The sequence below is a fragment of the Netta rufina genome, assembly GCF_964035555.1.
Source record: "Netta rufina genome assembly, chromosome: 7".
Taxonomy (NCBI): domain Eukaryota; kingdom Metazoa; phylum Chordata; class Aves; order Anseriformes; family Anatidae; genus Netta; species Netta rufina.
Window position 1 is genome coordinate 21,828,305 of NC_140130.1, and position 288,358 is coordinate 22,116,662.

General features: G+C 36.7%; 4 protein-coding genes across 7 annotated transcripts; 2 read left to right on the forward strand and 2 right to left on the reverse strand.

Moving 5' to 3' along the window:
* Positions 1 to 9,633: 9,633 nt before the first annotated feature.
* On the reverse strand, positions 9,634 to 18,495 carry CCNJ (cyclin J; the record flags this gene model as incomplete). Of its 2 annotated transcripts, none has more annotated exons than XM_084289937.1 (5): positions 9,634 to 12,640; positions 13,625 to 13,751; positions 13,876 to 14,175; positions 16,567 to 16,777; positions 18,427 to 18,495. In XM_084289937.1, the coding sequence occupies 5 exons, from the start codon at positions 18,493 to 18,495 to the stop codon at positions 12,229 to 12,231; spliced, it is 1,119 nt and encodes a 372-aa protein (XP_084146063.1). In that variant the 3' UTR covers positions 9,634 to 12,228. The 2 variants fall into 2 exon arrangements, with proteins under 2 accessions (XP_084146063.1, XP_084146062.1); XM_084289936.1 differs by having other exon boundaries at positions 13,625 to 13,784.
* Positions 18,496 to 54,085: 35,590 nt separating this feature from the next.
* Positions 54,086 to 63,153, forward strand: ZNF518A (zinc finger protein 518A). 3 transcript variants are annotated; one of them, XR_014618590.1, is made up of 3 exons: positions 54,086 to 54,201; positions 55,641 to 55,759; positions 55,997 to 56,658. XR_014618590.1 is itself a non-coding variant. In XM_084289694.1 (3 exons), exon 3 carries the CDS (start codon positions 57,737 to 57,739, stop codon positions 62,381 to 62,383), a length of 4,647 nt encoding a protein of 1,548 aa, XP_084145820.1. In that variant the 5' UTR covers positions 54,086 to 54,201; positions 55,641 to 55,759; positions 57,617 to 57,736; the 3' UTR covers positions 62,384 to 63,153. The 3 variants fall into 3 exon arrangements, 2 of the variants coding, with proteins under 2 accessions (XP_084145820.1, XP_084145821.1); XM_084289694.1 differs by lacking the exon at positions 55,997 to 56,658 and adding an exon at positions 57,617 to 63,153; XM_084289695.1 differs by lacking the exons at positions 54,086 to 54,201; positions 55,997 to 56,658 and adding exons at positions 54,698 to 54,852; positions 57,617 to 63,153.
* A 5,351-nt stretch (positions 63,154 to 68,504) lies between these two features.
* Positions 68,505 to 164,347, reverse strand: BLNK (B cell linker). The gene is made up of 25 exons (XM_084290492.1): positions 164,255 to 164,347; positions 159,388 to 159,450; positions 134,685 to 134,731; positions 96,818 to 96,883; positions 90,830 to 90,886; positions 88,822 to 88,871; positions 88,005 to 88,045; positions 87,224 to 87,380; positions 85,841 to 86,010; positions 85,272 to 85,353; positions 84,440 to 84,523; positions 82,993 to 83,018; positions 82,397 to 82,425; positions 82,012 to 82,107; positions 81,151 to 81,193; positions 79,808 to 79,835; positions 79,404 to 79,476; positions 79,011 to 79,041; positions 77,892 to 77,934; positions 77,046 to 77,124; positions 76,051 to 76,082; positions 74,039 to 74,118; positions 70,871 to 70,954; positions 69,962 to 70,117; positions 68,505 to 68,711 (listed from the first exon to the last, which is right to left on the reverse strand). The coding sequence occupies exons 1-25, from the start codon at positions 164,327 to 164,329 to the stop codon at positions 68,592 to 68,594; spliced, it is 1,812 nt and encodes a 603-aa protein (XP_084146618.1). The 5' UTR covers positions 164,330 to 164,347; the 3' UTR covers positions 68,505 to 68,591.
* Positions 164,348 to 192,966: 28,619 nt separating this feature from the next.
* DNTT (DNA nucleotidylexotransferase) lies at positions 192,967 to 283,076 on the forward strand (the record flags this gene model as incomplete). The annotated part of the gene is made up of 11 exons (XM_084289712.1): positions 192,967 to 193,163; positions 196,545 to 196,719; positions 202,822 to 202,950; positions 213,579 to 213,749; positions 215,081 to 215,152; positions 218,375 to 218,498; positions 219,652 to 219,784; positions 247,941 to 248,043; positions 256,916 to 257,179; positions 258,687 to 258,770; positions 282,990 to 283,076. 11 exons carry the CDS (start codon positions 192,967 to 192,969, stop codon positions 283,074 to 283,076), a joined length of 1,539 nt encoding a protein of 512 aa, XP_084145838.1.
* Between the last annotated feature and the right edge of the window lie 5,282 nt (positions 283,077 to 288,358).

Consider the following 288,358-nt stretch of genomic DNA (forward strand, 5'->3'; position numbering starts at 1 on the left):
GTTCTTCTTAAGTTATTTTTAAGTTCTTTGGCTTCAAGGTTATAAATAACAGCAACAGAATTAAGGCTAATTATGTTTTAAAAAATAAATAAGAGCAAAGCATGAGAATAAAACTTAAATAGTTATCATAGTTATTTAAAATCCTAATGCCAAACTGTTGTCTGAGATCATTATTCTGGTACGAGACCTAAAATGAAAAGAAGCAAGCTGTATCTTTTTCTGTGGTTGTATAAAGGTCACTTCTGTGACTGGAATAAAGATCCCTTCCTTTCCAGGATGCACAGATGGCTCATGCATGCTCTAACTCTGGGATGATGTGGACACATTTGCTTCATTGCTGCATGCAGATTAACTCCCAAGAATACTGGCTGGAATTCTGATATGTGAGAGATGTGTTGGTCTTGTGCAATGTATCCTGCAGGGTTCATTAGCTGTGCTCCACACGTCCGATGCATCTAGTAATTCCAACTGGGTCAGTAGATATCTGATAATCCAGTGAAAAGGGGGAAAAAATAAGAAAATACTTTTTGCAAGAATCATCTTCAATTTATGATACTACTCAGGAAAGTGCAGTTGAATTAATGTGATGCAGAAAAAAATATTTATATAAATTTTAGAAAATAAGCAAGAAGAAAGGAAGTAGAACAAGCGTTAATGTATCCTTTTAGTTTTAAAAATTCATTCCAGTAAAAAAGTATGGATTTGTTTACAACTAGAAACCATTATAATTTGGCCTGATAAGTAATCTATGTTCAGATAAGCCACAAACTTAGCATAGGCTTATGCTATTGGTGCTAGTCAGGAAGATACACAAATTCCCTCAAGATTTCTGATTATGTAAAGGTTCTAGAAGTTAATTAAAAAAAAAATAAAAAAGGTATTTTGAAATTGGAACAATTAGTAAAATACTCCAGCCTTGATCTTGCTTTCTCTTACGATATGCAGGGTTCAAGGAACAAACAATTCTAAAATACTTCTGTCTTGAAATGCTTGCAAGTAGGATTTATCTTTGTTTCTGAAGAAAAGATTAAAAACTGTATAAATGCTTCCAGCTGTTGTGATTTAGGAGTATTAGGTAGTTAAACTTCTGTTTTCAACAAGTACCTGCATTTGTTAGAAGATGCCACATACAATATTTCACACATTTGATATTTCAGATACAATCTTTGTTTTAACTTGTGTGTGACAAATTGTATTAACTTTAATCTCTAGCTTTTTTTTTTCAGTGTCTGAGTCCAACTTTCCTGTTCCTTCATACGTTTATGTAACAGAATCTAGTTCATTATCACAAGATAATACTGAAAGCCAGGCAGATGCCCTGGCTGATTCAAAAGAGTACCTTATTGCTTATGTAGTTCTAGCAAAGGAAATGAATTTCCCTTAAGTGAAGCAGAAGTTTGTAATGTTTTGGACAGCATTGCTACTGATGTCTTAAAATATTGCTTCAACCCCAGGAAACGTTCTTCTGATTATTTTTTTCTTTGCACTTGATCACAACATAGTGTTTGTGTTTTCCTTTAATAGTACCTAGTGTCTTTATTTCTGATCCTAGTTTTGATTGTTAGTCTTTTTGTTATTGTTTAAATTCATTTGAAATTAAGCATAACATAGAGAGGGAAAAATACTGAAGACATGAGCCTCAAGATAAGAAGCGGTGAGGTCTCTGCAGGACTATTGCAAAGATAAAGTTAGCATGAGGAGACAGTAAGAGTACTATGAAGGGAAGTTGTCTGTAGAAAGCTCTAACGTGTTTCAATGAACATTGTTTCCTAATAAATGTTGTTGTATTTATCTGCATCTCCAGTGTTTCCCCCCTGCCCCCGGTTTTCACTTTTGTTAAATTACACTAAACTTATGGCTTCACTTGTATTGTCTCCAGCTGAAATACTTCTGAGAAAAATCCTCAAGTGTCTCTGTGTGTTCTGTTTTCCTTCCACATGCAGATATCCCATTTATCTAATTTTTTAATACTTTTTTTTTTTTTTTGATTCTGCATGCTCTCCTTCCTCTTACACAGGAAATTCAATCTAGGGACAAACATGGCAATCAAACTAAATTAAAGTAACACCATAAAAATAATTTCTGTTGATATACTTTTGGATGCTTTTACATTTTCTATTCCTTATGGCCTTAAATTAAGGCTCTCCAGATATATGCTGCTCTTCATTTTCTCATCTGCATCAAGTACATATCATTCCTTTCAAATTTCTCTACTTGTTCAATTAATTTTAATATTCATGTAGAAGTGCCTAACTTTTTACGAGTTAGTGAAATAGCTGTGTTTTTTTCTGGGGAAAAAAAATAAAAGTAAATATTTGCGTGACTTATGTACTGATTTTTAGTTTTGTTTGTTTGTTTTTTTTTTTTTTTTTTTTTTTGTTTTCTCCAGCAGTATGAAAGTCAATTAGAAAAGGAGCTATCAATGATAGAGGTGGATTCTATTACAGCACAGAGAATGAGTTCAGCCAGCTTAATGAGAAAGGTAATAATATATTATGTGACGATTTAGCCCTTGATTTTTAACTTTGTAATTTGAGATTTTAAAGAGCAAATCAGTGAGAAAGTAAACTAGCTGCTAGTTTCACGGATGCTTCGTATTTATTTGATGAGTGCTGATTTTCAGTCTGTATACACTAGTGCTTGAAATTCAGGTAGTGACATAAACTTTAAAAAGCATCTGTTATCAGCCATATTTATGCTGCTAAAGAGTTGTCTTAATTTTAGCTATCCTGCTGTAATTTTGTGGTTATGTTAAGTTTGTATAAAATGGCACTGCTGCTGAAAGAAGTGGCTTCTCAGCTGCTAATTTTACCATACCTCACACTCCCTCATGCTGTCACTTCTGGTCATATGGTCACGTCATGGATCAGATAAGGGATTAAAATCATCTCAGCAAATAAAGGAACACCCTTATATGCAGGGAATTGTTTTGAAGCTGGTTGTTGCAACCAGTCGAGACAGATCAGCCTCACTTGCTATATCTGGCTCCAAAAAGAAACAGTTGGATTTTTTTTCTTTTTTATGGTAACATATGGAGTGCTGGACACAACATACTCCTGGCACTGATCCTGGGGCTCCCTGTTTCTTGCCCTGTTTTGTGGGTGAGACAGAGACCCCAGTGTATGTTTTCACTGCGTGCACCACATAGTGGTCCCATTTATGGCTCCTTCTGAACCTTCTTCTGAGTTTCTGGATGTACTTCTTCCTATGCTTCTTCATTTAATCCTTCCTCCTCTGAGGCCCTACCAAATTGCAGTCCTCCTGGCTCTCACCATCCATACCAGCAGGAAGAAGAAACTCAGTGAGGGGGAAGAGGGATCCTGACAGTTCTGGGTCCTTCTTCTGATTGCCTGTCTGCTCACATTTGCAAGCAGAGTAACTTCACTGAAGTGAATCCTTTGGTTCCCTGTATGTCTTCTGGATTTTGGGTACAGTCAGAGAGGGCAATGAGCAGTGCACCTCCTAGAAAGCTTGACTCTCACATTGCCTGCCCTTTTTTTTTTTTTTTTTTGGGGGGGGGACATTTGGTGTCTTCTATAATCAGTTGTTTCTTAAGTTTTGTGCTACTTTTTTCTCTTTAATCCACAGACTTGATAGTTTGATTGAAGCTGAAATGTGACCTTAGAGTGATGGGAGATCTCAGTTCAAAATGCTCACTGAACTTTTCTCTGACCTGCCTTCAACCCTCAGCCTATATCACAGGCTTAAGCAGGACTCAGGTGGAATTCCAGTTTGATCAGCCCTCAGTTTTCTAAGGCCAAATAAGGAAAAGCAAATAATGTAACTTAAAATCCAAATCTCTTAAATTCCAGTTCAGTCACGTATGAGTCAAATTTTCCAAGCTACTCAGGTGGTATTACTTCATTAGGTCTTGAGTCACCTGTGCCTAGGCTGTGGATTTACAATAAGAGCTTTAGTCCTTGTTTTGCACCCCAATAGTGTAAGTCTGCTGTTAATGAAGAGGGAGATTTTCATATGAGCTAACTGAAGGCACCTAAAGGTATAATTTTGAAAGCTGTTTGAACTGACGCTAGCTATTTCGTGTCTAGAAATGATGTGATCCAAATCCTTTAAGAACTTATTCTGCCTTTTGAAATTTTACTCAAAGGTATTAGGGCTAGATATTATCATAGTTTAAACAAAATAAAGCTGTTTTCTGCTTCTTTTGTCCTCAAAGTGAAGCTATAGGATAAAACTTTACAGTGCAGTTAAAAGGTAAGATTTATATTAAAAACTGCGTATGGTATGCTGATTTTTGTAGACTAGAAGACTTATCTCACACATTTTTTATGGATCAGACTATATGAAACATTGTGAGTCCTTATGCTGAACTCTCAAAATTTGTCGTGAAAGATGAAATTCTGAGGCAGAGCAAGAGTCAGCATAGGCAGTGGCACCCACTAGGGAAGTACTGACTTTATTCCATTTAAATAGTTCTGGTTTAGGAAAAAATCTGGGTTCTTCTAAGTATTCAGCTTTTCAGCTGCTATTAGAAGTTTACAAAGAAACCTGACCTTGTGTAAATACGTTTGGTGTTGAAAATCTGGTTTGACTATCTTTTAATAAGACATCAGATATGAACTTGTCTCTTCCTTCATAAAATATGTATATATAAAATATATATGTCTTTCAGATAAAGTAATTTTAAAAATGAGATATCATGATGGAATATGTATCACAACCCTACAGGAGTTGTCCCAATAATTATTTACTCTGTGCTTTGTTTCTGCTATGTATATCCAGTTTATATTTAACGAGATTCAACTTCCTGGAATTGTTGTTTTTAATGCCCATATCTGCTTGCTTAAGACCCTATTTTAGTTATGTTCTTGTGCAGACACTGTTGGTAACAGTTCTTTATGAAGTTAAATTGAGTTTCTTCAGTCTGTCTTTATAATGTTAGATTCTTGCAACTTTTTGAATCTTTTATATTCCTTAGATTCATAAATTAGAGACATTTTTGTAATACATTAAGTATTTTCATTGTACTTTTTCTTTATGCCGAGATCAGTGGTGAATTTCTCAGTTACTAAACTTTTATACTGAAGATGGGTGTAATTTAGGAATTACTAGCTTTTTGTAGTCCATTTTTATGGTGACTTTCTGGAGAGCCTCCTGACAGCACATATATTTTTCTTTACTGTTGCCCTGAGAGTCAGGAAAAAAAGGTGTGGACTCCTGAATCATACAGTAAATTCAAATGGAAATGAAGCCTGTGTTATTAATCACTGATATAAACAACTGACACAAACGTTAATAATGAGTTATGAACTACTGACACAAAATAAGATTTTTTTCCTATTTACCTAACAAAAACATACAGCACATTAAATGCTTAACAGAATCAAATATACGTCTGTGTCACCAAAAAATAAAACATAAAAATAATAAAAAGTAACTGCTTTATTGTGTCAAATCTAGAAAAGTCCTTTGTTTTCCGCATTTAGTCAGACCCATTTGCTAAGTGGAAGGTAGAAGAAATCTTTTTTTTGGACTGATTTGCATTAAGAGGCATTTCTTTTTTACCTCTGCTAATATTGGCTTAAATCCTGAATGATTTCATTATCTAAGTAAATGTTTAATCTCTTGAAAATCCTGCTAAACTCTTGCCTTCGCTGAAAGCTCTGATAATTTGTTGTAGTTAATTTTGTATTTAAATATATTACCTTTTGGTTCCACTAAACGTTCCTTGTTTTTCCTTTTTAATAATGGAGAGATGAATAAATACTAATTTGATCCCTTCTGTCATGTTATTTTACAGCTTTCTGCTGTTTGCTCCTACTAGTTTCTTCTTTAAGCCATACCATTATTTTTTTTACAGTTTGCCACTGCAGTCACTGCAACTGTATGTAAGGTAAAATTAAATACTTATGGAAGTTTGTGTTTAATCCTGTTTTTCTACTAACATACCAGTATATCTGAATAATTTGTGCTGTAACTATTCTTTTGACATATGAAAGACCTTTTTCAATTGAATATAGAACACAGAATAGAATGAACATAGAGTAGTTTATAAAAGGTTGCAGAAGGAAGCACAACTTTAATATGTTTTATATTCTTACTGCAAATATGTGAGAAAGCTTAAAATACATATATATATATTTTTTTTTTTTCCACTTGAAATGTATATCCTTGCTGATACCTATTTTGTATCGCTATATGGGGGAAAATGCTATTTGTACCAGCTCTGGAAAATGCTGTCTATTTCTTTTGGAGTCTCTTACTGGGGCTATATTGCAAGGGAATACAATGCAAGCAGTTCAATATATTTTGTCCCTTCCAGAACGTTGGCTGCTTCATCAATGAGAAGAATATGAGAAAGCAAGGTGAAATCAGTAGGGAGATAGGATGGCTTCCCATTAAATATAAACAAATCAATGTACTAAAATATAAACAGGAATATATAAGTAGGGAATGGCTTACAGAAACAAACAAAACAGAGAAAGTGGCAATGAAAGTTCCTCTATGCTACCTCTGTGCTCCGGCAATGTGGTTGATCCAAGAAGTGAAAAAAAATTCTTGATGTATCTTTAGCCTTTGTGGTCTGTCCTCGTAGTAGTGTTGCATGCTTGTTACCTTTTTACCAACTAGTTTGCCTGAGTCTTAGGAGACTTAACGTGAGATTCCTAGAACTGATTTACAATGATCTCAGTGTTGAGATTATGGCTCTAAAGAGAACATCCCTGAAGCCAGGTACAGAAGTCTGATAAGGACTTCTTTCCTAGTAGAGAACCTGTTGCCCAGTAGGATCTTATCCTATTTTCACATCTGTCATTGGACAATCTTTTGGATGTGTGGATACACACCCACTTCTTCATCTGTCGATGAAGATAGTCTTCTTGGTATTCATAATCTTTGCTAGAAGGGTATGGAACAGCCAAGTCTTTACAGATGATTGTTCTTATTGCTGCACAGTGAACATGCATTAAGATATGATGTGAGCACCAAGATGTAATGCAGTACCAGAAGCATGGAGCCACTCTCCATGATATGGGTGCTTTCCCTGGAAACTGTCTCTGTGGCATTTCTGAAGAAATTCTGTATCTCCCAAGGTCTGCAAAGAGGCCATCCAGAGTACTGTTTACCCTTCCGCAAGATTTATGTGTCTAAACGTACAGTTTCAGCAGTTACACTTAACAAAACATTGCCGTAGTTGCTGTTATAAAAACAAAGGAGCCTACAAAGCTCTCTTCTAAGCAACGTAATTGGTAAGGGCTTGAAATCCAAATGTGCGTATGGATGACCTTTGTGGAAAAAAAAAAAAAAAAAAAGTTGAAGTAGAACACCATCCAGCAAAAGCTTTCACTATGCTGTGCTGACCATAGGCAGATTCACAGTTTGCCCTCTACTCTAGTGGAGTTCCGTTAATACATCTGAGGATCTGGAGGTTGAAAGGAGGACAAGTCTTCAAATACTGGTCTGATGGGCTGTAGTCACCGTGTAATGTGTCTTTTCAGTACCACAAGAAATAAGTCAGGGTTATATGTTGTTAAACTTTATTGTAGGAAGATTAGAACTGTACGTTTTCCACTGACTCCACCACTTCAGACTTTCAGGGTTTGGCTAGATAAGATGTTGGACAGTCTTGTCTAGGCCCTGCTTTTACTGTGAATGGCTGGACCCAGTAATATCTGAGGTCCTTTCCAACCTGGTCTTTCCTATGATTATACTACAAATTGGCATTCTAATGGCTGTTAATCTTCTTGTAATTAATTACTGGTTATGGTAATTAATTACAAGGTTACAATTTTCCTACAGAACGTACAGTCAGTGCTGAGAGCGGTCGCTTAAATGATTTGTAGAATATAGAAAATGCATCTTTACTTTCATGAGAGCTTTAACAGGTTGTTCTATGAAAGTGTTATCTTGCTGTTTCAGGAGAGTAAATTCAGGTGTTTCAAGAACAGGAAGCAGCATTTTCAAACAACTGTAGAAAGCATGTACTAGCTAGCACATAAAATAATTATTCAATCAACTTGCATGGTAAATACAACCGTTACGTATGAGTACTCATACTGAATCTCAAGCTTGCAGTTTCAGTACCTGTAAGTCTTGCTTAAGCCTCCTTCCTCTTGGTAGGAGGCTGGGGGCAGGAGTCTGCATCTGTTGTTGCACTGAGAATTTTTTAAAACCTGGAGCTATTTTCTATATAGATATCTATATAGATAGTTTGTAATTATTCAGTTGTAAGCAGAGGAAATTTTTTTTGATGTGTAGTGGAAAGTGGCTTTCCTTGTCAGAATATATGTCTTGTTTATTGAAGTTGTATACATCTAATTGCAGGGAAAGATCAAAATGTGTAAATGTAAACTAGCCAATGTATGTGCTTGGGCTGTACCTCCTAAAATATCACTGGAATAGAAATTAAAAATAGCAATATTTTGTTATTGCTCCTTAACTTGATGTTTAAAAAAAAATGCTGCTGCTGATTGAAATAGAAGACTGCTAACTGGGCTCTTGTGTCCGGTCAGATAAGGACTTATCAGCTCAAGAAGCTAATGCTCCTCTGAGCATTCAGAATGTAGAACTAAGAAATTATTGAGGAAGGATGCCACATTACTTTCTGGCTTATACATACTTGACAGTGGTATTACAGTTGCAAAACAAATATTTCTGGGGGATGTGCTAGTCACCAAAACTTTAATGAAAACAACATCAACTTCTGCCAGCAATGCAAAATTTAGTTCAGGAAGGAGGACTATTTGCTTCCCATGATCCACATTCATTATCTGCATCAAAGACAAAACTTCATTTTATGTACAAACAAATCCCCAGAACTGCTATTTAGAATCTCCTGAAAAACCTAAGCAAAATGTAGCTGGCAGTCCTTAGAGTTGTTAGAGCTTTATAAAGGTCAGGTGGTAGTTACTGTTTTGTAATTGCATGGAGAAAAATTGAGATTTCAAGGAAAAAAGATCTAGATAGAATTTTTTTTTGCCATTTTAAGGTTAAGGACAAAACTTTATGGATTGAAGCACTGATGTAGTATATATGCTACCTAACTTCCTAATTTTATAGGAATGAGATGGAGTGGCCTACTTAATTTCTGGAGGTCTGTGTCTTGTTTCAAGTGTGTACAGTATTAGTAAATTAATTATCAATTAAAAATTATTACCTTCTGCTCTCATGGCTGTCATAATAGCCTGAGAGCTCATGGTAATAGCCTTTTGCCACAAGCCCAGTGGTGTCCTTATCGATTTCTAGCGTTGAAAGGATTACATGTATCCCTTTTTTGAATGAGAATAGAATGAATTCAGTGTAGTTTTTTTAGAGCTGTGCACTAGATACAAGGCTGATGAAATGTACAATGTTGAGCATTTGCTGTGGGTGCACTGAGTTCTACAGTGCCTTCCTGCATGATTTCCTCCCCCCCCATTTTTGTGGTAAAGTCAGAGTTCCTGAAGGTTATTATAGCATCACAGAAATAGGGGCGTGAGGGAGCAGAGAAGTTCTTACATCTCCAGCCCCTACACAGGGATGGTGGAAGACAGATTAGGAACAGTTTTTTAAATAATACACCACGTAGTCTTCTTACTCAAAACTAGTTTATTTTTTAAAAATAAATTGAATGCATAGCACTCACAAAGATTCCATTGTTTTGGACATTTTGCATTTAGGAGCACCATTTTTCTTTATGCCATAAAAAACACATTTTGGTTCTAATAGTAAGAACAGTGTATTTTTAATGTACACCGCTAAAGCCCTTTTAAATAATACATTGAAACTGTTCAGTGTACATTTTCTGTAGTCATGGTGAAGCTGTAGTGTAAGAAAAAAACTCAGACTAAGTAATAAATTAAAAACAGCATGTAGTGGATCTTTTTACAGTTGATCTAATGTCTTAAAAATAGTCAAAAATACCCTAATAAATGTAAATTTGCAGTATTAACTAACTGAATAATCCCCCTGCCCATTATAATTCCAGTGTTAAGTATTAGTTAAACTTTTATATATCAAATGCCTATGGGATAACTTTAGTAATACTCCAAAAACGAAAAGCCTATACTGCTGCATTACAAATACAGATGACAAGTTAGCTGACAAAGATTTTACAGAAAAGTTTGCTACAGGCATCTGCTGTTATTTCAAGTCGTGGTCTATTACAAGACTGTACATTCATAGTTATCAGAGGTAGTTAGAGCACTGAGGACTTTGATATATAGCACTGAAACAAAATGAAACCTGCAGAAGGAAGTCTATTTCTCTCTCAAATGGGTAACAATTCTGAATAAAAAGCATGGCATCTTATGAGGTGGAAAATCTCTACTTAACACTACTCGCAGACCTGGGGAAATATTCATTAAGAGACAGAGAGGTGAGGAAAAAAAATTTGCACTTAGAGGAAGTAAGAATTGAACACACTATGCCTATTTCAAAGTTGATTCTCTAGAATAAAACAGAGAGGATTATCTCTTTTATTCACCCACCTATCCCCTCTTGACTTGCACATGTATGCTACAAAAGCCCACAACAAAAATTGGGATTTATGAAAAAAAAGTGAAACAGGATTTCTTCTCCTCCACAATAAATAGGGTTTGTAGCACTTCATCACTCAGCTCCAGGAAGAAAGAGCACAGCCATCCTTCCTCCATTCTGAACATTATGATAAGGCCCCCTCTCCTGTGATAGAGCATTCATCTTAATGCTGGTAACATATCTTAATTGCCCCTACTTTGCAAGCAGTAAGATTCACAATACTTCGGTTTCATTAGGTGGTACACACTAAGACAGGTGAGAAGGTGGTAAAAGACAAAATAACAAAAAAGCCTTAAGCCCACCTACTATAAAGAAATTTTGAAGTAGTAGAAATTCTGTCATCCATACCTCCTCCCATATTCTACCACAGGAGAGGCAGGTGTTTAAAAAAAAAAAAAAATCTCCAGTAATATCTTCACCACCATTTTCATCAAAGAGTTGGATGAGTGAAGCTTTCTACCCTCAGACTATCCACTCCACAGGAGATAGTGTAATTTCATTAAGTTACATAATTAGCACCTTAATTGTGATAAAGCAGTTCACTCTGCAATATATTTTGATCCACCCATTTAAAAGAGTAAATCTCTGCATTTTCTTCTGGAACTCCCAAATAGTAGAATAAGAAGTTGCCCCTGTATTACCTGAGAATTTTCCTCCATTGTAAGCCTGACACAGAGCTGGATTTGTAGAAGCATTTACTTTTTTTTTTTTGCACAATACATGTTGACAGTACAACTGGAGGACGCTTTCTGTTGGTTATTAATGTGTGTGCACTTACATGGAAAAATCACAGCCACTGTAGTAGTTCTGGTACAGTACAAGTTCAGCTGAAACTTTCTCTTTACTTCAATTACTCACTACCACACTGCTGGGCAGTAGTTCACATCTACATTCTGTGAACCCTAACACAGCCCTTTGGTACTCTGGATACAGACGCCCTGAAGAAAAGCCCCTCTATTTGCTATAGGCTCTTCCCTTTCTACCCTTCTCCCTCAGGCTATACCCAATTAAGTGTATAAACCAGCAGCACAAAGTAATGAGTAGAAAATTCCCTGAGTTAGTATGAAAGAGTTACTTTAAACATAAAAAGAATAGGGAAGAAGAAAAGGAAAAACATAGTGTCTATCCTGTGAGGTACAAAACTTTAGAAACTATCAAAATACCACTTAACTCAAATGCCTTAGTCTAAAGCAAATGTCCAATACAAGTGCTGAAAAAGGGGCAAGAGTTATGGAGTTATGTAAATTAAGTTTGTTTCTTCCTGTGGTCCCCATGTATCTGGAGAAGTCTGGCATTCTATATATTCTTAAATTTCAGTAAATTTAATGTAAATATTAATACTGTATGGTGGTATTATACAAACGTCTTCAAAGTAATACTGCATATCTCCTTCATTAAAACTTAAGTATGTAGTTAGTCCACAGCCATTTTTCTTTTGGCTGATATTTCAAAATGTGCATTCGAAGCACACAGTATTCCGAGTGCCTGAGGAAGAAGTTATTACTCCCAGTTATGTGCATTCTTTCAGATGTTCTGTGTGCTTATTTTTTGCAGTCTCTACTTGAGCTACAGTACTGATTGCCAATCCAGTTGCTTTTTCTCTGGAAAGACACTTTTTTAAATTCAATTTGTTGCCCTCAAACTTATTTGAGGTTAAACAAAAACAACAACAACAAAAAAATGAAAAAAACAATTCCCCACAATGCAACTTCCTGCCCCAAATAAAGAAGCACAAAATAAGTTTTGTACTTATCACCTCTCAAAGCAGGGAGTAACACAGGAATATCGTCCATTCACCTGGTAACTCCGGTTGTAGGAGACGCTTACACATGGCTTCACTTCTAGCGGAACAGCTAGTGACATAGCAGCACCAGTCTGTCCATGGCCTCGAGCCTGAACACTAGACTGTAAGGCAGCAGGGCAAGTCTGAAGTGGGTAAGATGCTGTGTGATTAGCTGATAGTATCTGTTGACAGTTCTGCTGTTGCGATGTCTGATGGTGATACTGTAATGAAGGTTGATGAGCTTGGAGATACTGGGGTATGTGCTGCTGAACGCTGGCCTGCTGGGGAGTTGGAGCTGGGGACTGAAATACAGTATGTTGAGCAGACTGAGCATGTTGTCCTTTTTGCTTGTTTGCTTCCTTCACATCGTTATCATGCGCACTGAAACAAAATGAGAAGACAGAATACATTAAAATGGATATGGAAGTCATTTTAAATTCCTTTGGATTAATTTAAGAGCACTAACAAATGGTGCAGTTATATGAAAGCATCCAAACACTTTAAAAAACATTTAAAAAAACAATTTAAAAAACAGAAAACCATTTTAGCATACCCTTTAAACTCATATAGTTTTAGAACTTGTTTCTTTTCAGGATTTCACTGAATTTTGTAGCAATACAAAAACTCATTTAAAGCTAAGTGCAATACAAGCAATACAGCAGTATCTAAAAATATCAGTGCAATGAAGTGCCAGATTACCAGAACCTGAACTTTAAGCTTGCTTGCTGCTTTTGCCTCATTTAAATTGGGTATATGGTTTTCAAAAGACATGATATTTTGGCTTATTCCATGTTTAGCTTAAAATAGTCTAATTCACCCCAGTTCCCTTTGATTTATACCTGCCTCAGATGTATCTAGACATACTCTTTCATTTGCTTTTATGCTGAGGTCAAGCAGGTGCCAGCTGCACAGGCCTAAAATCAGCTACAGTTCTGGTACCATATGGGGCTGATCTCTGGAACACAGGTCAACCATCACCAGTTTGTTTTTTTTTCCCAAAGGGACTGCTAACTTTTTACGTTGCACTATAAGATGACTGTAAGGCTTCCCTGCCCTCCCACATCAAAGTGTGCCAGTGTGATACTGAAAACACTTCTACAACAGCATGGGCATGCTTTAGGTACTATGCCTTTCATTACATACATCAGCTGCAAGCCTGGGGTTTGTTGAAAGAACAGAACAGAGGTTAGATCAGAGGGTGGTGTTTATTTTGTTCTTTCCAAGAAAAAAAAATTATTACCTAATACCTGCATATAGACAAATTGAAATAAAAATTAACATTGCAAGCAGTTTACAGCAATTAAGCATACCAATAGATCAGTACACAGGCTTAAAAAAAAAAAAAAAAAGCAGCTATTAACTTACATTAATAGTCGTTCAATACATGGCACCAGGAAGTCCCAGGAATATGCAGTGAGATGATGCAGTCGAGTAGGCCACGTTGGAGAGAGACGCAAGATAATCCTTGAAGAAGCTACGCATGCAGTAGCAACTAAAGAAGGGGCATAATTTAAAAATGCGTGATCTAAAATGAAGGGAAGAGAAAAAGATTTGTGTAAGTTGGACGTGGTCAGCTAAGAGAACAAAGGAATTGTTACCTGAAATTTGTAACTCACCTTGCAGTGATACTTCCAGAAAGTAATCAGCATATTTTGCCATATATAACTTAGTCTTCTCTAAGCAAACCATTGGCCAGCCATCATGAAGATCAGTTTCATGGACAGCAATAGAAAGATAATAGTCGATGAAATGAGCAGCAGTTGGGAGGCACAAATTCCACTGAAATGTTTCTAGCAACAATAACTCCATATGAAGCAAATTCTGTTTTGTTAGTACCAAATTCATGTTAGTCATACAACCCAAGCTGTTCAACTGCTCAAGTTTGGGAACACTGTCTTCCTTTTCTTCAAATTTACCTTCAGATGAACAGAAAGAGGAGGGAAAAAAAGGTTCAGCACGAGTGAACAGATTGCATCTGATGTCTGCATTGGTCATATTTCAATTCTACTATGTCAAACAAGTTTGAGACTTTCCCACAGGTGCAAGGACTTCACTGGAGACAAAAAGGAACACATACTATAAAGGGCTAAATTTCAGCAGATAATGTCAAACTTTGTGTTGGATATTGTGCAGTGGCATATTTCCTGTTGGTTCTTCTGCCCACGCACACAGATGCTGTTTGCCAAGAGCAGAAGTGGGCTGTATTATGCTATCTCTGGTACAGTATATGTTTAAGTTTTTGTCACCAAATTGTTGTATAACGTGTCCCTATTATCAGTGAAATACCACTGTGATGTGACTTGGCATACATAACACCACAGCATGCAACTTTAATCATCCTCCTACTGCTGCACACCCTTTTTGTTTTTAGAGTACAGCTCCATCTCTAGCCAGTGCGACTCCTTTTATTGCTTGTTATGGTAGGCACGCTTTTGGATATAACTGGTAAGTTGCTCCAGCATTTCAAACAAGTGGATTTCAGCAGTGTATATCTGAAAACCCACAGAGCCTTATACACACAGTTTCAACTGCTAGTAGCTTCAGCTTTCCCTGGACTTTAACTTGTCAGGCCTGTATGGTTTTAGCCTGAAGCAAAATTGTATATGTAGAAAACCCATTAATAAGGGAAACAAGTGTCACATTTCCATACAGTTTGCCATATGCTTGTGCTATTTCAATTTCATTGCAAATTTTTTCCATCTTACACCCTCTATTCAGTTCTACATATGTTGTAAATGCACGTTTTTGGAGACTTTCACAGGACTGAACGTACTGATCATTTGCTTTCCCCCACGCCCCCCCAGTGTTGGGAGCTACTTACATCAGGACATAATCCAACACCAACCCCAGTGAGTTAGTTTCTGTTTCCCACACTCTAGTAGCAATTACAGAAATAGAAGTTTCAGGGGTCACAATCATTTCTCTTCTTATTTCTACAACCTAAATAGATATATGATTTATCTAACTCACTGTATGGCTGACTAAATTGCTTGTTTGAGCCATAAAGGACAAAAGTTTAAGTGAGCATTTTGGTTTGTGCTTTCTAAACTAATTCACACGCTACTTCTTAGGACAAGGACTCAACGCTCTCATAAGCTCTACTTGCTGCTTGTTACAAAAGATGGCAGATCTGATTTATTTTTTTTTTAATAATAATACTCTTCAAAACATGAATTTCACTTGAAAATCTGGCATTATTTCAAAGACAATACACTTTCTTAAATGGATCAGACTGGTTTCTGAGGTCTGTTTTTTATAACCAGAGCCCCATCCTTTGGGAAAGGTGTCTGGTGACATCCAGCCAAAATCTACCTCCCAGAAGAATATAAAGTAACTCTTTTCTACTTTACAACTATTCAACAGAACAGTTATTGGTGGAGACAAAGTGCAATGAAAGGAAGTTGTATACCAAAAATAGAAAAACAGAGTGCTGAGGTGTTGACTGGCAGAGAAGGCCTAGAGCTACAACACAATGATCTCACCTTGTTTGAGAAAATGAAAATAGATTCAGAGAAATGGACTAGCAGAAACTGAACCAACAGTTAATTCTGCTACCAGAACAAAGCTTGGGCACTAGGTTTAAAAACAATTACCAGCAGGTACGCTGCAAACTACATCCAAATCTCTTTGGGGATTTCTGAAAGGACTCCAGAAACAGAAAGGTGGATACACACCACAGGAACCTAGCTGAGGTCAATATAAGCAGCACAGTTCATAACGAATGTTTCTAATTAATTCCCTCTTCAGAATACCATGTAACACAGGTGAATACACTGGTGATTGCATTTTGTATCTTACACAATACAGGATTTACATTAGCCTTAGCTTGCATAAAGAACACTTCAATTTATGAAATCTAAAGTATGCCAGACACATCCAGGACAATCAGCAGGGTTCAGTACAGTCTACCTACGGTTTATTTAGTTTCTTCCTTTGTCATAGGTATCTTAACTTCTTGCTTTCAGCACTGGTTCTGCCTATCTTGACATGTCCTTAGAAAGGCAGCCTTTCTATTCCTCTAGTCTCCTGCTAAATTTCATCGTAGAATAATTTGCGTTTCCAAGCATAAACATCTTTTTAATTGCAGTTCATTTTTTCTTCAATGTTTTATCAGGTGCCAATAGATATCAAACCAAGAGTCTAAAAGAAATGCCCTACCAAGTGGGCCAAATTTATGTACACTAATCTGTCTACCTTTTGTAGCCACTCTGCTTCCCCTTCTACCTGCTGTATCCCATCAAGTCACTCCTTGCATTTGGCAGAAGAACCTATATTGCTCTGGTTAAAGTATGGTGCCACATACTTACTTGCTAAAAGTAAACAGGAAAGAGCAACCACATGCAGCTGCTGTACAGATATGTCATAACGATCCATAAAGAGGTCCAACAGATACACAGCTAGATGTCGTGCAGCAGGACAGAGTCTGAACCGATTGCTCACAATGGCAATCAGATCTGCAAAGTATCTTCTCAGATGTAACTGGGGAGATTGGCCTTTGTAGGAGGGCAGCTTCAGCTCCTAGATGGACAGTAGCATGTAATTTTATTACAACCACCATTTAGTTTGTATTGCTAGCAAGCCAATACAGCTGATATTCCCACACTTATCATGGAATTTTCAGAGTTTCTCCTCCCCTTCTTTTTGTTCCCATAGTTTCAGCATTCCTTTTACAGAGCAAAACTTGTTTATTGTAGTATAAAACTGATAAATAACTTGGTTCTGCATAACATCAGTATAACTTAACATATTTTCCATTATGCAATCAATTAGAGTGACTTTCGTGCAATCAGTTAGAGTGACTTTCATTTTTACCACCTGTTATACCACCTCTACTGCAAAGCACGTGTACCTCCCAGCAGGGAAGCAGCAACGGTATCCAAGTACCCCTCAGATGCTTCAATGCAAAGTCCAACAGCTTAACTCAGCCCCCTCCTGCTACAGTTTAATCTGAGCAACCAGACTTTGTACTGAAGTGTTTGCGTGCCCCAGTGCTGCTGGATCTCCTGCAGATGCCTCCAGGAGAAGGACACTAACAGCTCGCTGAAGGTAGAAATGTTAAGAGGAAAGGGGGGTGCAGGGGTGTCATTGCTTGCAACATGCACACGTCTAACCCTGACAATCTGATCTCACCGGTGTTGCACTGATGCTGATTGCTGTGTGCTCTCAGACATTTAGTTGAACTTATACAAACCTCACACTGTCTGCAAATTGAAAGACACAAAAGCCCTACCAACACCACAGATGAGAAAAGTCTTTGGCATGATCTGTTCTGAATACAAAACTTGGTCTGGCACAAAGAGCGTTCCCCAGGCTCCTGCCTAGCAGCTACTCTCCTCTCCTGCATCCAGCAAAGCAGCGCTGCTGTCACCTCTTACCATATCAGTTATGTTGTGGAGCTTGGACTAAGCAGGATTTTGAGTGCAATTAAATCTCCATCGGAACAGGCTAGTGACATCCAGTTAGAAGTCAGTTACCTCAAATTTTTTGAAGTTTTAACATCAATGCAAGGGTCTGGAGCATGTTATTGAAGTGGGGGAAAGAACTGACAAAACAGCCACCTGTACCTACTAAACTGCGGAATTTGCGTCTCAAAGGACTGACTTAGTTTTAGTAATCGTTCCCTTGGAAGCACACAGATCATCCTGTTTTTCTTGTGTTCCTCCTTCCTCACCCCCTTCAAAAAAAAAAAGGAGTTGCTGTGGCAGTCACACACCTTCAAGGAGGACAATCCGCTCACTGCTGTAAGGCAGCGGGAGCACGTCTGTAGCAGGCTCGGTTGCTGCAAACAAACTTTCAAGCTGAGGCAGTGTTGGGTACCCAGCCACCCCCCGCGAGCAACTTCAAGTCAGAGCTGAAGCAACTTCAAAGAACCTGAAACTCTGCTGTTCTGCTGCGCTCCGCGCGTTTTGCTGTCATCCCGCCCGTAGCACAACACTTTACCTGAACGCGGCTCTGCCCGGGCACCCTTGCAGAAGAGCCAAGCGCACCCTGACCCCTTTCAAAGCGCAGGGGGAGGACGGCCGGGCTGCTCCGAGCTGTCAGGACGGGGGCAGCGGGCCGGGAGATGCCCTTCGGCCCCCTCCAACGGCACGGCCGGACCCCAACAAAACCCCGGCGAGCCCCTGACCGGGCAGCCCCCACCCCCGGAGCCCCCCAGCCCCCGGTACCTTGTAGCGCAGCGCCTGGTGGATGTCGGCCGCCAGCTGTCCTGTCCACCACTGCGCCTCCAGCTCCATCGGGGGGCGGCGGCCGGGGCCTGGGCGGAGGGGAGGGGAGGAAGCGGCGCTCGCCGGGGACGGGACAGGACAGGACGGCGACGGGAGCGGGGCGGGCGGCGCCACCCTCGCCCCTTCCGCGCTGGCCCCTAATTAAACGCAATCGGCCGCCGCTGCCGCTCCCGCCGCGGGGCCCCTCGGCCCCCCGGCCCAGCTGGCCGGCATGCGGGTAACAACTGCGGCTCGTTAAGGCGGGCACGGCGCCGGGCGATCGCGCCCCCAACAAAGGCCGGCGCCGCTGCTGCCGCCCCCCTGCCTCCCGCCGCCCCCCTCCCCTCACCCTACGCGGCGGCGGGGCCTGGCCCGGGGCACGTGAGCGCGGCGCGGCGTGCCCAGCGCTCCCCCGCCATCACGCGGCGCTGCCCGCCTCGCCCATTGTTAAAGGGCCGAGCGGCCCGGCGCGTGTGTACAAAGCCCGGCAGCGCCCTCACGCCGCCGCCCCGCCACCAATCGCCGGCCGCCTTACAGCGCGGCCCACCCGCCGCCAATCGGCGAGGGGAGCTCATGCGGGAGAGGGGAGAGCGCCGAGCTCCGCGGCTACGCGCGGGAAGGGTTTGGGCCCGCGGAGCTGCCGTAGCCGGCCCCGATAAAGGGCTGGGGACGGGGCCTGCTCAGGCCCTCGGGGGCTGTCCCTGGGGGCTCCCAGATGCTGGCAGGGGGTGGGGGGAGGGTCTCGCTCACGGGGCTGAAAAAGTTAGTGTACAGTTACACCTGAACTGAGTGAATAAAGATAACAGGCGCATCCTGAATGCAGCTGACAAACCCCAGCCTGGCTCCTTATTTCATTCCCTTTCTCATTGCCCTGCTCCACCTGTGGGCTTTTTGGTGCCTGGGCTGCTCGTGGCAGCAGCTGTGCCTCGCCGAGCTCCTTCACACCAGGCATCTTAATGCCAGCCTGGCTTAGTGGGCTGCAAAAAGCCACGAGGCTGATCTTTGCTGGTCAATTCTTGCCTGCTGCTGGTTAAACTCTGGTAGAAAGGTTTGCAGTTGTAGGCATCCTCCCTCTAAATAGCCTACACCTGAGTGAATGAGCTTCTGCATTCCCAGAGGTTATTACCAAAAAGAGCTCCTCCATGAGCACCTGTTTCAGAAGGTCTTTTTCTAGCTCTTTTGCCCTGCTTGGTAATCCCGCTGCTTTACAGGTCTTCCAAAATAGTACTTCCAAAATACTTGGTGCTTTCTAGTGGTTCACATCTTTAAATTGCCAAACATCCAATCAAATAGCTAATGAGAATATAAAACCTAGTACAGCAAGTATTGCAAAGGGGAAAGGAAGAAATGCTTTGGATGCATTTTATGGTGAGGGAGTAGATTTGATTTTTCATTTCTACCCATGCTCAGACAAGACTCTTTAATTAAGAAAAGGGAAACCAACTTTTTGACATAACCAGTTTAATGACTTTGTAGTTGGGGCTGTAAAAGGCTTCTGCACACACACATGTCTAACTGGAATGGATAAGCCTGGGGATTTTGCTGACCTTTTTAATCCGAGGAATTGTGCTAATATGTGGAAGCCCTTGTTTTCAGGCTGTATTTCTCAGACTGCTTCCAATACAGCAGATTTTGTTATGTAGTGGAACATAGCTTTCTGAAGAACAAAAATATTTGAGAGGAGATGTTCATAACTTATGTGCATGCATATATAATTGAGAAAATACTTCAGCTATCTGAAATCTATGGGCTATTGAAAAAGCATCACTTTGGTTTTCTAATGGCTTTTATTCTCATCTAATTATGTTTTTTTTTTTTTTTTATAGGCAAGTGTGTGCTCACGCTAATTTTGACCTTTGTAGAGCAATTATACCATTTTGAAATTATTTATTCTTAAAGAAAGGCAATGCAAAATGTTTATGCTTTGAGGGTAAGAAATATCTCAGCAACAGATTCCTAATGGGGACAGTCACTGACAACATCTTTATAGCCTTCAAAAATGCATTGCATGCTTGAAGAAGAGGAAACCAATAAACACCAACATGCTAAAACGTTGCTACAATGGGCCCAAACAGAGAAATGATGTTTCCACTCTTGCATGTTGGGAGAAATTACCGTCATTAGCACCACTGTCTCCCCTTAGAGCTTTCTAAGCACCAAGTCAATTAGTCTGTTTCTGTATTGTTAAGTGGAGAGAAAAAAAAAAAAAAAAAAAAAAAGATAGATGCTGGCTTATTTCTCAGATCTATGTACTTGTCTTGCCTGTGTAGGAAATGTCATCCTGATAAAGCTGTGTACTCTAAGAGGTATTTTATTTATGTGTCATACTTGGAAAAACAGTGACTTGTAGTTACTTGCCATGTTTCAGAGCTGAGCTGTGGAATGCTTTCCTTGTAATGCTTTCTTCATTATTATTATTATTTTTTTTTTTTTCCCAAATTGCTCAGCACCTATTACATCCAATTTTAATTGAGTTGTTGATCTTGTAAACTGTTACATGTCTGATTTCCATGCGATTGAAAGATAGGTTTGAGAAGAGCCTCACCATCCTGCCCATGGCCAGGATTGCTCTGGCATTCATTTTTCTTCTCTTAGAGAAAGACAGTAAAACAAAATCACAATTTCCCTGAAGAGTGTATGCTAGTGCTTCAGTGTCCTTACGTTGAACAGTTTGTTAATGTTAGGTATAAGTGTCAAGTATATAAGTTTACTATCTATAAACGGACATTGAGAACTAATAATTGAAGGCTGTGTTGTCATGTCTCCCTTCTACCGTTAGTTTAGGCGAAGCAACCACAAACCATTTTACCTCTCCTCACAGGTCGTGTTATCTTAAACTTGCAATTGCTGTTCTTTTCTAGACACTTTTTAGATGGTTCATATCTATCTTAAGTGCATGATTGGAGCTAGAATGCAGTGAAGTTAGCTCAAAGATGTTTTTCATCAGAGGTGGCCTCTGTTCTTTTCCTATAAAATCATCCTATTGAAAGAGCCAGAGTACTTCTGTACAGCTACGTTGTTATCTGCAGGAAGCATACATGTACATCTCTGCACCATGACTCTTGACTGGAAGAACTGAGAGTGTTCTTGGAGCCTCCAAACTTTATTGGGTAAGTGGATTCAGTTTTAAGTTTAAATGGGAGTGGGAATAGTGCTATTTGAAATACGTAAAATGTGGATAGATTAATACAATTTCAAATTTTATCTGCTTTTGGTGGTTTAGGCTGTGTACAGTACTCTAAGTGTTCTCACCTTAGTCCCCTGTGCAAAACAGAAGAAAAACAAATTTATTAAATCCTTAGAATAAAGAGAGGATGTTAATGTTTACTTTCATCAGGTAGTTAGGCTTTCATTAGCAAGAAACTGGAAGTGTGAAGTTTTCTGCTTAGGTGTAGCATATGGAACCTGAGAGAACAGAAAGCAGAAATAATTGTTATGAAACCATTTTAAATGCATATCCTCTTTCTGTGAATGGCCATGAATCACCTAAACAAATTCTTGTGTCTCGAGAGGGAAATATGATTGGCTGTGAAAGCTCCTGTCTGTGCTTTGAAAAGGTGCCAGGTAATAAGAAAGACCGTTATTATTGGAATTCTTCAAGAAAAATTATGACCCTGAACTACTTCCAAAACAGGGTATAATGGAACCTGTGAAATTTGGACTAAAACACTTGTTACATTTTTTTTTGGTGGAATCTTCTAAAGAGAATGCTACTAAATTGTAGAATTTATGGATCTGTAATTCACAGATTATAGAGTTAACACAATTTCAGACATAATGGGTAAATTAATTTCTCTTTGTAGTTACTGGGAAGTTAGATCTGTATCTCAAGAACTGATGCATGTATTTGTGTTTAAGCTGCTTCCCCCCCTCCTAATTTTTTGGTGGTTCTTCTTGGCCTCTGGAAAAAAAAAGAAATGTGGCTTTTAAAATACAAATTAAGAACTTGCAGGTAATTGCCTAGTTAAGCAAATATTCTGATCTTGAGAACAACCATCTCTCTACATTAGAAACTTTTTCTTTCTCCTGATATAAAAGGATCCATTTCTGGTGTATTGTTTTCAGTGTTAATGGTACATTAACCACAGAGTATCACAGTTTCTAAAGTCTGACGCATTGTTTTTACTTTCGTACCTGTTGTCATAAGATACATATTTGAAGTTTGGTTTTATTTTGACTGACAGAATTAAACAAATGAGTCACTTCAACCGTGTAAGTAGAGTCCAGGTTAGAAACTGAATTCTGGGATGACAAAGCACTGAAAGAGATATTTAAGCAAAGACTCAAACACTGTTAATTGTATTGGTTCTTACTTTTAGTTTGATGTTCCTTGGTGGTTCTCACCTGAATAAAAAATGGTACCTTATATGGCATTTCTAAGGACTGCATTTTTAGAGTTATAATGTAAGAAAATCTCAGTTTTCTGGAATTTGTTAAAAAAGAAGTTTCTTAAAAAGGAAATACCATCCAAACTTAGTTCCTGTGTTTTGTAGGGCTGGGAAAGTTAGCTCTGTTTTTGTTACTGTACTCGTTGATCTTATTTTCAAACAAAGGCTGTATTTGATGGCATTCATAGCAGTAACATTTCAAGGCCATTTAATTAAAGGGAATGAATCACTTTAAAGACAGGACTGTAACTGCTCACCCAGTTCTTTTGCAACATGGTGGTAGATGAAATGTAGCGTGTCAGTTGTAACACTTCAGAAGCATTAGAGTGAGGGCTGCCTCCTACTGAAAACACTCCAGGGTTGTGTTTGTAAATGTCTGTACTGAATGTTAAAGGTACTCTATGGGTAAGATTTTCAAAGTTGTCTGGGGATTTGGAGTTCCAGAGTAGCTACTAAAATGTGATTATTGTTTTTGAACTTAGCTGGTAAATATCCTTTGGAACTGTTGTCTCTAGTTATTAATACAGCTATTAAGAGAGAAAGCCATTAAGAGAGAATTCTCTGGCCTGAATGATACACGCTTTTTGAGAAGACTTTTGATAAGCAATTTGGCTTTAAGTGTTTTCCCATCCTCTGGGAAGCAATTTTAAAAATGTGTGTCCATGAATGTTTTATTTGGCATTAGGATGAATGTGTATGTTTTTGGTAATGTGTTGGATGAAGGAAACATTCATATAAGTGGAATTGGGCTGACAGATATAATTTGTACTTAGGGGGTTCTTTTTCTTCTTTTTTTCTGCAAGACACACTCCCAGCTTAAGAAACAACTTCATCAGTAGCTAAAAAGATCCGAGGAACTCTGCATCTAAAGCAAATGTATATGCTTCCTGTTTGGAAGGTTTCAGCTTGTTTGACTGAAATTTAGGAAAGGTTACTTGTTGTGCAGTTAGCTCAGAGATGGAGGAGTATGGCAGTTAGTGATATGTTGTTGTTCCTGTCAAACATGTTTTGATTTTGGTTATATCCACAGAATTTAAGTGTAACAAAAAGGCCTGTTCCTTTCAAACTGAAGATCCAAAAAAAATTGTTGTTTGCTTTTTAAATATTTATTATTACTATTATTTAATAATATGCAGAAGGCAGCCCAGGCAGGGTCCCACAAAGTTAATGCTTTTGACTGCTGGTGGTTGCCATAGAGAACTACAAGCTTACATCCACAGGGGGACTTGGTCCTTGCAGTGCTTTGTGTTGAAGTAGTTGGTACTAGTACTTGACTAACTAGTTTTCTGTACCCAGGCACAAGTGGAAAACTTTACAGGTCCAGTTTCTTGCTAATGAGAACCTAGCTACTACTACTGAAAGTAACTATTAACATCCTCTGTTCATTCTAAGGGCTTACTGAGTTTCTTCTGAGTCTGTTCTGATTTGTATGTGTGGGGTAAGGCAGCAGTACTTAAAGCACTCTGTTCTCTCTTACATGAGGGAAAGTTGCTATTACATCCTTCTGGAGCTCTCTCTACCCTAGGCTGAACAAGCCCAGTTCCCTCAGCCTCTCTTCAAAAGGGTGTGTTCCCGTTCTCAGCCATCTTGGTGGCCATACAATGAATTTTCTCCTGTTAGTCCATTACTTTGTTGTACCTGGGGGAGAAGGGAGTCTGAAAGCTGAATGCAGTATTCTAGATGTGGTCCGATGAGTGCTAAGTGGAGAGTAACAATTGCTTCTTTTGATTTACTTGCTGTTATCCTGGTAATGCAGGCCAGGTTGCTGCTAGCCTTCTTCAGTGCTGGAGCATGCTGTTGGCTCATGTTCACCTTGCTGCTGTGGGAGTCTTCAGCTTCCCTGTAGTGCTGTGTGGTTTAGCACTTTCTTCCAGGATACTTGCCAGGATCACAGCATGGTTTACTCTGTATTCATGAGGCTAAAAAAATAAAGAAAAAAAGGATACAGTGCAGCAGGCTTGATGCTAGGGTAAATCCTGCCAAATCCAACAGGGCTTGTGTGTATTTCAAGTACTGTGCTGTTTGATCCGTTACTTAGAAGTGCTGCACCTTGTTCTGTTTTCTTGGTAGTGAAGAGCTTTTAGTTTGGGGTTGTAATGTGTAGGGATAGCGTATCCTAATATGAACATGGATCACAATGAGATCTGGGACCCAGTTCTGCAACAGTGATGACTATGGCAAATTCTGAATTTGATGTATGAGAACCTCTGAAAGTAATCTTTGTGTCTCATTATGCTGAAAGAATTTGAGATATTTGTATTTGGGACATTTTACTGCCAGGCAGATGGTCATATATTGAATGAACTGAATAACTCTATATCTTGCTGGCGTGTGGATGCACCTCTCTCAAACTTTATGGACAACTAGACCCTTCACCACTACTTAATATATTCTTATGCTATTCAATGCATAATTACCTAGTCCCAACATGTCTAGTTGAGACATGCTTTTTTGAGACGTGAATCAGTGCTTTGTATTTTTACTCATTGCATTGTGACTCATTACACCCACTGCATTATTAAAAATGCAGAGACATACCTCTCTCTGAATATTGTTAAAAACACTGTGATGACTAGTTTAAAAAGCATGTTAAATGAGCAATCCAGTTGAAAATGTGCCCAAACAGTTTGGTTTCACGGTATATTATCAGCAGTACTCCCATCTGAAACTGTGACCCCATTTTGTGTTAGGGTCTCCATTTGGTATGGTTTCATGAACACAAGTGTTGACTTATATGAAGCCTGTGCCCTTAACAGGTGTTTAGCACCTTCTGGGAGAAAGGGGTCATTACAAATTTTATTTTTATTTTTTTATTTATTTATTTAACTAAAATAATCAGCACTGACTATTTCTTTAACATAATGTGGAAATAGACAGTATTAAGACAAGTTCTGCTCTAGGAAGAGAAGTGCAGTCTCCTTCACCCTGTTTAAGAAATGAGAGGAACTTATGAGTTGTGGCTCATTCTGCACCTTAAAAAACCTCAGACTTGGAGGAAATGTGCTGTCAGAAGAGTCAGTGTGCAACTGTGAGCTCTGCTTAGTGGATTTGCACTTTGAATTGTTGTGGTCATATACAACATTTTTTATAAACTCTTATGTTTGTGTTCCTGTTACATTCATAATTACTTTGAGGACAAAGTGTAAGAACCATCTCTTTTGTGCTGTTGGCAAAATGGAGTCATGTTCACTTAACGTTTTGAGTGAGAAACATTGCATATGAAAAACTTATACAAGCCTCAGTCTGAACTTACAGATATCAATATGGTAAATAAACAGTATCTTTGAAACACTCATATGCTAACATAATATTTTTAATTTGTTCAAGATTATCTTTGGCAAGAAAACAAGCTAGCACCTCATGTTTCTCCTCTCACTAATGGCCTCAGTCTTAAGAAATACCAGCTTGTGTTTTTTTTTCAGTGGTGGTCCAACAATTTCAAAACATGATAAAAGTCAATCTTTCTGTTTGAGTCGTTGCTTTGCTTAGTACATGACTGTGATGAGAATAGTTATAGCTTCTAAGAAGTAATTTGATGAATATTGCTGGGTGCTAGTTTTGCAAAAGTTTGTTACATTTTGAAACTTACTCTTTGCTTGAAAATGCTTGTAGAATTATTTTGAGTTTACTGTCCCTAATCTGCAGTTTGCAGTTTACTGTGTTACTTAGCTATTAAAGCCAAGTGGTGTTATTTTTAGTTCCTGAATGGATTTTTGCAAATAATCACAAGGTAAGTCCTCAGAGACTGATGTTCAGAGCAGTGCTCAGACACTGATACGCTTGGTTGGGGTTGCCACGGAAAAGTTGGCTTTTCAAACAGTATCATTGTTCATTGCTAGATCAACATATTGTGTTAGATCATAGGGGCTATGTATGGAAAAAAAACATGTCAGTTCAGACTGACTTTTCCAACAGTTAGATTTTACTGCCTGACTGTGTTTATTAAAGATTTCAGATAAGAACTTCTGTGGTGATGATCTAGAAGTGGAAAAAAACAAACAAAACCCAATAACCCTCCATATTTTACTTAGATTTAAATTGATTTTATTATGAAAGTCGGAGGTATAATGCTGCAGACAGAGACACAGATGCTGGAACCAATTTGCATTGTGGTTTAATGAAATATTAAGTTCAACACTAGGACTCCTACAAGTGGTTTAAAAATGTGTTGCTGCATGACCCAAAGCTTTGATCTTGCATAACATTTCTCTGATACCTCAGCTTTGTTTAAAACCTTTAATTGGGTTATGCTTGTACTGGGTAGAATTGTCTATTAGTACTGCAGTTACTTTATACAAGAACAGGAATCACCTGTCCTTTAACAGTCAACATAAAGCTCACAGAAAATTAGAAAGGCAATGTAAGCTCTATAGTTTACACTTTTACTATTTCGATTAATTCAAAATGTGATATTATCATAGAATATTCTGAGTTGAAAGGAACCCACAAGGATCATCTAGTCCTGATATAGATCAAGTTTCTACTACTGGCTGACCAGTAGTAGAACAGCACAGAGATCTGGTATTAGTGACTATGGAAGCCTTATTTTTACATATGGATAAGAACATTTTTCATCTGTGTTTCTGAGTTTCACTTCCCTGTTTTGTGAAGAAGTTAGCTGTGGTGTAGTAACTGAGTGACGGTTATGTAATGCAATTACTGGAAGCAAATAATTCTGTAAACTTAACTCTTCCCAATGCTTTCATTGAAAGCAAATGAGTAGTGCAAGGTGAAGTGGCAGGCTTTGTCTTGAAGTGTACATAGGCTGGAGCAACTATTAATGTAGTTCCTGGAAACAAAAAGAAAATGTAGGCATTTATTATTTTACTCTCTCAGGAAAAGACAGAAAGTAGAAATTATTTTCGGAAGATAGAATAGCCTTCTTCTTGCTTGACTTTGTGGAGCTGTAATAGTTTGTCCAAATTCAAAGAAAAAACACAGAAGTAATAAAAGTATCTACTGGCTTTTGTTTTTGAGTTCATCTTAGGTCATGCTGAGTATTATTTCATAGCCTTTCTCTCGTGGTTTGTGGGTGCTTCCCAAAGCCAAAATATATGGTTTTGGCTGATTAATGGCCTGCGCTTAGATGAGGGCAAGCAATGAAATATTCTGAGGTTGCAGAACACAAAGAATTGACAGAGCTCTCCAGCGTAGCTACAACATCCTCCTCCCAACAGGAGAAACATAATTTCACTGTCCCCATCCCCGTTGTGTGTTTCCCTTGAGGCTACTTCAATCATGGTGTAAAATTTAATAATAGTAATGTATATTTCACTTAAGACATATTTTAGAGAAAATGAGGGAGCAAGCCAGCAATATATGATCACAGAAATCTCCATGGATTTGAAATACTCCACAGGTCACGGAGTAGAGAAAGTGGGTACATAAATGTTATATGCAGAGCAGACATCTGTTTTCAACTATTTTCAAGTTGGGATTATTGCAATATAAATATTTACAAGTGCATTGAGATTACTTTTACAGTGTCATGGAATAATTGTTGTTTTATTTCACTGTATCATGAGGAGCAAGTAAATGAGCTGAAGAGTAGGGCAAAAGAACGCGGTGTTTATCCTGCCCTTCTGTTTTTAGCTTCTTCCTGAAATAGAGGATTAAATAGCATAATTCTAATAATAATAATCAGGATTTGCTTGTGAACACCTAAAATGCTTACTGCACTAAGAGCTTGATATGGAGAGAGAATGTTATTTTGGAAAGTGCAGTGTAACACGGGTTATTTTTCAAGTCGTTTAGGAAAAGTTCTCAGGAGTAAGATTCCAAGGTAATCACTCATGTCTGTCAGGGGCACGCCCTGAAAGCATTGCCTAACTTTGACCTGCTGCCAACTGGCTGGGAAACTGTGGTATTAATAATAATAATAATAATAAAAAAAAAAACACGCACACAAAATAATAACAAAAAAAATAAAAAAGGCTGTTTTAACATAATTTAAACATGTCATGAACATATCACCAAAATTTAATTTGAGGGCTCCCCATAATCTAGATTTCTAAATTTGTTGCTAATCACCATAACAGTTCCATTCCCACTGAAGTCAGCTGGAGTTTTAAAACTGAGACATTTGTGTTCTTAAGTTGTCAAAATCTGTACCGGTTTTACTAAGTATTTATTACTTTCAGCGCCTCATGCACCAGGAACAGTTCTGGTACTGTTCCTGTTCCCAGCTGTGAGAATAGCTGTAGTTGGAGTGAGCAGCTGCCTATCTCCCAGAGCCCACTTATCTGGAATATTAATGATATCACCAGCGAGGTGATTGTCCCACTGTCCACATCTCTGGTGAGGCTGAACCTTGAGTATTGTGTTCAGCTTTGGGCCCTTCGCTACAAGAATGACATCGAGACCCTGAAGCGTGTCCGGAGAAGGGCTTCAAAGCTGGTGAAGGCCCTTCAGCACAAGTCCTGTGAGGAGTGGCTGAGGGCACTGGGGCTGTTTAGTCTGGAGAAGAGGAGGCTCAGTAAGAGTAGCAGAAGGAGGCAGGTTCATTTCATGGCAACGTGATGTTAGCTGCCATATGCATAAAAAATAAATACAAAATTTGCTTGCTTCTTGAGGATTTAAGTTCCAACGGTCAGCTTAGAGATGCTGAATAGTAATCTGTGATAGCTAACAGGTCATTTGCCTGTCTGTGTAGGCTCTTGATAATACAAAGTGTGCTATTTGAAACTGCTTACCCCAGTGTAAAGGAACCTTCTATGTACTGTGGCCAAAAACATAATGGGATGGTTGCTGTGAAGAAGCATGTCAGGTTTGCTTATGTGAAAAGTATTTTGAAGTACCTCACTCAAAACAGGGCTACAACTTGCAGAACACTATTTTACTATACGCACTTTTAAAATAAGTGGAAGTGATTAAACATTCCCAAGAAGAAAGTAATCTAAACTCTGAGAATGTAGGGAAGTGCCTTCGGATCATTTTCATGTATGAGTGAATTGGTAAATTCTTGAATCATGTGGTTATTCTAACAACCAAACCTTAACTTACATTTATGGACTTTTTGAGTATGCCATTATGATTAATCATTTCAGCTAAAGGGCACTGGAGAGTTTTTATTTTTTATGAATTTAGCATGCAGTAGTCATCTGCGATTCTGATATTTTGACTGTGTTGAAATCATATTCTGTGTCTATCTTTCAAACTGTGGAAGCCAGAAATGTTTTACCATTGATGCTTTTTAGAAGCTGTCAGGATTGTTTTGCAGTCTTGTTTGTTTGGGATTCTTCAAAGCACGCTGAAGAAATGTAAGAATATGTTCATTGGTATTATTCTAATATCTAATAATAGCCAAAACACCCAGGGCACTTTTTATCTCTAAGCATTTTAAAGATATTCCTTATTGACACATTACCATCTTCAATTCCTAAATAAATTAAACCAAGGCAGAAAGTTGAGGCAGCTGTCTAAGAGTTTAAGATGAGGGAGATGAAGATCAGGGAAATTTTTTTGATGGGAGGGGGTAGGGAAGTGGTGTGTGACTCAGATGCCCACTAAATTAAAAATTGCTGACTCTTAGTCTCAGTGGTTTGGCCTCACACCAGCTAATTTAATGGACTGGCTGAGGATCACTGAATCATGCCTAGTCTGGCAAGAATGCCTGAGCCAATGCTGCCAGCCATGTGAGCAGAGGCCATAGGATGCTTTGGAGCATAATGTCTGAGTTGCTTTAAAGCTCCTAATGGTCATTGCTTTGGGAGACTCCTTTGGAGCTGGGTGAATCCATCATCAGACCTGAGGGTATGGGGCTGCCCTGAAGACTTGTGTCTGCATTCTGGGGAAAGTTCAGGGAGCTGCCACACTGAATCAGGGAAAACTGGCAGGCTAGGTTAAGAGGATTTTTTTTTTTTTTTTTTTTTTTAATACTTAAGCTGTGTGCATAAATATTCTATTTTGCTAACTAATGAATCATGCCTTGGCTTGAGAAGGCTGGTGCTGCTGTAAACCTCAGTTGGCTCCAGAACACTTATCCTGGAAAGTCTCCTGTGATGCCTAGACTTACTGGGATCTAGTGAAGGGCCATGGTGAGAACTTAGTGCCAATGCCAGTGACTCAGGTTTGGAATGATGCAGCCTGTGACTAAGTAGATCCTCTCCCAGGTAGATTGCCAAAGGCTTGTGAAGCACAGTGCAAGACACTGCTCCCAGGCTTCAGTCAGCTCTGCCTTCTAGGTTTGTATATGTACATTTTTTTCAGTACCAGTCATCAAGGATTGAACTCAGTTGCTGTGAAATGCAATGGTAAAATCCTTTGCAACTCCCCTGGGTACTCTGCTTATTTAAACTGCACAGTTCATCTGGTAACAGTAGCTGACAAGCTGGTGGCTTAGAGCTCCATTGACTGGGCCAGTCTGCTGAGCAGAAGGCATATGTGTATGTGTGTGTGAAATTGGGTATGCACACTGTGAAATGCTGCCAATCAGCAGCAGAGCACTCCAACAAAGAGCTTTTGTTGCCATCTCTTCTCTTGAGGATCTTGTTATGATCAATATGTAATCACCGTGAGAAAGAAGCAGAAGATTCAATCCTCCTAGAATTTATATAGTTAATAATAGAGCTGGATATCTTTTCTGAGTCCAAATAAATTTAAGTTAGATGATATATCAGTGCACATTGATAAGATTTTTTTTTTAAATTCAGTTAGCAGGAGTTATTTAAGTGTTTTTAGTTTTCCCTTCAGTGTCTGAACGTGAAAACATGGATGTTGATTGTATGCAGGGATATAAATGTTTGGAGAAAAGAGAAAAAAAAAAGAAGAAACTTGTCATCTATGAGCATTCTTAGTGTATTGAAAAATCTTCAGTCTGGGGGTTTCTGGAGCTGGAAACGAGTCAGAGCTGAGTTCTGCTCTTGAGCATATGCTTAGCTGACAGGTATGTTAAACTGCAACAAATTCATGCATACTGCAACCTGATAATTTGTAGTAGGTGAATCTCAGCCTAAGACCTGCTTGGATACATGCCATTGTCTCTGAACTCACACTCCTATTTCAGTATGCCAGCTCGGCAGGGATAGGTAGGAATAGCTTTAGAAACTGAATTACCGTTTTTAACCTCTAGAGGGACCACCAGGACCAGAGATGAAGCCTGCTGTAGGCTGGCCGTCAGCTCAGCCCATTCCTTTCTCTACGTTACCTGCACTGTCAGAAGACAGCACTCTACTTGATCAGTAATGAAATAGTGAGAGAGGAACTGCGGGAAGTGAAATTTAGTCATGAATTACTGCCTGCATCTGCTGGGCTGTGTTCGGGACAGTGAGAAATCCCTTCCTGCAGTGCCCTGATGTTTCCAGCATCCTCCTCTCATCTTCCTCATTCAGAGAGGAAAATGTAGGCAGAGCATTGTACTCATTTGGGTTATGACTCTTTATCATTGGTAGTTGTGGTTCAAACCACTGTACCTCTCCAGCCTGACTTCTGCTGCTGCAGTCAGGGCACGGTGAGCCCTCAGAAATTTGTGGGTTAAGTTGTCTGGACATTCCTGTATCATTTTTATCTCTGTCTCTGCATTAAGTGGTTTCACTGTGAAATTCCTTCTATGATCAGTTAGGGTAGAAAACATAGTGCTTTCACTAAGAATGAGGAATTACTCATTGGCTTCTTGTTCCGTATAAATCAAGGTCAACATGGTCTCCTTGATTCTCTATCTCCAAATTAGTCTGAACTTGCTCTTCAGCATGACTACACTCCTTCAAGCAAAATTCTGCATAGTTTCTCCTACTCATATCCAAACACATCTACACTAAGTTTCTGAATTATCTACTTTAAATAAGTACAGTGAAATGCCTTGGCTACATTTTAAACTTTTTAATCTTAAACCTCCATTTAAGGGGGGAAAAGCTTTAGATATGCAAAATGCGCATATTGATAAAATGTTGTGTAGCCAATTAAAGGACTAAGTGGAATGAAATTTGTGGTAAATTGAGTCCTTTCTTTTCAGCGCTCCAGGTCATGGTCGGATGACTCTGCAATGCATGTTTTTCTCAATTATATTGTTCTGCCCTGACTGTTGACATAGCTGTGCTCTACCTACAATGTCATAATGTTGTAGTTAGTGATATTTGCAGAGCTGAAACTTCTGTTTTCTGTGCATACCCTGGACTGGGTATGATTCTTTAAGCTAACCCTGAAACATGTATCTGTGAGCCCTCACAAGGGTCTATTTACTGTGGCCTTCTGCAGCAGACTAGAAAAGAGAAGGACGCTTGAAGAGTGGAAGAAATGTTTTCCAGCTCTCCTGCACCAATTCTTGCTTCAGCTCCCAGACAAACTGTTGAAAGAACTGAAGAAGAATTGTCTTGCTATTAAGTTGTTAGATTGGTAAAATTATTATTTGGGTTCATGTTAGCTTTGCAAAATATTACTTATCTAACCATGGGTAGGTCATTTAATCTCTCTGAAGCTCCATTTACCAGCACTACAGTAAAAATAATAATACTTATTTTCTGCTATCTCTTTAGTGTTTCAAGGTACTGATTGTGTAATGGTTTGTGAGCACCACTGAATCTTGAGGTGGTGCAGCCCGGCTACATTCACTGATCAGACTTGTTCTGTTGTATGTGTTTCTGCTATGCCGCTGGGGGAGAGTGAAAAGATAAGGGGGAAGGTGACTTTCTGGAGTGCTTTTATTCCCATTTCCCTTCAATGGATAACTAAATTTGTGGAGCGATAGCCTAAAATAGCAGGAGAGCAACTGCCTGCAGGGGACTGACTGCCGCTTGGTGGTTACAAAATGGATGATCAAAAACTACCAACTGTAAAATGTGACAGACCCATATTAAATTCAGGGGACTCCCCAGCTATAGATTTCACTGTGTGAGTAACCAAGTCCAGCCACAATCTGTGGGTCTAGACAGTGAGGTTCATGTGCTTTCACTAGCTTGGCTCACATCCCCAGGAAAACCTCCTCTTTGAGACCTGTTAGGGGAATGGGCTATCGCTCCCTCGGGCTTGCCTGGAGGCTTCTCAGCTCCTCTGCAGTGGGAAGATGCAATTAGGGAGAGAGGGGACAGTTACATGAGGTAAGGGCATCACTGTGGCTGCAGGAGAGAGTAGGTACCACCATTAGATTGCCAACTTTGAATAATAATCTTAACCCTGAAAAAGAGAATTGAACTGGCCGTAGTGGCAGATTTTTTGAGCAGAGAACTGGGCAAGCAGTTTACAGGTACAGCAGACCTTCTTTTTTGGAGTGCTAACAACTGTTATAGTGTGAACTATTTGGCTAGTAGTTCATTCCTTCGTTCTGCAATCACCTCGTTTAACAGGCATCTTGTTTTTCTATAGGCCTGAGGTAACAGCAAGGCAGGTTTTGTCTTGTTTGCTTTTTCTGCTTGTTGGAGTTCTTTTTGCCGTAGCTATTGTGGTCACAAAGCATCTGTTTTTCTTCAAGGCAGAGACTGGAGACTGAAAAATCCTCTGTGATGATTATTTGGTGATGGTTTGAAGAATTCACACAATCCTTAAAGAAAATGAGGCTCTAAATTGAAAACAACATCCCACCAAAAATAAAATATCATACACTCTGTGCATTTATTATAATCTGTTACAAAATTTAAAAAGTTTCCCTGAAATAAACACACTGGGAAAATTGAAGAAATTTTTGTTCTTTAGACGTACAGAAGTTGTCTTGCAACAGTAAGGCAGTTTCAATCAGTAGGGATATTTCAGCACAATTTCCTGTGTGTTCAGTAAACAGAAGAAAAAGGTCATGATGCTTAAGGAAAATGTAGCACATACATAGGTGATTGAAGAGTAGTTGAGATTTTCTGATAGCAATTCTGAAAATCTTGGCCCATTGAAAGCTCCATTTATAGGCCATTTCATAGGGTGGCCATTTTCCATTGCTTTTCTCAACAGGGCATTAATGTTTTCATAGTTATTTTATTTCAATAATTGTCTTTCACCTTCTTCAGTAGCTTGAATTGGTATTAGCCTATTTCAGTTCATGGTTAAAATGTAAGGTAAGCTTTCAGGGCAAAGTCTTTGTGTTGTTCTGGTCTCTGCTCATCTGCAAAACTAAGCCCTATGTGCAGCAATAAATTGGTCTGCTGCCAGTTAATCTTCAGCATCTCTACTGAATCTGAAACTACCCAAGGAAAAATGCTTGTTTGTCTCCTGCCAGTTTGGAGAGAGCCTCCTCTCCCACTCCCACCTTGGCTCACTCAGACTGACAGATGCCTTTGACAGGGGAAACAGTCCTCTCTTCTGGCAATGTGTTTTGTGGCACTAACAAAAACCAGGTGGCTTCACAAAAGAATCTCTTCTCTTTTTGTCCATCTCCAAAGATATTCTTGTGGACTGTAGTATTGAATTGCCTTAAATAAGTCTTGCAAGACAACCTAAAGAAAATGACTTTCACTTAAAGAAATGGGCTCTTGCATCATGGCTATCTGGACCTGCTGTGTATCTGAACATTACACATGGGGCAGAGAAATGCTGAACTCCTGATGTTTTCTGGTTGGTGTAACTCCCTGTGCAATTAACTGAGCTGGTAATCTTCAAGCTGGTCAAAACATTATTTATTTATTTTTAATTTTTTTAACCTTCCTTATTTCACAGAATTTTTTTCATACAATATAGAGTTATTACTGGCCACCCTGGTGGTCTGTCTTGCCATTTCAAACAGTGACTGATGCAACTCACCTTTTCTGCATGCCAGGTAGTTGCTGGCATGCTGTTTTCTTGCTTTCCAGTAAGAAAGAGATGCCATCATGGAATGAGATTTGATTTCTAGGAAATCTTTGACATTGGTTAATTCCTGCTGTGAAGTATTCATCTCTCATTTTAATTTCTTCTGATCATAATGCCCAAAGGACTCTTTACTTTTGCAAGCATCTATGGTCATCCCCCCACTAATCTATTTTGAATTTATTTTAAATTTTATTTTAAGAACAGTTCAAGGTTTTATTTCTTGAAAACTGCCTCATCCCTTCCACATACTCCAACAGAGCAGGTCTTTACACTTAGAAGACAGTGGTGATGAAAGTGTTTTATCATTTATTTTTTATTATTTTGGTTCCATCCTGTCCTTGCATCCTGTATATACAGAGTAACCAAGCAGCAGGAAGCAGTTTCATGGCAACAATTATATGCCTGTTTTAAGCTGACACATTGCCCTAAAACTCAGTCTTTTTTTAAAGTTTATACAAAAAGAAGGTAGCAAAAAATTGCAGACATGGCCCTGTGTAATGGCTTTGTTGTTCTCCAGCCATGTTGTCTGCGGGGCTTCTGCTCAGATAAATGTCCATATGGTTAGATCTTGTCTGAATGTTGCAAGATCAAGTACCTGGTATATCTATTGCTGATATGTTGTGCTTTTTTAGCTTCTTCCTTTTCTTCTGCTTTTTCTGTCCATCAAACTCAGAGAAGGAAGTAAGACCGATTCCTAGAGGATTTAGTTGTTAGATTGAGAAATACAGTCCAGGCTGCTCCAGAGTGAAGCAAAAATGCTTCTCTTTGTTTTGAAGTTGTTAAAATGAACAGTAAATACCAGTATCAGGGAACCTGCAGAGATCTAGTGGGTTGTCTCAGGGATCTCAGCAGCTGTTGGTGTCATGTAACCTAGGAAGTCTGTAACATTTCTGGCTGTTGTTAGAGATTGCTTCTGAAATTCCCCATATATTTAAATATTTGGCATTGGTAGGGCTAAGACTCTGAACCACACTTGTAAATTGTAAAAATCTACTATCATGGGCAATGTTTTGTCAGTGGTTTCTGTAATACTGAGTTTTCACCACTTTTCACCTTGTACAGTCATTAACACTTGTAATAAAAATCCATGCATTTACATCAGCATCTTTAAATTACAGTATGTCTTGTAAAGCAAATGGCAGCACGATATTAGATTGCAGTATGGTTTGATGGCTTTCCTTTTTGCACAAAGGAGAGAATGTACAGGGAGTTACAGTAATTTCATGTCCATTTTAGTCCACTATGTAAAAGTAGATTGGGACTTAAAACTAGGCCCAGTGGCTGTGGCATTGAGACCAACAGCTTTAAAGGTGTGCTAATGCTTTATTTCCAGTCAAATTAATGGGTCACACTCTGAAGCACTGTAATAATAATAATTAATATTTAATATTCAGACTTAAGGTGCTATAGACACACTTTCACTTACTGCAGTTAACTTAATTTCTGCATCTTTCCTAGAGGGCTTCACCTTCAAAATTAGTGCCAGAATGCAGTGACACAAATGGGTGTCCGTCAGTCAGGCCTAGCGGATCAGCCACAGGGTCTGTATTCTCAGCAGGAGCTTGAGCACTTCCAGTTCACTTTGCAACAGAGGAAATCTATACACCTGAGGCACTTGTTTACACTGTAAAATTTCACCCTACTTTTTTGATTTAGAATTTAGGCAGGTTCACTAGCCACTCTTCTATTTTGTTGTTTATTATTTGTAACAGAGCAGTTCCACGGCAAGGTATGAGGCACAGAGGAGAATGTCATTTTGCTGGGTACTGTATACAAGCTGAGGAGAGGATTTAAAGAGTAATAGTACATTCAATTTTCCATTCTTTTTCATTGATTTGAATTAAATAATTAGAAAATAGCACTTAAACCTGTAAAGGCAAACGTTTTAAGGGAATTCAAGAGGAATTCTGCAGTCCAAAGCTTGCCTTTTTCCTTGTACAAAGTTAATGAAGTCTATGCAAATACATTTTCCATAGAGGAAGCTACTATACTTGATGTTTCCTGCTGGCCCTGTTTTCACATTGTTCCTTGTGCTCTTGCACTTGTTTTCCAACTGCTGCCTGCAGACTCCCATTTTACTTAGGTTCCCAAGTCAGTTTTTTTTTTCCTTTATTCTTCTTGTTTGTTGTTGTTGGTTGGTTGATTTTCAGCAGTGAAAGTGCTGCTGAAAATTTGAAAGTGAAATCATGTGTTGTGGGGTGAAAATGAAAGAAGTGAGATAGAGTCTAGCTGAGAAACTCCGCGAGCTCAGATATCAGAATGAAAAAGTAACTAGAATAAGGAGATGATGTTAGTTGTAATTAAAAAGTGTCTTTTCTAAGTCTGAAGGCAGGTTTAAAACAACATCCAATTTCCATAATGTGGGAACAGATCTCAGAGGAGTAACAAGCGTTTCCTTTTCCCCCAGTTATATCAGAGTAAGTGGGGGTTAGATGGGAGCAATACCAAGTCAACTTATTAGCTTTGTCCTGTCCAAGAGTTGCACTTCTGAAATGTGAATTCCCACTTTGCTAAGTCTATTGTCCTGCTCTTTTGTAAAACATATCATGGCTCCTGTGAAAATATGAGAATTTTTACTGGTTAGAGTTCCTAGGTGGTATTTACAGTGCTGGAGAAACAGGGGAGAAGAAATGGTCAGAAAAAAGGATCTGGAGAAGGAAAGTCATCGTAAGTATCCTTCTGTTGTCTTTTCCCTTTCTCATAGCATCAAGCACAGGCCACTTATCACAGATTAGATCTGCATACCTCATCACAGCCCTGACTGTTGGCCATCAACCACCACTCTCTGTTTCTCCCATGACATTTTAAATTCAGTGACTAATTTTCTACAAGTCCTTTTTTCCCTCAGTGCCCCTTCTGTACTGGTGAAGCATCTAACAGCTCAGATTCCCACATTACCTTTCCCAAAATGTCTCTGTACCACCTCTATCAACAGAACTGAGCAACTTGTATGTTATGATTTCAACTTACTCCCCTTAATTCTTTCACTCTGATGTTGCACTTCCAGATCCTCTATTTTTCCCTGTTATGTTTCGTCACAGACTTTGGCTAAACAGTCAGGAACAGGGACCATCCTTCTGTAAGGACAACAAAGGTTTATAGAAATGCTTATTGCTTCACTACTCCAATAGAAATAATAAGCATCGATTGATAAAATTGTTGTAATCATAATAATGGAAAAGTGCAGAACTGGAGAGGATCCTGAAAAACAAGAAAAAAAAAGTGAAAACTGAAGAACCAGGAAAAAAAAAAAGAGAAGGACGCTGAAATTAAGAAAAATATTGAAGGGAAAATGTAAACAGGAACAGATGGGAAGTAACAAAATAAGGTAGGGAAATTTTGCAGAAAAATATATGAGGTAAAAAGCAAGAGAAAGGCCTGAAGATCAGAACAACAACAAAGAGTTCTGACACTTCTTATTTACACAATTTTTTTAATGTGTTTTCTGTGAAATATTAGGAACCTGGCTTTGAACTCTTCATACAGATAAAAGTGAGTGAATTTCAGCTGAGGATGGTAAATGTTTGCCACAAGCACTGTTTGCAAATTTTTAACTTTACTATAAAACAAACAAAAAATCCCTCCCCCCTAAAACAAAGGACACAACTTTTTTTTGTTTGTTTCTAAATATATATTTATACAATTAACATGTTAATTACTTTACAACAGTGTATTTGGGGCTGCAAAGTCAAGTTCTCAAAAGTCAAAAAATATCAGCATTACTTTTATTTTTTAATAGGCATTCAAAGAGGGTCCCTCACTAAAGGCTCTCACAGGATACTGAGGTGTCCTGGGGTGAGGTCCTAACTGTCTAAATATTAGAAAGAAAGAAAAAGTAAGAATTAATGGTCTGTTTTGTCTGTGGAGGGAGGTGAAAATTGGAGTTCCACAGGGGGTTACGCTATTTAGTGTATAGACAAGTGATTTCAACAACAGGAAGAAGGTTTGCTGATGGTACTGAGTAAAGAACAAGTAAATAACAGACCAGAGGGTCTTTTGAAGAGCTAAAGAAAGATCTCAGGCTATTATCAGGCCTTTATCAAGTGCCTACTGATGAAGTGCCTTTATCAATAGCCTATTCAGGCTATTATCAAGTGGTCGATGAAATTCACATAAATACATGTAAAGGTAGTGGCAAAAAACTATCTGAACTTTAAATACACAGTGGTGCATAATGACCTAGCTGGTACTGTTCAGGAAGTTCAATAGGCAAGCCCATAAGAATATGAAGTTAGTGCTAACTAACCACTGAAAAAGGAGCTAGAAGTTTAGGAATTATTAGGAAAATACTGAAAAGAAAATGAGAGCATATATATAAAGAATAATTAAATAGACAGTGATTTTTCTGCATAAAGACGGGTGAAGAATATGATAATGACATGAGTGGCACAGGAGAAGGACAGAAAATGATTGCTCATTATGTCCAACAGCTTGGTGACATCAAATAAAACTGTAAGTAGAACTTTCAGACATTGAAAACTGATCAATGTAGCCTGGAGCAGGCCTGACTAAACCTCTCTAACAGGCTTGCTTTCTTTCCTACAGGATTCCTGCCTCCTTCAATACACAGGAAGAAGAGCATTTACTTACTGAATAGCTCTTCATTGTGTTGTTTCTTTCGCATTGTTCTGTGTGAGGCTTGTACCTGTACCTTGTTCACTGCAGTCTAGTTATTCCCTTTTTCGAAAAGGTCTGAATTTTCTCATGGGTCTCTGGCGGTTAAAAGATCTATCTTTTCATTAATACTTGCCTTCACAAAATCTCTTTGAGGTTGTACTGTCTTTCCCTTACAGAATTGGATCCAGGGCACAAGGAGAATACAATTAGAATTGGTGTTGGGTACCCAATTTAAGAAAACTGGAAAGCAATTCTTCAGAGAATTCAGTGTGATAGCTCATTATGCATATTAACAGTGTTTCCCATTGACATGGGTAGCAGATCCAACTGCTGTGTTCTTCTGGGCATTGAGACTGTGAGTAGCTTAGTCAGAAAATGAAGGACTGAAATTGTGAACAGATGTAAGATGGTGTTTCAGTGCCCTGGTCAGCATACCAGGGGATTCTAGAAAAAGCAGGGATACAACTGTATCCTACAGCATAATATGCAGCTGCATTAACTGTGCAAAGCTATTCTTAATATTGTTGTAATCCCCTGTGCTGTCCGCTTCACATTTCCTGGCTCCCTTCACAACGTTTTCCTTCACTACAAAGCCTATTTAAATCCACAGTGAGCTGTTCTCTGAAATTGGAGCAAGGGCAGCATCACAGGGCATCTGCATACAGAAGTTAAATCATAGGCTCCAGAGGCAACACTAGTGCTGTTATTCTTCGAGGTTTTGACTTGGGAAATCTTTTTAAAACATAATTTCCTTCAATAAAAGTCCCCCAAATGAGAGTGATTCTATCAGATAGCAACATATTGACTTACTTGTGTCATCGGTTTGTAGTTCCAGTCTCACTCACAAAATGCTTGTGTCGCAGACTCCCCACGTCTCTAGTTTCCTGCCTCAGTTTCTTCACAATATGAATTACAGTTTTCTCCCTGTTCCTCTGGTTCTTATCAATACGTTTTTCCTCTCCTTAATGTACACAATCTCTGGCTCCTTGTCTCAGTGTCTTCATCTCAGTAGTTTATCTAGTCACAATGCCCTGTCACACAAATGATCTCTCCTGACCTTGGCTTGTTGTTCCCCTCTTGAATTTTCTTCAACAGTTCCCAATCCTGCTTTGGATCTGTCATCAGTAGCTCCTAGTGGAATCTGCTTGCCAAGACAGCTCCTCTTCTTGCCCCTCATCTTCTTTAGCATCCTTGTCATGCACTTTGTCCCAAACTTCTCCCTTGATACCTACTTCTCAGAAGCACTTACAGAATTTTTATTTTCCATTCAACCGTCATTTTACAAAGTTAACCAAGATGTTCACCATTCTAGTATCAGTGGAAGAAGGAAAGGTTATAATTGATCACAAGCAAAATTAGGCTGGAAACTAGAAGAAAGCCATCTAGAGAGTGAAATCCTGTAGCAGCTTTTCAGAGAGAAGAATTCGGTATACATATTTATTTTTTCCAGTTATATTGTCAAAGACTCAAATTGTTCTTTGCTTTTTCCTTGCTTTAGTCAGGGACATGGATTAGGACTAAGGCACAAAGTCCTTCTGAGATTTTCTCAGGTGTGGAGCAAGTAGAAAACCATTTTAACAGATAGCAGCTGTACCTTCTGACACAATGTAGTGTGTGCAGAAAGTCAAAATTTGCTGTGAAATATATCATAACAATAGGACACCAAAGAGCAGAACTAAGATGGACTAAGGTTTGGTTTATTTGCTTGGATACATTTTGCTGAGACTTCCATAACAATGTTGAAAGTTGAGATTCTCTACATTCCTGGAGAGATCCTGTGCCTGTAGCTGTCCCCACAGGTCTCTCAAGAATCATTAAGTAAATGCTTTGCTGGGTGCCAAACCTTGACACAACCGTATGCTTTCCTGCAGAGCAGATGTTTGCAAAATTTAGCAGCAGACCCAAGTAACCAATCGTAGAGCAAAGACTGAGGCATGAATTGTACCAACTCCAGAAACATAATCGTATCATACATTGGATGTCTGGACATCATTTCTTCCTTACTTTTCCTTTGATGTTGTAGTATTTTCTGCTGTATTATGTCTACAGCATATTTACACAACCCACACGTTGGCTAAACTGACCAACATACTGGGGGGTCTTATGGTCCTACGCGGTCCTTTACAGAGATGTCCTCTTTGGACATAGTGTAAGTTTAAAATGTTGTATAGGTGTATTGTGCTTTTGTTTAGGAGACAAGTAAACACTGCCAACAAGACTGTGCTTGGGGGCATGTGAGTGTGTCTCCATGGCTCTGCCAGAAAATAAACTGGTTGTAAAATATTAGAATAACAAATAAAGGACAGAATTTTCCAGCAAATTAGCAGTTACCTGTCAAAAATCCCTAATCCCTCTTGCTCCACAAGGCTAAATAGGGCATGGTCTGACACAGAAATTTTAAATAAATTTTTGTATGAAAGATACTGCACATTTATGTTGGAAAGTATAGCTCCATAGCCTAGTGAATGAATAAATACACATACTGACTTCTCCTCAGGATCACAATAAGTAATGGATGTTTTACTTAAGCTTCCACATCATGGCTTTGTTGCAATTTGATTATTCTGAAATACTACATTAATTGTTAAACTGTAGTGTATTAGCTACTGTTCTAATTCTAGAAAACTATTTTCTCTTTTGTAGGAATACAAAATTTGTCAGATAGTACTGTCTTGTTTGTTTGCTTATTTATTTATTTTTAATTACTTCCATGGTGATGCTTTAGGTATTTAATGTTCTTTTACTGGTATTTCCATGAAGCCATTTCCATGGACTATAGTGAGCTATAATGGCAGTAGTATATGAACATAACTTTCCTCCCACTGTCTTCCTTTCAGTGAACTATGATGTGTGAGGCTTATATGGGGTTATGGGGTTGTATAATTTTGTTGCAGAAGTGACTAAAGGCTGAGCCTTTCTTCACTGTGCACTGTGTTCCTGTGTTTTTTTCTTTCTTTTTTTTTTTTTTTTTTGATAAATAATACAACAAATGCTGGTAGAAGAAAATCTAAGTCCAGCTCAGGGAAATCCTCTAGATACATGAAAGGACATTGGGATACACTTGACATGAGGAATTTCTTTGATGATATGAAGTTACTGGATCATTGGCAGGTATGTTTGAGGTGAATGTGCCAGAATGATATTTCATTTTAAGGATTACCAACTGTTGGACTTGCTTCTTCCAGTAGAGCTGATCCCGTATTAATGAACTGCAGCTAGTTCATCACAGATGCAGCTCAGAGTCTGGCTGCTTAAATCTAATCTTTCTAATCAGTTAATCTGATAAATGTCCATTCTGGAAGTGCAAGAGAATGCTGGGTGGAAGGGAACAGCTGGAATCCTTTTAAGTCTAATTGCCTCCTGTGTGCCATTATTTTATTTTATGATGTAACCAACAATTGGACATGAAGGGTAGTGTGTACTCCACCTTTTAACATCAGTTTAGCCCTGCCAGGAAAGGGAAGGAAGGTCATTAATTCTTAACTGTATTTATGGGCATAGCACCCCACAGTCATAATGCAAGCCTGCTCACCATTATTCTAACACTGCTAATTGAGAGGAGTTCAGCAGACGTGGCTGGTATTCTCTGAGGTCCAGCTGGTATCCAATTTCCAGCAGAGTTTACTGAGAAACATGAAGGTCAAGTAACTTCCCCAAGGTTATGCCATAAATGGCTCAACTGGGATTAAGACTCAGATTGTCCTCGCTCCTAATCTTTTACCTTATTAACCACTACAGTCTTTTTCTACAAATACCTAACAAGTTCATATTTGTAGATTTACAAACACAATGCCATGGTCAAACTCACTTAATTTGAGGGAATAGATTTCCTGAGAGGGCAGGTAATGAAATAATATTGGCAAAGCTTATTTGAAAATGAAATGGAAAATAATTGACTAGATTTTGCTTAAGGGAGCTATTATTTTAAAGGTAATGTTGTACTTCTCTCCTTGATCTCTTATTTTTCAAGCTTGTGCACATCTGGCCACTCTCCCTTATCACCTGTCAATAAGCTATCAAGGAGCATGGGATTTCCTGAACTCATTTTACCTTTCTTTTACCTAGTCTCTATTTACCTTTATTATATCTCAAAGAAATTGGCTGACTATGTAGAAACAGTAACAAGGTGTCTGTCACTTGGTTTATTTATCTTTTTGTAAAACTCTCTTTGATATAAATACTGAGTGTTTAGCATGATAAAATTGCTATAATGTAGTTGCTTTCTTGGTAATTTGTGTGGGGTGGGGTACTCCATCTTTAAGAGGTAAACCACCAAGAGAGTGTTTAGTTAGGATGAGAAAACCCCCTGGTTTTCCATATCTCTAACTAAAAACCACGAACAGTATTATGGAGCATCAAATACTTTATAGTGCCAGCTGGTTTTAATTAAAGGCTTATTTTCTCTAAACCAAAGAAGACATTTTCTCTAATACAATACATCACAGAACAGCAAACATGTTCACACCAATAGTCTGCTCTCTTTCTGTAAACAGGGATGGGTGCAACACACGTGTCTGGAGGACTGCTTGGAAAGCCTTGTGGGACACAGAACTAAGATAATAGGTAACATCTCACATGGATTAAGGAGCGAGAAAAACAAAAATGTTTTTATTGAGCCTGTTCTTAACTGCATTAACATAGTGTAACTGATCTCCTGTCATTAGGCAGTGAAATCCAGAGCCATGGGGTGCAATTAAAAGGCAACCTGACACCTGCTGTTTCCAATACATCTTCTGAAATATCCAGAAAGAGACAATGCATCTTATCAAGGGATTGAGAATGGTAAAAGAAGGGTTTTCCATTGTAGGTTCCTACTTCAAATTTAGCCTAGTACTTTGTGACCAGGAATGCCCTAAAAAGGGAGTTTGATCTCTAATTCCACTTTTCAGAAGTTGCCACATGATATTAATTATCTCAGCAAAAGTGCCAAAGACGAATGAATGTGGAAGTGGGACTAATTTGCATTGTGGTTACAGGTGATCAGGTACAATGACATAGTTGTGGGGCTATGCAGAGAAACTTCTGTTGTACTGCTGCCTTTGCCAGACCTGAATTGCAATGCAGGGTTGGCCAGCTAAAGATACAAAATGCAAGATAACCCAAAATTTAAAAACTGTTGACCATGTAACACCAACAGGTTACTAGATTTTATTCAAAGAGTAACGCTTTAAAATCCATTTGAAACCTCACTGGGAGCCAATGAAAGAGATTAAAACAGAATAAAAAAGGTAAGGAAAAGGCATTCATGAATTTCCTAATAAATATCAAAGAAGGTACAAAAGTATTGGTAGGAGTAGGACAAAGAAATACTTTAAGCTAACTCACAATGAAGAAATAGCCCTTTTAGCACCCTCATGAGTGTACACCTTCACTCTGACAGATAGATGAACTGATACAGAGAGGTCAAATGACCTGACCTGAGGTGCACATGTATGGACGTGCACCTAGGTGGTAAAAACTTATGAGAGGGATCTACTGGCAGATATTCATAACAGTTAGAAACAAAAATTGGACAGAAGTTCTGGTGTTATAGAATGCACATTGCCATGTCTTATGCTGTGGCTTAGAAGAAGTTTGTGAATTAAAGTATTTTGGTTTGTGTATCTGAACCTTCTGGAACGGAAATTAACACCCAGCCTTGCTAAGGAAATCTAGATCAGTACTCAGGATGTATTTTGTAATGTTGCATCAGAGAGACAGTATATGCAATACTATGTGGTTTCTAGTTTGTTTGCCCATCAAGAGTAAAATCTTCCCCATTTAGAGAGAGGCTTGAAGATTGCCTTGTTACCTCAGCATCTCTATGCATTAACAGCTGCATTCCAATTTGCATTGCTTCAAACCTTTCTGGGTTTGCCAGGTCCTCTTATGTCTCATGCAGACAATGGAGATTCCATGTTCCTGCTCACACGAGGCTTCACTACTGATGAAAATGGCCTGGGGTCCCTCATTAGTGTCTGCTGGTATAGAAGATGCTCTTGTGTTACACAGCAAACCCTGCTAGCTCAGCTGTCTGTCACTGAAAGCTATGAAGTCAAGATGTCTCCCACAGTCAGTTCTGCTTCTCTTTCTTCATCATCTGGCCATAACTAGTTTTTTCTAGGGTAATGGCCTCATCTCTGAGCCAGCTGATCGGTGTAACAGGTCTCTGCACATGGGAGATGACACAGGATGCACTGTCTAATGGCTTAATGCCTTCTAGTTGTAATTGTGCTCTAGATCCTTGCTCTTGAGTGTTGGTTCCTTTCCCTGCCTAAAATCCTGATCCAATTTTCTCTCTATAACTTGTCCCTGTTCCTCTTCCTGACTCATGCTAGTTCCTAATCCTGCCCTTGATCCTGCTCAGCCTTGTTTCCTGCTCTTGCCTCTTTCTTTCCCAGCCCTGGTTTTCTCTTTGAGTTACCTTGCCTGACCTCATTTCAGCTAGAACTACTCCTCATCCTAAAGGCACTTGCATACATTTAGACTGAAATTACAATGAGCCAAATCTGATCTTCACTTAACCATGCAAACTATTTTGTTTTCATAAGACTAAAACTTAGCTGAGGATAGAGTGTGATTCAGTGGCTTTATTATTGTCTAATCAAGAAATAAATATGTGGAAGTTCTGCTTCTGGTACCAAGACAAACTGCTCATGAAGGTTAATCTAATCTTTGAGTAGATTATTCTTGATTGAGTTACATGTGGTAAAGTTGTAAATACAGTGATGAATTTTATTTTTATTTTTTTACACATTACTAAGAATGCCTCTTCCATGTGTTGTCTGGCAACACTCCCCCATCCCCACATGATGATAATTAAACACAAATCTTACTTTAGATAATGGGAAGGCAGAGAGATGTTTTTCGCTCAAGTTTCAGAAGACTCAGAACTTCCTAAAAACTCAGTCATACTACAGACTTTGGATTCAAGTGATCAGGAAGTGTATTTGAAAAACCTATGCTGAGAATAAGTGTGTGGGGGATATTCTGTTATAACAGAGTCTATTAACTGGATACATCTGTCTGATGCGAGCGTTAGAATAATTAAAAAGGGGAACTGATGCACTAAGCCTATTTAGCAGAGCATTGCCTGGCCAAAAGCAGATTCCAACAGAGCTGTAGAAGAGTAGAGCAAATGCTTTTGTGTCTTTTCCCAGCTGGCTCTAGATGAGGCACAGGGTCACCTTGATTCAGAGGTCATAGCTTTCTTTTTAATAGTTTGATTTTTCTTCTGTGAATTTGACTCTGTTTTTCAAACTCATGTAAACTTTTGGTATCCATAGCTTCTTGTGAGAGTATGTGCCCAGATTTAACCCTCAATTGCACATAGCACCCCATTTATATGTTTTGAACTGGCCTTTTTATAACGTAATACCCTCTAATTCCTTTGCTGTAAGAAATGGTGAGCAATCAGCCTTTGCTCACCTCCTTCATATCACTCTTATCACATTAGCTCTTAAGTTATCCTTTCTAATGGCTAGACAGTCTTCTTGTTTTGATATATCCAGACTGAGAAGGGAAAACCAAAGTGCATATAGTGTGGAAGATAAATCCATAGCATGAATTTATGCAGCAGCACTGTGATGTTTACCATTTTGTTCTCTTTTTCTAATGATTCTTAATATTCAGTTTGCTTTTATGATTATTGCTGAGTATGCACACTGTTTTCATATCAAAGTTTATCGTATCTCAAAGATGCTTCTTCTGGGTGGTATTAGCCATTGTGGAACCCATCATGTTCTACACAGAATTACTATTGCTTTTCCTTATATAAATATTAATCGATACTGTACTGAATTTCATCTCTGAGTTTATTGCCCAGTTTTTCAGCACTACAAACACTGTTTGCAACTATTTGCAGAAAATTGTGAATAAAATTAATTATTTTAATCATCCAATTTAGCCATGGTGCTATTTCAACCTTCTGCTCCATGAGTCTACTGAACAGTGCGGACCTTAACAGAGAATTTTATGGGACTTTCTGGTAACTTCCAAGAAAATTGACTTTAAATTCTGAATATTGTTTAATAAATCCATATGTTCAGGTATTCTATGCCTTTTAAAAAGAGTTTCTATCAGTTTGCTCTGTATGGAAATCAGAATTACTAGTTTATAGCTCTCATAAGTCCTCTAAAAGACTGGGGACACATATATCTCTTTTGGCAATGTTGATTTTAAGTGAAAAGTTATACCTCAGTGTGGCTCTACGCCTCATGTAACTATTTCATTCTTTCTTCCATTAGAATGCCTGGTTCTGGTCTTACTGACTTGGTTACCATTCTTTTTGTTGTTGTTCTATAGCCTTTTCTGCTAGCATTTGAAGACAATTTAAGACAGTCTCTTACAAATATTATGTAGAAAAGCTCTAATGCAGAAACTTGTACAAGTCTGTTCTTGCAGAATGCAAATAATTCATTTTGGCTTTCTCATGTGGTTTGATCTTCTGAGTGCTCATTTTATACCTTGTTCATCTGTTGGCTCTACAGATTTTCTGGAAGGCTTCCTGTTTCTGATATTTTTCTTCTGATGTGGGCTAAAACATTCCTTATTTATAGCAGACAAAATCTGAAACACTTTTTGGCTCTTTGTAAGTAAACCTTAATCTCATCCATTTGTCTATTTCACCTTTGGATATATTTCTAAACATACACTTTATAAAATGTAATGCATTAATATTTATTTCCTGCCTTGTCTGTAATGAGATTATACACTTGTATTTACTTTTAAGTTCTCATGTACTGCTTAACAGTACCAGCTACTGCTTTGCATCATCAGAACAGCACAAGTGATTGGTTGTTTTTCCAAAAGAGAAGTTCTAAATATCTTCACGGAAAGTATAGAAAAAAAAAAAAAAAAAGGTCTATCTGCGTGGTAGCAGAGGGGATAAATCTCTACAGGAAGAAAGCATGTAATAAACATACTTAGATGAAGAAAATTTATAGCTAGGAATTGACATGGCAGGCCTTGTTAACTGGCCAAGTGCCTAGGAGCACAGTCTTTGAACTAAGAGAAGAAAAAAACAAACAAGATGCTTCTGCTATTTGCTATTTCTTTTAAGAATATCTAGTTCATAGGAATCAGAAAAGGTCTGTTGTGACTCCAGTGTCTGAGCCAAGTAATCATACTGCTAAATGTTTGTTTTTAATTCCTGTATGACCTGTAAATATTGTTATCTTACAGGTAGACAACATGGTATAAATGGAGGGTTCAAAGAAATTACATTTTTTCTGTTCTATGCTGTACTAGTTCACTTGTTAAAGGTGTTAACTTATGTTACACTTTTTTCACTACTGTATTCAGACATAAGAGCTGTTTAACCCAGCCTTTTGGGTTTGTTCTTCAAATCTATTATTTTCATACTGATCTGCTTACAAAAAGCTCCAAACTGTGCTTTTTGTTAAAATAAATGCTACATTGACTAGGTGGAGTTCAGTTCATTCATAAAGTGTTGTATATGTGAAACAATGCTTATATGAATGAGCTGCCACATGATTAAAAGAGATGTTCTATATATCTTTCTCTGAGATAAAACTTCGATATACTGTGGAAATAAGAAAACTGCCTTTTTAATGAGAAACTGCTTTCTGATATACAAGATTATTAGCTTTGACGATCAAATAGTTTGCAATGTACAGTCTCCTATCCATAGCTATCATCAAAGGAAATGAATATCTTAATTTTGCCTCTGTGTTTTTGTTTTGTTTGGTTTGATTTTTAATAATAAATATCCTGGTTTCATTTCATTGGTGAAAACAGTAGGAGAGCATAACGGTAAGGTTTCCTTTTCACAATGCCTTGTCTTGTAAACATAGCAGTATTAATGCTGACACCTAATGGTATCACTGTTAATACCTGAACATCACTGAATTCTCATTATTGATTTACCTTCACATTCACAGTGACATTGTAACAGTGAAAGAAATCAATAATTTATCTTTCTTAGTGGTTCTCGTGGTGTATTCAGTCTTAGAGCTATCTAAACCATAACAATTAATACTGCAAGTTCAAATGAAGACATCTATACCATTGGTTACATTTGTAAAAAGAGAAATTAATTTAAGTTCATGTGAGATTGGACAAAAAATGGGAGAGAACCAAGACTAAAACATTAAAAGACGTCTTCAGATTGGTCTATTTTTTTATATGTTGATATGTATAGAATATATTGTCAACCTATGACAAATAGGAAAATGTGAATGCCTGTGACAAATGGGAAAATGTGAATTAAATATTGTTTTTATTTTTAGCCAAATATTTCCACGTTGTAGTTCAAACATGGAATGCACTAGCAATAACACTTTGTTATTGTTTCTAAGTCAAAAGAAGCTCTTTCATGTCTGTGACCAAATTCAGGCAAACAAGTAATCAAATTCTTATTAAAAAAATGGAGAGATCCTCAGCTTCATTTTGTGATCTGTGTCTGGTGCTTGCTTCAGCACAGACTTCAAAATTGAATTCTCTTTTTATTTTTTTTTTTCCTGGAGTATTTCTGATGAAATCCTTAAGTCAGTGCCAATTGTTTGGTATGATTCATTTCTGATGTAAGTAATTTCTGATAGTCCAACAGAAAAAGGAATAAATTGATCCAATCCCTCCAGCTATCCATAAGTAAGCTGGACACCTAATTGTGATACTCCCATTGTTTGTGGGACACTGATGTATTTGAAGAAAGGACTGGGTTTTGAGTTTAAAAAAATCACATACACAGAACTATTAGCAACAATAACAAAAATCCCAATATGAAGGCTGCTTAAATGGTCTATGTTAACAGCACGTGAGGTTCACTAGCTTTTTCACAGTTATCGGCACCTGATTATGACAGGCAGTACTTTCCTAGCAAGAAAAGGGTTGACTCTGGTATGTTTCCAAACGGGTTTTGAAGACTTCATAGCCTTAGCTTTGGAGATCGTTTTCATAATGGTTTAGCTGCTGGTTTCAAAATCTTTTTTAGTGTTTGGCTACAGCGGTTTCTATTCTATTTGCACTCAATTGCCCTACCATTTATGCTAGACTAATGCTAATGACACATGTAATGGGAAGTCCTGTAGCTGGTTGCTATTCCAGATGCAGAATAATTGTAATGTAATGAATGTACAGTGGGACAGTAAAAATACCGTTAAAGTTTCCAAAATACTACACAGCTTACATATGTTTTTGGGGACAACAGCCCATGATCCGAAGAAAAAACTGGCTGCAGATGTCAGAGCATTTTTTTTTCTGAAAAGTAAAAACAACAATGGAATATTATTGCATGTTTCACTGAGCACAGACTGTCTTGCAATTGAGAAACTTTTTCACAGGATCTCACATAGTTAAGTGGACCAAATTAAACTTACCTTCTGAAAAAAGAATAAAGGAATGAAATTGTCTTATGTGGATTCAGTCCTTGGTTTTTAATAACTTGGGAATTTACCAGTGATGCAGATGTATCGTGCCTGTCCAGATGCATTATGTGTGATCTGTCTTCATGTAAAAGAATATAAAGGCCTTCTGGTTCTCATGAAGCACTCCTCGGTTGATCCTTGAAATAGGACAATAGGACAGTGCTTGTTACTACTTGAAAGAAATCATGTTGTAACGACAACACTTAAATACTTAAAAATACCAAAGTTTGCATCCATGTGCTCTGCCACAATTCATACCTGATGCTACATGGGGTTTGACTGCCAGCATCAGGATACTTAGAGAATGTGAGCCACATTCATGTGTCTCCACTTTTGGACATTAGCTTTTGAAGCAGTTGAGAAGACTGCAGTTATGATTTCAGTCTCACTTGGATTTCCTTGATGGCTTTTGGTTTAGTTTCTACTCTGAGAGTGGTAGGACAGCAGCTGTTGCATTCATTGGTCATGTCCTTAGTGGTGAGTGCGTAAGTTCAGAAAGGTCTTTGAGGAAGGTGCTGCTGTCATGGCTTGTAAGGTGTTCTCAGCATTCCTGCAGATGGGAAGGCTGTAGACAAATCCTTAGAAATTTTGGAGGAGGTTTTGTGGATACTAACTCATATGACTAAAGAGCTCTTTCATTAATTTTGGGAGAAGCTATTATATAACATCAACATATTTGGTGTTTTTCATCAGATTCATTCTCACTTTTTTTTTTTTTTTTTTTCCTCCAGACAAATGTATTGTTGTAACCATGTGTTTTTATGTCATTTTTTTTCGACTCCTCCTGTGCTGCAAACAATCTTGAAGTATAAGATAAATTAGACCATAGTCTTTCTTTCTCTTTGTAGTGTCATCTTGCAGGTGCTTTCTTTTTTTTTCCTCACCTGTGCTTGACATCTCTATGTGGTCTAAATTTGTATTACAAATTGATATACTACAGATAAAATGTTTGTTTTTGTGCTTGAATATATATATGTGTGTATATATATATATATATATATATATTTATATAAATGAAAGGTTGGGATGTATAACTGACAACACGATGTGTATTTTCATCGCCAGATTAGGAAAATTAACATTCTAACAGAAATTTGATGCTGTAGCTTCTTGTCAGACTGATGATTTTCATGATAACTCTTTCCTGTTATCTTTTCCCACTTTAGGGCTGCAACCAGAACTATACCTTCTCTCTCTCCTTTTCTTTTTCTCCAGTTGTAGTTTGTTTTCAGATCCTCCAAAACAGTATGGGCACATATTTGCAATTGCCAATTCTGACTATTTAGAAAAACATAATAAATTAGAGGCCAGAAGAACAATTTGAAGACTTGCATGCAAATCATTCGTACATTTTTTGCTTGCTTTTGGCACAGACTGCTTCATTTGGGTGTAGTAGAACCATGAATGATATAATTCTGTTCCTGAAGATATTATTTAGGGCCAAAAAAACCCGCCCCCAAATGGTTTCTATTCATTTTCTCTTAGTCAAGGACACAAGGGAAATAAATGATGTCAGGCTGAAATGAAGAATTAAAAATATGTTCATTTTAATGGATCCTTAGTATACGTACACACATAAAGACAGAAACATTCATCCTTGTTCTTATATTTAATTTTGAACAAAAAAAAGTTGGGTATTTCTTAAAGTTTATTATGATTAGTAAGATGTGACAAGATTTCTGAAGAAGAATTTGTCGTATATGGGAACCTTCTTTTGGGAGCCTAAACCTTTCTACTTTTTGCTTTTCATTTTTGAATGCTCTCATAAGCCTAGAACGGCCTTCCTTTTCAATGTCCTCTTGGCATGCAATTCATCTTAACAGTTTATTTCTGCCATGGCTCTTGGCCCCTTTTTGGCCATGGTACATCCAAATTTCCTCTTTCATGTGTAACCTCACGCGTGTTGGTGATACACGCACCCTTCCACGCGCTTTAAGACTTAGCACAGAGGGTTGGTGCACCCTACTACTAACAAGTGCCGCTCAGCCCTCTTCTCAGTGTATGTGATGTTGTGTCGCTAACCTAGCGAATGTTTCTGTTGTTGAGATTTTCAGCTCAGATTTTTTTTTGTGTTATTTTGAGCGTATGAAAGCGTACCAAGGTATGTCATCAACTTCTGACTGCCCTCACTGCTGTTCCCCACAGCCACCCATTTAGGTATGGTGTGTGCACCTCAGCAACTTTCTCCACGCCGGACCCCGGGCAGGGGCCTTTCTTTTAACGTGTTACCATGGGAATCGTCTCTCTAGGATTCTCTCCCAGCACAGGGCCATGGCATTGCACACGCACTTGACCCGAAAGCATTAACAGGGCCCAGCCCCGTGCTCCAGAGACGCCCACGGCTCGGGGCTCTCGCCCAACGCTGAAGGGGGCTCGGGGCCAGCCCCAAGCGGCCGGCTGAGGAAGAGGAGGAGGAAGCAGGGAAGAGGGCAGCACGGACTCCCAGCTCGGCAGGCGCTCCCGTCCCTCCTGGGGGCGGCGCCATCACCACCCCTCTTCACTGCCCCCTCCTGGGCCTCGTCGGCCGCCGTCCGCCGGCCCCAGGTGAACGCGTATCCCTCCGCCGCGGCCGCCCCCACCGCCGTACTCGCGGCCGCGCAGTCCCCGGATGGAAACTGTTATGGCCGCCGACAGCGCCGCGCCGGGCCGCGGGGACGGGCGAGGTAACCCCGCCAGGGAGTGGGGGACACCGGGGCTGTGCGTGCGGGGAGCGGGCAGCGCCTCGTGGCTCATCGCGGCTGCGAGGAGCGGGCGGGCGGTGCGAGTCAAGCGGGGCAGAAAAGCGGTGGTCGGGCCGGGGGGGGGAACAAGGCGTGAAATAGTCCCTCGCCCCCCCCCCCTCCACCCCGAATGGTTGCGGGGGCGGCCCGGGAGCAGCGGGGGGCGGCGGCGGCGGGCAGTGCCTCAGAGCCGCAGCGCATGGCGGCGCCCCCCGGCCTGGCGCCGTATCCCTCCGCCCCGCCGCGGGCAGCGCTGCGCCCCCTGGGGCCGTGCGGGCGGCACCGGCTGCTGAGGGGCTGCGGGGGCCGGGGGGCACCGCCGCCCCCCCGCCCCCCACCTTCCCCCGCGGGCCGCGGCCGCCCGCGGGGAGGCTCCTCAGCGAGGAGCGGCCGCTCGGGGCTCCCTCAGGGTCTCCCGGCAGCCCTGTGTGCAGAAGGAGCGGCGCTTCTGCCCCGTGCTGCTGGGGCGAGCAGGCTGAGGGGAACTGGGGAGCGAAGCCGGGTTCGCAGGGCGCTCGGAAGCGCTGCCTGCCCGCCCCGAGCCGCGTCCCGAGCCGCTGGGCTTGTTCGGGACGGCGAAACTTTAGCGCAAAGGTACCTGGCGGCGGGGTGGCTGGATTGCTCTTAGCTGTCACTTTTAACTAGCTCCACGTCTGTAGCTAAAACCTCTTGTTTTCTCCATCTGTCCCGTTTAAAAACAAAATAGTGACATTTGGGAGCATTTTGGGGGGGGGAAGAAAATCGAGGCGTAAAGCTTTAAGCAGTTACTTAGGCTTGTGCTTAGGATTTTTTTTCCGTATGAGTTATCTGTGGCTCACACTGATGTATGTTCAGGTTTTGTATTTGTTATTTTTGCTTTATAATCTACTTCATACACTGTGAAAGTAGTATTCTTCTCTGGCTTTTGCGAAACTTTCTAGAGAATTCTAATTGGGCTTTTTTTTTTTTTTTGGTGGGGGGAGGAGGGAGGTTGTTATAGGATTTATAATTTTGCAGTGTTTTTGCTTAAGAAAAGGTTAATTTTTTTTCCGAGTTCAAGTTTGAAGGGCTCAGGTGCCGGTTGCTGCTTTCTGTCATCTTTTTAAGTCACTTGCCGCAGTTAGGGACACTGGAGGAGCATTAATACACTGAAGGTCAGAACATGCCCAGTGAGGAGGGGTTTGCTGGCTGCTTTTAATCTGACTCGTGAATTTGGAATTTAGGTTGTAGCTGATGGTGTTACCTCCCGGGAGAGCACACAGTACATATTTACAGCTTTTCAGTTCTTCAGTACATTAAAAGTGCACCATATGTGAGAATGTGAAGATGTTGTGGTTTTCAGCTTATTTCTTTAGTCATGATTGTATTTACACCTTTTAAAATATCTTTCTTTTTGTTTCTAGACCTTTTTTCAGTATTTCTCCTGACCGTGGCCTTTTCTGATTTTTATGTATTTACCTCTTCTATGTGTGTGGAAAAATATGTAAAAGGCTGGTGAAGAATTGAAGTCTTTTCTTAATGAGTAAGTCTGGCGTCTTCTTTCATAAAGTAAATCTAAAGATCCTTGGGACTTTATTTTTACTAGTTAAATGTTTCTAGTCAATAATTTTATTTGTTGAGTTGCAGGTGCTTGTCAGTAGTTGCATGCTGCCCAGTAATAACACAGCTAAACTGTAATTTGTGTGGTTTAAGGAGGTCTCAAATCAGGCTTAGATATTTTCACCTGAGATTCTTTGCTGATCACAAATGTTCTGTCTAGGTGGGGCAGTGTTGCCCAGTTGAGGACCATATTGGCCCCGTGTTAGAAGCCTGTGGGTTGTTCCCTGAAGAATGCTGCATTCACTTGAAATTTTTATAGCATTAATTGCATAAATATTTCAGGTTTCAGTATTTGCAGGTATAGCATTCCAGTCTGAATGATAGATAGCTACTGTCAAGATGACACATTGCATGATGCAACCTGTAATCTTCATGTGTTGTACCTCTGTATTAAAAAAGTTATTCAGCCAAGAAGTTCAAGTCATGTTTTGGTCACTTTATCTGGGAGTTTAAGTTGCTCCTGTTCAAATAAAGAACTTACTGCTGACAAGAGAAAGTATTGTAGTACAACACTGTATTGGTGAAAATGGAGCATAATGCAGATGAGTTGTTATTTTCTTAATATTCAAAGCAGAGCAGTACCCCATGTTTTAATCTCCTGTGTGGAAAACGGGACAAGTGTCATTTATTTTATGTAATACTTATATATTATTTATCTCCTGTACCTAAAATGATTAATTTGGAAATATTCCCAAAGTGTGTGTGTTTGTGTCTGTTGTGTTTTTTGTTTGTTTGTTTGTTTTGAATGTGAAATGTATAGTTGAAATCCTGGGTGCCTCATAACTGAAAAACACAATTAGTTAAATTTTAATCAATGTTGATGTCTGCATAAAATGTAGAAATGTGTTTTGCCTATCATTTCCAAGAATCCTGTAGAAATGCTAATAATGTTTTTGAAGGTATGCAATAAAACATATGCTAAAACAAACAAATGTGTTCTGCTTTTCTTACTACAATACATGAGCATGGCCTGGATTATTTTTTAGTCTCTGCTTTCTTTCTGTTGGGTATTGATGTGCTTAATGCTAGATAATATTTGGGAGACCTCAGTGGTGATGCTTATAATGGTGTGGAGCTCTAGAAGCAGCTCTTGTACTTCATCACAGTGAGGGAGAGGATGTGATCATTCTTTCAGTTTGAATGTGAATAAATAGGATGATCTAATGAGTTCCAAGTCTGCGTTGCTTTGGGGCGGGCAGGGGAATAGCAGAGAGAAAGCTGCTGATCAGATTTCAGCCAATGCTTTACTTACTTTTGCTATTATAGTGTAGCTCTTAATTTTCTATTACAGAAAGAGTTTTTAGTAAGAAAATGCTAGGGAAGAGGCAGTTCTTGTTCCTTTCCAGTTTCACTTTTCAAAGTCAAATGATTTTCGGTGCTATTCCATTTCTGCTGATTTTATGCTGACATGAAATTGTTGTTGGAGCATAAACTTGGGCTGTTACAAATTGTCAGTGTAGTCTGTTGCAGAAACACTGATACGAAGTCTGTAGAGAGAATGGTGCTGACCATGCCTGTTTGAGTTTATTAATCCATGTGGAAGTACTGTTACCAGTTGTACCCCATGTTCCATAAAGATTAATTTATACCCAGGAACCACATGGTGAGAAATGAAAGTTAACTTTTATCCATTGACTACTTCAAACCTTGTGTGAGACGAGAGGTAGCCGTTCATTGTGTATGATTGTGGTGATTATTTTCTTCTGTGTGTTGGTAAAGGTCGTATCTCTATTAGTGCATTAGTTTTAAAAGTAATATTGTATTTGTTTTCTAATTTCAGGAGAATAAAATGGGGAAGTTGTAGAACACTGAGGATAACTCAGCACAGTAGTCTTGTTTGCTGCAGGATCTAAGCCTAATCTCAAGAATCCACTTAAAGAAAAGGAATACCTGTGAAATCATGCCATCTGAAAAGGGCCATTTTTTTCATGATAAAAAGCAAATTAATTTATTAAATCACAATGCTGCAAATAATCTTTATATGGATACTACTTTGGAAAAAGCATTGGGGAATGATCCTTTAAGTGTGATGACTCGACCAGCAATTTTAGATGTCAGTCTCTCCTATGAACTAAAGAATGTGAAGATTGTTTTACCCAAAGTGAACATTCCAAATGAAGTGTTAATGAAACATGAAGTAGATAGGTTTAGAAAACTATTTCAGTGTAAAGAGCAAACTGCAAGGAAGTCCGTAAATCTGGAGAAAGTGAATGGAAGCAGTCCCATTTGTTCAGAGGGAAGCAATGTACAGAATATACCAGAAGTGCAATTTGAAGAAGGGCTGAAAACTACAGCAAAGATACTGAATTTCACTTGTACGAAGTGTGAGGATAATGTTAGATACAGCCCAAATGACCTACAGAAACATTTTCAGCTGTTACACTATGGCGAGTTGCCTTTGTATCCTTGTGAAATGTGTAACTTCTCAGCTAATGACTTTCAGTCATTTAAACAGCATAGACGCACCCATCGCAGCACTTTAGTGAAATGTGAGCTCTGTAATGATGAGCATATGTACACTTTGTTTGATTTGACAAAACACTTCACATCAAAGCATTGTGTAAATGGTCACTTTCAATGTGAAAAATGTGGGTTTTCTACCCAGGATGTGGGCACATTTGTTCAGCACATTCACAGACATAATGAGCTTCCATATAAATGTGGAAAATGCCATCACATAAGCTTTACAAAAGAGGAGTTCCAGAAACATGTTGTTTTCCATAACAGCGTGTTTCCTTTTGGTTGTCAGTATTGCAGTTACAGAACACAACGGAAAGATTATCTTTTTAAACACATTATATCTTTGCATAGAGACCACTTGTATGCAAAAGAACAACTGGAAAAGGATAAATGTGAAAAAAGAATAGTGAAGACTCCAGCAGGACTAAAGCTTGTGTTAAGAAGGTGTAAAACGGGAGCATCGAAAAAACCTCTCTGGAGACGGAAAAAAATAATCAGTGAAAGTGACAAAACTGGAGAAAAAAGTTCCCAAGTGCTAAGAAGCGTGAACAAAATTCAACCAAAATTGGATGAGTTGAACCAGTGTATGAGAGACGTGGAAACAAATGAAGAAAAAGATCGAATTATGTATACCGAAAAGCATAATTTCACAGGTGGAATGCTCTCTGCTACTGCTGCACAATACAATAAAGCAGATGATGGAACAAACTTCAGCCTGGGATTATTGAAAAATGCCATTCCTGGGCCCACAGTATTGATGGTGAAAAACAATAAAATATCTGTTCCAGCAAATTACAGTGCTAAATTTATGGGATTTAAAATGGTAGATGGAAAACAACATATTGTTATAAAGTTATTACCTACAAGTAAGCAAAACTTGCATGTGTTGGGTCAGAAAGCTCATTCTCTTAAAGATGGCTCTACAACTCCTTTGATACAGACTGATGATCCTTGTAGTTTGTCTTTAGGTGCTATACCAAATGTTACTGATCAGTCAACCGTAAAAAACAATTCCATTCACACATTACCCTCTCCTCTGTTTTCTTCTGTTCCTTCTTCAGGAAAACCAGAAGTGGAAAAACAAAATAACTCCTTATTGTATGGTAGGAGTCTTTCTCAAACTGTAGCACCTTCTAATGTAGCTGTAGGAAAAAATTCGTATCACTTGCCAATGAAGTTGGGCTCAACTGTATCTCCATGTGATGAGGTGACAAAAACTGAACCTCGAAGTAACATCTCATGGGGAAACTATAGTCCTCCAAGTCATCCTCAGGTATTACCACCCACTATTACAAATGGGCTTCACTATGACCATATGAAAATGCCCTTCTTTTCTGAATTGAAAATGCAACATGGTGGCCTGAACAATGGTATTGGAAATAGTGATCTCTATTATTCACATTCAGTTGATTCTTCTAATGAAGGGTTGCTGTCTTTTCATAATTATTCTAAAATGGATACTTCAGATAATCAGTGTAGCTTTTGGATGTCAACAGATGACAAATCTAAAGAATTTATATCCAGCCAAACAGTTTCTTTTCAAAACAGAATTGAATCTGCGTCTTCATATTCATATCCAGAGTCCATCAAAGGCTTAAAACAAGAACAAATTGTATCAGACGAATCAAATATTAAAACTTACGGATACATGAACACTAAGAATAACTCTATGTTTTCTAAAGGCCAATCTAAATGTGTTATTGACAGAGAGTGTTTTGTGGAAGACCAGCGTAATGGCCAGCAGTATTTGGATGCTAACATACATCAAGACTTTGAGAACGTAGCTGAGAAATTCCAAGAAAATGGATCTGATTCTGTTAACTCGGTCTTAATGCCTAAAATCACATCTGTTTTCTCATTGCAGAGTGAACAGGCAGCTCATTATTTATCGCCTGAAATAAACCAGTTATTGCAAGATGTGTTAAAAGTGAAAGCAACTACTCAGCAAGAATCCCACAGCAAGTCAAATAACTGCATAAAACTTCATTCTGACAAGCTGCTTTCTAGTCATCTTTCTAGTCATGAGACAGGGAATAGAGCCTTTGCACACTTAAAAAGCTCAGCAACCGCATGTGGTTTTCAGAGGCCTCCTACTAATGCTGGTTTTCATTTATGTAAGAGAGAGTTGAACACAAGCTGTAGCACAAATGAAGGTACGCATTGTAGGAAAGAAAAAAGGATACCCAGAATATCATTAGATTCACAGGGAGTGCATGTAATATCCAGATCTCCAGGTGCTGGTGCATCACTTAAAACTCATACAGATGGAATCACAACACAGCAACTAGTAAAAGAAGAAGTACAGTCAACAACCCCAAATCCTAGCAGCTTTTCTCCAGTTCTTCAGGAACAGAAGAAAACTGTTTTAGTTCAGTCATCTCCAGGATTTTTTGTTCCTTTGCATCTTGCTAACCAGCCTGGACTGCAGGTTGTTTCAGGAAAATCTCTTCCGTCAACCAGTTCATTTGATAGTCATGCAACTAAAGGTGTACCTGCTTCTTTTGTTTTAAATAAAGGACCTGGAGTGATACTGACTTTCAGTGGGGCAATTGGAACAGTTGCAAATGTCCGTAGTGATAGTTCTCAGGTTTTAGGCAGTGTCGCATCCAGAGAATATGGTAAAATAACCGTACCAGCTTCAAAAGTGGAGCGGAAAAATGACAGCTTCAGAAGCGTAAGAAGTTCCTGTAGTAGAGCACATCATCCAGCAAATGACTCACTGAATAGCACATCATTCAAAGGACCTTTTGTAATTACAAACTCATCAGAGTCATCTATGAAAGGAATTTCTTCTGTGAAAGTGTTACCAGAGCAGCAGGATGCTGTCGTTGGTTCTGTGGAGTCAGTAAAACAACAGGAAATGGAACAGAAACAACATGTTTATGCACTTTTGCCTGATGGACAGCAGGCAGTTTTCCTGCAATGTATGACACCAAACAAACCTGAAGTACATAAACATAGTGTTTTTCAGGAGAGTGCTCATTGTCAAAACTGTCAACCAAAGAAAACTGGAGCCATGCAACAAAAGCTTTTGCTGAAAATTAAGACTTCAGATACGCTGACTGATACCAATCAGTCAGTGAACAACTCAGTGCCCTCACTACAGTTGGATAACTTGCAGTCCCTTACTCCTGCACTAGCACAGAAACAGACTAATCTTACTTCTAATGATGCCTTAATCTTACCAGGTAGGTTAAAGCCAGCAAATGCCTCTTTGGCAAACTCTAATCCAGCATGTCGTATTCCTTCTGTAGAACCTGTATATTCTACCAAACCTGCAGGGATGTGGTTGCGAAAAGGTTCTGTAGAGAGTACGCAAGTAATAACTGCTAACAACAGGAATAACTGTGGTAGTCAGAAGTCCACATGGAGCACCCGGAACAGAGTGGCAAAAGTAAAATCTCGCTTAAAGCAAACTGGGCCTGAAAGTTCGGAAACTGTGGTTTTACAAAGAAACAATTTCAAACGGAAATGCAAGGATAATTGCAGAGAACCTCCAAGAAAGAAAGCAACATTGCACAGAAAGTGTAAGGAAAAGAATCAAGCTCAAGTTGTTAGTGAATCAGGTGGCCCTTACAAACCAAGGGCATCAAAAGAAACTGTGAGGACTTTGAAACTACTTCCTTTTAATTCTAAACAGCTTGTAAAATGCCCTCGGAGAAATCAACCAGTTGTTGTGCTTAACCATCCTGATGCAGATGTTCCAGAAGTTGTAAATGTAATGAAAACCATTGCTAAATTTAAGGGACATGTTCTTAAGGTTTCATTGTCAAAAAGAACTATTGAAGCACTTCTGGAGCCAGCCTTCTGCAATAGTTTGGATGTAACTACTGATGATCTTTCTCAAAAGAGGCACAAGACAGTAAAACCTATTAGCCCTGTAAAAGAAAGATTTGTATTAAAATTGACACTGAAAAAGACTAGCAAAAACAATTATCAGATTGTGAAAACTACCTCTGATAATACCTTGAAAGCTAAGTTTAGCTGCTGGTTTTGTGGTAGAATATTTGACAATCAGGATAATTGGGTAGGACATGGACAGAGGCATCTGATGGAGGCTACTCGAGATTGGAATTCGTTAATGTAATGTAATGATGACCAGTGAGGAAAATAAAACTTAACTATCATGCATCACAGCTTTTTAGAATCAAATTAAATTATGATACACAAGTTGTTTTGTATTTCAGTATTGTAACTGAAATTTAAAAATAATGCAAAGTGCTTGTATTTTAAAAGGAAAAACAGATTCTCTGTTGCCATTGAGCTTTTAGATACATCAAGGAACTTTGTGGTTTAGATAACTTGTAACTAACTGCAAATACAATTCCATAAAAAAAAATATATTATTTTTTGTTACTATTCTTCTGTCCTATATTTTTATTCTGTAAAATGAGTCTTCAGGGCTTCTGTACATATTTAAAAAATCAAAACATGTAAATATTTTTATACTTTTCAGTTATTTGATATAATTCTTGCACAGAAATTTTTTCCCCTCCCCCTTTTTTTTTCAGTTCTGTGCACGCACTACTAAAAACAAATTTTTTTTTGTTGTCAACTACACAGCTGTTATCCTGGAATTTTTGTTGTTATTTTCACTTGTTAGCTTTTGATTTTGCTTTTCAGGGATTGAACACTATCTTTAGCAAGTGCCTAAAAGATGTGAAGCAGTTTACATTATGTCAACTGTGTAAGCAGAGGTCTAAACAGGGCCATTTTCCCAATAGTTTCATTTAAACAAAGCCATATGTGAATGCTTTAAGCTATATTGCTATGCACATGACACTTGTACTATTTCTGTGCAGTTTGTCTACTTTCTTAGTGAAGTATTTTTCATATAAATTAATAAAACATGTTACAATTGTGTTAATACGGTGAGCTTGAGAATGGAATCAGTTGAAAATATACTATATATATATTCATAATGTATATGGTGTTCCAGAATGGTGAACATTCCTAACCTGTATTGATTCTGTTCCTATTAAATTTGCTATAACTTGTATTTTCATAATATGACTGTGAGCATTTATAGAAAATACTCCTGGTTTTGTTATATACTATGGCTGCCACAAACCATGTAGGAAGGCCAGCAGTGCAAGGCACCATAATGGCCTGTATAATTACAATTTTATTCCAGGTGCATGTAATTTGTCCCCATAATGATTACATGGTATTCTCCTGTTGCTTATTCAGATGAACCTTTTATGGTACTGGGGATTTTGCAAAACCAAGGCTTCAGCTATTCTGTCCTCATTTTGATGGTTAGTAGGGTAATACTCCCAGGAACCTGCTTGTTTCCTCTTTGTAGTTTTAGGGATAAAGAAAGGAGAATATGAGTCACATTTTTTTAAAGTTTCTGTTTACATAAACAAAGGACCTTATCAGATCTATAGTAACTGAGAGTATACGACTGAGGGTCCTTATTACGTGTAGTGATTATTATGTTTAGAGGCTTTATCTTCTGGATTCTCAGTGAACCCAGAGGCTAGATTCAGTGGGAGTGCCCTTAGCACATGGCACCTGGTGTTTGTATCAGTCTTTACAAGCAGTTCGGTTCCGAGATGAGGCACTCTACAATTCACATCTTCCCTTGTACTCGATGGTGTCACTCGTCGTTGGCCATGTCCTAAGGGCTTCATGAAAACCTTGAATAACTTACTGATATACTATCTGCAAGGTCAGGTGGGGTGATCCTGAGGCTGCATGGAGTGATGGGACCCACCTACACTATTCAAGTAAACATGCTGCGGAAGATTCTTCTATCTACCCTGTGCAATTACGGATTTTCCATTGGTGAGGAATACAGCAAGGTTTAATTGAAGCCAGCCTTATCTCTGTCAGCAGACACATTCAGTAAGCAGTGGCTCTTCTGGCGTTGTAGCTGAGTGCTGTGCTCAACAACTGCAGAAGTGTAGTCAAAGTTTTGCCCAAGTAAAGGAAGGTTATGTATGTTTTTGCCCAAGTATAGGAAGGTGTGCAAGTCAGTTTCACAACATAAAAAAACTGTCAAAATTGAGTACTGGACTTGTGGAAGGCTGGTCACTTAAATCACTGAGACTTTAGGTTTTGTGCAAGTTGAATGGTGGCTTTCTGTGCCTATTTCCATACAGTGAAAGTCAAGACTGACATGCTACCAGTGAAATAATTCAGTCTCTTAGGGATGTCACTGAAAACAGAATTAGAATTAGATTGCATTTTAAAAAGTTATAATGAAAATGATTTTGAAAGAATTACTTTTATTTTTTTCGTTGATGTGTCTGTTGGCAGGAAGGTCCGTGCCAGTTTGTAGTTAGTGAGTTATGTATGGGAGTCAACTGAACTATGGGAGCCAGTCAAGGCAGCATAGTTTGGGTGAAAATGAAGTTGGTGTGTGTTCTGTATCAAAATCAGCTCATTTTGTGCTGCACAGCAGGCTGGAGCTCTGATGTGAATTTGGCTAGGATCTTTGAAGAAGGCTATTGTAATGTAGGGGTGAGGCAGTGTGTTGGAAATAAACAGCATTAGGAAAGGATAAGAAAGTCTTAAGCTAGGAAGGATCTATAGGCTGTCTCAGCTTGCTGTCATAAATTCTGAAATTTAACCTCTGAATTCTGGATTTTGCCATAGCGCTGAGGTAGAGGCTCTGCTATAGAGTTCAAGGGTTTTTCTCTAAATTGATGAATCATGAGAGTGACAACTGTGGTTGATTGGATTTTTTTTTTTTTTTTTTTGCCTGGAGAACCTTTAACAATACTGTGAAAAAAAGAGCTCTGTAATATTAGCAAATGCTGAAATAAGTTTGCTTTATACAATATTATTTCATTGCCATGTGTACTTTATCCATGGACATCCATCACATTCAGTGCAGAGAATTGTTACTTATTCATAAGCAGTGATTTAATATTTTGTTTTCCACTCTTAATTATGTCCTTGTATTATTTAGTACACATTGCTCAAGTACTGTTCTGAATATAGAATTCTTTTGTATGAGCTCCTCTGTAATGCTTCATTTGCAGTCATAAGAGTTTTGCACTTCTATGGATCTGCTTTCAAGGAATCTCAAGTCTCAGGCTTCCATGAAACTAAGACCACAAAGATCAGCAGCAGAAAATTTGGCTTAAGCAATCTGACCAGCATTGCAGCGGATGATGCAGTAGGAGGTTCTTCAAAAATGTGTTCAACTGCCTTAATAATGTGAGGCTACTTTTCTACTAGCTCACTCCTGCAGTGTTTGTTTGCACGTTGCTTGTTAGCTTCAGTAATGGGCAGGCATCCTACAAATGTCCCACAAGCAACAATATTTGCTTACGCAGCTAGGATTTATCCGAAAGTATAATGTGTGAACCAATTGAAATATGTAAATATTTATGGTAAAATAGTAAATAATCATGTATTTAGTGCCTGTAATGTCTGGTGTGACAAATTGAGGTGCGAGTAACGATTTGAAGAGTGACAGCTTGTAAATTTAAGCACTGAAAAACAGTAATCTTTAATTGTTTTGTTTGCAACATGTAACAAGATAAGAAAGCTATAGTGTGGCTATAGTGTTTTGGGACACACAAACAGAAGTGCAAGTGCAGGGTCAGTAAGTGAGAAAATGCTCTGAGAAAATGCTTTGCAAATACATACTTGGCCTGAAGTCTAACCCATTATGTATTCTTTGCAAGATGTGTTCATCAGTAAGTCATGGTTTCCCTACTTCAGTAATTCCAAAGTTTTAACCAAAAAATCATGTTCAGTGTTTGTTCCAGGGCTGTTGTCATGTGAGATGTGTTGTGTTTTTTTTTTTTAAACACTTCCTAAGAATCTGTTTCTACTGCTGGTGCTATAGATTGAAGGAGGAGGGTAGTTTTATAACTTGCATGCCTGAATGCTTGGATTTTGGAGAATGCAAGTTCTTACTCCTTTCATGGAGCAACATTGACAGAATAATTTACAATACTCCCTTTATTCTCCTTTCTAGATCAGGTAGGCAGACAACACTCCTGCTCTTTCGTACGTTAGTAAATATGCTACTTTGCTCTGAGTTCTTAGAAAAAAAAATGCACCTGCTCTGCTTTGATTGCATTTTAAAGCCAACTTTTCTAGTTGTAGTTTTAATTCTTCCTTTGTTTTTCTAGTTGGGAGATAAATTATATAATAACGTCAGAGAAATATAAGGGGAGAGGCGCGCTGCTATGTCTTCTAGAAGTCAGGCTAATGTATCTGTTACCTGATGGAAACACCTGCTGGCACTAATTAGTGGCAGCTGCTGGCAATACACCAGCTGTAGGAAAAATGGTCAGGTACAGGATTGCACCAGGTTGCCATTGGCTGCTGAATTATTGTCACCAGATTTCTTAATACAGCATGTTACATCCTGAGTTACTGTGTGGAGAAAGGCATTGCCTACTGAATCCCTGCCTCGTTTTGTTGCTGAAACTGTAAGTAGACTTTTGTGAGGAGCATCTGATAATGAAACAAGACACAAAGAGTTGTGTTAACAATTTAAATTCTGTGCCATACATGAATGAATAAGGCAAAGGCTTTACCTGAATGCAAAGCAAGCCAAACATTGAAAGGGTGCTTTTCACCAAGTATTTTCCATTGTGAGTATTGCTTGAAATGGTAACCTTCTAAAATGAAGTTTCATGTATTTAATTTCAGATTAAATGTATAGAAGGAGTAAATTAAGCTTGTAGACACTAATAGGTTTGTCTTTTGTTAGTTTTGAGGCCTTGAATTTAAAGTATATTTAAAGTGTTAATGTTCTACACATTAAACTAGTCCTAAGAATAATAATATTAATATAACACTAATTAGTATCAACTGAACAATATCCTAGAAAGTATTTATGTAATACTGTAAAGTAAGCTTACACAAGTCTGCTTACTTTACAGTAAAATCTGTATATGTAGTTTTTTACCTGTCAGGGTCTCACTTGCATCACATATGGGATAAGTACTATAGTATTACCCATGTTGCAAAGGGACAAAACTGAGATGCAGCAAGGTAGGCAGCCATGTGCCAAACATCACTGTATTAGTAGGCAGTTATTTCTAGAAGACAGGTGTATTACTTGTAGAAGGAATTGCTCAAAGCCACAAGGACACAGTTCTACAGTATAGCTACAGCATAGCTGTATGTGACTTGCTGAGACCTTACAATTTTAGGCTCAAGCTTGCCGTAAAGGTAATCTTAGAAAACACTGCCTAATCTGGAACAAAAAGGAAAAGCAGTGTATAGTACAGTGTCAGTTTGGGAAAATGTCATTAAGATGGATTAATTTTCAGGTCTAACCAAATCAAACACCTTTGAAACTAATTAAGAACTGTTCTTAAGAGTTTTCATTAGTGTGATTTACGCATTAATAAATTGAATTTTCACCACTTCATCCTTGGTGGAAATGACAGTGTCGTCAATAATACAATAAGCAAACCACTGTGATAGAACAGGTTTTGATTTTGTGCGTGTGTGTGTCTGTAAACCTATTATAAGAATTGAATTGATGCTTAGTTTAGCAATGAGAAACAGTGCGTTTGGGTCTTGAGAAACAAGGTTTTGAAGACAAAACACTGAGAACTATTAAGTATATATGCTAAAGCTTTAAAAAGCAATAGCTTTTGTAAATACAGATCTTGTAAAGGAGCTCATACAAAAATATACATTGAAGACATCCACAACGCTGAATGTCTCTGTACACAATTGATTTCATGGTATTTTTAATTTTATTTGCATATTTGAAAATACAAACAAATACTAACGAGACAGAGTAAAGCTAAGGAAAAGGACATGTCCATTAGTCTAAAACAGTGACAGCTTTATTGCTGTGAAGTTTATTCATGTGAAGTACAGTCCTATTTACAGCTTGCACACAGCAGTACGTCAGGTTGAGTTGCTCTAACTTCTGGGGCTGTGCACTTCACAAAGAAATTACTGAAAGCAGTGATCTGTGGTAAACCTAACAAATGGAACGAGTAGATCACTGTGGGTATTCTCACATTTAAAGTGAGAATGTCCTACATGAAATCTCTCTTTAAATAGCAGGCAGAGGACAAGGCCATGGTATGCAGCTGTTCACCCCACTTTCAATATCTATGTTATCACAGACGAAAATCACAGATGATGGTGTATCTGCTTTGGCTTCTTGTTCAATACGCTTTTCTGATAAAGTGGCACGGGGTTGAACTTGATGAAGTGCATCTCTTAATACTCCGTAGATGTTCTTAAAGAATATTTTCCATCATTTTGGATGTCGTTCTTTTAATACCCAATGCACATATTTTGGAATGTTGAGATAAATGATTAAAACCAGTCTTCATCATAGCAGTTCAGTTTGATTAAGAAACTCTTACAATATATTTCAGTTTTGTTGAGTCTTTTGTGTTGTTTTGGCTGTCAATTAGTACCAGGGAGGTATGCTGATGATTCTCTACTATTTCAGCAACACTGTCAAAGCGCTGGATAGAGAAAAGAGAAAATAATTAGTAGTGCTGGCTTCCTTTACTGCTGTAACACTGACAGTGATCACTACATCATCTTATTGAAGAGTCAAACTAAGACTGTTACCAAGTGAAACATTCTGCCTCTTAGTAAGAGAGCTGATCCTGCTCAGTCCTGATTCCAATCATGAATAGATTAGATTTGGACAATGGAAGATATTGCCACTAGCTTTCTCATCTCACGTTCCTTTCCATTTGTGATTGCTGCCTGCACAAGCTGAACCACAGTTTGTTACCTTGCATATTGAAGTGACACCACATACAGATAACCCTAATATATCAAGCTACAGAGTGTTGCCACTTGCAATCTGCTTCATTTGTGGTTCAGCCACCTCTGAGTGCTGGCCAGCTCCAGGAGTAACATCATACAGACAGGTATCAGCGGGCCCTGTGTTAGCCATGCCATTTTAATGCTGGTCACTGTAAATTAATACACTGACTCCGCTGCCTCTTGTTGCTTTTTTTGGTCTTAATCCAAATAGAGATGTGGGACTGACTATCTTTTTCCCCCGAGGTAATTTTTGACCCTTTGTTGAGAGCCAGATTAACTCCAGGCCCATTTACTCCATTTATTCTGTAACCTAAAAGCTGTTACCTGGGAGGCAGATAATTAGGCTGAAGCAAGTCAACTTTTGCATCCCTGAAAAGCCTCCTCTGTGCAGTGATAAAACCAAATTTTTGTTGGTGTTTGGGATCCAAGTCTATGTGCTGCTGTCAGGATAATCATCTTTGTGGTATAATAGCTAAGCAGTGATTTTTGCACTCTAGAACTAAAGTTTAACATATTCTTTATATGAAAATAGGATTAAAAGCACAATTATTTTTCTTAATAGTTTTTTTTTTTTTTTTTGAGCATAGCTATTCTTTACAATTTTTCAAAAATTTAATTAGTCTTAGGTAGAAAGTAAATAGGTGGTAGAAGTGGCTAAAGATTTATCTAGTAGCTGCACTTCTAATCCTGATAACTTTTCAAAATGGTTACATGAGCATGTTTTTAAACTTTTTTTTTAATCTCTGGTTTTAATTAGTCACAATACACAAGAACTGATGTTACACTTTTTTTATAGCTTGGTAGTTCAGTCATTATACAGGGTATACTTTTATTTTAATACATGGAGAATCTTGTTGGTCATACTGCAATGTACCTTAATCCTTGCTTGTAAGAGGTAGATAACTGAATGGAATGTTAGGAAAAATAGAAATCTCACCTCTTCGCCGTTTTTTTCTCTGCCCAGTGCATATTGTCTTGTTGCTTCAATAAATCGTATAGGAATGTTGTATACTCTTCTGTTATAAAACACAACCAGTGTGTACGGTTGCCTTGAATCCTGTCCAGAACTATTCCTTACTAGAAAAGATCCATCCTAGAAAGAAAATAATTGTATTCAGGTTTTGTTTCTTTCTTTTTTTTTTTTTTCTCCAAACAGTTCAGTATGGTTCTAATGTAATGTTTTTCATCGATAGCAGTGTTAAATCCTTTTCTCTCATTAACAAAACTATACAGTGGGAGATGGGAAGTAGCACATATTCCTACTGTCTAGCAGCTTACAGAAGTTTAAGAGCCACCTTTGCTGCTGCCTGTTTTATCATAGCCAGAGAAAGGAAGAAGAAATGAACAGGCAGTGGCAGCAGTCTGTTGGAGTACACACATTGTTAGGAAATGAAGTTACTGGCAGTGGCAAGGAAGCACAGCAGGGGTGTTTCTCCAGAGCACTCTGGATAAAGTAAGCACCTACAGCTACTGATGTTGTAGTCTAGTGCTAGCGGTAGCCTATGCTAATGCTAACCCCCATGCTCTGACCCCATCTTGCTTTACGAAGTTAAGGAGAAGGAACCTCAAGAGTGAAAATGCTGCAGATAAAATGCACAGGACTTGGCCTCTCATTTTAATGGATGCACATGTTCTGTGAGATCTTCCTGAGCTCTCTACTCTGTAGTAGCTTGCTTTGCAGTGTAAGTCTTGAAGCTACCACAATAATTTCATGTTTGAGAGTATTTGCATGGCATGGTATTCTGACCTGTTCATTATACAAATGACATTCTTAGAATATTTCTGGTTATCTTTTGATATAAAACTAAGTTTTTCCTAAAACAGACATTCCTTAAAAGTGACCTACCTTGTTTGATCGGTACAGTGCATCTTCTGCTGTTTTCCGATCACAGGTAGCAGCAAACCATGCTTTACTATGAACACCAGCATCCTAGAAAGAAAAAGAGAGAGTGTTTCACCTGTAAAATAAGAACAATAATAATAAAGAATCTGGCCTGTGGGAGAGTTACTACTAAATAATTACGGCTGTGAAGAAATCAAATGCAGAACACTTCAGGAAACACCGAGTTCAGAAAATTTTTGCTAGGAATTTAAATTTATCATTTTCATTGGAAGGCTAAAGAAAAAACTCTGTCAAAACAGTGGTAACAGATGTTTGGTAGAAGGCTGATATGTGACAGAACAGAGAAACATACCCTGAGGAGAGTTTTCAGGTTCAACTGCAGGATGGTTTGGCATTTTTAAAGCAGAAAGATATTCTCATAGAATTTAGAGAGGGCGTTCAGGTATTGTTGAGAAATAATTTGACTGTTAACAATCTAAATGCTGCTCAGCTGTGGCCTAGCCCATAAAGCATCCAGATTAGATAGGTATCTAATTTTGGGAATGAAATTTCCCGTGTAATTAGGGTGATTTGTGAACATGGTCAAAATTGCCTGCATGGGGATAGTACTGAGGTAGGATAAGTGCATCTTTGGCTCCTTTTCCTAAATGAACACAAATAGATGGTGGTCTACAAAACATAGGAAGAACTAGTGTCATTGCTCTATTTATAAAGCAGTTCAGCAACTGAGACAGGTTTGGATTCAGTTCAGGTTCTTTGTTGAATTGAGTCTGAATATATATCTTTACATTTCAAATGGTGCTCTTAACCAATTTGAATGTATTGAATAGAATGTAAATTTGGGAACAGGAGCGTTTAGGAAAGGGAATGGAGGATGTTAGAGAGGTATGGAAAGAAACTATACTCAGAGAAAGGATAGGAATGAGTGACTAGAAAGTCCGAGACCTATGCATTATGAGGATCCAATAGCTAGAAGATGAATTAACAGGTTATAAAACCAGCAATTCTCAAAGCCCTTGCTGAGAAGGATGATGCAAAAACTAACTCAAGTGAGCAGAGAGGCTGTAGAAATAGTCCTGAGTATTTCCAAATGAATACTTCTGGGTTTTAACCTTCCCGGTCATTTGAATGGCTTTCCTCCAACTTTATAGTAACCAAGCTAATGATAAAATTCATTTTCACAGAAGCTTTATGAAAGCAATCTGTTGACTCAGTACAACAGAGATTAAAGACGAAGCTGCATGTTCTGGCTGAGTTGGTCTAGCTGGTTCAGTGCTGCCAGTAATGGAATGCCTTGGCCTCTCCCTTGTGCTCAGTTTGTTGCTAGCCTGATCTCATGATGAGATAGTTTTCTTTGGTAATCTGGCAGGGTGTTTGACGGCCAGGTTGGTTTTCTGTCAGTTTAATTGGGCTCAGCTCACTGCAGGGCCAGAACACCAGAGAAGCATGTGGCTGGGAGGGGAGTTGACAGTGAAGAGAGAGCAGAGCCTCCTTTGTGTGGGCATTGCACTGAATGTGTGGATTGGGTCAGACCATAACGTGCAACTTTACCTCCAAATTCTTGCCATGCATTTCTCCAGTCATACTGGAAAGGGCATAATGAGAAGACTTGCAAGTACGCATGGTACTCAGCCACTTAAGGAGTGAGCGCAGTAAACCAATCTCTGTACAACAAAACAAGAAAGAATTAACTGCTCCAAAACGTTTCTTCCTGGCACTATCTGTGGGCTACAGTCTGGCAGCAGAGAGCTGTTACCAAAGTTTGGATGTGAACCAAACAAATAATGAACCTTATAGGCAAGAATCAAGTCTGTAAGCACCTGTATAGCGCAGTATGCTACAGCAAACAATAACACCATTGTATGTAATTGGTGGGAAAACAACACTAACTTCAACAGTTAATTTTAATTATTATTATTATTTTTTTTTAAACAAAATGGATGTTTTATTAAACTTTGGTTTTGCCCATGGCTGTTACATAAAAGCTGCAAATGTAATTGTTACAAGCTGTTTATTTCAGTGTCTGCTGGATTGTTTATTTGAAAGCTTTTTTTTTTTTTTATAATAAATATCCAGTATGACATACTGTTAAAATTGTTCCAGAAGTTCCAGTCCTTTGTATCCTTCCCTGTTGTATCATCTTTTTCATGCAGGTTTTAGAACACTTCATGTAGTTGGCCCTGCATAACAGGGCCTTTGTTTTGCAATCAACAGAAACATTTTTACCTTGTCTGTGACTACTAAGCTAATAAAAATGGCTTCCTGCATTTTGTGGTCTCCTTTCATCCAAAATGTGAGTAAGGGGAATTGCACTGAAATGAAAACAACTTTTCCTTTGCTTAGATTATTCAAAGCTTAATGTTGCAACAAAACTCAGAAAAATGAATTGGTCATAAAACTAACAGTATTAATAGTAATGAGGTCTGTCTAAAAGAGCTGGACATGGGAGAAACTAAAACATGGAGGATGCTGTGGTGCCTCCCCCTACAAAACAGCACTGATTTCCTTCTTGGTCCCTAAAACTTTGCTGACACCCCAAACTCCAATGAAAAAGGCAATGTTCATCAGCGTAATTCTGCCCTCTGCATTCTGCTGTGTTGGACTAGTAAGCAGAACCATCTCCATTTCCTCCTACAAATTTCTATAATTTCTTAGCATATCACATCTGTGCAGGCTAATGCTAATAGCTGGAGATGTCTTCATTGTATTGGCTTGGTGTGATTTATTTCAGGACAATATATACAGCTATACATCAGAAATTAGTAGGCAAATTATAAGCTCTTCACAGCCGTCTAGACAGAAGTACATCATCACAGTTTTCCTTGTTTCAAATGGTGTTGAATTATTACAAACTGGAGAGTCAGGAAGACCTGAAACTTAACTAAAACAGTTTTTTTTTTTTTTTTTAATGACTGGTAGAGTGTCAAGATTTGGTAAAATGCCAAATATGTGTTTCTCTACAGTCTGTCAAAGCTCTCCTATGCTATATGTTCTAAGCATTTTTGACTGAAAGCAAACATGTAGGTGATTTGTGACACAGAAAATCTTCACTGCAAACAGAAATATGCATGTCCTTAGCAAAGGAGTACAGTTGCTAGAGAGAGGAGGAAATACTATTTTAAAGTAAAGGATAAGGAAATTTCTGCAACGTGAACTTAGTTGATGTTGTACCTGGTCTGCAGTACTTGAAATGGATGAAATGCTGCCATGAGGGGAAATACCCAGAGAACGGTTTGCAGTTTCTGGCACTTCTGTAAAAAAGAAAAACATGCATAAGTTTTCAAACTATGCCTTGTTTTACTGTAAGAAATTGGTTTGTTATGAGGACTGTGAAAGATCTGGAAAGGAAGAACTCCAGGCAGCAAAATGGCGAAGCAGAACTAGTATGAAACATTATGAAGCTTAATTACAATTGTGATAGCAAAGCACAGTAGAAAATAGTTATTGCACCTGAAACACAGATGTTAAATAATTAAAAAAAATATCTAAAAACTGGAAGGAAGCTGGTTGAGTAGTGTTGCACATTAATAATATGATAGAGAAATGGGAAATAAGTATAGATAATTGTCTGTTAAAATAGCACCTTGATAGATGTACCTACAGTGGACAATTATTACTGAGTGCACAGAGAGAAGATGATTGTAGAAAATATTCTGTCATTATGGAAGGTTTATTTTCTGTTTATTTTACTTGGGGGAAAAAAGCTGCTAGGACTATTAGCACTGTTCCTGGACGTGATATTTTGCAGATTGCTTTAGCAAATCTTCACTAATATAATTCTGATTTAGATTCTGGTTTCAGAAAGCAGTGAGTGTTATACAGGACCTCATCATAATGATCCTGCAGTGACTCAAAAAAAAACCCACACAGTTGGACAGGAAATCCCAAAGGTGTGTTTAAACTAGTTTTAGAATTTATTTGTAATAAACAGACAAATATCTTGTATTCCAAGTTGCATTCCATGTAAAGAAGAGAAACTGTAAAAACAGTTTCAGGTCTCAATGAATGAATAATCCCCTGAGGAAGGCCACTAAAGAATTTTGTTTTTCTGTCAAATTTTGACTGACCAGCTACAAGAGCTACAGCTGAATAATTCACTGTATGAATAAGTAAGAATTGCTGAAAGTTAGGCTGATTAAACTTTACAAAAGGAAATTAAAATGGGAGATCCCTTAGCTGTACAATAAATAAATAGAAAGAAAGACATGGAAAAATGGAGCTGTCTGAAGTAAGAGTGCGTTAAAGAAAGTTTTGCTAATTAGTGTATCATTTAGCATCTTAGCACAGAGTTACACTTTAGGGATTAAGAAGAATTTATGCTACAAATTGAAGCACATCAATTGTGTGACAGGGACAGACAGAACTTGAGAGCAGGCTACTGGATCAATGTGAACCATTCTTATGTTTCCATAGCACAGAAGATGTAATTGCAACATACAACAAGCAGACATTTCCAAGAAATAGACAAAAATACTAAGAACAGTGTAAAGCTACACCATATGCAGACTGCTATGTGCAATTATCATCTATTTACAGCGTGAAAGATATGTTCATACTGAAATACGTGTGGAAAGGGGCTGGTAGGCAGGGCAGACAAATGTATGCTAACAAGAGACTAGAGAAATATTAGACAGTTTACACTTCTGAGTGAAAGAGTCTGTATACACATTGCCTAATCTGTTTTTAGCTGTAAACTGAAACTCCAAGTCTCTCTTCGAAAGTATTACTTAAAAGAAGAGCATTAGCATTTGCCATTATAAAAGTATCTATTCTTTTCCCATAGTAGAGGGAGATTAAGTGGCTGGGTGTAATAAAAATCTGTCTGGCTTCTAGGCAACAGAAGCCTGAAACAGCCCAGAAACATATTTGGTGTTCTTCTGTGACAAGGAAGATGGACTGGATATTTGTTATGATGGGACCCAGCTGCCTTTAGTAGAAATTTTCAGTAGTAACAAATGGGAGCAAGACACCCAATTTCCATTGATTTAGACAATAAACCCAATGCAATCCCTTAATTTTACTAGCTGAACTACACCCAATCTCCTCTTTATATGCATTACAGAGACCAAATGTTAATTCTAAACTAATGAATATGGATGGCATCTTGAAATAATCTTAATTCAAAGATTAATCTGAAGTTACAAATCAACCACATTTTAACTCAAAATCCGAACAATACTTACTTGGCAGAATTGAGGCCTTTTGGAGCAAAGATCTGAAATAAATATCAAGAGATTACAGAAAGGCTTGAGAGCTACCTTCTTCTGAAAGTATTAATTATATTATATATATAAGTATTAATTATATTATATAGCACTGTTCCTGGACATGATATTATATTATATAATATTTATATATATAATATATATATGGATATATATATCTATATCCATATATCTATATCCATATATCTATATCCATATATCTATATCCATATATCTATATCCATATATCTATATCCATATATCTATATCCATATATCTATATCCATATATCTATATCCATATATCTATATCCATATATCTATATCCATATATCTATATCCATATATCTATATCCATATATCTATATCCATATATCTATATCCATATATCTATATCCATATATCTATATCCATATATCTATATCCATATATCTATATCCATATATCTATATCCATATATCTATATCCATATATCTATATCCATATATGGACATTATAATATAATATCATGTCCAGGAACAGTTATAATATAATATATATTATATATATAAGTATAATATTATATAAGTATTAATTATATTATACATATAAGTATTAAATATATCATATATATTTTATGTATTTGGAGCTTGCAAAACTAGAATGTGTTCCCATCTCCTCCCTTCGTCCATTGACAGATAAGGCACAGGTATTTTAAAAATCTTATCCCGCTAGTACTGACAATTAGGAATTCAAATATCTGATTTAAATCTCTATCACCTAATTAGAGATTAAAGCTTCCCATGCTTTTTGTGGTGGCTATAGTATTTGGGTGTACTTGCCATGTTTACTTAATTTATTTGCTACTGTGAGGTTTCAAGAAATTAGTTTTAAAAAGCAAGAGAAGGAACTTTGAACTTTGCACATCTATGTTCAGACTGAGCAGGAGGAGCTGGTGCGCTGAAACATTCAAGAGATGATGAAAAAGGATCTTACTTTTGGGCACCACTTGGAAGGGGTGGAAGGGGAAGATCGTGGCTGGAACTTCTTCGTCGTTCTGCTGCTGTAGGTTTTTCTGTAGTTTGGGAAGAACAAATTAGAGTCAACATCTCTTCAGAAATATGTTGTCCCTGATAAGAAAGTCCCAGTAGTCAAAGGAGGGTTTCTTTTCTTATTGTCATAATTTCAGAGTATTTTCCTACATTTGCCATCCTGCTACTTCTGTTACTGACTAGTGGCATACTACCAAATTTATAGGCAAATAGCTGCGCTCTGGATGCCTTCAGGAACTCAGTGGGAGACTTGCCTTTTGAGAGGCGAGCTGTGTGACACAAAGGACACCGCAGGGGCAGGCTGCCTACAAGAGCGTGGCCGGCTGGCTGCATCTCACCCCTATGTTAGGCAGCAACTCCTGCTGAGTTTTGGCCTCAAGGAGCTGCTGCCTTGCACAGAGGCGAGACACATTTTGTGTCTCAGGGAAGGACTGGCTCTTGCCAGCAGTCAGCTCTGTGTGAGGTGGTTCTTGCTGAGCTCAGAATGAGCTCGCACTTCCCCTCCCTTCCCTCTTCTCCACTTTGAGGACTATATGGCACATAGCTGGTACATTATGTCGTGGGTTGCACTGCCAGTAACCTCAGCAGTGTTATTGTAACTGCTTTTAGAAAACAATGATGCTCAATGCAATTAAGGCTGGCCAGATCCAGTTCTAAACTGCTAAAACCACCCTCCCCCCTAAAATAACAAATATAAATTTAATGTGATGTTGTTCGCTGCATGTTTTTAATAAAAGAAAATGAAATTCTGGTAAAAGTTAGCTTTTTCACAGTAGTAGAGAAAATTTACCTTCGTTTAGAGTTGAGGTGTCTCTGGAAGGTGGGCATGGTTTCTGCAGTAAAATACAAGGAAGTCAAATAATTATTAAGTGGCACATCATTTATACAGCAAACATTAATCTTCCTATAGCGTTGTTAACTACTTTACATTTAAAATTGACAGCATCCAGGAGAGATTCGGAGATAGGGGTATGGCCATTTTGTGAAGAAACTCTAGTTGTATGACAGTGAATGATTTTGTGAAGTGGATTTGGAAATAAGCCTTGAAGCACTCATCTCTGAATTTTACTTTTGTCCATTTATTAGTACACACAAACTGGTATTTTTTTTAAATTAATATTCAAATTGGTAAATTTATGATTCTTTTTCTGCTTTCAAGTTAAGTCCAAAAATGAGAAATTCATCCCAAATACTTGTGAATCAACATTTGAATATTATCATCTTTGTCAAACTATGCTTACAGATGTCTGAACACACTTCTCTTTCTTTACTGAAGTATAATTTATCAGTTTAGCTGGCAGTAAAGACTTTGCCAGCCTTCTTTTTCATTATTTTTTTTTTAATCATAACTGATTCAAAATGGGAAGAAAAGTGTCAGTTTCAAAACATTTTTTCCAAATGAATTTAATTGGAAATTTCAACAACTTCTCACACTTTCTTCTACAAGAGGTTTGGGGATATTTTCCTAATGATGAAATACTTACTGGAAAAAAAAAAAAAAAGTGAATTTCTGCTATCATCTTGCATCTTTCTTGAGTTATCACTCCTACAATAAATCCATGTGCTTCTTATGCAGGACCCGTACATTTCAGGGACTACTTCTGAGTAGCCCACGTTCCCTGTGAATTATTTCTCGTTTTATTCAGTCCTTACAGTGTGTGTTTATTGTTACATCCTAGAGCACTGAATCCAAATATCCATTTAATCTAAATGTTCTTCTACTCGAGCTATTTCACTTTTGCTTAGTTCATGTAACTGCACCCAAGTATTTCCTTTCATCATCTCTCTCTTCTCCTATTCTTTCTATGCCTTTATTTTTTAACCAAATTTACGATCAAATTGAGTTTTGCAAGAAAATTAAATCACCTTTAAAATTATCATTTAATTATGCAATTACAAATCAACTTACTGCTGGATTTACTGCATTAGAAGTTTTCTTTCTGTAGATTGTAGGGGAAAAAAAGAGTAGAGTTAATTCCATGTATCTGCAAAGTAATTTAGCAATTAAGCATGTGCATGCCATTTTTCTGTGGTATGTGACTAAGTTCAGCAAGCCAGCCAGCATCTGCCATCAGTGGCAGGCAGTGAAGGACAATGGCACTGGCACGCAAGCAGTATGCCTCCAGAAATATTGAAAGAATAGTTTGCCTTCACCTAGTCTGTGTATCTTTCATTAACAGCAATAAAAATTACTCCTGAATTTTGATTACCATAGGAAAAGTATTAGAAGCTAACACCTATCCACCTAGTAATTAGCCCCATCCCCATCAAAGAAGTAGTTTTATTAATATTTTTTACTCACAGGACCCTCGGTAATGGAGATGGAGCTGATCCAGTGGGAAATCTGGATTCTTGTGTGTTACCGAAGCTATGATCTAGAAGCAGATACAAACTATTTAGTATGCAGTATTAGCTTTATAATAAAAAAAACTTTAAAAACTGTGAGGAAACAGTGGGGTTTCCTCACTGCATTTCAGTGAGATAGAGGAAAAAATATCCATTGGTTTAATTTTTTTTTTTTATTCTTGACATGTTTTCACTCCAGTTATACTAGAAAATAGTTCAGTAACATTTCTTGCTTATTGCTGACTGATACGGATCAAATCTACACTGACACACTCCACTACATGGTATACTAAGGTCACCAATAACACGTTGAGAACAAATCCTGCTCATATCACAATGTTTTCAGTACAGAATACTTACTGTCATTGTTATTGTTTGCTTCGTGGTCCTGTAATGGAAAAATGTGTTAGATTTGATAAGAATTAGAAAAGTAAACAATTTTTAAAGAGGAAGTGCATAAACATTCTGGGTTTGGAAATCTGTAGTAATTTTAAAAGTAGATTTGTTCAGAATGCATATAACATACAGTATATTTTTTCATCAACTTCTATTAGGGTATTTGAAAAAAAAGGCAAACCAATTAATTTTTAACATTACAATAAACTTTGGATTTCTTATAGTATGCAGAAAATTAGCCCTGACTTTTGCAGTGAGATCTTTTGGTTCACGTTTCAGGGTAGTGAAGGCAGTGAGTGCAGTGGACTGTCTTTTCACCATCCTAGAACCACAGTGATCCAACTCTTTGCATAGCTTCTTTTGTAGATGCTTTCTATTCCCAGATATTGTCCTTGAAGGAATCAGACTCCCATATGACAAGTACCTCTCCAAGAGGCACCGATTTGTCCATCTTCATCCAGTGGACATGCAGATTAATGGCTTTTCACTAACGTTGGTTACCAATGCATCCATTCTCTGGTTGGAGAGGTGTAATCCATCATCCAACAGCTGAGGGAGTAAAATGGGGAGGACCTTTTCTCCCAGTCAGCCCAGGCCTTTGAGAGGAATGAGGGCTACAGTTCTATTAACATGGTTAATAGTGCAGGTTATTGTTCAGAATGAGCTGAGCAGTAAGACGTGTTTCAGTTATTATTTGTCAGAGTGCATAGTCAGTGATGGAAAGGCACAACATTGGCCAAATATCATTCACACTTCTGTGTTTGTCTTTAAAACTGTAAGGACTTGCCACTTATAAAATAAGCAAAGACCTAAACATTTGAACTAGACTGCATAATTCTGTCCTAGGCTGATTCTTGTGCAAAACTGGGTAACTACAAGTACCCCATTACACGCATTGTACAGATGAGAGTTTGTTTGGGAGCTTCATCCTTGGTGCTGTTTTCATCATCTGAGAGGAGTCATGATCAAGGAAGGTGCTTCTGATCAGGCAAAATCATCCATTGCTATTGACAGTAAAGTTCTCAGTTCAGCTGGTATTTTTTAGTACAGGAAATTATTTCTGTGCACTGAGATACAGCCTTTACACCATGTAAAGTTTTTTTTTTTTTTTTTTTTTTTTAGACCAATATAGATGTTCGCTGTACCTCTTTTGTCCAAAAAATTAATAGTGGTAATTATAATATTAGATGAATCTGACATTCAAAGTCATCTGTTTCTGTTATTTAATTCAGTTGATAAAAAGAACTCGAAACCACAAAAAAGCAGAAATTTAACACATTCTTTAAATGGGCACATTATTTACTCACTGTTTTTAGATGAAGACGATTTCTGGGAAGAGGCAAAACATTTCTGGAAAATGTAAACAGTAAGGTTTTGTTTACGTTTTTACATATCATATATATGTATACACACACACACACATATACACACACACACATTTTTACAAATACACAGTAAGGTTTTTTGGTTTTGATTGGCTCAGGTATGTGCTTCAAGATCTAGAAAGGTCTCCAAGTAGATGGATTTAATCACAGGTATGCACCACTGCAGTGGTTGCTGTGATGCTGGGCCCTAGTGTGCACAACCCTTCCAGAAGAGCTTCTGTCCTGAGCTTTGGGTCCCGTGCAGCTGTGCACAGGACTTCACCAAACACCATAACAGTGTTGTGCCACCTGCTCTTCCTGCAACATATGGCCTATTTTGTAGAGTGATGCCTACAGATGAGACAGCTGCTTTGTTTCCAAGCAGCTTCCCACATTTCTGGGTGCACAGGAATGAAATAGGCTGCATACTGAAGTTTCTTTTACTACTTCTCATCCAGAGACTTGGAATATAAATCATGGATTTGCCATCCCTTGCCCCTATCCACCACAAAAATATCTTGTTTCAAGGGCACAGACTGGTAGTAGAACTTGAAAATTGTCTGCAGAGATGTTTTACCCCTGCACTGGATTCCTACAAGGTTATTCAAAAAAATAGTACCCATTGGGCAAACTGGCTTGAATACAGAAATTGACAAGGAAATGGGAACTTCCATTCTTAACTTGTCCCAACATCCCTAGCTGTTTGCATGTCCTGACAACTGCTTTTCTGTCTGAAAGCTACACAGAATAGAAAAATTTGTCTCCACTATTATTTGATATCAATTTAAGCTGCTGTTAACTTACCTGGGAGTATCCAACTTAGGTGATTCTCTGGTCATGCTGTGCACTTGGGAGTGCTCTATATTCTGAGCAGGCGTAGAAGGAAGTGGCTTAGTGAACCTAGTAATAAGACATGAATTAAGAAAGGAAAATTGCATTTAACAGAGTGCTTACCCTTTTATTTACTACTTTCTCCTCCTTAACACCCTCAAAATTGTAAGAGGTACCCTGAAGAGATATTTCTTTTTAATATGTACTATGTTTGATTTATTGAACATTGAAATGGATGACAAACTTTGTGCAGAAAATCTACATAAGGAGATTCATTAAATATATAGCATCTAGATGAGAAAAATATATTTTCTGACAAGCTTTAAATAATGCACAAACATTCATAGCAATGAATTACCTGGTTGCTGGTGATGGTGAAGGTTTTTCCTTTAAGAGAAAGAGAACCAAATTATTTAGTCACCTTTTGATTTCATAAAATATATATTTATGATCATAATATCATCATCATAGCAATATCTTATTTTTCTGTTGAAGGATAGATTTCTACTAGAGCTCTGTCTGGTAATCTTCATGTGGACAGGATAGGCAGGAAGTCACCACCAGTGCCTGGGAAGCCCTAAGCACGCTACTTTGGCTGTATGTCATGTCAAAACCAGCAAGTAGGAAGAAAATTACTATGTCAGAACTGTCATTGCTTCTTTGCTGCAATTGTGCTTCTAGAGAGCATTCCCTTAGGCTTCTGCTTCCCAGACTGGATTGCTATCACACAGAACCAGAAATTTCAGCCCCTTCCTATTTATTTTATTCAGCAGACCTTTTGAATCAATTTGCCAGTTTTTCTTTGAAGCGAATGTCAAAGTCCTAAGTGCAGACAGATTTGTTGCCATTTTTCCCCTCTGAAAGGCTGACAGTACATATATTTTTTTCCACAATCACCTTTGTGATTGTGCCCTGTGTGAGGGCAACATGAGTCAAACTATAGGAAAGCCTTACCTCCTCTTCAGGAACCTCGTAGACTTCTACAGGACAGGGAGGAAAAAACATGTCCTTTAGTTAGCAACAATGCGTTACAAGAAAAACTGATCAGAATTTGTATGAACTGTATTTTCCTCTAGAAAAATGAATTGAAGTTGCTCAGGTTCTGCCTCCTGTTCTTTTGATGGGAACTTCAGAAAGAGTCCCAGGAAGCCTGATAAGCAGTCACTGTACCACTGTTGCAAATGATGAACCTTCCCCCATGAGCTTTTTTATTTTTATTATTATTATTATTTTACAAAAAGCAAGATTAATGCTGGTGTTGTACAAACTTGAGACAGTCTGGAAAGGTGTGTTAAAAAAATCTACCATGGGTAGGATTTTAGCCTTTTCCTGACTCAGGAAGGAAGAAATCAGATGAATCATAAATCTAGACTGACTCATTTCTGTTGCCATTGTCCATCCTCAAGCTCCATCCCACAGAAATATTTTAATTCACAGATATTAAATCCCCAAATTACCAGCACCCTTATCTATGCCCTGTTTGTTCAATGAAAATTGAATTATATTTCAACAAATTTCATGTCAGGCTTTGTTGCTTTTATTGCTCTGAAAAGTATCCATATTCCCACCAGGGGGAGATTTTTTTTTTTTTTTTTTAAAGTAATGTCTATCAGGAGATGGCTGTTGCTCAACACTGATTTACAGAAAGGCTGATTCAAAAGGGCATTTTAAGTGTCCAAAAAGTATGAAAAGTATGTCACAAAACCTTAAGTCATTCATAAAAAACTTTTATAGCTTGTGACTTGAAAGTTGAACACATTGCTAATGAATATGCAGAGACACTTAAAGAGCTGTGTGACTGGTATGTAAAGGTTACGCTCCAAGCAAATAATGACATGATGAGTATGCAAAACAACTCAGAGCACAGCTAAGGAAGATTAAGCAAGTATATATGTACCTACAAAAGCAAATACGATTACTCTGATTTGCTTCTGCTTTTGTTTCTTTTGCCAAATAAATTGCTTTTTACAGAAATTAAACAGGAAAGCTTACCACAGGGCATGCAAAACATCAGCCTATACAGAATTTCTTTAATATAGAATCTTGATGTGATTTTAAAATATTGAATCTTGTTTCCTGTAGTGAAATGGGATTAATAGTATACTGAGTCCTATAATTGTTTTTGCTGTATTGATCCATTTACATTCTTCCACTAGAGCAGAAGACTAAAAATAAATCAGTTTGGGGCAAATTACTTGTTCTAGTTTTATTCATCCTTAAAACAGATTTACTATTCAAGCTAAGCAAAACAAATGCTACAACACAGATAAACCTAAGGGGGAACATATTTTTATTTTACTGAAGTACGCCATATAGTTTATGTTGTGAATACATAAAGCAGAATTTAATATTGCTCAGTCTTAGGTTATTTTATTTCAACACTGATGCAAACTCCATTTACCTTGCATGTCAGAAGTAACAGAAGGCTTTGCAGAAGCAGGGAGGACTGGTTTTGTGGTTGGTTTCATAAATCTGTTCACAGGAGCTAAAAACATATTTTATATATAAATACTTGTGTGTATACATGTTTTTATATGTGTAAATATATACACACATATATACATTTTAAAAATAACAATGTAACATTTACATTAAGAATAAATACTAAGAAAATGCAAGTGATAGTTTTTTTGCCAGATAACCTTGAACAGATTAACTGAAGCAGCCTGAAGTTCTCATTTTAAAAGGGAAACAACATTCAGCATTCCTGCCTTGATGGATAGGTTTGATACCGTCAGTAATGTCACAGAGCAGAATTAAATACTCCTCTCTGTTTACTTTTCACCATTGGACTGTAATACTTTCACTCTTCAGCTAAATATACTTCAAACACAGAGGTAAAAAAAAATGAATCAAAGTCTCTCTTTATTTACTGCAAATCTAAAAAGGCTTGTTCTTTTCCCGAGGCACTTCAACAAACAGAAAATTTTAATGGCGTGGCTCCCTTGGATGAGGAGGGAGATCACATACCATGAAAAACTTCTTGGTTGTACCAAGGAAGGACTTTGAAATAGCTGAGTGAGAGAGGCAGGAATTATAAGTGGTTCCCAATAAAAATAACTTGCCATGGCCTTGTCATGGACCAAAGGACCCAACTGCCTTTTTGCAAGCTCTTAACAGCTGCACCTCTACTCTTTCAACTCTAGAAACAGACATTAATTTGACCCATTTTTTTCCACTGTTGTTCCTAACAAAGTAATAAACAATTATTAGCTTAAATAACTAAAACTCACGTTTTGCAGCTACTGACACACTGCTTTCTGTGGGTTCAATATAGTTATCATCATCATTGTCCACAGGCACAATGTAATTATCCTGTAAGAAATGCAGGACAAAAGTTTACCAGTTAAACCTCCCTCAGATCAATGAGCTGTTTGGACTGAAGCCCTGGCAGCAACTCATAGTAGTTGCCATTTCACAGTGACTGCCATTTCAGACATTTATCATCATATACAGATGGGATTCTCAGAAAACCTTTTAACTAATAACTCCATTTCAGGACTGGTGGAAAAAAGCCTTGCCTTTGGTCCTGGGGTTAGTGCGTGAGGTTGCTCTCTCCCCATTGCCTTCAACTTGGAACAGAAACCATCCTGTGGTCTAAGGGGCTTCTTTGATACTTGATTTAAGGCAGATAACCACTGTGAATCAGTATGGTACTTGCAAATTACTGCTTGTGATATACAAAATATTTTGTACCATATAAACGAACAAAGAAACAAGTTAATGGCATTGCTGTCTACCATGTGATTGGTGTGGGGTCCATCATTTAAACTGTCAGAACATGTATATCTAGAAACGTTACCTCATCATCACTACACTCCTTGGGCTTCGGTGGTAATTTTGGTTTTGCAGCAGGAGATGGCAACAGCAGGGATGGCTTGGATGGTTTGTTTGGTCTGGACGAGGCTGGACTGGGTGTGCTTGGGAGAGGTTTGTTCATGGGAGGAAGCTGCTGATGACTGGTACGATTGTCTTTTAATGTGGAAGAAAACAACAGTTTTATTCAAAATTACTCATTAGCCTCTGGACAGTTTTGTACCACCTATGAAAACATCTTCATTGTGGCTGCAATTTAGGTGAAAAGGCAGCCTGAGTGGCTGCAAAGCCTGATGAGAACTGTGTGCAAAGTGGTCCTATTTCATCACCCTGGGTAGCAGCAACCCAGTCGTCTATGTCAGGATGCAGAGGGAGCCTAGATGCTGACTGTTCTAGGAACAGTCATCTAACTCTTAGATCTAACTCTAACTCTTAGGGAAAAGGTGGTGGCCATGTGGTATGGTCCATTAGATAGTACTTCTTGTGCCAGTGTGATCTTGGTGACCTTGGCGCAACAGGACAAAAAAACTGTTAGCGCACAAAGGATGGGACTGAAACACAAATTATGCCAAGTCCTGTGAGGTGACATTCTAAGGGGTCAGCAGCATTCATAAGCTTCTGGGAGTACATAGGTGGTGTTACAGCACTGTTGGTGACTTTTCTATTGCCAACGACAGTCTCGTATCATCCAAAAATTGAAAGCAGGCATCATGCTGATATTTCTTTTCCCAATTTTTTCCCAGTTGCCCAAATCTTCGCCTAACTGAAGATCACTTTCATTCACTTCAGTGCAATGCACCCATGGTTGAAAATAATCCAAACAGGAAGAAAGAAGGCTCTTATGATAGACTGATATAAGTATGATCTTGCTTATGATAAGTATACTGTTTTTCAGAATATTTATCCTCAATAATAATCTCGAAGGACAATATGGAAGGAATATTTGGGCTGCCTTGACTTCTTTTTTTATTGCTTTTGGGATGATATGAGCTACAAATAGGGTTAAGGGACTCCAGTTTAGTCTGATTTGCTTAATCTTCAATATGAACTCCCACATTAAAATACGCAGATGAACCTGGAGCTAAGTTAGTGATATACCCCATACCTCTGCTTGAATTTTGTAGTTATTAGGTGCCTATCAAGTCTCTGGAACACATTCTATTAAAACTCCAAGCTCTGCTAGTAGCAAGAGTAGCCCGTTTCATGCAGTAATAACAAATCATATCCCCTGAAAGCTGAAGACCTGACTGTCCAAATTAAAAGCAAGCTCTTGAGGAAAGGATAGGCTGGTCCATTTGAGGCCACTTCTTTGTTGGTACTGATAAATAAGCAGTTATCAAGCTGATGTAGACAACGCTTCCATAACTACCTGCGTATTCACCCCTGGAAATAGGGAATGCAGAGGGAATTTTCTTTTTCTCCTGCTCACTTGGAGGCGGCTCATAGCTGTCATCAGGATTCTCTTCACTGGGGACCACATACATCTCTGAGTCAGAGTGGTCATCTGGATTTTCATAATCACTGTCCTAGAAAAGGAGAACTTCCCATTTCTCATTTCATAACATACTTATGACTTCATAGCAGTGTATGACACAAATATCCTCACAGGAATACAATTAACTATATTATGAGAATGCACCCTTGAAAGCACATTACCCTCTCCAAACAAACAGGCACTCCTGCCTGCCCCCTCTCCAGCAAGAAGGGAACAGGTCACCTCAGGGTGACAGCTGTATGGTCTGGCAATTACTTTATGTGGCAGATGATGATAACTTGCTTCATTCAAACATACTCTATGATTTTAATCAATTTTTTTTCCATTTTTAGAAAGAACTGGCTTTTTCTTCCTCCTCAAAAACAATACCTTCTATTTTGAAATTATTGTTCAGTTTGAGAAGTCCTTCAAATTGATACCATTCATTTATCTATTCATGGCTATCACAGACAGTATTTTTCATATGTACCTAATTTGAATATGAAAAATTAAGGTACCTAAGAATGAGTATAAATAACGCTGGTGTAACAAACAAGATATTTCAGTAGCATTAAGTTCAACCAGAAGTAGGTGATTCAAAAATAAACATTTATTATTGCTTGTGTTGAACTTGTTGCTATAGTAACCTTCCACTACCCGAAAGAGATGTACTTACAAAGTCATCTGACCATTGTTCCTCTTCATTGTCTGCATGTTCTAAACCAAGGAGTAGAGTTACTTAAGGAGATGTAATACGGAACATAAATGTTTGTCTTAAGCATAGGTTAAAAGAAACAAAACAACAACCACCAAACATCTATCATATTTAAATAAAAAAAATAGTATTGAAATTTTCTTAAACACTTGAGAGAAACATCTGTTTTTGCCTGAATAGAAAAAGTTAAATGCCTGCTTGTCTGTTTTTGATAAATTGTCTCAGAGCTGTTGGGAAAGCATTAGAATATGGTCAACCGCACATAGTCCGAAGAGCAGAGTGTGTATCCTGCTAGCACATCTCATTTTTAAATAGGATTACTTTCTTCATAACAATTAATAACAATTTCTTCTTAACATTTCTGACCTCTGGGCCTTGCAGTTTCTTGCTTCTTGGTTAAAGTTGCAAGACAGATTGTTATTTGAGTGGTTACATTAAACATGGAACATATATCTGATAACATCCAAACATTGTCCTTTTCTGCTTGTTTTCATATCATTGTTTCCATGAAAATATAACTTAACATACAAAAATGGGCACAAACTGATTGCTGTATAAACAAATATAGTTCTACCTGTCCTTTAAGATAATTCACGATGTCAATATTATCATGTTAAAAGTATCAAGAAATTCTGACTTCTGAGGCGATCCACTTGTTCAGGTCTTGTTCTCTTGTTAGAGACAAATTAAGAGGAAATATATAGCTGAAATGATGTTAGGCATGTAGGTATCAACTATACAGACATGCAATTTAAATTTTCCATTAATCCAGCCTTACCTGAAGCATAATCCCGTCGTGGTAGACTTGGTGGAGGTTTTTTTTTTAGCCTGTAAATGATAATTAAATTTATGATCTAAGAAACATTAGATCTAATGTTTCTTGATAGAAAGAAACATTAGCCAGGCACATATAAAAGCTGGTAACAAAAGACACCTGCAGCTGAAGAAATATAGATTATCATCACAGATGCTTAGCAAATAGCTACAGGAGAATGCTTTGAAAAGCTAGGAACAGATAAGAAATTAGTTTCTAATCTGAGATTTCTTTTTGGCAAAGAACATTTATTTTCAACAGTTTCCTTGCCTGCCCGCCCCCCCCCCCCCCCCCCCCCCGTTTATTTCCAGGCAGAAACAGATAACATAAGTGCCAGAGATAAATGCACATCTATCTCAAGATGAAAGTCTGTTTAAGCTCACAGAGTTTACTAAGACTATGGCGTAAGAAACCGGTGCATTACTCTCCACTAATATTTTATAAATATCATTTTCTATGAATTTATTTTCTGAGCAGTGTTGAAATATATACCAGGTCTCTCAGGGCCAAATTCTGTTTCCACTTGCTATTATATTATGGCATTGTGCCTCTTTTTTGGTAAACGGTATTATAATGGTATTTGCAACACCAAATGAATCAGAAGATAATTTGTAGAAATCCCAAGAGGATCTTTGTTGCTATACATACAAATATATATGTATGTTCCTGTTTGTTAAATTGCACGTGCCCAGAGAAGAACGTGAATTATGTGGTCAGTTGGTATATCAATTGTTTCCTTAATGTTCTAACATTACCCTGTAAAAAAGAAAAAAATCTTGTTCACAGTCTAAACAAATTATGCATGTGTGATATTACAGGCCAGATTGATGCATCTGAAGCAAACTAAACTCTGATTTTCATAGCAACAAAAAGCACTGATACAATTTACATTGAAAAGTGTTCAAAAGACACTTTGAAGAATCCAACTAACAGCTTCCCTGTAGCACTGATGAGACCTCACCAGAGACCTGAATCTTTTCCCACTGAATTGATGGCTTCACTTATTCACTTCAATCAGGTCCTAACAAGGAATTTCTTGATGTTATTCATTGGCAAAAATAAGCAAGTTACTTACAAAAAAAATGTTCACAAAGAATATAAAATGTTTTCTTGTGATCTCTGAGCAATAGTGATATCTACAGATTTTGCTTTACAATTTGACACTCAATATTTAGGTCTGAAACATGCTGCTTGCTGTCTTTGTTCAGATAACAATGTGACTCGGGACGGTGGCACACTGGCACTACCACATCAGCCTGCAAACTTTCCCATCTGTTTTGAGAAATGGTTTGGCTAGTGTTGAATTCATGGAATTCAGTTGCTCAGATAGTCACAAAAAAATGCACATGCATGAATCAATGAGCAAGCAGTGCAGGCATTGCTAAAGCTCAAAAAAAATTAAAAAAATCCCAGCACATCATTTCAAAACGTTATCCAATTTTGTTTGTTACCATCAATACTAATAAAAGATAGCTTCCTCTGTCTAGTCTTTAGCTTCTCGTAGCATGAATAAACTTAGTGTACAAACAGTAAATTACAAAGCATTCTCAACAGCCCCGCTGTTGTGTTCTTTCCAGGTTAGCACAGGCATGTTAGAAAGAAAAACCCAGGGCCACTGCCAGGCCAAATCTGAGTTCTTAGAGGAGGGTAGACTAAAATCTATTAACAAACTTTGTGATGTGTCTATCCTGAGTTGTTCAGAGATGACGGACACTTGGAAAATAATGGAACTAAGGGAATAGTAAGAGGCTCTCTGGGTCACAGTGTAAATAAAGGATGTGGCCTGAGCCACTTTATACATTTCCAGACTGCTAAGCAGAGAACTTCAAAACTTTGTCCCAGGTCCTGTAAATCCTGGCAGTGGCCCTGACAGAAAATGTAAATATGTTACAATGAAAGCATACAAAGCACAGAACAGAGCTCTGTGTCTAAGCAGCCTATCATGCCATTGTGCAGCTCTGAAATAGCATACCGATCCCAAGTATCTTTCCCAGTTTTGCAAATTAAGGCCACTTGTTCATTTTGGAACCTGAATATCAATAGAAGAAAAGAAATCATTTTTCTGTCAAAGTTGAAATCGTTCATGGCCACATCTGAATTTGTTAGGATCTCCTCAAATACATTATTTATTCTCAAATTCAAATCCACTTAAAAATAATTTGTACTGTACCAGAATGATTTACTGAGTGCCAGAACTGAAATCCAGACTCTTCTGAAGTCAATAGGAGCTTCATTTTGCAAGAGACAAAATTTTACCCACTGTGCAACCACAATGCAAGCTGAAAAGACACTTTCAATGCCAAGGAGTTGATACCTAGCTATTTCAGATACTGATATAATTCTACACAGATGCTTGCAGAGTGACTTGGTCCTGTTCCACTGAACCAAATGACAAAGGACTGAAACAATTGAATGCTGTCCAACTGAGCATAGATATTTAAATGGAAGACAGGATGATTTCCTAACCAGCTTTTAACAGAATTACGTAAAATCATAGTAAACGTAATTTTCAAGCAAAATATTTTAGTGGTACTCAGCTCTGCACTGCAGATGGTGGAACATCTCTGTGCTAGCTTTGATAGAACATAGTTAAATAATTCAAGTTTCCATTGAATTTCTCTAAAATTTTATAGAAAATAATTTTCTGGAGAATTTGAAGTATCTCTGAGAAATTTCAGTTCTAAAGGTCTCAATGAAATCCAAATACATTTTTGAGAGTATGTTAACAGATTTTAAAAAGCAATGTAACACATCTTACTACATATGTCATTAGCTTGAACAAATAACCAGGTAGCATTTGAGGCATTTTACGTAGTTAGGTCTGATGCTGCTCGCACAAGGACAGGTTGTACTGTACAAAAGTTCACAATTTTTAGAAGAGTAAATTATTTCATAAAAACAAAACGATATATTCTGAGATTTTGCCTTTGCAACATCCTGAGGTTAATCCAGCAAAGTATCTAGGCATGTACTTAACTTTACTCACGTAAGGAATGCTATAAGAATTGCAAGTATTAATCACATACTTCAAGTTAATATCACTTTTTTTTTTTTTTTTTTTTTTTTTTTGTCTTCCACAACTATGCAGAGAATTGTAAAATGAACAGCAGCAAAGGTCTGGGTTTCCTGCTCCAACAGCATTTGTTTTTACAGGCTACATCCAGAAAAGTAATCAAATATATGTAGTCATATATATGTAGCAGTTGCATTTTACTTAAAACAATAAATTATCCTTCAGATGCATTTCTTCACTAGCATTTCCACTTAGTCCCCCCAGCTTTTAAGAAGTGGCTAAAACCTCTTCATTTTCAAGAGTCCTTAACTTCTCCTGTTAGCCTCTGAACACAGCCTGTTACATTCTTAGGGAACATTTTTTTTCCAAATAGAATTTATAAAAATTATACTGACATCTTTGCTGAGACAAGCATTTATTGTTCAAGTTAGTTAGCGTACTAGATCATCTCACTTGTAATTAAATGATAAATTAATTGAACTTTGCCCAAAGCTTTTGCAGAATTCCAAACAGGTGCAATCCAGCTGACAGATACACTTTTCCTAAACTGTAGCCTCATGACCTAGTGGAATAGTTTGTTAGCTTTAAAGTATCTGGTGACTGTACAATGTAAAATTCATCTGAAACTTTTTTTTTCCCCTTTTAAAAGTGTTCTTACTATCCTTTTGCACATTTTCTTTATAAAGTGCTCTGGAGTAAAATGGCATATAGCTGTGCTGTAATCATCTTTATTTTGATGAATATTGTATTAACAAACATACTGACACTTAAAACTTCCTATTCAGCTACATGTTGAAATTGGTGTTACTTCAGAATAGTTATAATTATGTATTCCACTTTTCCCTGGTTTCTTTTTCTAACCTTGCTACAGCTCAGTTTTGTACTTTTATCTCACTGTTTAGTCCATAAAATACTATTTTTTCCCTCTGCCAAGGGTTTGATCATGGATATTTTCTAGTTGCAGCAATGCGGGTTGAAGAGACATTTAGTGACAAAATAACTTCTGCCTGAAGTTATTGTCCCCAGCATGCCTGCCACAGAGGATTGTGTGAATGCTTCCTAATCCATTCCATCAAATTGAACTGCAGCAGTAATGCTCTACCGTTTAAAACACCCAAGCCAGCAACGTGACATGAACATGTCAAGCCAGTGGATTGGTGTAGGAATAGGTCACTGCTATTTTGGAAGTGATGGATCCCTCCTAAGCTGGCACACCTATGGCTGGAAGGAGTTGTCTGGTCAAATTATAAGTGGTATAAGAAAACAGACCAGAAAAATCTGAAGTAACCCAACCAAGAATTTGGGTAAAGCAGATGAGGTGTACCTTCATACCATTCTTCAGGTCATCTAGCAAATGTGATTTCAAGAAATGGACATACCTGGATTGTGCTCAGTTAGTTGAGTAACTGTAGGTGCATGATTTTAGCCATTTCTGATGGCTTTCCAAAGGAAGTTTTGATAGGTTGTGATACTGCAAGAGGGTGAGTGACCTGAACTTCTAGCTTCTTATTCAGTACTGTAGATTATCACATACAAAAACTTTATGGTGAAATCCTGAATTTGCTGTGTACGAATTGAGTTTTAGCATTGACTTTAACAGTACTAGGATTCTTCTGAACAAGCCTTGATGCTAGGAGCTTATGATTTCCAGATGAGTGCTGTCTTCACAGTGGGTTTCAAATAGGCAGCCATCCGTCACAGTGAAATCTATCATGTCTTTCTTACTTTCCTGGTTTGTGTTACCAAAGATAGAAATACAAAAAAATGCCTGGCGCACTCTCACTATTTATTCAACTTTGGCTATCCCTATTGATTCTTCTGCACCTGACTACAATCATGATTGTATTCATTGACATCATGATCTGCACAGCAACTGGGACTGCAGTACTGGGAACAGTTTTGCATATTATTAAAGACAAGCAGATGAACGATAGCCTGTGGGCAATATCTTTACTTCTACTGTCATAAAATTTTGAGTCAGACTGCAGAATACACAACAGGAACTTTTAAGCAACAAAGAAACTATCTGTAGTTTTCTTTTACCACCACTTCTCAGATAGCTTTCCACAAAACTTTAAGACACAAGATGGTAGACATAGCCCTCCTCACCCTCACCCTGAAGATGAACTAATTTGGAGAATAAGACATTTGATGTAGGAACTTTTCTCCATAATCAAGAACCAATCCAGATTTTAGAAGCGTCTTAAACAGTGATAAGTCAAATGTCTTCCAAGAGTCCTTGAACGTTCTTCCAATTTCCATCACAGAGGCTTACAGTAAACATGTTGCATATGACAGCTTTGGGCTTGGGATAAGCAAGTACATTACTCGGTTGCTATACATTTTTTTTCCAATTATAAGAAGTTTGAAATTGAGCCAAAAAATGATTTATGTTTTTGTATAAGTTGCAAATCTGTGCTACATAAAGCCATTTTTAATATTTTTTCCCTGTTCTAGTTATTTTTATGTCTTTGACATGTAATAAAATAATCATATAACTGAACTGGAAGAAGTGATAACTGGATAACCACTTTTTTAAAAAAAAAAAAAAAAAAGAAAAAAGAAAAAAACATATGCTAAAACCTAATCAAAAGCCCCCAAAGGGCCCATTCAGAGGAATACAGCCAGTTCTAATTCTGCCAAGCTTGGTATGTGTCGTATATATCCTTATCAGTGTTGCCAACTCATGGTTTTATTGCAAGTCTCATTATATGCTGGGTTAAAGACTTGAGTTCTTAAGTCATGTGCAAATGTGAGAATTACTGTTTAAAAAAAATCACAACTACAGATGAGATTAATAACTCAGCTGCACCACAGAGGTCTCCAAAAGATTATTATATGTATTTTTTTACATCTCATTTTCAATGAGAATACATTTGTATTCTCATAGCTGGAGGAGGTGGAATGTGAGCTTTGTGCTAGTCATACATTAAGAGACTTTTTATAAGCCTGCTCTTGTTGTGGATTTTTTTTTTTTTTTTTTTTTTTAATCTTGAGAGAATCAAAGTATTGCAACATTATAGCACCTATCTTATATCTGACATTTAACAATGGCACCTCTGACCTTCCAGCTTCAGCTGCATTTAGTTCTTGTTATTTTTCCCTTATCTGTCCTTCCCCTCTTACTCTCTGGGAAGGACACACAGAGAAATACTGATGAACAGCAAAATTCATGTCTGGGCAACTATGGAACACTTTTTTTGGCCTTAGATTACAAACTTAAGATATTTTTTGTTGTTTCTGCCATCTGCTTTTCTCTGGGACATTTGCACTGGACCCACTGCAACATTATTAACTACACTTAGCTTTCTACTTCACAGTAGTAATTTATCTCATTATAAATCAACAACACCCCCATCCCGCCCCCAAACCAAACCAACCAACCAAAACCAAGACCACCAAAAGCCTTCGCAGCCTCTAAGCAATTCCTGTGAGCTGGTTCTGGCTGAAACAACCAAGTTTTTGGCAGACAGATCTCTAAACACAGTGATCTTTTTACATACGCACTGTGTTGACAAGAAAAGCATGCTTAGGTAAAATTGAAGATTCAAGTAGTTGAAAGATGGTCATTTTAAAGGAAAATGTGCTTTCGTGCTCATGTGGAAGTAAGTATACAAACCATGTGACTGTGACTCACCGTGCATTGCAGAGTGATTGCTAGAGTGAAAGAAGATATGAGGGGTGGTAGGTGAATGATGGGCGACCAGTCTCAAGAATCTCTGATATATATGGTGATACAATCCCAGCCTGCTCAGGACTCGTGGAAAGAAGCAGAGCTGTGATAAAGAGGCCACAAAGGTGGGCTAAGGGTACTGCTGGGTAACTGAGAGGGAGAGGTGGTGGCTGTTGCTCCTGTAAGTGCCTCCCCACCTCCTCTGCCCAGATGAGGGGCTGCCCCACAGGCACTAAGAGCATCAGCCTGCCTGGCTTCCCAAAGCTCCAGTATAGCCAAACCAGGCAGAGCCCTTCTGCTTCTCCCACCAGCCTATTGACTGCTTCACAGATACCTAGAAGTAGCTCTTGTTAAAATCCTGTTTTTTCTTTTCCTTGAACTGAGCCATCACGGTCACTCTAAGAACAGTTTTTAGAAGAATTTATAAGTGCCTTTTATGGGCGAGAGCTGTATTTCTAGAATTTAATATAGTCTTCATGGAAACACTGTAGATACTGTGTACTAATTAACTTCTAGAAGTACTCAGTACTTTTGTAGCCAGTGACCCACGTGAAGAAAGACATCTGAATGAGAAAATCACATCCAAATGGAAGTTCAATGCAAATGAGCTATTGCATTAAGAAGAAGTAGTGAGCTAAATAGTTAATTGGTTTGAATAGATGTTTGACTGGAAACTGAATATGGTATTCATCTGACAAGGATGCAGAATTACTGGAATTTCTTTCTATGTATAAAAACACATGAATATTTTATAATACTCCTATGCACGTGACATCAATATTTATGCTGGTTAGTGCTTCTTACTGGAATAAGGATGTTGTTAGGTAATGGTGGATTTTGTTTTATGTGACTGAAAAACAGGAGGATTTAACATTTTAATGGCAATTCTAAGTGTTATGTCTGACCATTTAGTTCAAGGTGGAGCTCAAATTAAAAGTTAATTGCAGCAGGTAGCCTAACTAGTGGCTAGATGAGAAAGGCACACACCCAAACAACAAGTTTTGCTCGATCCCAAGAATATACAACAAAACTGTGTTTCACCCAAATACTGATTTTCAGTGCTATGAAACAGCCTCCCTTTGGAGGCCAGTTCTGCAGCCACTTCACGAAACTCTTAATAATTCTGATGTCACAGTTTGGACTGAACTTCTTTACATACACTAAAGTACATCCTTCCAGAATAATATGGTCCCATGACTACTAGCATAATGTTGTAACACTTTAATCTGAATTTGCACAAAGAGAGAAAACTAGGAGTTGTATTGCAAACTTACTTTTTGAATTTGTTTATTATCCCACTTTCATTTTTCTTGATGTCGTGAACCATCTTTTGAAGCTTCCTGCAAGATATTAAACAAAATCAGCCTTAAAATTACCATGTGGTTGAACACCCATTTACATGAATTAAGAAAAACACAGGCAATATATACAGTTCTTTTCTTTCCAGTAATATTTTGCACATCAAAAACTGTTTCATGAATGTTTGATAAGTACTTCAGTTGCTAAAATAAATTCTGTAAAGTTTCCATCCCTTCTTAAGGGAGCTCTTTGGCATGATTTTTGTTATCCTTCTCCTTAAAACAATTCAGCGCAGTTTAAATGATCAATTTAAGAGCAACTGCATCATGAAAGAACATCAACTAACAGGTTAGAATATTTCAATGTTTGCATATTGTTCAGAACTGACATACTCTCTAATTTCTGATTTACACAAGTCATTTCTTACATGGGCAGTGTCCCATAGTGTTTGAAGTTATAACAGGAGAGGGGAAAACGATACATTGCTGGGCTTAGGCCATCTGAAAAAACATTACAGTATCTGTGACTGAGCTGTAAAAACTGATGATCTCAGGACTCCAGGAGTTACATGGACTGATATCTAGAATTAAAGATTGTTTTTAACTCATCAACTGCACTGACCTCATTAAAAAATTATTTGTAACCAAGGCAATTTAAATTAATATCTCATTCTTTTTTTTTTTTTTTTCAGCCAGCAGGTACAAGTTTATAATGTGAAAGCTTATAGTGAAACATGTTAGAGCTCTGATCTTCCTAGAAGCTCTTATAGAAAGCATACATATTTCTAGTTTCTTTACACAGTACATTCTTCCAGTTCACCTAAATTAAAGTATCTTTTCTTAGACCCAAGCTGAAGATTTTAATTCAATCAACAAAGAAGCAATGATTTTTTCAAAAAGGACTTTTTTATAAATTCTGCCTTGCACTCTTCATTATAAGTTGTCTATGCTATTCTATGTTTTAGTCTTTCCTACCTCATTTTTGATGCAAGATCAGGCTACCAACAGAATCTTGGAAGCTTTGCTTACAAAGACAAGTAAAAACATCAAAGCTTTCTTGCCCTTTTTTAAGGCTTTCTTTAAACTAGAAGCCTTAATATGCAAAAGCTTTGGTAACACGTAGAGCTTCGCTATCTTCCATCTTCATCATCGGCAGTTGGAGCTCTCTCTTAAAAATTAAAATAAATTTTTCAAAGGAAATTGGAATTAAATGTGAAGGTCACGGGTCATATCTGATACGTAAAGGGTATTGCTAGAGCCTCAATCTTTGCACAACTTTACTTAAAAAGCCATTCAACCTATTTTTTTTTTTTTTTTTAAGATTCTCAACTAATCAAAAAAAATCATGAGAATAACTGACAAGCAAATCACAAGCGTATCTTTTAACTTTTGCTCAAAGCTCATACTATTAATTTATATATATATAAAATTACTTATAGATGTGAGACATAGACGCCCAGAAAAATATTTAGAGCTTTCTTGCAATAATACACTATACCTGTGAGAAAAAGTCTGCATTATTATCTGAACTAACCAAATTAATTAAATATGCAAATCTGGGGGTGAAGATCTTAGAAGATCTTCTGGATTTGTGTGTCTTTCTCCCTCCCCTCCCCTCCCCCCCCCCAATAAATTCAGCTTCTGTTCATGTTTGAAATATCACAGATAGCCACCTTCTGCAGTTGACTTTCAGTTTTGTGCCTCAGCTGGGGCCTGGCAGAGCTTACAAATGAAAAGTAACAAAAAGCATGGAAAGAGAATAGAGAGAGGAGATTTAAATGTTTTAATTCTAGTTTGTGAAAAGTGGTTCTTTCTAAGTGTTTGTACCATTTTCAAAAAATGCTTGGCAGCCTTTAATTAAAAAAGCATATAAGAATCAGTTATTTTTCCTCCAGTATTTATTGTTTGTTAGAAATAGGGCCCAAACCAAAAATTTAAGTCTAAATTGAGATCTGAATGTTGCTTATTACTCATCTCTGACATTCATATATATCTTTACAATGGTAAAATTATGGCTATACTTTGAAAAAAAAGTTTCATTTTTCACGTGAATGATTTTATGTCGTACTGTCACCTTGGTTCTGAAAAAAATAAACCAACAAAAAAATAAAACCCACCCCAAAAGTTGTAACTACAAGTTCCCAGAACATTTTGTTTTTAATTTTATCATATTTAGATGGATTAGACTATCACTAGTGTCACATGTGCAGTGAATAAATTTTAAATAACATTTTAATACATATTCCTATTTTTAAGAAGAGGCATTTATATTGAAGACAGTTGCTGGTCCTGCTACTGGCACAATCAGATGGTTTTCTGCATGCAGGTGAAACCAGAACATTTCTAACTTCGCATAATCAAATTCCTGAAGCCATTTTATTTTGTAACTAAAAAGTGTGATAAATTAGGGAGTATCTAACACACATTCATGATTTTTTTTCCACTTAAAGTCACATACATGTAGCTCTCACATGAGTTGCTATAATACCTAGTTTGTTGCCACTGGACAACTTAACTTGCATCAAGCCTGTGAACGTAAGCAATGCACTAAAATAGTGGTGAGTGTAGAAAGTCATCTGACATGGATGATCTCCAGCTCAAGTGGAATCCCCTTTGACCAATGAAGTTGAACAAGCTGCAAAAACCAGTCTGGTCAGTTTGCGAACAAAGGCTGAGATTTCTTGAGATGAAAGCTGATATAATGCTACCATGTGAAAGTTTTACAGAGCCATCTGTCTGACTCGTGATTTTAGAGGGACAGTAGAAAATATGAAAGGCAAAGCAAAGTTATTGAAGAAGAGTCTTAGGGGTCACTGACCCAAGCCTGAAAGTCATTCCAGAGCAATAAGGAAAGTGAAGCACAGAAGGGCATTCATACACCTGTGTTGCCTCTATCTACATATCGACTTGGCCTCAAACACTTTGCCTGTGTCTCATATACTTTTCTTTACATAAGAAAATTTCTTCCGTAAAAAGTTCTTGCCACAGTACACCTCATTAGAACAACAGCCTTAAGAGTATCCAGGACATGGAGTCTACCTGATGTAGACAGTCCTTGCCTTAAGTACATAACTACAAATCTTCACAACACTTCTGAATCAGGATCTTGTTAACAACTAGTGATTATTCTCCAGTTGTTCTCTTGGGATGAACAGGTACTTCAACGTTTCATTCAAGGCCCTCAGCCAGCTAAGACTGTAAATTAAAATAAGCAGCAAATCTTGCATTGTAGTTAAAGATAATTAAGAGATTAAAGTTAAGAGCTGTTTCTTAACTACATGCACCAAGTCTTCATTCAACTTCAGTTGATTTTTTTTTTTTTTTTTTTAAATGTAAAATTGGACTTGCAGATAGAGGTGTAGCCTATGTCACTGTTGATCTTTGAAAAACAGTTTTCGGAAATAGATACCTATTTTGAGATCCAAGTCAATTATGACTGGGTGAGACCCTTTGATCAGGAACTCCTTGCACACACTAGCTTTTCAAAGTTCTGCAGTTATTGCTGATAGTAAGCATGCAGATGAGAAACTGGGAAGTCTTGGCTCTAAGTGCTTCTAAAAAGTTTTATGTTTCTAAGAAATATATTAGAAATTCTACCTGTCAGAGGGAATAACAAATAAGACTGTTCAATGAGTCCTTCAACCCTAACTTCTCTCCACTTAAAGTTGTATTTTACAATTTCACAGTGGAGGGCAGCCAAACAGTTCAGTATATAGATCAGGCCTGTTAGAGGTGCTAACTCCCTCCTGACTGAATCATTGTCCTGACTGACTATTGTAGCTACTGGATAGAGCCTCTCAAATTTTAGTTTTTCTCCTTTCAACAGCTCTGTGCTCACTTGGGTTGTTAGGATACTGAAGGCAGATTTATTATTTTTTTTAATCTTCATTGTTGGAGCCCAACAAGGAGCATTAGTAGTTGGTAGAAAGGTGTCAAGTGAAACAGGTATTTATGAAGTAGTTAGCAGACAACAATTATTTACTTGTACCAGAAATAGATTTTTCTACTGGCTGAAAAAAAAAAGTATACACAAAATTGTATGGAAATAAATCTGGCCTATTCTCTTGTTCTGGTTTGAGCCTTGTGAATATAGCTGAAGTGTTACGTCAGGGGTGAAGCTGCTCTGGCCTGGGCCTATCTGTGATGTCTTTGTGCTCTCCTATGGGTAGAAACTCCATGGCTTTATGGGTTCAGAGAAGTCCACCAACATCGTACTTTATACTTGCTCTACTCTTTTGATATAGGCAAATTCCCATATTCTAGAAAGGTAGTCACCGATCAGCGCAATATTTAAATGAAAGATTGAAGATTAAACTCAGGTTTCTTGATTCTGAATTCCCTACTTAGTAAAACACAAAGTGCTAAATGCAGTTTTTTCCCACCTCACTAAAGTAATGCAAGCACTGAAAAAAAGATTTTAGTAGACATCAGTCCATCTTGGAGATAAGATATGGAAAGAATGAGTCCAGTATAATAAAAAGTATGTCTGGGAGTATGTCCTTAAAAGGACATTTTCCTTTTAAGTCTTGGAATAAACCTTTCTAGAAGATGACACTTTTAGTCCTCTCTTGCCTATTTTTCTTATCTTATCAAATTTGACCTCTAGCAATTCAGGATTATCTGACGTTGTGAAAAAGGAGTCACTAGTTGTGATACATATGTAAAGAAAGCCAGAAAGGCTTACCACTGCAAATACAATACATCCAGAAAGAAGGATTTGCTGTGTCACAAAACACCTACCTGTGTTCAAGGACTGCCTTGAGCTCAGAGCTGCCTTGAGATAAAATAAAATGAAACAAAACCATCCTCTCTTTGATCCGATCACAGCTCAGCACATGAGGAATGTATGCGAAGTGAAGGGCAATGGATAGGCCTGGCTTATGACACATCTATGTACTTGGAAATCAGATGGAAGCTTTTGACGCTCTTGCATATAAGTTATCCCACAAAAGCTTTCCAAGCTTAAAATAATAGAAGACAGTATAAATAACCCAAAGAACAATGAGATGTGAGATGTGATATAGAGCCCATCGACATGAGAAAGAGGAATTTGTCTTGATTTCAGACAGATCCACATTATCAGTAACTCTCCCACCAGTTTGATGAATTTGAGAGATTTTAACTACTAGCATTTTAAACATCTTCACGTTTCTGCACATATACATGTACATACTTTATTTAGAAAGACCATGAAGATCATCTACACCTCCAGAAATCTCTTTAGTGAGCCCTTTGCTTGTGCACAGAGCTTTTGTAACCCTAACCAAGATGTGTGCCACCCTACAGTATCCGGGAGACATTTAAGCAGGCTCAAGTCTGCCTTTTGTTTTCCCATTCATTTCAACGATGTGTGCTCAGGAAAAGATAAAGACACTGGGATTTTGTCAGACTTCTCCCAGAGAGACCTGAGGGGAGAGGGTAGGCGGTTCAGAGCATTAATGATCTCCCCATGCTCCTGGGAACCGAGAGTAAGCTTCATCTTTGTGTGCAGTGAATCCGGTACTTTGAACCTCCAGCATGCACACACCGTCAGTAATTTGTACACTTTGCTTTGTTTTGTGGTGAGGGAAGGCACATAGCAAAGGACACTGCTCTGCTGTATGAAAACACCACAGAGCCTCCTGGGTAGGAAGACAGGGCACTGCTGCTTTAGTGCATCTGGCTGTAAGCACAGACATGTGCACTTGAAATTGGGAGTGGTGCTGATGATGATTCTGGAAACAGGGCTGACTGCAGTGTCAGTAGGGAGTGGCAGCTAAACAAAAACCAGTTTTAAATGGTTCACAGGAAGTCTTCTATATTATGAGCATACTTCTGTTTATCTGGAGGACTAGAATTATACCTTCTTAAATTCTTGGCACTTCCAAGGCTGTCTGAATTATCAAGTTGTGCCTCTTGAGAAATCCCTATCTGCACTCTGGGAAAAGTTCCTTTACTTGAAAAGGGGCAGAATTTTGAACAGAATGTATTCAGACAGAAGATCTGTAGGGGAAGCTTTAGGCACTATCAATACATTCAATATTAATTGACCTGCATATTCTTTCTCTTCCTAAACTCAGATTTTTAATGGATAAAGTTGAACTGGCTTCAAAATAATTATATATATATAATTTATATATATATATATATATATATATTATATATATAAAAGATATAATTAATAATATATATTAATACAATATTAATATATATTAATAATATTAATATATTAATAACATATTAATAATAATAATATATAATATAATAATATATATTAATATATATTAATGTATATTAATAATATTATATATATATATAAATCAGTCAGGTTGCACTCTGGGTTAAGTTCTTACACCATTTTTACAACATGTCAGTTTCTCACTGACAATGCACTCTGTAGTTCTGTGTCTAGAAAGCCTCTTTTTTGAAGATAAACTACCTCCAGTTACTTCAACCAAGAAAGATTCATTTTGGATGTACCCCTCATCTTTGCTGTGAGAAAAGCTGCGTAACAGATCAAGTAAAGCAAAAAAAAAAATTTCTTCTTTTCCAGGCAAATTCAAATGCTTAGCATTAGAAATGTGGAAGAATGGGATTTAGTAGGTACAAGCTTAAAGAAAACAACAACAAAAATTCCCAACAAAACCCCTTGCTTTAACATTTTAAGCTTTGGCTAAGAAGTTTTACAGAAAGGATCCACAAAAAATAAAATAGAAAGCTTAGAAGAATATAATGGAATTTGGAGAACAAAAGCTAAGTTATTACAAGATGAAAACCAAAAAAAATAAAGAACAACAAAAAAAAGGAAAAAAAATACTATACCTACCCTTGTTATTTAAAAAAAAAAAAAGAAAGTGGGAAACTTGAGAACAGCACACCCAGCCCCAACCTTTACTGTTCCCCACAGCTCAGTTATTCCACCATGGTCTGCCCAGCTGCTCTTTATTTTGTGTTTCCACTAGCTTTTAGTTTTATAAACAGGCATGCAGGTGACAAAATTAAGAAAGAAAGTTATTGTTTCTGAACAAAAGGGGAAGACTCCTGCTTGCTGGGGGGAAAACTTGCTCACCTAGAAGCGCATTTGCGGAAGTACCACTTGAGATTTTGACAGCTTGAAGCTCTTATCTTGCACGATATATTCTCAAACTACATACAGTAGTAGGCTTCCAGCAACGTCTGATTGCTGGCATGGTCTTTGTGAAAGCTCACTGAGATCTGTAATCTGAGTGAGAGTTTTGTAAGATGTAGTTTCATATTACTTGCTAGTTTTGTTCATCTAAACCAACCCAATTAATTGCATAAAACAATTCTCCCCTTTCACCTCCCTTCTGGTAGCTCAGTCAAAAGCAAAACAAGAATCCCAAGTACAAAAAGCATCTATTTCAGCTCTTTAGGCCTCCTTCAGGTACTTCAGATGTCCACATGCACACACCACAATGCTACCTGGAACAGCGGGAGAGCAATTTCCTTGCAAGGAAATGCAGACTGGCATCAGCTGGCTGGGTAGCAGCTGGTGTTTTCCATGGCTGGTGTGTGTATACAACGTATACAGACATAGCTGAATTCTTGAGGTGCAGTCAGATAAACTGCTTCAGTTGCTGCTGGTCTGGGATAGGGTGCTGTTGCCACATATGCACTCTGGGAGCTTGTCATTACCCAACCCCTGCAATGCCTCTCATGGTGGGAGAAGAGGCATTTTGGAGCTGGAGGTGGTAACCTTAGACACCAAGACATCAACTCTAGGCAAAGAGTCTTTGATCTTTATCTGTAAAGTTATCTCAAAGCTCTGAAGAAAGGTTGAAAGAGGCATGTTCATGAAGAGAAGTCAATTATAGACACCTATCTGAGAGGATGCATGAACAACGAATAGTCTTCTGCTGTGTTCATGAGAGGCACATTAGGAAATGACTATAAATATTTTAGTTTTGTCAAGATATATATATATATATTTTAAGTTTGAAGAATGAGCAGAATAGGATGTTATTCAATCATGCACTATTTTGTCTAAAAGCAAAAAACATAATTACAGCAGGTGTGTGTTTACATGGTACACACAGAGGCACAGAAAAGCTTAATATTGATTATACTTTTCTTCTTCACATGCCCTCTAGGTAATCTTCTCAAAGAGTCTGTCAAACTCACTTTTACTAGCTACCAACACAGATGGAGTAAGTGAAAATACATAACATGTAAAGGCATAAACATCTCTGACACAAATTAGTCCTAACATGAAATTAAATAGTATAATTAGTTTCAGGTGACTAGGAATTCTGCACCATGAAAGAATCTTATAGTCACTTAGCAAGGAATCCTGATTCTTGACCTCTATAGGCATATGCAGATTTTTCCACAGGGCTAAGACAACAGAAGCCTTACCAATGGGACTGACTTTGGTACAACTGCTCCCTCCTTTTAGGTCAAGGCTGAGCCTTGTTCTGACTATGTGTGGACAGTGTATTAATACTGAAGGGTTTGTGTGTTTAAATTGTACAGTATTTGTTGCAATTTTTTTATTTTTTTATTTTTTTATTTTTTTTTTTAACACCCCTTTTTACTTTAGCAGAGAAGAGTTCTGGCTCTTGTTATTTCTACTACTTGTGTGGACTTCCCAGATGTTTATGCATATCAGAAAGCAGTGATGGCCAGGCACTTTGGACTGCTGCCTTTTAAATTACAGATATTTAATAAAAAACTGAAGGCATTTCAGTTTTTTTCTTCCATCTTATCCTGTTTGCTCTCCCCTTTATCCCAACTGGATAATGGCGATACTATAAACAGGACAGAGAATAATCAGCTATTACAATATGCTAAGTGAATATTGCACATCACTTCCTGACACAAAATGTTGAGAGATTTTCTGTTCTGTAACTGACCTGCTCTGTGTCTTTTTGGTTAACTGATCTCTTTTATGCACCAGTTGTCTGGATACAACCTGATGCATTTAAAACAAACAAACAAAACAGAAGCTATATTCAACAAGGCTTCCTTCCTTTGCTCTTCTGAAAGGCTTGCAAGCAGCAGATGGGATCTAAAGGCATTAGCTTACTCTAACATACTGGTCCAGTTAAAATAAAAGAATCTCTGTCTCTTCATGAAGGACTTGTTCCCTATAGCTTGACAGGTAAGAGAGAACAAGGACAGAAATTGTAGGAGTAATATGTTTTTTATATTTTACCAAACAGAGGAAGTACAAAGTCATTGCAGGGAAGTGAATAAAGACAGGACATGGTAAGGGCGCTGAAAATTACCATCTGTCAGCAGTAACATTACCTTTAGTCATGATTTTACATATGCTTTAGAAAGGTTGGATAACATTTCTGTCATTCCTGCAGTCATGTAGATTGAAAATGTGATTTGGTCACATGAAGGAAAGCAAATGAAAAAGAAAAAAAAAAGAGTTAATTGAACATGGAAACACAGAGGCCAAATTTTGATTTGGTTTTGAAACAGAGAAAATTCCTTTGTTCTCACTCCTCTTCCACAAATTTCAAATCTCCCATTTTAGTTCTGGTCACCTATTGAAGAACGTCAAAAAAATCTCTTTCAAGTTATGTAATGGGCATGACTAAGATTTAACCAAATATTTAAGCATATGTCTAAATTCAACCACCTTAACGTTAGGTACGTACTTAAATTTTGTGTTGAGGTCTTACTAACGTGTGCACAACAGCACTGACATGAGATCGATAAATTTACTTCATGATCTGAGTGTAGTCTTCATCAGTGTCTTTGTGCCATTTAAGATTGCTACTAAAATAAACTTTCTAATTTAGTGATTTCAATCCAGAAAGTTCAGAGACTGAAAGAATAAAACATGTTGTTTTTCCAAGGTGCTCAAGAGTTTGAAGGCAAGGTGCTTTGTGTGCACTGGAGAGAGAAAAGGGAGGTTTTTCTAAACAGCCTTTTAATTCTTCTCCTTAAACCAAAAGTGCATTTATATACATAATGGACTGCATTTGTTCTACCAAATAGTGCTCTGACAACCAAATAAAACAGAGCAGAGCTTCTAGATATGGCATTAAATATTAAACACTCCCATTAGCCTACTCCTAGAGACAAAAATAAGCCCAGGTATTTTAATGCTCCCTTATATTCACAAGTGACTAAGATTGGTTCCAACAAAATAGCTTTTATGTAAATATACACTAGATATGCTGAGTAGATATAAGAAATTAAAATTCACTACTTTTAGAATCTTCTGTGAAAGCTTTGTTGCTTTTTATAGAGATTTCCAGCCACAGAAGCATTGTATCCCCAGATGGGCACAGATAGGTGACACACATAGGGACCAAAGAGAGAAGTTGTGGATGCCGCATCATCAGTTCATGGATCTATCCATTCTGTTTATTTTGAAGTTATCCATTTTTATTACAAGTTTGGAGAGGTATTCCAGTCCCTACAGTTATATGGCCACTTTAGTGGAGCCTACATAGGCTGCCATTTGAAATAGGAATTCTGCTCTTCTCTGCCCTCCTCGTTTTGACCTCAGTGTTTACCCAGGTATGATGAATTAGGGAACTTAAACTGAGAAACTAACTTGTTTTTAATTTTGCCAAGTTTGGTATCAGCAAGATCGGATTTGGATCATCATATGGCCATGGGAACCCTAGGGCCTGTGTGAAGGTGGAGATGAGGTGCAGGGCAAGCAGGAGAATTGGGAGGGTGGAAGAAAGGGACTTTCTTTTGGCAGCAGCTCAAACAGGCTGAATTAAATTGGCCACGTAACTGCACTTGCAGTAGCACTTAGCTGCTTCTGCACTTCTTGCACAGTTGCTGGTGTCTGTATTTTAAGACATGAAGGAATCATTTAGCCTTATAGTCCTGGCCACTTGTATGCATGGGCACTTTGCCCAGTTACCCCTGCACTAAGCTTCATAAATGTTCACTTTTTCATATTATTGACTGAGGATGCATTATTTTAATGCTTTCCAAAGTACTTATTATGTAGCATATTATATCTGTCGAGATCATAAGCCTGTAGCATTGCACGCATGGCTTCACTTATATCAGGGAAATCTACTTGTCCAAAATATATGCACTAACAGATGAAGAATAAAGATACTAACAGAATTTTGAGGCTTCTTTTACCCCTCAGTCGTTTAGTTTATTTTGTGAAAACCATACTTATTCGCATCATACATATAGCCCTTTCACAGTCTACTGAAAATCTAAGATGGTTCCTAAAGACAAATGAGAAAATCCTATCACTCTCAGCCACATTATCTATCAGTTTTCCAGTTCTCATTGGCTGAGATAAAGAACCAATAATACTTGCTTTCTGAAGCAGATGTTGCTTATCTATCATATTGTAATGTACTTTACTATGCTTAGATATAAAGGAAGCTAGAGAAAACTAAAATCAGTCTACTAATGCAGTGATCATTTTAACCACATAAAGTGTATACGAGAAAACTATCTAATGATGAGGGACTTATAAGTCATCTGCAGATAGCTCAAGTCAAGTGCAGATAGCTAGACTAGATAGATAGACGGACTTTTAATTGATTTGTGCATTTTCCTATGAAAAAAGTAGTTTTGAGGCATTTCCATTAGATACATCAGAGTGGGTCACAAGTTTTCCTCATTGCAGCATGCACACAGTAATCTGCTACAGTTTAATCCCGAACTATAATGGTCGACCAAACTGAGAGGAAATATTTACATCTTTTAAATGTCAAAAATTTCAGCGCAGTTAACATAACATTGAGTGTTAGGGTAAAATGATCTGAACTCCACAAGGCATCATTTTTTTTTTTTTTTTCCAGTTTCTGTTCTGCAAATAATTGAAATCTTATATTTTTTCCTCTCTTTGTTCAAAATGCTGGAATTGCTTGCAGTGTTGAAGCTCCAGCTATCTCTCACCCTTTAAACAGAAAGCAAAAGCAATGGGATTCTTACAGTATTCAGTATTTTGAAATGTTTCAGTTATACCTTGTCTGACCTGTTACAAACCTAAATATGGTTAGTGGGGATTTTTGATTGGCTTAAATGGTTTTCCAAAACTAAATTCACCAAGCAGAACTAAGACTTGATTCCATTACTCTTCACTAACTTTTAAACTGTTGACTTTCAAGAGGTTTGCTTGACTACTGGACAGCACTGAAAAAGAGAATAAAATAGCAAGTAGGCCAAAGAGATATTTTCATAGGACCATAGAATAGTTCCAAGGGGGAAAAAGGAGCTACTAAAAATCATGCTCATTTTCAAATAAAGAGGTACTTATAGCAATTTCAATCAATGTGGGAACACCCTTTCCTCATCTTGTTAATGTTGTTTTCCATATGCCATATGGAAATAAGCCATACGTGTTGATTTTTTTTCCTAAAATTTTAATTATCGCATTTTTCTTTCAAAAGAAAACGATCTATCAAATTATAATGGACTGTGCAGTATGTAGGTTTCGAATGATTCTGTAACATGCAAAACTATTTTGTTCTTGGATCAGCATATCACTGGGTAACAGAAATGTCCTATAATTTAGTATCTAGCTCTCTACAGAGCTATACGGGGTGTAGTTTTAAAATAGAGGTGAAAAAGGATATACAAAGTTTGCTGAAACATTTTTATTTCTTCTATGGCCAAGGAAATTAATTTATTGGGTTTTGTTTGGTATTGGGCATATGCTTTTTCGACAAGAAAAAGACCACAAACAGTGAATCTTTAGATCAATCTACATTACTAAGTTTTGCTGAATAACTGACAGTCAAAGGCCTGAGATGGCATAACTTATTATTATTATTTTTTTTTTTATAGTTGTTCTGGCAAACGCTGCTATTGTGGACAATTATTTGGCAGGGCTACAATGTCACTAGAAGACCTAATTTTATTTGGAAGAATGTGCCTGTTTGGCAGTGCTGTCATAAGCTACACCAGTGACTGAACAATTTTACCTACATAGAAGGAAACTAAAGGTGATGTATATGCATAACTGATCTTGTGAACAGTTTTGGTGCAAACCTAGACTCTATTCTTATGTTGCTACCTACATTAAACAAGAGCTCTTCAGAATGGTTTCAATATTACACAGCATCATTTTGTCCATATTGCTCTATTTTCATATACAACATATGTGGATGACAATTACACTAACACAGTTTGCTATAAACAGCATTGTAGGCAGGAAAATTCTAAGTATGTATTGAATTTTTGGGTTTAAAAACAGTACAGCAGGATTCAGAATTTTTTTTTCCCCTCCCCTAACAGTTTTTATTAGAAGCTTTATATATGACGATTTATGTTTTTTAATAAACAAACAAAGAGGGCAGCTTGGCAGACTGACAAAGATTGCTCCATGCAGAACAACATAGCCAGAAAGAAGGACAATAATGGAAAAAAAAAGAAAAAAAAAAAGGAACAAATTTGAAAGGGATTGTTCTTATGAAATGCTTGTGCAGACAGGAAGAAATGAGGAAAAAAATATAGATGGGGGTGGAGACTATGCTATGCTGAAGCAAGGGCAGAGAGAGAAACAGCAGGAGAATTTGACAGGGGAAGTTGCACTGGGAGTGAAAGAATGGATTTTCTCAGTGGTATTTAGAGAAGCTTGCACTCTGTATCTCATTCCATTCCAAAGTCCAGAGGTGAGACAGATTCATGAACTGTTTAACTGAAAGCAAGAGGAAATAGAGATTACTCAGCTTCATCATTTAATCAAAACTTCATCTTTTGTAGGGCAAACTGGACCTAACAATCACACAAAGAATTTGTGTTTGTACTTAGCAGCACAGCAAATGTAGCTGGTGAGCTTGCTTCTCCCCATTCCTGTGCGTTTCAACTTCAGAGGTTGCATGCAGTCAGCACTGTGACTTCACATATAGCTTGGCCAAAACGTGCGTGTGCCACAAAGTAGACTGCCATGACTGTGCGCAGTAGCAAGTTTTCAGGGGAAACTGGAAGCTGAGAAAGAAGGCTGCTGGAGGTAGCAGTGGGTGGTGAAGGCCATTTCTGGCTGAGGGCCTAAGGGTAAAGGCAGCTAGGGCTCATGCTAGAAAGAGAACAGAGCAGGTAAGAGCAGAAGTGACTCGTGGAGATGAAATAGTGATGAGAAACTAGAAGAGGTCAGACCGGAAACATCTCAATGTGGAACAGCTGAACTCCTGATTCAGGCTCTTAGACTACTAAGCAGTATGTAACTAACCCTGTACACTTGCGTAAGTTTTCCTTTGAAGTGTATACAACTAAAAGAGGGGAAATACGTTAATGTTGGTTGTGAACTCTGGTGCCCAACTCTGTCACGGGGAGACTGCTTTGAAACTCCAGTTTCTTTCCTTGGTTAATTTTTACTCTGATTCTGACATAAACTACATTAACTTAAGGAAAAAAAAGGAGATTAAGTTTTTATTTGCTCCTATTCACTATTAAGAAGAATTAATTAGAATTTCTGTAATAAAAACTTTTTCTTACAGTGCAGAACTGATGTTCAGATATTCCCAATTTATTCTCTCAAAAAGGAAATATTCCCTTTGATAAAACATGCTATATTGTAAACCGATGTCTTCTATGTATAACATCATTTTGCTCCCAAATGAGTTCATTTTCTGCTTATACCCTTTCAAGAGGAAACTACACCAAAAAAATCTTGTAGTAAAGAAGAGACCAAGTAGTTAAGAGCCAAGCTATCTCTATCCATAGAAAAATAGCAAAGACCATAAATACCTTCAAATTTGATAGACAACTAAAAGACATTTAGGCCTCAAGGAAACTTCTCTTGATTTTTAATAGAATTAGGACTTAAACCCTCCTGTTTAGCAGGGGATGTTAAAACAAAAGGATTGTGTTTGCATTGCAAATAAGCTGACACATATCCTACCCGAGAAAAAAAAAGTCAGTTGTGTGTGTGTGTGTGTGTGTGTCCCCCCCGTCCCACCCCCCAGCTTGTTTTTCATTTGTCAGTTATGGGGAGATAGTGATTTTAGGTTTGGGGTGGAGTTTTTTTGGGTGGGACAGGAAGAAACTGCTGCAATTTAATGAAGTTATTTCAAGTGAACAGGAAACTTTACTCTTGGAAAAGTGATCTTTTTGAAAACTGGAAGGTGTTAGCTATTTGACCTTCAGCAAGTGAAAGCATGTGGTACGCTTCTGCTTCATGCCATGGTTTGTCACTGCAGTGGGGATGGTAATGATGCCTTTGAAAATGGCATTGTGATACACAGCTGAAGGCAGCTGTGCGCAAAGGGGCATTATTAAGGTTTGTGGTCATAATAAAAAATGCAGCAAGTCTGAAGAGATGTTATAACAGAGTCATATATAGTAGCTACAAATTATTTACAGAGCAGGAATCATAGGTGCATAGTCTAAGGAAGCTGAACCACAAAAGAGCCTGCAAGTTTGATGCTATATTGTTTGACTTGCTAATTTCATGTTACCTTTGCCAACTACCATCCCTGATTATGAGCGCATCTATTTATGTATACATTTGTCTGAAGCATAAAATTATTTTCCGAAATCAAGGCATACTAGATACTGCTACGTCAGCATAGCATTGCTCATGTATTTCACTCCACACTTTAGAAAATCATTCAAACTACCAAATTCTTTGCATGCACTACATAAATTAATCTCATGATAAACAACGAACCCTGGAACTTCATGTTTTCCTGACTATATAAAAGCGATTAGAATAAACAGTGTATTCTGAGGAAATATTTCTATAACACTGCACATACCTTATAACAAACACTATATTAAAACAATAATGGAATTCCATGAAGTTCCAGCATTCCATCAAACTGATATTTAAGTTAATTGAGTGACTTAACTTCAACTGCAAACAACGCTCATACTGCAACATGGTAGTTAGAGACACATAAGAATGCTTACACTTCTTATTGTTGCAATAAATGTATTGAATATGTCAAGAATTCAGATCTAATGTAAAGCTTGCTAATTCAATGAAAGGCTGCATCTGTTTGATTCAAGTATGCCCATGGAGATGAGATTACTGAAGCCACATAATACCTACTTTTTCAGGTCTACACTGAAAAAAAATAAATCAAAAGTTCTATTCTCAAACACTGACTCAGCAGCAGTACTACTTTAATTTTTGCTGCTACAAAGCAGAAATTTTAAGAAAGCTGTCTTTAGAAAAGTATGTGAACTGTAATTACATCAATTGAACCTATCCTTTGTAGAAAAGTTCTCTGCATTTACATCTTGGCATACGGAGGAAGGCAGATTTTTAACATTCATGTAACATTTGGTGGAAATTTTGAGCCACACATGTATCTTCTTTGTAGGTAGGAGGCTATATTAGGAAGTCAAAGACAAAATCAACAAGTCGCAGAGTGAAAGCAGGCACATGGCCATTTCAAAGAAGGAAGCAATGGCTGCCACCATGTTAAACTGATCTCTTCCTATATTTGCACATCTCTTCTAAGTTTGCACTATGAACACAATCTCAAACAAACTTGTGCCATAAGTTATTAAAATCCTCACGTTGTAGTACGATCACTGTAACCACATATCCAAGTCTCTGTCTAATGAGGTATTTAAACATGTTTAAACTAAAGCATGCATGCATTTCCACTGCACGTAGTGAAAACACTCATGTTTGAGAAATATGTGCTGCTTGCACAACTAAGGTGAATTGGCAATGAGAAGGACAGAAAAAGTAGCTTTTAATGCTTCAAGATAATACAGGAAAGCGGAGCTACTTCCCCTTCTTCCTTATTTTACAATTTAAAAGCTCAGGTCAAGACAGAGTGTCAGCCCATGTAAAGATAGATGCAGAAGGGATGCAATGGCTGCCTTTCTGGTTTAAGGCTTTTGAATTGGTACACAAAGAAGCTGTGGACTATTATAATCCTCACGTGTAGGACCTTCTCTATATATTTGGAAGTAATCTTGTTTTTAGCCCTGTTTTAAGCATTTGCTAGAGGTGTAGAGTAGAGGGTACAACTTTATCACAGAAAATAATATTTTATTGCTTTAGGTACAAGTAACTATCTTGATGGCATCAAGTTTTCCATCACATCACTTAGCTTATTATCTTGAGATAGCTAAATGCAACCAGCATTAAGGCCTGACACTATTTAAACCATTTGAAGTGATAAACTGCAGACAGTGAGAAAACTAGCTGTCTTCTTCCTGGTCCATTGGACCATCAAGAAATGGTCAAGCTGTACAGTGCAGCCTGCCAGGTTGAGGACTATAATGGTCATCGCACCTCTACAAGTACACCCCAATATTTCAGCAGTACGGAGAGGGTGGAAATTCTGTTCCATCAAGACTAGCTTTACAAGGGAATATTTTAATTTGCATGAAGGCTTCTGGAGAGAGGGGGAGACACTTGTAAATGGTTTATGAATTAGTATGAAATGCTTAAATATGAGTAATTTTAGGAAAAAAACGCATGTTTTCCAGTATTGCTTTATAGAAAAAGAAAAGGAAGAAGAAGAAAAGATGTTCCTATTTTAACCTTCATCTGAAACAGGACTTCTTTTAATTACTCAGGAAAAAAAAGGCATTGTGAAAGAGCCCTGAGGTACCCGCTCCACCAGCGCACAAGTCCAGCCACACTAAAAATACTTCAATAATGGTCAGCTTCTGCTTTTTTTCTCTCTCTCTCTCTCAAACCCTGTGTTTAAAGTTGTCCTCTTTCATTTAGGAGCATTTCCCGCTTTCCAGTTCCCTGTCTTCTACCCATTCTTTCGAAGACTGGGAAATACCACAGGAACTTAACTGAGAAAGCCAGTTTATGACACTCCAATTAAACCATTAAGCCATTAATCCATTTTTTCCCTAATTTGCATATGGCTCACACACCTTAGCGAGTCCAAGCCTGTTTTCTTAAACCTTTGCAAACAAACTTTTAAACCCTTTTCCCCTACTTTGCCGGCGAAGCAGCCACCACGTTATCCTCCACAGACCCGTCTTGCACTTCCCCGCACGGCCGCGGCGAGGACCTGGTGTAACCCCACGGCCTCTGCCCGTGCCCTTGTTTTCCCCCCCGTGTCCCTGTAACCCCCACGTCCCTATAACTCCCCAATGTCTCCCCTCCAGTGCAGGATGCAGCTCCCCGCGACCCCGCCGCCCTCCTCGCCCGCAGGTGCCCGGCAGCCCCGCTCCGCCCCACGCGTGGCGGGGTCTGCGGGGGTCCCAGCCCGTACCTGAGCTTCTCTCCGGCCGGCACGGCCAGCTTGTTCAGCTTCTCCATGCTCCGCGCTGCGCCACCACCCGCCGGGACCCCCGGTTCAGCCGCCCCTGGCACCGCCACTCGGCACCTGCCGGCGCCGCCGCTTCCTCCTGCCGGGAGGGGAAAGGGCACGGCACAGCACGGCCACGCTGCCTGCCAGCACCCCGCTCCGTGCTCGGGGGAAACTTCCCTGCCAGGGGAGCCTTGGCAGCTGGGCGCTGCAGGCTCTCTCTCCCTGTCCCACCCGCAGGCGCAGGCAGAGGAGGGACCCGGTGCTCCCGGCCCGCCCCCGGTCCGGCCCGGCCCAGCCCGGCCCGCACAGGTGGCCGCGGCAGCTCCGGGTAATGCCTCTGGAAACGGGACGCGGCTCCCCCGCGCCTCCCCGCAGCCCCCTCCGTGTGTCCTGGGGGAGCGGCCGGGGAGGAAGGTGGCCTCGCAGTGCCGACAGCCGGCTTTGACAGTGGGTGAGATCTCGATGAGCTCCAGCGGGCCGTGGAGGGGCCAGGGAAGCAGGCTGCAGCTGGGTGCTCAGCCCTGGGCTGGCCCCAGGGCTTGGCAGGAATGCAGGGACCGCCGGAGATGCTGGGCTCCCTTCTCTGCTCCCCACATCTCTCCCTGTGATGGCGTGCTGCCACGGGGACTTTTCCCTTCCCGAAGGGGCTGCAGCAAAACTAGAGATCACCCAGTTGTCCCTATCCTTTTGAATATCACCGTCGGGAAAGAGACGTTTGTTCACCTGCCTTCCTAAACAGCACACCCTCCATCAGCACAGGGTGAGGTTGTTCCCACCCCAGATGTAGGTAGCTGGTCTGTGTTTAATGGCTCTGATACCTTCAGCCCAAGCTTGGTCTTTTTTTCCTCTTTAAAGGTCAACTTATAAGTAACAATGTAAGCAGGTATTCATGCTTGGGCTTTATCCTGTAGTTCTGGTACACTTTTTTTTTTTTTTTTTTTTTTTTTTTTTTTTTTTTTTAATTTCTATGCCTTGTATAGTGTTGCCACTCTCTTCTTTCTGTATCTTTGGCCTCTCTGTAGCTTAATCTACAAGCTAAGTCTGGTCTAGGTAAGAAACCTTTCTCTTCTTTCTCTTCTTTCATCTGCATCATGTTAATAAGTTTTGGTAAGTACTGTATATTTTGAGGACACCATAAGTTATTTATTGGGGAGATTCTTATGACACTTAAGGCAGGTTTTCATGTGGATATGTTAAATCCCTAGATTGTACTGACTATATTTCTTTTGTGAAAATTTAGTGGTAAAACATGCTTTCCTGGTTAGTGCGGGTGACAATGGGGAAACAGCCTGCCACAAGATTTATGTCTTTGCTAACAGTATTGCTCTGATCTTGGCATGGATAATGTCTTTGATCTCTCAGCCTTTAACCCAGGAATCAGTGGATATTTACACACAGTATTTCTCAAGGGAGGGCCCTTAGTGAACAAATTACCCTTTTGGGGTGTCTTATAAAGTTGGGGTATTTCATAAAGGCTTTAAATAATAACAGTCAAGTTGAATGTTATTTACTACACATGTCTCTGGAATTCCACCCTGCATTATATCTGATTATGAACTGGACACTTTTCCAAGTTTACTCGCAAAGTTATTTTTGAAATTAAGGTTGCACACTGGCAATGTGAAGAAGCAGTGCAAATCAATTGCAGTGTCACTTTACCTTTTGCTTATATAATCTTCCTGCTATATCTTAACATGTATCAGGATACAGGCTTGCTTGTTAGGCCCTTAGACAACAGCTGGTTCTTACCTGACTCACAGAAATCCCAAACTATTTCCCTTAGAGATCTTTGGTGGCAGCCTGTCATTCACACGCTGCCCTGGTTTTGCCTTGTTTCTTCATGACTCATCAGTTTATGGGTTTAGTTTTAATGCTCTACAGTGCCTGGTGAGCCAGAGAGCTTTCACTCTTGTCCTTACAGCACTGCTCCCTTGAAGGAACTGATGCTGATGCCTCATTCCCAGGGCCGTCCCCAGGTCCATCCCTCAGCCTTCATCTCTTATCCCAGTGTCCATGTAGCCATGCAGTGAAATGGACTGGGAAAGAAGTCCTCTACAAATGATCTGGCAAAAAGTAACAAAAAAGGTGGTATTAGCTGTATGCGCTTCTGGATATGGTTCAGTGCATAGGTGTTTGTGAGGGTGCAGCAAAGGGTAGGAGGAATAGGGTGTGTGGCTGTTTAAACTGGTATGGCTGCCAAGAAGTAACTCCTAAGTAACTCCTAAGTCTTGTCCCTATTGCACAAGACTTGTTCATGAGATTTTGTGGTATCTGCCACAGGGCCTGTCCATGGATCAGTATCTCAGCCAGGTTGTTTCTTTCCATGCATACACATGGCCCAACACACATCTCTGCTTCACTTTAATATCTACAAACTGCTTACAGAAAAACAAAACCAAAAAACAACCCTTTTCCTGCTGCTCCACAAGGGCTTGGCCCTCTGAATGTTTATGGAGGGCACATCTTCTTTTACTTTATAATCACTACTACCATGATGCACTGACACTTTCCAGGGGAGAAGAGTCCTGCCGTAGAATTAGCAGAAGTCTCTAGTACCAGGTGATGTAGCCTAGGCTGGCTCCCTGCTCCTGCAGAACATGGGCAAAGAATAAATTAGACTGTTCCTCCCCAGAAAGTGCATACAGTACCCTCTAGTCATCTCAAACCCAAGGCACCTGAGAGAGAGCAGTTTCTCCCGGCCACCTTGGAATATGCTTTTCCTGGGAAACCAATGGAGGGTCAAGTGCAAGTTAAGCCCTGAAATTAAGAGAAGGAAGCCACACTCCCCCATATGTCAAAGAAATTTTTTCTAGCTACAGTGAAATTCCTCCTTTTCCCCAGTTTAAATGTATTCATGTGTCAAGAACCTTTGGATCTAAACTGAAGCCTCACCAGGAAATGGCTAGAGCCTGCTTAGCTGTTTCTGGTCTGCCTACAAATCAACCTATCTGGCCATCTATTGTTGTGCTCTGAAAGCATATCAGGGCAGAACAAGATAGGACAGCCACTTGAGAGACAAAAAAAAAAAAAAAAAAAAAAAAAAAGAACACACACAAACCTCTCCAAACAGCTGTAGGCCTCTTTTGCCCAGCAGGTGGTTTCGGAGTCCAAACTTTGAGCTCATATTTGGACTGACCCTGTCTGTGGTCAAGACGGTTTCTGTATAGTCCTTACAGAAACACTGTTTACTGCCAGCAAGGAGGAACACACTGGGAAGGGGTGGTTCCTCCCTCCCTCCAGGGTTACTTGTTGCCCCCAAATAGTGAGGCAGGACTTCACTAGCCTCAGCTCCAGGAAATGACCTTCCTGCTTCTTCAGGAACCCTGGGAGGGCCTGGAGGCAGCAGCAGATTGGAGCCACGCAGTGAGCATAAAGTCATGCTATTTTTGTTGCTGTAACCCCAGCAACTGTCCATCTCTGACCTCGTGTTCATTTGCAGAATGCCAAAGAGGAACTAGCATTTGCTTTACCACGTGGATGTCATTTTGGCCATAACAGGGGTTGACATGAAACCCTCTTCCCCAGGCATGGGTGCTGGCAGAGGGGTGGTTGTTCTGAGGGATGCCTGTGCTAGTACTGTGCTCCCTGGCACATCTGGGGCCAATGGAGACAGTTGGGAGGCACAGCCATCAACTTGCAAGTGCTGCTGGCCATTGAGATGTGGCCTGGCAGCCTGGACCAGCCTGTGCTGCCCAGCAGAGGTAAGGGGCAGGTCCCAGGGGCATTGGGGTGACAGTAGCGTCCCAAGTGAATAGGTTTTGATATGAAGCTTTTTGCAGAAGTGTTCCTGCAGTAGTGGTCTTCTGGAGTTTTATTGTTCAAACTCTTCACCTAAAGGGCATTTAATGTTTTAAGAACCTGCATTGACATGGACTCTGCCATTTTTTTTTTGTGATTAGGTAGATAGTGGTACTTTCCTTTTCCTGTGTATGGCTACAGATTGACTGGGCAAGTTCCTTGCACCATTACTCAACATAGGTAATGCAGAATTTGCCAGTAAATTCCCTTGGCAGGATGGTTCAGAGAATATGGATACTTTTTTACTTTTTTTTTTTTTTTTTTTTTTTTTTTTTTTAATTTTTGATGCTCAAAATGCCTTTTAAATTTCTGGAAAGATCTTCTTAATGCCTGGAAGGACAATCTAAATGCCACTGACTGTTGCAACATCATTTCCTCATCACTGTAAATGTTGTGGCTTAGTTTGGGTTTGTCTCTCTCATCCTCTCCCAATATGACTGTATTTCTCCTCTTATGCCCATAAATAAAAAGATTTAGAAAACCAACATCTCTATCTTGCATATTCAGAAACTAAAATGATTTTTTAACCTCTTCTGCTATTTTCTTCTCTTTATTTCTCCTGGTTCATTCCTTGTGCATGCTGCCTCACTTTGATGGCACACTCTGGTTTCTATTTAAGACCTATTTTCTATTTAAGATGAGGTAATCAGGACATGGTCAAACCCAGACTTGGTGCAACAGACTGAAACTGTGAGTATTGTACCTTCATTTGGTCAAAATTTGTTGTAAATTGACAGATATTTCCTGTTTACTCCAGGCTCCAGTTCCCTATACCCTATTGTACCTTGAGTACCTCAGGTAGTATGTCCAGTTTTGCAAGACATAAGAAGAGTGTCTGAGGTCACTTGGTGTGTTCAGCCCAGAGCAGAGGTGGCTGAGGGGAGGTCTCATGGTGGCTTGCAGCTTCCTCATGAGGAGAGTGGAGGGGCAGGCGCTGAGCTCTGCTCCCTGAGGACAGCGACAGGACCCGAGGGAATGGCATGGAGCTGCATTGTGTGAGGCTAAGGTTGGATATCAGGAAAAAGTTCTTCACTGAGAGGGTGGTTGGGAACCGGTACAGGCTTCCCAGTGAAGTGGCCATGGCACCGAGCCTATTAGAGTTCAAGAAATGTTTGGACAACTCCCCCAGGAGTTGGGCCTGATGATTCTTGTGGGATTCCTCTTTCCAACTCAGGATATTTTGTGATTCTATGATTGTTAAGATCATCTGTGGTTTAAGATTTGTCTGAAGCATTTGAGTCCTTGGCAAGTGGTGTTCCTAGATCATAACAAGTACCTCCCTACAGTGCTAACTGTTATGGAGAAACTGTTAGGCAAAAGCCAGAGTTTGAGTACTATTGCTGACAACAGTGGTAGTTTTTCTTGACTGAAAGTTTCTGTCTGACTCTTTTAATGACTTTTTTTTTTCTGATTTCCACTGAAATTAATGCTGTCTACTTCAATTCCTGCCGGTATGTAGTTTGTATGATGATTTGGGTTTTGTCAGGGATTCCTGCTGAAGCTACTGTTATCACTAGTAGTCACATTACAATTAAATATTTTATAAAATATCAGCTCTACATATAATCTTTTAGGTTATAAACTTCATTTTAGGAAGACCTTTCTTGATGTTATCTTCATGTTGATTACAGATCATGACTATGTTTAGCCTAGGGAATCTAGGAATCTGTTTGAGTTCCTGATCTGGGTTGGCAGCTGAAGCTGTGAAGCTGTGAAGCTGAACACGATGGGGTGTTGCTCAGATGCAAGAGCATCTTCCCATAGCCTTGTCTGCATGACAGGAAAGCCTAGGAATATGTCCCAGGCAGGAGCTGTGGCACACATGATAGGTGGGCAATCAGGCTGTGTGAAAAGTCCAAGCCAGTATATTGATACAGCTTTGCCTGGAAGCTGCCATTTTTAAATATCTAAGGTTTCACATAGTTAAAATAACGAGCTAAGCCTTATAAATTATGTCATGTAGCATAAAAAATGAGCATTAAGAAGGTGAATAAAAAGAACTGCAAATAGATTAATTTTAGACATCCATTTGAAGGAAAACTTCTTTATATTTATTTTTATTTTTAATGCTTTGAGGAGCCAGTGCTGCATCAAAGAATCTCAACGAGCTATGCATGACTATTTCAAGAGGAAGCTATTTTTTACAGGTTACATTAATGCTTACAGACACAGTCTAGTGCCTTCAATGTATATAAAACAGCTGAGAAACATGATTTGATGTAAGCAATCAGTTTGATAATGAGGTTTCAATTTTATCTGTAACATGACCATATAAGACTCATGTTTTCTCTCAGTCATGCTAGAAAACCCATTTCTTAACCCTTTCCCAATTAGTAAAGTCTTGCCTCCAACATTAATAGAGAAGATCATACCAGACAATATTCTTAAAAATACTCAGGAGTCAACAATGGAACTTCTCATTATAGGAAAGAGTTTTTTAGATGGATTTCATGCGCAACCTGTCCTGCTAAGAACCTGATATATTTGCTCATTTTGACTTTTGAACTTCTGGGGAATGTGGGAAACCAGAAGTTGCATGTTCTACTCTTTAAAGGACAGCTTTTTGATCTTTTGCTTGGCTTTTCCCTCAGGAAGTTCTGACTAAAGAGCAACTGTATAAGCTTTTCTGAGAAATATGTAAAATGACTGAAAATCCAATTCAAAATATCTGCACGATTTTACTGTCCTGAGGTTATAATATCTCATGTAGCTTAGAGTTACTTCTCCTTACCTATATCTACTTGCTGTCTCAATTCTCTCTTAGACTGATAATTGCTTCAAAAAGAGTGTTTATTCATATGTAAAGACCTCTATTTAAAAATTGAGTCTACTGCTTGTGCTCTCTGACATTTGGCCACTACTGGGATAGCACTTAAGTTGAGAATTCCAAACACTGGAACAGTGTAATGCGAATGTAAAGGCAGACTCTAGAAGGAATTTGGTTTAATCAGTCTGCATACACATGAAAGTCAGAATATAATTACTACAGTTCAGTTTTTCAAGGCTGTGGAAGTTAAGTGAAAGTAGCCCAAATTGCTCCCACCTCTGTCTAAATTGGAAAATAGCCCAAATTCATACCACCTGAATCTGAACTGGGATCTGTAGCAATGTTGCAGGCTTTAATTTTTGGTAAAGGCCTGATATTTGAAGTATGCTGTACATGTTTGATCTATTCTGCTTTCAGAATATCCTTAGGAAGCTGTGCCATCAATGTGCTATGGAGACAGTGAGCGAGTGGAGGGGAAATGTGCTGTTAGCACTGGCCTGTCACATGCTGCCTGGGTGGGTTTTGTGCTTGATCATCTGGGTCTGAATGCAAACTTGTGGTACTTGATACTGTGCCAAAAGTGCACTCAAACCCTATTGTTTAAAAGTGTGTCAATTTAGTTATAGTTTTGTTTCCCCTCAATATCTATTTCAGTTGATAACAACTGAAATAACAACTTACCATTCAGTGTCCTATAGCTGGTGTTTGGAAACCATGAGTTTATGGAACATGGTTCCTCATGACTTTCTATGTATTACTTACTGATTGCTATAATCAGGTGAACACACTGCAGTTTCACGTTTAAAATAATACATCTCTGTTTTTCCCAAGCATTGCTTTCAGGTTCTCACTAACTAGTCTATTTAAATTATTTTATTATTGTTTCCACTTCCAAGATGCATATAAGCTCTTTTAAACTAGAAAACACTGCTTCTTGTACAGGGAAAGATACACATAGGCATTTAGTTGTGTCTTAGCAGACGAGAGGAAGGTACATTTCTGTCCCAAGAATTTTTAAATACTTATTTTCAGAAATTTTAATTTCTTCACTATGGGTCAAATGGCTGAATGACAAAACATTAATTTTGGAAGACTCCTAGCAACTGCTGTAGAAATTTTAAAGTTTTGATCTATTATCACTTTGGATAGTAACTACTGAAATTGTTCAAATAGTTATAATAGTAGATGATGTGTTTGAAAATGCAACTATAAATTTAATTGAAAGGGATTTGGGTTTGTCTTTAGGCTCACTAGAGGAAACAGACAGTACATGCGGGCTTGTACTATGGGGTAGGCAAAGATGTGAAAACAGTAAATTTAGTAGGATTTTCTCATGAGGGGGCTTCTGAGCAAATTTATTTTAGCACCTGCAGAGTGTTTTATTTCCCTGGGGACAAACCCACTGTGTAAAAAGCTGCACTTCTGCTTTTCAGTTTTACCGTCATCTGTTCCACATGCACACAGAAACACAAAACTTACTCCTTCAGACAGACTAATTATTTAATGATAAACGAAAGTCGTTGGAGGCCGGATTGCCTTGGAGGCAGTGACCTATGCTGGAGCCATTTGACAGCTATGGAGGAGAAAAGTGCCTCTGAAGAGTAGTGCTGCTGCTTGGTCTGCAAATCTTATCCCTTTCCAACCTTAACGAGTGACTGCAATCCAGATATTCATAACTGGCTAGCTTTCACCTAGCTTTGAGTGTCACCAGGGAAGTGAAGCTGCAGTGGCATGGGCTTATTTGAAACCTATCAAGTCCTTTCTTCAAGAGCATCAATCAGAATTCAGACATGCAGTGGTCTAAATACACTTGCATCTCTGCTGACAAAAATCACTCTATACTCACACAGACAAAAAGTTGCATAAAAATTCAAAATGAAAGGTTTATCTGAAAATGAGGTTATTTCTGTATGGCAATGATAATGTTCACACATCTCATGATGCCTTCAGCATCTGGAAGATGCTGAAAAAATGGCAGTTTTTAAACTACTTTTCTCCTGCACTGGCTTGTAATACATCTCTTCTCTGGAACAATTTGGTAGTCTTATCTCATTCCTGCTTAGAAACAGTTTGTTTGTTTGTTTGTTTGTTTTTTGGTCTTTTCTATTTTCATGCATTTCCATCATCTTAAGGCTGCCCTCTTTCTTGGATAACTGGGGTCCCTTATTAGAACTCTGTTGTCTGGGAGCAATTATGTCACATGGAACAGAAAGAGCTCCAAAAATTCTTCTGAAATGAATTCTTCTGAAATGTTGCCTTCGAAAAAAGACAGTGAAGTTATCAAGAGGATGGAGGACTTTCTAAAGAAAGAAAATATCTTATTAATTAAAAAGTAGCAGACTACTATGTGAAATAACAATGTAGCAATATTTTATCAATGACAGTGTTATGTGGCTTTGACATGAGATGAAGGGTCTAATAGAATACTGTTGTCTGTGGAGAAAAATTGCTCAGACTTGTAACTCTAGCCATGAAATTTGTCTGTCTAAGACTGCAAATATTGTGATTTGTTGTAAGTAATATCTTCACACTGTTGGTAACTTTTATTGCATTAGGACTACAAAACAGTACCAGAGTAGGAGTGGCATACTATGGTAGAGTGAGTTCTAATTCTTTATCTTATTTTGAAGAATTAGTTGTACAGCATTTAAAATAATTATTTCATAAGTTTGAGGTCATAAGAGCCTGCATTGTTGTACTCTCAGAGTACATTGAGAGAAAAAAAACTACATTTAGTAGCAAACAATGGGTTTCAGAATAACTGTTTCTAGTTTTTTTTGGTCATCCCTTCAGATTCAAAATCTGAGGAGAGAATGTGGGGAGAAGTGAAAGAGGAAAGAAAATTTGATAGAAGTCTACGTTTAAAGAGACATGTATTTAAATTTGACTATTCATTGTATTGCACATAGTCATGTTAATAAACATTTTTTTTTTCATTATTTTTTTGTTTTAATAAAGAACAAGAAGGCTACTACACTGAGGAAATAAAAACAAAAAAAAATATTTGGGGATTAAAGAAAATTTCTGACTGGGTAGTTTAGAAATAATATATATTAAGTGGTAGTTTTGTGAGGTTTTTCTTTGCTGAACATTAGTGAATTTTAACAACATCTGCAGCATGGACTTGGGTACCTAAATGTTCTCTGTGTTGTAGAGCTCAGTCTGGAATATAAGAATGATATGCATTTGAAGTTGTCCTGTTCACTATTGCTACAGTAAGTTTGAGCTAGGAGTATGTTTATGAACAGACTGGTGAATAAAAATTAGATGCCTAAGTACTATTTGTAATCTGAAACTCTTGACAAGGAATATATTATTTTTATGGCTTATACTATAACATTTTCATGTTAGTTAACAAATAGAAAGGCAATAGTGTTACAATAGAGTGTTCCAAGGGAAAATGATTTTTAAAGTAATTCTTCCTTAAGGATTGTGATTTATTTCAAGCTTAAGCCATACGTGAGGTCTGCTAACTCTTACTGTCCTATTCACTATTCACTGGAGAATTTCCCCTTTTATGGAAAAGACTTTTTTTTTTTTTTTTTTTTACATAAAAGTATCATGAGCTTCTAAAGAAATTATACTGTTTTATTATTATTATTAATAATATTATTATTCCTGATGGAACTGATACCACCAAGACTTTCCTGAATCAAAGATCAAAGTGTATATTTATTTGTTTCAGCACTTTCCATTGGGGTGTTTTAACAGCTTAATATAGTGATATACTGGCATGTATGCAGAGGCAATCACCCACAGCCATTTGCCTCCTTCTTCTTCCTTAGGCCACTGGTGCTGTCTAATGCCACAACTGTCATATAAGTTAGACCTTTGATCTGATCCAGGTTTGATTTACTTTAAATTGAAGTAAGCCAATATACAAGAATACTACAATAAAAAGGGGATGTCATAATAGAAAAACAAAATTTTGAGGTTGTTATAGCAGAAATGCTAATCCTGCCCAGGTATCTGCTGGAGCTATGCCATGGTTGTAAATGAACAACACTTCAAGTCTGTACAGAAAGTGGGGTTTTCCCAGACTCTGGTGTTCCATCTTGTGTACTCTGCAAAATATACAACAGGTATAGCGATAGATACAGGTTTGTCTTTGATACATATATATATATATATATATATATTTTTTTTTTTTCACAGTATATTTCAGCCTATTTATTTGTGAGCTATGTATAGACAAAAAATAAATAAGAGAGGTACTTGGTGGGTAAACGTTTAGATATGAATCATTTCTTAAATGTTATTTGTATTTGTAATCTAAAAGGAATATAGCTGATAATTCATGCTGACATTTCAACAACCCTGTTACTTCCGTGATCTTGAACAATATTACCTATTCATTATAGCAACAGCATGGATGTGCCTTGTATTTCCTTGTATTTCTTCAGAGAAGAATTGCCTGAAGCCAAAGGAATGAGATAAGGAATATATATACTGATAAATTTAATTAATTATATCACCTAGATCAGGGGTTTATAAGAGGATCTGATGACTTTTATGAAATGTATGGTAAGGCAAATTAACTGAAATAGCTCTCAGGATATTGTGAAAACTCTGTGAGCTTTCTAAAATAATAAAAAGCTGTGAAACTGGACAGTAAGGAACTAAATAGGAGAAATGACAGAGCTGTGGTAGCAGGTGGCTGGGGAAACTGAAGTGGCAGAAGAAACCGAGACCTAATGCTCTGTCAAGGATGTCATGGGAGGCTGCCTAAAATGTGTAATAGAATCAGGGAAGGAGAATGGAAACTAGGAAAAATAATACAAGAACTGTAAAATATCTAAAAGGTTTGTATTTTTCCTCTCCAGAACACTGGATTATTAGGACCATAAGAAGCTTGTTAGACATTGAAAAATGAGTCATAGCTTGTTGAAAAAACAAAATAAAATATTTACCATTTCATTATCATTTTAACAGTAGTCTTAGCCCAGACCAAGACAGTTTTGGGCAGGAGACTGTGCTGACTCCCAGCTTAGGAGAATGTCCCTTCCCTCTGTCCTCCAGAGGGTAAATAAAATGACCTGAGAGAGCTGATCTGAATAGTCCTAAATTGTAACACGCTGCAGAGAAGGTTGTACTACTGTATAGAGACTGGCTGTAGTCTGGCCTTAACAGACCACCTCTTCAAGAAATCACAGCATGTCTGAATTTTACTTCTAAGAATTGTAAACAAGCATTAAGAGCATAACGTCAAGGTGTGTTTACACCGTGTGGTGGAGCACGGTGCCAGGGCTGGTAACAACTGAGCAATCTCTGAAAAAAGACACAGACAAGGCACTTCGGGTCATGTGCAGTGTCCAGCAATGCTGCTTTCCTGCTTTGGCAGCCAAGCAGCTTCTCTGCTTTACGCTGGCTCCTATGCTGGACTATGCAAGCGTACAGATGCTCTGAAAAACAGAAATTTAGAGAAAAACATCTTGGAGGTGGTCTGGGAATCTGAATCTGACTTTTCTTTCTAATATCTGCACTTTAAATATGTGCAGTATGGTGCTGTCTGTATTTAGGTGGCTACAGGTGATCTACCCACAGAGGCTCTTTGATGCTATGAATCAAGTGCTGGAGGGGTGTTAACACCATCCACCATGTAGATGTGCATGAGGACCATCATGCCAGTGTCCATTCTGTTTCTATAGTAAGTTTTTATTCCCCACCTTGATGTTGCTGTTGGAAATGGAGTTTAAGAGGAAGGTGCTAGTAAAGATGTATATATTTACATGATTTCTAAGTTTGTTTGGGGCAAATATAAATATATATATATATATATATATTAGTATAAGTATTTTTATATATATATTTATATATATTTTTTGGGGTGGCAAATTGAATTCTATGAGTTGCCACCTGTAGCTGTGCAGGCTGTTGGGTTTCAGGTCTTGAATTTATGTTGCGTAAAGGGCTGCTGTGGCACTCCTACCAATCACACTTCAGCTTCTGCCAGGCCAGCTGTGCTGAACTGACCTTCCTGAAGCTGTTTCAAGTGACTGGTTACAGGCACCAACTGTCTGACTTGCAGCTGCAATAGGCCCTCCTGTCCCTAACTTCTCCTTGCAGCTCATCTTGTAACATTTCTTCTCTGCTTGTCTAGCTGACTCCATTTTACCATAGTGCAGTTTTCATGGCTTAGCATTGTATCTCATCTTTCAACCTGTCCTCTTTTCATTTCTGAATTCATAAAAGTCTGAATGAAGGGGTTTAGTATGTTCCTTCATTATCTTAGATATAGTGCATGTCCTGCCATCAAGCACAAACATAAAAACTGGTGAATTAAGCTCTGCATGTTTATACAAAAGCAGAAAAAGGCTATATTTTCACTTGTTTTTGCAGAGGCTAGTCTAAAGCAAGACGAATGAAATGTCTCTCCTGCAGCAAGCGTATGTGTTGATAACACACTGTGTATTAAATGTTGTATTTCTTTCAAAAAATGAGGACTCTGTTTAGAGACTTGGAGCAAAATGAGCCAGGACATCTGTTCTGTTTTCTGCGCAGCATTTGAGCTGGGGCACATGTGGAATTCTGTTAAAATAAGATTATAAATTAATAGTTCTTCACACTTCATTGCTTGAATGAGACAGAAGTTATTTTCTTCTGAATTTTGAGTCCCAGGTGCAGCACTTTCTGACTACCAAATATGATTTTCTAAAAGGGAAGAAAGACCAGTGAATCGAAACTACAACAACTTGTTCTCTGTGGTCTGAGTACAGCCTTGTAATAGAGAAAATCAACTCAAAAAAAAAAAATAAAATCAAAATGAATCAAAGCAAATCAACTGACAGGGGGGAAGAAAAAGATCCTGTCCAGACACATGACAATATTGAAGAACCGGTTTGTGAGTCAGGCACCAGCTTCTGTTCCTGGTTCTGCTTCTAGCTCTGTATACAAACATAAGAAGCTTGTTTGGGTCTCTGTTTTGAAAAGGTGACCTCTCACTTGTTTCTTGTTTTCTGGTACCCACTTTGAGTTGCTCTGTCACTGATACCTTATGGCTATACAGGCTGGTTGAGAGTACTAATGAAGATAAATGTTTCTACTTTCACTACAGTTTAGTGAGGTTGAGCTGACTGTCACAGAGCTGGGATCCTCTACAGCTGAACCAATTTATGCGTTTTTCTTCAGAGGTCGACCCACTCTTGCTCTTCAAAGAGGATTAATAGACATCTAGTTTTATTTAGCAATAATCTGTGACATATTTATCAAAAAGTCTGTGATTTAGCTTGCTTAACATCCCTAAAAATGAGCATAGTATTTCCAACATTAAAGAAATACTTTTATAATGCTATTGTAACCCTTTCAGAAACATCATTCCATAGATGACTGTACAACATGGTAAGTCACCATGAAGGGTGATTGGCCAAGGTTTACTAACTCTAAAATTTTCTAATTTAGGAGGTGTGCTGAGCAGGCTCTAGAAAATAGAGTAGTGGAAAATCATGGTAAAGGAAATGGAAAATATGGTAAAACTTGTCTGGAAGATTGGGTTCCCTTGGTGCTAAGAAAAATGCCCAGTTATAGATTCACAGGAATGGAATTTGTCTGTCTGTGTTCTCCTGATTAGGTACTTCTCTTGACATGACCTGGGCAGCTGAGATTGGGAAGGTGCTATGGTTAGACTGTGGTCTCAGGTTCAAATCCATGCTGCCTATGATGGCTCCACAAAGCTTTCAATGTTATGATATTAATATTCCCATTCTTTCACTGTTAATTTTTGGCAAAACACTTCAAAAATTATTTCAGAATAACAGTTTTGTCTGGCTTTGTATACAAGACAGCATGGTGAAAAGTGTAGTTACAAGAGCAGAAGTGACCTTTCTAGAAGACCTTGGTACACAACCTGCTGTGAGGGGGTCTTTCTTCCTTCTCAGAGAACTGGTGTCATGCAAAAGTCTTGGTTGCTCATGGCAGTATGGAAGTTAACCTGCTGTAACACAAGTGTCTGTTGCCCCCTTTCTGCTGCAGGAGGAGTGTAATACTTTCTACTTCTGTAAATATTTGATGCCTGAGTAGACTTTATCAAACATGCAGTATTTAGTCTTTTTCTAAATAATTGATAAAAATGTGGTTTAATGTCAAATTAATATATGTATGTCCACATACTAAATATATTTATATATTATTTATTTATTTATTTATTTATTTATTTTTCCTGAGTGTATATAGTTTCTGTGACACTAGAGTGGTTAGGTACTGGAAATCTTTTTTGGTCTCTTTTAGGTACCATTTTTTTTTTGGTGAAGAGTTATTTTCTGTATTTGCAGGCCTGGCCTTTTTCAGTCTGGGAATAGCTGGAGATCTTTAAAGTGGCATTTAAGCTACACCAAGAACTATGGATAGCAAGGAACTAAATCTACCTATTTAGCCATAAAACATTCAACCTGAGTCAGCGCTAGTATTTAAAGGCAAAAGAGTAATTAAAAATCCACAATGGTATATTCCAAGGAGAGGGTCAAACCTTTTATGACTACTAAATATTGGGGCAGAAGTCAACTACCACCAATGTTTTTTCATCTTGAAGCTTTCTCTGGGGTGGGGAAAGTCCAAATGTAGAAGGCCACATGATTTTTGTACTGCTTTATCTCATTTAAAGAGACAGTAAAAGCTCTCTGTTTTAGGGAAAACCCAGTTCTGACAGAAATCTCATGGATTTTAATAGTATCAGTCTTTTAATATTAAAATCTTTGGTTAGGCAAAGTAATCCATAGAAATAAAAACAAAGGAGCCAAAAATTCAAATATTTGAAAGTGAAACTGAAAGTGTGATGTTGCACACCCTACTTTTATTAACTTGGACTACATTTAATTATAATATCATTAACCCCCAATTCCCCCCAAAAAGAGGATTAGAAAATTCTTGACGTGTCATTTCTAGTTTCACATTGCATCCTGTTAGAAACCTATTATTTTATTTCCTGACTTTCCTTCTGTTTTATTCTCAAGCTTAACCTTGAAGTTTAGCCTTGAAGTTTAGTTTAACCTTGAAGCTTAGCCTTGAAGTTTGCACCTCCAATTTTCTTGTGTTTTTAAAGAGAAGTAAAATTGTACCAGAGGAAAATACATTTTACATGACAGCATTTGAAACAATGGCTCTAGCTAGAAGCATGGAGAACAGGTTAAAAATGCTCTCAAGTGTCTGACTAGACAGTGGAACAAAGATGTGTAAATCTCTGTCATGAGCAGATCCAAATTAGTGCTGCCAGCAGAGGCCTCTTTGCCCTTTGGACTGTTGTCACCTTTCATGGCCTGCCAGCCTGTCTGTCTGGCAGCTGCAGCAATGGTAATATTGGGTACTGCTTTGAGCTGTTATCTCCACAATATCTACTGTCCTCAGTGCATGCATCTCTCCTGGCCCTGTGGCATTAATGCTTGTGAAAGGGGCCTTGGAAAGCGATTTGTGGCTTTCGCCTGCCACAAAACAAGTTTTACAACTTTTTCTACTATTTTAAGTAGGAACATCACAGCTCTTGATGCTTTCCCTTTATAGCACCCCTGTGAGATAGGGAAATACAACTATTTCTGCAGGTGGGAAAGGAAGCAGGGAATGCTAAAATAATTTTCTTGGTTGTTCTTAGGAAATCTGTGGCAAAGCAAGGTCTCAAAACACATCTATCAGATCCAGATTTAGTTATTATTAGACACCCTTACTGCTAAAGATTTTGCCTTGCGAACTCTCTCTTGAGCCACCTACAAATGAGTTAGGAGGGGAGCAAGGCTTTTGTAGCTGGTGCATTGGCCTGGAGCAAGGGTGAGTAAGTTGTTCATGGAATTTAAAGATTGATAGCTGTAAAAAGAATCTGAAAAGTGATTTTACCACACTAGGTTGTTTGTCTTCCTTAATGAATAAAGAAAAGAAGGCAGGCATAGGAGGGAAGATGAAAATGAAGTCAAAGTGCAATGTTTCTTGTCTTTGCAGTTTGAATTATGCAAGTGCATACATTTCAGGAGGATCGTCTCAGAGTTACAAGGTACTTCCTTGATATGTAATGTCTCTTACAATTCAGAGTTTATTCACATGTGTCAAAAAAAGAGATTTCCTTGTCTTGGAAGGCAAGGATGAAATATTTCAGTGTGGAGTTATCTCATTAAAAAATTATGAACAAATGAAAAATAGATGTTAGAAAGTAATCTAGAAATCAGTCTTAACTATATGACATTTACTTGATTCTTGAACAGTGATTTTTTTTTTCTGCATATACTATAAATTCCTGGTAAAAGAAACAAGTAACATTTTTTGACAGCATTGATAATTGGTAGATGTTTGTTTCAAGAAAAGGAATTCAAATGTTGCCCACGTAATAATTAAACAAAGCTTATAATTATGTGTTCTTTATCTACAGTTCACCCAAGACCTTCCAGAACTGCATGTCAATATGTACAAATGATAAACTCAAGTCTTAACATCATCAAGACACCATCTTGATATATTTTATTTGCCAGTGAAGATTTCTCATTTACCTCACAAACTGACACGTGTTAGAGAGAGCTGATTTTGTGATGAAAGATTTCATCCTGGCTTTGGGAAAGTGTTCAAAACAGTTTTCAACTGAGCAAAATTCATTTTGAGCTTGGTTTAAGATGTATTTCTAATCACATCAGCTGTAAAAGATGCCTTTTAATTTCATGGGCCCTGGGAAAGTGAAATTTGAGTAAGCTGAGAGTGTTGTGAAACAACTTGTTCATAAACATCTCATACAATAAGTCTTGGACTATCTACAATGAAGTCACTGAGCTATAATTATGTTGTTTCTTCAAGGTATGTTCAAATTACGGATGTATATTACTGTATCACTGATATACACTGTATATATATATATATATATATATATATATATATATATATATATTTTTTTTTTTTTTCCCTCTGTTATCTCTTCCCCCTGGAAAATAAGTATAATACTGACTAGAGGTATAAGAGACTTTCATTGAATTACTGGAGATATTCAGTGCAGGAGTCAGAGAATTATATCTGTGTATGGATGCACATTGTTCCTGGTACAGCTGTGGGCTCTCTTAGCAGAATGCAGAATAATTGCATGTCTTAGTTTGCAAAATATTTATAGTCTTCTAGATTCAAAATCTTTCTTATGAAGAACACCAAGTTCTTAAGAAGAACATCAAGAACATTTTAAGAAGAGAATATCAAGTGTTACACTAGTGAGAACTAGGATAGGAAAGGGGAGAGCACTTCAGAAGAACCAGCTTCTGTGTAACGAAGCCCCAGGAAGAAGGTTTTATACCAGGCAGAGACCTGAAGCTCTGGTTATGCCAGGAGGAAACATAGGATTTTGGTCTTGACTTGTCTGGCAATTGCTGTTTTCTTGTTTATCTGTCCTTAGTGATCTGGTCTGTTGTGGAGTACCTGCAGTACATATAGATTCGAACAGACCTGTTGATCTGGCTCAGGTAGATCAATGCAGATCTTCTCAAGATAAAACATACAAACTGTTTGCATGCTAGAAACTGGTGATTTTTGTGATAGCAGTTAGTAAGATGTAATAGCAACAGATCTTATAGTGAAATGGTGCTAGGGACCCGGCATCCACTCTATGCATTTCAGGAGTTTATTACTTTGTTACTTTGGACTGGACCTGTTATGGCCTTTTGTTGATTTGACAGCAGAATTGTTATTACAAATCACCCTTGTTATTCCCATTTACATTTTCAGAAGTCAAAGCCTGAAAGCCCACATCAGTACAAGCTCAGCTCTTAGTCTCGGTTCAGTAGATTCCTGTGGGCCCCAGTATAGTAGAAGGCATGTATATCACAGAAACATAGGTCACATCCTTGGTTGATTTTATATGCAAGTTCTCTACCTTTCCTATCAAAATGATGTCCTGTTAGGCTCAATTACCTCACCAGAAACTCCTCTCACACTTTCCTTATCCCTCTAGTTAATTATTAAAACAAACCCAGAATATTAACTTATACACTCATCAAATTCTTATCAATAGGAATATGATTTTAATGGGTAAAAAGCCTCCAAATTCCTCTAGATTCTTACCAATAGAGTGGGATTTGGAAAACAATTCTTGTTATATAAATAGATTTAATGTTTTCTCAGCAAGGAAAATGTTGCTATGTGGAATAACAGCCATTAGGTGAAATAGAGCAACTCACTCCATATTAAATCAAATGCTTCCCAGTTTGATTGGCTCATATAGGAAACTCCCAAATATTGTTTCCTGTGCAGCAATACAAGAGAAATAATGTACTTGAACATTAAGGCTATCCTAAATGGATTCAATTTTTCAAAAATTATATGATTGCATTTCTTATCTGTTATACCTGTATTTGCTTACCTAGTATTTTATTAAAATAACAAGTATTGACATGAAACTTTGTCTATAAATATGTCAGTAAATTTATAGACAAAGATGTATTATCTGTGTATATAAAGATCTTTCACTCAATTCACACAAGTTGTTAGTAGCAATAGCTTTTGATTATTGACATCTGCATCCAGTATTATTGAGTAACTCAGACTTTTAAATCTTATTACTGGAATTCAGAGCCAGCTAATATTTGAGAAGGTATTCTGAATGGACAATAGAGACTTCAGTGTTTTAGGGTTAGACCCTGATTTTTTTTAACTCCTTGGAGCATTGAAGTATTTGGGTAAGCAACTACTGTTTTGGCACTGGTCAGTAATACATGTCCCTGTATGATGCCCTTCCCAGTCATTTCACTGGCCTAATTTTTACCTCCCAAAAGACTCAATGTTCAGAGCTTTAAATATAACATTTACATGCAGACTTCCAAGTGCTCTGTCAATCTGATCAGTTAAATTGTCATCTTGGCAGTAGGTGAGCCAATTCTGAAAATTTCACTCCATACTATGTACAAGAGAAGAGCTTCTGTATTCCAGAAATAATTGAACTTGTACTTCCTAACATTAAGGTTGTCTCTGATTGTTTTGGGAGGACCATCACCCTGCAGCTGCTGTCAAAAAGACTTTCTTTTCAGCTGATTCGAACAACAGTTCTTTTCCAGCATCTTTATCCTGAGCAAGTTCCAGCCCAATCAATTAAAGTCCTTCACATGAACAAGTTTCAGTTCACATTTTTGCTTATTTATTAGCAGAGAAATTGTCAGAGTACAACAGAACATTAGCTATTTCATGGGGAAACAGATAAGAATGAGAAACTTACGGCTGATGCATTATTTTGAATCGGCTCAGCTCATAATCCGATAAATTCTGAAAAGAGAAAAAACACGTTTTGTATTTTAAATAAAGTTATAATTAATTGAGATCACTCCATGAGGTGAATTACATAACACTTTTAAAAGTGAACTGAGCAAAGACCTAAAAACAGTTTTCAGTTTTGTAGTTATGTGATTGTCTTATCTTGGTTAATGTTTAACTTTTTATTACTCACTCCTTGTAACGTTTCTGGAAAACAGGTAGCACACACTGTATTGTTAAACTGGAATTTAACCAGGCATGTGGCAGATTAAATTATGCTGGTTAATGAATCATTCAAAAAGCGATAAGCAAGCCACTTTATATAGTCTCTTTCCAGCTCCACTACAGAGTTTCTTTTGGGGTTGTTACTGAGATCAGCAGATTAGCACAGCAGTTGCTGGCTGGAAGATTACTTTTAACAATGGTTGGGAGACTATACAGTCACCCACCTTTTGGTCTGCTCTTGTGCTAGACTTCTGCATGAGTCCTCAACTCATGAAACACTGGGGATGAAAAATAGAAGCATTTTTTGTGTGTCACATACAGTGTTGCATAAAGACCCATTTTAGCGCTGAGCAAACTAACTCAGATATAGGAAACAGTTTGGCCTGCAGCTGAGCTTCTCATGTTGGGCTTTTAATCTAGTCTAGCCAGACCAAAAGTATAATTGCGTGGTTTCAGTCCAGAAACATTGTGCTAATGCTAAGATATTGTCTTTCTTGACATAAATTTCAACTGTAAACATGTCCTTTTAAATAGATGGAATTATAACCCTCCTCCTATACTTTGTGTCAGGAAGAGGAAATCAGTTTTTGATGATGTTGTTTCCTGAGACTCTGTAGGAGCAGCTACAGAGAATGTGAATCCCTTAAAACGATTCTTTGCAGTGACTTCAGTGATACTGAATTCATTGTACATTGATTGATGTTAGCTCAGCTCTGTTTTTCTGGATAATCTCCAGCCATCAGTTCCATTCCAAACTCTTTTGACTTTTCCCTCACCATCACATCAACATGATAGATGAGTTTGTATTGAGCATGTAAAGCAAGACACTGACAACTGTGTTAGACAAGGAGATCAAGAGAACATGTAGGTTCCAATAAAAACACATTTCCTCAGTCTGTATTTAAATTCAGTAAAATCTCTGCATTTTGAGTTCTTTGTTATATTTGTTGTGAAAATACACCATTTCAGACACTAGAGAATCCCCTGCGTTGAATACTTAGGCTGTAATTATACCATAACAAAAAACAGCTGCATATCTACATGTAGTATGTATGGTAATTAGCAGATGATCTAGCTGATCTAGAAATCACCACATTCCTGAGGAAATTTAAAGCTATACTGAGCTGACTGATTGACATACAGACCAACCCGGGCATATTTAGATGTCATCAGCTGAGAATGAGTCATCAAATTGCCTCTGCAAATCAATGACTAGCAATATTAAGTCAATTTCTGCACATATTTTTTCACCTTCTAAATGAGAGGAAGAAATGATGTTTTTGTTATTGTAAGGATTAATTCTTGTACACTTCCTTTTCTTTACAAAATAAAATATTTAAGCTTTTACTTGTGTATATTAAGTTGCTAGGTGATCAAAAGACAGCTTGTGCAATTCTTTTTGGCCTTCAAAGACAGTGTTCAATGGAATCTGCTTCTTAAGCAGTGCTCTGCTGTAGGTAGTGCTTCCTGCATGGGTATGAGCTCTGTGAATAGGCAGACCAAGAACTTTTTAACTGATAATTGAGTTTAGTGGGTGATGAAACTATAGACCTGAACTTTCCTTTGCTGGTGAATGTTTTATACAGAGAGTTTTAGTTCAATTCTTTTTTTTTTTTTTTTTTCCTGGTGACAACTTTCAATAAGGGTATTAAATTATGAACTATGAACTTCCTTCCAGTTTGAGGAAACTGGCATCTATGAGTCCAGCTGAAAGTTGTGTTTTTATTTAGTAAGTTCAATGTTTATTTATAACAGAAAATTATACCACTGATTGTAACTGGGAAGTGCTACTGCATTTTAGCCACAAAATTCTGGTCTTAGGAAAGAGTACAAAAATATCTTGCATACTCAACATTCATGAAATTACATGGTAGTTTCTGGAAGAAGGAAACTAATTTTTCTAGTCTTTAACTGTTCATTGCTCCTGTTCTTGCTGGTGATATACATTGTTAGAGCATATGTATACATATGAACATGAATAGGGTATATTGCAAATTAATACATGTGATAAAGAAGAAGTTAAAGTAGTTTCTTTCCTGGAGGGATTTGAATTGCAGAATAGACAATAAGGAAATAAAGGGACAATAAAAAAATAAAAATAAAAAATAGTTTCACGTTGGAGTGCAGTTTAGAAAGCACATGCAACTATGTTCTTTTCAAACCAGTTATTGATTTCTTGTTTTCTATTGGTTCCTTTATTCATCAGACATCAACTTTCTTAGTAGCTTACTTAGCTCAGTAGCTAACAGTAACCAAAACTCTCAGCTTGCAAATCAAGCCAACCAGCTTTGTTCAGCAGATAGTATCGTGGAAGCAGAGAAATGCTGCTATGGTGCAAATGTCTGAGGTGTGTCTCTCACTCCTTTACTTGCAGAGGCATGTCTTGGATTTGAGCGTATGCTGTTGTAGCTGCTTGCCAACATAGAAAGTGAGGAAGCAGAAGCCTTACATCAAAATCAGAGAGGCAAAGCTTCTGTACGATACAGAACTGCCAAGCTGTAAGTAGGTCTTATGCATTTTTGACTGGGAAAGTTTAAGTGGACTCGTGCATGTGTACTCTGCAATGTATGCAGAGCGGCCTGACACATCTGTGGTGCTCTAGTTCTGTGCATGTGTGTCACAAATGGCCAGCCTGCGTGCATATGGCTGGGTGGGACTGTGCTTTGCAGACTGGGGATGTGTAGGGAATGATAACTGATAGGTGGATAAGGAAGGGACAGACAACATGCAAATGGAGCCTTGTTTGAGGAAGCAGAGTAAATGTGGTTAGAAGGTAAAGCAAATGTGGCTTTCAGACGTGGTGAAACTTTGTAACACACTGGGTAGCATTTGGGAGCTTTTCCGGCCCAAGCATAGAACAGACTAAGGTGCATGTGCTCCCTCTAGTTGGTGGAAATAGTAATACCTACTGTTCCCTAATGGCTTCAGCCACAAACGTGGCTGTCGAGTCACAGGACCTAAAGTGATTTGGCTTCTGCTATTGCTTTGGAGGATATTTGCCACGCTTTCACAGTTCCCAGCCGAGATTGTGCTAGGAGACGCAGAACTTTTTGAAGCAGGTTGTTGATGTAGATGACTGTGTGATACAGTCTTTCTAGCTGTATTTTGAAGTTCACAGCGCATCTCTTTCCCCTTCTTTACTTTTCAGCCCCTTCATGTAGGATGTAGGTAAGCACCTGCATAATATGATTACAGCTGCAGTTTCAAAGAAAGTCTTGAACAATCCAGGAGAGCCCTGAAGGATCAGTAGGAGTCTGAATTTTTGATGTGAATTAGAATGAGAGGATTCCATTGACTTTATGAAAAGAACAAAACCAAAACCCATACTGTGTTGCTAGATAAGCTGTCAATAATCTGGGCAGTGAAGCTGTATGTAAGGTGACAGTCTTGTCATTACCTTCCCATAAGTGAGTTACGTTCTGTAACATTGATAGTTCTGAGCACGGATCGGTTTGGAGAACTTTGCTATGAAATGGGATAATTTCTTTGTGTGTTTGTATTTATACACATCCATAGATTGGAACATGATATTGTATAATGATCTCCTCCTAATTTTCTTGACTGGGGGAGAGGAGTGGGTGGGAAGGGTGTGAGTAAAGGCTCAGATTTATTTGCTATAAAGCTATTTCATGCTGTTATGGCAAAATAAATGCATAATATTTTATAAAGGCTTTGTATTCAGTATGATGAACTTCTTTATGTTAAGACTTGCTCATAGAATTTGTTGAGTAGAACAAGAAGACTGCAAGAAGCCATCATTAGGCGGCTGTTGAACAGCTACATTTTTTTTTCCACTTACGAGAGACAGAAATTTGGAGTACAAATATAAATGATCTGCATTCAGGCTGTCAATGCAAGCCAAAAGCTGAAATGTTGTAGAATTGTAATAAGGCAGGCTAATGATATCCCCTATTAACTGACATAGAAGATCTATAAGTGGCCAGAGGATACCCTACATTTCTTAGTAAAAATGTCCTGATGGAATAAGATCTCAGTACTGTCCTCTAGAAACACAATCTGACTGTCAGTCTGTCTCAGAGCAAATTGGACAAATGTATAGTGGAAATATTTTGGGTCTTTTTCCTTTTGTTAGATTGAGGAAAACTGAAATGCAGGGAAAAGAGCAGAAGAGAAAATCATAGAGTCATAGAATCATTAAGGTTGGAAAAGACCTCCAAGATCATCCGGTCTAACAGTCCCCATACAGTATATAAGGTGTGGAATACTTAATCTCTGTCCAAAAAGAATGGCATAGTTAAGAAATGTTTCCATTGTGACTATAGTAGAAAGACTATTAGAAAAGTATACACTTTGAAGTGTGTAAAACTGACATCTAGTGGCAGCAAAAGCACCTCATGTGCAAAGGAGCTTTATAGCAACACCAGTTTGCAAAGCAGATTAACATGTTGTAGCTATGTTTCAGGAAACGGTAATTTCAGTATGTACTCCTCTAGCCTACTTCACATGCTAATTGTTGGTGTTATGGAAGCTTTTGAATGAAATCTGGTGCCTTCTAGTAATATCTTGCTTAAGTGAAGTAAGATGGTGGTGTCTGTTCATCTTCTTGATTGTAGAGACTACTGCTAAAGAAGCATTGTCATCCTGATAAACAGTTTCCTTATGAGAGGAAAGGTCTGGAAGGGATGTTAGAATTAAAATACATGCATCCAAAACAAACAAACACACACACACACACACACACACACACGCAAACACTGAGGAGGAGACTTAAATAATCTAGTGTTGCTGAAGGAGACTGTTTGGCAGTTACCAATTTGAGACTTCTTATGAATAAAGAATTCAGGCTTTGGAGCTGTGGCATTACTGAAAAGTGTAAGCTTCTCTGAGAGTTGAATCAGGAATGGCAAAGACTCAGGATTCACATGAACTGAGGCAAGATGTAAGCTATCTGAATAAAGAAAGCATAAGGGAATGTGCTTTGGTCATTCCCAGTGAAGATAAAGGAAGAGTTCATCACTTGCTGAAGCCTGTGCTTAAGTGTTTTTCTGAGCCATAGTTGATAACTTCATTTCTCATTCATAATGTTACTCAGTTGTTATTTTATATCTTCTTCTATATTTTGTCTAGGTCTGCATTCAGATTTTAGTGTCTCTGAAGAAAAACTCTTGCTAAAACTCAGTATGATACCTATGCCAATGAAATTTTAACTTAGCTTTCCCTCTAGTGCTAATGTATATGTATATATATAATGGATAAATGACTAATAAACAGAAAAAAATAGCAAATTTATGCAGAAGATGAAATATTAAGTACTTTAAATTGTGTGTGGAGTGCCACCTCTATAGTCAAGGGAAGGATTCTAAACTGAACACAGAAAAATCTAAAAGCATGGTTCTAGTCTGTCTCCCATATGAAATGAAAGTGATCAGGAAGAGAAATCTAGGTAAAAATGGACACATATCTGAAGGAAGAAGGACAGGAAATGTGCTTCAGTGGAAGCATAATTAGAAAAGGGCAAAAATAAGAAAAAAGAATTGTGGTTTATTTTTCCAGGATTGGCAGTTTGTAGCAAGAATTATTAAAATAGCAAAAACTTTTGGCTGTAAATCTGTATTTTGCACTATTCCCAGTTCATAATGGCATTTATAAATAGCTTGGAGGTTAAAAATATTGGTAGCATAATTCTAATGAAACATACCATGGTTCATTTGAAACTGCAGTGAGCTATATATGCTACCTCCATCATTTCATCTCTATTACTTTCAAAACACAGTGCATCACATTTGTTGAACACAAATGTTGATATTCTGCAATGAAACTAAAGTCACAGTTATAGAAGTGGTATAAAAAAAAAGCTGCTGTCATTTCAGAGAGGCAAGCCTACTGCTTTAATGTGAAAGCAGAGATGATCAGCAGTCCTGTTGGTCACAGAGCTGCTCTGTAAGGGTAAGATTAGTTAAATCACACTGGCCAGAGCTGAGTGATGTGCTCTTATCTATCCTGACATGGATAATCCAGCACAGGTGCTTAACAGTGCTGATACACTTCTGACCTTTTAGGTCTGTGTGTGATAGAGGCCAGTTGCTGTGTGTAGAGTTGCACTGGCTTTGTCTGCACTCTCTGAGCTTCTCCCTACTGCTTGGACACTGACACTCTTCCAGTGCAGTGAAAATATAAGGATAGGTCATGCTAGCAGCACCAGAGTTGTTGATATTCATGATATTTCTAAGATTTCATAGCAGCCACCTCTACATTTTGCAATAATGCCTCTGTGAGTCTGTGTGGTATACATGTAGATTACTTTGAGAGAAATAACTTTTGCAAGAGTACCTAAAATGTATACATTTAAGGTTAAACATTTTTACTTTGAAAGAGCTCCAGTGAAAGATTAAACTAGTAGATCCTTCGTTCTCTTATATGCTATGGGTGGTTGTTTGTACAATTTATTTGCTTATAACATAGGGGTTTCCATACCATTCTATACCCCAGGATGTGCTAACTCACGCTTGGCTATCCAAGACTTTCTTGAACGTGTCATAGCCAGGCTCACATGCTGAATGAATACTCCCTTCCCTGAAAGCTGGCTGCAGATATAGCCTTGGTTTGAGACAGATAAAACTTGATCTGCAACATAAATCTTTTTAGTGTGTGAGACTGGAGTTTGTTGTTTTTCCTAATACATAGGTGTCCCCATTAGTCTTACGCTGACCTGAGAGAGATGAGAGGATTCCAAAGTTCTTTAACAAAAATAAAAACAAATTATACTGTCTTCCTCACTAACAGTGATACTCTGTGGGCTTAGCTCTATATTTGCATGTCCTTATTGAAAAGACACTTACTGGAATACAGAAAATAAAACCACTTCCCATCTCTCTATATTAATACATTGCTAAATGCTTAAGCAAACTAAACTGGGTTCTAGCCTTTGAAAAAGGAAACAAGTCCCCACATAAACTCTTATGACCACTAGAATTTCAGCCTCAGCAAAACCCACCAGAGCCTGCTGATGATGTGGACTGCAAGATTAGGAAGTCTGATTTTGTGTATATATAAAAAGAGAATTTGGAAGAGCCAGCTGAAAGTCTTCTAGCAGAACCATTTATCTCTAAAAATACTGCATCAGTTAAAACAGATTGTTTTGCAGGACTCCCATCACTTTATCAATGATTAAGAATGTAGAAAAAAATGCTAGAGTTGAAACAGTTTATTTTAATGTTTTTAATATAAGGTGAAAATCTCAAATGAAGCTGGTCAATGCTACTGCTTCATTGGTTCCAAAGAATTTTATTTTTACCTTTATGGGAGATCTTCAACTACTCATTTTGATTTATAACAAAGGGAAATATTGAAATGGTGGAAGTTCAATTTTTTGGCCAGCTCTAAGAATTAATGGGCTGGAAAATGTTTGTAGTCCGGAGACAAAATGCCAGTGACCCAAGATCTCCAAGAAGCAGGATGCAGTATAGAAATGTTCTCAGAGTAGGGTTCTGCTGGAAGCAGAACTGGCACTTTAGGAACTGACCACGACTCCATGCAAGATGGGAATACACTAAGCTGTTGACTAGTTTTGGACCCAGTTTAGTAGTGATATTTTAAAGGATTTACACTTTTAATAATCTTGCTCTTGAAGAGGGCTAAACCACATCTGAAGCCAGCTGCTGCTGGCAGCTGCCTGAATCCCATTTCACTAACTGCACACATGTGATTTGAGTCAAGTGATGTCCTTTTGCACAACTGTGGCTGTTGTGAAAACAAGGCTCTACCTTGGCCAAGTGGCTAAGTACTGTTTCCTTCTATGTCATCTTTTCCTGCTTAAACATTCTGCTTTTGCTACCTGATATTTCCTTAAGTGAGCAAACTTTTCTGTCATGGCTGGTCTACCAAACTCCTGCTGAAGTGAGACTGTGCTAGCTCTTCTGGGAACATGCTTGCCTCTGATGGAGTCTCTCTCCCCTGGATAAGGAGAGGTGTGTTTTGTTTTATAATTACCTCATATTTGACTCTGGGGGAGGTGTTTGATAAAACACAGCTAGTGTGGAGCCCGTTTGGTGCTCATTCCCTAATGTTAATAAGCTGCTGCCAAGCAGGGAGAAGGAAGCCCTGTGAGGTAGCTGAACATCCTAGTGGTTTGTGGCTGCCAGAAGACCTGTTTCTGCTCACTCCTTTCTCCCTCAGCTTCTGGCTTGGAGGTATGTTGTAAGTCTCCCATCCTGTGCTGACTCTGGTGCTTCTCTGACCCTTTTGTGACTTGAACCAGCTGTAATTTAACCACGGGAATTCCCTTGAAAGCTTCTGCCTAGGAAGAGAGGTGAGGGGAAAAGAAGAAATGATAGTGGGAAGGCTCACCCCTGGCAGCTGGCATTTTCATTTGAGTTTCTGTGAAATTGGATGCTGAGGCTGGGTCTTTGGTTACTATAAAACCTCCTGGGGAACTTCTCTGGGCACTGTGCTTCCTCTATCCCCTCTGTGCTGTCATTAGCAGTTATATGGTGACATAAAGTAACCCTACAAAAAAAAAAGTTGTTTTTCAGGGAAAAAAAAACAAACACACACACACTTGATTTATCCAGATTAGACATCTGGATAAAGCCTCCATTGCAGCCAAGTGAGAGCCACTGTTAGTAAAGATGTGTGTGTGTGTGGGGAACATACAGGAAAGGTGGATGGAGAAGCACTGCCCCTTTAACTAGGTATGAAACTGTGCCTTCAATTAATCTAATTTGCTTACTGAGGAAGAAAAGCTAAAATGGTTTTGGTGGCATTCGCAATATTTGAATATTGATTTGAAGGGATATTGTCTTGACATGATGGCAGAGGCTGTCTCAGTGGAAGATGCTCTGTGCATTCTGTTGAAAAATGAGTTCTTTCTCTTTTCAAAGTACTAAGAGTTTCCATCATGCTCTCATGAGGGAGTCTGAAAATGACAACAGGAAATACCACAGCAAAGATCAATTCTCTGGTCACTGATAGGTGAGACTGGCAAGGAACCTTGTTACTAGGGAAAGTTAAGTCATAATCCTACTTAAATGCTGCTATACAGGACAAATAACCGACTACAGAGACTTTACAGGTCTCTGGGGTTATTGGAGGCCATGGGATCAACCTAAAAAATCTCAGAAAGTAGGGGGCTTTGGGCCTTTAGCTTGCCCCTGCTGGCGAAGGGCCTGGGAACTGTGCAGAAGTGCTCCCTGCTGACACTGTCTGCAAAATCAGCTGCCTTGCACTTCCTTGCATCTGGACAGAAATAATAGTTATAACAAGAAGTGCTGGGAAATAGCTGAGCCTAAAATGACTGTACAGAAAGTGTGTGAATCATCTCACCTCTCAGACCAAATGCTACTGCAGAAGAGATCAGCGATCTCAAAATGGCAGCAGAAACCTTGAAAGCAAAACCTATGAATGAGAGTAGTCTTGAAAGATTAAGAAAGATCATGTGCATAATTGTAAGCACATCAAGTTTCTTCGAGAGCTAGTATTTTTTAATCTTAATGATAAGAATAAATGTCCTTGCTGAATCAGAATCTGAACAGTGACTGTATGTGTTTGGCTTCATTTAAATAATCACAGTGGCTATAGATATGTGGTATAGATAGTCTTTAATTCATACAGTCACAAAAAAATACGTGTATGTATATCTGTAGGCATCTTGAAAAAGGACTTTTAATTTGCTTCAGTCGTGTTGCCTCAGCCACAGAAAGCAGAATTGCTAAAGTGGGAAATCACAGAGTCCATCAGCAAGTCCTTGGTTGCTGCATTTCAATAGCAGATGAAATAACTGAAAAGATAGACTTTAAGGTCCTGGCAGTTCATTGCAAGTATGAGAAGGAAGGAATGCTGTATTCTATAGAGGTAATATAGGTAAGCAGCAGTATTATCAAGACTTCGGTATATTGAAGATCTGTTCCTAATATGTAAAACTTATGTACTAGACCTAGGCTGCTAGAGGAACTCAGCCTTTATGACTAGTCTGTGTTGAAGAGACCAGATGTCAATACTACTTGCAGCCTGTGGCACTGGCTCAGACAGAAAAAGGTATTTCTGCCACTGGAAAAAGTAATGCATAGGTGTCTGTCAGTAGCTGTCTTCGGTCAAAGTGTGAACCTCATCTGTGTTGGTGTGTAGCATGGGGAGTGTGGATGAAGACTTCTAAGGTGGGGTGGGTGGCTGTTGGAGCACATGGCCAGCATGGAGCAGCTTCCCCTGTCCTTCTTTGCGATGCTGTGCTGAGTGCTACTGCTTAGTGGGTTATGGACTGGGTAGCTCCAACTGGTGAGAGCCACCTCTTGAAAGGTAGTAAAGCTAAAGATGAGTAATGTGATATTAACCTATGTTTACATATGATCTTTGGAAATGTTCTTGGGGAGTGCTTGGCTACAAAGTGGTTAAAGATATTTGATGTAAACATCCCCTTTATTTTTCCCAGTGTGGAAATTTGAAAGGCAGTTATAAATATATGCTCCCCCATGCCTCATATCCCTGTTGCCTTTCTGGAATGCTGTTATACTTGTTGGTGTACTCATATGGTTTAATTAAAATCTTTTCTGGTCCGATGCAATAAGCAATGTCTTCTGTCAATGCAACATATCTGATGTTAATGATGCTTCTGGATGATAGATTGTTGTGGGGACAGCTACATATGTGAAGAGCAACCCATTTATTTATTTATTTATTTATTTATTTTTTATATCATGAGCTAAACAGATAATGCCAGCTCGAAAGAAGCGAAGAAAAAGGTGCTTTGAAAGTTCCTCATTTTTCTTTGTTCTTAAGCAGAAATTTAACTGTCTAATGACCCATTTGTCAGTGATATATATCTATCTAGTACATGCTAAGCTATTAGTTGTATTTCAGTAGGAAAAAGGATATCTAGGTTTGGATATGGGACTCAAACTAGGTTAAACAAAGTTCCTGATGTTTGTATACATATGATTATCTGCAGAGTGTCAGTACATAAATGGTATAGTATCTGTCTCTTCTCTACTTCTATATAGCTGCTTGATCTTTATACACATTTTTATTTACTTGGATTTCATGTTTGGTCTGTGCACTTACTCAAGGTCCTGGGGTAGCCAATATATGCCTCATCCTCTTCCCTCTCAACACTATGAATCTTCAAAAATGTAAATATTGGTCTTTCCTCTTTGCTTGATGTCAGTCCATGAAGGCCATATCCACATCTGAATTTCTCAAAGATTTTAAGTATTCAAACTATATAATTCTACTCTTAGTATGTTCTGCATTAATTTTATAATATTAGATACTGTCTGGAAATGAACATGAAGCAGACTTAGTAGTAGTTATTGTGGACAAGGTGATGAAAAGTGGATTATAAAAATAATGACTAAAGTCATTGAAATTACTGTTCCACTGTATATAAACATACACGAATCTCTTTTAAAGAAGGAAAAAAAAAAAACTATTTATACCAACATTTTAAAATTTGTAATTTGGTCAGCTAGCCAATAGGATAGTATTTACCAGCTACATTTCTTGCAGTGAAAGTGCTAAGACATTAATATAAAACATGTAAAAATTGTTACCAAGGCAATGACCCAACAGGCTGTTGATAATCAAGATCAAATAATTGTAGGAAACACTTGTATATAGAGAAGTTGGATAGGGTTTCACTTCATGAAACATTAATGTTCAAGTTTCAGTCAGGTACTATCTGACTGTTTGGAGCAGTGTACCTTTAAATGTATTATCAAGCTTGTACAGAGTATGATGTGGGAGTGGAAGGGAAAATAAGCATGTTTTCTTTGAGAAAAGTTGAGCTTTGAAAGCCACTGCAAGTTTTGGAATGTTAAAAAGACAAAACAGCTGAGATGCATAAATGGGCAAAGAGCAAGAAAAGAGGTCAAAGCTGTACGTGCAAATGTCCTTTCACATCCTCGTGGTTTCTGAAGATTCACATGGCTTCAAAAATAAGCTCATTCCAGGAATACAATACATGGATTTGCAACAAGTTCTATAACTATTCTGTCATTCAGATAGTATCTGAAAATTAGTGATGATATTTATGTTAGGACAAAAGAGACTAGTTGTATGTTCATTTTAAATTAGTCTACCAATACAAGCTTGCTTGTGTGTAGGAGTAATTGCTTTGTAAGAAAGTCACAGTTGGTTGACTATTCTCTCCCTTTCTCACCCCTCTACTGTTGACTAATACAGAATTTATCTTACAGTGAGTATTTGCGTTCTTGCTTGTGTGCCAATTAAAAATTTTAAGCAGTTTAAGGCCAATTCATACTGCAGAGTGACTGTCATGTACTATTGCTTACATGCAAAAGCAAACTAGAAATTGGATAAAGATGGAGCTCTCATAAAAACCATATGCTGTGTTCTAAATGATCTGATGGATTTATGAAACTTGAGAGTCAATAATGGAAAGTGATCAGTTATTATATAGCAGTCAGCCTAATGACTGGGCACATACATGTTTAAAATAGGAAAAGAACACAAATCTAAGTCTTGATATGAGTCTACTAAGTAAATATCAAATATTGACAAATTGTGCATATATAGAAGTTAATCCACCACTGTATTAAAAACTTCACTCTCATATCAGTGTGAAACCAGCTCTTTTTCAAAGGTCCACAAGAAGAAAAAACACTATTGGATAAAAACATCTCCCTTGTGTATGTGATCATGTTCAGGTGTGCATGTTTGGATGATGAGTGTTGGGGTAGTTGCTGACTACCTGATTAATGATTGCACTCATGAGGAGTGTCTGTGGATTTGGACACCACTGAGCTTGACTAAAGTGTCTCTATTCAGCTTTAGCTGATTAAAATTCATATGCAATATTATGTGAACATGGGCTACTTCAGATTGAAGCTCAACAAAGGCAAAATCATATTTAAGAAATTCTTGGCCTATTCCACACTAAGTTGTGGAAATCCAGCTATTGTCTGTAAATGCCAGATCATATCCATTTTATCTGTGCTGCCCAAATCTTTCCCATCTGGAATCACTGTGGTGCTTTGGATTATGATGAAGACTATAGGAAAACGTTGAAAGCATTCAATGACCTAATTGCTGAGGTTCTCAGTTTCCTGTGTTCCTGAATTTATTCGTGAGTGTAGTCACAAAAACCTTTCAAGACCCAACAGTAAATGTAACACTACACTCTAAGGTTCAAGAATACCTGACTGGACAGGGAAAAGGAAGAAGTGATAACACCATAAATAATGCATGGCACAGGTTTAAAGAAGACAAAGTTTGTTGGTATAGGACTTTCAGCTGGGGAAGTGTATGTGCTGCCATCAAGTATGACCCAAGGTTTTGGGGATGATATGTTCAAGATTTTATTTGCTTTTCTTCCTATTGCCTCTTTGAAATTCAATGCTGTTTCCACAGATGCTTTTCAAATGCTCTGTGTACCACCTGAGTCAAAAGCATTGAAGTAAGTGGCTGGGTTTGAAGTAAGTGGCTAGGTTTTTGATTTTTATTTATTTATTTTGAAAAGTAGTGAATAGTCTCCTCCACTCACAATATAATGCTGACACGTGTAGATACTTCTCTAATCTGCTTTTTATATACTAGTCAGACAATGTAATGCACAAATCAAGTGTTGCTTTTTCCCCCTTCATAGGAAACTAAGTGTTTGGGACAAATGTCAACAATATTCCTTGTGCAGTACTGAGGGAGTGAAATAAGTTTTCCACTAAAAATATCAAATGTGCATTTGTAATCTAATAAATATTAAAAAACAAAGCAAACAAAAAAACCCAACAACTATCGGTATACTTATTTATTGCTATCCTCTCATACATTCAGATGGTTAAGCACATTGGCTGTTTATATTATGCTGATGTTTACTATACCAAGACTTTTAAGTAAGTGTAATGGAAAGTCAAGTACCTATTCTTTTATCATGGCCATGCCATGAGAAATAAACCCAAGGCTTTTATGAGGCTCTGAGTGCTTTTAACAGCTATCAATCTTACACTTTACAAGAGCTATGTTGCAATGGCCACAGACAATGAATGACACCTTTTAAAAATGTAGATTGCATTCAAGGGGAAAAATAGTTGCACTGATAAGCCAGAAAGCCCAACCACACAGGAACTGTGAAGGAAATAGGAAGAAAAGCACAGAAACAAAAGCATTCTGCAGCAAGCTTCATGGATACTTACTAACAGTTTAAAATACCTTCAGTTAGAATTTTCTGCCTATATATTTTTTTAGTACGAATTCAAATACTGTGCTTCTGCATTTGCCAAAATAATATGAATTTTGCATAGATTTTACTCTTAAGTATTCCAGAGGCCTAAAACAAATGAAATGATTGAAATTCTTATTCCTCTAAACATCAGTTTTGTGGGTACTGAGGGAATTCTAATTCTTTCCAGCGCATCTTTCTGAGCACAAGCATGTGATATGGTTTTTCAACAATGCAAACAGAACTTCAGGTCAGGTTCGCTAATACTAAAGTCTGTGCTTATGCATAGAATTGGCACAGGGAAAAGACACTAGTGAAAGGCCTTTGCAATTGTATTAGTGTGTTTATTTGATGTTGGCAAATTCTGTGAGCTGTTTAATATGGAAAGACTGATAAATATTTTAAAGTGTCCACTGAGCCATTCTAGGAATAGCTTCAAGCTTCTGTTGTTTGTAATAGTATGTCGGTAAGTGACAGGCTGTGCAAGACATCTCTTCCTGATGATTTTAAAGACAGTATTATATCAAAAAATATTGGTTACTATATTTACTAAATTAGATTAGATTTTCAGTGAGCAAATTCCACAGAAATACTGTATATTTACAGTATTTTTTTCTTCTTCCTACCATCATAGTTATTCAGAGCAGAGGGCATTGTGTAAAAGAAAACAGGATGGCTTCATTTTAATAAGGGAGAACTTGGCAGCTTGGTCTTTGTCTGTTTCTTGTTTCTATAAATTTGCATTGAGACTTTTTAGTTTTTAATTTTAGCTGTGTAAGGTCCTTTAATTCAGCCATAAAAAACAGTCAGCATTAATGCAATGTGCTCGGATTATTAAGGGATACATCTCGTTCCTAGGCTACAAGTGTATCTGTGAGAAAGTTACCATCAGAATGGTGCTGGCATAATCCTTCTCCTGTCACAACCACATGAATGTCTAATTGGGAATAACTACTTTTGTCTCTAGTTTTGTCTCACTTTGCATTAGTAAGTTTGTAGCAGCAGACAGTATCCAGACAGATTTGGCAAGTATTTCAACTAAAATATACTTTGCTCTGCTCTTGTATCTTTTGGGAAATTAAAGTTGCCTTTTTATTTATTTATTTATTTTTTCCTCTTTAGATCCTTATAGCCAGATCTTCAAGTATATAGCAGATCTTATTAGTTCTGCTGTGATTCAGGAGGAATAGGAGCTCAAAATGTATCTTTTTGGAAATTCTTTACCTCACTTTGGCATGAGTATCCCCCATCAGCCCAAGTAGCATGACAATATTTGGGGCCTTTGCATGCTGGTTTTAGTCTTTATTACAGAAGAAAGTATTTTCCCAGGAACATTTAGAAATTTCTTCCAGGCTAAGCACACTGTGGTCCCCCGTTCCAACAAAAGAGTTAAAGCTAAATCAGTGCAAGTGCCTAGGGATCTCCTGGTTGCTTCTACTTTGACTGCTGCTCAATTTCTTCTCACTTTTATGCTGCTAAAGAACCACAGAGTTATGAGTTTAGTCTGGTCAGCAAAACCCATATGCGCATAACCTAATGTTCTCACTGCTGTTCTTCATTGCATGATTACTAGATATTCAATTTTTTTTTTTTTTTTTTTTTTTTTTATTCTTAAGTATTAGGAAAACTAGGAAAGCTCTCTAGCCATTCCGAAATTATATTGAAAGAGTAAAATTCCCAATTTATTAACACTTTCTTGGGGATTTTTTTATCAAAAGAATTTGGACCAAAAAAACTTAAGCTCTTTACAGTTTCCATAACTGCATTAAAGACATATGGGAGATTTCATACAGATATAAGAGCAGCAAAATCAATTGGGCTTAGGCTTTTCCTTCCTGTGGACACCTCAGTGACCTACAGACTTATTTTCATCTTGCTTTCAGTTCTCTTGCTTCTGCAGTTTTTGATGTAACACACCCTTTCACAGAACCAGAATGGGTTGTATTGTTGATAAAAATGGCTTTTACACCTAGCTACTGTGGATGCACTGTATGAGCAATAGTGTTTTTTTAATTCTTTTATCTTTCATTCATTTTGGTTTGATAGGAAACAATATTTACCAAAGGAAATACTATTGCAAGTTAGTTCAGGTTTTTCTCATTCTGTAAAAACCTGTATTTTAACTTTTAAATGCCAAGTTTTCCTGCAAGACCTTTATTCCTGAGCTTTATTTTCTACCACTCTCTGCCAGAAGCCTTGAGCATCCATTCTATAACTGGTCTTATCCAAATCTATATCTTTGGGAAATTCTGAGTGCTTCATATTTCTTCATAGTAGAGAAGCATAAAGTGCAACTTTCTCAAGTGTTTCTGTGAGCCACAATCAGCCAATGCTTTCCAACTGCTGTGTCCTGAGTGACGTTCATGTAAACGGGCACAAAACTAGATATAACTGCCTAGTTCAGTAATCGTGCATTGCTAAAAATGCAGCATCAATATGTAATGAAAATTCTGTAAAATGTTGTGCTTAAGTACAGTTAATAACAAAAGTATGTATTGAGAGAAGACCTGTTGTCTTTTCTGCTTGAGTTAATTTGCTGACTTTCTGTGGAATTTGCTCACTGAAAATCTAATCTAATTAATTCATTAATTAATCTTTATGTAACTTACATTGTACATTTACCTACCGATATTTTTTTCAAGATCAGAAACTTGTACAGATAATAAAGATAAAAAAAACTTGTCATTGAAGTATTGGGTTCCCACGTTCATCTGCTTCTTCAAGAATAAAATAAAGAGTAGGGGATTAAGAATTTGTAGACTTGTACAGGAAACTGTTAATAGGAAAGTAGAGGAGGAACTAAATTATGACATTTTAAGGGACTTTAGCAGAAGATTTCTGAAATGCTTAGCAGCTGGTATTTAACAATGGGAGAGTGATTATAGTTTCTGGCTAGATTTTTTAAAATGACTAATGATTTCAGACACTAGTGTTATAAAGTCCCAGCTTGCATGCATTGTAAAAACTCCAAGTTTTCAGGAAGGAGGGAGTACAAAAGCACTCAAGATGAAGATTCTTCAAGTCACAAATTTTTTCTAATGACAATTTCCTAAGACGGTCTCTGAAGGGGTTCATTTATATAACTGGGATATTTGTATAAAGAAGAAAGAGGAGGAAGTTCAAAACTGGAAAAATTGAGACTGGAGTTTTTCTGTTTTTAAGCTCAGGGCTTATAAAATCAATGTTGGAAACTATGACAAAATAGCTTAAAATTTTCTCTAACTTCTTATCCACAAAACTTGAATAATATTTTTAATAATGTTTAAAATTATCAGGAAACTTTAAGAACAAAGACTTCTGCATCAAAATATATTCCTTTAATCCATATTTAATGCAATTATGAATAATTTGACATTTAAAATTTGATTGGATTGTTGTGTGCCAGATCATAAAGACTGGAAAGCAGACAAGCACTTCCCATCATTCTCAGCTACCGCATAAAACAAACAAATTTATGCTAAAATCACTCCTGGTAGCAGTATTTGGAATATGAATAGAAATGTGCTTGTGTCACAGAAAAAACTAAGGGGGCAGTCCTTCAATGAATACTTTCGTACTGGCTCAGGATTTTTTACTATAGGATTGCACTGCTAATTCATAGCTTTAGATGGTTTTATTCAATTGCTTTTGAAATATTTGGAAAAGCTTAGCAGGAAAGTAAATCAAAACAATTGGATAAAGTCTCAGTTTCTAATCTAGTACTCATGTAATCTGGTGATAGTTATGTTTGTTGTCTCTGGGCCTTAGACTGATATTTTCTTTTGAGTGTTTACTAATATTAACTTAATGTATTTTTAAGTTAATAAATGGATAGCTAAAGTAACTTGTGTTCATATGTCGGAGATAGTGTTGCTGAACTTCAGTGTCATAGATCTCAGAAATTATATCTACATTCTGTAGCCTATCTACATCATTCTTTTGCTTTCATTTTTGAAGAATAAAGATAGATATGTATTTTTTGCTTTTAGTTTACAGATGCTTAGTGCTTTGTTGAAAGAAGATGAATAAGTATTGCCCTTGTACATTACTACTTAACAGGATGCCAGCAGATGCACTAGGCTGTAAAATGTCTTCCTTTTAGATGTGGTTTTAAGATCACTTTAAGGTCACTTTGCTTCTTCTTTTTTTTTTTTTTTTTTTTTTTTTAACATTTGACTCCATTCTATGGTATGTTCCTATCAATTTCCTCATCTTTAAATAATGTAAGAACCTGTGACTCTGCTTTTAGAAACTATTTCCTATTTGGTTAGAAACAGCAAAAAGCAGAGCCCACCCCCTCCTTACTTGACAGCGAGGATGTCAAATAAGTGATCTACAAAGCTGATGCTAACCGTCCCTACACTGGTAACCCCGCTGCTGCCATCTGCAAGATCCAGTAAGGGGCAAAGATTGCACTTCTCTGCTCTCTGCTACATTTTTGGCCATCCATTTTAATGTTTCCTATCCATTTCCCCTGAGGACAAACTATTTTCAGTTTCTATCTACCCTGAGTAATTTTAAACAGCTTTAGTTTAACAGTGTTTTTGAAGCCTGTAAAGCACTTGCTTATAGGGAGAGATGCCAAGTTTGCTTGTTTTTGCACAGAAATGTTCAAGCTCTTAAGGTGCCTGGCTCCTATTAACTTCTAAGCTCATCATCAACCAGGTGAGCCCAGAGCCTGTAGAAATACCTGTAAAGGAAGGTGGTTCTGAAAGAACACTTTCATATCTGAGCCAACTTAGCTGTCTCTGATGGAGAACCTCTACAGCTGAGAAGAATGGCAATGAGGAAAGCCCCTAGGACTGCAAATCATTGAGAAATGGCACCAGGATCCAATTTCCTTTCATGAATAGGAGCCTACTCTGAAGAAAAGAAAAGGAGGAAAGCACCCAAGGGAAGTCTGTGTAAAAGAGGAGATGGGCTCAGCCCTGGCAGCGTGTTGGGAAAAGGAGAGGAACAATGTATCAGATGGCTAGGTAAATGGAAATAGGAGAAAGAAATGTTTGAGGAATAGAAATTGTGCAAAACTGCAGTGGGCTTAATGCAATTGCATGGCCAAATCATGTTTGGAGCTGAAAATACATATTTTTGTAACATCACTTTTCTGTGGTGTTGTTGATTTTGCTGTGGGGAGCTTGTGTGCATGTTGAAGGCAGGACAAAGATTTCTAAGGTCACTTCTACTCACCCAAAAAAACTTGGGAACCCCAAAATGTTAGTATTGAAGTTTTTTGTGTGTTTGTTTAAAAAAGCTTTTTTTATGGCTCTCTGAGATGAGCCGTATGCCATTAAACAACAGTGGCAATGGAATTGTGATATTTAGCTGTCAGGAGAGCATTAATGACCAGTACTTGCAACTTTGTTGTTGTGTTTCTCTGGACCTCACCTATATGGAAGCTCTTTATACTTGCTTGATATGCAGGGAAAACACTGCAAGAGTTTCTTGACCCTTTTGCAGCAGCATCAGGTTATAAAGGAGTAATTATCAAGTATCTTGTTTCTGTTGTTTATGTAGGATGCCAGTAAACATTGTTTTCTTCAAGGAGCTCATGGTCCAAGCTTTATTTCTAAAATTAAGTATCCAGGGCTGGATGTCAGATCCCATTGAACAGAATCTGATGCTAGTTAGTGTTTTCCTGACAGCTATCCAAGCAGCTAAAATCAAATGTAATCTGTTCTTCCTCCTGCCCCCACCCTATAGTACTGACATGTCAATCCTGGTATTAGGAAATTCTCTCTCAGCTGAAACTGGGGAAGTGGCTTAGGTCTTGTGGGAGCCTGCAGGGTTCATGTACCAGCAGAGGAGCTGCAGGTCTGCTTGCTGTGGCAGCAAAAGCAGGTTCAGTTCCTGACCTTTTTCGTCCCCTGCTTCTGCACTGCAGGGAGAGGAGGGAGCATCCAAGTGAGACAATAGTCGCTTTTTCCTCAAGAGGAGTTCTGGACAAAACTGGATGTCAAAGTACAGCCTCAGTAAGTTCAACCTGGCAAGATCTGGCAGTGTTTTGTACCGGTAGGGAGGCATGAGTCTCCCACAGGAAGATACAGGCTCCTTTCCTTAAGTATTACCCAATCAAACCAGTAGTGTATTGGTGAAGAAAATAGCATTGTTTTTCTCCAAGGTACTCATATTCTAGCAGTGCAATTCAGCACACATTTAGAAACAGCAATAAAGAGGAAAGATATATGACAGATCTTTAGGATCAGTGTCTGACCATTGTGCTATGTTTGAGACTCTTTAGAAATTTCTATATACAAACTATATAATAAAATCTTCCTTTTTGAGTTCTGAAGTTCAACTCAAAACTCACTGTTTTTATGTACTTTTCAATCTGTCACTGGAATTTCAAAACTGTATTAAAAAAAAAAATAAATCAAACAAGTAACCTACTCTGCCAGACCAGAAAAGCAAAGTACAGTGTAGCAAAATCAGACATTAAAAAGCAAGAGAGAATGTAATATGCTTTGTGCAATGCAGCTGTGGCTAAATGCCGATTTGCACATCGGGACGAGATTAGCATCATTTAGATATGACCTGCATATTGAATAGCTATTGTAAGTAGAGTAAGATAGATAAAAAAAGGAAAATGAAACTGTACAGTATACTTTAGATCTAATCTACCATCTTTTGTATTTTTAGATTCTACAGAAGAGTAAAGGAAGAGCTATTAATTCTACACAAGAGTAAAGGAAGACCTATTAACTCTAAATTTTTATAGAATGCATGTAATTTTTTCATATAGAAGATAAGTGGTAATCAGTATATTTCTAAAACAAAGTGGTATTGCCATAAAAGAGTTTTTTAACCACTCAACAGCAAGAAAGTCTTAAAAACAAAACACACATGAATGTTGATTATTTCTGTTCTGAAACTGGTAAAATTTTGATTTTAGGTGTTTAAGGTGTTATGACCAATTTACCTTGTATTTAGGTAAATCTAGTAGGTGTTCTTCAGTTATGTGGTAAGCTTTAGGGTAAGTATTTTCTGCAATGTTTCTCAAACTTTTGACAATGTTTTTTCTTCAGAAAAAAAGTTAAAATGATCGATGGCCTTGCTGAAACCACACAGGAACTAGAGGCACATATGATGTGCTGGTGGTTATATCCTGTCACGAGGGAGCAGCACATGCTGTTTTCCAGGACATGAACCTTCCAGCAAGGCCCACCAAGGGGTCCTCACTGGAGAGGCATTGCATCTTGGATTTGGGCATCTCCCATGAGTACAAAAAGCCTGTGCTGCACATGCTTGAAGTGTCAGTGTCATAGCAGGGAAGCAGAAGATTTAGGATGGGCTGAAGGAGTCTTATGGCAGGAATGAGGGCCTATCTAAGAATTGTGAAGGGCTGCTGCTAGGTGTTCAGTTGATTTTGCTCAGATTGTCCTCAGCCTTATCAGGTACTCTTGTTTGTTTTGTGCAGCAATATCTAAGGTAGAATACTTTTTTTTTTTTTTCTAGACCATGCAAAGGTAAAACAGAAAATTGTGCCCCTCTCTGAACAAACGGGGGAAAAGTTCACTCAACTCATGTAGAAGACACCACAGAGAGATGCTTTCTTCATCTGCTAGACTAGAAGGAATTTTCAGTAATACCTAACAGAGCTCATAGTAAAACCAGCCCTAGATCTAAATATACATCTACCATTGGGTAGATGTATAATAATGCTCTACATACATCACAAGAGACTTGTGATGTATGTGCTTAGTGTCTCTATGCAGTGGCAAGCTTATGTTTGCATTTCATAAGCTAATAATGGCAGGGGTAAGCCTCCCACTCCTGTCTAGTAGATAGCACCAGGCTTCCTCAAGTGCTTTCTGGTTTTGTGTACTTTGCTGTCCAGTGCCAGATAGCCAGGTTTTCTCTATTAACTTTTAGCTCAATATCCAATATTAGCCATATATTGGTTTGTATTAGGCATCTGTTAAGACTTTGCAGTGTGTAAAGAAATAAATCTTATAGACTTTGTAACTGAATAATACTTCTGGAAGGTGCAAAACCTAAGGTATTTGCCAAAGGTAATATATGGATGCAATAATATATGCAGGATTTTGGATTTTTGCATTTCCAGATGCTTGCAAACAAACCAGTAGATACAGTTAAGTAATCATGTTTTAAGTGGTGTAGAATAGATGATCATACTAAAAAATTTTTGTTAAAGTGGAAGTATCTACCTCAGTCATCTGGTTACAATGTCATATGCTGTTCAAGCATGTCAGAGAATATCAGGACTCCAAACGTATAATAACACAAGTACAGTTTAAGCCCAATCAGACATTTACCAACTGTGTTCACAGTAAGAGAAAGCCTGAACAGCATCTCCCCCTCTGCCCAGAGGCTGCAGAGACCCACTTACATACTGTTTGAAAGAAATGAAAGTGGTAAGGAAAACCATTCTAATGCTAACAATGTCAGGTGTGTATTCTTGAGAACCATGGACTCCAGACACTCATTTATATGTTAGTAAGGCCAAGTACCCATGCCTGGGAGGGGTGAACTTGAGTGTCTTGCCACCTGCCACAATTGACACTGAGGTGCCCATAGGAGTGGCACATCCTATCTCAGCTCAGAAGATAAGCTCTGAACTTATTTTAGCTCAGAAGTGGGTGCTGGAATCACAGCCTGCTGGCTTTCTCTCTAAAGAAATGTTCCTATTGTTAGGAACAACTTCTTAGGCAGACCTCTCAAACCTTAATGATTTTTCCAGCATAAGCAAAGCTATTAAAGTTGATTGTCTGATTTGTTCTAAATCAGATGCTGTGCAACAGTGACGGAACTTGTCATTCCTGGAATATTTTAGTTTTCTTGTAACTAGGCTAGGAGCTTGGAATAAAAATGTAGGCTATTCATTTAATTATCTATAAGTTAATTTACATATTTGTACATAGGTGAACAGCATCTTGTAGCTACTCAAATATTGCTATTGATATCTCTATGTATTCAATACATAATTTTTTTTAGCATTGTTATAACTAACTGTTTCAAGCATGACATTACAGATTTATCATACTGACAATGCTACTGAACAATTTAGTTAAAGAACACATGAAAACTCTAGGAATGTTAGTACAAGACCTGTCTTTTTTTTTTTTAACAATGCCATAAAAAATGAACACTGTTTGTTGTATCACATGCATTCTGCCATGGTTTCTGCAATGCAAAATGATGTTTAAGGGTTTGTTGGAGAATGCATAATTTGTACAGCATGCTAGCAAATACTTTCATTTTTAATCATATTTAAAATAAAAAACACAACTCTATCACAGACCATGACCAAAGGCCATCCATTGTTCCTCTTGCTTTTCTCACTTGTGTTTTATTAGGTTACCACTACTGTCTGAAAATTTCTCAAATCCTTTTCTGCTGTTGCCTGTTGCTACTTGCAGCAGGTATAAGGAGCCAACACATTTAACTTCAGTCCTTCTCTGCCAGCAATGGACTGAGTACAGCATCTTTAGCAATTCATTTTATAACCTATGAAAGGTACAGGAATCAGCCTGTATTGGACAGCTTTGTTAGCCTGCCATTAATTATTAGAAAACCCAATTTTAGTTTGTTACCATAAAGTATTAAAGTAAACATGCATGCACACAAGTAACTGCAGTCTAATGAATCACTTTGCAGGTCTGGAGCTTCTGTTAACATAAACAGCAGATGTAATGCCTGGTGCACCCAGGAAACAGCTTTGTTAAGAAACAAAGTGCCAACCAAAGATAACTTCCCTGCAGGGTATAAATAAATTATAACAATTAATTTAACTTTAAAATAAAGCTAAATAAAGGTCTTAAAGTTCTTTTACTTTGATAGCTACACAAATGGAATTAGCAGTAGAGGAATCACCCAAATTCAAGGACTTACTCTATTCCTCTCTACACTCATTAGTTGAAATCAGTTTAACCACACACTTATGCAAAAACCTTTTTCAGAGTTCAACAGAAGAAGCTATCAGAATTTTTTAGATATTGTTTCCAGTATCTCTAAACTTTGAATGTAAAATTCATGTAGAATTGTGTACTAGTAATGCTTTTAGTCATGTAAGTTTTAGGGAAAAGCTTGTACATAAATAATGGATTTAAGATATAAACATATCTTAATGTTTATATCTTTATATATATATATTTATATATATATATATGATATATATTTATATATATATAAATATTATTTAAACAACACAAAAACACACACACAAAAAAACAAGAACCCATAAGTAATATTTCATAAGAGATGTTCCTTGCCATATTGAGGAATGAAAATGTCAGATTAATTCCTGGCACCACAAGGAAAGGAATACAAGACTTATGTTGAAATATGTTTGACTGATAGCCCTTATGAAATATTTACTTACCAAGAAATGAGATCCATTCATGCTCAGTTTTTCTACAAGCACAGCAGATTCAGGCATTCCAAACTATGGTGAGAAATAACAGAATTATTACAAGTATGAAATTTGACATTTGTGAAGAAGCTGATTAATATTTCCATGCTCAAATACTTAGGGTTGCAGAAATCTTTATACTGTTTGGCATGGATAGTCATGAAAAGGATACTGGGCAGAATAATACCAATGTTTAGAAATAAGTAGTGACTTCCACGTAAGAACAGATAAGGCCTCTTAAGTATTACCCCTTTCTTCAGAAGGAAGGGCTGATAAAATCATGAATGCAGTAGACAAGGTAAAACTATGAAGCAGAAAATCTAACAAATAGAACAAAGAGCCCAACAGAAATAAATTGTGGAAATTTAGTTGCTGTAGGATAAAAGAGGAGGTTAAAAACAGAAACAGGTCAAAAAGGTAGCTCATGGCATAACTCATTAACTGCATCACCTCAGGAAACAGTTACATCTCCAACTGCTTGGAACTGAAGGCTGTGTAGGAGAAAGCTCTCCTGCTACACGCCACTATTACCAACTCTCAGTATGCACCAGCAGCAGATGACTGGGTGAGATGTCTTCAGTTCCCATGGGAGATGGGCATTGCTAGAAAGCAATTCAGGTTCAGAAACAGGATCTTCTCTAGCATGTTTTTTTTTTTTTTTTTTTTTTTTTCCCTAAGTAAGCTGGCATTGGTTACAAAGCAAAATGAGACAAGGATGTCCAGTAATAGTATCTCTTTGTCACAGCAATTAGATAATAATTTGGAAAAAAAGTGAACACATTGTATTGCCTTTATTAAGATATCTTAAAAGTCTAACAAGTCACTATAGTATATGTTTTAGTATGGGTTTTCAAATAAATTGCAGTTATGCATAACAAGTAGGAAAATATCAGGAACTCTTCTTTAAGAATGTACCGCTTTTGAAATGACTTTGTGTTTGTTATGCTTGGTCAAAGAACTCAGTCTGTTTCAGTTCCATTAACAATGTGTATTATAATACAGATACTACCTAATCATTTTATTGGTTTAGATTAGAACTGTGCTCTGGAAAACTGTTAAATGCAAGATCTCCCTGTAGTTCAGAAGTTTGTGTCCAGGTTTTTAAAGGATTGGGCCAGTGGTAGTTTAAACCTTTTTTTTTTTTTTTTTTTTTTTTTTTTTTTATAAACTTAGTATTGAAACTGGAAAACAGTGCATCATGGGGAAAATTTGTCATATTTGTTACACACTTATCAGTTCTTGGTGACTCTTTCCTATATTATGGATGTAATTTCTTGTAGCAGTACAGACCAACTCAGATGCTAACAGAGAACATTAATGAAAATAAATTATTCTCATGGCAATACTTGTGGAATTTTCTAAGGTAATTATTTATTTCTAGAATGCATAAAAGTGATTATCCTTAAAAACCTTCAAAATGTATTTTATGTATTTTTTACATGAAAACTTTATACTCAGACACTTCTACAGATGGTTTGTTTGGCCTGTAAGCCAAAATTTCTACATATATACTTGATTTTATAAATTTTCCTTTTTTACTATGGTTTGGAGAGTGCTTTGTTTGCAATTGCTATGGGTGTTGTAGACAGCGTTTGTGTGTGTTTGGGGGGGTGTTAATTGCTATTTTTTAATGACACTTGCACAGATGTTGGCAGAAAGGCAAAAGTCAAGGTAGCACGCAGTTTCTATTAATAATAATGCCCACCTATTTCCATTTATTTGCTCTCTTTTCTAGTTATTGACCCCGATGAGCTCCTTTTTCTATGGTGGTTTGCTGTGTGCTATTAATCACGTAGGTACCTTTCATGTGAGGGGGAAAAATTGATTTTTTTTTTTTTTTTTTCCCAATTATTAGCTTGTTAGGCAAGCAGACATCTCATTGTTGATGTTTAGCGATGACCATTGAAAGTTTCATTCTGTTTCAAATACTGCTGACTCCACAGCATTACAATCAGTACTGAGGAGAGGGACTAGGCTACATGACAAATGCGGCAGACCAGGTATATCAACTCTGAGTGCAACATGGAATATGTGTTGTCACAGTTATAACATATACACAAGATAACAAGAGTAAGTACATGCATATGCCTGGCAGGTTTCCGTTATCGTCTTTAATTATTTATTCTAGAAGTCCCAGCATCAGTCATAGCATACATGTATAAAAGGTGATGTGACATTAAGGAAATTGCTGTTCAATTTATTATATTCTGTTCAGCACTCATTTGCTATCTTATATACCTATGCTGAACGGTATTTAAACCTTCCTCTGAACCCAGAAAAAACTTTTTTTTTCTTTTCTTTTTTTTTTTTTTTGTTGCTTCAAGCTCTTCAGGAATCTTTTATTTGAGTACTTCAGAAATACTAATCTACTATGTTTTCTTAGACCACCTTGTGAGGTGAAAGCTGTATTAGCAAGACGAGTTGAGATGTCTGAGAAATAAAACTCATACAATACCTGCTGCTTTAGGATGTGTAACTAAAGCTATGCAGGATCTAAAGTAGGTATACATATACAACCAATATATTCAATAATTTGGCATTTTTAGGTTCTGAGCTCCCACTGTGGCTGTAACTCAGCTCTTACCACTTCTGCAAATTGGAGTCTGGAATTTCAGCTCAAGCACTCAGGAAATTGCTTTTTTAAAATTTATTTTTATTTTTTCCCTTACCCTCCCCATGTATGACTTGCATGGCTTCAGGAAAAAATGCTGAGCTGGAGCACTGACAGAATCTGATATTTCAAAGCAGAATTAACTTCGCATTACCATGAATACAGTTGCTCTTTTTTGGCAAGCCCAGGCCTTGCACACCCTACAATATCTATAAAGACTCAGAGTAGTGCACAGAAAATGCAGGCTTTTCTGCATTGAAAGAGGCAGGTTCTTCTGGATGGAAAAGACAGCACATGAAGAAGCAATTGCAGGCTATCATAATGTGTATATAAATCGGAGCAAGTTCAGTTCTGGAACTTTTCATATCTGAGTGCTTGATTCTGCAACCTTAACAGAGGTGAGAGATGCCATGTCTCTGGGAAGGTATTGGACAGTTCCCATAGGTTGACTGGCTGTGAAAGGGATAGCAGTACCTGGGTCAGCCTCCGCAGTGCTTGCATTGGGAGCTGGAGGGCTCTGTACAATCTGGCTGCTGCTCCCCAGTGCTAGTCCTTGATGCATGGAATGGCCAAACACCTGGTGTTGGTTATGCTGTAGTGGTTGGATCACTTAGCTGCCTTTGTTGGTGATATGAACGTAAGCAAAGCATGAACTTATAAAGTTGGAAAATATAATAATACCCTCCCCTGACAAGTACCAAATCAGAAGTCATGGCTTGCTTGCTGACATTTCTTTGGAAGCCTCTGTGCTGTTGAGAAATTATTTTATCTTGCCTTGTATTTTTCTACAGAATTACTGGGTACTTTAATTAATAGATGATACAGTGATTCTTGTCTGATTTCCTTTAAGCTGCAAGGCTTTGAGCTAATTAATCCTCTGAGTAGCTGTTCACAGTAAAAAGTTCAGAGTTTAGCTGAGACATTTTCATTATGGTATGAACCAATTCCATGGAAGAGGTTCACTTTCTTAACCTGGGGACCATGGTCTACCCTGTGATCCATCTGCATTGTAAAACTTTTTTAAACTGTACACGCACAAGGACTTGTATTTATGCACAAAATGAAGTAGAAAGATATAAAATAGTACAGAAACTTTTTTACATTTTACATGGCTACAAATGGAACACTTGTAGAAACACTTCATAACAGTTTTTTTTTTTTTTCTTGAAAAAGATTACATGCTGCTTCAATTGAGAAGGATGAGAAACCTTAATGGTATTAAATTCTCACTGTTTGTGTAAAACAAACTTTGGAAAGATGGATGCTTCTACAGGTAGGAGGATGAGCTCAAGTCAAAAACTATATAAAGTTATTTAGAGAAATTTCCATTAAAAAAAAAATCAAAAGGAAATGTGAAAGACGACTATATAGCATAATACAGTGAATTATTTTTATTATGTAGATAAGGTATACATAGAAGTTTAAAACCTGAGCCATGATATTCAGTACAGTAGAAGGAAAAATCTGTTACATATATATTATTTATATATATATACATATATAATACACATAAACATAGATATATATCAGAGGAGATATTGTACCTCTCACAGAGGAGATTATTCAAATAGTGAAAGAATAACTGAAGGTAAGCTTGAAAGACTTTGCAATTCATATTGTTTTACATATAATAGAACGGACATTGCATAGCAAGGAAGGGTACAAGCAGGCAAGTAACGATTTTTTTTTTTTTTTTTTTTTTTTTTTTTTTTTTTTTTTTTTAAGAAAAAAGCTCAAGTACCGTAAGTCTGAGGAAACATCTAGCAACTACTGTGTGTATTTATACATTGCGAAGAAAAGATGAAGAGTTAGGTTCTTACTGACAACCTGTAAATTTTAAAGTAAATTGCAAATATAAAATATGTCCACATTCACTGAAATGGTTATTTCTTCTCAGTATATAAAGTGGGGCATGAAATACCTCTTCTATTCTAAGAAAGAGCCCTATGAGCAAACATTTCAATGTGATTTGCCATGTAGGAGATCTTAGCTAACAGCCTCTGCCATGAAATAAATCTGTATTAAAAAATAGGAGAACACCCAGAAACTCACATAACAACATGAATGAATTCTTGGGGATGGTACCTGCTGACTAATCTATTTTCAGTATGTTTGAATATCTGTGCTATGTTTAGGATAAGATATCTGTATACTGTATCCAGTAAGATTTTCTGCTAGCTGAATATAGACTGAACTTTCTCAAGTGTTACATATGCAATTCAGTACCTGTCTCAGGAGATCTGCAACTTGAAAGGCTGTCCAGTTTTCACACTCCTCCTGCGATGGTAATTTTGTGGCCATGTTGCTATCCAGTGAGAGAGACTTGGTCTATATGAGTAACGCTGAACTGTTGCTTCACTGCTCTTTACTGAGCTGCTGTAGAAATCCTAAGAGGAAGTCCTTTCTGCAACTTTTTTCCTGTTTGCTCACTTAAAGTGAACGTCTTTAAAGATGATTTAGGAAGTATCGATGTTCTTATGCAAATTACTCTTTCAATAAAAGAAAACTATGCAACATATGCAAATATTTGTCATTACTGGAATCAGTTAAGCATATTCTGCTGAAAATCAGTGCATAAAATTTCTGAGTCATTGGCATCTGTTAGAGTTAAATATGGAACCAAATCTGTATGTCTATCGCAAAATATTAGATAGCTGCTGTCTCTTGTCTACCTCAAACTCAATTGTACAGTTGCTTGGATGCACCTTTAGACTGCGTTTGACTTGCTTATTTGTTTTGATGTTGTGTTGTGCTGTTTACATGAGAAAAACAGCTTAGTTAATGACCTTTTACATCCATGTTGACTCAATGTATAATTCAATTCTTTATCTCAAATCTGGGTGCCATGCTTTTGGATGGATATAAATCACTCAAAGGCAACGTATGATCTTAAAAATGTTTTTTTATTTTTCTTCCTCTTTGTCTGAATACCATTAAAGAACACATTGTCAACAAAGTCATTTCAATGCTATGTTATCTTTTCCAAAATGTAGGGCTGACATAAAAGTGCTGGTGACAGTGGTCAAAAGCGAGATACCTAGGGAACAGTGTGGAAACAAAGCATGATTTTCCTTGCCCTAGTGTTCCTAATATGTAGCGTTATATATAATATTAACATAATATTACTATAATATTACATATTATATTAATAACATATTAATATTATTATTAATATATAATATAAACATTCCCAACTATTTTGAAATCAATAACTTACTGGTCTGGATGTGATTTCCATATATGCTATGTGCCCGTACACTATACATGTTACACAGAAGACCCCCAAATTAGGAGCTGTGGCCACAATCCTTTAAGGAGGGAGCTGCACAATGGTCTGGTTGGACACAGATCGCAGGCTGCAGGAGGAGGAAGATGAGATGTTTGGTGGAAGCTGGGACTTGGATGGAGATGGGAGGGAGCAGAGCTGAGTGAGTCTCAGGATGGACACTTCTGCCTCTTCCCAGCCCTGTCCCTGTCCATCCATCTCCCTGGAGCTGAATCCCTGCCCCTCACACAGTGCTTCTCGGCCTCTTCATGCTTCCAGCTGAAGAGCAGCAGCACAGGCCGTTCTTACAGGGGGCAGGTTGCATACTCTAAAATGGAGCAATGGGGAAATTTTGGGAGCCATTGTTTTATAGATTGGGCAATAAAACTGCAATGATGCATCTGTGGCTGCTGAGACAAACCAAGATTACTTTGCTAAGCAGTTCTGAGTCACCACATCAGGAGAAATATGAAAGCTTCCCTAAAAGGCTGGAGACCAAGGAATGTTATATTCTGCTTTCCAATTACTCTTCCTGTTTTATTTGGACATGTGTTCAAAGGTTAAAATAGATTTCAGCAAAGTTAAAATGTCTCATCTGTTATCTTCACATTTTCCTGCATGTATTTTTGCTATTCAAGTGACTGACAGGTCAGTTGTTGCTACTGAATACTCTTAACTCTTTCCTATCTTGTGACTTTGCAGAACATTGAATCTGGATAAACTTAACGGCTGGAATTTCAGAAATGCAGAGTAAAGATAGATGTCCTTGCATATTAAATCTTACCTCTGTAGAACAGAAAGTATTCACCAAGTGCCTGGCTACTAACAGTATACTGAAAGTTAAACTGAATTTTATAGTGTTTTATTTGTTAGTGGTTCCAAGGGGGCGACATATCCCTGGGTGATGGGAGGGAGCAATGCTTTCTTCCACTGTGTGTAGCACCAGAAGAAAGAGGTACCTCTCCTTTAAGAGACTTTGCCTCCCTAATTTCAGTCCAGGAGTAATTGTGTCAGTAGGGCCTTCAGGTGGAAGAGGGAAGCAGTGGGAGGAAGCAGTGGTGGGAGACTGGATTATGGTTTAATGGTTGCTTGTATGAAACATGAATAAAGCAAAGTGCAGCAATACTTTTATTTATGCGGTATAGTGTTTAGTTACTGGGCAGGTGTAAGCAGTTCTAGTTGAGAGCATCTCAGAGGCAGACTAAAAATAGAGTTTTAAGGACAGAGAGGATGTTTGAATTTAGTGCATACTGCCTGCTTCTCTTTCTGCCATGGCCCATTAGGCCAGTAACATTTTCAGAGATCCCAGCACACAATTAGGTACTCATTACTGCCTGCAACCCTCTGCTTCTATGCTTATATGCTGCTTCCCAGGCTGCAGTATGAGCTGAAGCTCCGTCCTGCTAGCTTGTCCACCCTGCTGTGCCCTGCTCTCCTCTCACTTTGCTTCTCACTGATTGCTCTCCTTCCTGAAACACTGACTAATTCTTCTACCATTGCTTTTGTTGATACTGCCAGAATTTTATATTCTGGCTTTTCAGGGTAGTACTCTCCTTAGACCAATGTTTATACAGTTATGCTCTCTACCGAGAGGGACATCTATTTAGGAAACTAGTGCTCAGCTTGGTGTTTCCACAGGGGCTGTAGCAGACGTGGCCAAACCACAGGGACTGTGGTTTGCAAGATATACTTTACTGTTTATGTTTCAGCCAGATTAAATGTGGTGATGACGACAAAATTTAAAGACCAGGAACATGGGCATTGTCATCTGGGAGCCTACAGCTATTATCTGATGCCAATACTTATATTGGCTTGGTCAATGCTGTAGTTTTCTTTCCTCAAGTACATGCAATAAAAATACAGTGTTATTGTGCTTCTGCTTACTTTCCACTACTTCCAAGGGGAGTATTTCAAGAATAAGTAGGAGTCTAGATTTGGTTATTAATTAGTACCCCCATGCTTCTAGTTACTTTATGCAATTTATCAAATTTCATGGCAATCCAATTAAACGAGTGCAGTTGAACAGGTGCCAGCTGTTCACACTGTAATGAGGGAGATCCTTGAGCCTCCAGGAGTGGGGGAGATCCTTGAGCCTCCATATTTTGGCCTCCAGAATCCACCAGCTAAAGGTGGACCACAGATTGGTTCTTTCCAAATTGCCATGGCCCTATACACAACTTTCAAGCAGGCTATAGAAACTTGAATGAAAACCAACACTAGCCCTGGGCAGGTCATATTCACTCAATACTTGAATACTGAGTGTTGGGAGTCTGTTGATCTGGCAGGGTCACTGGCAGACTTTAAAATGGGTTGGCTACATGCACAGAGTGTAATCTGTTATTTTAAGCTTGTATATAACTGAAGACATTAACACTTTTCATCAGTATTCTTTACAATTTCACTCCCTGAAAAAAGGCACAAATCTATTTTCTGTACATTGAGTTTTTTTTTTTTTTTTGTATTAAATGGAGCCCTTACCAAAACTGACATTTAATACAGAACTCTATCTTGCTCCTTGGGATGCAACAAATTTCAGGGGAATCTTAGCTAACGAGCACATTGTAGACACCATGTAATCTAACCTCTAAACAGAAATTCATTCCCTATAATTCATACATAAAGCAGAGTTAACACATTGTTACAGTATACATCTGAATGATTTTTTTCCTAATATCTGAAATGTGCAAGCCATATAAGAGACATGTTTGTATAGTCTACAGCTCCTTGGAGCTTCATAAAGTGAGTTTTCAATTTGCAATTTCATAGAAATCTCTAATAAGAGAATAAGCAGTATAGAAAATGGTTCCTAGATCATACCGCTGGCATTTCTTGCTAAATACAGCTATATATTTAAAAGAAGATAAGCACTAAATATGTTAAACTTATTTTAGAACTTTCAAAGTCAAGTTCTGCTTAGGAAAAAACTTGTAGCAGCTGCATGCAACTGATTTTACTGGAATGCTCTCTGGAAAATATACTTTAGAAAGATCTTAGCTCAAGAAGGTAACAATTTTTTAAAAAAATATAAAGCATTGTCACTGATATCTTTTATGCCCATTTTATACAAAAATAACAAAAGGATCATGACTTACCATATATTCCTTATTTTTTTTTCTCCCATATACTCATGTTGGAGTTGATTCCAAATAAGTTGCAGGAGCATTTTCTCATGTCTGCTCTTCCCCCTTAAACACTCCCATATGTTTTTTTGTTGTTGTTAATGTGATTGACAGGCTTGGCATTCATGGTGGGTGGGTGGGAGAAAAACATTCTTAAAGTAAAAAGCTAGAATAGTATTATAATTTCAGTACATTCACGGTTGGAGAATAAAAGCTTGCTTACAGCTATCTGCCTGGAAGTTTGATAAAATTTGCAGATTAGTTTTGCCTCTTTTTATGTAACAGGGAATAAAAATAAAAGTATCAATGGAAATCATAGCGTCTGGAAGAAATCTCAGGAGATGTAGGCAGGGCTTCAGTAGAGAAGCAGGATCAAGTATAACTAGAGCAAATTGTCTTAGTCTTGGGAATCAGCTGGGCAAACCCTTTTTCTAACAGTGAGGTCTTGGGGGCAGCACCAGATTCATCACATCTTTCGGTGGCACAGAAGGAGGAAGAACTACCAATTTTGTCTAGACTGGAGGTTGCAGGAGAAAGTCCCTGTCAGTAGGAATAATATTTGCAGTTTGACTATTGGATGGACTAGGCCCTCTCTTTCCTGAGGAAACAAACCCAGCTTCTTCAGTGTTTCTTCCGAAGCACTGATTTAGTTTATAAACTTGTTTAGTCTTCTCATTAGCATTATCTTCAGTTTGGCTCCACGGTAATTGAAAAATAGGGTGAATTTACTGGCCTCAGTATACTGTTCTTTATTTTGTTGTAAGTGTTTCTGTCTCAGTGATAGATATCCAGATGTACTTCAGACGTGCGCTCATTACTTCAGCGTCCATGTAATTGACAAAATACTGAATAAAATCCAGGGCAGAGAAAATTCTTATGGGACCCTACTTGAAATACTCTCTGAAAGAGATTCACAGATATCCTCTCAATCTGAGACAGACAAGCATATGCAATATACAGTACTTTGACCATATTTCTCTAGTTCTGTGTGGTGATTTTATATGGGACTGCATAAATAGCTTTAGTGATATGTATTTCATGCCCCCTGTCTGCTAGGTAGTTATCATATTGAGGAAAGACATGAGACTGGTTTGACACAGTTTGTTCCTGACAAGTCTATTTTTACTGCAATATTAAGAAACAATAAATATATTGAGGCTCACCATTTGCCATAATATATTTGTGGGAATTGAAGTTGGGCTGATTGTTCAGCAGTTTATGGGCCTCCTCCTCCCTCTCTCCCCCCCGCCCCATCTTAACATATAGCTGTTTGCCCTTTTCAAGTTACTGCCATTTTATTGACCTACATTATGTGCTGGATTCATAGGACTCAGAGTTCAAGGATTGCTTTGGCTTGTTCTTTAAAAAATCTTTATTGTGAATTTCATTATGCCATTCTTATTTAAATTTCTAATCCACATTAATGCAAGTAGTAAACATGGAGATCCTTCCATTGCTGCTATCAAAATTAAGCATCTGGTCACAGTCTTTTCTGTGAAGACTAATGAAATACCGAAATACTTCAGTTTTCTCTGACATTTGTTATTTGTTCTCTTTTCCTCTAAGGAATGGATTGTTAATTCCCTGTGTTTTTCTCTCACTAATATTTCAGGAGCCATGGTCATTCAGATGTACGTTAGTTGAAGCAGTGAGGAAAATGCCACAGGCTCTTTCAACAGTCCTTGCAGGTAAGCACTAAAGAAGGAGTTTCCTGCGAAAATGTTTCTGCAGAAAGTCATTGTGTACTTAGGACACTTTAGCCTCATTACATCCTGGGAGGAATCTTTATATTTAAACTGATTTTTGTTTTTCAACTCTTACTTTTTGGAAGTTCTTGTTGAAATTCTAAAAATCTTGCAATGAAAACACATTCAAAATCTCAAAATCACTTTTTTTTTTTTTATTCTTTTTAAATTCAACAATGTTGTATTGCTTAAAACTGTCATCTGTTCTTACAATAAGGAGAGTGTAATGCCAAATTCATAACAACTTTTACAATGGTGCAACTGATCACAGACCTTGATTACCACTGAGAGTGTGGCAGAAGCAACAAAGCTTTCATGATTTTGTAGAAGCGAGAATTAAGAGCTGCTATGGGTTCCATCTAACAACGTATACTCCAACAGTGGCAAAATACAATTTCTTTTGGAGTTGTGGTTACTTTTTTTTTTTTTTTTTAATTCTAACTATGCTAGCCAAACATATGAGGCATGGAAATAGGTTTCAAGAGTCTTGTGACTGGCACAGATTATTTTTATGATTTAAGTAAGTCAATTTGGGAGCCTTTCAGAGGCCAAAGAGAACTCTGGCTGCCTAAATACTTCACGGATCTGTGCAAATCTCCTTATATTCTGTCCTGCTGTTTTCCTTCCTCCTTGTGTGTGTTAGAGGATTTAGCCCTGTGGCAGGGAGAACTACAGAGATGTTTAATAAATCAATGATATTCCAACTGTTATGAAAGCTTTCATGTTAAAATGAGCATGTGAGTTTTGTAGATGTGTGTTTTCAGCTACTTTATTCTTTTTTTAGCAGTCTTAGAAAATGGTACCTTTCAAATTCTCTTAACCGCATGTAGCATTCGTTATTTTTGTGCGCTGTTCATTTTAAGATATAATACAGAGTAATAATCTGTAGAACTTCTTTCAGGATGTAAATATGAGCCAGCAGTGTGCTCAGGTGGCCAAGAAGGCCAACAGCATCCTGGCTTGCATAAGAAACAGTGTGGCCAGCAGGGCTAGGGAGGTGATCGTCCCCCAGTACTCGGCTCTGGTGAGGCCGCACCTCGAGTACTGTGTTCAGTTTTGGGCCCCTCGCTACAAGAAGGACATGGAGGTGCTTGAGCGGGTGCAGAGAAGGGCGACGAAGCTGGTGAGGGGTCTGGAGAACAAGTCCTACGAGGAGCGGCTGAGGGAGCTGGGCTTGTTCAGCCTGGAGAAGAGGAGGCTCAGGGGCGACCTTATCGCTCTCTATGGGTACCTCAAGGGAGACTGTAGAGAGGTGGGGGTTGGTCTGTTCTCCCACGTGCCTGGTGACAGGACGAGGGGGGAATGGGCTTAAGTTGTGCCAGGGGAGTTTTAGGTTGGATGTTAGGAAGAACTTCTTTACTGAAAGGGTTGTTAGACATAGGAACAGGCTGCCCAGGGAAGTGGTGGAGTCACCATCCCTGGAAGTCTTTAAAAGACGTTTAGATGTAGAGCTTAGGGAAATGGTTTAGTGGGGACTGTTAGTGTTAGGTCAGAGGTTGGACTCGATGATCTTGAGGTCTCTTCCAACCTAGAAATTCTGTAACTAACAGGTCAACAAATAATTTTTTGGAGGATCCTGGCATGTAGACTGTTACTGAAAAATAATTAACAATTTTAAAGAATAAAAAGCTTCTATTTGCATTACTTAATTGAAGGCTCTGTCTGGCCTAGCCCTAAATAATATATAATAAATAATATAATATAATAATAAATAATATAAATAATATAGCATGTTTACTACATTTGATTGTGAAAGATTCAAGCACAAAGAAGCCTCAAATGAGAGAAGAAAAACAAAACAGATATGAAAACCAAGACCCCCCCCAAACCTTGGTAAGAATGGTTAGCACCATTGCTATACGAGAGAGGCTGTGGTTATACAGCAGTTTGAAACCTGACACCTTTAAATCACTTCCACTATATCTAGTTTGCTGCATAAATACACCCTTTTTAAAATTCTATATATTTTGTTTATTTCACTTGCTCTATATCCCATTTGTGGGGCACATGCGCACCCCCTGACATTTCAGATGAATTATAACTATTACCAACTTCTAGTTTTTCTTTTGTTTGCCTCTTTTGTGTCTCAGAGGCTGGATATACAGCATAAAAAACATTGTCTAAAGGACAGTTGCACTTTGAGTTATTGCTCAGACTTCTAAAATCCTTCTTGTAAGGCTTTGATTGTTGGTTTGACCTTCTCTTTGAATATACAGTTTCAGCAGTTGTTCTAGGAAGATTTTCTCAAATCTCTCCTTGCATTAAACACGCACTTATCCTATATAATTGTTCGTAACCTGATTTTTACACCTAGCTTCCTTTGTCTTTTCAGAAATCCATGTTTTTAACTAGTATAATAAAACATAAAGGTATTAAAAACCCAACCTACTACAAAAGTGACATTGTTCATTAGAAATTCTCTCTGATTTTTTTTGAAGGCTGCAGTTGATGCCGTTGTGATATCCTTTCCAAGTACGCAGTGTTCTTAGCAGTTTAACTGAGCCACTTTTTTGAATTGTATTCGTTTGAACACCTTGGCAGAACTCACTGTCTACTCCTCTAGGATCATACCCTGGCTTGTATAGTTTGCTTTTACATTTCATAACGTTTCTTTACAGAACCTTTCTTACTTTGAAATTCATCTGTGTGCTGACTATCCAGATAAAATACAGAAAAATATGTACAAACATATTTCCATCTGGCAACATTTATATGAATTAAAATCTAGTGAGTAAAATTCAAAACAGAAAAAACAATATTATTTTAGTGTCTTTTCTTATCATTTAATAACATTTCTAGGCAGCTTAAATTTGAAAAACTGCAGCTGATGCTTATTTTAAATGATTTTATGTTCTGGTGTGTATTTTGTTAGTATAATGAATACTTAGTGAATGTTATCGATTTCTTTGAGGCTTGTACATTGATATGTGTAAATCTTCTACAATACACATGATTTTTGATATGAGATAAGTGAAAAAAGGTTAAATTAATATTTGAACTCCCAGTAAGCATGTTAATGCATCATTGCATAGTATTTTACAGTGGAAGATCTCAACAAATGTTTGACCATGTAGGTGTTGAAGTGTGCCATAAAGGTAGTATAAGAGGCAGTGTTTTTATTTTATGATGCTTTGCTTCCCAGAGTTCCATTCAAGTTCTGGAACTTGGCCAGCTCCAGCTCAGTGTAGTTAGAGAAAATTCCAGCTGATTTTTCTAACCAATGTATCTCTGTATGACTTAAAAAAAAAAAAAAAAAAAAAAAAAGCTGGATATAATAAATAAAAATAGACAAAGATATCCGTCTGATTTGAATGATTTGAAATTGCTCTGGATAACACTTTTTTATTTGAGGGTGTAGGGCTATTCTCCATTCTCAGTTGTCCACACTTGCATTTTATACCTTGCATACCTTATACCTTTGGAACAACTTTTGGTGTTTTGGGATATCCAGCTACCAAGCACCAGTTATGTTGAGTTCCACAGTGAATGAGTATTACTTGAGGTCACTGAATTATTAGTGACATGAACTAGAAAAACTCCAGTCACAGCAGACTATGGAGTCATAACTGTAATTTACTGTTAGGTTGTTTATATATTGTTAGGATGTTAAGAAGAAATTTATGTTTCTGTTTTGAAGAGGTGTTTCTTCTGTTTAGCATACAGCTTTAGAGAGGAAGAATGGTGTTTCTCCTGTGCTGTTCCTGAGCTGGGGGTCTTAGAGGAAAGCATCAAAACAATATTGAAGCATTAGCGTAACACTGTTATGTCATCATACAGTATTATATGTGTAGTATATACATAGTATATATATACTGTACAGCATAGTACTACAGCATAGTGATATAGTATTTTTGTACTAGTCATATGCAGATTGCGTTCAAAGACATGTACCTAGTATATGCTTCACTGAATTCACTGAAGTCATAGTTTTATTTGCTCTTTGTACTTAAAAAAAAAAATTGAGATGAAATTGGACAGGGAAAATAACTGAATGGGTGAACAGAACACTACAAAATGTTGGGCATTCCTGTGAAACAGCAGAAGGTCTGAGATAAACAAAATATGACAATTGTGTCATGTGAGAGAGGGAAGATCTGAGAACAGAAAGTGAGATATAGAATTCTCAGGACAAAGATATTTGTCGGTTATTGTCATAGAGTATATGGAAGGAAGAAAGCAAAAAATGATGGTTGTGGGGAGCCCAGGGTTTTCTGGAAAGCATGTTAATCGCAGGTAAAAGGAATTGGTTGAACCATGTGTGTCAGCTGGCCAGTATCTAGATATTTGGATCAAAACTTAGCAAAGCTCCTCCTGTCTTCCAGACAACAGAGCCAAGAAAATTAGATTGGAAGAATGATCTTTTGGGACAGTTAAGTGAAGACAGAAAGAGCTCAGAAGGGGAAGGATTTTTCATAAGATGGATAGGCAAATTGAAGAGATTGACAGAATAATGTTGTGGAGAGGTAAAGGTACAGAAAATGAGAAAGGAGGTGATGGGGAGATAAGCTGTATAAACAGAATTTTTCTCAACTTTTTTTTTTGTTGTTCACAAATGGAGCTACATCTACATGTTACAACACATCTGGTGGTGTAAATCTGCTGACATAGATAAAAAATTTTTATCAGTAGAGATTAATGGACAGTCAACAAAGTGAATATAATAAAATCTCAATAAATTAGGAATACTTTAAGAGTTGATAAATATTTAGCTTGGGGAGTTCTCAAAAGGCTATTTCAATAGATGTTATGTTTCTGCTGATGTTAATAAGTTTAAAATGAATTATCAAGAAAAAAATTACAAAGTACTTTTTTTTTTTTTCCTCATTTGAATTGCACACTTTAAACTCAATCATTCCATAATTTATTTTTTTTTTAATGTGTGTTTTTATTTATCATTTAAATAATAGTAATGACAGCAAAACTCCCTGCCAGCATGGTCCTAAGTGAAATTAGAACTTGGTTAAAGTGATGTGATAACAGTAAATGTACAGAGGGTCAGAGCATTCGGTGTCATATTGATCCCCACACCAAATCTGGAGAAGAGACTTTATTACAGAATTATGGAACTGTAGGGGTCGGAAGGAACCTCAAGAGATCATCAGGTCCAACCCCTGTTTTGTTTTATGCCGAATAGTCAGAATTTGGCATGGTTATATCTATTTTCCTTCCATTTTTCTTGTGAATGTTTTCTTCTGTCAACCTTTCTTCCAAAGCTTTAGCATCTTCAGGTTGATTGTCATAGAAGTATTTCAGGAAAGCTTTGCTGTGAATATTCTCACACTTGTTTTCTGTGCACGTTGGCAAAGTCACCCATTATAAAGTATAAATTAATGATAATACAGAGCTGTTTCAGTTAGTTCCTCACTCCTCTCTTCTAAAGTGTTCTTCACTCCTCTTCGTGCTAAGCACAGCTGACTTTATTTCCAAGGAAATGTGTGTGATGTATTGGAAAAATGCTCAGGCTTTTAAATATAAGTAGGGAGAAACTGAATAATGGCATCCAATATACCAAAGGGTAGGCTTGTAGTACCAGTCAGGATTAGTGGGGCTGAAGGATGTGTCTCACTGCTTGTGTGACATGCCAAACAATACCATTAAAGTATGCCTGAAGATTTTTGCTGTTTCTAAGGAATATACTGGGAATGTTGGGCTCAATATTCATGTATATTGCAACAAAATGAAGAGAACCACAGTAGCAATTGCTGTGTTTTAAATGTTCATCTGATAAGCTTTTTAAAGGATCTAGATACAAAGTGTTCAGTACGCACCTATACACTGACATTATTATAAATGTTGTATTTCTGACCTTCAGATTTTTTCTCTTGATCTTGGATTAAAAGACATATTTGTCAGTTTGACACTGCTGATGTTCTGTCTGCCAGGCCTAGTGCTGTTATACCATGATTCCTTGTGATCCCATTGTCATGGGAATGGTATATCTCAAATGATGAATATACTTTGAAGCAACACAGGAAATAAACATACTGGCTAAACTTCATTTTCAACAAGTCTTTTGGCTGAAAAATGCTGTCTTCAGTTTTCAGTGTAATTGATTTTAGGCAATGTCAATATATTTAAGAACATTATTGTTTTATCAGACTATATGGAAGGATAATCCTGTTCAGGTGGATTCAGATGAGTATTTCAATTATGTTATTGGTCAATTTTTCACTTTTGACTTCCCATGCATATGGCACTGTATTACTTTTCAAGACACTAAACTGAACAGTGGTGAAAGAAGATAGTAGGGACAAGCTGCTTTCTGTGTTTTTTGCGCCTCATCTAAAACAATGAGCCTCTGTGTTTACAGTGTTCAACCTTCCAACACAAACACTCTTGCTTGTATTACTTCTAACTACTAGGAAATACTTTTCTATTATGAACTCCAGTTCTAGAAACTTTTTAAAAGATTTTCCGTGCAACTGCATATAGTATTTGGTAGAATTTCATATGTATGTATTTTTTCTCAGTGTTATTATATAGCTCCATAGCAGTAGAATAATTTAAAGGTGAAGAGTGTATTTCACAGCTGTTCAGAAAGTTATAGCATGAGAAAAGTTGACAAATATAAGCCTCCTTCCTTGAGAAACATAGCTCTATTCTTTAAGACCTTTTATAAAATTTATTCCTTATAAAATAATTTGTTTTGCAGGTCTGTCTTTGAAAATGTAGAAAGCAAAATCAAGTGAACTGCTTGAATGGAATTTATCCTCCAAAACAGTTAGATTCTTATCCATCCTCTAATGCATGTGTAGAAAATGGATTTTCAGATTCTCTCTTATGCTCCCAGAGGTAATTACAATTGTATTAGGAACTATTTATCAAACAACGTATGAGAATATCAGTACTGAGGCTTAATTTTTGATGGGAGGAATTTAGTAGGATTTTGCCTAATTCCCCAGTAGATAGGATCAATGGGACTGTTTGCACAGTGTTTTAATAAATGTTCCAAATGTATATTTATATATATTACATTCTCTTTTGTAGAATATACTGTAGACAATTTTTAATCTGATTATTTTGTTTAGAGATCTAAATTGCAAATCCAAACTGAATAAGCAAGATAAAATCCCTATCAGAAAGGATGTCTTTAGCAAAGTATTTGATCAGAATAACCTCAGAATTACTCGGTTAAAGTTCAGGTAACAAAACTTAAATCAAATGAAGCAATGTTTATTTACAGAGAGGATCTTAATCCTTAACGTGCTTAGTTTAACATTACAGGATCTTCTGCAATAAGTTAGTGCTTGCCTACTTTGAAGTTATCAACTGAATTTTGAAGACTTTGCAAGAAAGCTGAATGCTTTGCTGGGCTGAGAACCTAAAGCTGGTGAAATCACACTGATGTTAATTAATGTCTATTGGTATGTTTTGAGATGAATAGTTGGAGCTACATGAAGCAGAATGGATTTATGGTAACTACACGTTTCACTGTTTGGATGTCTACATATATATATATAGACATATATATATATGTAGACATCCTTGTCTGAAATGGTATTCAAATGGTGAAACATTTGAATTCTTCTGAAACATGATGGGGACATAGCAGAACAGATTGCTCTGAAGAATAAGATATAATAGTTGATTATTCTGTGTTTTCAGTTAGCCCTGTGATGAAGATAGGAACAGCAGAAGACATTTTGAATGGTGAAAATCATCTTGTGTTGAATATCTTTTAAGCTAGCTCAGCTGATCTTACATCTTATTATTAAAGTTTTATTCTGAAAGAGAAGTACAACAAATAGGTTCCGTGTATTATGAAACTAGTATTTTAAGTAGACTGCTTGATTAGAAGAGAGTAGTGAACTTGATGATTTGAAATTTTCCTCATCAGTGAATATATTTTTTCATGCAAATGTGTAAAAGTGTCAGTGGCCACATATACATGAGACAGCTTTCTCCACTTCTTCAGAAACATTTATGGTATACAATTTTAATGATATTTCACTGTGCTACATTTGTTTCTCAGAGGACTAATAAATGTAGTTTGGAATACAACACTTCAGTAGCAAAGCTCCTATCAATATTGTGTGTGTAATTACAGTACAGAGTAAACCACAAGAAGAGCAAGACATTAGTTAACCAACCTGATTTAATGAGTTATTTTTCTGGATATTAGTTTCATATATTTATTTTAGCAGTTTGAAAATGATCAGAAAAAAATTTCAAAGCAAAACAATAAATGGTCATTTCCAGTAGTAGACAATTTACAGGTGTAAATATCTGCTATCATAGATTTAATTTGTGAAACAATTTCTAGGATGAGTTGCAATGTGTAGGCCTAGCTTAACTCTGATAATATACGTACATCGAGAGATTAATTTAATCAAGAGAAATGCAGTGTTATAATGCTATGCTGTAATAGGCCATAAGGGGGAGTACTTAGCTACATCACGTTGTGACAACTCTGGAATATAGAGACTGAAAGTAGGAACTTTAAGACCAGCAGCTGAAAGCAGATATTCTTTTCAATGTTTATTGGCAATGAAAGTCTATTTACAAGAGTTCTTCAGATCTTTAGATTCAAAACAATAAAGTCACTCTGTGTTCGTATATGAATCAATCAGTAAATGTCCTACTGAACTGGAACTGTTAAAATTATTTTCCAAAAACGGAGCGTTGGTTTTTGATTGTTTGGAAAGAAGTTAGAAATTTTCTTCATTTATTTGACTGGATGGTTAATTTATTAAGTGTAAATTGGGAATACTTATAGAAAATTACGGTTTCATTTTCTTTCCCATATTGATATACTAAACACAGGTTCTTTCTGTAATTTTACCATAGATAGTTGATGTAATTCTTTTATATTGATGTTGTTTACCAAGACAGCTTTAATTGTTACTACTGTAACTGAGATAGTAATCTAGCCCACACTATACATTCATGCATGAGATATTCGCAGCTGTGATAGTCAGTTCATTGGCTTGTTTTGAGGTCTGTGGATTCAAAAAAAAAGCCAGTGCAGATTAAGACAAGATATAAGATAGTAGTTTTTTTTTTTTTTTTTTTTTTTATGCTAACTGACACTTGACGTCAAGGGGGTTTCACATGACTGTTCATGACTGTTGACTGTTAGTTTATCCTGGCAAATTATGTGGAAGATAATAGTAGAGTAGTACCTCACTTTCTATATAAAAACTCACACTTTACTTTTTTTTTTTTTTTTTCTTTTTTAATATCTCCATGTTCATCTTAAATACTATTCACAAAATTTAATCAATCAAGTCATAGTTACTGAAGCTAGACAGAAATCATAATGTTCCCCAATTTGTCAGTGAAGGAAATACAGCAAACACAATGACATAGATTTGCTTTGCACTGTAGTGCAATGGCCTCTTGCTGTATTTCTGTATGCAAAATTTTGTGGTAACTCTAAAAGTTATTTTCAAAAACTGCTCTTCTTTGCAACCAGCATGTGACCAGGTAAGGAGTATCAGTGCTCAGTCTTACCTTTTGATTTTTCTGCTGGGACTGATACTCTCAGTGTGCTTCTATATTTTTAAAAATAGAATATATATTGTGATACGCCAAAATTTTGCTTTAGTACCCTTTCTGGTGAATCACATATTTGCTGATGAGATCACTTCAGGACTTAATGTTTGTTCAGTTTGAAATGGTCTTAAATTACAGCTTTATTTGAAGATGATACACAGCCATTGATTGTAAACCTAATGGTTTCTCTCTCTGCTTTTGGATTGATTAAACAGTGATTCCTGAGTTAGAGAATTGGGAATAAGTGGTATCGAACACAGAAGTTCCATGTGTGTTTTCATGCTTCAGTAATGCACTTTCAAAGCAGTATGTCAACAGGATGTTGCAAACATTACCTTATTCTTCATCAAACCATTTCTGAAGATGGCCAAAACCTGAGACAAATTTTTATATTAAGAATGAACGAAAGACAATTGTTAAATTTTTGAAAGCATTATTTCTTTTGCCAGTGAGTTTGTCCTTAATGAAAACACTGAGTGTGTTCTCAGTCAAAGACTTTAATTTGCACTACTTTCTCAGATGAACTATTCATATATTCATTGCAAACATGTAGGAACTTTAGCTGAGCTCTTTTGAGGTCAGAATTCTCCTTGTTTAGGAACATCATCCTTGTGTGTTGAAGTAATTGATCCCAATCATTCACTGAACAGTTCTTCCATTTCAGTTTACTGTTCAAACATTTGCTGGATAAAGTATTGCTAAATCTAACATTGAATTGCAGCTTATTCTTTTTCTTGATTTATTTCCATCTTATGGACAAAATGAGTGGGCTTAAAAGATCCAGAAGAATTTATACCTAGAACAAATCCCAAGAGAGAGATTAAATATGTATGAATAATATCAACATTTCAGTAATATGTCATAGGAGTAATCAGATAAGAAATGACAATTAAATTCTTGAAAGAGTTTGGAATGTGTTCAGCCATTATGCAAGAAATCATGGCAGAATATTCTTGCCTGGATAGTGTGGTAACAAATAGTTGCATATAAAACAAAATTTGTCCCAGACTAATATGTCCCTAGTATCCAAATCCCTCAGGAAAAAGTCTCTGTCATGAATCCTTGGTGTTAAAAGGCTGCTGTCTCCAATGAAGCAGTATCAACTAAATAATAAGTGTCTGCATCTTCAAATGTTTTATCTGCTATATCATTACAATATATATAAAGTATATAGTTGATAAAACTATCCACATCTGATAAACAGTTGCCAATGTTTGTGAATTTGCCACAATCCACACAGAAATTGATGGAGGTAAAGGGATTGTGTCTGCCATGTGTTTCTGGTGAGAGCTTGAATTTAGCTATGTGTTACATTAAATTGTTGTAAATACACCTAAAAGTAAATCCTATTATGGTTTATCTTGATATGGCAAATATGATTGCTAAAAATCAAGATCATAGTTAAAGAAATTGTGTCAATTTCCTTAACCAATAGTATATGTTGAAGAAAAGACAGTGTTCCTTCCCCACCCTCCCCACCAGCTGCATCTCCAAACACTATCTTCAGTGCTGTTATGGAAACATAGCAAAAGCCAGAGGTCCATCATGTAATCTATGTAGGTAGCTTCACATTGCTTTCCTATCTTACCAGTATTTCTTCTGTCTCACTACTTATTTTGAGGTTCGTGTTGCTTATGCTAATTTAGGACTCAGATTTTACAAATTTTAATTAAACCAGTTAATATTACCATCAGAAAGAGGTGAAATAAAGCAGTGATGTCATGCCTTTATTGGACTGTATCTATCTAACTTTTCTTTAACAGTGCTACTGCTCTGCTAAATTCGGCAGAATTACCTCTGAGATGTCTACATGTAAATAAGGCAGGGACTTCTCTGTTGACTTAAGTCTTTTAATGACTCTTTGGAGAGTGGAGCCATTTTTTTTTTTTGTGTGTGTGAATTCTAGCTACACAATGACAACAGCTTTTTACAGAGGGTCTGCAACCAGTGCTGTGTTACAGAAAAATCTGAGAAGTAGTTCTGGGAGAGAAAAAATAAAAACCAGATTAAATATTTTAAGATTTGTTGGTTTTTGCTTTTCATTTTAAAAAGATATTTGTAAATAACTAAAAATTTAACCATAAAATTACCAGTAAAATAAGGAATTAGGGGAAAAAGAAATCATAAATCATTTTAGGTTGCCTGGCTTCACATAAAATTGAACCCTTTGTTTAACCTAAAATGAAAATAGATATTTTGGATAAACGGTACAAGGAGTTTCATTTTTGATTGAACAGACACTTTCGATCCTAGAAAAGCATTTGGTTTTCATTTCATGGAGAACGTTCTGCCTTTTCCAGTAAGTCATATATTTCTGTCAGCAGTTGCTCAGCAAATGAACTGAAAATATTTTGTTTACCTGCTCCTCTGGATTCAGTATAAAATACTTGCCAACATGAATGCACTACTTTGCCCAAGACCTTTAGTTAATTTGACCCTAATGGGGTCATTTTACTGGATGAAGAAAAGAGAGAAGTGGTGCAAAAGCTGAGCTGAGAGATCTGTAGAGGGAAATTTTTGTTCATTTGACCACAAAACCAAGCCAGGTGGCTTCCTTGGAGTCAGGTCTGACTGTAGGCTGGCAGACACTGTTAGCCCCAAAACAGCTGTTACCTCCCCACATCTAAAACACAAAAACAGAAAAGATTCTTAATTTGCACAGAAATTGATCAGCCTTAAAGCCATTTGGCAATGTGGATAAATGGCCTAGCAACCCTGACCCCTGCTATTTTAGGGGTCTGCATGTCCATGTCTGCTTGTCCAGAACTGCTCGTGCAACAGTTCTTTATACATAGAGCATGGGGTCCTACTGAATTAAACTCTAGCTCTACTGAACACTAGAGGTTTAATATCTGTTCACTTATACTGAGGAATGTTTCCTTTTAGCCAAAATCCTAACACATATTTCAGACCCTTGCTTGCATCAGGATTGTCAACTTGTTTATAGTAGACTGTCTAAAACACAGGCAAATTGGCTCTTCCCCCCCCCAGACCTAATCTGATAATTAATATGGATATACTGCATCTCTTCACCTATATTAAATAGAGGCTGTTGGCCCAGACTAAATCTAGTCTAATGTCTCCTTTCATACAGAAACCTAAGTGTGAATTACCCGATCTTGTTGATCTGGACCTTAGCCCTTATCCCAAATTTATGTTTTACATATTAGATACCCTAAATCCAAGGTTATCCTTACTACCTTTATTTGTAGGTGTGTTGAAAACCTATTCTAGGTAAGTACAAACCATACTTTAACCCTAACATATACTTCTCAACCTCTTTTTCTCAGTCTCTTTTTGTTCTCTCTTGTGATTTCTGTCTGTTATAACCTTTACCCAAAATGTAATATTACACTATTAACATGCAAAAGCAATAACCTTTATCCAAAATATGATTTTACCTACTGGCTCATGATGTTAAAAGCATTAAATTTGGCCTAACTATAGTCCTAACCTTACCTTGTTAGATGCAGAAGTCATTGTCCTTGATTTCAGGCTGTCACTGATTTGGTTAGTTCCTCTGCTTTTACGGTGGCAATAGAAGTGGTTGAGGTTTAAGTTTCAGAAATATAGTTAGGAGAGTATCTTTAAAAGATTGCAGTGCCAGATAACTTTATAGGGGAGTCACAATATTGCTGCTTAGTAATTTGCAACACACACTTTCTTAAATGTGTATTTGAGTCCTAGACAGCACCAGAAATCTATTATGTTCTTACAGCTGCAAAAGATTGAAAAACAGTGACCTGAAAGGAAGGTGAATGAATTTGGAATTTCTAGCTTACTTATGGAAATTAAAAAAAGAAAAGAAAAAAGAAAAAAAAAAGAAAAAAGAGAACTTCACTTGTTTATGTATGCGCCTGTTTTGAAACGTGAGGAATGGGGAGGACATTCCTGTCTGAATTTAAGAAGAGATTGGACTGTGCACTTAGGCACATGGTCTGAACTTTTGGGTAGACCTGTGCGGTGTCAAGAGTTGGACTTGATGATCCTTAAGGGTCCCTTCCAACTCAGGATATTCTATGATTCTATGATTCTATGACATTGGTTATTTCTTAGGCATATTCAGCTTGAATTAGTGTAAAAAGTGATGCTTATGTTAATTCTTTTTTTTTTTTTTATATATTTTTTTTTTACAGTTCTGAAGTATTAACAAAGTTGAGCATTTTTTATTTATCCATTTAAAGGGGTATCTGTAAACTGTGGCTGACCTAGATAAGGGACACAGAGAAAATGTCATTACTGATAAATAAGCAGAAAACTCTGGTGTTATTTTTAACCTTAACACAACCCAGTTGTTCTCGTGAATTAATACAGGACCAAACCAACAGAAGATATATGGGGAGATGGACACTGATAAACAAACACTGTCACAACCCTGGAAACAAAATTCTATAATCTAGCACTTTACATCTATTGTCTAAAGTGCAGTGAATGCAATACAAGCTGGGTAGGCAAAGTTGGATTAATGGGAAAGAAGGCAACATGACAGATCTTCAATCATTTCCATAATGAGAAAATATTCTCAAATTCAATGACAGAAGGAAACCCGAGTAATTCTTCTTTTAATGTATAGCTAAAATCTTTCTTGTGTGTTCTGGAGATGATTGAGGAGTCTGTATAACCTTTCCAAGAAGTTTAATTTTAGGGCTTCACTGCTCTGCTATTTTTCTAATCATTTTTACTCAGTCTGCTAAATAATTATACCAAGAAATGTAATATAGCCTTGAGAACATCTTACCAGCCCACAGTCTTGTAAGGCCTGAGTATGACTGGAGAAGTACTGTCAGTTACTTTTTGTTTCCCTTTAAAACAACCACTTATCCTCAATTCTTGGCCCCTGTGTTTAGCCTTCTACATGGTACTGACTTTTGTTTATGCTGTAGCATGTCTGTGGGTAGCACATCTGTGGAGGCAACTTGAGGTGAACCTGTGGTGGTTTGCTCTGGAGCAGCAGGGAGCATGCCCCGCAGCTTTGTATCTCACCACAAAGACTGGTGGGTTTTGTGTTTTGTTGTCTTTTGTTTTTCACCATGTTCTCTTTTAGTAAAGAGAATGGTTGCTAGCATTTCTCCCAGCAATTACTATCTATGTTTGAACATTAACATTAGTACTTCTGCAAAATAATTTTATATGGAACTCAGAGATATTAGTATATATACATGTACACATAATGCAGAGTTAAACACAAGTTCTAAAGATATTTCTGGTTCCTTTCAACTTTGTTCAGCAATGTCTACTAGAGAATAGACATTTAGGATATTTATTAATGGCCTGTAGCATATGTCTTTTCAAAATACCTACTTCCTTGCCACTATTAAATGCCACCTACTTCCTACTCAGAAACCTTTTTTTCCTGGACATAGTCATTTTTATTTATTTATTTATTTATTTTTCACTCACTGTAGCACAGTGAAGTGTGCTCTTATTTCCTGTAATATTTCTTCCCTCAAATGTGAAACTTCTTATTCCCTCTCAGAAACACATATATTTATGGTCTGATTTGGGTCTGACTTTATGTTTTCTCTATCATCTTTCATCAAGAAATATTTACATTCAGTTTCTTTTCAGGATGCTATATGCAATCAGCACAGTAAAGGCTACTGCATAGTCAGTCTTTACATTTTCTTCTTTTCTAAGCTGATTTCATCAATCACCATCATCCAGCTCTTACTTGAGTCTGCGTGGCACAGACCGGTGGTTAAGGCTATAAGCATGAAGAAGCACTGTTTTCCTCAATGCCTCATGTAAAATCAGTAGTCTGGACTAACTACCAAAATCTACAGGAGTTTTTCTCTAAATCCTCCCATTTGACTCATTTGCTTTTAGACAATGAAAGTCCACTGACAGTTCAGTATCAATTCTGTGGTGCTTGAATCAAGCTCGTAGAAGAGCAGCCTAAAACTCCTGGCAATCCAGCTGGGTTAGAAAATACCTATGGAGTGATATTGCCAAAATAATTGTTCTTGGGAAAATGATATCTTTGGGGTTTGTAACCAGTTACCTGCTTTCCATAACCATTAGCACATACTTTCTCTCCTTTAACTTGGCTTGGTTTTACAACTTTAACTCCACATAATTCAACACAGTTAAACAAAGCAGAAGCTAAATCTGTCTGTGTATCATTCTTGTATTCCTGACACTTTGAGTTTCAGTGCATTGTAATCCACATAATGGAATGCCAGCAGGAAAAAAAAAAAGATATTGAATTGTTTCCTTAATAACATCACAAAGCGCAAAATGACTAAATCAAAATGCCTTTAAATTATAAACAGCATGTGTTTTTAGTAAACTCTTGAGTAAATTGTAGCAGAACAGCTTTTGCAAATAGATTTATTAGCTTTATATCCTTCCTGCTTTCATGCTTTATGATATGTAATAATAATTAGTTTAGCATAGGAATCAAGAATTATTATGCTTCTTTCTTAGTGTAAGAAAAGTTGAAGCTTGCTGATAGAAAATTCTGCAGTTCAGTGTGGTCTTCTGATTTGTTATTGAAGTATTGAACTAACAGCTTTATTCATAGCTGTGTGATTCAACGTTGGGTCTGGCTTCTTTTCATGCAGCAGAAAATTAGCTTTTGTTTCTTAAAACTAAATCTCTGCAGCAATAAGCACAGGAAAGAGGAGTAAACTCATAATACAAAGTAGTATCAATAAATTACTTCAATTAGACGGAATTATACTGTTTCTTTGGATAATAAAAATGTGACAAAATTCATGCTGACGTTTCCTAATAAGCAGATATGCATCATAAAATAATAGCACAATATTTGTATCTGTGATTTAAGAAGTCAGAAAGATGACTTTAAAGTTTATGATCTTAAAAACACCTAGGGAGACTGTAGTTTTCTAATAAAGATTGATCAACATGCTCAGAGTTAAATAAGTATGCAAGCCCAAACTGGGCCAGGGCTTACAGGGGCTATCTGAAACTTAGTAGTATTACATTTTCTATAGACTGGAATGATGGAGCCAATCTTGATTTGTATGGGGAAAGAATTTCTGGTTGCTTTGAGAAATGAATTTTTATGCAGTTGAGAAAAAACACCTTTCAGTGTTCTGAAAGGTAGAGCTTTCAGATCCACAGTGTAAAATAAAGAATGTTTAAGTATTTTGTGATACTCTAAGCGTCTGCCAAATTGTATGTGAAGCTAGTAAGAAAATGACAGAATGCTTTTGTGGAAACTGAGTCTAGAATATTTTTGGATTTTAAAAACCAGCTGGATGAAGCAAACTCTTTCCTGCAATGTATTAATTACCCAGCTACGTTACTTCTGCTGCAATTAGTTCCGCATTAGTGGAACTCAGGACTGCAATATGTCTGAAAGGTGAGAATACTGCCCTGTTCCACTGTGCTTTCTGGCTCCTTTCATCTGATATTTCTAGAACAAAAATAAATCATTGATTTTTCCATTCACTTGCAAAAGTCATAACACATCATTCAGATAAACACCTGTTTTATTTTGTTTCTGGAGGTAAAACAATATGTGAAATGCTCATCAGGAGTCTTTTTTGCTTTGCTGGTGCTAGTGATAACATTTTTTTCTACAGCTTTTTTGATGGAGTATACAGAAAGACCACTGTCAGAACTCACCATGATGTTAACCATTACCTGTTGCTTTTGCTCAGTAAGCTAGTAGGGGAGATAAACTTTCTTATTTTAGTGTGATGTGCATAAACTTGTGAAGGGAACAAGGAGATATATCATGTAATGTTATCAGATATATATCAGAGATATATCATGTAAGTTTTTCTTCTCTCTGCAACAACATTATCTATAGTACTTACTGTTATTTACTCCTCTCTTTTACATTAGCTGATCTGATTATCTCCTCAGTTTAATGATGTGGGAGCTGCATGCCAAATAAGCTTTCTTGGACTACTGAAAATTGAGTATATAATTGCAAGTTTTATAGGAAATGTAGAAACAGCCTTTTCCGGTATTTCATTATTTCGGATTAAGTGCATTTCTCTTTATTAGATGCATCATGCTTTACAATCTGTAAATGTAAAAGACAAAGACATGTCACCCGTACAGATGTTTGCATTTTTTGAGGTGTAAGTAGGCCTACAACTGCATTATTTGCAATTACTGCAAGATGCATCTATTGTATGAACTGGTAACTATTGTAGCAATAAATTAATGATTATTATCATTATACTATATATCATTATATTATGATACCCGGCCAAATTACCTACTATCTTAGCAGTATTGTACTAGTGGTGTGAGGGAGGAACTAAGCTTACAGGATAAGAATTTTTACAGAGCATTCATTTCTACTATTAACTTTTTATATAAGAAGTTTCTGAAATGTCCACAGGAGCATTATTTGGTCATCCCTCAGATAGAAATATAATCTTTTCAGCTGCCTAGGCATAAGCCATGCAACACAACTTGTGTGACACCTCAAATATGAAAGGTTATTGGATATTTGTTAATTAACAGAAATGTCCTTAATACTGGCAAGAGTATTAATAGTATTAATAAGAGTATTAATATTAATATTAAGAGAAAAATTAGAGTTAAGAGAAGAATTAAGAAGAATTATTAATTAATATTATTATTAAGAATTAATATTATTAGGAAGAATATTTAGAGTATTACTGAGAGAGTATGGAAAACAGTACTTATTATCCAAAGGCCTTTACCTTTGTAAACTGTGTTTGGAAGAGGTGTGTAATTGCTCAAAGATCTGCCTGACCATGTACATTGACAGGATTATGAAGATATATCTGTTTGGTGCTGACAGGTTCGCAAGGCTCTCGTGAGACTACAGCATAAAGAAAATCACTGATGCACAAAAGCACAAAAATCACTGATGCACCAGCACAAAAATCAAAGGATAGCCCAATAACAATCACAGGAAGGAGCAGCAGCTGCCATTAGCAGCGTAACCATAGAATGCAATTGCAAGCGTTGTTATTGAACAGAGAAACTGAAGGCAGAGTGGAAATAATAGTTTCTATGGAATATAGACATACTGGCATGGGAAGGAAGTAACTCCTGCCAGGATTTGTCACCAATTACTTTTCCCCATGCTGTAAGGGGGAACCCTATTGCCCTGTTCTATTGTTCAACAATGTGACATCACTCTTTCCTTGTTTTCTCAGGAAGGGCTTAGAAGTACAAACCCTTTCTATAACATACAGTCAGTTAAAGAAGCTGTCAGCTCATTGTATGATTTCTACATGGTCGGTTTCTGAGGTATGTCACTAAATTCATTTTTCTTATTCAGGTTTTCACCTCCATTTTGGGAAAAAAAAAAAAAAAAGATAAGAAGCTATTCTGATCATGTACATCAAAAATGTACATCTGATAACAGCAACTACAAGATTTCATGTCTTCTGTATCTTACGTGACAAATGCAATGATACAGCCAAGTAAGTACATTCAAAGTATACTATCAATTCATCAGTTTATACAAATTCTTGGTCACCTGGGTGTTTTAAGGAGCTTATCATTTCCAATGTGAATAGCTCAAGAGCATATATTTCAAAGTTCCTCCCAGAAAATATCGTAGTGAGTAATTCAAAGAACATAAACATCAAAGGGAATAAAAGAGAATTGATTTTTAAAGGTATCTGAACATTCCCAGAATATATTTTTCAATGTTTCCTTATCTTTAATAATTGTACATTTATTCAAAATGCTGGAATCAAATGTGACAGCATGATGTTCTCTTTCTTTATGTTGTAGGCTACCAGGTTTGTTTACCATGCACCTTGTGAAAGAATTTATATATTAGTAAATGAAAGTGGAAGAAAAAAGGGGGAACTAAAGAAATAGATTCCCAGATACCGACCCTTTTTGTTTGATGGAATTTTAAGATATTGTTAAAACTTGTTGATTACCTACTAAACAATAATATAAACTTTCCACATAATGTGGGATTAAGGGTAGAAACTTGAAGTGTTTGTGAGTCCATATAGTACCCTGGTAACAAGTGAAGAAGAAGACTGAATTAAAACAAAGTCTGTACTTATTTCTAGAAGCTAATCTTCCTTCCCCCAACACCCTCCCTAAAAAAAAATCAGGAGAAGCAATAGCCATGTTATTTGTAAGCACTGAGAGACTGAAAGAACAGGTATCAACAGTGAGTGGCCTGCTTAGCCGCTGAAAAGGCCAGAGCTCAAGCAAAAGCAGACAGTAATATCTAGAAAGGAAAAAGAAAAATAACAGAATTTTAAATTTTCCATAGAATTGTTCATTGAGAAATGAACATTGAATTATCAAATATTTTAAAATAAAAAAGCTAAGAAAAATATTTTTTGTGAAACAATAGAGTGTGAAACACTTTTAAGCCAAGGTTAAATCAAAACCCAAAAATGTATGCAATCACTTGTCTAGTTTTTATTGGCGGTGCTTAAGATATGCTTTCTCAAAGGTTAGTATACTGTAGCGCCTGATTAAAATCACCTGTCACCACCTTTGACTCTTCACAGGAAAGCTATAAAAAATGGGCAAGTAATGTTTTATAAAATATTTACAACGCCATTCATATAAAAGCAGGGCACTAAGACTATCTGACAATAATCCAGAAGGTGCAGTGAAAGCATGTGTGAGTACTGACATTCAGAGGAGTTGAACTGTGCTTTCCAGAAACCACGTGTTCCCACTGTTTTTCACCCTGAGGAACCCTTTTGGAGCTGGATCAGCCCCTTGCATGGTCAGGCCCATGTCTCTGCCAGGCACTGCCTATGGACTGCTTGGCTGACTGTCATTGGCACAGGCATCACAAGTGGTGATCACTTACAAACATCCCATTCCTAATCCATGCCTTTGATGGATTAAAACAACATTAATCCACAACAACAACATGAGAACAAAGATTTCCCTCCAGGGAAGTGAACCACCCTGACTCCTCCAGGAGTCTGTACACTGGAAGAACTGCACTGAATTGGAAAGAGTTTCCATGGTTTTAAGCTGCTGGTCATGCATTAGTGAAGGTGAGGTGGTGCCATGATTCAGGTAATGGGTTGCTTTCCTTCATCATATATGACAGACACACTGTATTTGCCTTTTTTTTCGTAAACCATATTCTACTTCCTGTGTTACTGTCAAAAATATTATAGTGTGATGTTGTAGGAGAGCAGATTATTTGCTCAGCTGGTATTTGGAAATCTTATTAATTTTAGAATGTATTTTTAATAAAATTGCATCATTGGCAGAGACATTTCCATGACATTATGCTGTATTTATCTGACAAAGAAAATCTTTTTGCATTGGGTTGAAAGTCAGAAATTGATTTCCAAAGGAGTTGGATGCCTAACTGACCTTGATGATTTTGAAAATCCCACTAGGCCTCTGCATCTTTTTGGCTCCTAAATACCCTCAAAAATCTGGCTCAAGTGTTATTAGAGCAACACAAAGGAATAATAACTTATGTTTTTCATGGCCGAAGGGTTTTACTGGCACTGAGCATCTTCATATTACACTGAAGGAAATTATATTTGCATATTTGAGAACACCGAATTAATTATAACATAAAGAAAGCCTTTGTTTTACATATGTAAAGAATCTGTTCTGAAATACCTTATTCCTTGTAGGGCTTGAGATAAAGTAAAGCATTTTACGAAGCCTATGAAGGCTGTAAAAAGAGATACATCCAGTGCTCAATAGATATGGATATAATTAGTATTATAGAAAACAGAAACAGAGCAACCACAACAGATTGCTCAGCCTTAATGCCAGACCCATCACACCTCATTTTTTTTTTCTTTTTTGCTATTCTTTTGCTTAAGCCTCTTAAGGTCTGCCTGTCCATTTTCCAGTTCCTATGAAAATATCTCACACAATTTAAAAATAACCTTGAAGTGATCTATTTTGACAATTTTAATGTTATGAATCAGAAAGAGGAATAGATATTTTGGCTTCTGGATTATCCTTAGGCAATGGAAGAAATGAATGGTGTCTAGTCTATGTACAGAACTATGTATATATTCTTTTTCATGGCCTCAGGAAGACCCCAGAGCTGAGAGCTCTATATTAATTTTTAATAGTTAATTTCTATTCGGATGAAAACTGTTTCTTTATATCTGTGATAATACAGTTGAAGCAGCATGAGATATAGGGCTGGGAAAATGTCAGTAATACTTTTTATAATTTAAGCTTAAACTCATGGCCATAATTGCAGGAAACAGGTTTTGAGTCATTTTTCCATAACTCAGAATTTATATCCATCCATGATAAAATGACTGAAAATAAAATTGATGGATCTGACTTAGGCAGGATTTTCCACCTTGCTTCCTCTCCTGAACATGAGCAATGAGAATTGCAAGTTATAACATTTCTGACACATTCTGAAGGACTGGCAAAATCCAAATTCTCTGCTACAACAAAAATAAAAATCCAACTTGACATAGAAATGGGGCTATTTACCACTGAAATAGTTTTTGTGCTGAAAGAGATGCACATACAGTAAACTTGGTTGTTTGCATTCACTTTGCACTGATGGAATTTCAGGGCCGTATCTAAATGGGCCCAACATGATGAAATATATCTGCAATAAATTCTAGCGAAGTCCTCTGATGACTAGTATGCCATGCTCTAGGACAGGATGGGATATAGCTTCCATAATCTTCTCTGTAGTTTGGAGGTCACTGGATGCTTAAAAGCAGAATTATTCTCTAATGTATATGCCACAGACAGGAATGTATTCAAGGGCAGGTAGTAGAAAGCAATGATGACAACATATGCCAGAGTTATAATTGAAGATGTCTCTAACAATTTCTCTGTCTTTCATTACCTTATTCTCAAAACAGCAACAGATTTATTTAATTGTAAATTCAGTGTCAAAAGCTAAAAATCTATTCCCTTTCTAATCAAATAATTAATCACACAGACATAACAAGTGTACAGATGGTTTTATAACATTTGTATACTGTTATTAAGATAATAGAAATAATTTATTTATTTATTTATTTGTTTATCAATCTACTGAAACTCAGTGTGCCCTACAATTTGGAAAATTGAGGTTTGGGGGAAAAAAAAGTAAGCAGAAACTAATGAAACTGTGCAATTAAACTAGTTGAAGCTGATTTTCCTGTAATCAATATTGTTTGGATAAAGTCTTTACGGATGATGGCTGTTTTAAGCAATTATATCATATTTGCATCTCTTTAGAGTAGTTCTGCGCAAAAGTCCTAGGTGGTAGAAAAGAAGTAATGTTTTCTGCTCATGTAGCATCTGTTCTTGATTTCAGAGGGGAAACAGAGGAAAATGACTTCAATGGGTGGTGACATTAAGTACAGCTGCTTGCAGAAAGTGTGTTAGCTCCCTTTCTTTCAAGTGAAAACATTTCTACCTTGCATCATGGATAGGATCAGAACTCCAGCTTCCCAGAGGAAGAGGCAGAAAGGGATGCATTCCCCCAAATTTTCCTGCAGTTATGAAATAAAGTTCAATAACTTTGTAATTTTTATTATGCAGAGAAAGATGGGGATGACCAGAAGAACCTTTTTAATGGAGCTGGCAAGAAGCAAAGGTTTCAGAGTAGAAAGTGAACTAAGGTAGGAAAATGTTTATATATGTAGAAATAACATGCAGGAATGGTGCTTAAAACATGCTAATTTAATAAATGCAGTTATACAAGTGACTGCAGTTGAATTTTTTGCCTTTGTATTTTGTGGATATACTTTGCTCTTCCCAGTATAATGCTTCAGGATTTCACTCTGTATTGCTAAAGCACAGTTCATTTCTATTACCTTCTGGGCAGAGAGCAGGCAGAATGCAAAGACTAGCAAAAACTCTTACTTTTTACCTCTAAAATCAATGGTTCCAATTTATCACAGGTCTGTCAATTTTATATCTTTGCACTTCTCAGTGTGCTGCTGCTCACATGGAAAACAAGAAACCTAAGCTCTGAGCTTGTGAATGTCTTTCATGGGATTTGTTTCTGTGCATTTGTATAATTTTGCAGGAAGAAATGAGTCATGTCTCTAGCTCGTCTAAATGGGTCATTGTTTATTTCTGTCTTGATATCAAGTAAGGTTTTTTTTTTTTTTTTTTTTTTTTTTTTTTTTTTTTTTTAATTTAGTGGCCACTACCTGAAGTGAAAAAGAATTACACGTAAATATATCAGCATGGAAAGTGTGGTGTGTTGAGGGGGCATTTCTCCACATCATCCCTGGTATTCTAATATCTAATCTTTTTCTGAGTAATACACTGCTGTGAGGTTAAGAATTACTGGCTAACACTTTGGTACAATCTGGCAGAGCTCTGGAGGAAAGGCCTAGGAATGAAATATCACAGATGTTGCATTTCAGGGTGAAGATATAATCCAGTGGCAGACTTATAATATGGTGGTCTTTTGATAAACCTATTCATTTTGAAAGAAGCCTTCCTCCAAATATTGCTTTTCATGAGCATTAGTTATTATGCAGTTTTCTGAAACCTACATCATTATGTAGGTTTTTTGAGAAGTTGGAAGAAAACCAAGTATTGATCATTTCTCTGGATCTTTTTGCATATAGCATGCAACTGGGTCTTTCCTTTAAAAGATTATTTCCACAGATTTTTCAGTCTCATCAACTTTGAAAGACCAGGGAAGAAACAAGGAAGAAATAAAGCAAGATTTAAGCAGGTATTGAACAGAAGTAGGCAATTAGTGTCTGATACAAAACTAATAGAATTTTCAGGAAAAAAAAAAAAATAAAATGGGCTCTTCTAAGTCCTACATTAACAATCCATTGAGGACTGATTAAAGGGTTTTATCTGGACTGCTGTTGACACAGGTATTTATTGCCAATGTTTCAGACTTTCTGCAAGTTGTATACAACTGAGGTGCTATTTAATTTCAGCTTAGCTGCTACTGGGTGAAAAACAACTGTATAACTCTTGATTTTTTTCTTTTATTTTTTTTTTTAAATGCCAGAGAAAATGTTAATTTGTTACATTCTGTGCCAAGAAGACGGCACAGCTGTACAGGTACCAGAGGAAACTGGTGCACAGCAACTAAACAGCTGCTGCAAGTGTAGTGATGGCAAAATTCCCAGATCTGCAGCTTGGCACAAATACATTACATATGAATATTTTATATAAAGTGAAATAAACCACAGGAAGCAGAAGTTCTATGTCTCTAACTGATTTTGTTTTACTCAAGTGAGGATGTGACAGTTTAATTAAAGTAGAACTTAGTAGGATTAAGTAGTAATAAAAACAATAGTATTTCATAATGTCACCTAGCCTAGATTTGCTATCTTTAAAATTAAAATACATTAGGCATTTTTTTTTCAATGAACTCTGTTCCTCAAGTTGCACAGTATGAAGAGAAAAGAATTGCACTATGCTGCGTCATCATTTGTATTTTTAAAGCATAGCGTATTCTATGCATTATGTATCTGTCCAAAATATAGTACAATTAATGCACTGGAGAATTAGATGATAAGTTTTCTATGGTAAGACTCCTCAGCATTTGTCTTTGTGGCTGGGAGATTTAATAAAGTTAGTGATTATTAGTGTGAATTGGGGTCACAGGGCCAAGAGATTTTGTTGGTTTCCTAGGAAGTATTTTGCTTTGAAAGGTTGTACAGCCAATCTGTCTTTAACAGTTTGCACAGGTTATTTTAAAGTCCATACAAACCAGCCATCTCTTCAGTGGTGCCTTGTCTTGGAATGGCTTGATGGCTTAACTTCACCAGGTTTTATGGAAGGTCAGCAATGCAATCTGTGAAGTTAATCAGGACCAGGCTCAAAGTCCCTTTGAAATTTACTGTACATGCACAAAGTTGTCACTAGCATGGGCTAGCAGGAGGATACAGAGGCTTGTAAATGGAGGATGTTGCTCTCAGGAGAATTCATGGTGAAAATTTCAGCTTCTTTGTTGACTGATTTCAGTTAATTTTCACATAGATTTCAGAGATACTGAAGTCCTACAAGTTTAATGAAAATGAAGCTTCCTCCTTTATCTGTTAGTTTTTTTTTGGGTGACTTCACCCTTCTGGGGTGTTTGTGGAGGGAAACACTTGGAAGTGCACTCTTAAATCTTCCTACCAAGTTAGTAGTCTTTTAAACTTACTGAGGAACATCAGTGGGCCAGGTAGAAATTTACAGATCACTCCAACTGTGCAATTTTTTCTTGAAATGTAAACTTTGCCCCTGTCCATTCTTTCTTAGCAGAAGGTGCTGAACTGTGTCTTTTTCATCGTGAACTATCATGGAATTCTTTCAAAAGTTATTCTAACAAAACAAACTACATTTAGTATGTAAACTTCTTGCTACCATATTTATAAGCAATGTACACATAACCGCTAAATAATTTATTGATCCAAAACTCACTGAAATTTTTTATACTAGCTAAACTAGGATATCAGTCTTGTAAGAGACTGGCATCTTAGTAGCAAAAAAGCGCTCTTTAGATGCAGTGCATAATTTGTCAGATTTAGCTCATGAACCTTTGGCAGTAGCTTAATGTAAGTAGTGAAAAATTAAATTTCCAAAAAATATTACTAGCTGCAAATCTTTAAAAAATGATTGTTAACAGAATTTTGAATACTGGAAAGCTTTTCTTCACTGACTGGGAATCTTGGGAGGCAGGTTGTCAGGTATTGTAAAGCAGCCTTTTCATTATAATATGGCTTGTGCAAGCCAAATATTTTCATTTGCAAAAAGATGTGTAATAAGATAGACTTACAGCAGTCAAATGATGCCAAAAGAAATAAAATGCTGCACTTACAGGAGTTGTCAGGCTAAAGTTTTTCCTCAAAGCAGATTCAGTGACTGGTATAGACATATTGTGATATGAAAAAGCATCCTCTTCCCACATCCTAACATATAATATATATAGCAATTTTCAGGTAGTGTGTGGGAGGTAAATACAAAAATAGCAGTTCCATAGCTGTATACAGTTGGGTTCAGAAAGAAAAGAAAATTTTTTCTGTATTTCTTGATAGTGATTCTGTCACTCACATTGTGGCTGAGAACAACTCTTACCTAGAAGTGCTGGACTGGCTGAGAGGACAGGCTGTGGGTGACAGCTCCAGGTTTGAATTACTGGATATTTCATGGCTAACAGCCTGCATGGAAGCGGGAAGACCAGTTGATTCAGAAATGAAATATCGCCTCACGGTAAGACAGATCGTTCAGTGTGAATGCAGTGTCATTTAAAATGAATGACTGTGATTAAATTACTATTGTTTTTTAACCTATATACACACATAATCATATTGTATTACAATTTCATTATTTAAATACATTTTGTTCTACAGTTATATAAGTAATTCACGGTTTTAATAAATTAAGATGAAGATATTCTATACCTTTTCGAACAGCCAAATATTAGTGTCTGGTAATGCTGTTACTGTGCTCTCACATTACAAACTGAAATAATAACCATATGCTATTAAAGTGGAAACATCCGTCAATAAACTGCATACTTTTGTTGTGGTACTTCGGTGTTTCCACCAATACTTCAACATCATGGTAAATGTCCCACTGAGTTGAATGCATTTTCATGGGCTTCTGCTAGAATACTTTGCATCTTCAAAATAATACAAAAACGTTAGAACTTTTGCTGTTCAGAAGTGATCAGGTAACTGCTAGCCCTTGAAGGAACTCTGAAATCAAGGCTGCTGGAGTTTGTGGACATACATTTACGAAGTTGGCACCACAGAGTAAAACTGTGATATGGAATAAAGGTATCATTATATTTCATTATCTCTCAATGGGAGCAGCAAGTTGGATGCTATTATGAATTGCAGGCTGATTATTCAGTGAACAGTGTTTGACCTTGAAGCAATGGATGACGACACTTTCCTGAGAACTATATCTGTCAAAATTATGTTCTTATTTCTCAAATTGGGGCATAGTGTTAAACACTGATATGCAGTACCCCCAGCACAGACTGTAAATAACAACTGTGCCCAGTGATGTCCACAAGCGCTGTGCACAGCGCGACAATAGCACATGCCACTGGGCCATGAAATAGATACTGCGCTGTGCCAGGGTTAACACCTTCCCTTGTCTTGCAATCATGTGAGCCTCGTGCTGCCAATGGATTGGACATGGACTGGTGAAGAAATTAATTCATGCATCAGGAGAGTTAGAAGTCTAGTCTAATGCTTCTCTGAAGTGAAGGTTTCCTGCTGATTTCAGAGGGCCTGGATTAGGTTCTGTGTGAACAATGACCCTGCTTCAAAATGATAACTGTGAATACTGGTACCACAAAAGGTGCAGTATGTAATCTCTTGCTAGGCATAGGATGCCTGAATATTAATACAATATTCAATACAATATCTCACTGTTTTCTTCTTCTGATTTTTAAAGTAAGAAGAATGATTTATAAATATCACCCTTTACCAATAAAGCATGTAGATTCTGATTCATTTTTAAGTCATATTTCATTGCCAGAACCTGTTCCACAGGACTTTACTTATAGGAATTAGTGTTTAATAACACTTCCAAAATAATAATAATAAAAAAAAAAATGAATACACCAGATGGAGCTGTCGCCCTCAGATGTGGCATAATTCTGTAACAGAATATGTTTATATTTGCAGTCCTTCCAAGGAAGTACTTTTGCGGTATATTTGTAATATTTCCAGTGAATCTGCTGAAGGAAGAATATACTAAAGAAATTAATGCAAAGCAGGAAAAAAAACTAACCTTGTAAATACTGCACGGTGTAATCTCACAGAAAAAAAAGCTATATTTATGAAAATGTAAATATCGGGAATGCAAAAACATCTCTAAATATGAACAACATCTTGTGAACTTTGCTGAGAGATTTACATTAGGATTAAAAATTAATCCAAAATACTTTTTATGCGCATTCTTAATTTTAGCAGTCTTTGAAAACCTATGCATTCCGGTATTATGGGAAATATATTTTTCCCTTTTCAATGCAAGAAATGCCTTCATCTTTCTCCAGAATGTCTCCAACTGTGCTAAAACTTATTATTATTGTTGTTATTATAATAATTATGATAATAATAATAATTATTATCAATTAATGAGAAGACCTTAACATATAATAATTTATATATAATTATATAATATATAAAGTAATTTATATAATATAATTTATATAATATAATATATATTGTTATAAAAGAATTATATATTATTTTATATATATAAAATTCCTTTTGGAATACTATTAGAGCAGAAACTTCTGAAAAAAAGTAGCAGCACTGTCAGGAGATCATGATTATACTTGGAGACTGGCTGTTTCTATTTTTATAGAAACAAAGATTTCATGCTTATAAATGTAGAGTGCAATTAGCAAGCCAGTGACAGCTGTAGCATTCACTTTAAAGCTTATAGTTGAGACCAGTCCTAATTATATAGTGGCTCTCAAATTATAAACATTTTTGTAGAGCAATCAAACAAGGAAGAGAAAAGAATTCTAGAACTTTAGATAATTTAAAAAATAATTTTAATATTTCAGTGTCACTGATTTTTTTTTTAATTTTTTTTTTTTTTTTTTTCCTGACAACAAATAAGGATTGAAGATCAGGTTAATATTCTTTTTAAGTACTGGACTAAACTTGTACATACATGTATGTAATTTAATTGTAATTTCACCTAAAAAAAATTTGCTCCATTATGTCAGTCTTGTACAATGTGAAATGAAAATGAACTAACAAACATTTAGCTCATTTTGAGGAAAAAGAAATTGATTGAATGGTTGAATGTTTTGGGTGAAATCTCATTGGATGTGAGTTCATGGTAAAATTCCCATTAATATCAATAGCAACATAAGTGCATCTTTTGGGTCTTGTAGTAGCTTATTTGGAAGGTGTTCTTCCTGTAGGACATTTGTTTTAATGCATTGCAGAAAAGAAATGTCCTCCATGCAAAATGAGGAATAAAGCCAGAGTTACAGACCATTAGCTAACATTAATTATAATAGTCATTAAAGGACATCTTTCTATGATTGTGAATGATTGGAGAGATGCTCTGATGCTAAAATGATTTATAGAGTATAAAGGCTGGGTGACCACATCTAGGCTGGTCTGAATTCTTGGTAACAGTTGGCTTTTATAATCATAAGCCATCATTTTATTCCATAGGCTACAGAAGTGTTGAAGCAGAATACCTGTTTTAAATGGAAATCTAAATAGTTCTCAGCTTGAGGAATGATTTTGTCCCACTGATATCTTTAAGTGAAGAGATACCTTCCTTTCCACAAGCAGATGGGTTTTCTGGACAGTAGCATCACAGGAACAACAAAAAGTATGTGAAGACATCCCCAGGCTAGAAAGTAGTTCTGTTTCCTGGGTTATAGAAAAGGCAGAGGTAGAGGGGAATATTTCAGAGGGAAAAAAGAAAAGAAAAGAACCAGTGGGTTGGCATCCTCAGTAGCCTCATGAACTGTGATTGTCTCTCTTCTGCCTTTTCCTCAGACAGGACCTATAAGTTAGTTATTCTATTCTCTTCCCTTTACCTTCCCTCTCTGTCTTTTGAAAGGCAAACAGATTTATTTCCTTAAACAAAGGATCTCCTTCCACATTGGGAAAAGGAAGTATCACATTTTTTGATTCCCTACCATATCATGTGACAGGCAACTCACATTTAACATTTTCCTGAGTGTCTCACTCTGTTGTCTTGTGAAAGAGAGGCTCTAACTAATGGAAGAAATCTTTCATACTGACAAGTCAGAGTTTCTCAGAAAATAAAATGAAACTTATAAACTAGCTGCCTTCTCTTCATAAAATGCTGGATATCAGCAGACTATTATTTGATCAAAGCTGCTGGCTGTTGAATTATGTGGCCTGACACAGCCTGTAGTATCTGCACACCTCATTCACTGCTGCTACATTTTCACCCGTTCTTTGTTATTTCTTTATGCCATTATATTTTGTGTATTAAAAAAAAAAGAAAAAAAAAAAAAGATTTGACAAAGAACACAGGAATCCCCTACAAGTTTAATTTTGTACCTGAGCCTGTGAAAACTAATGCTAGTGGTACCGACTCGTTCTTCTGCTTCTACCATATGGGAAATGTCGCTGTGAATGAATGTCAGTGACACCCACTGTTACTGTAGGCTGGATGTGAGGTGTAAATGCACTAGCTCTAGCAAGTAAGTTGTCCGTGTTTGGATATTTTTCAGTGGCTGGCCCCGTATAGTTAACCATAATTTCTCTTTAATGTAATGGATATATTTGCAAAAAAGAATTTTGAATGCTTGCTTTTTTTTTTTTTTTTTTTTTTAACATATTGGTGGTTGTTCCTTCCCAGTACTACACATTATTTTGAGGTAATGTGAGTTTCCAGGATTCTTTGTAATACACTGTAATTTCCATTCAACTACATTTTAGGATTGTTCCATAATCTGTACAAATAGTGTTCTCCCATCCGTTCTTCCCACTGAAAAGCAATGTAAATCTTGTTTTGCTGAAAGGAGATTATCTCCATAGTTCTTATGCAGGCACCATAATATTTCAAAAAAATCACATTATAGTAATCGCAGTTTGCTAGACATCTTTGCTGTTGATTTCCAACCCGTTTCTTTTTTCTTTTTTTATTCTTTTTTTTTTTTTTTTTTTTAATATATAATCAACTCCTGCTAATTAAAAGTATAACCACTGCTGATTAAGAAAAACACTCAAATAACTTTGCTAAGGCAGGAACAGAATGTTTATGTGCTAGTCTATAAACTTCTTAAATACATAGTTTCTGCATTTATTTTTCAGTCTACAATGCCAGGTAATGTTACATAAGGGCTCTTGTTCTTAGATAACATGTCTGTGTGCTAATGAAGATAGCAGCTTATTATATATTCTATTCAGTAACATGCTTTTCGTTCCCAGTTTTTTCAGCTGGCACTATCAATTCAAGCAGCATATTAACCATAATCAATCATAGTTTATATGATTTAAAATCAATTGCTAAGTATAATTCATGAAAGTGTGCAAGAGTGGATGAGTAGTGCTGTTGATCCTGACTGAAAACCATTTTGGTTATTCTCAAGAGAGGTCTTACATATAAAATAACTTCCTTCCTTTCAGCATATACTATGAAGACTGCCATATAATTCACTGTTCCTTCAGCTATGCAAGCAAATGTCTTGTGTGTGTGAATACTATTATTTAACTGCTTTGAATCAGATACAAAGGCAATTTAGCGTGAAATTATATGTTGTGTGTGTAGGGGGCACATACACATATTTCTAGGTTTGCCTAGCACAGATGTTATCTTTATGCCTGCGTTTCTTTTTGATAAAGGGGAAGAAAGGGTTATCACTCCAATGTTGGGGTAAACATTTTTTCAGTGTATCTGTGTGATATGTATTTTTTTTTCTTGTTGAAAGATTTCCCTGTGGTTTTTGGATGGTGGAATGCATTAAGTTTTTGACAGATCTGCCAATGTTTTTTAGACAAAATGACAAATAGCAAAAAATTCACAGAAATGCTGAGAACACTTTGAGTGTTTCCAAAACATTTCAGATTTGGTCACTTCCACTGAAAGCAAAGGAATTAAAGGACTGGAAATATAAAGCAGCAGAAAAGATGCTGCCAGGTTGTCTTTTCCAATTGCTCACTGATCAGGATACTCATACATATATATTTAGTCATCATAAGGCAAGCACTGGCTGTTGGATGAAAGCATGGAGATGATTCTTCTATGGCTGCTTGTAAATGTTTCATTTTTTTTTATAATGAAAAAAATAGAACATTTAGTTGAATAAATACAATCCAAACCAAAAAGTTTTGCTTTGGCTACAAGAAGAGAGTGTGGTTTTTAAAGTCATGTAAATGTCAACCACTGAACCTAGATACAGACAAAAAAAAAAGTCAGTTATTTGTGCATCTTTTTTTTTTTTTTTTTTTTTTTTTCCCTTCTGTAACATCCCTGATTTTGTATTGAATCATCTAGTGATTTATGGAAAGAAAAGTTCTGTTCTTTCAACCTTATTACTTTTTGTAGTTTTAAAATTATACTTCAATAACAATAGTATTCACCATGTAGAGAGATGTTTGACAGTGCCATTGAAAACTTTCTGCAAGAATTCAAAATGAAAGATATGAAGAAATTAAGATAAACTTTTAACGTCAATGAAGCTAATGTGAAATTAAATATTTTTTTCCTAGGAAGGTGGTAAGAGCATTATTATTCTCTAACCACATTAAAACATACGCATTTCGGGCTCAAGGAATATATTTTTGTTATTTTAAGCTATTTGGCAGATGTGCTACCCTGTGACCCTCCTTTGTTTATTCTTATTAGGAACAAGCAGATCGGTATCCTACTTTGAATACACCTGAATCAGAAGTGCCATTGTTCACTGCAAGCAAAGTATCTCAGTATTCATGTCAAAGGAAAACAACTTTAAATAACTGCAACAAGAAATTCACGGTAAGACATATTCCATCCATGAATTAAAAACTAGGATAAGTAAAATAATTAATAGAGTACTTGTGTCCATACTATCTGTGGCACCTTCAGCAAATTCATGAGTTAAACAGCACAATTATAGTAATTAAAGAAGTTATAAATCTGCAACTTTTAAATTAAAATTGAGTGCGAACTTAATTACATCATTTCAGCAATACTGAAAGCTTAACACTGTGGATCTTTAAATACACTAATAGCTTGTAAACACGTGAATTTTTAAAACAAATGTTAGAATAACATTCTGAAAATTTCTTTTGGCCTTTATTATTTAACAAGATGGAAATAGTGATTAACAAATTTTAGTTTAGGTCAGTCCAAGATACTTCACAATTGCTCTGCTCCCTTCTCGTTTGCCCAGGTGTTCAGTTCTTCTGAGTGTGGTTATAAGCTTCAGATTTCTACAGTTGCTTAATTTCAAAAACAGATTGAGTGAACAGTGCAATTACTTTAACATGAAAAAATCCTTACGTTAGTCATTTAAACAGGTACCTTAAAAACTGTCATATATCCTATTTAATGTTTTTACCATTACACAGTTCAGTAGGCATGAAGATCCTGGGATGTCTCAGGCTCCTCTTAACTTATTTTGCCTAATGGCTCCTCTTGGCTGGCTCTAGACTGTTCAATAGGAAACATTTAACATAGAAACTCTAATGTAATTTAGTCTGAACAAATCTGGCTTATATTTTGACTATAACATGAAATACCTCCTCATCTGCCTCAAGTTTTATGATTTATTTTGTTATTGTTTATAATTTTTATGCTTTTACTTTGTGTATGTGTGCCTATAAATACATGCAAACCTTACTGGTAAATGTTTGTAAGATTCATATAAAAAGAAAAACAACAGAAAACAGTAATTTGGCAATAAAAATCCTTTACCATGTAAATATGGGAATTCAGAACTAAAGCTAAGCTAGTCCAAATGTCTTGGTCCAGGAATACACCAAATTAACCTGAATTTTGCCTTGTAGCAATTCTTTGAAATCACCAATTATACCAATTATATAATAGCATTTATGGTACTCAAGTAGATTAAACTGTTTCTTTACTTAAAAAAATTACCTTTTTAGTAACCTGATCAGAATTCAGTTTTGACCCATGAGGTTGGACTAGAGACCTCCTGAGGTCCCTTCCAGCCCGAATGCCTCCAGCATTACAAAAACTGCTGCTTTTGAAATGGCTACTGTGTCTCATCCTGCTAGAAAAGCAAGGCTGTGTATTGCTCTTATCATTTAGCCTCCTGGAAGTGGCAATTCTTTTTCATTTTTTACAAAATCTAAATTCATGCTGCCATAAGGAAAGATGTAGTATGGTCCAAAGATACCATAAAATGTGGCATTCATGGAGAGGTAAGAGTTAAGTGCCTTAGTTCTACACTTGCTTACAACAGTGGAATGCGGTGGTAGTTCTGAAAGTGTATAGCTCCTTGTTGAATTTTCTATATTAAGACATTATTTGTCAGTCCATTCAGAAGACAAACAATTAAAGTAATTGTGATGGATAATGGCAATATACAATGCCTACTCCTACAAGGCATGAAGTTGTAATGATTTTTAGTTCTTTAAGATATTGGCCACAAAAAGATCCAGAAAAATGTATTGCCTTTTTTTAAAGATATGTTTTAAAATTAATTTTATTATTTTAAAATATCTAATCTCTTGCAAATTCTAACAGTATTTTTCCATTTTCAGACAATGAGTACTATAACTTTTTTGAATATATAGTTTGTCTTTAAACTGTTGAATTACTGAATATAGTCCAAGATTCAGTTCAAACTTCAGTGGAAAACCATGATAACAGCAAAATATTTATTGAGTGCTTCCTGTTATACCTATGATTCACCAGAGAGGCAGATTCTCAATTACTTCCAGGTTTATCATTGCAGCAGCCTTAATGTCAGACTACAACTTGTATTTGATAAATGAATTGAGCTAAACACATTAGAAGCAGTGCAGTTTGAGACTCCCTTCTGTTCTCCTATACATCAAACGTTTCTGGGTCTGGGTAGAAATTAGGTTTTGTAGTGACAAAGGTGTCAGTTTTTCATCCTCCTACTTTGGGAGATACTGCTCTTACTTTATGCTGTATTTTATTTCTGGAGGTGGCACTGGACAAACTGATAATGCGTATGAGTCTGTCTAGCTGTCTAGCATCTGCATCTTGAAAGTCATAATGTAACTCCTTAGGGCTGTTGGTCTTTTTCCTCACAAACAAAGCTTGCAGTGACAGTTGAAGGCTTTGGTGTTTATGGACTGCAAGAGTCAGCCCATTCCGTAGAGACCTGCCAGTTTGTCTGCATAATGTCATGGGAGTCAGACTTTCATTTTTTGCTGTTCTGTGGGTCTTGTATTAAACCTGTAATTCATGTTCTTGAATAAAAGTGTTCCAACAGATTTTTCAGTGAAAGCACTTAGCAAATGCACTGAAGCATTGGTATAATTCACTTGTGCATGCTGTGGGCAGCCAACCATTAAATGACAGATTTTCCCTGGCTCGATGCTGTACATCCTGAAAATGAGGTCCAATCCATCCTGAATTATGTTTTGATGATAGTATTTTGTTATAAAAATTTTATTGTGTGAGACAGAGTTGTTCCTTTTTCTTACAGATTTTCTGTTTTCTTTGCTTAGCTTGAAAATACTGGGGTTTTGATCTTGCCTATTAGAGGGGCACAGAGCTATTATGTGCTTATGCATTCTTGGATGAACTTATTGGTTCTTCCTCTTACTGAGCTTTGCCCTGGTACCCTATATCAAAATCCTCTTCTGAATGTGTAGTATCTGTGTTTAAAATAGCATAGTAGTTAACTTTTGACATCTTTTTCTCTCTTCATAAGAGCAAGAGAACAGTTGCTAATGTAGTAGTGACGTGGAGACAATGAGGCTGTGAATGTGCTAGCTTCTTGTGAGAGACACTGCTGGAGACTTGATTTTTTGAGATAATAACTGTAATTAGTGATCAGTTTGAATCTTGGATTCTGTTCTATATATATATTATGAAAAAAAGCCATTTATGAAAATCAAATGGCAGAGATATTTGATGAGATATCATGAGGACAATGTGGTGGTTTAGTGCATGCTAAACACAGCCTCTGTGTTCAGCTGTTCCATGTTTCCATTATTGTCCAAGATCCAGGAAATAATATACAGAAAGTTACAACAAATCAATTTTACATCATAGAAGAAACTAAAGCAGGGTTGGCATAAATGGTGCAGATGAGAAGTTTTCATGAATATGTTCACTGTGGGGCAAATCCCCCCCCCCCCATTTATTTTTCTGAGGCTCGAGTAGCTCAGGAGGTCCTGTTGTTTGTATTAATAGATTGAGTATGTCAAATTACATGCCAAGGATGAAACAGTGGCATTATGTGGCAGCTTACGAAGGAGAAATGTAAGCAGTTCAGACTTGTGGGGTCCTCATGTAGTCTTTGGATCACTGTGCATCACATACTGTGGCCTCATGATTCACAGGTTGAGAACTACTGCCATGGCATTAGTGATTTGGATGATTCAGGAGTGCACCTGAATGTGTAGCCTGGACTCTAACAGTTGAAATGTAGCTGTTCAGATGAGTGAAGATGCAAAACAAAGGGGTAAATCATTTTACCAGAGCCTGTACATTAACATGTTTATTTTATGTTTGTCTTAAACATTAATGCTATTTTTTTTGTAATGCTATTACAATATTATTCTTTTCCTCACATTTAAATAGATATCTAGATATAAATAGCCATCCTCCATATAGATATAAATAGATGGCCATCCTCCCCCTCTCCCACTAAAAATATACACTTGGGGGCTCCATTGTGTTTTCATGTGGTAAAATAAATGGAGTCATTCTGTTTTACCCGAGAGGGACTGTTAGATTTGAATATTAATACCAGACTGCAATAAAATTCAGAAATACATTCTTCTGTGAGGAAAATACAATTTAATTCTTACAGAAGAAACAAATTAAGTCAGAGGCAAATGTTTCTGTGATTCTGAGGCTTATTGCTAATGCTACTGAGTGTTACTCTACTTTGGCTGTTACTCACGGTAATGAGAATGTGAATGCTTAACATGGGAAAGATGCCTGGTTTCCTTTCCACTCTGTTAGAGGAAAAAAAAATCCCTCTTTTATTTTCTCTTTTTGTAGCTAAAGAAATGAGTTCTGTCAGTGGCTCAAGCCCTTATTTTTATTCTGTTTTAAATCAGACCTCAGGAGAACCTCAGCTTTAATTTTATGATGAACTTGGGAGCTCTGTAGGGAGAAAGCCATGAACTGAATACATACTCTAAGTAACAGGTACTGTCTTACTGACATAGTTTAAAAAATCTCCGGACAATACATTAAATTTGCAAATTTTTTTAAAATGTATGTAAAGAGTATAGCTATCCAAAATGAACTAGTGGCTTGATCTAAGGAGAAACTCTTCTCATTTTTTAAGGTAAGTGGGAGGCTTCTTCCTAAAATACAGATAGAATACCTGCACTTCTTGGCAACCCAAATTTGCATGTTTTCATCAATCCTATGCTGCTTTGTTTGACCATATTAAAAAGGGTAATATACTTTAACATTTTTTTTCTCATTACACTGTACAATTTTTTCTGCTCAAGGGCAGTGTTACATGATTGACAACCTCTCTGCATTGTTGTGCTCTATCAGCAAATTTTTTTCTCACAAATGTCCTCTTTTCTTTCATATCATGTGAAAAAAAAGCAAACTTCTCAAGAGTGCTACTCTGTTGTAAGAACTGAACCTGTTGCTGTTGGTTAATATGACGAGCAGCTGGAATTAACATTTATTTCTAGCACGTGTGTACAATGACTCTAAGATCATGCACATTAAGATACACATTATGCTATTACTGTTATTCTCCATCTCTCAGTGACCTTGTTTCTCCAATTGATATAACGTGACATGATAAAATCATGGGCACTGGGTGAGTATTGTTTTTTTTTTTTTTTTTTTTGTTTTTTTTTTTTTTTGTTTTGTTTTGTTTTGTTTTTTCTCCTGTTCAGTTCAAATACCAAAAAGTCAGGAAAAAAAAATCAGATTGACCAAAAATAGATTACTTTATTTAGCTGGAAATCCCTTTAGTCAATTCTACAGGTTGACTCAAATTCCCTAATCCTCCTTGAAATAAAAACTTGGAAGTATTTTGTCTCTGTGTATATAAAAGGTATGTATGCACACTCTGTGTCTCTTTCCATTGACTCTTGAAATTAAGATTTATACTGGTGAAAGTGAGAACAACATTATTTGAATCTTTATTCAAAATCTTTTTAAAATCACTTTAGTCAGTTTTTAATAGACACCAAATACTAGCAACAGCAATGTTATGATAACTAGAAGCCATCCCTCAGATTTACAATGTACTAAATAAACCTGGAGTGTAAAACAGTGATTGAGACGAAAAGCAATTTATATCAAATTGTTCTCAATATAATAGTCCTTGAATCATATGGGATTTCTCCTTATTTATTTATTTATTTATTTTTAAGCACACTTTAAACTTTTGCTCTTTGGTGGGTTAAGTTCACCTCTACAGAAGTGTGGTGTTGTTATTTTTTAATTTGTGTAGCAGTAGCATTTACAGGCTTGAGTAAGACAGAGACTTTTTTTTTTTTTTTTTATAAGAGATGCTGCACATTGTAAAAGACAATTCATGCCCTGGAGAGTTCACAGCCCTAGCAGACAGCAAATGAAAGATAGCAAGGGAAACAATGGCAGGGAGATTTGAAGCAGCTTTCCAAGGTCATATGGCAGAAGAAGAGTGGATAGAGGCATGGAAATAAGACAAGTGTCCTGTGCAAGAAGCCGTAATGCTTTCCTTGCAAAATAAATTAGATTTAAAATATTTTCTCAAAATACCTATCTTATTATATATTCCACTTTAATATTGGAAATTTCTGTTCTTGCAAAATTTTAGACAGGTTATTAAAGACTTTTGCAAGTAGCAGGGGAACGGATCTGAGTGTGATTTTTAGTATTTGTAATCTAATATTTTAGAGTACATTTTTACCTGTGCAAGATGATTACTTGTAATTTTTTTGTTTGTTTGTTCTTGGTATTTTATTTATATTAAGTCTTAAATACCAAACGTTGAATAAGTCTCACAATTTCTGTCAGCCCATTCATTATTTTTAACATAATTCATCAAAATCTCTGTGTGGTTTTACATCTGACCAGCTTGGATCTTGAAGCCTATTCTATCCTCAAATATTTCCACAGCCCTTGTCTCACCAGTGCACATTCCACAGTTTCAGGCAGAGATGGAAAATTTTCAGTAAAAAGGTTTAAAAAATAAAATAAAGAGCTGAAGTGTAGCCCAGCTATCTTTCACGTTTAATTAAAGTAGCCTCTGCAGAATACTCAGGAGAGAATTAAAATCCCACACGTTGGAAATCTTAGAAATCTAGTTTCCTGTTGCACCAGTATCTTTGAAACAGGCAATCTGTGTATTCATCTAACTGATAAAGAAGTTGGCAAGGTGCTTAATGTATAAAGTACCAAGGTTTAGAATAATGTAGAGGTCAGTAACTTTTGTTTTTATATCACTGTAAATAGATTTTACCAGTGATTTATAGACTGCAAGCTTTTTCTCAGCTAATACGAGTGTCACGTGCTTTTCTCCTCTGGAATATTATCCAGTATAGACTATAAGACTGAATAGACTGCAACTCCACTTGGAAATCAGTTGCTTTCTTTTTCTTAAAGCAGAAAGATTTTATCAAAAACAATGTTAAAAGCAGTTTCATGTAAAAAGGCAGATTTGTAATTAATTGGTGTATTTGCAGGCAGTGTTTTGTATGGGGAAAAATACATATTCAATACTATTTAACTGTTTATTTAAAATGGCTTAATGAACTCTGCAAAGGCAGGAAAACACTGAATAATGCAAACTACAATGACAAAAATGCCTTGATTATATTTTCTCATTGACTGTCAACAGTCTCTGAGTAAAATGCTACATGTGATTGCATTTTCCAGTAATGGTGGTGACATATCTTTTCTGAAAATTGCCCACCCACCAGTAGAAGGGGGCTAGTACCTCTCTAAATCAGCAGTGGTACTGGTATATACAGACATGTTTATCCTGATGGTTTATTCTTCAGTGTAGAATAACTCTATTTAAATGCCCACAGGAGCAGCCTCCTATTGGGATTGAGAAGAAACTTTCCTAGACTTTTTGAGCTTTCTAATCAAGATGACTTTGCTAGTCTGTCATTACTACTTCCTGCTGAGCAGGTACTTACAAGAATTGTTTTCTATGTGTTCGTATAGATTATTTTAGAACACCTATAACTTTTTGGTTCTGTCTCCTGATTAATTCTGTTAGGGTTAAGCTGCACTTAGACATTTATTACCAAACACTTCTTTTTTGAGCATTCATGTACATTTGTTGCAAAGAGAGGAAAAGAAGGGAAAGGTAATCACAATTTTGTGACTGGAAATGTAAACATCACTTAAAGCAAAAAGTAGTATCTTAATTTTCCTAAATGGTAGGAAAGGATCTTTGAAGCTGATAAAGAACAAAAAGAACTTGGAAGAACAACTGCCCATCCCACCCCCTCATATCCCTCCTCCCCTCCCAAAAACAAAAAAAAAAAAAAAAAAAAAAAAGAAAGAGGAGGAAACATCTGACCCCTTCAATTCCTTATTCCAGAGGGCTAGTTGAACGTAGATAGTGGCAGAAACTTCCAGATCAAGCATCTTGCTGAACAGCTCTCTATCTCAAAGAGGTCTTTATGATTTGTTATGAAAATGGCACAGCACTTACTAAGCTGATAAATAGCTGATAAATAAGTATTCAGTTAAGGGGTGGATTCCTTTGGTGAGATGGACAGGGATCCTCAGAGATTAATTACTTAATAATCCCTAACTCTCAAAGACTTGATTATTTCTTTAAGGGTCTTAATAAGCAAGTGTTCACTCAGAAACCAGGATTCTATTTGCTTCAGGGAAGTCTTTGAGAACCAATCCAACAAAATAGAACTTATGTATGAGCTATTCCTTGAAGATAAACTGGTTTGTCTGGGATTTCCTATCCTAGAGGAGGAAAGAAAATAAAGCTATTTCAACAGATAGGCTCCAGTACAGATCAACTGTTGCATTAATGGCTTATAGCAATATTAACAGATATCACACAGAGGAGCTGATAAATTAGATGCAGAAGGTACTGCTAGTTGACTACATGTTAACTGTGAGTAAAGAAAGAACCAGACAACAGTGAAAATAAACAACCCTAAAAGGGAAAGTAAACCTTGAGTAAATGTCTGCTTCAGTATTCTGATAACATTTTCTACAGATGTGAAGATGCAGAATGCTTTAATACGGTAGCACAGAAAAAAAAGGAGAAACTGGAGAATTCTCCAAAAAAGGAGAATTTTTGTTCATCTAAGGTATGTATTTCTTTTAAAGAGATACCAATCCAATTGAGATCTCAGGTTTTTATTTGAGATAAAAGCTTTGAAAATCCTATGGTTAGTAGAGATATTTACTTCAAGATTTTGATTAAGTCTTTCATTTTGATTCAATGAGACCATAAAGTTTATAATCTGAACAATGTATCAGATGATTTATTTTTCTAGAACTGACTAAACTGAATTAAATGTAATATGGAAGTAATCTACATTCACTCTGTAAAAGTTCTTCATGTTTAACGATCTAAATGATTGTAGCTCAAGTGTGTTTTTGTTGTATAAATCAGGCTGTATTCCTTCAGTGCGGGATGACAGATGTTGTTCTCAGTTTTGTGGAGGTAATGATGGAACCATTTCACTGGGTCTGCCATCACCTCGGTTAGTGAGGGAGGAACTTACTCCAGCTCACCTGGAAGTATTATACATATAATAACTAGAACGTGCAAGTACTGTAGGTTATGTGGCTTTATCTTTCAATATAAAGCACACTAATGCAAAGAAAAAAAAAAAAGCAAAATGTTGTTGTTGTTGTTTTTGTTTAAATTATATAAAGATGGACATAATCAGAAATGAAACAAAATCTAAGCCTCAATATGAACATTGTTCCCATAAACACTAAGCATAGGAAAAACTGCTTAATTTTTTCCCTTCTACTATCCATTGCAGTCATTAGTTTAGTAAGTCATTTGCTGTCTTTTGGTATCTGTATTACAGGGTAATTATGTATCCTTATTCTTAAAACTTTTCTGAAGAGACACTTGAACTATAGCTCAGTGAAGTGTAATTGCAGGCAGATGCACACTGAGAGACAGCTCTTTATTATTTTGTAATGTCTCATGGGTCAAAGAAGAAACAGAAGTAAGCTGGAAGACAAGGAGGATATACAACAACTCATAAATATAGCAGGACGTATGGCCTTTTCAAGGCTGGGATCAGGTAGCTGCTCTTGAGAGACTGATGAGGAAGAAATGGGATCTCCTGCAGGGATGCAAGACCCTATGCAGTGCAGGAGCTTTGCAAGGCTTACTGATCATATTTTTTTATGGTTGTACCTAGCCTGTCCTGTACTGTTGGAGTGGTACATAAGGGCATACTTAACAGCCAGGTGCAGGATGCATTTTAGATAAATACTTTGAACAGTCAAAGTGTCTTCTGGAGATGGTGTACTCTGAAAATCTCAGAAGAAACCACTTAATTTTGCAGCCTTTAAAACCTCAAAATTTTTGAGGTTTTGTGCAAGGCTTCATTAAGAACTCAGATTTCCAGCTTCTAATCAGCTGGAAGCCTTCAGAAGTTCTTATGTTACATGTTCTCACACACATGCACAGTACATTTATTTTCTCTTGAAACACAGTATTCCTCACAAGGGAACCAAAAAGCTCTCTCCTCTCCACCACCATGTGATCTGTTCATTTCATTTCTAAAAGTGTTTGATATGTGTATATATATATATACATATAGTTGGAGGGATGGTGGTGTGGTGGTGGTGGGGTAGGTAGAGAGGCTCCAAAACTTCATAAATGACTTCTGGATAGTTAAAAAAAAAAAAAAAAAAAAAAAAAAAAGAAAAATAAATAAATAAAAAAAAAATCTACTGGCAATCTTCAAGTGCAATTGAGTGCAATATCTATAATAAACCAGCCCATGGATAGTTGAAGATCCACAAATAAAAGGTTTTCCTCTTTGCATAGGTCACACCGCTGAAAAGTGTGAGGAAAAAGTGGGTTTGTTCGTTACATTACTAAATAGAGGATTGGCTACGAGTTCAAAAATGTGGTTTACTAGTGTCACCACAGACTCCTATTTGGTTGCACTTGAAAATGAAGATGTGTTGGATTGCTTACATTTGTGCCTAATTGTAAAAGTTAGGCTGTTATTTCGCATTGTTTTATTAGATCTGCATGGAATATGGAAAGTTCATCTCACAAAAGATTTTAAATTTTGAATTTTTCCTAAATCAAAATCTTTTCTTATATTTGACTCTAAAATATAATTTTTATGATATCTGAGAAATTTTAAGTGGTTAGATAGTGATGCTGAATTCATGTGAGGAACTCTTGTCTTTTCACAATATCACAAAGAAATCTTGAATTACTATACAAAGTAATCCTTAAGGAATATACTGAATACTTTAAGCTTTTACTAACTTTTTTGTATCCCCTTTCTCCCTTCTCCCAGGATGCCTTTGAAATAATGGCTGAAAATTATGAATTCAAAGAAAATGAAATATTTTGTCTGGAATTTCTGAGAGCAGCTTCTGTGCTGAAATGTCTTCCATTTCCAGTAACCAGAATGAAAGATATACAAGGGTTGCCCTGCATGGGAGATCAAGTCAGAGATGTTATTGAGGTAACATACCTCTAAATTCTTATCCAATTAATTCTTTTACAGATCTACTTTTAGAGATCACAGACTGCAGTATAGATATTTGGTGTGTATTTACACACCCTTATGCATTTCCTTCAATAACAATATATCATCCTTGTTACTAAGAATGCAATGATTACTGGAAGCCTTTCATAGTAACATAAAGCTTGGAAACTGAACTTATGAGTTTCCCTTATGAATGAAGTTATTTAATGAATAAATACCATTAATAAATAATAGATTGTGATTGTTGTGCGCCATTTTTAAAGACTCACTCTGATCTGGATGTGGTAGTTTAACTGGTAATAATTTTGCTCATGTGACATCTTCTACCTTGGCAACATCACTTTTCTCACTTGAATGCCTTATTGGAAATACTATTTTTACCAAACTGGTAAATTTTAGCACTTTAATGTTAAATCCCACCTTGCTGTGAATAGCAGAGCATTTTACCTAGGTGAAGCATGAACTTTACATTCTTACTGGGACTTTGAGTATTGCCTGCATTGTTCTTTAATTCTTGGCCTTTTCAGGACTCCACATCTCAGGTACTGTTATTCCAGCAGGCAGCTGATTTGAGTGTCTCCACTGTCTGCAGAGGTCATTGCTGGGTGTTTTGATTCACTCTCGCTCCTGTTTTGCCTCACTCCACCGGTTAAGAATGTAGCCTCTGAAGAGCTCTTTGTACATACTACCTGAGGGCTGGGAATTCAATTATGGTTCTACGGTTCTACAGAAAGTAGAATAAATTTATGTTTTTCTTGTTTGTTTTGCTTTGCTCTCTCTCTCTCTTTTTTTTTTTTATTTTTTATTTTTTATTTTTTATTTTTTATTTTTTATTTTATTTTTTATTTTTTATTTTAATCAGAGAGATTGGAGGAACTATAAACTCATGAAAAATATATCTGGTCTTAAAAATGTTCTAACTTTTAAGAGAAGTAAACTCTAGCAACAAAATTTAATTTTCAGGACAGATCATTGATAGCTTATGATAAATAAATTTTCTGGCTGTGAATTTATGAGTAAATAAGTACTGTGAAATATATTCAATGGTCCCAGTTTCTACTGCATCCTTGAGAAAATATATGAGTAAATAAGTACTGTGAAATTCATTGTGTGGTCCCAGTTTCTTCTTTATCCTTCAGTAATTTCTGTGAAAAAAGGATTGCAGAATTTAATCCTGTTGGAATATAATGATGTGCTCACTAAGGATGCTCTCAGTGTTTTTACACGTTGATAAGATTTTCCATTAGATGACTTTACCATATCTTACTGTAATCTTGATTTTAAAAATAACATTCTTATTTGTTTAGGAGATTATTGAAGATGGAGAGAGTTCTAGAGCTAAAGATGTGTTAAATGATGAACGATACAAATCATTTAAGGTAAATCTTTTGTGATTTGTTGCTGTTTATTTAAAATTGAGTATATTACCCTCTGTTTAGTAGGGCTTAGACATGACTATCTATTTTACAGTAAAAGAACACCAAGTATAAAGAAAGAAAAGATCTTGAGTAAATACAAAGGGAAAGAAAGTATAATAATGGTGAATAATGGTAAAATCAGCTACCTTTCTAATTAGCATGATGTATATGCAGCTGCTCTTAAGCTCGAACTAAATGATCTCTTTTTCCATAAAACTATCGTGATGCATAGTCTTTGCAGTAAGTTTAACCTAATGTTTATTTTTGCCTTTTTTTTTTTTTTTTTTTTTTTATCCCTATGTTAGCCTGTTATTATAACATTATGTCATTTATTAAGAAAATACCAAGTGAAGAAGATGACTATTTTAATCCTCTTTTGTGTGAGGCAAAAGAAAGAGGACCGGAGATGTTTCTTTGTTAGGTGTATTGTAGGTTGAGATTCATGGTCAAATTTCTGCATAGTTACAGGGAATCTGGAAGATAAATACTGCAGTTTCAATTTCCTAAATATTCAGTGAATTCTCCACTGGAAAAATATATATTAGAAATATATATTTTCAATTTTATCTGCAGTTTTAACCTCTAAAAATAATCCGTGTTTTCTGAAAAAAATAAATCAGAGTAAAAGGAATGAGACTTTAATTTCCCCCATTTTATTCAGTTTTACTTGAGCTATTCAAAGGCACTTCCATTCTCTCAGAATCATAATACTGGTATAAAAGGATGTTCAGAGATGTTTGTTGATATTGTCTGTAACAATGTTCAGAAAAGAGGTGTAGATTCACATATGTAGCAGGATTCAGGAACCAGACTTACTTATTAATGGTAGTAAAAATTGAGGATCAACAATTGAATATTATGTATCAGAGTTTAAGAATATTTTAAGAGTTTCAGAGTTTAAGAATATTAGAATAAAACCTATCAGTGAAATTATGGCCAGTATGCTTTATGCAATGTTTCACATTCCAAATTACAACAAAGCAATGTGGATCTTTTTATAGTTGAGCTCAACTTCAATATTTTGGATAAACTGGCTGTAGCCTGTCCTTTACAACATTTTTTTGTGTGTTTTCAGGTAAGTGAAGAAGAATCCCATAATATTAGCAAATTCCTAAATTTTAGTGTTTAATTTGGTTCTGGTAGCTAAAGTCCCTCACAAAAATTTCATAGAACAAGAGATGTCTCAACACAGCCTGATTTGACTAAAATTATAATTTTGTATTTTATGCATTAGAAGCTCTCGGTTGTATACATGATGCTGGTGTCACTGCACTCTGGAGAGGTGGGGTAACTGGGAACCCTGCAGCTCTTTAATTCTGCACTGAGGGTAGTGTCTCAATAGCACAAAGAAACAGATGGTAAATGCATAAAGGCTATAAACATATAAAACGTATTAAAAAAAAAAATTTACACTACATTCTATAAAACACATATGTTTGCAGGTTGCATCAAACATTCTTCTCCAAAATGGAATTCAATTTCAAGTACAAATGGAGAGATCATTTCTGGTTGCTTGAATATTATAAACAGTCTCAAAGTACGTCAGTACTGAGCCAAACTAAAATCCTATCAGTCTTACTTGGAGTACAGATTTCACTATTCTGCCCATAGAGGGAAAATAAATAAATAAAAAAAAATCTACCGCCCCAAAGTTTTAGTATGGACATATCCCATTAATTCCAAAGTCATTTTTTAAATTTATTCCCCAATAAAAGTTGTAAAACAAAAATGTCACAGATGTAAGCATTATTCATTGGATCAATATCACAGATGAACAGTAATATGAAAGCAAGAGGAAAACCCTTGATGCATGCCCAAAAGCACGTTCTTCATCTTCACTTTGTCAATACAGAAGCTCTCAATAGCTTCATTGTGCTTTTATGGAATTCACTGAGTAGCTATTTATGATGCAAATAATTGACATTTTCCACTGAATCTACAACCTCTGAATTCCAACCATGCTATTTTGTGTTTTTCTAATGAAATTAATTCCTTGAAAATAATCAAGATTTTAAAAAAAAAATAAAATGAAAATCTTCGATAATATTAAATAGGAATTATCCTACATTTACATATAATGGATGAAATTACCTATCTTTGTCTGAAACATGGGCATTTATGAAAGAATGATTTTAAATACTTTGATTACTATCTTTTAATGTTTCTGCTAGTGCTGCATTTTCAAAAGGATCTATTACTGGATATAGAACTATTCCAAGAAATTCAATTAATGTGGGGATAGAGAACTAAAGAAAATTGATTTTATGTCATTGTCTAAATTCATGGAGGCGGTGGGGGGTAATCTTCCAAAATAAAATCCATGATTACTCAGTAGATTCATAGATATCAATTCGAAGACACTGTAAGAGTGCAGTGTGTAACAGGCCTAATTCTTCAATTCTGGACACAAACATTGCTCTTTTTCATCTGGTAAAAGTGAATTATATCAACTTTTCCTCTGCAGCACTTCCATAAGGAGCAAACCTAACCATGTTATTCATGTACCCTACAAGTAAAACATAGACCATATAATTTATTTCAGTGGTTTGATAATTGTGACACTGTGACCTCTGGTGATCTTTAAAGTCATGATGAGTGATTTGCACTCATATTGAGACACTGCCCTCAGTGCAGAATTAAAGAGCTGCAGGGTTCCCAGTTACCCCACCTCTCCAGAGTGCAGTGACACCAGCATCATGTATACAACCGAGAGCTTCTAATGCATAAAATACAAAATTATAATTTTAGTCAAATCAGGCTGTGTTGAGACATCTCTTGTTCTATGAAATTTTTGTGAGGGACTTCAGCTACCTAAAATATTGTAAAATATTTTCATTTCTTATATTTGCAGTAAAAACAAAGGATACTACCCTTATTTCAAACCTTTGTTGAAAGTGTGTGTTTAACTAAATCATGCAAAGATGCTGGGCATTCTACTGTATTATTTTCTAGATTTCACTTTAATGAGAACAGCTCATGTATCAAAACAATTTTCTGCTGAATATAACTATGCAAAGAAATGAAGCTGTATCTGCATATATGCAATATGCTATTCTTTATCTTCAATATAGGATAAATTCTGTCCAGTATTTCCACTGGGAAACCACCTTGACTTATTATTAATTTAGAAAATTATTAATTTAGAAAACAATGCTGAAATATGTGTTCTTCTACTGACCTTAGCAGTTTACTTCAGTCTTTGGAGTGGGAGTGAAGACATCTGAAAAATGGTTCAGAATGGGTTTACGAACTCTGGAAGAGGTAAAAGCTGACAAGACCTTGAAGCTGTCAAAAATGCAGAGAGCAGGTAAGGTGCAAGTCCCATTAAAAACTCAGTATCTCTGCGGTCTGAGAACTTTAAAACAGAATCAGAAGAGGAGGCAGTGGCAGCACAGTTCACTTATAAGTCTATTTTCTTGCTGCAGCACCTTTGGAATGTTAAATTGTTAGGTTAAAATAATATTTGATGTAACAGGGCACTCTAAAATGGTGTAATTCAACAGCTATTAATGTGTACTTTTAAAAATACCTACACAGATATCCAATGAAATCCACTTTTATACACAAAATTATTGATGAGTCATTAATGCACAGTCTGTGAAAAAAACTTCCAACATTAGGAAAACCCAGAACTACTTTTCAGAGGAGACCTATCTTGTTCAAGGCAGCCCTACTCTAGTAATAAATCAAGACTTGTCATCAAATATATAATAAATTGCTTGCAAAATTACCTCCACAATCCTGGCACATCTTAACTTCAAAGTTTTAAACATGATAAAATGAACAATGTTGCTTCCCCACAGATTTTTTTGTGTGCAATTTCAGAAAGTAAAAGAACCCATTTTAAGAAAGCTATACTATACATTAAGAAAAGGAGATAATATAATCACAGAATCACAGAATTTCTAGGTTGGAAGAGACCTCAAGATCATCGCGTCCAACCTCTGACCTAACGCTAACAGTCCCCACTAAACCATTTCCCTAAGCTCTACATCTAAACGTCTTTTGAAGACTTCCAGGGATGGTGACTCCACCACTTCCCTGGGCAGCCTGTTCCAATGCCTCACAACCCTTTCGGTAAAGAAGTTCTTTCTAACATCCAACCTAAAACTCCCCTGGCACAACTTAAGCCCATTCCCCCTCGTCCTGTCACTAGGCACATGGGAGAATAGACCAACCCCCACCTCTCAGGCATGATGGGGAGGAAGGAAAAGACTTCTGAATAAGATGAATCAAAATATATTTCTTTGCATAATGTGCCCTAAAACATATCTATAGTTTCAGGTTCAAGGTCAGGCATTTCTTGCTGCTAGTTAGGGTTCTCTTGTCCTCAGTACAAACTGAGTGATTTGACTTCCTGATGGGGTGTGGCTTTATATTTCACACTGGGCTTACATAATACTATGTAGATTTTAATGATTCCACAGAGTGATCAGCACTTTTTTACCTTTGATTTCCAGGGTTTCTCTACTATGAGGACCTTGTTAGCTTTGTATCTAAAGCAGAAGCAGATGCAGTAAGCTTGATTGTCAAGAATACTGTGTGCACGTTTCTACCAGATGCTTTAGTTACCATAACTGGTGGTTTCAGAAGGTGAGTGAAAACAAATGAGCTCACTTAACTATTTTATTCAGGTATAGACAAAATTATGTTGATTTCTTGGAAAAAAAATAAAGAAACTCAGTGGGAAAGCAACAGAGATTGTTTTAATTTATTTATTTTTTTAGATGGTAGAGCAATCCTCTGGTATTCCTAGAAACCTTTGTTTTATTACTATGGATGTCTGTTTTGTCAGAACAAAACTCATCTAAGAGCAGCTTGCTGGAAAAAGGATGTTCAGATCACATAATATAATGGAGTATATTTTTTCCTTTTTTTAGTGGATCCGAATTCCCAAGCCTGAGACTATTGTAAAGCCATGCTTGAAACAAAAACACAATAGCTTTAAGGCAAATATTTGAGAATGTAGTCACATGAGATTGAAATGTAGCGAGAGAGAGCTGGTAGCATTAGAAGCATACATTGAAATAAGTACTGACTAAATTGTATATACACTAATCTTTGGTTAGGTAGGAAGATCTCAGAGGTTCTTTCCTATCTGATTATTTTTCCTAAAGATGTTGGTCTTGGTCTGTAAAACCAAACCCAGAACAGCGAAGTAATGAGAGAAAGAATAGTCTTCAAGAGTATCATGTTTCTTGCTCTGTACTCAGTCCCTTAGTATGTCACTGCTTATAGCTTATAAACCAAAAAGGCTTAGTCAACATCTTAAGTCTGCCGCTTAATTTGTTACTTTGTTAATTTTTTAATTGGTCATGTTTTTAAAGGTAAAAATGTCTTTCAAAAATAGTTAAAATATCCCTTTAGGGCTCAAAACATGCAGTTCTATCACTCTTACACAACTAAAAATGGTATGAAAGGAAAAGATGGAAGAATGTTAGTAATTTATGTCACCTGTGTGAATTAATATTGTGGGCCTAGATAGACTCAGACTCACTCCTGTGCAAAATTAAATATAAGACAAATGTAAGGTCTATAATGTTTGTAATTGCACAGTGATTGTGGTAAATGTACATGTATTTCATCACCTTTGTGCAACCTAATGATATTTATAGTTATTCCTTGCATGTACTTTATTTATTGTAAAGATATTTGTGGACTCCAGCTACCTATTTTCTATAAAACAGCATCATCAACAAGAACCATTAGGCTCAAATATGAACCCTGACCAGAAGTGTAAGTACAAGATTGAGCTTTATATTCAAAAACCTCAAGTGTCATCATTCTGAAACTCCCTGTTTAAGAGGTATAAGGTGACAATCTGTTCACACCAATGTCAATTAGTCAGGGGTCTTGTGCCGTTAGTAACTTAGATATAACAGATTAACATATGCCTGGACAGAGACAGATCTTTTTTTTTTTTTTTTTTGATATGAAGTGTTTATGAGCTTTTTTGGCAGCATACTTTTTTCAAGGTTGAATCTCACACATTCAAATTTAAACCCATTATGCTGCTTATTTTTTCAGGGAGCTATGGTAGTTAGCCTTCTCTTTTTACTAAGAACAAGCCTTGTATTTTTAAGTAGGTATGTCAACTCAGAAAATAAATTATTTTAAATATCTAATGATGTCTTCAGTAAGTGTGTATATTAATTACATTTAAAATACACAGAGAATATACAAAAAATGTTTCAAAATGTCAATCCTAAGTGATATTTTACCAGCCCATGGACAACAAATGCTTCAATGTAGGATTTATAGAAACTTAATTAAAGGGATTAAGGTAACTTTATTAGGTATCTATACTTTTAATCCTGAACTGCAATGGAATCTGTATGACTAGATCTGTTTTTTATGTCTGTCTCATATGGTAGCAAAGTTGGACTAAGCTGTAGTGGGCAGCCAATGTAAGCCACGAGCTTCCAATTTTCAATTAGCAAATTATTACTTGCTTCTTTCATGATCTATTATTTAAATAGATAATAAATAATATTGCTTTAATAAAAGAAGTAGGCAAATTTTACTCATCAAAAAACTTGCATGGATTCTCTCATACCACACCTTGTACACTACTAACACAACAGAAAAAATAGCTTGTGATTGCTCTGAATAATATATTCACTCCCCATGACCCAGATTTGTCTTTTTTTATATATTTATTTCATAACCGTTGAAGTAGTATTTTGTTGTATTCTCTGGATTCGACTGGAGAGTTGAAAGTCAGGAATCTGTAAGTTCTTAGTTACTCTACGGGAGAATTGGATGAATTACCAAAAGCAGAACTTCCATTGCTTGATCTGCAGTCATGGAGATTCGGTAGGGATCTCCTTTGGATCTATGTTGTTTAATCAAAACACCAGACTTACAAGTTGTTCAAGTAAGTCATGACAACTGGAAAAGCTATAGCAATCTGTGCTGTAATCTGACTGAGAACGTCTCAAGAACAGTTTCTCTGATAGTTTTGTGTACAATTTTTCCTCTTATTCTCTTGTTACAACCTAGCCCCCAAATTTTCTTTTACCTCTTCTCAAGGGTCATGTTATTGAAGCAGACTTCAGTGTCTGCTACTTCCTTGATGCCTTTTGTTTCTGAATCTTTCATCTTTCTGCCTGTTTTCACAAAACTATAGCTCAGAATGTCTTTAATCAGAAGTACTTTCCTTGTGTCTTTGGTTGGAAGCAGCAGGAATGCTATGTCTAGTTTAAGGTAACTCTTTTCAGCTATCTGAATCTATAAAGAGACATAAAGACTTTCAACTAACTGAAATAAAAGGTCATGATAGCAACCCTTCACGGCTCCCAGTTTCAGTGATCCTTAATTAACCCTGCAATAACTCCCTAATTTGAAATCATTCATGAGCAGAAATGAATAAACTTATGAAGTCTGGATGAGTTTATCCTCTGTTAGTCTCCAACAGAAACATTTAGCTAAGCACCTATAAAACATACTTCTGGAGTTTCAGTTGGTATAGTCAGGTATGAGAAGTTGGTAGATTATTTTTTTTTTTTTTAAATCCTTTTCTGGCATTTCTCTGGGTCATTTTGAAACAAATTAAAACACTGAAATGCATGGAAATACAGAAGTAAAACAACTATTGTGACATAAATCAACTGTGCTGTGAAGAATGCATTTTGTTATCCATCTAGCAAGGTCTAACAGCTTGATTGTGGAGAAGGAAGTATGAAGTCTGCTGATATTGAAATATAAAATATACCTTGGAAAATGTTATGAGAACGATGAATTTACTGTGCAGTCTGTTTGAATCAGGAATTGGCATGGCATGGTTTTCAGTACTCAGCCTCTCTTGTTGTGAATTTATGAGATTTAAGACTATTTTCTTCCAAAGTTAATGAGATAAATCTTGAGAGGTGGAGAATAGCATCATATCTCCCAAGTACCTCTGAGGCAGAAGTGTAGTTTAGTGTAATGCATGTTCAAACTTATAGCATTTAAATGAGAGGTAAACTGAGGACCTGGTCTCTCCCTTAATAACTTAAACACACACACACACAAAGTAATTTTATTCTGGGGAGAATTAAGAATTTTTCAGTAGCAGTAGCTTTATCTCATTCTGCATATTTCACTGCATATTATTAAAAAAATAAAATATTAACAATGTGTTAATCCAAGTGTTAATGTTGTTATTAATAATATTACCATTATTGACAGATTGTAAGTAATGACAAGCAGACAGAACTTCACACTAAATTTCATGGCAGTGAATAATCCAGTTTTCCCCCCTTTTTCCCCTGTAGCTCTGTGTTGGGACATGGTTTCAGAGTGATTTCAAGAAAAGGTTGTCATGGGCTAAATCATTACCATCCCATTCTGCAACTTCCTGGATTTTTTCTAACATTATTTAGCTGTTAATATCTGGTTTTACCACAAGAGATGATCTAGACTGAAGGCTTTTCAAGAGCAAAAATGCTTGGAAACACTTGTGTAGCTTATGGCTTCAGTCTCTGTGCTGGCTATTTATATCCCAACTTGCACAAACACAGAAAAAAATTTTATATGATGAAGTTCAGAAAGTGATTTGGAATAAGAAATAACATGATAAAAATTATCATTCTCATTTACTGTACTTCTGGTATGGCTTTCTGACAGCCTTTCTGTGTGCTTTGTCCATACAATTCATAAGTGATTTACAAATTCAGTTCCAGTTTTCTTGTGTTTCATGTAGCACTCTCAGATGCTTGGACTTAGATTTACAGTGGCAGGATGGTTGTATGAATTCTGTAATACGTTCAATTCTGAGAACTGTTCAGAAGAAAAGAAAATACATGTTGACTGTGCATTGTTTCTACAGCCTTTACCAGCAGCATGGTCTGAACACAGGCTATAGGCTACGTAGTCAGAGGCTACAGCAGCTATAGAAAATGAGGATGGAACCTGCCAAAACCAGCAGAAATTAACCCACCACCTCAGGACTTCTCAGCCTTCTCTAAAGTCATGTTCAAAACCAAAAATCTAAGATTTTTTTTCCAATCTGTATTTTTAATAACCTGTCAGCTGAGTACGTAGGAAAATATTATTATTATTATTATTATTATTATTATTATTATTATTATTATTGTATGGAATAATTATGCTGTTATGTCATTCTTGTTGGATGACTTCAGAACATTATTTTTCTTTATTCTGTAGTCATAATCTTTATATCTGGGAACTGTTAAGAATATCCATGGTACTGTAAGAAGTTTGTGGAATCTGCTGAGTACCTGCTCTAGAAGGAAGTGTGTCTAATTCCTCTTGCCTTTGAGTAAATAATCCACCTATGCAAAAGCTCTATAGTACACAGGAAAAATGGTCCACAACAGGAAGGCAAGAATAACTGATTTACAGATTTCCTGCCATTAAAGCAGTGCCATTTTCTGCCACTGAGCCATTAGAAAGATTTAATTATTTAACCAGCAGAAGTCCCCATTAACCTTGGCCAACCTGTAAAAGGTGCCCACAACTAGCCAAGAGTGTTCATTTTGGTTCATTGTGATGCTAAGTGACTGTGTCACTGTGTAAAAATCACTGAGATTTTGCTTCTATACTTTGTTTTAGATAATTTTTCATATTGCAGTTCTTGAAAAGGTGTCCAAGTGTGTCTTGGGCAATGCATCAAGTAGAATAACTAGTACTAGTTATGTAGTATTTGCCTGGGCATGAGGCTAATTTCTCTAGACTGCATCAGTCTTTGGGAAGTTTTATTTCAGAATCTCTTATTTTTGAATTCTCTTCTAACAGTCTAATTGTGGATCACCACCTCCTACCTTGAATTTTCTATTATCTCATCAATCAGAATTTGAGGCTCTGTAGCGTTTTAGGGTAAGGATTGCCCATGGTAAAGCAATGAAGACAGCAAAGGAGAGGCACAGTGTGTTCATCAGACAGCAGCACTCCTTTTGTATATTAAGATGCAAAAGTTCTTTCTGTGTGCAAAGACATTTCCTAAAAGACAAAGAAAAACATAAAGAAATGATGTAGAATTGGACTCTGGTCTTTCTTGCTGTGTATCAAGAAAATTGATTAAAAGTATCTTGCCTTTCCATCTCAGAAATAAAGTAAACTGAAATAGCTGAGAAAAAAACACCACAGGAATTATGTTACAGATGCTCACATTGATGAGTATCTAATGTTACTGTGATACCTTAATTTCAGAAATGGAACTTGTATGAGTAATCTGGAATCACAATTATCTAACTGTATTGACACATGCTCATAAATGAGACAATGTCAGATGTAATATATGAAATATATTACATTTTCCAAACTCTTGGTATACACTCAAGACTTTGTGGTTTATCTAACTGAGGTAGGCATTTGGCCTGTGAGTGAATTCCTTGATAAGCCCTGATGAAAAGCTGTATTTGACCTTGACATATTGGGATAGTTCCAATAAAATATTCAGCCACAGCAGGATGCAGATGTAGAAGCTAGAACCCTTGATGTAACTCCAAATCTTTGTAAGGTTCTGAGAAATAAATGCATTTGAAATCTTGTTACAAAAATTGTTTTCTTTATGTTCAGATATAGGATTAAAATAGTACCAGACTTCAAGTTAATTAAATTAATTCTGCAAAACTTGCTTTCATTAATGTTTTAGATTAACTCATAAGCAGAGGCTCCTTATTCTACTCACTCTCTGCATTATGTTGTATCTTTAGATGCATATGTATAATGTATGCATTTGCAATGTTAGAAGTATTTCTATGCTTTTTGTTCCAAAACACAAGTATAATAGGGGAAGATATATACTGTACCCAGCTGCTCAAGTCCAAATACTGTAATTTCTGCTTATTTTCTTCCACTGCTTTTATAAGAAGTAAACTTTTTATCTGCTGTTATTTCATTTTGTCAGGGAGAAATCTGCTATAAAGGAGGCAAGCTGCTCACTGAACATTTGAGTTGATAAGGTAGTTTGCACACACTATGATTTAAGCAGATCCTGGACAAATTTAGCAATTCCTCCAGCAACAGACTGAAGAAAATATTTGGATATCGTTCATGGGCACCACTTTGCCTCTGATAAACTACTGTTCATTCTGGATGGGATGGGGCTTTTAACCCAAAGATCTTCTAATCTGATTTGGTCTGTCCTTAAGTTTAGCAAGTCAGCTGAAAGTCCTTAAACTTCACCTCACCCAACTCCATACATTTAGAAGTGTTTGCTCTGAATAAAAATAGTCTATGTCAGGAGTTAGAGACACTCCATCAGGGAAAGAACAGAGGTTGTACTAGTTTCTGCTTCAGATTTCCCATAACTCCTTGAAAAATAAACTGAGAAAGGAGAAAATATTTTTTATCCAAATTAATGGCTAACCAAGTCAAGTTAGAAGATAATCTTTTGGAGTAATTTAGATACTTCCTTTTGTCATTGGAACTTTGAGGTTTGCCTTGCAGTTTCCGTGATAGTCTACACCTCCTGCAATAACCTTAACAATATTTAGTTATCAATCAATTTAGTTATTTAGCAATCAATCTGAGATGTTAGTTATTTAGTGATACGTGATCAGATTTGTTACCATTTTAATTCTAGACAAACTTTTAATACAAAACTTACCTATGGCTAAAATCTTTAAAATTACTTGTTTGATAACTATTTTGTGCTATTTAGAGCATTTGTTGTTATATAGAATATAAGGAATATTGGCAGTAATATTTTCAGATTACAAAGGCAAACCTGTAGAAAGAGAACATATCACAAGTAAACAATGAAGAGTTAAATAGGATATTGTCTTAAAAATAGATCATTTCTTTAAAGTTCACACAAAAGTTATTTTTTGTCCATTTGATATTCAAACCTGATATTCAATGTTAAAATGAAAATCAATGTGTGCAGTTAATACAAGACTAAAATTCATAGGACTCTAATTGTTTTTCATCACAAATGGCAAGTAGGTTGCTTTATCCTATAAGAAGCTATTCTAATGTGTATGAGAGAAAAATTCCAGTTGAGTTTAGGTTAAGTTAGCTATTTAGATCAATGTGGCCATTATCACAGGTAGAAATGTCCCGTTACAGAGAATCTTACTGATAGATACAGTAAACTGCAAAAGTTTGAAAATAGGAACAGCAAAAGAACAGTCAGAATAAGAGAGAGGCTTGCTGTGAGCAGATAATTTCTGCATGTATGTATACAGTAATATTACATGTATATACAATGACTGCTTATATATGAAGAAAGAGCAGAATAACAGATAATCATTGTTATTCGAAGATTTTTTTCCTCCTTTTGCTCTTCTTCTGATTTGCCCTTAAAGATCACTTTCAATCATTTTTGATACATGAGGGTCAGTCATTTTACAATTCTGGGTTTCTGAATTACATTGAAATATTTTTAGAATGCTTGCCACTGCATAAAACCAAAATGTTAATGGCTTCACTTAGTCAAATTAAATTTTAATGACCATGGTTTAATTTTTCTTTTAGCCCATTCATGTCCTTTAAAAAGCATTAAATGTGATTCAGTTGTCTTCTAATATCACAGCTGACCTGAATAGTCTTTTCAGTTACCCTTTTAGATGAAGCAGATCTGAATCATTTTAAATAAATAAAGACCTCTCTTTATTGGTTAAATGCTGATATTCACAGCTCATTTAGTCCATCTATTGAGACGCAATGTCAAAAGAACAACAATTTCTTTGTGTAATGTTGGTGAAGTATTTGTAGAGATTAGAGAGAAAAAAGCACAGCATCTTTGCTTTGTAATTGAATGGAATTTAAGAAAGAGGAACTCAGAAATATCTAAGTAAGATTTTAAGAAAGATACACAACTGAGAAATGTAGAGTGGTTAGCCAAGAAGTGTTTTTTTTTTTTTTTTTGTTTTGTTTTTTTCTCTTTAAAGAAATGGTGAGGAAAAATAGTGAGCTAACAATGCAGACATCCCTCATGAATTTATTCCAACATCTAATAATCTAATCTCTGATGTTTTTTGTGTTTTTAAATCTGTTAGTTCTACGCCAGTGAAATATGTTTTAATCCTTTCATGGATTATTTTAATGTTTACAAAGTTATCTAGCTATTAATTGTACAAAAAGTGATGGAAATTGTTAGAAATCTATTCATTCAAATCCTTCTTTTTTTTTTTTTTTTTTTTTTACACTTCCATAATTCTGTTTGACACGTTCTCATTTTTGGATGACAATTCCTCAAAACCTTAGCTATGCAGTAGAGCTACCTTTCACTGCATATGAGGGCAGGTGTGAGGAAGGAGGTCTCTGGGTTGAACGCTCAGCATGGGATATAACAAAAGTGATCTTGGTTATTTGTTATATTATATGGGTTGTCTGATGAGATAGGATGAGGAGGATTTGGACTGCAGAGGTATCATTTCCAGTTGTTTTCATTATCTAAGTGCAAAAGAATGGTATCATTAACTAGCAAAAATTTCAGTCCCAACCACAGTTTTGTCCTTTTAGCTGCTTGTAGGAGTATCAGATTATAAACATGCACAAAAGTACCTTGTTCCCTCCTGATGTAAAATCCTAGCTCTGAAACATGCCAGTCTATCCTGATGGCTGGCTCATTAGAATCACCTAAATGGAAAGAAGCAGTGACAGCTGTCAGTACAAATAACAGCAGTCCAAACACCATCCACTTGTCCAGTGGTACTTTTTAAGATAACATACTGTTAGGATTCCAAAATGTTAAAACAGATTTTGTATTATTTATACAATTTTCTAGATAAGTTTGACAAAATGAATGTTCTGAAGTTATGAAAAGGAGGTTATAATCCAACTACTTATTGTTCCAATGTACTGATGAAATAAATATATTTAGTAACCTATATTCTGTTGACAACTCCCATTTTAATACAGTTAGCAATAAAAATTATTGTGATTTTTATTATACTAGGTTAAAATTATTCATTCAATATTTGGTGGTGGTGGTGCAGAGAGGCAGGTAAATAGCTACAGAGCATTTTTGATTGTGCTAAAATTGATTTATCGGTGTAATTTTATGTGCTGGAAAATCTATTTCCTATACTAATGTTGAACTGTTGCTCTTTGAAAGTTTTGGTAATCTGGGAACACATAAGTATGATTATGTCATGGGGGAATAAAAGCTGTTCTAATTAAAAGGACAAATAATTGCTACCTGACATTAACGTGAACAAAGATATATTCACAGACTTATTAAGCTTCATTTTCAAAATCTGTGGAGAGAATGACAAGTATGTCTTCACAAGAAAATCTCAGGCAAAGTCAATGATGAAAAGTATAGAACTATTCTGTAGCAGAGTTGTGTTATGTGTGTTATATGTATTGCATTTAATTCAAAGTGCATAAAAAAGTGATCAGATGCAGTCTGCAGACATTATTTTTCATACTAGTGGTATTAGTGATATCCTATCCTACCATAGGAATACATACACTACCCTATCACAGTGTATGCGAAAGAGAGAATATGAACATTAATTTTCAGTAAGGTTTTGACTTTATCACACGCTTCTCTATCTGTAAGAAATTCTAAAATCACAGAAGATTTGTTTTTGGAATTTTAATGGCTTTTCACTTTTTTTTTTTTTTTTTTTTTTTAATCTCAAGGAACAAGAACATTTGGATATTACAGTTTAGGTGATGTTGGTTAGCTGGAAAATACATGCTAAAATGTTTAGAACAGTTGTCAAAAATTGGAAAAAAAAAAAAAAAAAGTCAAATTAAAAAGAAATCTCACATTTTATTTGAAAAACTGGGTTGAAATGTCATTGTGTTGAGTCCTGTAAAGGCTATAATTCAAGTGATTTGTATGTGGAATGACTTATTAAGTCAGAATTTCTTCTTTTCATGAGTAGCCTCAGCTATAGTGTTCAACTCTATTGTCATTTCACCTGAAGACCAGGGGTATTGTGCATCATAGAAAACGTAGTCAAGAGGCACAGAAACTCTGTGAAGCACTGTGATAGTATTTCAAGATCATTAGAACATTTTGATTTAGGATTTGGCCAAGAAATTGAAATAACAACTTGAATTAGGTTGTATCATCATATTTCTTTTTCCCATTTATATTTAACTGTCCATGACTGTCCATGTGAATCTTTTTGATTTCTCACATTTTTTGTTGCCAGCCCTGCTAAATCTTTGGTGTAAATCATAGATCCAGAGATTAAAGAATAAACCATCAGCTATAATTATCGCTCAGAATTTGTAGGGAAATCAAACACCAGCAAAAATATTGTCCAGTCATTATTGAATTTTATTTTATTTTTTATTTTATTTTTTTTTTGCATTCTACATCAATATTCCTGGGAAGCATCAGCTGTTCAAATAGTGCTCTGAAAAGTCACAATAATCAGGGTGTCTTTTGCAAATGTTTGGCATGAAGACAGCTAGTATTGTTGATTTTTGAAATGCTCAGCTAGTGAATTTAAACAGATGGATTTTAACTCTCTGGCCAGGAAATATGTTGAAGTAGAACATTTAGATTGCAATTTAGATTGAAGCACTAGGGGCTTCACAGGCTGTCTCACAAATTAACGATAGGGTAAAATGTGTTCATAATGGTATATAAAATTGGTAAGTAAAAATATTCTAAAAGTTATAGAGCATTAAGTACAAGGAGGACTATTAGTTGAATATATTTAGGTAAACATGAAATAGAAAACTAAAAGGAAAGATAAAAGTAAGATTTCATATCAGGTGTCAAGATAAAAGAAAAACAAATACTAGAGGTCAAAGCAGATGTGTACATGACCATGATGAGATAGGGTGTGTAGTAAATCCTAGCTGAAACCAGGACAGTTATATAGTTCTGTTTCTTAGATTTTCCTCTGTAAAATAGTTTCATTGGTGTCATTTGCTAAAAGAGGATCCCTTGCAAAATCCAAGTAGCTCAAGGTGTGAATGGAATGAAAGGAGATAGACAGCAATCAAAAAGTTGTTTAGAACAATTGAAAAATTTCCCTTCTCTTTCAGAGGGCCATATGTAGAGCTTGGAGAAAATATAATCCACACTTATTGAGTCCACACTCATCCTTAATGAGCTATCCTTGTACCAAATGGAGGTGAAGGAAAAGGTTGTATGTGACCTCATTATTGTTTCTGAGCTTTGTCTTCTCACTTAGCTTAGGAAAGGTCCAAGTGCAAGCAAAAGCTGAAAGTTCTGTTTTGGCATGTGAAAATTTATCTGAAGAAAGTAAGCTTTCTTTGATAGCTGCTGTTTATGTGGCTTTGATTCAGCTTTGGTTTGACTCTAAGCTCTGTTTAGCAGGTTCTTTTGTGACCGTTTTCCCCCTTCATGACTGTCCATAGACACTTTTCCATATATACCTACAAGGATATAGGTTTAGGTAGGAAAGGAAAAGCTGCCACAGTAGTTTCAATGGCTCACTAACCAAGTCAAACATACAGTCTTTGAGGAAGTCTGGCATGTCATGTTCAAATACTGAATGCTTTTTTTCCCCCTTTCTTTGACTTCAATGAATGTGCACTTAGTGCATGTGTTCCTGTGTACATGTCAGTATCCCCCAAGCAGCAATCCAGGAGAGAATTGAAAACAATTCATTACGTTTTGTCCTGGATGTGTCTTGCTTGTTTGGGGATCTTTCTTACGTATCAGAAGTTTTCAAGTATATTTCTTATGATTCATATAGTAAGGTAATTCTTTTTTTGTTTGAGTACATTTTAGTTATAAACGTTTCAGGGCATTTATACCAGAGATGAAGTTTTTATGAATATTTTGCCCTCTGTTAGCGAACAGTTACCAAGCTGACCAATACTATGCTATAGTTCACTGTTTGTAAAAGAGATTTGAAAGACCCAGATACCAGGCAGTTCAGGGTTCACAGGATCAAATGCCTGTTGTTTAAAGAGATTAAAACACTGTTCTAATTATAATATGTATTTGTGTTACTAATTATAATATGTATTTGTTTCATTCCTCTAAAGCTTTCTTGAAAACAGGATATTTGTAGCAGAGCTTACTCACTGCTGATTTGCTCTGAAGTCAAAGTTTATTGTTGGCTGGTTAGTTCCTGTAAAGGTGGTTGACAGCACAAAGAATTACATTTTCCTGGCAGATAATGTGAGGAAAGGTGCAAGTATCAGTGACCTTGTATTATGCTTCAAGCAACCAGAAGTTATGTTTTGCAGATCCCTATGAGCAATAGTAGCCATAATAGTTTAATTAAGTGTGACATGATCATGCTAGTGGTGTGTGGACATGGTAATGAGGAGGCAACTGCTAACTAATTTTTTTTTATTAAGATGTGAGTCAGAAAGGACATTTTCTACATGTCAAATAACAAGGAAAAATTAAAATAGTTAAAAATAAATCGTGTAGGCAATGCCTGCTGTAAGAGGTTGCCAGAAATAGTCCTTTGTGTTGCTTTTAATTTCAGGATAGTGGAATCTATTATCGTTGCTATGCTGTGGGAGAGTTGGATTAAAATGTTTCAGGCAATCTTTTTGAAGAATGGAAAAATCAGCATTAAATACAGAGCAGCAGATCTGATAAGACGCACTCAGTTATAATCATCAGCTACGATAGCCATGAGTAATGAGAGTATGAAGACACCTTTAAGATGGCCTATTATTTGGGGGCATATTTCAACCCAGTGCAGGTTGAAAAAGTTAAGATTATATTTAGGAAGAAGTCAGATCAAGTGTTTAGAGAACTATGACTGACTCACTGAGTGTGTCTTTAAAAGTACATGGGAAGAACTCTATAATGTCTAGATCAGGAAAAATGTTGCAGAGAGAACACTCAAAATTTTGTTCTCAAACAGAATATCTCCATGCCATGGTTTAGGAATTAAAGAAGTTGGCTAAGAATAATCACAGAAAATTTCAATTTAAGATTAAATCAATTGAGGCAACTTCATGACCTCCTTAGATTAATGGAGAATCATGTCTTGAAGCAAAGCAAGGGAATTTTTTAAAGGAGGGTAACAAGATTTCACTGTGGTGAGATTTAACTTAAGGAATAAGGTGGATTTAATGACAGGGTAGTTTACACTTTAAAAGGGTTTTCTGATATATTTATAATTGTAGAGTACATTAGTAGCATTTCTCTGTGGAGATGCGGTGTTCCCTTGCTATTACACTTAAATGATATTCTCAAATGGAATAACCTACATTGGCCCAAAAGGTATAACTGTTTCTGTTCCAGGGAACTGCTGGCTCATAGTGTTATTTCATACAGTATGGCTATCTTTGCAAAACACTGATGCTGGCCAAGTTGACAAGTTCTGAATTTCAATTTAAATTTGAAAACTGATTGCAAAACGGGTGTAATTGTATCCCATAATTCTGGTGTAAAATATGTTCACTATAATAGTAAATATTATTTTCTCTATAAATGCTCAGTTTTCTAAATATGTCCCATAAGAGTAAACTCCTCTTCCCTCAGACAAAATTAGTAGATTACACAGTCCAAAATACATGTCAGTCTAAAGCTATCTGATGTTCTCCAGATTATGGCTTCCGTAAAATTCCCAAATACCTTACTTGCAATAGGGGTATCTGAATATAGTCATGGAACTGTATATATATTATATGTATAGGTAAGGGATTGTACATATGCTTCGAGTTTAAACTAAGCATATTTTTTCAGAAGTACTTTAGCAGACCTTTAGTTTCTTAATAGACAGGAAACCTAGACTCAGAATCACTAGCCTGCGACTGTATGCTAACAACCAAACAGTTTAAATTTGAAATGAGTAGATATTATATCCCATTATGCAGAATAGATGAATAAAATACCTTAAAATAACCACAACTAAAGTAGAGTTAGACATATTGTCACAAGATGCCAGAAAGTTCAACTTTATAAAACAGTTTTTTAATGTCTTTGTGACTGACCCACATGCACAAACAATTCCTTGTGCCCCTCAGACATCACACCGCCAGCTCAAACAGAAGTCTCAATTCTATTTTATGTTAGAAGTTGGGGAAAGTGAGGATGGGGGGAGGGTGTTGTCTCCCTCCCTCCCCATGATGGATGCAAGTAATCTATTTCTCAGTTCAAGGAACGTTAATAGAAAATCTGTCATGTTTATATAAATACCAGTACAGCTCAGCAGGAAGCACATAGAAACTTTTATTTTTATGGTAGGTTGATTCTACAGATTGTCCCATCACTGCCAAGTGAAATCCAGGCTAAGCATCTAATATCATTCAGACATTCTGAAAATGCACTTGTTTCCTTCCTTGCATGAGCATTAATATTGTTTTTTAAATTATTTAAAGTGCATGTTTTGATTTTTGGAAATGCCAAAGTAGACACACATGGAAAAGAACATTTTGATGGAAGTTTCTGTAACAAAGGGATACGACAAAGGAAAATAATCCATTTGAAACACTCAAGGGAGTTAGCTGGAGAGAATTAAAATGAGCTGGGATTGAACGCACATTTTAACTCCACCACAAGAAAGCTTCAAAACAGAAAAAACTGTTGGTATGAAGTGATTTGTTAATTTAGCTACAGTGTCAATATATTTTTTTTCTTACTTCTTTCAAAATAAAATATATCTTAAATATTATCTTATTCATAATTTCATTAATGTGTATAAGTAGAATATAAATATAATTCTGAAAATATATGTATATATTTTGGACAAAAATCTAAACTAGTAAATGGAAACAGCCTTAGTTGCAAAATCATTTTTTCCTGTTTAAAAAAAAAAAAAGTGTGACTAATAGCTTCATAAAAGCATTTTTAAAAATATGCATCTTTCATAATTAATAATGCAGGCTGTTATCTACTTATTTCAGTAAATAATTTGAATGCAGCTGACCTTTTTGTTTTCTCTGCTGCATTATTAATAATGCTGAAGAGATCACTGGGTTATTGTTTTAGCAATATGTATTTTGCTTAGCTGAGGTTTAAGTTTACAGCTAATGCTGTTTAAAATGTGACACTTCAGTAGATTATGCAGCAGTTGAGATTGAGCTCCTACTCTCCCCTTCTCTTTTTTTCTTTGTTTCTATGATTTACAAATCCAGAATGTCACCTGTTTACTTTTTCCTTTAGGGAGCTGGAGTACATGGAGTACATTTACAGCCAGCTCTTGATTACCCACATCTAAATACCTCATAATGGTAAATTTCATTCTGTGGCAGAACAGAGTGTAGTAGTGCTGGTCACCAGCTACCTAAAATCCTTAGCCCTCTCCTTTAATTATTTCAGATTGATTTCTTTCCAGAGAGAGGGAGAGGCCATTTCCTTTATCTTATATATATATATTAAATAAATTCATCATCTCAGAGGTACCCAAAACAGCTGGCATTTTTCAATACACTGATGTCTTTGTTTCACTCTTTATAAATAGAGATAGTTGAATTTCCTTGGTTCTTGGTCTACGTAATTCAAAAGTTTTTAAACCTCTGAATTAAGCCAGAAGAGACTAGGCATTTCAAGTTATCTGAGCAAGTCTAGTCTGAGATGTCTCTTACAAATAATGCATCTTATTTCTAGTCTACCCTGATTCTTCAATACTTAATATGTATTGGAATGTGTTCTTTTTTTTTTTTTTTTTTTTTTTTTTTTTTTTTTTTTTTTCCCTCCCTGCAGATTTCAGAATAATTAAAATTTTACAGTTCTTGGTAACTGAAGATATTGTACCAGTGTCACAGAGCTTTTCTTAAGACTGAGATTTTGCTGCATATTGTCATAGAATATGCTGACAGTACACATGCAAAACTAGATAGACAATTTAAGACTAAATTATCATCTGCATACTCTTCCATTTTAGCAGAATACATGAGATCCCAAATCCACATCAGAATTCATTGGAGTGGATATATATTTTTTTCAAATAGTGTTGAAGAGGCTTTGCTTCGGCATTGATTGGCACTCAGCAAAATTTATGTATGCAGGAAGTTTCTGTGATGTCATTTGAAATGCTTGATTGGAATGGGGTATAATTTAAAGGATTTGCCAAGGCAGCAGAAGTAAAACTTCAGTAATGTATTTTATGACTTTAAATAAAACTATGACAGATTGGTATGGTACATTTCATAAGCTTTAAAAGCTTGAAATTATATGGACAGCTTCCAGGTACAGTTGCATTATTTACATTAAATTGAGACAGCACTCATGGTGATTCAAAGCTTAAGCATAGTTTTGTTTTGCTTGGTGGAATAGTGAATTTACTTCAGATAAAAAAATTCAGGCAGTCTAGATCTGTTAGTAGGAAAAAGTCTTGTGCACAAGCCAGAGATAAATATACAACATCAGGGTATAAATGATGACAGCCACATTCAATAAGTTGTTTTGCTGAAAGCTGGAAGACAATAATGCCCTCTAGGCAATGCAACTGTTATAATATCTAGAGATAGCTCTACTTTCTAGTTAAGAAGTAAGTGGTTAAATTCTTACATGTCCGTTAACCTATTTTTGAGTCTCTCAATAGAAATTAGTCTGGTAGAGGACAAGTTCTATAATCAACTTTTAACTTACATAATAAAATTAATTGGAATTTATTTTTGATGACTATTTTTCATGCTATTTAATTTTCTGTTTTCTAACAGCTCTGAAGTTGAGCTAAAGTAGAAAGGAATTAATTTTATTGTGTGAGTAATGCATACAAAAATAGGTCAACTGGATTGTATGTAATGATTCTATTTGTGGAATGTTTTCTTGTCCTTTTTTTTTTTTTTTTGGTCAGGTCTTCAAATTTTTAATACTACACTGCTATTACATTTTTCATGATGCACAAAACATAGTATTTTTCCCGGACATCCATGTATAAGAGAAAAATGTATTTATTTTAAACAGAGTATGCAACAACCATTTGGATGAGTCTACTGAGGTCAATACATAAACCCACCATTCATCAATCATTCATTTCACAAGACAGGGAAATAAATCTTTCCAGAGTTTTTGCATTATATTATTTTTAACCCATTAAATAATTTTTAGTTCAGATAATCCAATAGAGTTGTACAAGATCAGCAGATAATTGAATTTAATTATATAGCTAGCCATTTAAGTCCTTCAATGAGTAATCATTCAGTTTTATATATATATATATTTTTTTTTCTTGCTGTGTGAAAGTGATGTCAAATATATGCTAAAGCAAAGCTTGAAAACAGACATCAGCATGACATGAAGAGAAGTAGGTGGGTGTCTTGTACACTGAGAAATAGTGTCTAGGTTTCATTTGGATCAGAAAAGAAAAACACACTAAAGCAATGCATACACTTAGTCTTTGAAAATGCATTTAATGAGAACCAAGGCAATGGCACTCATTGATACACCCTTTGAGGCAATATAGTCACTGAGGGTGAAATTAGGTTTTAAGTAAGATTCAAATGGCATTCCACAAGTTTCACACTGGTTCTCCTAACTTCAGTGATTTTCACCCACACAGCACAATTCACAGAAATATCCGTAGATGTGATCGCTTTTGCAGGTGACAATTTAGCCCAAGTTAATACAAGAGAGTCTCTTAATTAATGCATTGTTAGGTGTTTTCCTGGAGTTCCTCTTTGAACAGCACTACTCATGCTCCACAGTGTTGATAGTTGATATCCTGCTGAATAAATAAAAACAAAAGTGCTTGTTTTGTGTATGGAGTATTGAAGTTATATTCCCTTAGGTTTTGTAAATAAACTTTCTGCTCCTAAAGGGGAAGGGATTTTTCCATTGCTACTTCAGCGCAGAGTTGGATTAACTTCAAAAATAAAATAAATGGCTTCCACAGCTATGGAAAATAAATGGAAAATGAATTCTGCCTCTGGTGAATTAGAATTAGTGTTACATTGGGCAAGAAAAGTAGCGTTCTAATGAAGTGTCAACCCTCACGTATGTCTCCTAAGAAGACACCTGTGAACCTTTGCCAAATACTTATGTAGCTCAGCTGCGTTTATGTTGGATAACTTGGCTGTGTGAATGCTGTCTTTGGCAATTTAAACCTCTGAACAGAAACCTGATTTATAGCTGTCCAGGAGACCACTGGCTCAGTTTTTGCTGTTTTGGAGACCTTCTAATCTATAATTATTTTATTTTTAAATGAATACAAAAAATATTTCTGCAGACAAAGCTACAACAGCATTCTTTTTTTTTTTTTTTTTACTCACAAAATGCCTCAAAAGGAGTCAAAGTATATCTCATAACTGTACGTTATCTTTTCAGTTAAATGTATCATGAAGTCAATTTTACATTTAATTGTCTTTGCTGGTAGCAGAATTTATTTCAGTTAATTTGATTTGATTATTGCCATTTCAGCCATTAATCAGCATCCTATTAAACCATCTCACAGCTATTAATTATGCTCCCAAAGAGCCTTGTGCTTTACAGTCAGGGAAGAATTATCATTGAGGACAGGGATTCCAGAATTTCTTTTGATATGGAACACACAACTTGGATCAGTTTGGGTTTAGATTTTTAAAAAGAAATATAACTCCAATTTTTCATCACCTGTCCCATGCTTGTAAAAATCAAGTCCATGAGGGTGACTGAAACAGCAGGTACTAAAATCAGAGTCCAGATACAAAATGTATGTACAACTACAATCTTCGGTAAGTTATTCCCTCTCTACTGTGATAAATGGTACAGATGAGCCTCCTGACTATCTGATTTCACACAGAATCACACAGAATTTCTAGGTTGGAAGAGACCTCAAGATCATCGAGTCCAACCTCTGACCTACCGCTAACAGTCCCCACTAAACCAAACCATATCCCTAAGCTATTTGATGATCTATAAAATGATATCTTGCCACTGTTGTCCTCATAACTCTGTTATGTTTAAGATGGAAGTATGAAGTCCATGCACCTAGAGAGCAAGTGAAGTTGGTAGTAGAGTTTTGCATGGTCAGGCACCCCTAGTTTATTCTGACTGAATGCTCCTCTTCCACTCTCCCTCTGCTGACAAAGTAATCAGAGCATGGCACAAGTCAGACTCGTGAACAGTTGCTCTCTGCATTCTGCTCTCTCTGTTTTCTCTGTGTCAGTGTTTTTGGACTGTTAACTTTGGTTGAGCTGCTTTTGCACTTCAGTGAGCATTTATTTTCTCACTATCTATTCGAAATGTATGTGAATCAACATTACATTGACGCTGTTGAATCTAAATGTTGTTTTGAAAATGTGGAGCTGACTTGAATATTAAGGACAACTACTCGGCTAAAGCTGACAGGGATTTGAAGAACAGCTTGTGTGTGGTATATGGGGTTTAGCTGGTCATTTATGATGGCAATGATATTTATGTTACTACTCAGGCTGTTAATACTTTTTGTGGTATTGATCAAATACATAACAGAGAGTTTCTGAGGAAACAACCTCAAATAAATGTTACACAGCATATTATTGTAATTTGGAAGAAGATTTCTGTCACAAAAAATATTTTTAAACTTTTTTTTTTTTTTTTTTTTCTAGCTATTACCCAGTTCTTGCTGTTGCAAATACTTAGAAACATTCTAATTTCTTCCATTCAACAAAATCCTTCATCATGAAATCACTGCAGAAGCCCTTTTACAGATCAGGCTCTGGTCCTTTCCTTAGAAAGTGACTTGTTCTTACCTGTCACTGTATTAATTATATTCCTAGCAAAAGTCAGTGCCCTTTTGAGTCAATAAAGCCACCTACTGTAGGTCTAAATTTCAGACCTGAAAAAAATCACAGAAGACACTGTGCTGAAATAATCATTTTCTAATTAAATACTGTATTCAGTAAAGCCAATTAGGCAAAATCTTCGGAGAATTTTACTTATCGGTCTATTTTGTCATTGTATTTTATTAAACTGCTAGAAACTTTCACCTGAATATGGAACTTAGTATTTCAAGAAAGCTTTTTAGTATTCAGTATTTAGTATTTAGATTTTTTAGTATTATATATTTATAATATAAATATATTTAGTATATTTCTTAGTGTTTCAAGAAAGCTTTAAAATCTGTAGTGTTACAGTTGAGAAGAAATCATGAATAACATCTCTGATTCCTTTGTAATCAATGAAAATTTTCCCTTTTGGATATTAAGCAGTCCAGGATTTTACCTTCAATGTAAGAGCGGTAGCAATGTCACACTTCAGTAAATCCAACTTAAAGATATATTTTTTCCTTTGTAGTAGGGTTTACTAAACAAATGTAGGTCTTCATCATTTGAGTGACAGTAACTCAGAATTATTTTCATATCTGGCTGTTAGCAATCATGCATCACTACTTCAAGGTCTCATCAAAGACTGTTTAGTAAGCAAACCCACAAGTGTGCAAAGTACCTGGGATTTGGAATAAAAATTTCTCTCTTTTTCTGAGAAGGCACATACTGGTGGAAGACAAGTAGTAGATACCTTAATCAGGACTGCAGTTACTAGGTACAGAATTACTATGGTACTTCTATTTGGTTGAACTTGGGTGATGTCAAATAATAGTTGTACATTGCCAATACAGTGAGTAGCAGAGCAAGAGCAGAGGATACCCCCCTAGAGTAAAACTATGGTAGCAACATCAGAATAGTCAGAAAGAAATCTTTGGACTCTGTATACATGTGTGTGCATGTTTGAATGTAGCTGTAATTGTAATGTTTGACTATGTCTGCGTGGTGAAGCTACTAGAGTTTTCCCTCAGGAACATAAATAGTTTGTTTGCTATATCTAAAAAGGGTGATTAAGCTACTACTTATCCAAGCTCTGTCATTGCTGCCTAAACAAAAATTCATTGTGCTGTATTGCAGTCTGTCCCTTTCTTCAGCTATGTGTAATGTTCTGCAACATTTAATCCCTTTTCCATTGCCACGCAATCATCACTTTAGCAATTACATTTGATCTTCCTAGATATTTTTGCATGTTGCTTATCTATATTCAAGAGAATATTCAAATGGCCTCACATATTTTCAAATCACTTGGGGATGTCTGTCTAGAAGCTGTCCTCTTTGCATTTCCCAAAAGAAGAATGCAGAGAAGATGGCATTTAATTTAACATGTAATGAGTTCTCATATTTCTTTCCACAACTGGTGGAAAGGAAAATGGCAAGGACTTGTCATTTTTTTACATTGGCTTTCAGCATCTTAGCTACTGTCCAGCTTGCTCTGCAGATGACTTTCAGCTGCATTCCTTTTAATCTGAGCTCTTTGGATGGAAGGGAGATTTATATTCTGTGGTATTTTTTTCACATTCTTCATATGCTATCTGCTCCGTGTAGTTCTGGTCTGAGGTTTCCTTAACAGATTTTCCTATCTTTCTGTATTAAAATGTGATTAACCACTAAAATGGTCAGGGAAATAAGAGTTTAAAAATCTTAACATGTTTATTATGAATATTGGTTACACAGAAATTCCTAATAGCCTTTTTTTCTTTTCTTTTTTTTTTTTTTTTTTCTTCCTGTATTTCCTGATAACAATTATTCTCAGACAGCTGTTTCTTAGCTATAGCTTTTTTTTTCTAATTCTGTGTAAAGTTTGCAACTGATACAGGTAATATATCCATTAGCATTTTTAATACCTCTTCAACCTCCTGAATCTGAATATTGTTTTAAGTGTATTGTCTTAGTAAACACAATACAGTTTCATCAAACAGACTAACTCAGAATATTAGCTAATACCCAAATGTTTAAGAATTTTTATATTTTCCTACACAAACCATTTTTTTTTCCCACAGTTCTAGCAGGAATAAAAGTTTTAGTCAAATAGAAGGACACCTGAAATGTCTATTCCAAATATCTTTCTGTTCTCCATTATTTGCAAAATACAACAACTTCTTTGTTATAGTTTGTGGTAGTCATGAGTGTATGATTTGAAGATTTGTTATGTAAATATATGTAATTAATTTGATTAATTCCATGAATCCTACCCACTTCAATTTATATTTCTTCCTTAGTTAATGTAGTTGATCAGATATTGAGAATGAGCACCTGCTAGTTTTCAGTCCTCCAGGTTCTTACACAAATGTTTGGCTTCATGTATGTGGTTACTACCTCTGATATCAGTGGTAGCATGTTATGTGCAAACAGTGAAGGATTTAGCACAGAAATAAAAGTTGGCTAGCTTGTCTCCAGTCCAAGCTCTGAGAGTGCCCAGCGCCAGTGTGCCAAAGTCATCTCTGGTGATTTTTCTAAACAGATGTTGAAAACCTTTTTTGTCTTCTGAATCTTGTGTCTTCTTCCCCCCAAAAGGATTTTCAAGTGCCCTCTTTCTAAGATGATTTTAAGAATTGATTAAATTAAAGAATATATCAAAGGTAGAGAAAAAAAGTGTATTTTGGATTATCCTGGAAAGCCTGATACTGAAGTGAATTCCTGGTCAAAAACTCGTAGCCAGATTTCTAATCAGAAGTCAGACAAATAATTTGTTATTTAGCAAGTAAGGACATATCTGAGGTAAATCTTTCATCTGAGAATTGATTTCATATATAAATAAAATCAGTTTTCCTTGGGGGGAGGAGGGGATAGAACACACTTGTAATATAATAATACCACTTTGAATGAAATATAAACCTCTGAAAACACAAAAATGCAGTCAGTATAGGAAAACATAGCAGTGATCCACTAATCCACTAATAAATAAACAAACCAAGCACAAATTTAGTACAGTGTTCAGCGTTTTAAAGTCAGAAAGAATTGTTATGATCATGCAAGTAGAGGCCCTTCAGTTAAGCAATTAAATGGTTTAAATGGTTTGAAGGACCTCATAGAAGAATTTTATTCAGGGATTTATCCCATTCATTCTGGTTTATTCCACAGCAGGGTAACTGTTAGATTGTCAAATGAGAGAAAACTTTACGTCTATCAGAATATACTTATTGGAACTTCTAGAAAACAGGTACATTTTAAAGAGCTGTCATGGAGAAATAATGAGTGAGGTATACCCAAGAAGAAAAATCCGAGAACACAGAGACTATAAAATCAAACTAGGAGAGAATGCCAACATTCCAATCTGAGTATTCCCATAGTCTCTGAATACCAAACAAATGGACAGGAGTGAGAACATCACAGTAGTAGAGCATAAAATGTTTTAAAAATGTGATCTGTAGTGTGTGGGGGAAAAAAAAAAAAAAAAAAAAGAAATCATACTGTGAACCAAAATGATGAAGACCTGACAGAAAATCAGGGATAGAGTAAACCAGTGAAGAACAACTATAGTATAGAAAGCTTAGCTGGAAAATGCAGGGTTGTTTGTATGTACTGTGAGTGATTACATACACAGAGCAGATATAGATACCATCTGACCATAGTAATGCACTGCTCTTGGAGAATGCCTTCATGCTGAAGGGAGCTGATAGAGAATATGCTGATGAACAAATCTAGGACTTAGCAGCATTTCAAAGAAGAAATTCCTTTACTTAGTTTGCAGATAAAGCCCAGCATATTGTGGCAACACTGAGAAGTAATATTTCTATGAACCACATGGTGTCAATAGTAAAGGTAATAATATATCAGTGTTATGACAGGTCCATCCAAAGGCGTTGTGCTGCCTGTGAGCTACTTCGTTGTTTATATTTTCTAGAAAATTCTAAGCATTAAATACACTTACTCTTATGAACATAGGCTGTTGATCATTTTGTATTTCACCCACTTCAAGGACTTGCAAGGTTAAGAAAGACTTGTAGTGGTGTCTAATGCAAGCACATATATGGAAATGCAGCATTTTCTTCTGTAGCCACTTGAACTCTGTATAAGTGCAAAGCTTGCTAAATGGTTCTCAGGGCTTTGACACATAACTTACTATTGCAAAAAGGTGGTTTAGCTCCTCCATTAGTGAAGCTTTGTGAGTGGTAGCGAAATATCAGTACATCTTTTCTCAACTAAAATCATTTCATGAGAATTGCCACTGATATGGCTTAGCTGCTGTAGAACATCCTGAGGCTTCAAAATACTCTGCATACATAATACTCAACAATATCTAATCTTCCATAAATTTCCTCTATAGAATAGGACAATGTGGTTATCCTTTACCATATTATTATTTGATCCATTTATTTAAGTTTATTAACAATACTTAATGACTTGGAATTTAGATTTTGTATTAAAACAATAATAACAAAAAGAAAATTCCTACAACCTGTTCCTTAACAATAATTTAATTATCAGCTTTATACAAGTTTAGTCAGCCAAGAATTGAACACAGTTAATTAACAGTGTTCTGTCTTTTGTAGTCCTCAGGCTTGAATAGATTATTAGGACAAAAGCTAAGCTGCAATCTCAGTTCTGTAAGGTGCTGTTTTTCTTATGGCCCCAGCCCAAAAAGGATTAGGTTTAGATTTAAAGGAAAGAAAAAGATGATGTAAAGGGATCTGTTTAGTTTTATTTTTTAAATAGCATTCAACTTTTATATAAAAGCCTTGCAATTGGAGTTCTGAGGCAGTGGCATGCCAGAATTGAATCCCTACATCTCTGACCATCTTTTAGCATACTAAACACCTGTTTAGCCTGTGTGGATTTATGTTAGATTGCAGTATAAAATAGACTTGTAGAGCCAGAAATAGTGTCATACACTGTACTCATGAGGATAACCATTTAGAGAGGAGTACTCTTAGGACTCTCTTCTCTGCACCAAGCACTGGCTCTGCATTTCCTGTTTAACAGGAAAAAAAAAAAAAAAAAGAAAACAAACAAAAAATCTGGATGTGAAAGCATCAGACTGAGTGTTCTCCTTCTTGGCTGAGTGCTTTTAATCCAAGAGCTAACAGGTAAGTAAATGACCTGTGGACACTGGTGTAGAATCAAGGGCTAATTCTGACCTGGAACTGCACTGCTATGGAAGGCAGGAGAGAAGACTGAGGATCTGCCTCTTGTGAAACAGGAACATTGCCAATATTTCTGAGATAAATACGGCAATAAAAAGATGAGTGATCAGTGTACCAGTCACTGGGCTAAGATAAATGAGGACAGGCACTCCCAGCAACTTGGAGTTAATTTTTCAAGCAAAGTGTTTGTTTTCATTTCTAAGTAAATGATGCCTAGTTAACACCCTTCAGTGTCTAGATCATGGTGAAGCCAATCTCTAACCCACTTTCCTGAATGTGGTGAGGTTCGGAAAAGACCGAAGCCTGCAGCATTCCTCTCCAGCTTTGGGAGCGAACAAGAGATTGAGGTTTCGTCTCTGACGCACTTGATCAGGTGATGAATTCTGGGTTTCCAAATCTGTGTTGAGGATCAGATGTCAGTTACTATGGTGCTTAACTTGTATATACTCAGGTATTTAATCACATCAATCTATATAGTTAGCTTCATCTTCAGAGAAACTGTTGGTATGTGTATAGAGATAATTGTTGATCTTCCTGAGATGGGGACAGAGCATCTTGGCACTCTTTGATCCCATATGACCTTTACATGAGTTTATGAATACCGATGGTTGTATGCTTGTATGCATACACACAAAAATATATAAACATATATTTTCTGTTTGTGGCATCTATGTGAAGAAAATCCCTACTCTGCTGTAACAATGACCATGTTCTTTCAACTTCAAAAGAATGATGAACTGAACCAATGTACAATTTACTGCATTTTTTGCATGGTTTACAAACCATGAGAAGTATAAATTATACAGCTTTTGAATTTACTAGATTGTTTTTATATTTTAAGGAAGGTAATACATTTATCTAGAATGAAAAAAAAATTATTTGGCAAGCGGCACTAGTGGAAATGTGACTAAATGTTCCAGTACAACGTCCCTGATAACTTCAGTAAGAAATTAACCCAATGAGAATTAGTTCAAAGAGAATCCAAAATGTATTTGACAAAAACAATGATTTTATTTTGAGTGCTTTTATGTCAGTTCTAAACACTATCACTTCAGACAGAAGTATTTCAATAAATGCTCCCTGTCTTGGGAAATAAATGACCAGTAAAACACCTTAGATATCTTGAGGTTTTATGGGTAGCCTGAGGCAGGAGATTGTAGACATAGTTAACATAAAATATGCATATATTGAGTATGTGTTGAGTACCAGAGGAAAAAGCAGGAATCAGCTTCTGATTCTATTAGCTTCTAAGTTCTTTTGATTATATTCATTTTAATAATTTTAGGCAAGTTTTCTTCTGCCACTTTCTGCATCTCCAAGATAGGAATAGCAAATTCCCTTTGGAAAAAAAAATAAAAATTTTTTTTTGAAACCTGTAAGTAAAAACTGCTATACAAGAACTTCAAATTATTATGGTAATTTATGAGATAATGAATGTTATCCTCAAAAAAAAAAAAAAAAAAGTGTTACATGAAATACTAACTTCTTGAATTTGAATTGCTTTTCAGATTCTAAGCCTAGACTGATGCTTTGTTTGAAATGCCTTTGAAATCTTTTCCACCTGTTTAAGCAATTTTGACTTTGCTGCAGACATGGCACAATAGTTACATTATAGCAAGTTAGACAGCTTGTCAAAAGTAAAACCTGCATTTTCATTTCCTTATATCTTGCTGCTAATGCAGTTCTACTGTCCATCCAGATGATTTCCTGTTATACAAATGGTAGCAGATGTTTGCCAATGAGTTCTATTCCTACAAACGTCAGTCTAAAAAAATCAGGTTCAATTTTATGCATTATTTTAAGAGAAAGTTCAATTTCATTAAATACACACACACAGAAAGGCAAATCTTTTGTTTTAGACAGTTCCAATTTTCACTACTCTTGTAACAGTTCACAATTTCTCTGAATACTGGACATAGCACTGAACAGAAACAAACCTCAACTATAACATTGCATACATTTGTGAACATCTGCAATAGCGAACTTTCCCTCTAATGGAGAAGATTTTGGAAATATTCTACACTCAGGTGCCACTACTTCAGATTCTGGGTAATTACTCCACCTTTTATATACTGCACCTAGTTGCAGAAGTATCTTCTTTGCATAAATATCTTCTCTTTCACCTCAGACTGGCCTGATTAAAGCCAATAAATGGATGCGTATGCAGTCCCTGACAACATTTAGACGAAAATGAATGCCTTGTATTGGTTCTGCAGTCCTCAGATGAATTGCACTCCAGAACAAATTTTCGGACTTTCTCAAACATTTTATGATTCTGAAGGGAAACATTCCAGATAGCTTGCTTTCTCCTGTTTTCTAATGATAGATGCATCTTAATCTGATTTAAGCGTAACATATTTGGTAACCAGATGAAAGGCAAGCTGAATGCTCTAAATGAAGGAGAGCAAGAGGTTATGACATGATTTTTGCTTAGGAATATTTACGATTAAACTCTGTGCATATAGATTTAATTCTGAAATCCTTAGTAAATGTAATAAAGAAGCTTTAGTCACATTAAGGCTGAACTGTTCTCAAGAAATGAAACAAACAAAATCCTAGAAAAACAACCAGCCAAACAAAAAACAATAACAAAAAGCATTGTTACATTTTAAAAAGAAAGAAGAAATGTAAAATATTTGGAGATTTTATTTCTGTCATAAAAAAAAATAATGAAATTGCACATAGTCACACTTTTGTTCATTAAAGTGTCCATCAAAAGCTAAAGAAAAATATTTAAGACTGTAGTAGTTAGACTGGCAAGTTTATCTGCTATTACCGCACTGCATTCCTAATATGTTCTTCAGTATTTAGATTAAAATTTTTTATCCAAAGACTGAAACTGTATTTTCTGAGACTTTAGGAGAAGAAAGAGATTTAACATCACCAAATGGATCTGCAGTATCTAGCTGAACAACAGAGAAAATACATCAAAACTTTAAATTATTACTTAACAATGAACACTGACAGACCTGATAAAAGAAATAGAAGATTCTATTTTGATTGTATTTCAAGAAATATTGCTATCACTTTATGCTGCAAACTCTTTTTATAATGCAGGAGAAAAAAATTATCTTTGAAAACAGCATAAATTCAGCAAGAACTTAACTCTTCTTCTTCTTGTTATTTATTACTTTTAGGGGTAAAAAGATTGGACATGATATTGATTTTTTGATCACCAACCCAGGACCAAGAGAAGATGATGAACTTCTGCATAAAGTTGTTGACTTGTGGAAAAAGCAGGTATGAATTTAATAATATTTGGCTAAAAAAGAAAAAAAGATGTTTTAACAGCATGGAATTAAGCCTATATAACGCTTAAAGAATGTTGACTCCTTTTCACAGAAGATTTCAGTATTTTTAAATTGCATGTTCTATTTAATTATTAATCATGATGAGCTAGGTGTATACTACAGCTCTGAAGTTGAAGGTAATGTCAGGGGTGCCCTGCACACACTATTATATCCTCCCCTAAGAATCTGCAACTGATCAGAGGTAAGTTAGGATAAATGGAGTTTTGGGTGATGCAGAAAAGCTGCTATACTTAATTTCTCATTGAGATGGGAGTAGTTTCCCCAAGTTACTGCTTTGATTTTGGGGAGCTCCAACATTAAGAATAGTGAACTTCTGTAACCCCATGGTGCGATGTTAGTAAGTCTGAAAGCTTGGGTACAAAACACCTGGAATTCTGTCTTCCTTTCAGCCCATAGATTAACACTTTTCCTGGTTTCCTGTTTTTTGGAATATGGTAAAAATTGATGTAGTCCTCTTTGATGTTTGGGTTTTTATGTATGCACATATTTCACAGAAGAATTGTTCATCTAAGGTTTGTTGTATTCAACATTCTTCAGTTCCAAGCAACATTAAAGTTAGAAAATTTTGAATTATAATAGGTGCAGGTACCTCAAAATATTCCTGGGTCAGAAATATGGTATGTTGGGAAAGGTAAGCCTGTTATTTATTTATTTATTTATTTATTTTTCTCCTGTCAGGCCAGCTAAGATATTTTTCACTTTACTTCCCGTACTGTTCAAAGGATTTGAGTACATTTCAACATGTAAAAAAGACCAGCAGTCTGAGATGAATCATCATGCCTCACTGCTAAGCAAAGTCATCTTTCAGTGCAGATAGCCTGGAGAGAATGCTTTCAAATTTATTCTTGACTGATGTACTTTAATTAACATATAATGTGTTAATATGTGAAAGATACTAAAAATATTCTCCAAACAAGCAGAAACTTATCTGCTTTTATGAAGAACTGATTATTTTAGAGGTGGTCGAAATCTTTCTACTGGCTTAATGACATCAAACTCATTATTTCCTGGTAAAATACAACCCTAGATGAATTTCTCTTCTTTTGGCTGACTTGGTATCCAAAATGTTAACAGACTATTACCAATTTTAAAGATTTCTCTGATTTCTGTCATAATTGTGCATGCAAAGTGTACATATTAAAGTAGACTGCTAGAAGGTATAATTTATCATACTCCAATGAAAAGCAATGAAGCTGTGACAATTAATGAGTGTTGAGGAGCAATTCTATTTTTATCTTTTTATTATTTATGTAAAGATTCTTTCTCAGGCATCCCACTCCCTTTATTCTGAGCAAAGCTGCGTTTCTTCTTGGAAGCCGTCCTTTTGCTTTCTTAAGCAGATTTGAACCTCTGGGAAGGCATGTGCATGTCCTCCAAAACTGTTTATTACCACACAGCAGAAAGGAAAAGTGACAACAGGGTGAGTCTAGAGCCTGTCCCTGGGTGCAGCCTTTCATTCCTTCTCCCATTCCATCACACTTCACTTACATTAATGAGAACAATGGCTGTGATCTGAGAAGTCTGGCAACTGCAGAAGCTTTTCAGGTCATCCTGAGTTGTTTTCATTAAATGGAATTGAAAGGAAAGAAAGAGAAAATAAATCATTCTTGTTGATTTTTATTTTTTTTTTCCCAAGGAATAAAATTTGGCAGAATTGAATGCAGGCAAGAGTGCAGGAGGTCAAGGGAGGCCAAGGGTCTGATGAAAAGATTAGGATTCCTCTAGAGATCTCCCAGCATGAAGAAAATGTCAGAAGGGGAGATGCACAGTGGAAGTAGCAATGAAATCCAAACAAGCTGGGGATTGTTTAAAGCTACAAACAAAGACTTTCTGTGGTTTGTTATTTCTCCAGAATTTTTGGGGCTTATAACACTTGTTATACAGCCTCTCTACTGTGATCATTGTAATATGTAGGCTTTTACCGTCACTACTGAAAAATTAGCTGCCAGAAAAATGAAAATACAAAAAGAAAGAGGAATTATATTCCTCTTGCTTTTTTATTACCTTTGATTTCTAAATGGAAAGGAAAAAAAAAAAAAGAAAAAAGAACCTAAAGCACTTTTATATTTTTGACGGTACACCTGTTGGTTGCTTCACAGCTTTCCACTTTTGTGCTACTGCTTCAAAGCCCAAATTCATCAAAGAATGTCACTGAGGTCATGATGTTGACTTCCTTTCAACAGCTCTTAGTGAAGGATTCTGCAATGTTTAACTTCTAAACTATGGACCCCATCCTTATTTAAATAGTTTAAAAGGGCCTTTTTCTTAGCCAAAAAGTTTAATGTAACAAGATCCTTCCATTGAAAGCTGTTGAAAAATTAAGTGGTTAAATCAACACCATCGTGCTCTTTGATGCAGCAGCAACCGGGGATAAATGGACTGAGGAACAGAGAACACAGTCTCCCCTGAACTTCAAAGAAGAATGGCTAAATGGAAAAGCTGCAATGCAGTATACAGGTTATGGTTTTAATGATTCCAAGAAACTTCATAAAGTAAGAAATTACTTCCTCCGTGGGTTAGAGCTTGGAAGTGCATGGGCAAACAGGCTGAGCCGTCTGTGTCAATGCAGTTTCATTCACATACTGTGTAAAGGGGGGTTTATTTTTTGATAAAAACTATATTGCTGTATTTAGCACTGTTGCTGTTAGATATGTACCATCAACAGAGGAAGAGATGCTATTACTGCAGGCATTCCTGTACTCTCCATTTTTTTTTTCTTTCATATTCATGAAAGTATAAAGTTGCATTAGCCCACATTGCCATTTCATTTTTCTTTCAGCTTTTAACAAAACGGGACTATTGGTGCTTTCCTATGCTTATTAATTTTAACATTTTGTGGTCTGGGTTAGACTCTATCATTCACCCTTGCTGAGGTGAACATGTCAGGAAAAGGAAGGCTTGAAGTCTCATTGAGGTGTATGGTGATGAACAAGCAACTAGTCTGGCTTTTTTATTTCTGGAAATAGCTTTTTGTAAACAGGGTTCACAGAACAGCAGCACTTTCGTTATTGAGTGACAGCTGGATGTTAGTAGCAAAAAAACCTGTTTCTAAGACTAGATACAGAAACAGTTGAGAGGCTGGAACAAAGAGCTTATTTCTTTAAGATGAATGCTCGCTCTGCTTATAAGGATGCAGGCCTGTATTCATTCCTTTGTAAGCAAATGTTGCCTCACCTTTTACATTCTGATTTTTATTTATTTTATTTTATTTTATTTTATTATTTTATTTTATTTTATTTTATTTTATTTTATTTTATTTTATTTTATTTTATTTTATTTTATTTTATTTTATTTTATTTTATTTTATTTTATATTTTTTGCTGCATTTTGGCTCAGTTTCAGCAGGAGCTGAGGACATTCTTATCTAAAATAAAGTAGTGCATGCTGGCTAGAGTACTTTGGTGGGACTTGAGATAACTTGGCTTAAAACCCTTAGGCAGAGGATGGGGTTGAGTATGATTGTCCTGACTCTGGGGTTATTGCATAAAGTAGGCAGAAGTGTTCCACTGCCTTGTATGTTTTAAGTAAGGATCCTGGCAGCAGTGGCTGTTCTTATGAAGTCTGATTTTTCTTGTGTGTACTGTCTATCTATATGTGGGTAAGTATGTATGCACATGTATGTATATGTCCCTACTTATCCATTAGTTCTTGTCACTCACCAGTGCAAATACTCGTGGCATGGAAACAGGGAAACGTTCCTGAACTCTGGTGCTGGGCTGTGCATTCCTGTCAAAACCAGGCTGTTCAGGACACGCCCAGAATTAGATCATTCTGCTGTATGGGGAACTTCAAGCTGAAAAAATTGTCATCAAAGGGACCAAGGCAGCTGTATGATTAGGCAGCAACTGAAAAATTTTGTATTGCTGATCAAGCCTTTGATGCCATTTCCTAACAATTCCTCACTCTAACAGCATTGACTGCTCCCAGGCATCAGTTACTTGAGCTGTTCAACTTTATAGAATTCCATTTATCTCACCTAGGTAGCGATTTTTCTGGGTTGAAACCTTGAACTAACATGCCTACATCCTATTTCAGTTTAGCTATAGGTATTTCAGTAAAAATAATACTGTTCCACTTCAGTAAACCATCTTAGAAGGAAATTAAGAACAACAACATATATATATTTCAGAAGAACATATTGTATTACATTTGCTTTGATATAAAATAGTCTTACTCTGCTTTAACCCAGCTACCAATATATGGGAATAATGACTTCTTGTAACATTAAAAATGGGATAGCATTTCATTTAATTAAAAATAACAAAGAATGCTAAAGACGATATTTGATTCTTCAGCTATCGTTTATATATTCTTCTCAAAATTCACACACATCCCCAATTTGATCAAACATTTACTCCAATATTAATACTTCTGATGTGCCAGCATTCAGCCTATTTAAGTAAATGTGCGTTATCATTTTAAAAGGGGGAAATTCTTTGGGCATTGACATAACAAAAAATACATTTGATTTTGATGATGATGTAAATTTGAGACATGAAAATGCACACATTTTAAAACTTGATTGTGTAAACAAGGTCTACAGCAGTTTATGTTGTGTAGATCAAATGGAAATTTGCAAACAGCTGCAGATTCCCTGACATAGACTAATGTGAAGGCTGCAATTTTAGCAGTAGACGACACTTCATGCAAACTTCATAGCTGACTGCCCCTTCAAGTCATACTTTTTCAGAAAGTATAGAAGTGCTGTTTCAACTGTACTTTATGGGGTGACAGTGATGTCCAGTGCTCTATCAAATCAAATTAATAGGAAACATTGTCATGAATATGACCTATGCTTTGGCTGCTATTTAAAACCATTATCCTAGGTTTGAATCTGTTTTTGGTTTCAACTGTTTGTTGGAGTCAGCACTTGTGTAATTCTTGCCTAATTACTTTTTTTTTTTTTTTTTTTTTTTTTTTTAAGGTTGAATTTACAGCAGGGTACTTCATCTTATGCTCTTTCTATCAACTTTAGAAGTTGCCCAGCCAATAAACACTGAAAAAAACACTACAAGATAACCCAGAGATATTTAGTTCTAAAATATCTTTCCTAAATATCTTTCACATTTGCTAACCATGACCATCTGCAAATACTTAAAATGTATTCAAGTAGAAGATATGGTCTAGTCAGCAAGGGAAAACAGCAACAGGAAGTCTTCAATACAATTTTGTTGTAACTGCTTCATAATTTGCTTGATGTTAAACCTCAGGTGCCCCAAGGAGCATTGCCTTGTAGTTCCTAAACATTGCAATACGAAGAGTTTTAAAAGAAAACTCTTTAAAAACTCTGTCTTTAAATGCTGTGGTTTAATAGATGGAATTTGCAGTTCTAAAGCAGCTGGGAGAACTCAAAGGCAGGACCTTTGGTAGGTCTGGTATCCAGGACGAATTTTAGGTAAAGGGAACATTTTTAGTGTGTGTAGTAGAGCAAAGACTCTTACGTCAAATTTACTCTGTTTACATTTACAATTGTATATTTCTGTAATGAGTAGCAAGATGAAAAAAATGACTTTGAAAACTAAGCAAAACTGATTCAGAAGATATCATCCAAAAGATGTCTTAAAAAGCCTGAGCATTTTATATCAATGCCATTTGCAGACACACAGATACATAATCATATCTCCTTAAGAGCTTGCAGCCTTAAAATCCAAGGAATAGTTACTGATGGCCAAGTGTGCATGTCTACAGATCTCGCTGAGACAAGACACTTGCCAGGTGCTTGTCTGTGAAGGGAGAAGCCACTGTAGTCTGTATTATTTTCCTAGATTTATCAGGGTGTCAGGAACAAAAATCCTACTAAGAACACCCATCTATAGTAGGAATTCAATTCCTTTTGTAGTCCACCTAAGAAAGATGGGCTTTAATTCCTAATTCTTTGTACCAAGAGATTTCAATTTCATTAGAGCAAAGAAGCATTGATATAGACTGAGGTAAATGTGCAAAGCTAGTGATCTGAACACTCTACCTACAATCAGCATATGGGTGTGGGAAATGTAGGTACCTGGAACAGTAAAAAGGACACTTTAGCACAGCCTACTGTAGTTGTTAGGAAATAAATCATTTGAATTTCTTCTGGGATATGCTATGCAATGTCCCACATCTCAAAGACAAGAAAGGAGAAATGAGTAAGAGAAGTGAAAACCCTGATGAAGAGGCTAAAAGCTTTTACAGAGAATGTGAAGAAGTTTTGAAGTCATCAATTAACTATCAATGATCAAAGAGATCAAACGAATTTTTTTAGCTTTAAAAACAGCAACAATAAAGATTAAGAATTAACCTGAAGTCAGGCATACTTTGTTAGTAAGAGTGGGTGAGATTAGAAACAGTTATGCATTAACATTCAACAGCTGTTTTGGGTTTATATTTGGAAATTGTATCAGTGCCTTGTGACGTTGGGGTAAAATCAAGAAAAAATTACTAGCTGTTTTAATGATGGATGTGAGAGAACACCTGCTAAAATTAAGCATTTTCAAGTCAGCTTGGAAATGAGTAATCCAAGAAGGACCTACGTAAGGAGTTTTCTTAGATTAGTTTATTACAGTCTTCAACTCAGGAAAAATTCCAGAGAAGAAATGTCAATGAAAAGCAAATAGTTATCATTAAAATGGCTGGCCCAGTGACCCATAAAACAGCTTGAGAGTGATCCCTAGCAAAATAATGGGATCGTTAATGTGGAACTATCATCAAAAAAAAAAAAAAAAAAAAAGCTTTTTTTTTTTGGCCAGAGCTGTACCTCTGATATAGTAATATAGTAATATAATAGTAATAATAGTAATGTTTTCTAAGATATTTAACGTTACCACATAAAGTTAACGACTTGTGATATATTATCAAAAAGAAAATCAAAATAACGTATTTTTAAATTTGGTGTTTATTATGGAGATATCCTTCCAAAAATCAGTTTGTTACCTGTGTTTGAAGAGGCTTGACATGGAGAACATTATAATTACCTATTGATAACCATGAAAGAAAAGTACTACATGATCCCAGTTCAATATTGCATATTTAAACAAAACAAAACAACAACAAAAAGAAGCTAATATGATTATTCTTTATCCTATATCAAGTGATATGTTAACTAAAAGTTGGAAAGTATTCTTGGCCTTTTTTTTTTTTTTTAAGGTGAGACCAAAATAAAAAATATTAGACAAGAGGAAGGTGGATGTGTAAATATTTGAGGGATTTCAGAGTTGAGACAAACTTTGGTCCAAGGATATAAATCTATCCTGATGATGGAAGTTTTAAGAAATACTCTATTCATCTTATCAGAGAGAAGTTCTCTGATGAATTGAGTTTGGTCAATGTGTGGATTTAAATACATAAACATATATAATATGCTGACAATTGTTGATTGGCCTGTTGGTCTTGAAGAGAAAACTAACCAACTCACCTGCCCAAGCATGGTTAATAAATCCAGCATAGTTGTTTTCCTTCTAGCAATAATGATTAAACACTTGTCAACCTATGGAGGAAATGGTATGCATTATTATTGCTAACCTTTATAACAAAGCTGGATTCCGTTTGCAGAGGCAAATCTCAGAAGTCTCTGCTTTCTGTGTAATCTGGTGCTCAGAGGGGAGGCAGTCACAGTGCTCTCCTATATTTTATGAATCTATAAAATCTAAATTAAGGTTGAGAGTACCAGGAGTCAGGCACCCATCTGAGTGTTTTCATCATGTGCAACCTCTCTCAGGAAGTGAAATATTTTTGCCAGCTGAGTCTTCCTGATAGAGATGGTTTCAGTGTTATGGAGCATTGTATCAAGCCCCATTTTGCTCTGAAAGGATAACAGAGGGAAGCAGTGTGATTGATAATATTTCCCTTATTTATTTTGTTGTTGTTGTTGTGTATTCGATATTTTGCTTTCTTTAAAAAGGATATGCTCGGCAGCAGAGAAAGAGAGGCTGGTCCTTATCTTGTCCCAGGTGCTGTGTTTTGGGTGAGGAGAAGTTTTCTGACTGGTGGGGGGAGATTCGCTTGAGAGCAATGGAAGGTGTGCCTTTAGATCCCAAAGATATAAGAAGCTTTGTGGGTGTAAAGTAAATATAAAATGCCCTTGTTGAAAGGTTGCAGGCTACAGAGCAAGGCTGGAGGATAGCACTGCCCCTTCCACCCAGCGCTTCTTGCAGTTCTGGATTAAAAGGAATTAATTTACAAGACTATTACTTTTATTTTTATTCTCACTCTGAACTGCAAGGAACAAAATATTTTAAAAGAAAATCATGTTTATATTTTAATAAAATCTGGCTACTGAGGTTCAACATTTTTTTGGTGTAGTCCCTTCAAACAAAAGGTATGAGCAAGGCAATTCCAACTCTCTGGTGACTCCACAAGGAAGGAGAATTTCCTTTCACAAGGAAATCTCAGATAACAGACAGTGCAAATGCTCTCTTTGGAAGCTGTCAGGAAGACTGTTCTTTGGACTAATGTGTTTTTCTAGACATCTGCCTCGTGAGAAAGCATCAATCTCTGCTCCAAAATTTCTGTTGACATCAACCACAAAGTCTTAGGGGGAAAGGATAGAGGGGAAGAATTGCAAATATTGTTTCCTCAGTATAGGGTAGGATATTGCCATTATCAGACAGCTACCACTGCAGATTTCTCTCTAAGGATTGGTTGGTATTTTTCCAAAAGTTACGTATGGCTATTTTATGTCTCTTCTTAGACCAGATTTTGCCATTCACAATTTTGTGTTTACTGAAACTGTATTTTACAAGATATTTTAAGATAACTGTCTAGAAAGTCTGGAATTTCAGTAAAACCAATCCAGCAATTCAATGTGAGCAATGTCTTCTCTTTAGGGCTTACTTCTGTATTGTGATATCATTGAATCAACATTTGTAAAGGAACAGATACCAAGCAGAGAAGTTGATGCCATGGATCATTTTCAAAAATGTTTTGCAATATTAAAATTATACACGCCAAGCACAGACAACAGCAGTTACAATACGTCAAAAGAATGTGATATGGCAGAAGTCAAAGACTGGAAGGCAATCCGTGTGGATCTGGTCATAACCCCCTTTGAGCAATATGCATATGCTTTGTTAGGCTGGACAGGCTCCAGGGTAAGTAACCACAGCAGGTGTTTTTTTTTGTTTTTTTTTTTTTTTTTTTTTTTTTTTTTGTTTTGTTTTTTTATAAGCATCGCTAACCTATTGTTGCAATTGCAGGGCTATTCAGAATTCATGGAATTTTAAAAAATGTTCCTTCTCTCCACACATCACTTTTCATAACCAGTGATCTTAGGTTGAAGCTGATGAACTCATCACTGACATTTATGGATTTCTGTCTAAAACACTTAGCATTTGTTTTCCTTGAAGCTTAGTGTTTAAATTCATGGAATGAAGAGCTATATTTTCAGTGCTTTGCATTGTCTTTTTACATGACACTAACGTTAACAAGTGACTTCAACAGTTACTGAGTAAAGAGATGATTTGGAAAGTTTCACAGAATTATCATAAAGATTTTACAGGACATTTAACATATGAGGAAGAAGTGCTCTTATTTGGAACTTATTTTTTTCATATAAAATTGAAAACAATTTGATATTTTTCATTTTGGATTAAGGAAACTATTTTGTTTCTATTTTGTGTATTGTAAAATTATTTAAAAATATAAAACGTTAAAATTTACTCATTAGTTTTGAACTAAAATAAAGTGCTTTAGTGTTTTAGTTAATATTCTAATATGGAAGGAAAGTTTCAAATGATAGCTACTTTCTATAATAGAAGTTCTTGTAATAGCTTTTTTAGTGGGTATAATATAAAATAGCACAATATTTTCAAAATAAATTCTATATAATTGCAAACTCAAAACTCAAATGATTAATCTGTCTCCACATGGAACTAGTTTGTGATCTGTTCTACATGCTTGCCCTCTGATGTTCATTTTGTTAGAGAATGATTATGTGGTATAACAAAGAGTTCCTAAGCCTGTTCTGAGTGAGCTTTTTGATGTGCTAGAAGTACAGATGCACTGCCACTCTGTTCAACCCAGGTTAATTGGAAGCAGGGTGCTTTAGACCAGGCAAAATGCTGTAGCTGATGTGTTCTCCTGCTGAGCTGATGAGTTACTTTAGCCACTTTTCAGTTTTGAGATAATAAAATGTGTTTACTTGGATTTTGGATCAACTGCAGAATTTGACGTTCATCTTATACAGGAAATGTTTGGCTACTTAAAAGCTCCTCTCTCTTCTCTGCAGATGGATGTCTGTTCTAAAAATGCACTTTGTCAGACCCTTTGTAGGAAAGGACTCTATCTTTCTCTACTCACTCGGTTCCTGCTACCTGTTGAGATAACTCACGTAGAGACTGTGGGAGCCCATAGTAAACTGTACATAGCCTTGCTTTCTCTTATAGTACCCAACTGTTCTCAGACTAGCCAACTGAAATGATGGACCATTGACTATCAAAGTATTGTTCTTTCAGATGATCCATCTGTTCAGACTATAGTCTTTTGGTAGAGATAATTTTCATATATTCGTTTATTATTTGGTTTGCTGTTGGGACTCTAGTATAAAGGATAACAATTTTGATTGGACAGAATTGCTCTTATCTATTGTGTTTCTTACAGCAATTTGGACGTGATTTGCGAAGATATGCTACTCATGAAAGGAAGATGATGTTGGATAACCATGCCTTATATGACAAAAGAAAGGTACTGTGTTTTTTGTTTGTTTGTTTGTTTTTCTCAGAATTAAGATACCACATTTTTATTTATTTTCAGTTTATTTTTGATATTAAGGTATCTAAAATATTTTAGCTTGAATGTCTATCTGTGAAACAGTCACATCTTCACAAGATTTAGTTTTCCTGCTACAGCCTGATTCAATCTGAACAAGTATGTCTGGAAATCTTTGGCATAGCTGAGGTAATTTCTGAAATTTAAGAATTAACACGTGGGACACAGGTATTTGGAAGAAATTGTGCAACCTTCACAAAATGGAGAACAACTTACCTGCAAGCATTCAAAAAAGGTATTTTTTTGTCCTGTTTCAGAATGAAAGGTCATTTCTGTGTCACAGGCACAATTTCAGTGGGCATTGTACTGACATTTTGAAGGAAAAAAGCAATATTAACTGGTACCGGCTCTGAGGAAGTTTCTGTGGGTATGATACTAAATGGGGATCAGTGATCATTTTGCTTTTAAAGCTCTGCATTCAGAAGTTTGTGTGGAGTTGTTTTGCTAGGCTTGTTAGTCTTGGTTAAATGGTAGTAATTCTAGTCTAAATGCTTTTGGCTGGAAATATTCTGACCTCTGTATTTATCTGGCTTAATGTCTGTATTTGTAACAGACCGTTTTAATAAGAAGCAAAATCAATATTGAAGATGCTTATTGATGTCATTATAGGGGAAGGCAAAAGTACCATGTCAATTTTTACATTAATCTATCATTTGTAATCCTTATATAATGGAGGCTGCTTTTAACATCTCTACTTACATACCGTATTTTCTCATTGTTTGTGAGATGCAGCAGTGATCCAAGCCCTCACCCCATTACAGATGTCTACATCTGCGCTTGTCAGGCACATATGCTAGAGAATCCTCAGTTCACATAGAAACCTAGGGAAATGATCAGACTAATGATCCATTTAGTCAAATATCGTGTCTTCAACGATTGTCAATACTAGATGCTTCAGAAGAAAATATTAAATTGCATAATAGATAAATATACAATTACATGTTCAAGGCAGAACTTTCTTCATGAACTCAGAGATGATGTCACTGCTTGTATTCATATTTTGAAAGCATTTAAATATAAAAGAAACTCAATATAACATTTAAAATATTCTTATCTGCAGTTTAATATGTGTTAAATATATCATGCTGTGTAACGGATAACTGCACTAGTGAAATACAAAGCAGTTAAGAAACGTCAGTGTTATTTTTTTGTGTGTGCAGCAAAAATTGCTTACATGGGATACCAGTATGTATTATTACATACTTCTTTACCCAGAACACAGATGTATTCAGTGATGCAAAATGTCATTCTATTCATTCATGAGCAGCATCAGTCAGTATTCTTTTTTCTTTATTGTGTTTAGGCTTTATATCTGACTTATATCTGACTTACCATTCAAATCCCTCTGGGAAAGAAAATGTGAGTTCCGTGTGAATTTCAGTGGGCTAATAAGGATATTTCACAGAAAAATGATGAGTTTATCTTCACAATGCCCTCTGGGAAGAAAGGTGCTTTTGTATTCCCAAGTGAATTCTGAGGCAGAGAGAGATTTAAGGCCCTAAAAACCCAATGATGCTCCCTGTGATGCAGCATCTGGCCTCAGTTTCATTCTATTGGATATCCACCTCAGGATTTCGCAAAATACATAGAACTGAGTACATCCATGACATGTTTCCAAAAGCTGTCAGCTCTAACTGAGTCTCAACCATTTCTGCATGTCTGAGTCTCAAGTTATATTTCTTCACTGTGCTGCCCAAAAATGAAGAAACAGAATTAGTGGTAGGACTAAGATGCTAGATTTAGAATGTTTTTCTTACAAGAATTATCTGTCAAGGACAAAGGAAAAAAAAAATCCAGGCCTACAGAGCAAATTTCAACTGCCTTGACCACAAAGTCCTTAATCTAGGATATCCGTATATGAATGATATGAATGAATCAAATGTTCCTTTCTGTGTGGGCTCTGTTTACTTTGGAGGTTTTTATTTTTCCCAAGCAAAACCTAAGCCTCCCTTTTCCCATTTAAATCCAGACACAGACAGTTTACATCCAAATCTTATTTCCTACTGCCAGATATAGACATACTACAATTTTTCCAACAAGAAGTCCTGACAATGTCTTGACACAGCAGAACGTTGTTCTTTTCTGTGCTGCACTCTCAGAAACAACCTAATTTTCCACAAAGAAAGAAGACCATGCCTAAGACAGATACCCATTATGAAATATGAAACAATAAACAGGAAGAGAGAAACTCCCTCCCTAAGTATTCTAATATTAAAATCAAATGTTTTATATTCATAGATTATTTTTCCCCCGCAATTTTGCATGAAGAGATGCTCGTAAAGGACATTTTGAACAAAAAGACTTCCACACTGCCACCCAGTGTGTTATAAAGTCAGCAGTCTGTATAATAACAGCAAGTGTTTATAGCTGTGAAACTTGAGGTGATGACCTATAGAAGAGGAGAAGTTTGCTGTAATTATGTCTGGGATGTGTGGCTGCCAAAGTTGATTTATTTTTAGGGTCATCAAGTCAGCAAGTCAAAGGTGATCTTAGAATCAGTGATGACAAATAATTAGTGACTTGATTCCCACTTCAGGGAATGTATACCCAAATAGTGATAAAATTTTTTAAATTTAGTTATGAAAACTAAAGAAAATCTTCCTTTTAGTAATTCAAGTGCTTTTGATTCAAAAACATTTAGTTAGGCACTTTGAAACATGTTTTTATCTGTACCTTCTCTTAAAGTTAGATTGGTACATGAACATATGCATTTCTTTGTGGTACTAAATCTTACTTTCTTACAGGAAAGCTTTTAGAATGCTTAAATAAAGAATGCAACAGAACCACTGAGATAGTCTTTCATTATAAAAGGCAACATTTTCCTTGTTTGCTCTACATTCTGAAAAATAAATTGATATATTTTACTCTTCTGTATTAATAGTTATTAGCCCTTTGGCACTGGAGCTTGCACTGTGGCCTTCTGCCTGAACTATGATGCTCTTTGGAGAATCCCATATTCCAGTGCTCACAGGGTAACACCAGGAGAGAACCCTGCTTGCTTTAATGGGTTTCCAGAGGGATTCTGACAGGAATAGAGAACATTAACACAGCAGTTAGGAATCAATTACATAGCTTCCAAGAGGGGAACAAAAGGAATGGATATTTCCTCCAGGGACTTATTACAAAGTTACATGATGAAATTATTCCTCAGCCTTGATTTTATTTATTTATTTAAATTTCCCAGCAGTGTGAATAACTTTCATATATTTGCAGGTTTTTGTAGATACTGTGCAGCTATCAAACTAATGTTATTTATTTATTTATTTATTTATTTTTACCTACATCCAAAATGAAAACACATTTCATGGATTTTCTTTTGGTAGGAAAACTGAGATGCAAAAAATTGAAAATTTATGACCAATTATCTGACAGCTCTCATTTTCATAACAAGGTGAACGGGTGTTCAGATCTGTGCCTCTGTAAAATTTTATCCTAAAGTTATGCAAATCAGCATTTGTATATACCAATGAAGCATGAAGTTGCTGTGATTTACACCAGCTGGATATTAAACCTTATGATGATTCCCACAGTCAGGGAATGAAGGAATTCATTGATCAACAATCAGGAAGAAAGAGAACTTGTATATTCCAAGCATCTTATGATATTATTATTGCTGTTGCACTGATTATAAATGGCATGATGCATTTATGAAAAAGGCCAGTAAAATTCTCAGTGTAAAACTTTCCTGATTTATGAATGATCATATGGTCTGTGGGTAAAGTAGATGTCCTTTTGCTACTAAGCCATTTTGATCATAAAAGGAAATTTATTTTTCTGAGTAAACCATAAGTCAGATTGAAGTCAGTTCAGCTGAATTGAAATTGAAGCTGGAGGCCTTTCCTTTAAAAAAAATCATATTTTTTTTTAGCTGAAAACCACGGCATCACTTGTTGTCTTTATACCCCTAAGTCTTGGGCCAAGGGTTATTAAAATTTGAGCATGCCAGCTCAAAGAATTTTTGGTTAGAACATGCATTGCATCTGGATGTGATCTGGTGCAACAGAAACCAGTGCTTAAACTCTTATTTATATATTTATGTAATGTGATCGTCAGATCACTATCTGAACTGTAGTTTTTATATGCATATATATATATTACAGTTTGCTACATACTGAGATTTGAAAGACATTTCCTTGCAATGATTAAAAAATTGTGATGTAGTATGTCAGTCATTAGGAAGTTTTGACAGTATCCTGACAGCATTTTAATTGGGTAAAATGGAGAGAGATCCTAGAGGATCAAACTAAGGAAGATACAGCTATAAGATCTGTTTTATTTCTAAACACTTAAGCTGAATATCATCTGCTTTCATGACTGTGTAATAAACGTATGACTTACTGTCACATACAATGTTTACTTATTTTTACAGTGATTTTTACAGCAGCTGGCAGGTCACAGGCTTTCTGTTCTCGAAGGAGTAGCTGTCCTTGAAGTATGAGTGTTTCTCCACTTTTATAGTTTCAGCAATAGGATTCAGGAATGGCAAACTTTATTGATTGCTTCTTTACCAACCTCAGGTGATGTTAGCTACAGTATTTTTGTCATGCAGAGGGGTGCTGAGGAGAGTGTCTAAAGCTAGGCTTTATGATATGGGATTTTTGCACTCTTCAATATGGTCAAGACTTAATGTGTTATTGGAATGACTGTTCTCCCATTAAATTGCTCTTGTCTTGGAGTCTGTGCTTTTCTTCAAAAAGAATATTCATTAAGGAAAAACTTTGTTATTCTCTGGAGTATGAAATGCTACCACTCTGCTTTTAAACTTAGCATCATCTTTAGCTTTGAAGTTTGTTCCACCAAATATATACTATTTTGTAATCTGGTCATTACCTCCATACCTCTTCTCTATGATTAATCTCATCCAAGTCTCCATTTCTCCTTAATTTCACTCCATATCATCCACTTCTGTAGATTCCAGTGCTATCAAATTTCCTGTATTTACTATTAATACCATTGCTAATTCCAGGGAATGGTGGTAAAATGGTGGCTACAAATTTGAGATGTTTTCCTTGCCCCTATATTAGAAGAACGTGACAGACTTTTGTGAGTTACCTAGAGAGCTGCTGTAGCTCTGGAAGATGTAAGTTACATCTTCTTGATGAATTCAAAATCAACTTTTACATATAGCTAAGATTCCATACTGTAAGCAGTAAACTGAAATGAAAATTCAAAAATAATCATCATCAACATTTTTTGTTGTTGTTTGTTTTTTAAGCTTTTTTTTTTCTTTTAAACTTGTGTTATTCTGACACTTGCTGATAGCTGTGGTGTTGCTGAAAACCCTTTTTGTCAGTTGTTACTGTTAAAATTCCATAGGAACATAAATATGTTGGATTCTTTTTTTTTCCCTGTCTCTTTGCCCTTGGATGTTATCTGAAGTTGCAGCTTGCAATTATGAATTTACTATTCATAAATAGTAACATATGTTGATCCTGTTATTCCTCGTGGCTCATCCATTTGAAGATCAAATTCAGATGCCCAATCTTTGTTATATACAGCTAGACTGCAATAAATCTACAGCTATTTGCTGGTCTTCCTGCTCCCTTTGCTTTTCTATGTGTAGTCACCAGTTAGAAAAGTTCCTCCAGCTTCCAAAAAACTCGGCTCACACAGTTGTTTCGATACAATGCCTGTATTTGATGTGTCTGTGTTGATGACTGTGAAGACAGTTGTTCCACAAACTTCAGTTCCTTTTGAGGAAAGACAGCATAGATAATCTTCAGCATTTGAAGGAAAGGTTGCATGAATAGGCTGAAAATGATGTGGTGTTTTATCAGTTTGAATTTCCAGGGCTGTACACTGTCCAAAGCCTGAACTTGGAAATGCCTTAAATGCACAGCCAAGCCAATCTGAAAAGTATGTGTGAAATTTTTTGTACCTATTGCTGGTATTTTGGCTCAGATGCAGATGTACAGTAAGGATAAGTAGTTAAACACTGTGACAAAAACCGGTTCAGTTTAATGAAAGAGTTTGATCAATCAGTATTTTGCTCTTTCCCTCTAACTATGAGAAAGAGCAAATGTTTAATGAGGGATTTTGGTCATTCCAAATTTGCTTTTTCTCTTAATCAGAGGGTAAATCAAAATGTTGACACTTTCTGCAAAGGGAATCTCAGCTTTGAAAATAGTCCAAACCTCCAAATATCAGACAGATTTTGGGGCCACAAGCTCTGAGGCACTCACCTTCGCTGGTTGCTCCAGGTTCTTGGACCCTGTCTCTGATGCAATTAAAATGACTTTTTTTGAACTCAGGCTCCCAGTACCCTGTCAGGTAGGTTGTTGAGAAGATGGGAAAACTGCCAGGACATCAAATAGACTTAAAAGTGACTGGCAAGTTATATTCTACTGGATTATTGTTTTTTTTTTTTTTTTTTTTTTTTAATATTAATTTATTTTTATTTTTTCCAGAGGAATGTTTTGATGATTACACCATTTTTGTGGAACACATTCCAATTCTTAGTCAGCTGAAACCACATATCTTGTTTCTCTACAGAAATAGGTGTAAGGATGCCCCAAACTTCCAAAGTGCAGAATCACAGAATTTTTTCTAGGTTGGAAGAGACCTCAAGATCATCAAGTCCAACCTCTGACCTAACGCTAACAGTCCCCACTAAACCATTTCCCTAAGCTCTACATCTAAACGTCTTTTGAAGACTTCCAGGGATGGTGACTCCACCACTTCCCTGGGCAGCCTGTTCCAGTGCCTCACAACCCTTTCAGTGAAGAAGTTCTTCCTAACATCTAACCTAAAACTCCCCTGGCTCAACTTAAGCCCATTCCCCCTCGTCCTGTCACCAGGCACGTGGGAGAACAGGCCAACCCCCACCTCGCTACAGCCTCCCTTGAGGTACCCATAGAGAGCGATAAGGTCGCCCCTGAGCCTCCTCTTCTCCAGGCTGAACAAGCCCAGCTCCCTCAGCCGCTCCTCGTAGGACTTGTTCTCCAGGCCCCTCACCAGCTTCATCGCCCTTCTCTGCACCCGCTCAAGCACCTCCATGTCCTTCTTGTAGCGAGGGGCCCAAAACTGAACACAGTACTCGAGGTGCGGCCTCACCAGAGCTGAGTACAGGGGGACGATCACCTCCCTAGCCCTGCTGGTCACACTGTTCCTGATACAAGCCAGGATGCCGTTGGCCTTCTTGGCCACCTGAGCACACTGCTGGCTCATATTCAGCCGACTATCCACCATCACTCCCAGGTCCTTCTCTGCCTGGCAGCTCTCCAACCATTCCTCTCCCAGCCTGTAGCTCTGCTTGGGGTTATTGCACCCCAGGTGCAGGACCCGGCACTTGGCCTTGTTGAACTTCATGCAGTTGACCTCAGCCCATCGGTGCAGCCTATCCAGATCCTCCTGCAGAGCTTTCCTACCCTCAAGCAGATCGACACACGCACCTAACTTGGTGTCATCTGTGAACTTACTGAGGGTGCACTCGATGCCCTCGTCCAGATCATCGATGAAGATATTAAAGAGGACCGGCCCCAGCAGCGAGCCCTGGGGGACGCCACTAGTGACTGGCCTCCAACTGGACTTGGCTCCATTCCCCATGACTCTTTGGGCCCGGCTATCCAGCCAGTTTCTAACCCAACGAAGCGTGCGCCAGTCCAAGCCAAGAGCAGCCAGTTTCTTGAGGACAATGCTGTGGGAGACGGTGTCAAAAGCCTTGCTGAAGTCAAGGTAGACCACATCCACAGCCTTTCCCTCGTCCACCCAGCGCGTCACTTTTTCATAGAAGGAGATCAGGTTCGTCAGGCATGACCTGCCTTTCATAAAGCCATGCTGACTGGGCCTGATCGCCTGCTTCCCCTGCAAGTGCTGCATGATGACTCTCAGAAGGATCTGCTCCATGAGCTTTCCTGGCACTGAGGTCAAACTGACAGGCCTGTAGTTTCCTGGGTCTGCCCTCCGGCCCTTCTTGTAGATGGGCGTCACGTTTGCTAGCCGCCAGTCGATTGGGACCTCCCCCGATAGCCAGGACTGCTGATAAATGATGGATAGTGGCTTGGCCAGCTCCTCTGCCAGTTCTCTCAGTACCCTTGGGTGGATCCCATCCGGCCCCATCGACTTGTGCACATCCAAGTGCCGTAGCAGGTCACCAACCAGTTCTTCATGGATAGTGAGGGCTACATCCTGCTCCCCATCCCCTTCCACCAGCTCAGGGTACTGAGTATCCAGAGAACATCCGGTATTGCCGCTAAAGACTGAGGCAAAGAAGGCATTGAGCACCTCCGCCTTTTCCTCATCTCTTGTAACTAAGTTTCCCCCCACATCCAGTAAAGGATGGAGATTCTCCTTAGTCCTCCTTTTTGTGTTGATGTATTTATAGAAACGTTTTTTGTTATCTTTAACGGCAGTAGCCAGATTGAGCTCCAGATGAGCTTTGGCCTTCCTAATTTTGTCCCTGCACAGCCTCGCTACTTCTTTAAAGTCCTCCTTAGTGGCCTGCCCACTTTTCCAAAGCTTATAAACCCTCTTTTTCCTCCTAAGATCAAGCCACAATTCTCTGTTGAGCCAGGCCGGTCTTCTTCCCCGCCAGCTCGTCTTTGGGCACGTGGGGACAGACTGTTCCTGCGCCATTAAGACTTCCCTCTTGAAGAGCGCCCAGCCTTCCTGGACTCCTCTGCCCTTCAGAACCGCCTCCCAAGGGACTCCACCAACCAGTGTCCTGAGCAGCTCAAAGTCAGCCCTTCGAAAGTCCAATACAGTGGTTTTACTGGTCCCCTTCCTGGCCTCGCCAAGAATAGTGAACTCCACCATTGCGTGGTCACTCTGCCCAAGACAGCTCCCGACAATCATGTCCTCCACCAGTCCTTCTCTGTTTGTGAAGAGAAGGTCTAGCGGGGCACCACCCCTGGTAGGTTCACTAACCAGCTGCGTCAGGAAGCTATTTTCCACGCTCTCCAGAAAGAATATACTTCTGAAAGATATACTGTGCTATGCAAAACCCAGCCCAACCACTTTTATTATGGATAAATTTAAGTTTTAAGAAATGTAAAATTGCTCAACCTTTCTTTTACTATTACTTCCTAACTAAGTTCCTTAATCTAAATTACTTGAAAAGTAATACTATTACCAAATATTTAAGAAGCCATTATCAGAAAATAAGGTACTTTGGGGTTGTTTTTGCATTTTAATGGGAACTATTGCTTGTAGCTACAGTAAAGAAAGATGTCTAGAACTTTTCAATTATTCACACAGTTTCAGTTGTAGTGGGATTCTTTATTGCTTTTTCCTTTCTTTCAAAGTATATGAGTTGTTCTTGATGTCATTTCCTGTTCAATAGTTACTAACAGCCAAAGAGCCTGGCAGAAGTTTTTTGCACTCAGCATCTGAGCTGTAGTCATTTCCTATTTCATAAGAGAAGAATCTGGGTAAAACAGGAACTAGTTTCAACTGGTTCATGCAAGAAGTTCTGAATGATGTATTTTTCCAAAGCAGTATCTTTTGAGTATGCCAGTGAGCATGGGGAAATTGGTCTGAGTCAGAGGCATGCTAAGAAGCCATTGCGGGTACTTCTCTCTATATCTGCTTCATGGTCAGAGATTTCTAGGGATGTCATGTAGAACTTGACTTTTTAAGAAAAAGGTTCCTTAAGGTTCCTAGGGCATAATAGATTGATTAAATTATTAGCATATGAAAGCTATTGCACTAACTTGTAGGTTGCTTGATTTTTGTAAGAGGAGAGTCACAAGCTCAGCGTTATTTTGAAGAGTCATTGGGGCAGAAAGCAGTTATTAGTTTTATGTCCTATGAAAATTTAAGACAGGAAATACCTGGCTTAATGTTTTCTATTGTTAAAGAAATATTCTAGAAAGTACGATACTGGATATAACTGCTCTGAATGGTGAATATCACAAGATAATGGGACCCAGCTTTGCAAAACATCAAGCTTGCCCTGGCTTTCCTTGCACATATCCGTAGAGCCAAATGAAGGTGAGACTGCAGCCCAATAATAATGGTTACAAGGAAAACTATCACCATATAGAAGTTGCAACAGTAGAGGATGGAAATAGTTTCCATCCTTGAGGAAGCCAGACTGATTTCAGATGTCTGGCCTGTTGCCTGTGCTTCCTACATTTTTATAAACAGTTATCCTAATACAAAGACAGTTTGTTTTTTTGAGCATTGATTCTTTTCTGTGACTATCCTATACATACAACTGGGAAGAAGATCTGACTATGATTTTATAACTTTAATTTAATTACATAGACATAATATTTACATGTGTTTAACACTTCAACAGTCATAGTCTCAAAATCAGTTTTCTTGTGTCATTTGAGTGTTTACTCCGCACTATCACTGAAAGAAGGTTCCTGCAGAAGTTTACTAGCACAGTTAAAGAGACATTTTTAGGATTCTTTAAAAATTGGATGTTATAGTCTTATTTTGGCAGATGCTGCTCTAAAATTATGAAGTTATAACAGTGAGAGAGCCTTGAGAACATCACAATGAATTAAACATGCTGCAGCTGCAGAGTTTGCTTTAGATGTCTGCAATAATGACTATTAAAGCTAAAATAAACTTAGAGATCCAAATTTTATAATATTGATTTCCAATGTGATCAGTTGTTCACATAATTATTGCTACAATTAAATACTGAGTCATTGTAAACAGATGTACATACATTTATGTTACAGTTCTTCTGTGTCTCTGAGGAAAAGTGGCAATTGCATATGTGGTTTGGGGGATATGTTCTTTTTGCACCTGCTCTATTTTTAAAAATTAAGAATTAAAATAACGAACTTTTTTACCCTCTGGAAAAATTAAAAATGATTATGCATTTTCTTCCAAAGTATGCTTCTACCCAGTGTTTTTAGCAGTTGAAATGTTTCATGTATAGCATATGATAGCTCACTTTTACAAAGTGAGCATATAATTTTTGTACATATTTAGCAAAGTTTAAACTCCTTGTAATAGCAAATTGTACATCCAACACGGATAAATGTACCTGTGCTTCCTTTACTTGGTGGGTTTTCTGAACCAGTGAAACCAGTATTGCTAATGAAATGAGAGATGTGTAAACAGGTACAGATTCAAAACATTTTGACTATACTTTCTTATTTTAAATTCTAGGACAGTGCAGAGCCAACCATTTTCAAGTGTTTTAATTCAGTTATTAAATCAGAATGCTTGGGTAAATTGTAGATTATGGAGCAGGTAGCATAACCTCAAATTTCCTCTTAAAAGAAAAACAAATCAGAAATCCCAGAAGAATCTGGGAAGACAGGAAGCTAGAAAAGGAAAGAGATGGGGTCAACGAGGAAAATGGGATATGGGAAAATGTAGTGGGAGTGAGAAGAGGAGTCTGGACAAACAGATCAGAAATGAGAGTTCCCAGAAAAGGGGAAAGAAGATGGTATATTTGATTATCAGCAATCGTTATGGAAAAGAGCCCGGGTTGGTTTATAAAGCTGAGCTGAAAAGAGGCACAAAAAAGAATCTTTAGGCTGTGTGAAAGTTTGATGGAGTAACAACAAAATAAAAATCATCAGGCTCTAACTTGGCAACAAGAAATGGGTATTCAATTGGCTCAAATAAACTGAGTAAACTCTCATTTTTATTCTGGATATGGCATGAGTAGAACCTGAAGTTATATTAGAGATCTGAGGGGAGAGACCAAGGCTATAACTTAGTATGGGGAAGTAGGGAAGAGATGGAGCTGGAACAGGTACATATTGGAGAAACTCAGCTTGCAGAGAAAAGATAAGTTGATCCCAGGTTAATCTGCAGCACAAGATTTTTTCAATGCTGTCCGCATCTGTTAGTTCTGTGGCACAGCATATTTCCTGCCTAGTGAAAGATGTATGTTACAGGAATTGAATGAATCAATATTTCTTTGGAGAAAAAAAAATCTCCATGTATACACTGAGGAAAACTGAACTACAGTTGCAATCAAACAAAATTAAAATGCAATCAACCACATTCCAGGATTTCTCAAACTGCAGGTCTCACGATTTCTCAAATCTCAAGATTTTTGTGATCTCAATAATATTCTTTTGAAATAGTTTGTAATAATCCTATATGAATTACATTCAACTGCATTTCATAAAATCTAGGATTCTGTGCATTTTTTCGTGTTTCATTTATTCATATGAAGCTTTATAAAGACAAATACGGTAAGACAAGAGCATTTGACGAGGTAAAGCTACTATAAATATCATAGTCTTAAAGCAAAAAAGAAGTGTAGTTAAGGCAGAAGAGTAAATAATTCCTGCTAATCATTTTAATCACTTTGTGATAATATGCAGGTCGTCAGAGAACTACATGAGGCAATAAGAACAGTGTTCCTCTTATTTGCAAGGAAGCTCCAGTTTTGGGTACAACAGTGTACTATTTAACATGTTAAAAAATTTTGACTGGATTGTAAGACAGTAGGTTCCAAGTTTTTTTCCCTTTGTGAAAATGTATTCTTGTAGTCTGGATGGTCATACATAGTAGTCTTTATTTATTGTGGAATGTTTTTAATTATTTAAATTGTAATGAGAGAATGGATGCTTAACTACGTAGTGTCTTGCAACAGAGTAATAATGTGCCTGTCATTTTAAACAGAGAATAATTCCATTTTATGCACACCATAGACCTGTCAAATAACATGGTCATAAACTTTGTCAAATAAAGAAGTGGTCATTCAGTTAAGTCAACAGATAATGTTTTTAAATATCTTATTTTTTAGCGTCAGTTCTTCAGCACTAGTCTTTTTGGTTCTTCTTCATCAAAGCTACTCAGTGTCACCCCTTTGCATGTAGAAAGCCTGAAGACATGTCACTCTGTATTATGAAATAATTAACTGTATAAATGTCTAAGATGTACTAATATTAGCCTGATTAATTCCCCCCCTCCTTTTTTTTTTTCCTCGGTACATCTACTTGGTATTGTTCAGAAATTTAATTTGAATAAATCTATAACTAGAGCAAATCTACAACTGAACAGTTTTAAGAGAAATATTCAAGTATGATATTTCTGATTAAAAACACAGGATATGTCCAGTGGTAAAATAAAATGATAATTTATAATTCTGGCTTCCATTACATTCAAACATTATTCATGCCCAGAATTATTAGAATAAATTCCACTGCACTATTTTGCATCAATACTATTACACAAGATTTTGCTGGAGGGTATTGAATAAATGTAATTCTTGTAATAGTGCTTTTTTTTTTTTTTTTTTTTTTTTTTTCAATCATGGATTGTTATAATGCTATTTCAAGGGGTCTTTTTTTTTTTTTCTTTCTTCCCCTCTCTGATTATTTATCATCTTATTTGTAGCTGGATTAGAAACAGATTAGTTTTTATTTTAAAGCAGGCATGGTGATTACTACAGAAAACACCAGTGAAATATGAAAATTACATTTGGAGATAATATAATATCAGAGGGACAGGTTATTTACTATTGAAAAACATTATGATTTCATCAAAGGCAAAGTGCACAGTGTCTACACATTATTGTGGAATATTATCGAACTTTGTGAAACACTTCACATTTCCAGCACAATTAGTACTTCAACTTCTATGCTGTATAATTATCATGAAATTGTTTCTACTGTTGAGACTCCCATTCATTATTTGTAGCAAAAATATTTAGAAAAATATCTAATTATGGGCAAAGTAAAAAATCACCAACACGTTGTTTTAAAAAGAAACCTCTCTCTTGAAGAAAATAAAAAAAAAAAAAAAAAAAAGAAAAAGAAAAAGAAAAAAGAAAACTCAGAGAAAAACATGTAAGGAAAATCACTTCACAGTTGTTAGTTGCATTGCTTAGGAGAGTACTGGTAGGTAGGTACTTAATATTACACTAAACAACAAAATGTAAAAACTTTTGTTAACCATAATGATGTTAAATATTATTGAGAGTTAAGAATACCAATGGGTATTCTTCAGGGCTTGATTTTTTCACATTTGATTTATCAAATAGTATCTTATTTTGAGAATATTGTCTTACTGACTACTAACGAAGTAAGTTATTGTCCCTCTCAGGTCAGCTTGAGATATATATTAGTGTAAACATCAGGACAAGGAAGAAGTTTTAATTTTTCCATGTTACTTTCTGACAAGAGTTCATACTACACAAGATAGCCATTGAATACAATGACTTGAAACCTCTTACCAAATGACATAATTTAATGTGTTTTTTTTTGGTTTTTTTTTTTTTTTTTTTGGAAATTGCTTTACTGCCTTCCTCTCTTCCCCCCCTTCTTTCTCTGTGAGGAAAATCATTTAGCTGGCTGTGAATGTTACTGATTACAGTGATTCTTGCCACCACTTTGCCCTAATGAGTCAGCTAATGATTTCAGAGAAGTAGCCACCATTTTACGGATTGATGTTGCATTGTATTCCCATACTTTCATTGTAGATTGAAGGTACTCAACTTCATATTGCTTGGTATACTGCAGGAATTTATGGATCTGCTGTAACACTTTCTCTACTGTTGCTTTTCATAATTCTGGGTCTCTAATTGGTGTAAAACTGTAAAGCTATTCGCTGCACTGAAGCTCAGAGTGGATTTTTTTTTTCACCAGAGATGGAAATCTGTTCCTTTCTACTGCTATGGAGTTTTCATTTATTTTCTCACAAGTTTCTTTAGACCATTCAGAGCTATTAGCTGGCTTGGTTAATGCACAAGCTCTGTGTGCAAGAAATCACTCCAGCAAGCAATTGCTTTTTCAAGGGGGAAAGCAGGATTGCATAGGGAATAACTTTTTGTGAGTTAACACTTTTTGTGAGTTAACAAAAAGTGATGGAAATACTGTAAGTCTGCAACATGCTTCCTCGTGTTTTCCACAGCTCCTATATTTGCTGAGTTACTTTGCAGGCACCACCTGCACCTTCCCCTTAGAAATACCCTCTCAGAAATACACTAAAATAAAACAAAAACAGGTTAATGGTTTTATACCAAGTCTGCTATGGGGCTTTCATAAGACCTGAAGAAAATTATCTGGACTATTATTTTTCCCCCATTTTCTCTTTCTATTACTTTCTATTCTAGGTCCCCTTTCATTCTTGCTTTTTGGCTGGCTGGTGGTTGGAGTAAATTTGTTGTGCTGTTCTGTAAATTTGTATGGATTAAACTACTCTGAGTCAGTGAGATTAAAGATATTAGAGTTTGCATCTATGTGAATACAAAAAAGAAAACAAACAAACAAAAAACAAACAAAAAAAAAAACCAAAGCCAATAAATGTCTGAACTAAAATTACAAGGTGTGTACCAAAATTCCACTGAACTATTTTTTTCACTCTTTCCTTCAGTTTTACCTCCCTGACTTCTTGTATGTGTTGCACCTGTCCTCTATATGAAAGTGTCAAACTGTGGAAGCTCATTGGCATGTCTGGTAATGTAAGACATGTTAACACCGCAGGTATCATTACAAGGTCATGTCAAGTCAGTCATTCAGTAACTCCTTCATCCTGTATTTTTTTGTATTTGTCTTTTGTTAGTCTGATATCCCCCCTTTTGCCCTTCACTCCTCCTTTATTTTTTGTTACTTTTTGAAAAAATGCTGCTAGGTTTTCTGTATTTGTGTTTCCAAGATAAACCTCATTGAAGTTGATGGGGAGCAAGAATATAATTGATGCAAAGTGTTTATTTTGGGTCTTGTAATAACTTAATTGTCAATAAAAAGAATATCCAACTAGTTGTGCCATGGAGTGAGTTAGGATAATTTTTCATTAGTCAGCCTGTGTAATCTAATTGCCTCTCTTCTGAATGACCTTTCTGAGAGGAGAGAAGAGAAGATGAAAGTGCATAGCTGAATCATACGTTCTCCTTGTCCTCTCTTCTCTCAAGCTTTCCTGACTTGGTTGCTTTGACAATGCTGCTTGTCTTCTGCTTGTCACATCCAAGACTTCCCAGACATCTGCATTCAGTGCATTCAGTGGTTGGCTCTAGAACTCATATTTTTTGTTTGAAATATATACTTTCCTTGCCAGTGGTTGACTTTTCTGTGAACTTTGAATTTTTTTCACGTCTGCCATTCATTGTGAGTTAATGCAGATATTCAGGCTAGGAATGCAGGGGAAGGCTTCCCAGGTGCAAAGCAGCAGTAAGATTACATAATTTCCAAAAGCTTGTCTGCAAAGCTTCACCAGAAACCCATGTGGCTCACTGCATGCCACATGAAAAAGCCTCTAACATGGGACTGTAATTTTGGATGAAGAATTTACAGGAGAGCAGTGTAATGTGTGTGCATTTTGTGGACACATGATTTTACAAATATTTTTGATGGAAAGACCAGGCTCTGTCATTAGCTGAATGGCACAGCTCTGGCAAGCTGTGTTGCGTTTTAGGTCGGTATAATACGAAAGTCAGAAAATAATGAAATTTATACCTGTGTTGTGAGGTATACATTGTAAAATGTTGATTTATTAAGACTAGCATCTTTCTAAAAGTTTCTGCAGTTCTGCAGTACTTGTGCAAACAGTGATGATGCACAAACACTTTTTCTAGCAAAAGTGGTCCAGTGACATAGAACAGATAAGGTAAAACTAAGGTCAGGTAAACATATGAGAACATTACTCCTGTTAATCACGTGGAAAATATTTGCTTGGATGGGTTAATTATGTTTCTGCCTTCACAATTTTTTTCCCCTGTAAACTCATTTTATTCATTTTATTAACTTCTCACAGTCCAGCCTTTGTTTCCTCTGACCTGCTGTCAGTTGAGTGTTTGGCAGAGACAGACACCAACCTGACAGCATGTGGTTTGAAAAAACTGAAGCCTTTGTATGACGGGAACTGGTGACTAAAATTGGGCTCCTACATCCCAAAGTGCTTAAGCAGGAAAGAGCACAATTCTGTGGAAAATACATAGATTTACTTAAACAGTAATATATTTCAATGTAGTCGTATAAAGAAATGTGGAAGTCTTTTTATTTAATTTTATTTAAATTTAAAATCAGTGGAAGGCTTGATTTGTCGTGTCATGGAACGAACTGTAACCTTATTTCCTCTTTATAAGATGACTTGTGAAATGGCTGTTGTAGCTCTTTGATACAGCATAGAGGCTACGCTGGACGGACAGATGTAATTAGAGTTGTTTAGCAGAATAATAGTGTTGTAGTTGTTCTTCCCACCTAATGGGATTGTTGACATGCCCAACTATTTTTTTTTTTCTTTTTGAACAAGGTCTTATGCTACACACAGACTGTGCTTTTGTTCAAATAGCAGCACTGCTTTCATGCAAGAATTGTTATGCATCTGTATTTTTTTTTACAGGCTACAAATATTATTTGAGCAAGAAGGATCAGAGAAAAAGGGAATGTGAGCAATTTAATAGCTTTGCACCTTTAAGCTCTCAGCATACTGAGAGCTTAAGTTGCATGTCTTCAGTGTTCAGTGTGTGCTGCTCCACTGACTGCAGTGGCCTATGGTATCTAGAGAATTGGTTTCACATCTTGGAAGACATTGCAAGCAATGTAACTAACATAACCTAGCATAACCATTAGATCCAAATAATTATTTATGTGTATACCTATATATACACACATATATATACACATTTAACTGACTTGACATAACTGATGACATTTGAAGAGAAGCCCAGTGTTAAAATGACAAATACATTTGTAAGAGAAATATAAGGTGCATAGTATAATTTCTTCTATAGTGTTTTATGCTATCATTCATCTATAATTGATGTTACCCCACAAAAATATTTTTAGAAAGGACTCTGTCCAAGCACAATGAAGAGTTAAGTTCCAGCTTTTCAAATGACAGTCTATCCTCTTCTTTTCTGTTGTTCATTTATCATTGTCATACTTACTGCTGCTGTAACCATTCCAGACACGTAAAACAATGGGGGTTTAGCCTGCTTGGTATTTATCATTCTGCATACCGAAAACATTATGAAGTTTAAAATCATCAAACTGACATTATATCTTCACTTAAATAATTTTAAAAAGGAAAGCAAATATTAAAGTAATTAAATTGACATGGACACAAGTTAGTCAAAGCAGACCATACAAAAGTTAGTGAAAGCAGACCAAATTTAAATGAGGAAATTACTAGCTAACCTACTGAAGAGTTTTCCATTTTATAGCATGCAATGTTACCAGGATACAAAGGAAAGGTTAGAATAAATGCATAAGTTATTGAAATTCCCAAATGCTTACCTAGAAGCAGCTGCATCAGTTTTGTAATTTGTTAACAATATATTGTTGGTAATATTCTGTCCCCCTCACTCCTCCATCCCCTCATTTTATTTGGTGAAAAAGAATGTAAGAAGTCCCAACAGACTATAATGATCATTGCCCCTTGAGGTCTTTTGCTCTGGAGGGGGTTTGCATCTTACACAATGCCATAGTTTTCCAAAGGATAATGAAATCCACTGGAGAATGACTGCATTCTTTCTGAATTGCAGTTGTATGGCAACCAAAATCAGCACTATGAAAAAAGAGCAGAGAAAATGGGACATAAAATAATATATTTTAAAAATGGTCTTTGGAAGGGCGTGATTTTGCTATGACTTGTTCAAGAATAAATGCTCAATGTAGAAAGTAGAGTTGGGCCAGTAATGAACTAGGAAATTTCATACCTTAACTTCTCAGCTAATACCAAGGATGATAAGGATTTAAATAGAGAAACAAATCAATGAAATTTCTGCCAACTGTCTCATCTTCAGGACTGAGGTTTGCACACATACATACTGTATACATACCAACCTAAAGTACTTTGCTTTCCAGAGGATTCTGCTGGTTCAGAAGCATTGATTATCATCTCATCAGTGATACTGCCTGCATGATCTTAATGTTTTTTATTTTGAGGTACTTGCATTCAAACTAACTTCCTAAGTTTATCTTGAGATGGGGAAAATTGTAATAAAATGCCACAGTAACAAGCTGAAGGTTATTTATAGTATTAGTTATAATACATGATTTGGTATTTTGCAATATACTATTACTACCAAGATTTTTGGTAGTAAATAGTAGGATATCAGTCTACTTGGAATGTGATTAAATGTGTGCTTGCCAAGAAGAATGAGTTAATATTGATGCAGAGCATGAGTAGATCTGTTTTCAGAGATGTATGCAAAGCTGGTAGAGAAACAGTTTCTGTGTTTCCTGATGAAGCAATCTCAGCGGAGCATTGTTTCGTTAAGTGCAGTGTCAGGAGGTTGCTGTCATTGCAGCATTTTTTCTTCCTGACCAAACAGTGGAAAAAAGACAGATGAGTACTGTAGAGCTGGATGTGTATTGGGTGTATAAGCAGTAGAGTTTAATTTCAACAACATAAAGGAATTATCCAGGTTGACTGAAAGTACAGGTTGCTCAATAAAAGATAACTGCATATCCAGTGGCCTAAATTTTCACGTCCCTTGTGCTTCTCATGAAAATCAAGAATTTCTGCATGTTAATTTCAGTAATCTCTGATTTCTTGGGATATCTTTTCTTCTTTGTGGTTACTGGATAAATTGCTAACCATATTTTAAAGTTTCCAATCTTGGTGTGTAGAGTCAAACTACCTAGGCTGAGCTACTCAAAAAGTAGGTTAGACACATGGAGGTACTCTGAAAATGGACAAGAAAAATGGTTTGCAGGTACCTTCTGGTGCTTTCAGCTTTTCTGATTATTTAAGTAACATATATGCAAAATCATACATTTAAGTAACATATATGCAAAATGAATTGGTATTTGGCCCCCAAAAGGAACAAGTACTGTTGGCATATGCTGAGCTATATAACTAAAACTAGACTTCTACTTCATTGGTTAATGGTTTTATTTTGTGGCTTCGTTAGGTGTGAGTTGAAACCAAGTGACAATAATAGTGTAACATCTATCTGAACTTTGACAGTGCTAGTTAAGAAATCACCAAGTAGTGCTAACTCTGTGCCTTCTCTCTCTTCTCTGTCATCAAAAGTAGCATTGATCATTAATACTGAAATGAAAGTAAGAGGTAGCAGTTCACACAAGAAAGCACTTCGATGGCAGCTGTTTTACATTAGGTGTTGTTAATAGTCATGTTTGCAACTGCAAATGTAATATTTACATCCATTGAAATAACAGCAGTGATTAAATGGGATAAGAGCAGAATGATACCAGCTGCTCCAGAACATCATATTTTTTTGTAAGCTTGATTGATGTTGATTGGGCATGCCCTGGATCTGTGGAATACCAGTAAGAAGCTGAAAAGAAATCCCCAAACAACAACAAACCCCAATAGCTGGGCAAGCAGTTCATTAGTAACATCTCTTGAGCAAAAAGAAAAGAAAAAAGAAGAAAGAACAGTACTGAATACACTAATCAAATTTTCATCGTTGTATAAGCTCTACATAGATTGACAAAGAGGGAAAATAATAGGTTATGATTAACATTAATAACACTTACATTGCTAAAGCAGTTGGCAGATATCAACTAGAGATTCATTTAGAAACATGGCTTGTAGCTACTGAGAATGGTATTCAGCATCAGATACTTTGTATTAGAAATTTTCCCTGTCAAGCAAATGAAATGAATTTTGCTTGCAGAAAAACAAGAAGTGACAGAACAAAAGAAATGGGATGCAATTTGGGGTCCCAGAGATATGAAGAGCTTCTATTAAAGAGTATCAAAGTATCTGTAACATCTGTCTACAAGAGTAAGATCTTTTTTTTTCTCATTTTACTTTTTTTTTTTTCCCCCCCCCCAGTAATTTATATGTATGGCTTGCCCTCTCTTGTTCACATTTAGAATTAAACAAAACAAAACAAAACAACAACCAAAAAAAAAAAACAAACCAACAAACATAACAACAGCAACAAATCCTAACATCCTGTCCTCGCAAAGTCAAGCTCTAGGGAAGAAATATTTCTGGTACTGTTACCTGACGGGTAGTTTTCAATCTTTTCTTTCATTTTCTTTTACTCTGTGTTCTATCATTTTTTCTAGTCCTCTCCAGATGAAAAAAGGATCTACATTCTCCTAATTATTGTTTTTTGTATCTGACTTTTATTCCAGAACCTGACGTTTGAATTTCTTAGAAAAAAACATTGTCTATGCTTTGTAAGCAATCTTTCCTATTACAGACACAACTTTGAACTGTCAGTTCATTATGTATATGTGATTATTTTTTTCAGCTTTTCATGCTCCATCAAGTTTCTGTAGTTGTGGGCACTGTTCCAGAGTCTAAATATTCATATGCTGAGAATTCCATGCTCGAATAATACTTTAGAAAATAGGAAACTGGTTTTACACTAGAGGTAAAAGACAAAAACATTTGTCCTAATTAGTTTTTAAAAAAAATCTTGAAATAATGGGCAAAATTATTCCCTCAAATTTCTGATACAGTGTGTTTGCATATGAAAATTATCTTATGTAAATAGAATTCATTACAGGAAAGTGAAAACAACTTCATATACCTTGTTAAGTACTTTTACTGTGCATTGTTGTAACAGATCTAATCCATATGGAATGTTTTATTGCCTGAAATCAATGCCTTTGTAGAAGAGCTTAGTAGAATATCTACTTAACTCGTTGGTAAAGATATTTTTTATTTTTATTTTTTCAATGGGTTTGGTTGTGTTTTTGTGTGCAAACCCTTGCCCTAAAGTTTTCATGTGTGCAATTGAAATGTGTGGAATATGAATGCCAAAGATTTAGCGACATAAACAAGTAGCTTCTGAACATTGCAAGGAACTATTTGTTGTACTTTGTGTATTTATATGGGACAGGACAGAAAATGATGCAATTTTAAAAGTTGCTGATTTTTGTAATATATTTTTTATTAGTAACACAGAATACTTATTATTTCTTGTTGCCATCATTACCATTGACTCTAAGTATTTGTCTGTTAAGATTGTTTTTGTCTAATTGAAGATAAACTCTCTGAAATTAAAATAATGAAAATGTTCCATATTTATTCATTGAATAGCAATTATTTGATAAGAAAGATAAATGGATTCAAGACAATATTAGCCAGAACAATTCTTAAATACCTACTTTGCTGGTTGGGAACTCGGAATGAGCAAATCAGAGCCTCATATTCTGTCCTTTCTGTCCTCCCAAACTCAAAGGAACACCAAAGGCCTCTGACTCAATTCACTCAGGAGCATCTAATCTCTACTATTCAATTTAGTGTTTGTAACCTTTCTAGCACAGTTAAACTGACTTTCATTCTACTTTGTGGCATTGAAAAATAGCTGTTAGGAAAGCTGGCAGCTTGACTACTCTGGCTGTCCAAGCTGAACAATGTCAGAGAAAGATGGGGCTTTGCTGTAGATAGAGTTAGATTTAGAACTTCAAATTTCAGATACTCCTATGATGAAATGGGAACAGTTTTCTGGTTTAGTTGAAACCCTGATAAAGTTTGAGTTTACAAACTGAGTTTTGAGAAAATTAAAGTTACATTTTACTTTGGATGTTCAATTCTTCATTATGCCTTGGCAAAACCATGGCTGCTGATGGGAGTGAGAGATGGATCAAGCACTGGAAAGAAGTGAACTGATGGTTAATAACAATAAGTCACTGAGTTCCAACTAGTGAGATAAATTTTACTGATGATGCACAGGCATGTTTTAGGGGCAGCATGAAGTTCACACAGACTCAGTGGTTTTGTTTACTCTTTCTGGCTCATCATTTAGTGACTTGCTGCCAGAGTGATGTAACCCCATTTACTAGAACCATTTGAGCCTGACCCTTCAGCCAATTGTTCACCTATCATATTATGTATTTGTCTAGTTGTATGCTGGACATTTTGTCCAGAAGGATACTGTGAGGAACAGTATCAAAAGCTCTGAAATCCAAAAGGATTACATCAATAGGCTTCCCTTGGTCAACTATGTGCTTAACATTGTCATGAGAGGGCAGTTGAAAGGGAGAGAACAGGCAGTAACCAGAAGCAAGATTTATGTATTTCAGTAACCTGCTTGCCTGATGCTTTCTGAGGCCCTTGTGTTGCATGATCACTATGGGAGATCAGGGAATGAAAGAGGGTGTGGAGGAGAGAACACAGAGGGTAAACTTGGAAATCTCTGGTGCCAGTTGTTCCACCATATTGTGAGACTGCTCCAATGTAGTTGTGGACTCATCCTTACCCACTGCCACGGGTATGCTGGACAGCATAGCCTTCCTGGAGGCAGTGGTTAGCAGCTGAGAAAGCAAAGACACTGGCACAGATTTTTCTAAATTTTAGTATAATCAGAGATTTTCCTAAGAGGAATTCATTAATGGGTAGTTTTCCACTCAGCTTTGCCTCTTTCACAGTAGAAATTTTAGATTGTAAAACCCTAGCCCTAAAGTTTTTCATGGTGGTGGAGTTTGAGACTGTTCAGAGCTTAACATCGATTGAGACTTAAGAACAGAAGATTCAAGAATTGCTGAAATATTAAGTATTCTTTTTCAATGGAATGAGTTTGTTCTTGCTTCCAAACAGTGAGGTTTGCCCTGCTTTAACATTCATCTACCTTAGCAGTTTTGTAATTAATATTGTACTTCAGTGTGTCAAGGAATGCATAAAGCTATGTATATTACTCTATCGGTCTTCTTAAGAAAGATAGAGTTAGTGGGCTGTTCCTGTGCAAAATACTCTCCTGTGATGTCAGAAGAGATCTGAAAAAATAATTAAATAAAAACATAATTTTACTGTAAATTATTCATTAAGAGTGTACATTTGAAAACCCAGTTGCAGCTGATTTTCAGCTAATTTTCATCTTGCTTTTCCAGACAGATTTTTTTTTTTTCTTTTTCAGAAAAGTCTTCTGTAAATATTAGAAACTTGGAAGGCATTAACACTTTGAATATTTGGTTATGCATAGTTAGTGAATCAGCCTGAATGCACTTATAGAGAACATTACTATATTAATTTATAATATAACTGATTATTTTTTTTTAAGAAAGTCAAGTTACTGACCCTTGCTGAAGGGAAATGTAGGTTTTATTTGAGTTCTAACATTTGCACACAGAGATTTGAAAAAACATATCAAAACAAAGAGTTGTAAACTAATCATTAGAATTGAAGGCATCAAGAAGCATTAGAATTATTTTCTAACTTGCTTTCACACTGCAAGGTCACCCCTGAACAAAGTGATGAAGATAATGTATTTTGTAGGGAATATAATGGGTAGAGTTGTCAAAAATTAACTCCTTTTAAACAGTGAAAACATCAATTGAAATTTGCTTCTAACAATTTTATTGTCTTTTTTTTTTTTTTTTTTTTTTTTTAATTATTTCACAGAGGATCTTTCTCAAAGCTGGAAGTGAGGAAGAAATCTTTGCACATCTTGGCTTGGATTATCTCGAACCATGGGAAAGGAATGCTTAAAATGATTTGCTAGTGTGCATTCATCAGTTGACAGTGATGGTCTTTCTGCCTATCTTGCAGTCTGATTTAGATATATATGTTACATGTGTCTAAGAGAAAACTTTTAAAAATATTAGTTAGAAGTCCTTATGTATGCTTACGTTCCTAGAAAAGAACAGATTAAGTTCTTCAGAGTCCTTTCCAATCTTTCCAGTTTTAGTCTTTGATTTTTCTTCATAGGATGACAAAGAGGAGGTAGAGCTTGTGGATTTATTTTTTTTTTTTCAAATGAAAACTTCTAACTGGTGAGATTTTTGCTTGTAACAGAAACTTCAATAATAATAATGCTTTTTAAAATATTGTCAGCTATGACAATACCTAAATAATACAAAACATTTCAGCTGAGTCCAAAAATCACTGAAGTACACGCTTAGCTTTAGCTGAATTTCTTAAGTATTTTGCTGCATTCATATACAGTTTTTCTACAGTATATAAAGGCCAAAGTCCTAGGTGGAAATTAGTCTGGCAGTCTGAGGCTTCAGCTATAATATTTATCTAGTTGCATCACCACTCTATAAAAACTATAATCAAGCTGAGAATTCAGCTTAGACAACATTACACAGGAAGAGATTTTGGAAAGGAAAAGTGGAATAACTCAGTAGCAATCTTCAATGGTGAGGAAAAATACTATAAATTTGGAGTACTAATTTGGACTTCAGAAGATCCAGGACGTGATGTGATGATCCTTGATCAGGAATTTGAATTGTAACCTATATGACACCAATTGCTTTAATTGTCAGACTGGTGGCTGCTGTGGCATGAAAGCTTTTATTTATCTGTACTCATTTTTTATAACTAGAAATTTATTTTTTGTCAGTAGCTATATATGCACTGGAATGAGAAGTTTACCTGAGCTCTTGGCTGCTCTAGACTGTTATTCCATCGTTTTGGTCAGAAATTCATTTTGTATGTGAGACACTTTCTAATGAAAGTGATCCTTTGAGATGTTTTGTTTTCAGTAAATTCTCAGTGGCTCTTGTGATTGTTATGGATTTGGAATACATTTATCCTTTAATGAACAAGGGTATTTAGTAGTTTAATATGTGAAGTTACTTACTGACAATTCCTTTGTCAAATTTAGAATAAAGGTGATTGAGAGCACCATGACTGGTCAAAATTTTTTCTTAATTAATACTGAACTTTTTTTTCCACCCGCTAAGGCTGATTTCACATCTTGGCATGACAAAACCATTCACAACAAGTCTTACTGACAGTAATGGTGTCCCCTATTCAAACAATGACAATGTCCCATGGCAGCATAGATGTCAAGGTTCTACATGTGCATAAAATATACCAAGACTTAGTATTATAGTGCTTAATTACAAGATGAATGACTTAAAGTGCAAGTGTCAAAGCTATTGCTGGTAATTAAAAAACATCTTCTAAGAAGCTGCCTCCTCAAGAGATGTTTTGTTAATATAGTAGACAGTATTAACAAAAGTTCCTATGTGCAGTTTTATATGCAACATATTTCTGGTTGTTAAAATAGGTAGTAGCTGTGTTTTTCTGTGAAATGTATTCATTTTCATGGCTGGAATTAGAACCATAAAAACACTTTGAATATATCAGTGCTTATTCAGTTCTATATATTTGATGCCCAGTTCTTTTAGGGTACAGTTTATTCATCACACTCTCCATCTCTACTACTGTATTCATGAACAATGCTCTCCTTCAGTTTAATACAGGTATTCATCAAGGTAAAATGTTACAGAATCAGGCCCAGAAGTGACTGTAGGAAAATGAAAACTATTTCTTAAAAAAGCATCTTTTTTTTTTTTTTATACAATGATCTCATGCTATTCAATAAACACAACCATATCACAGGTCATTGGGAGATTTCTCAAGCTTTAGCAAACAACATGAAATAAAAGATGAATAGGAATGGTCTGCTGCAAGAAATTAATGCTATGCCATGAATCCATTCTATAACTTGAGATAATCTGCATTATATGGTACAATTTAAATTCTGTAATTTAAAGCCATGATATTTGTCATTATTATGATGTCTTTAGTAGAGTTGTAGGAATTTATTTATTTTTTTTCAGATATAGTTATGTGACAGAAAAAGTATGCTGACCTTGTTTACAGGTCCCATTCAACTGAGGAATGGATTTTTAAAAGGACTGCATTGTAAACCATTCTAAAACCTAAAATGGGGAAGTAGAAAAATGTGATAACAGCATGAAATTTTATTCTTGACTGTACCAATAAAACCATCCCTTTAAAGTGTAGTTTTGCTAACTGAGCTGAAAATACAATGCCACTTTCTGAATTGCTCTAACTAGAAAGCACTGGCTTCACTTCCTTCTTTATCATACTGACATATGAAACACCTTCTGTGTTTTGCATCAGGATGCCGACACTTAAGTAGCAATGAAATTTTTCAGTCCTAGTGAAGAGAATAAAAGCTACACTACCTTATCTATATATACTTTTTACTTGACCAACATTTATCATAAATTATACATTCCAGTTGTGCTGTTTCTGCATACCTCATGCCAGAGAGGAAATATGAAACATTCAATTTTTCACGTAAAGAAGAAATGTTTGAAATTCATAACTCCCATCCTGACCGCCTATGCATCACTTATAATTATGCCACCTGTGGGGGAGAAGATACCAAACACAGGTTCTGTCAGCTCCTTGAAGACTGGAAGAAAAAAAAAAAAAACAGCACACTACTTTATTTTTTTTCCCCCCTCAATTTCCATAAGCTTTCTTTAGAATACATTTGACAGAGAATGAAAAACATGATTGCTACCTGGATCATAAATTACCAAAAATTACAGTATTTTTAACTGAGCGGTTGGATTAAACAGAATGTTACGTTAGATGACCAGGATGGTCTGGCTATGAAGAATATAGCATCTGTTATGAATTCCTCCACTGAAGAAGCTGCTACCCCTGTTACTATCATAGAAACTGTATGCATGATCATCTCTGATAGCACTCACCAAATTTATTGTACATGCAATGACAGAGCCAAGAGGCATAGTGGATGTCATTAGCAACAGTTATACACAGGAATAAGTAAAATTTTAAGACTCAAGAAGAACATAGAATCATTTAGTTTGGAAAAGACCTTCAAGGTCATCATGTCCAATCATAAACCTACCTGGATTCATTACTAAACCATGTCCCTTAGTAACATCTCCACTCATCTGTTAAATATGTCCAGGGATGCATATTCACCACTTCATAGAATCATAGAAACACAAGATTGGAAAGGACCTACAAGATCATCTAGTCAAACTGTCCTCCTATCACCAATACTACTCACTAAGCTACTAAATAATATCTTGTAGCCCCTTGTCTAGGCGCCTCTTGAACACTGTGAGGGATGGTGACTCCACCACCTCTCTGGGCAGGCCGTTTCAATGCCTGACCACTGCAGAAAAAGTTTTTCCTAATACATAATATAAATCTCCCCAGGTGCATCTTGTGGCCATTTCCTTGACTCCTATCTTTAGCTATCTCAGAGAAGAGATTGACCCCCTCCTCGTCATAACCTCCCTTCAGGAAGTTGTAGAGTGCAATGAGGTCTCCCCTGAGCCTCCTCTTTTCCAGACTAAACAATCCCAGCTCTCTTAGCTGCTCCTTATAGGACTTGTCCAGACCCCTCACCAGTTTTGTTGCCTGTCTCTGGACATGCTCCAGGGCCTCAGTGTCTTTCTTGGAGTGAGGAGCCCAAAAGTGAACACAGTATTCAAGGTGCGGCCTCACCAAAGCTGAGTACAGGGGGATGATCACCTCCCTGCTCCTGTTGGCTACACTATTTCTAATACAAACCAGGATGCCTTTGGCCTTCTTGGCCACCTGAGGACACCGCTGGCTCATGTTCAGCCAAGCATCAATCAACACTCCTAGGTCCCTTTCCTCTTCTAGCCACACTGCCCCAAGCCTGTAGTGTCGCATGGGGTTATTGTGGCCAAAGCGCAGGACCTGGCACTCAGCCTTGTTAAACCTCAATGCATTTGCCTCAGCCCAGCAGTCCAGCCCATCCAGATCCCTCTGAAGGTCCACCCAACCCTCAGGCAGGTTGACTCAACCTCCCAATTTGGTGTCATCTACAAATTTACTGAGGGTACAGTCAATCCCCTCATCTAGGTTAATAAAGATGTTAAACAAGATAGGCCCCAGTACTGACCCCTGGTGGACACCACTTGTAACGGGATGCCAGCTGGACTTCATTAACCACTACCCTCAGGCCACCGGCAGCCAGTTTCCCCAGAAGAATACTGTGGGAGACTGTGTCAAAGGCTTTGCTGAAGTCTAAGTAGACTACATCAACAGCCCTTCCCTCATCTACCAGTGTGGTCACACAATCATAGTAGATGAGGTTGGACAAGCATGACCTGCCTTTCGTGAACCCGTGCTGGCTGGGCCTGATCACCTGAATGCCCTGCAAGTGCCATGTGATCTCACCCAAGACAATTTTCTCCATAACTTTCCCTGGAACTGAGGTCAGGCTGACAGGCCTGTAGTTCCTCAGGCACTGTGGCCTCCTTACTTCCCTGGGCCTGTTCCAATGCTCCACCCTCTTTGTGAAGAAATTCTTCCTAATATTCAATCTAAACCTCCCTTGGTGGAACTTGAGACTGTTTCTTCACATCTTATCACTTGTCACTTGAGAAAAGAGATGAATGTACATGCACGTACCTTATTCACTAGAGATGTAAAATAAACTGACAGCAAAATTTGGAAAACGTAAACTTCTTTCATTTTAGTTAATAGATTCTAAATGATAACTTGAAGTTTCTTGCGACAATTAAATGAATTCTGACCAGTCTCAGCCCTGTAATGATTTCAATAGTTCTTGATGGTGCTAGTCACCTGCGGCTATATTAAAAAAGACAGAAGGCAACAAAAGACAGAAGGAAAACAGGGATGGAACAGCTTAAAGGAAATAAAACAGCTGAACATACATGTATTTGAATCCATGAGAATAGTGAAATCTCCCTACAGAGTGGTAGAACTGCTGGAATCAGTGGGATAATAATGCTTTTGAACTCATGATGGAAGGGTAAGGCCTGGGGGCCTGGAACAGGTCAAACTCTTGTAAAAAGAACAGACATGTTTAAGATAGGAGGAAGGAGAATAGAAGGTAAAAGAGAATTTCCAATCAGTGAACTTAATAGCTCTTAAATTGCTAGAAGGATTAATAGATTTTAATCTAATTACTTTAGATACTTAAAAACAAACAAACAAAAAGATAAATTATTAGTGATGTGTTCATCAGAAAC

Coding starts and splice junctions, on each gene's coding strand:
- ZNF518A (XM_084289694.1), top strand. CDS start 57,737: ATGCCATCTGAAAAGGGCCATTTTTTTCATGATAAAAAGCAAATTAAT.
- BLNK (XM_084290492.1), bottom strand. CDS start 164,329: ATGGCCACAAAATTACCATCGCAGGAGGAGTGTGAAAACTGGACAGCC. Junction 85,354..85,840: donor AGGAGTGTAGTGATGATGAG/GTAACGTTTCTA, acceptor CATTTCTTACAG/GATAATTACATTGTGCCTGT. Junction 70,118..70,870: donor CACTGTACCGATCAAACAAG/GTAGGTCACTTT, acceptor TTTTCTTTCTAG/GATGGATCTTTTCTAGTAAG.